A 288,358-nucleotide genomic window follows, 5' to 3' on the forward strand; every position below is an offset into this window, starting at 1 on the left:
TAAAATAACTTTTATTATGGACTTAGCAATGACACTGAATCCATTTCTATTTAAAACTTTGTTTAAAATGTAGTTCTTATGAGTTGGTCTACTATGGAAGTAAAGAAGAATCAAAAAAAAAGTCATCGCTTAAAAATCTTAACTATTTTATCTCTTGACACAGCACCACAATTTAAATTATAAAATGAGCTTGGAAATGTTATTTAAGGAGCAAAAATTTTTTAGAAAGAGAAGTATTTTTCCTTCATTCCACCTATTTCCCTTTGGAGTAATCCATATTTCCTGAACACTGCTGTGAGCCATATATAAAGATATACTAAATAGAACAACCATGAGGGACTTAGTTTTAAGAGGTGCAACAGTTATTGCACTGGTGCATGAAATACAAGTGTGCTATGAAACAAAATGAAATCTTCATTGCAGGTTTATAGCCATCTTACCATTGTGCTAGTGAAACAGATTTCCACTGAAAGGAACATATTTCAGTATCATGGGGGAGGCAGACTCCAGCAGTAGTGAAGACTGGATTGCCAGTTCCTTCACTGCTACCAAAAAGGTTGTTTAGGACTTACACTTTGACTCCAGCTCACTTTTGTTTACACCACCAGCCACAAAGAAGAAACAACTTTGTTGGCTTTTAGATTTGGTTTGTGCGTTAGCTTTGATTCTCCAAAACTGAGGAATTTGAATGCAAAAGATAAGTCTACTGTGTAATAGCAACAATCCTTTGCAAAGCTGAAAGTTAAAATTGATTCCAGATGTTCCCTTGATACCATAGCAGAGGCATTGTTAATGAGAAGGAATATGAGAATGTTCTGTTCAGGAGACTGCATCTGAGTGGCAAGGATTGCAACCAAAGAGTAAGTGACTCATGGAGGTATCTAGGTTCTGTTTACATGAAAAGCCAGAAGTGTGCTCGAGCCAAGAGGCCTGTCAGACTGTCAGGAGTAAGGCACACTGGAAAAGGGGTGGCTGTAGTGAATTCTGGCCACCTTCACCTAAATGGCCAGGTATCTATTTAAAGCTGGACCATATTTAAAGCAAGGGGCAGCTTTCAGCATGAGACTGGAACAAAGTCATGCCTCTAAATCAGAAGCTAGGTGCCTTAACTATTTGCTGCCATGCTCCACTTATTCATATTACCCTATTTTTAATAGTCACCAAATACTTTGCCTTTTTAAAAGTGAAACCAAACTTCATAGGCGAGTCACAATCAGGAATATAACATTAGAAAGTTAATTGTCACACTCCTCTTCCCTTTCACTTTTCAGTAACAGATTCAAAAAGAAGATGAGGAGAGTAGGTATTTTTTTATAATAATATATTGTACTTGAACATTTGCATTTTGCAACAGATACTTCATGAATGTGATTGTGTGTCCAACTATGACTCCTTTGTTGTAAAGCAGTTAAAATTATGTGAACAATAATGTGTTACAAATTCTAATTCAAATAGCACTTTTTAAAAAAATGTAATCTTTTCAGTGAAAAATAATTTCAGAATATGAGATTGAAGTGTACCAATGTATTTTACCAATAGCAAACCAAATATGTTGCACACAACTTACTAATGTGAACAATAGATACTGTTAAGAGGACTTATACTATGAAATTCCCCCCAACATATTGACAATCTGTCAAGGGGTTTTGTGTAGCCCTATGTCTGTACTCATGACCATCAAATTCCTGTCATCTGCTACCTCTTGCCAGTATTTCCACTTCTGTATGCTTGTGACCAGTGGAATTAATTTTCAGTTGGCTTGCATGTAATTCACATATGCTTGTTATCTGTTGCTCTCATCACCTTGTAAACAACTCCTGTTAAAACTGACACCAGTAGATAAAAACATCCCAATTTTGGGGAGTTGCACATAGAGATTAAGGGCAGTATGTAGTCCTTGTCTGTTAAGTGAATTGACTTCCTGTGTCCTTTTGACAGAACACCTTGGTGCTAACATGCCCTGGTTAGATCAGAAGTAGGATGAAAGGGTAAGGGGTTGTTATAACATTCCCTAAGTAAGAGGCCTCTTTGTATCAAAGTCCGGTTTTCTCCAGGGCATGATTTTGTTTATCAGCTAATGTGTCATTTCAGCTAATGAGAAAAGGGTTTTCTCTGTATTGAAAAGAAACCCTTTTTTTTTTTTTTACCTCACTTAGGACATGCAAATTGTAAGGAATGTTTCCAAAGACACATTTTGCTCTTTTACTGGTGCTATAACACCGGGGATTCTCATGTTTACTCTGCAATATAACAGCACTGAGGCTGGAATTTAAAGAACTGCCTTGAGCAATGTTGAATTGTATTGTTAAAGGGAACAAAACACAGAATGTATATGGATTTACAAACTAAGCAACACTACAGACTAAGACTGAAATATGAAACCTAATTCAAAGAAAAATAATTGGTTTCAACAGCACAGTTCATTGCTGCTGCTACACTGTAGCCATCTATATAATCTAAGCTAAATAGTGTTATATTCCTAAATAGTGACAAAAGGAGTCTTTGTGCAGGCTATAAATATGACAGACCTAGAATCAAATAGTACAATATAAGATGCAGAAACCTGGTGCCAGTACTTCCGCTGAGCAATACTATCAGCTGATAAAGATCAAAACAGAAATAAAAATCTAAGATTAATCCTTCAAGGTGTATACATCCAAAATAGTCCATTTCGTTAGGAACTTTATAAAGGAGTGAATGTCACATAGATATCCTTAATAATACAGACTGAAATTACCTTTGTATTATTGTGATTAGTTGCTTATTATTTTATACTCAGTATTAATGTGGTACACTGTTACTTTATTATTATTATTTTTGCTTTTGTAAATTATATTCTAATTTATTGTCATGTTTCTTAACACTTGTTCTACATGCATTCTCCTGCTTGTAATGAAAACAAAGATATTGTAACACTTGATGCAGTGAAATTCCACACCAGGCACAGATTTGTTTTTAACATAGATAATTTAGTAAAATAAAAGTGCAGCTTTTAAGATTGATACTCATGGTACAGTTGTCTCTTCCCTGACTTACAGTTACTAGAATTCTGTATGCTTTATGTTTGCTTCATCCAATGCATCAAAATATATATAAGGTTTCATCTTTGAAGTGACATCTGTGTTATGCTGGAATCCTGTCCTGGGCAGCAGCAATATTTGTCATATATGAGCAAATAAGGAAATAATGAAAAGGAAAAATCAAGAATATGGTCATGTACATTATTAAGTAATATTTTAGCCTAAGCAGTAATGTAGATCAAGAATGAAATTGATGGCAGCAAAAATATTCTGTACTTCTTGAAATTATTTCATTAACAGCCAGTTGATAATAAAATGTCCTTCTTGCATTGAGCTTTTAAGGTTTTATCTGAAGTTTATCTGAAGCCATGATGTTTTTAAATATAAAGAAGAAAGTAATTTCAGTAGACTGGGTGCTTAGATAACTTGCTGAGAGGTGCTTCCTTTCTTACCTGGCACAGTATAAATAACTTGCTCTGGAAATATATGATCAAGTCTTACGAAATATTTCTTATTTCTGAATTGAAATCTAGTTTCTGGTTTAATTAACATAAACACTCTGCTCTTGTGAATAAGATGTTAAAGAAAGTACAGAGAACCTTAAACATATTGATGAGATATTTATTAATGTTGATTATTCTTTGTTAATTCTATTTACAAATTAGGATTCAAAAACCAATTGCTTTTTTTAAAAATATAGGTATTTCTATCTGTGCTTAATCACAAAATTTTATTGCCCTTCGGATCAGAGGTTAAAGATAGAGTAGTCTTAGTAAATGACAGTTTAGTCACAGTTTTCTCTGTCATTGTAAAGCTGTTGACTTTCCTCCCATACATTCACACTGTAAGTTATAATCTGATAGATTTCTCATTATTGTTCAGTTTGTAGTGTTGTTTTTTTCCTCTCTAGAGTGGTTGTGTTTCGTATTATAATGACAGAGAACATTGAAACAGATGTGTTTCTCCCTCCTTTTCTCCTGCTACCTTGAACCTGACATAACCCATAATGACTGTAGAACTCCTGACACAAAAAATTCTCTCCTTTTAAAAATGCATTTTTTCACCAGAATTTCATTCTGGAGTCAATCCTACCATTATAATTCTCTGTTACACTTTTCCAGTTTATTTCTTGAGGAAATGAACACAATTTTTACCTGAGATACTGGCATTTCCTTTCCTTGACTTCCCTTTCTATACCCCAAAACTGTTCCTTGTTGAGTATACTCAGTTTTTTTATCTGAAGCTCTCTGATGTACAAGAAGCATTTTCACTTGTACATGTACATCCTCTGTAGAATTCTGAACAGAATTCTTTGGTTATGCTCCTGACTTATTTATTTATTTATTTTTTAAATTGTTACTCAGAACTAAGACCCAGGACTCTTCTGGATCTCCTCAGTGCAGGTTTACTGCAATGGACTTTGGATGAGTCCTGTGAGCTTCATCTGGAGGCAGTCAGTCATCCATCCAAGAGCCTTGTAGAAGGCCATTACTAAGCTGAGGCTGTCATTCTTCAAGAAGTGACACCCTGTCTGGCTGTTTTCCCTTCACCACGAAAAACAGTTAGGTGGGAGGGATGGATGACTGCTTCTGTGTGGTCCCTCCAGTCTTGGTTCTAGACAGAATGGTGTAAGAGCATTTCCATGTAATAACCAGGATGAAATCCCAAAGAGATTTGTAAGAGCTTGGCCAGCCACAGAACAAGGTTCATTACAGAACTAGTGAATTGGTCATTTCCCAAGTGTATTTGGCCCAGCTAAAGTAGAAGTTAATGTCTAGTTTAGGAAAATGAGCCACTCAAAATGTGGGGTGGTGTACATTTAAGGATACTGCATCCCTTAAACTGGCATACCACTTAAGCACCACATGCAATTTATTGTCATCTGTTTCTGCATGGGACTGACATTTTCATTGAGCTGGACAGGCTACAGGACAAAGTTTATGTTCAGAGGTCATATAGCTGCCAGTCAGAAAATTATTGAAGTCTTCCCTGGAAAGGATATATGCATTTCTGCACTAAGGATTGGAAGATTAAATTTCTACAAACAGGAAGACGTTTTCAGAGAAGATCTATAAAGATCAGTAAATAAATAATCTCACTTCTTTAGTAATCCTGCTTGAAATAAATTTATCAGATCACAGCTTGAGATAGAAAAGGAAGTGTTTTAGAAGGTAGAAGTGAAGACTCAGCCAGTGAGTGCTCCAGGCTTCAGTTGCTATGACCACACAGAGAGATAAGATTTGGCCTGGCTGATAAGGAATGAGTGGATTTTGGAAACTGTATTTCTTCATCTGCATCGAGACAAGTACTTGTTTATTCTTCTCCCCAACCCCACCTTGAAATCAAAGTCTACAAATGTGCACACTCCAGCAGTGTTTATAACACAACAAAGTTATCGCTCACGTAGTTTGAAAACCCCGTCTTGCAACATGATTTATCTTTTGCAATGAAGATCAGTCTTCTGTGTAGAATCTACCTTCCCTTAGAAGCAATGCTGAGTAATGTTTCTGGTAACACTTCATATTAACTGTGAGGTAACAGTTCTGGACAAGTGGGAATATCTTCCCAGTTATATCTCTGTGAAAAAACCCAGACCCACTCTAGGGATTTCGGAAGACAAACTTCAGTTGAGAATACATTTTAAGTTATTATTGTCACATTTGTTCTGAGGTCAGCTATGTTTTATTAAGCAAATAAATTTGCAGAAGTGCAATGTGCTTAGTAGGGTCACTGTCTTCTAATATATTTGAGCACTGACCAGAAATAGAGGCAGGACCTTGTGCATGAGTGACAATGTGTGGTTGAAAAGTTTACAGTCCATTTCCAGAACACTCTCTTTCATGTCTCAGACTCCACTCCTCAGAATCCACACACTGGTACAGGATGTCTCTTCCCTCCATCACCTCCTCCCCTCTGGTGGCTATTTCTCCTCTTTCTCACTGCTTTAACACATATGTGCATCTCATATTTGGTGCACAGTACTGCTGTCTTTGATCAGATACTTTATTGTGAATGTTATTGAGAGTTTTCACATCTGTAATTTAACACAGTTATTTGTTTAAAATGCTCATTTTAGGCTGGTTTTGTGAATTATTTATTGAAGCGTAAAGACAAATATAAAATCTAAATAGGATTTTCAAGAAAAAAATCTAGAAATACATTAATTCTTTCTCAAATAGTATTCCAGATAAAAATAATATTTAATTTCTTTTTCTACTGTAGTAATTAGAGGCTCCCTCAAGGTATTTTTTTTCCTATTATGAAAAATACTGAGGAGTGAATACAAACAGGAGGAACTGAGCCTCTCTTTTGGTCTCAGATTCTCTTTCACATGTAGCCTTTGTATTGAAATGCACTATCAAAACAAGACCTTCTGCAGCAAAAAGGAATCTCAAACATCTCATTTGGTCTTTCTGGCTCAGAGTTTCCTTAGAAGTTTATTTACCTAAGATAAGGTTACATTGTTGAAACTATCCTGTCAATTAGCAATAACATTTGACTTCAGATGTATTATTCTTCAAAAGCATTTTGTCAAGGATAGAGTTTGTAACTGATTTTCTAGGAAGGAGGGAAGGTACGGTGGCTATAATTACACTTATCAATTAGCTATATCTTGCTCAGAATTCTTGTGAAATAAAGTGCAGAACAGCCTATTTAATTAAGACAGGAAAAGAAATTAAACTGCATTTTATACTAGCTTCAAGAAGAAAACATTAGGGAAGAATATTCCAGTTTGATTTTCAGTGAGGTTTAAGAAGCTGGCTTTTAAGTGAGCTGGTTGCACTATAAAATGTTTGTAAAGCTGAAGACAAATGGCCTGAATTCTATTTCCGTGGAGGGTTCGGGGGTTTTTAACTCTATTATCGTAATCCATCTAGGAAAGGTCTCAAGAACTAAACCAAACACCTTTCTGTGAAGCATCCCCCCCAGATTTGCTATGCTGATCTTTTCCCACTTCTTGGAGTTATGATGATCACAAATTTTAATGAGAGAAAGACTAAGAATGATGGGTTTGAGGTCTTGGTCTCGTGGCTGTGGATGTGTTCCCTCATACCCTTTCTCCTCTAGCTGGAAAACTGCCATGTGGCCTTTTTTTCCCCCCAATATGACCAAAACAAATTTCTGGCACCACGGGCTTGCTTCCTGCTCATTTGCAGTGTGGGCAGATACTTGTGAAAGGCTTAGTGGATGAATGTGCCATCAGGTATCACAAATGCCTCGGACCAGCACTGCGTAAAATTGTTTTCTGTAGAATGTGGCCTTTCTGTCCCATGGCTTTCATGCTGGGGACAGGGTTCCAGAGCATCTTTGAGATTTGGCCAGCAGCCACCTCCTGGCCTAGAGCAGCAGGTGTCCCTCAGCCCTTTGCTGGGGCTCAGCTGTGGCTTGTGGCTGCTCGGAGCTGCAGCTGGGATGGGCGCTGGAATGCTGGAATGCGCAATTCCTCCAGGGCAGCTGGCAAGCCCTGGTCAGTCATGCTGGTGTGGAGAGCTCTGAGCTGTGGAGGGTCTCCTCTGTGAGCAGCTGGCACCCTGAGGGGAGATCAAGAGCTGGGCATGGTTTGGGTTCCCTTTGGGGAGGCCTGAATACAGGGAGCTGCTTGGGGCAGGCTGAGCAGTGACCTCTGCCCAGCCTGCAGGTGACCACAGCTGCCCCTCAGCTTGGGGACTGAAGGGGCTGCCACAGTGGGCAGTCACCACAGCTCCCATGGGAGAACACTCTGTGTGGGAGCAGCATGGCTTGAGCTGAGCTGGAAGGCTGGTGACAGTGTTTTTGGGGGAGCTGTGCTGGGGCTGCTGGTTTGGGAAACATGTGGAGGGGTCAGGGAGCAGGAAGGAGGAGTGGGGCCATGAGATGGAGGGTGAGGAGCTGAGGAAAACTCAGTGAGGGGATCCTGGGGCAAGAGCTGGGTGAGTAGGTCAAGAACACGGGTCCCAGCCAGAGGGAGAGGTACCCCTACAGAGGGAGGACATGGCTCCTGTGGGTAGATGGAGTGCAAGAAACTTGCAGAAACACCTTGAGCTGAGAGGCGTCCCTTGCAGGAACTCAGTCTTCAGGGTGAAGAGTGGGAGCCCTTACAGAGCCTGCAGAGATAGGGAGATCCTTGGTCAGCTTAGTCTCTTTGGTGAGCACCTGAAATGCTATATATACTATTAAAAAAAGAAGTTATGAGTCTTTCAGTGAGTTGCAGCAGTGAGCAGAACTCTATACCATTTTGGATAACCTGTTTTAATTTGCCATGTTGTACTTAGCAGACGAGTGAACTGCAAATGATCATAAAATGTAGTAGTTGCAAAAATCATGTCTGTAAACTTGCCTGCCACAAAGACAGCTACATTCTTGAATGCCAGATACTCACTGGGTCCTGAGTAATTCTGCTGAACTGATGAACAAATGCTTACAGGGTGTGTTGACTCTCAGCTGGTAATCAAGATAGAGAAGGGCTGCCAAGAGGTATGTTGCTCGTTAAGAGTATGACACTTATAGCCTTCAAAACAATGAACCTTGAACCTCCTTTAAAAAGAAAAGAGAGAAGTAACATGTTTTGGTAACTTTGGACTGAAATTTTGATCATTCCTCTGTGGCTTGAGAAACTTGATTACAAAAGCAGTGACCTTGCATAGGGTGTCCAGAGTTGTGCAATGAAGTCTTGTGGTTACATGTGAAGTCTCAGCTTGATTTTGCTTGTGTTTTTCTTATTATACCATGTATGTCATTCAACAATATATATTTATCTTTGCTTTGACTCAGTTTATGCTGGTTTTGGAGGTATGGACCATTCTTACCTGGATATAATGTAGAGAAGCTTGGAAAGGGATGGACAGATGAATGATCACCCTACTGCACAAAAATCTTAACCCAAGATTTACAAAAAAAATCATGCAACTGTCTGTGAGAAATAAACCACCAAACCAAAATCAAACTTCTGAGTTATCATTCTCTTACTAGCCTTTTTTAAGTCTTGTGGTTTGCTTGTTTCATATTTACTGCTCTGTATACTGAAGAAAGCCAGAAAATCACTTTCTAAGGGGAAGAAGAAAGATAGGAAACACAACAGTTAGATTTATGCAACTGAACAGTCTTTCAGTAGAAAACACAACTATTTTAACAAATTGTAATCTTACATGGGCTAACAGGATAACACTCTATTCTGATTAAGAACTAAATACTTCTGATTAAAAACTAATTACAATTCTAAGAAAGTGATAGGTATCTTCCTCAGTGAAGGCAACTTTTGTAAATCTTTAAGCTTTCACTCCCATTTTATAAAAATAATGACTTGACTTAGCAAAACGTTGCTTCCTTCTGGGTCATTACAAGGAATTGTCTTCCAGCTGGAAACTCTGAGAGTCCAGGGTAAACTGCCCATGTTCTCTTTGTGACCTGCTAGGAAAGAAAAGCTGCAATGCCAGCTCTGCACTAATTAGGAAACCATCAACATCAATCTAGCACCATCCTATCTTACTTACATTACTCCTTTCCAGAAGATGCCCAGTGAACTTGAGCTTGTGGTATGCTGAAGAATTCCTCAGAAGAGTTGTCTTCGTCCTACAAGAGTCTTGCTATGCCAGAGAAGGTGAATTTGACCCAAAGTCAGAAAACTGATAATTTATAACCAGGTTTGAGTGGACATAAACAAAAGCAATACCTTTGGCTTCCATTTGGGCTGACTTTTTTTCCCCCACGTTCTGGAATAAAGGATAGAAAAAGTTAGCTGACTTTGTCTTGGTAATAGAGTGCCAAAAGATAATAGATCATAATAAAATAATCTTCCTCAAGGTTTCATTCTTAATCAAGGCCTCTGTTAATTACATCATCAAAATTTGCCCAGTTGAGACTGTAGATATGTCTGCTATAAATACTTGCAGAGTAGCTTAAGGCCAACATAGCATTGTTCCAAATCAGTTTTTAAGCTGAAAAAATGCACTTTTTATTAAAGGGTCTAGAAACAATGGATTCCTGTGTATCAGTAAATATAATGAATAAAGTATGTAAAACTAATTATGGTAGAGCATTTATTACAAAGCAGCTGTTAAAAAATCTCCAGGAAAAAAAGAAATAAATCACACAGACACAATTTAAAATTATTTCTAGTAAATAAGCATGGAAAAAAAAACCCCTCAAACTAAAACATCTTTTGCTGTTTAGAGGCAGATAATCCATTCTTAGTCCAGTGCACAAATTTGATTTACAGTGCATTTCAAAATATTTATCTTCTTTTTAGGGTTTCCATCACTGCCTAAGCCAATAGCCTGCTGTGTTTGAAAATGTCCGGGCAGTAATTGTAATTGTTTTTAAAGCTATTTTGGAAAATAGTGAGCTTTGTTGCATTTTGTAGATTTAAGGAATGCAATTATCAACATTGTATATATAATCCAAGTGACCTGCTGGCTTCAGAAGCTCAGACTCATAGAAAAAAAAATTAACAACAGCAAAATGTTTGTTTAATTTTTGTTCTGTAGTTGGTCAGTGCTAGGTGAATTATGTTATAGCCACTTTGGCAATAATATGATTAAATAACAATTCCATATAAGTACATAAGAGTGTTGAAGTAAACATACAAGGAAAAGAATGATTTTTCTGGGTGGATAATCTGACCCATTTTCATATGTCAGTGTGTGATGAAGTACTGAGCTGATATGATGGTATCTGGGTACTCCTGTGATTCATCCAAAATTGTTAACAGTTAGGTCTGAAAACTCAACACAAAATAATACATCTTAGAAACTTATATGTAAATATATTAGATAAAAACCTGAGTTTTCTTCAGTGTTGTTCCTTATAAACTGATAGAGATCTTTCCCAAACTATTTTGTCTCCTTTTCCTTCTGTTTAAGAAGAAACCTACATGAGGTTCCAGACTGAATATACTTTTCTGATAGGCATCTGTTAAAGAAGTGCTAGGGTGAGGAGATTTGAAGAATATGTTGGAGTTTCAGTTCCATTTTTTTTAAAATAAGAAGTACAAACAGCATTTCTGACTTAGTACTAAAATTGCAAGTCAGTCTCTAAAAGCTGTTAGCAATCTGCTTTAAAAATATATACCTGGGCTAGAAAAAAATACTCACAAAACATTCTTTGGAGAAACATTCTTTGAAATAAAGTCTTTCACCATGACCCATACAGTGCATAGCTAAGATGTAGTTGCCGTTTATTGACAGCACAAAAATATTAAAAACAGTTAGGATCTCATTTCAGTTAAGCCTCACTGTTCTTTATTGTAAATCAGTTAATGCTTCAGAAAGTTCCCAAGCATTCCCAAGATCATGTGTAAATGAGCATATCCAAGCATGAGGTTATTTATTCACTGATAGTTGCATAAGCTCTGCATCCACATTATACATAACCTCTGTGAGCTTCCACCTGTATTGTATGCTGCCTTGTCACAGGTATATTTTTCTGTTAAAATTTTGTTAATTTTTTGGAAAGCAGCTTGGGAATGATTTTATAACAAAGTTTCCTGTAACTTCTTTTTTTGCAAACCAACCATTAGCAGTCATATTTAAGCCTTAAAAGCTGTAAGCACTTCATTCCATTGTTACCTGGAACCAAAGTGCCAAATTATATACATTGCATATTTCTACATTTATTTTAAAAACCTCCTCTTTTCAGATTAGTTACAAGTTTCCTGTTGATTAGCAAAAATCATTGCAGAGTCACAAGATGCATTTACACTGCTTTCTGGTTAGTGTGAAATAAATATATATTTTAAAAAATACTTGTTAATAGAACTACTCATCTCAGAATGATCTTATTTTAAATGCTCATTTGCATATCCTGGGCTTTGTGCCACCTGATATTTCTCAAGGTCAAATCAACGAGTTTAGGCTGGGTCACAAACTTGACTGCCTGTTCCTATATGTGGACAGGTTTTTTTTTCCTCTCTGTTGTCATGTTCACCTCTGGATCTTACCTTCTCCCTAAAAAACCCTGAAATCTCAACCCTGGTGAAGCTTTAGGATGTCTCTGTCAATACTGAGCTCATCTTTCTGTTATCTGTAACCCACAGCAGACCCTCTTTTACATTTATGAAGAACTTGCACTAGGCAAGCTGTAATTCTTACTCCTGTTTCATGTTCCTTATGTGTAGAAGCCAGCAGAGACAGACATAGGGCAGTCATATGACAGAGAAGAGGGAATGCACTTGCTAAAGTGATGCATAGATGAAATTGACTGTAAGAGTTTTGGAACAAAACTGCTGTTCCTGTTTAATGAAGCTCTGAGATACTAATTCTGCATGGCTAAGCCAAAAAGCATATGGGAAATGAACTGATAATACTTGTGAGGTGCAGTCCCATGTTTACTTAATTTACAAACTCTTCAGATGTTGTACTCCATCTCTCTGATGTGTTACTGCCTGGTTTGGTTCTGTCACTGCAGCTGTCTAAAAGGCCATATACAGATAGGACTGTGTACAAACAGAGTCAAGTACTTGCACATTTGCAAATCAGAGACTCCTAAAGTCTTGTGAAACAAAAGTAGAACATCTGTCCTAATCCAGCTGAGCATTGGACATATAAATAGGTTTGGAAACCATCTGTGAACCTTTTGCTGGGAGTTTCGAGGAACCATTTGTTGTAGGTAACCTGAGGCACGTTCTAAAACCAATAGAAGTAGCTGTCAGGCTGTAAACTGGGTTTGTTCACACCCTTGCATTTCCTCTCAAAACTGCCTTTGGGTGCCTGTCCCTGTTGGGAGGCTTCCAAGGGGGAGGTTACAAGAAAGATTGCTGATGTGTCCTTTGGTGCTTCCTTTGAGGTTTGGAAGGGTGTTTCTGGCATTGCTATTAGAGCAATTCTTCCTGAAGGAAAACTAAATCTCTTGATGATGTTCCTGTGACTTGAGGTTTGAGCATACAGTTTTAGTGAATAAGAAATTGCTCCCAAAACTTTTTCAAGATGTCTTTGTGGTGCTATCCTGACCTGATTTCTTGAAGTGATAAATAAAGTGGTCCATAAAGATGCCTGGATTTCACATGGGATGCCTGATCTGGAGCTGGGAAAAGCAGCAAGCCCATTTAGGTTATGGGGATTTCTGTGGAGCAAGTTATCACTTTTAGTCAATTCTATAAATTCTGTTTTACTCAATAAAGTCATATGAGAACAATTAGGAAGATATAAAGACAGATCCCAGGTTGACCATAGTGTTACAGAGTCCTATAATCGATGCTCTCTCTATTTATATCTATGCATTAATTTTAATATTATGTATATAATTTTAACAGTTAATCTCTTACCCTGTGGGACGTTCAATACAGGGCAAGCTATACAGGATGGTTGCTGTTTGTAATCCCTTTAGAAGCTTAGAAAAAGAAGTTTTTTGTCATTGATGGAGATTAACACTTTCCCCCTAGCAAGTTAATTGTTTTTTAGATCTCTGCTTAAAGCAAACAGGCAGTAAAATAGGCTTGGACTCATCCTATAGTACTGGGAACCCATAACTGACCCTGCTTCAGTTAGAAGACCTTCAGTACTGCCAAACTCAGAGCACATAACTCCTTTGGGATGACAACGACTTATGGCTGATACAGTATTAGTTTTCAGGTAGTTAATGCAGTTTTACTGATGTTCCTTACAGGAGCACGAGGGAGGTCACATCCCTAATGTGAGAGGCAGCAAGCTTTGGCATCTGGTAATCAGGTGAAAATCTACATTTCAGAGGTTGTAGATCATGCAGACATTAGCAGAGCAGGAATAAGTAGAGATTGGGCCGAACCAGGTCTGATGATCCTTTCAGAAGATGAAGTCGTTGAGACTGAGCCTTTGCTTTGAAATCAAGCAGTGCTCTGGCATGTGTGCACATTAAGAGGCAATTCTGATGGTCATGGTTGAACTCTGTTAGTCTAGGAGAGTTAGATCCTACATTTGTGTGATTAGCTATTTTGAGCCCTGTTAGGACAGACAGAGAAGCAGAAACTCTATTAATACTCTGCTTTCACATAGATATTATTTTGTATTCTTGGTATTCAAAGAATTATAGATGCTGCAAGCCCAGGTGGTATAAAACCTGTGAAATGTCTAAACTTGCTGTCTTGCTGAGTTGCTGGTCACTTGAGGAACAGGGTGTTATAAAAGAGAAATCTAGTAATCTTAGTAAAAAAACATTGCTAATGGTCAAACTTATGGTAGTTAGAAAAGAACAATTACAGTTTATCTTTTCCTTATCCCAAGCAACTTTACACCAAAGGCAGTGATTCCCCTACTTGCACATTTATAATATGTTCATTGGCTTCTCTATTAAGATGAAGCCAAAATCTTTTGGTGTAATATTTACTAAATTTATAGTGTGTTACTGAACTCTGTATTATTCTTATTCTAAAAGCAGTAGAAGAAATTGAGGTCCCTACTGTTTGTGCCAGAACTTGTGAGATCTAGAAAAAAAAATTAAACACTTGGCTCTAACCAGACTCTCTGTGTCCAAGTGAGGTTTCACTTGAAACTCACAGTCAGAATGTATAGTTATCCCATCTAATGCTACTTATCATTGAATATCTGTCACTTCTTATGTGATATTGAAACAGGCAGAAGCTTTCTGAAAAGATAAAGCTAAACCTAAGACAAGCCCAGGAAAACACAGCTCTGAGTGTGTTCAAAATATAAGTATTTTAAGATCAGCTGAGCAAAACAGAAATAATGGGAGAGAAAAAAAAAAAGGTGCAAAACCAGATGTAACATTCTTTTTAAAATATTACTTTATCTTCACTTTACTTTCTGTTTTCCAGCTGTGCTCTTGTAACTGTCAGCATTATTACACCTTGAGACTGTAAGGATAAATGGAAAGCTTAAGTTATACGTAGTGATTTTCTTGATATCCTACAACTGAAGAGCATCCTTAATTTTTTTTTTTCAAATTCTTTGCCTGTTTCTTTATTTCTAGATCTAAGTGGTAGGCTATGTGACAAAACACCCACAAAAGAACTCAGAAGAGACAGTGGCAGGAGGAGGAGGCTGCCAAGCCCATCAGAGGAGCCGAGAGATCACTCAAAGCCCATTTGCCCACAAGAAACTAAATCAAGGGCTCCTGAGGAATGACTACCTTGTCTGGTCCCTCCTGAAAAATGGAAAAAATTAAGTGGAATGGGAGGATCTTTTATGTAAGGAGTCGTCTCACAGGGTGTTTGATACAACTTTTCACTATCAGATATGGCAGACAGAAAAACAAGACATTCCTGGAGAATTCTTAATGAAGGGAGTATCTGCATTCTTAATAATGCAGATAATTCTTCTGCAAGTTTTTTTAGTTTAAATTGGAAATAGGATTTTTATTTCAGATCTGTGAAAACTAGACAAAGGTGTGTCTTCAGCTTCAGTCTCATGAAAAGGTGGCTCCCTTGCAAGATGAAATCTGTTTGAATGTGACTCTTGAGAACAGATTCATCAGGCCTCCACCTAAATGATTACAGCCCTGTCAAGTGTTTTACTTCAGTGTTCATCTATGAGCCTGTAACTGGGTTTTGTACAGCCTTTGATCAATGCTCTGGCCTTTGTAGTTAGTTAGTAAGAAATACATTACAAAAATTTAGGTGGGATTTAATTTCTGTAAATCTGGGCTAGCCTTGTGTCTTTTTATCTTTGGCTTCTAGTTTAGGGAGAAACAAGCTGTGCAGTATGCTAAGGAAAAGTACCAGGAAGTAGCAATATTATTACCCAGCTTGTAAACAAGAGACTAAATAATTGATCAAATTATTTTGATTTTATTTCTCTTTACCTTGCAACTCATATATTCAGATACTATTTTGCACTTTTTGTTTACCTTGAACCAATATGAATACTTCTATAGCATACTACATTGTATTATAAAACAAGGCATATTTTGGAACTGGACATATGTAAATGATCTGTCTACCATATATTTTAGAATTGTTCTCCATCAGTTAAATCGGAAGAGTTGCTGACATTGCCAACATGGAGAAAGCTACCATTTAAGGAGCACTTATTGAAACACAGCTTTCTACATTCAGAATTAGGAATTTCATCTACTTGTTTACAACGTTTCTTCTTAAACCTTGAGGAAGGGAGGACTTCTTGAGGAAGGACACTGTAGGACTTAGACATGCAGTTTTTTTAGGAAGGGGAGGAGAAAAAAAAGGAGTTCATTACAACCCTATTAGCCAGATATTTACCTCCTTGAACTGACATCTAAAGACAAAACACGGACCTGTGATTAAAAGCAATTATCAAAACATGCAAAATTGGATGATGAAGAACTATACCTTAGTCAGGGATCCTTTGACTCATTTCTTATACCAACAAAATTGAAGAACTAACCTGTAGTTCAACCTAAGTAAACAACCAATCTCATCATCCCCCAGCCTGTATTGATACTGGGGGTTGCCCCAGCCCAGGTGAAAAGCCTTGCCCTTTGTCTTGTTGAACTTCTGAGGTTCATGGGGACCCACTTCTCAAGTTTGTCCAGGCCCCTCTGGGTGACATCCCATCACTCAGGTGTGTCAGTCACACCACTCAGCCTGGTGTCATCTGCAAACTTACTGAGACTGCACTTGGTCTCTTCATTTATGTCATTAATGAAGATCCCAAACAGTAATGGTCCCATTACAAACCCCGGGGGGACACCAGTCATCACTGATCTTCATTTGACTGCTGACCAATACCCTCTGCAGGTCATTATCCAACACCAACCTTCCACCCGTCAAATCCATTTCTCTCCAGTTTAGGGAGGGAAATAGTGGCAAGGTGAGGCTGATAGGCTGGTAGTTCCCAGGATCCCATTCATCTTTTTAAAAAATGTGTGTGCAATGTTTCCCTTTTTTCACTGGAGACTCCATCTGACTTCAGGCATCACAGAGGGGGCTTGTCAGGCTTGGAAAATGTGTAATTCCCTCAGGACTCTGGGATGGGTCTCATCAGGCCTCATAATCTTATATATGATCTGGTTCCTCAGGGAGACATGAACCTAAAGCTCACTTAAAAAAAACAAAGACACACTTCACATGCACTCAATTTTTAGGAAGAGATATATATCACGGATAACCTGGAGTTCAGTGTTAAAGAGGAAAATTTCTTTGTCCCAGATATAGTGCAATAAAAAAATCAAAGAAGATAGGGAGTGTAAAGTAAGCAAGAGAGGAAACAAAACAGCTCATTTTAAGATTAATCCATGTAGGAAACCCACAATTTGTCTGTGAAGAGGAGAAAAATCACAGTCTAATTGTTCAGTGTTTTGCAATGATTTTGGATTATATGGAGACTGAAGCTTTGTGGTCAAACCCATATCAGCTGAAGGCAGTTTATGACAAAGAAGAAGGAAAAAAGAATAAAATCTTTATTTGACCTCATAATTAATTGCCAACTTTTGTAATAAAGTTCTCTGTATTTTACCAACCACAAAGAAGGAATGTACTTTCTGTCCTGAGAAATAAAGTTTAATGCAAACTGCTGATGTCCTTCTATTTGACATTAATTTTCTGAACAGTTTCACATTTTAAAAAGTTTTGAAGACTTGTCCTGTGAAACCTTAGAAAATAAACAGCCCTATAACTATTATTTCCTTATTGTGAGCTATTTCATTAATGAAGTTCTAAAGATGGAAAAATGTAAATGCCGTTTTTTGTGTTTAAGACAAAGACCATATTAGATATTGTAGATTCAGAAAATAAGAGAAAAATGCACAAATGAAGACAATTTTGCATAAAATAAGAGAAAATGGCCAATATCTCCTCTTCCTTTAGTGCTTTATTTGCTAATGACAGTATAAAAATAGTAATGTATAAAAGTAATAATAATAATTCCACAGAATTGCTGTTGTTCTTCTGCTTTTGAAATTTAATAATTACAAACCAGGATGACAGTGCTAACAGGAAAATTGCTTGGAATTCTGGATTCTGTTGTTAAAAAAACCTCAGCATTTTTAAACAGGTCCTTAATGCAATGTATAGCAGTTTTGCATGTGGGGCCAAATATATTCTGCAGCTTTATTTTCTCCACTACTTCTGATACTATAACTGTTGATGAGATAACAAGCAAATCAACATCTAAACCAGACTGTATTTCCATAATTTAAAAATTATGCTAAGTAAATAGATTTATTAACTTTCTGATTGTTTCTTATGGAAATTGACACAATGGTATCTAAGCATTCTCAAATCATAGTCAAGTATCTCTAATATTTTCAAAACACTTTAAACAGGTTAATAGGTCCCATATTTCACAATTTAATAGGTCAGAGCTTAGTCTTGGAATTAACTGCTCTAACTCACTTTGGGTGTCCAGTTTTCAAAGTATTGGAATTTTTTTTTTTAATTTTTATTTTTATTTTGTGGTTTGGTTGGGTTTTTTTAAAAGTTATTTTCTTTCTTTGTTTCTTTCTTTCTTTTCTCCCGTGTAGCATTGTATGACATTGTATAGCATTTACTAAAATGAAAAGGGTTATGCAGAGACAGGTCCAGAGAAAAATACTCCAGATTATCACTTATCAGCCTTGACTATGAAACCAGACTCTTCTTTCTACAGTTCTGGCTTCGTTCAAATATTTCTCCAAATGTTTTTGGCCAAGCAGAGTGCTTTCAGAAGACAGCCTTTTGTACTTCATGTGCAGCCTTGATTCACCCTCCAAGTCTCAAACATACAGAATGGGGCAGAGGTCATTTAATGAAAAATTGTTTTGTGATCATTAAAGTATGCAACATAACATCATGGACAGATGAAGGGAGGGAGGACTGCAGACTCATAGGGAGTGTCCTGAGGTTCAGGCTCTCCCTGCTGAAATGCTGTTACTTCCCTCAGTTTTAGGAATTGCCACGTTCACAGGAAAGGAATGTGGTGGTGTTTAGTCTCTTAGTCTGGAATCAACATTTACACAAGAAAATGTTAGACAAGTAAGTAAATAGCTATTTACCCAACCTCAGGATTAACTCCATAGCTACAACGTTAACTTAGATGAACTCCTGAAGGATTTTTTCCTTTCATTTGGTGAAGACTTTCATACTTCACATCGAGACTAAGACTCAGTCCTCCAAATTCTGTCTTGGATACAAAATGATACATGGAATATTGGACTTACCCTGATGTTTTGCTCAGATTCAGCCCCCTCCCTTACTAATACAAACACAATCAGACTTGAATGTCACTTGTGCCTGGGGCTTGTTCACAACCCCCACCTGCCTTGAACTAGAAGGACTCTTGGGCAAGGTTTCTCAACAGAAAGCAGGGATTTAATGACTGTCCTGCTGCTAAAATACATACAAAATGTTACACAGTTGTGAGAGGAATATTGGACTGATGATTTGGGATTTGGTTCTAAGTGTGTGTATAATTGCTTTCTGAACTGAAATCTATTTTTCAAGTAGACAAACTGAGAATTTCAAAAGCATGCAAAACCTATTGCTAGTTCTTCTCTGAAACCAGACAGGATGTTTTTAAGTAACTTTCTGAATGTCAGTAATTTTGCAGAGAATATTACTAGCCTTGGCTTCGAGAAGTACCTTTGTAAAAGACTGATGGTCTTTTCAGCTCCCTTCCCTATTAGATCTGACCTGAGCAAACATAAACAGGTAGCTGAATTGCATAAGCAGGTCTTAGTTTCATATCTTTGTTAGTCTTGAGTGATTGATTTTGAAAATCACACTGCTTTCTCCAAGGTGCTTTTTTTCATTCAAAATAGACTGAAATTTTCAGCCTTCAAAGCAAGTACTTTGAAGTAAGCAAGTAATTGGCAGCAATAATAGGTTGCTGTCCTCTATGTGGATCTTGGATGTTTTGACAGTGGTTTTCATAAATCTAGTTGGTGAAGGAACAGAGAAGTCTAAGATGAGTATTTTCTCAAAGATCATGGGTTTTTTAAGCTCTCCATCTTTTCTCCTGATGTTTTTTTTCTCAGAAAGAGCTAAATCATTTTCACTGGCACATTAAGTATGGCCTACTTGCCTGCAGAGGCTGCTCCTCCCAAGATCTCAGATTGCATTACTGTCTTACAAAAACCTGACAAATTTTCAAGGCTGTGTCTTTACCTCTTACAGATAGGGACACAAAATAAAAGCTAGTCGTTTATTACTAGCATTAGCATAAGTTTTGGGGAAGTGATATAGAGGAAAATTCTTAATCTTGTTTTTTAATATATTGCAAGCAGGCATCCTTATGTTTTTTGTGTTTTTTTTGTAGTTAAACAGTAAAAAGTTAAGAAATGCCAGGACTTAAAGTTGCTCACTGCTGAGTGGAGTTTATCATCTGAGGCTCAATAATGTACTAAATGCACAGTATGGCTTTTCATTCAGAGCTGGCACATGTCCTGCTGGCTCTATTTGTGGAATTTTCATGTGCCTGCCTGCAAAATGCCATGTAAACAAATACTATGGGGGGAATTTCCAAGAATATGTAATGGCTAGATGCACAAGAGCATGTTGTGTCAGAGTAATGGGATATCTCCCTTAGTGGCACATGCCTTCACCCCTTGTTTAAGGTGTCTCATAGCTTGGTGTTTGGGGAAAAAAATTCTGGAAAAAAAAAAGCATAGATGAGGTATGGATTCTAAGCCTCAGGACAGACACAAGCATGTGCACCCTGGTCTCCATGTCCTGGACACTGGTCATGGTTGCAGAGCAGAATAAGTTACACCACATGAGCAGCAGGGCTGATTTGTCAAAACTTGAGCAGCAACAAATTCGGATCTGATCAGGCAGCATGAACCGTGTCCGAGAAGATGAAACACTGTGCCCTGTTCATGCTGCCAGTGAACATTCAGCACTCTCCAGGCAAGCACAGTAACCTGTAACCAGCAAGCATGAAGTGGAGCATCTTATCACAGCTCTGAAAAGTATAAATATAAGCACTTGAAGCCAATAAAGGTCTTTGCACTAACACTGTAGAGTCTGTGCCTTATTCTGTTGTCAGGTCGTAATTGCAGGGTAGGAGAGAATGATGATATTTCCTTTGTGTCTTGTCTGGAAATAGATGTGTTCTGAGTGCATATGCCCACAAGTGAGAAAAAGTCAACATCTCTATTCCACAGTTAAGGATTAACCTAGTCCACCCCTGCTTAATGCAGCCAGAGAGGTACATACCTAAATCTAAATTAGTTTCTAAGTAACTTTGGTTATTTACAGACCCAGGTAGGGAGGCTTAAGGAACAGGCTGGTCATGGGTCTCTAAATGGATGCAAGTCTTTAGCCTCCTTATGAGCTTAAGATATTGACTTCCCCTGTCCTCGTAGTAACCAAAAAACACTCCTCTTTGTTTGCCTGAAGGTCAACCTTAAACCATTTTCCTGTGCTTATGCTAATTAAATAAGATTATGAATGAAAAAATAAATCCTTTTTAATTTATTTGTGAGCTGAATATTCCTGCAAAACTTAAGCCGCATTTAAATAATATCAGAAACTCTTTTAAGAGGGATGAGTCCTGAGGATAAGCATTGATTTTTGTGGGTTTTGACTAGTGAGAATATAGTAACTGGGTCTTTCAGGTTTTTTTAACTACCTTCCAATTTTCTCTTAGCTTCTCTTGCCTCTGGGGCAAGCTGTGCCCTTTGGAGCTTGGAAAGGAACAATGAGATTTGATGCATGCTTATGCAAAACAATTCAGTTAATAGCTGAAGGGGATAGTTCTGTAAAAGTGACATGATTTATAAAGCACAAGGTCAGCTTGGAGTTCTTGAAATCTTAAGAAATGGATGATTACAGCGCACCATATGTGGTCAGAGATAACAGAGTTTGCACCTGCAGTTGCTCTTTCAACCTTTGTACTCTGTGCAATTGATTGCTCAGAGGCCCCTTAGGCTATCCAAGATGATATGGTCTGACCTGCTAAAATGAAGAATAAAAATAGAAGGTAAAAACATAAAACAAAAACCCCCACAACAAAACCAAAAATAAACCCCCAAAACCCGAAACCAAACACGAAAACTAGTCTAGGCAGAGAAAGTGTGTCAAAAGTTGAAAAAATAGAAGCTACTCTATGTTGAGTCAAAAAACATCACACTTCTTATTTGGTCTTGATCTTATTGTATATAACTAGTAAATAGTCTATACAGCTGAGTAGCACTTGTAACATCAGCTGTGTTAATTTCTTTGTTCATCCAATGTGTCTTGTCTGGAAATAGATGTGTTCTGAATGCATATGTTCTGAGTACTGAATTATGTTGCATAAGCAGGTCTTAGTTTCATATCTTTGTTACTCTTGAGTGATTGATTTTGAAAGGCTGTAAGAAAGATTTTCAAAGGCTGTAAGAAAATGGCAGGAAGAAAGAGTAGAAAGATAGTCCATAGGTTCTTAACTTCCAGCAAGGTTAATTGTGTAGTTTAGAATACATAGATTAAATGACAGATGATGACAATTTAGAATGGTGTTACACAGAGCTGGCCTTATAAAATATTGGAGATGCTAATGTGGCTATTTTTATTGTTTTTCTTCTCACAATTTTTACATTTAAAAATTAGTTGTATTGAACTTCCAGTACTGCTCTTGTCTGTCTGCACCAATTGGTTGGTGTTTGTACAGGCATTTTTTGTTGCATGGTAAATCTTTCTTTGCTTTTGATTTTCTCAGTGAATCTTTCTCATCACTGCTGTTATCAAAGGCTCATGGGGCTTTGATTAACCTGGTCTAGTGGGTGGCCTCTCTGTCATAGAACCCTCCTTGACTTTTAAGGTCCCTTCAAACCCAAAGCACTCTATGATTCTATGATGGATATATTTTAAGCTCATGTTATTTTCTGATGATCAGAAATGCTGTCCATAACAAGAAGCTGGCATGGTGATTAGGGTAGTTAGATGTGCCACTTAATGAAATAAGTATCTCACTGGAACTAAACACAGTGATATTTCTTTAATTGTTGCATCCTGATGAAGTGTGCCAGTCTTTTAATACCACTTCCCACAGAAACTCTTTCCCTCTCTAGAAAAGATAAATTGTGTGACAAACTCTGGACTCAGGAGTGTGCACAGGCTTGCTGATAAGAAAGCCTTTATTTAAGTATAAAGGCTGTTTTGTGGCTCTGCCTCTTCCTATGATTATGGCTATGCTTTTTTAAAGCTTCATCTTGTTAAAAATGTTCATACTTCTGTGTTGAAAAATATCTTCCATGGTTGTATAGTACTTTCCTCCACCAGTAATGTGAGATGGTATGAGAGAAGATTTTTAAAGAAGTTAGTGGACTAATTTACTACCTGAATCTCAGCTTCATGTGCAAAATCACATTCTGGCAAGAAAATTGGTGTTTGGAGTATTTTTAAATTTGGCAGCTGAAATTTTGTACTCAAGAGTCTAAGTGCACAAATAGAGAACGAATAAGTATTTCTGAATAAGTACATATTTCTGAACTTCTGATCATAGATATTCTTCAATTTCTGAGGCTAGTAAATTCTTGTAAATTCAAAGTACAAATTAAAAATACAAGCTAGTGTCTTCCAGAATATACTAACAGTGTAATTTAGAGGAATTAATTTGGTGGAGTGCTTTGGGAGAGAAAGGGAAGGGATTGCACACATGCACTTACTGCTTTTAGTCTTTTTAGAAAGAAAATATTCTCTTTAAGAAAATATTCTCTTTAATTTCTTCCCTTTTTATCTCAGTTTGACCCTGCAAATTGTGGTGTCTGCATTTATAAAAGTGCTTACTTATTAGAGACACTTCTGAAAGTGTCCCTTCAACATTGAGTTGTGTCTCATACGTCTTTCAATGGTGTTCTGCTGCTGTTCTGTAATCTCTGAGCACTATTTACATGTCTTCATGACTTGTAGCACTTTGGAAATTTCTCTCAAGTGGTCAGATGTGTCTGGTGGGTTATTCAATTAACTTCTGCTTCTGTGAGGTTGGAGCCTGCCACTGGAGTGAACACATTCATGCTGTACTGACTGGTGCAGCTGCCTGTGATAGGTGCTTTATCAGGATGAACTGCTCTCCTCAACTAAAAACACCCTGTGACAATCAACATGAATACAGATATGGGATATCTTCTTGCCTTAAACACAGATAAATGGCCGTTACTGCATGTGTCCTTTTCTCCTGTTAGGTGATCAATATTAAAGGTGAACAAATATACAAAGAAACAAAAAACAAGTTATGCAAATGTGAGTTCCCTATCTTCCCTTTCTCTTTATTATTTCAATATCTTGTATCAGGCACACAAATTTCTTACCTTTTCCAGTGAGCCTTTCCTGTACCTGTGTCTACAGCTCAATGCATTTGTCCTCTGGGTCCTTCCTTCCTTCTTCTATTGAACGTGGTAATTGCATCAATTCTTCCTCCAGCCCTTTTGTAATACCCTGTTCTCAGTAACCTGTCATAAATCTTTTCTATAAGGTTTACAGTTCTCCTCTCTTCCGCTGGGTGTTTAAGTCATCTGGGTCTAGTGCTTTGTTGGCTTTCAGGAGTTCTAATTGCCTTCTTATCTGTTTTATGGCGAGGGTAAAGCTTTTCAACAATTCACTCCCCAAGCCTAAGAAAACATACCTCAGTCCCTAGCATGCTTTCTTCTTCCTTTTTGTGTGGACTGTCAAGGAAAAAAAAAGTACACCTGCAACATATTGACCATCTATCACTAGTTTCCTTCTTTGATCAGCTGGTGTTCATCCTGCATAATTTATTTTTGCTTTGATGGCTTTTTTTTTCAGTTGGTTGGTTTTTTGTTTGTTCTTTTGCTTGGTTTGGGGTTTTCTTGTGTTTGTTTTTGTTTGTTTTGGGGTTTTTTTGGCTATCCTTTCTTAGTTGTTTTTCCATTTAGGAACTCAATTAATTGTATTTTATAGTTACTTTGTTTTCATCCCATATGTCTTATTCATTTCTTCTCTGGGAAACATGAATTTCTGACAACTCGCTCCTTTCTCTCTTGTTGATTCTCGGTTTTTCCCCAGAATTTTATGTTATTTTATGTTTATGATGCATGATTTTGGCAAAATGACAGACAAAAAGCACTGCCTATGTAACTAAATGTAGCTCTATGCAACTTTATCTATTTCAATAACTCTAAGTGTGTATTTCCTTGGCAAGTGATTCAAATCTATTTTTACTGATAGCCCTGAATTAAAAACCAAAAAGACTATCGGTCCTATCACTATCCAAATGGACAGACAGTCAGATTACTTGCAGTTTTCAAAGCTCTCACTACCTGTTCTAAAAAAAGTTTGTGGTGTGTTTGGCTTTGGATTTTTGCAGTTGTTTTCGTGTGTGTGCTAACACCTTACCCAGTGTGGGAGGGGGAATGGAATGGATGTTGGCTGAGTGTAAATGTCTGAATCCAAGGAATTGCACAGGAGATTGGGAAATGTGAAATCCATCTAAACAATCAGGCCCTATTTCAGCATATGAAAATGAAAAAAGTAAAAGTTATGTAACATAATGAAAAAGTATGTAATGTAAAAATATGAATTGTAAAGGTTTAGTTACACTTGTCCTTTTCCTCTGAGACCTATCAAATGTTAATCTGCCATTTGCAGATGAAAAAAAGCTATTTGATTTCCAGATACTTTCAGTAACATGTTCCCTTTTATAAATGCTTAACATCTACATTTATTTATTGCATTTTAATTTTATTAAATTTATTTTATTATCAAATTTATTTATTGCTATTCCAGCCTCTATTGCTATTATTTTGGTAAAAGTTATATAGTCCAGGAGATTATGTCTTAGTCCAGGACAGACTGGGGGAAGTCACTGCACATGGTCCTGCACAGGGAGAGAAGGAATTCCTGCTTGTTGAAAGAACTTGCAGATGCACAAAGAGACAGGAAGAAATGTCTGCTTTGTTGTTGTTGTTGTTGTTTTGTATTGTTCAAAAGTACTTCTCCCTTTCTCAGAGAGGTAATGTCTTATTTATATCGCTCTGAAGACTGTGGTAATGAATGGGTTTCACTGATCTGGAGAGAAAGCCTATTATGTTGATTTGAGGTTCCTAGTTTAAAACCAAAAGAACTTTGGGTTCTGAGAGATTTGTTGTACTTCCATAATCAGTTTTGTGTTAAAGAGGTATCTTTTACTTCTTATATATTGCTAATGGTCCTCGTTTATTTTAGGCCCTTTTTGAGTCACCTCCCACTGCCAAAATCCACTAGGGAGACTGTAGATGTCCTTTATTTTGGATGGATGGTGAAGGATTTTAGATGATCCCATAAAAGGGGACCTTTCTCTCAGTGTTTGTGACTAAACTGTACCTAATCTGAGTTCATAAGACAAGATGGTCCTTGTCTTATCACTTGCTAGTTGGGAGGAGGGACAGATCTCACGTGGCTACACCTCCTTTCAGGCAGCTGCAGACAGCAATAAGGTCTCCCTGGAGCCTCCTTTTCTCCAGGATAAACACCCCCAGCTCCTTCAGCTGCTCCTCATTGGACTGGTGCTCCAGACCCTTCCCCAGCTCCATTGCCCTTCACTGGACTCTCTCCAGCCCCTCAGTGTCTTTCTTGCAGTGAGGGCCCAGAACTGGACACAGCACTCCAGGTGTGGCCTCAGCAGTGCCCAGCACAGGGGGACAATCCCTGCCCTGCTCCTGCTGCCCACACCATTGCTGATCCAGGCCAGGATGCCCTTGGCCTTCTTGGCCCCCTGGGCACACCCTGCCTCATCTTCAGTCACTGTCACCAGCAGCCCCAGGGCCTTTCCAGCCACTCTGTCCCAGCCTGTGGAGCTGCCTGGGGCTGTTGTGACCCAAGGGCAGGACCTGGCACTTGGCCTTGTTGAAGCTCACACCATTGGCCCCAGTCCATGATCCAGCCTGTCCAGATCCCTCTGCAGAGCCTTCCTGCCCTCCAGCAGATCAGCACTGCCACCCAGCTCAGTGTCACCTTCAAACTGACATACAGTTCCCTTGTCCAGGCCATCAATAAAGTTATTAAGCAAGACTGGCTCCACTGCTGAGCTCTGGGTAACAGCACCTGTGTCTGGCCACCAGCTGGAGGTAACTCCCCTCACCACCACCCTTGGGAACAGCCATCCAGACAGTTTTTAACCCATGAACTGTGCACCTGTCCAAGCCACGAGCAGCCAGATTCTCCAGGGGAATGCTCTGGGACACAGTGTCAAAGGCTTCAGTAAAGTTCAAGCAAACAACATCCACAGGCTTTTCTCCTCCACTGTGTGTGTCACACTGCCATAGAAGGAGATCAGGTTTGTCAAGCAGGACCTGCATTTCACAAAACCACAGTGGCCAGACAACCTGATCCCATGGTTGTCTGGCATGAGCTGCATGATCACTCTCAAGATAATCTGCCCCTTAACCTTCCCTGGCACTGAAGTCAGGCTGATGTAGCTCCCCACATCTGCCTTCCAGCCACTCTTGTAGATTGGCATTTTACTTGCTAACTTCCAGTCAACTGGAAACCCCATGGTTCACCAGGGCTAATGGAAATGATTGAAGGTGGCCAAAAGAAGAAGCAGAAGAAACGTATTTGAAAATAAGGAAGAACAAGGAGGAAGGAATATTTAGAGAAATCCTAAAAAGACAAAAGGAGAGAGAGAAAAGGAGAGAGAAATTGATCTGGGTAATATATTTGGGGTTTATCCCCTCATAACTTTTTCTCTTCTTGTGCTAGACATAATTTTAAATAGACCTTTTATGCTATAAAGAAATCCAGCATTGACTCCAGAATAGAGAGTATGATGACAATTATTTTGAAAGAATGACTACAACTTATTTCTCACAGAATTTCTTTTTTTTTTTTTTTTTTTTTAATTTCACGGAGTAATTAAGTTTACAGGCTAAGAATGAAATAATTTCCTCGATGACTCCTTGGAGGGGAGCTGACTTTCCATTCAATAGTTTCAAAGATGGAGAGAGAATAACTTTTCTAAAGCAACAATGTATTTTTTAGCTGAGAACAGATTGAATGAGATCTTAATAGGATTTTTCTGTCCCATTAGCTTTTAAATCCATTTTTATTTTATGAAATATACTTTTCTTTCACTTCAGAGAGAAAACACTCATATGCCTTACCTTGCAGTTCATAATAATTTTCGTGCAATACTGAGTACTAACTCTGTAGTTCCCATAATACGTTGACTGTGGTGAAGGAGAAAAAGTTGTAATCAGCCCAGGGACCTTTCTTTCAGCAACCTCCAAAGATATATGATGATACTCTTCAGATTTTTCACGAATGAAGAAAATACATCTGAATTTATTTTAATAGTATTTGCATTCAATCTATTTTGTGGATCAAATGGATTTACAATCATAGAATCACAGAAGGGTTTGGATTGAAAGGGACCTTAAAATCATCTTCTTCCAACTCACTTGCCATAGGCAGGGACACCTTCTTCCAGATCTGATTGCTGGATCCCTATTCAGCCTGGCCTTGAACACCTCCAGGGATGAACACCTCCACCACCTCTCTGGACTACCTGTTCCAGTGCCTCACCACCCTCACAGTAAAGAATTTCTTCCCAACCTACACTGCTTAGTTTGTCCTGCCCTTGTAAGAAGTCCCTCTCCTTCTTCCTTGTAGGTTCCCTTCAGGTCCTAGAAGGTGATCCAAGCTCTCCACACATCCTTCTCTTCTCCAGGCTGAACAACCCCAGCCCTTTTGGTGTGTCTTCACAGTCCAGCGATCAACTTAGTGGCTCTCCTCCAGACTCTTTTCTACAGGTCCATGTCCTTCCTACACTGGATTCCCCAGAGATAGAGAAAAATTGGAATGGAGTTCAGTAGGGCCAAGTGCTGGGTCCTGCACTTGGATCACAACTCCATTTGCTCCAGAAAAATATTCCCAGAGTCCTGGTGAAAGAGAATTCAGAAAACTACCTCTAAACATCACAAAATGCATGATGATTTTTTTTTCTCATTAGAAATGTAGTCTAATGTTTAGAGCCTTCAAGACTATTACAGTTTTAAATCTCTCAAGTACTTCAGAATGTCTTTTAGATCTCTTACCTAGCCTAAAACAAAAATCATGAGTTTGAGAGCTGGTATTGAAATTCCAGGTCAGTACTCAATACCTGGAACTTCCCCTAGTTCTATTTGCGTGTAAAATGCAATTAGGGCCCAAGTACTAAGCAGGGATATGCTCTTTAGGGGAAAAAAGTTCTGTCTTCATGCACCTAATTTAAGATTTGTTCGTAAGCATGGGCCAGAGTAGAATGAGACTGCAGCTGTATTATTTTTGAGGTGAGTTAAAATGCTTTCAAATAGCATTGTCCCTGTCTGTCTTCTGCCTCCCTACAGCCTAAGAGAAATTTGGCATGGGTGCTATGGAAAAATACTTGTAAAGAGAAAAATGTCGTGTTAGTAAAACCCATACAATAAGACAGAAGGTTTAATACATGCTTTTCTGCTTGGTCTTCTTCCAAGACAGATTTTGGCCAAAAATGGAACCCCAAAACAAACACAGCTTGTTGTTAACAGTAGCTTCTAATATCAAGTAAGTAAGAATATGTCAGGTAAAAGAGAAGCAACTGTTTTGGTGCAGCCAGTGTATAAACAAGTAGTGCTCTTTACCTCTGACACCTTGTGTTTTGCTCTAACAGGAAAACAGTTGTTTTTCAATGGACAGCATCACAGCATAAATGAGGTGCAAGCAGACAGAGGAGATAAGTTAGCCCTGTGTCTGGAGCAGCATGCAGGTGTTTCCAGCTAAGACAGACTGAGCTTCTGCAATGTGCTTCTTAGAAGTACAGCCCAGACTGCAGCACTTAGACATGGCTGTGTTTTGCCTGACAGGTTCTGCTTGAGAAGAGAGAGGCTTGCAATACAGTATGAATCCAATTCAACCTTTATGTAGGATTGCTTTCATTCAGTTATGAAAAGATGAATATTTGAATATTTCTCTTTAGACCTGAGAAGATTTTTTTTCTGTGAATCCTACAGTAAAAGGTTTCAGTCTTGTTTGTCATGCTAAAAATCCTCTCATTTCAAAAAAATGAGACTGGTGTATCTTTTGTAGGAGATGTATCTCTGACTGTTGTTTGGCCAGCTGTTTCTTATTGTCCGGGGAACAAAAATTTGGAGTCCTAAGGCACAAACTACTCTTACAATAGCCACATCTGTTCTGATTAGGTAATGCCCACTGAAAAAGTCTTGTTGAAGAAATGCAGAAGTGTTCATTTATTCAGATGATATCATATTTGGGTCTGAGTGGCTCTGTTCAAGAAGTGTCTCATTTAAGAAGGGTCAAAATTTTGAGGATGGGAAGGGATAGTTCTACAGAATGCATCAACAGCAGAGCATGCAGACTGTGCTGATACCAAGGAATAATTGTATGTCCAATACTTCTCAGGAAACAACAGTTACTATTTTTCACTTGTAACAGATTGCTGTACTGATTAAAGCAGTATATGGAAATCCTATTCCCCTAAACTGTACTGGCATATCAGCAGGAACATGGAAAAGCAGTTGCTTTCCAGTTCAACAGACTTTTCAAGAAAATAGGTATTGTTTTCCTTAGATTTTTTAAAAAATGAACTAGCAGGTCTCATTTGATATATGCCATTTGATTCTGAGAAGATGGCCAAATCAAGCTGTCTAAAGTCTCACTGATGTGCAGAGAAAGGTGCCAGAATCAAGGGCTGGTTAAAGCAAAAAAATATGCTACCAAGGACAAACATATTTGGACCTGAATAGTTGCAACAATTCAGATAGAAGATGTGTTCTGATTACGTGTCCAATATTTCAAAAAATGAAAGAGGAGAGATTCACCATCAGTAGCACCACTGACTGAATAGATTCTGTTTTCACATGCAAGTCTGGGGGTCTTTTTAGAAAGCATCCCATTATCTCACCCTGTGCGCAGTTGGCTTTCATAAATGTGAAATGCTGTTTTACATTCACAGTCACCACTAAGTATTTCACACACTTAGCATCTCCCTTATCTTCCTTCTCTGTAGACTGTGGGCTTCCTTTCAGTGGCATACACTTGACTAAAGTGCAAAAAGCCATGTGAAATCTAAGAACAATGGCTGGAGGCATTTCACTTCCCTTTGTGCAGACATGTCAGATCAGTTATCAAATGACAGATGAGAACAGTTGTTCTGACATTTTAATTCTTTTCCTTTTCACTTTCTACATTGGTAAGAGAAATTATAACCATTCATATGAGGACTTATAGGAAATGAAATTGTTTTAGTTACTGTGTATACATGACACAATTTGCCATGTCAACACAAGTAACATTTCCTTTTTTCAGAAGGAGCTCCATACCCTTGCTAACATGAAAATATTAAGAAAGCTCAGGAGTGTTTACCACCTCTACATCATTCTGTTCAGACCCAGAACTGCCTTTTTATTCACTTTCACACTTTCATCCAGATAATTTAAAGGATATGAGCTTTGAGGTATTAGTATATTCCTGCTGTTTGCAGCCAGGCATTATGTAGTTATTGTTCATGACACACCTGGGGAAGAGAAATGCCTGTAAACTGACTGGGTAAACAGTCTTTAAGCCTCAACTCTGTCTTAGCTTGGTTCATTGCTGTTGGATTTAGTCAAGTATGAAAAGCATTTCTTATCTTACATAGTCTATATAATATTAAGGATAAATTGCATCTCAGAGTATATTTTCCTTCCAAGGAGCAGATTTTTTTTCCTCCCTCAAATAATTCCTCAGAACATGGTGAAATTTGCCTTAGTTTTGAGAGCATAAATTTACTTTTATTGCCAAATTGAAGTCTGGTATAGGGTAATAGGACTTTCATGTAGCAGAGGAGTAATGAAGTATGATCATGTGATGATTTGACCAGTCTCATATGACATTCTGATAAGCAATCTGTGAAGTATTGAGTTGATGAAACTCAGCTAGAAGGCTTTCCAAGCATTTTTGAAAATAAGATAAATTCATAATGATTGCAACTATTTGATAAAACACACCAAAACAACAGAGAGCAGTTCAATATGGATGAATACCAAACACCACTCCTGGGAATAATCAATTGCTAAAATAAAAACATCCTCAACCTGCTAATCAGTAGGTTAATAGCAAAGAATTTGAGACTTATAAAGGTTGAAAGCTGAACATCATTAAAAAAACCTGCGCAAATGGAGGAGAAAGGAAAGCCCATGCTGGGATGTACAGACAGGGATGTGTGTTAAGATTCATTCCTCAGCCCTTAGCACAAATCAGACCGTGGTGAGATTGCTGTTCCCAGCTTTCTTTAGGTAACACAGGTAAAGAAAAATGTAGGTCAGTTGGGAAAAAAGCCAGAGAAGATTAGTGGGAATGATTTAGCGATATACAAAACATGACTGTTATGGAGGGAACTAAAATTTTGGGATTGTTTATTCTAGAGGAGAAAAAGGACATGATAAATCTTTCCATACATAAAATACTGCTGCAGAGAGGAAAAGGTTATTCATTCAGACTGGTACAAGAAGTTATGGGTTGTGGTACAGCAAGAGATATTTAGGTAAGATTTTAGGAAAATATTTCTGAAGACAAGAATAGTCATGCACTGGGAAAAAAAAAGTGTGGGATATTGAGGGAGGGAGTTTAGACAAACCTCTCTCTATTAAATTATGGAACTATATCTGATATTGTGCTGTCTGTTCTGACTCGAAATGATGTTTAGTGACTATGTTGTTATTATTTGGAAAGTCAGTAGAAATAGAATGCTATATATAAGCAGAGAGCCAAAAAAGCATGAAAAGAGAAGTTTCAGGAATATTTGTTTCATATGTAGCTCTATTAGGTGTTGTAACTTTGATAGTAAACATTCTTGATTAATTCACTGCTGTTAAAGGACTCTAGACTTTCCTTTGGTCCTGCTTGGCCTTTGTACAATAGCATCCTTTTTTCTCCTATTAGCATTGCAGCCTGTATTAACCTCCCTTCCTAATGTTGCCTATGTTTCCAAAGTGCAATAATTGGTGCACAATAGTGCACAATAATCACTTTACTAGTTTGTGAATAAATAGCACCTCAGCCTCCAAACTCTCTTTTTAGAAATCATATGATTTATAAATATGTACTTTAGGTATTCAAGGTAGAAATTAATAGATAACTTGAGGCACTGAGTCTTACTTTTTGTGAGATATCTTTGGACTTTTCCTCTAACCAAGTTTAACATATTTTTCTTCTAAAACTACATTCCACACAGGGTGACCAGAAGCCAAATACTGTCTGTCCATAGCTGTGTGATACTGTACTGGCTTACTCAAATGGCTCTGAATGCTTGTGGCTTTCTGTAGTCACAAGGGACTGCTACTCCAAAAGCCACATTGTGGAAATAGCAAACATTTTGTCGTTTTGGAAGTTCTTTACTTGCTTCTCCCCCTCCTGTCTGGAACCTGAATTAAACCTGTGGTCTGACAACTGAAAGACCAACTTATATTTGTGAAATACAGATCAGACCAAAACATCAGAAAGGCCAGAACAGAAAGAGCAACAGTCCACTGTCTGCTGCCAGTCTCAGTAATGTTGCTGCTTTGACCAACAGTCTAACAAGAAGTATTCTCAAAACTAAAAGGTTGCTTGCCCTGCTGTAGCTTTTATCATATGGTAAAAAGTCTCAGATTTCTGCATGTTTTGTTGCTGTCAGAAAGTATGGAGTCAATTGGCACGTTAACAGAGGAAGAATGGTAGCTACTCCACAGTTCTGTAAGGTAAATCAACACTAATTTTCCATATTGAAAGCAGAACTATCACAGAATTTTATGTAGTCGCGTGTATACCGTGGTTGCCCAGCTAAGATCTTTACACAGATACAGTACCTCTCCTTCCTCAGCCCTTGGGGTCTTCTATTGTGCCTCTGGTCCTCCAAATCTTAATTACACTTCCCTAATGAATCTGATGCACTGAGATTGTTCGAGTGCCAGCTGATTTTTACATGCTAATAATGTTTTGGTGTATATGGTAGTGCTCGTCTGGCGTGGATTTTTTAATCTTGGCAATTTTCACAATGAATTTAGTCAGCAACAAGGACAAGTTGCAGCCCCTAAAGAATTAGAGTTTGCCAGAAAAACTGTTACAAATCCACTAGAAGTAAAGCCAATGGAAGAAAATAATTTTCTAAGGATAGACCTTGAGAAGAAAGAAACACGCTTATTTACTCTAATTGCCTTCAGAAACACTTGGTCCTGGTACTAATTACTTTGGCTTTGAAGACTGTATTGTCTTCACCTCAGTATTTTTAAAAAAGCTTTTTATTGGAGTTCCTGTCATTACTCTCCTCTCCATTCCCTTTTCTGAGACTGCAGCTGAGAATGTTCTGTCCTGTCTGCTTGTGAAGTCATATGTCTGCATTACAAAGTCCCTTTTGAAAAATATATTTTTTGCATTTTTAATATCCAGGTAGCTACTGAATTCACATCTATTTCTCACTTGTGCATTCATATTTCTGGTTAAGCTCAGGAATTCCAAAAATAATATCAGGGAGGAAAACTCAGAAGCTCATTGCTTTTGTGGCTTTTTTCACTGAGGCCAGTTTTAGCCCATGTTGCCAATGATCAGTCTGTACACTTTAGTTCTATATTGTATACTTAAGCTGTGTGTGCAACAAATGATGTTTTCTTAGCCTCTCCATACAGCCTATTAAACAGTGGTTGGAATACTTCCATCTGTAAAGCAAAACCTTTGGCATAAATAATATTGTCATTTGGATAGGCTAGACATACTTTTGCAAAGTGACCTTGTAAAAATATTGTCTGAGGTATGACTGAGCCTAAATTATATGACAGTGAGGTAGTATATTTTGGTCTCTCTGGTATATGAGGTCTCATCTTGTAGCAGTGAAACCACCTGAAATTAAACAAAAAACAGTAATGTGTATCAGATTTAGAAGCTGAAGAAAGCTGGGCTGAGTTTTTGGTTTTTTAAAAATCTATTTGCATACTTTAATGTAAATTGTTTGGCAGAGGCAAACATTGCTTACTGTGGTCTTCCTGTCTGATGATTTTTGTCTTTGTAAAATAAATTGACATGAAATAGTGTAAGGAAAATCTTTTGACTACATTATAAATATAAGTAAATCCAGAATAGCTGGGCCAGAATTATTTTTTCCTCCCCCATTTACAGTTCTTTCAAATACTTTTTTGTTATCATTTGGGATAACTTGCTTGTTTGGGTACCCTAGATAAAAGCATCTTGTACAAGATGCACAAGATACATTATTTTTGTGTCTCCGCAAGGGTCAATCATCTTAAAAACTGTCTTCCTAATCTGTAGGGCAGGGTTGGGTATTATAGTTAACAACCCTATTTACCAGCTCATGCCCCTGAATCGTTATCCAGATGTTCATACTTACTGTACCATCTTGCCAAGTCTACTCGAACACTTAGGACCAGCTCATGCTCTGACATTTGAAATAATTCATGTGTTTAATGTGTAAACTCTTTGGTTTGTATATTCTGTAAATGTAAGGGAGAGCACACTGTAGCTGTAATGGAAACCGTTTTTTCAAATAACTGACCACATACTGGCAGTTATTTTCTGCCGTTCCAGTGAAAAAACATTTTAGATGGAAGGATGCAATACTCATTACACAGGTCAGACCATACTTCCCAAGACTGTAGAGAGTCTCTGTTCAAGCAGGTGAAGGAAGTATCCTTTGAATGCAATGCTGTATTAAAATCTGTTTGACTCAGAAGTTACTTCTGAAGAAGAACACGTGATTTTGGAACCAAGTTTCAATAGTGGCTGCAAAAATGTGATCTTCAGACTGTGTTGGATATAAAGAGGTTCAGCTTTCAATGCTTTATTGCTGCCAAATAAAGCTGCCAAAACTTAAGGCTATCCTAGGGCTATTCTGTAATTGTGCCCTTTTACGACTACAAACAAATCACAAAGGGCAAGTGTGCAGCCTAAATAACCTTATGAATATTGGACTGGACTTTAAGTGTGTAATACCCATTGACGTAGAAATACGACCACCATATTGTGCTTTGTTCCAAAGCCAGTGCATTTCATAAATTAGAAATAGGAACCATAGTAAAAGCTGTTCATATCAGGACTTGTTTTCTCTTCCATGTGATTGTCTAGGTCAAGAAGTGTAGATTTCCCACTTGCCTTCCCTATAATTGGTTTTTTTTTTCATTTATATTTAGTGAATTAGTCTTAAAAATGCAATTTTTTTTCTGATGTGTTGAGATTTAGGATATTTTTTTTTCCACAAGGTGCTGTCTTGTTGTCTGTAATATTCTGTCTGTAATTGTAGAGTAGTTAAGGCTTGTGCATCTTTAAAACAGTGCTTTAAGAGTAGAAGATTATTAGTACCAACCAATTTGTGTTCTAAAAAAGGTCTTAATTTTTATTCCCCCCAAAAAGTAGCTTTCAGGCTTTTGTTCTGCTTTGGCATACAATACCAGACAACAATTCTAGGTTAAAATCAGCAGATCCTCATTCTGTGGCCAGATTGGGTACAATGCTATTTTGGTATGTGTTACAGGAACAATAATTAAAAAAAAAAAAAAAAAAAAAAAAAAAAAAAAAAAAAAAAAAAAGACATACAGAGATAAGTGTTTAAAACATAGAAAAGTTCAAATCTCTGAAGCTTTGGCTGCATGTTTTTTGCATTTGTAGTATGTACAGAATCTACACAGACACACAATACAATAAAATGCAGCTTCAGCTTTTGTGTGTGACTTGTCTGGTGGTTCAGAGATTCTCTAGCTCAGCAGTGGGAAGCCAGGAGATATACAGAGAGCTGGAGAGGACAGTGGGGCAGAGGCTAGATATAAATGCAAAAGGTATCAAAAGGCTGAGGAAGGGCAGGACATAAATTCCTTTTCTGGCCCTTGGCAATAGAGGCTGACATGGAAGAATGAGGATGAGAGACCCGGTAATGAAGTCTGGAGGCAGAGACCAATTCTTAGGTGTCAGTGGGGGATGCACAAGAAAGATCTGTACAAGTGTGCAACAGGTTTTTAAGCACTCTCCTCTAATCTGTGACTTATAAATAAAACTTGTGCTGTGTGAGCAGGTTCATAAAATCCGAGAAGAAGTGAAAAATCAAATGGAAAACTCCATCTATGATGGATACTGAAGTAGAAGTGAAATCCTGCCAAGAAAAAGTACTGTGAAAATGAATTCAGAGGAATATTTTGTTGTCACAGCAGCTGAGGTGCACAGGCCTCTGGCAGGCTATGTTCCACCTGCCCTGGATGCCTTGCAGACCAGAACTTATCCATCTGAGAGCCCCTCCTGTGAGTACAAGGTATCTGTCAGTTTGCATGAGGAATTTGTGACTATCAACCTGGAATGTGGCACATCTGCCCAGGATAACTAAAGGGAATCACTTTATGGCACTCAGCTGGGAAATAGAGAACTTCTGGTACTTGCTGTGCCAGGAAGGCAGGAATGTGCTATCAGATGCATTAAAAAACTTTTCAGTTTACATTCTCTATGCGGCATGTATGTCATCAGGAACTTTATAAATATAGCCATTATATGATCATTCTTTGTTACAGTGAGAGATGTAAGCAAATACCTGCATCTTTTACTGAGAATACACAGGTAAGAAGTCCCCTCATCTTCTAGCAGCCTGAGTCTGTCATCATTTAAGTAATGACAGATGCACACGTCTCTGCCAGAATGAGGCAGAGTCTGGAGCTATCCTTTCTGTCTGAAGCTGGTTTTTATGTTGCCAAGACATAATTGTGTCTTTTGCAAACTTGATGTCCTCTAGACGAAAGCAGAAAACATTGCTGTGTAGTTATTTTAACCATTATAGTTCAGACACTCTTCTGCTGGGGAAACAGTATGGGAAAAACCTCTTCCCAAACCTGCTCATGCTGGAAGCCAGCAGCTCAGGGAAAGCTACGTAATGTGGCATTGCAGACTACACCCCTAGCAGCCCAGGCATAGTGGCTATTTGACAGAAATAAACCAGGCTCTGTTATACTTCAGGGTTTTTTTAGCTCCAAAGCAAAAAGGGCACATTGTACTAGCTGTTGGCATCACTGACAGCATTTGAGGCAAGCCTTTAAGCTCTTCTCGAGGATCTTGCAATTACCAGATGTTGCCTAGAAGGCCCTTATCTACTCAAAATCCAGCTGGTTTAGAAATGAAAATGTAGACTTTACCAACATAATGGTATCTGCAAGGATGAAAAGCTTTCCCCCACCCCTTTTTTTCAGTTAGGAAAGTCACATTCCCTCTTACAAAATGAAAGGCTCCATTAATACTCATATTAAAAGAAAGGCAGGGATGACTGGAGGGACTGTCCCACAGAACATTTATCAACAGTGGCCCACTGTGTTGGTAGCAAGGGTTATGTATTGAAATTGCAGGTTAGCTGCCACTAAATATTGATAGACCTTTTGTAGATCAAACTCAAAACTCAGGCATAGTATTGGCTTTTACAATTTTTAGCTTGATGTAATGAGTAATCAAAAAAGCAGGTGGTGATGGTGGGGAAATAAAGGAAACGCAGCAATTTTAAACACTGACTTGTCTACAGAAATTATTACATATCAGCATTGTGGTTTGCATCTTCAAGCTGGGCAGTCTGTGCTCATAATTGGCATTCTTAGGAAGTAAAGCTTCACAACAATGTTAAGACACTGCTTTTGTATTGGTAGTGCATAGCCAAATGTTCCTAGCTGTATATTACAGCTATGTAGAGATTATGCTCATGTTTATACAGACAGGCGTGGTGGTGACCATAAGGGTGGAACATGGGAGATGCTTAATAAAGATTTAAGGAATAATCAGTCAAAAATCTCATTACCATAGAACAAATTCTTTCTTCAGCCACAAAACCAACTGCTCCTTCAGTTTTCAGCCACTAACCTAGCTCAATATGACTGTTTCACAGAGAGGGAGACACCTGCCCACTTGATTTCCAGTACTGACAAATGAAAGGTGTAACCCTGAGCACACGCATTTCAATTTATAAAGAACACTGCAGTGCTGTACTACTCAACATTTCATGTAATTACAACAGTGACAGATGATGAATGAAATAGGTTTGAGTTAAAATGACTCTGCCAGCCTGGCAGTATGGGAAACAGGCAGGATTGTTACTGGCAGAATGGGAGTTACCTGTAACACTGCAAACTACTTGTTTCAGACACGTGTCATCATTTAAACTTCCTTCTGCGAGGTTCTTACTCTTTGGAGTTGAGTTTACCCGTATTACCCAGTATTTCTGAAATATGCTTTTCTTAACTTTGCTCCAAATGTCTCCTAAATGAAATACAGAACTACTTTTGCTTTAGTGAAATGAATAAAATTTAGACAACTTAGCCCATTTCTAAGTGACTCTCAGCTGACTAGTTGTGATAATCTGACTTTGAATGCACACTTACCAAGAAAATGTCAACATAGTCATTATTGTTCTTGTCAGGTACCAGTCCTGTGTATGCAATGTCCAGACTTTTCAAACTTCTTCCAACTGAGCAGAGTCCTAACCCCAAGTTAAGTTTTCTCTTTGAGCTTCTCTAGTGCTTAAAACTGGGAATCATCTAATAGACCTTACTCAGAGCTGCTTGCAGGTAGTCAGCAAAAATATTCAGCTAAGAAGGGTTAGTCAACTTGTCCACTTATTGACTCATGCATCCTACTTCAGCTTGCAGGAAACATACATAATTAGAACATTTTTTTTTATTCCAGGGGCAGTAACTGTCCTGGAATTGATGCTCAAGGATCTTTTCAGATCTAGCCCTCACTCTTCCCCATATTCACCACCTTTTCCTCCCTCCCATCTCCACCAGAATGGGGGTTTGATATGCTCATTTCCTGTAATCACTGATTTAAAATTTTCTCCACAAAGCAATGAATAGAGGTAACAGCATCTGACATCAGATGTTCCTCACTTTGCCAGCAGCAGCCCAACAGAAATGATTCAATGATTAAAAAACTTTGACTCACTAGTTTGTGAATGGCCAGGTTGAGGAATGTAACCCCTCTTAACTTCTTTACACCATGGCACAGTATAATTCACTCAGCCTAAGAGGAGGATAATGACAGCTTTATACAGGATCTCACTTCACACCTCCAAGTTTTCTCCTTATCTCAAAGGTTGCACTGTGCATTAAAGCAATAGTCTGTATTAATCTAACCTCTGACATTTGGGCCATATTAACCCACCAATGCAGGTTTATGTATCTCACACTTCAAACCCTATCAAGAAATTTGGCAGTGGCAGCTTGATAAGGACACCATACCTTACTGAACTTGTTCTAAAAAAAACATCAGCAAAAACACTGCTCTGGTGGCACTTTTTAATGACCTTCTTCACTCTTCTTTAGCTGTTGGCCATTTGGGTAATTCATGTTCCTGTGGCACCAGAACTGCTGTAAAGAAGGAGCAATGAAAATTACTGTTTATCTGTAAAAATATTAACACCCAGGGTTGTAAAATATGAGAAAAAAAACTATAAACTGGAAGCTTGAACTGTTCAGATCTAGATAGAATAATTGTTAAAAGCAGGGTTATGTTTTTAATGAGACTGATCACATTTTCTTTTGTTTCTGTACTGGAGTAATTTATAAGCCAATCTTCATTACCTGCTATGTTACAATGAAAATTCTACCAAAGAGATCTTTCTGGTATTGCAATAAGTGGTTTAAGGAACCATTAACTCATAATTATGATTCTCTTTTTTTTAAATTCTCTTAACTCAGATTCTCTCTTTTTATTCATGTGGTATGGACAGTCAAAAAACACATCTAAAATGTATTATCCCAGCTTCCCAAGATGGGATCTGTATTGGAATGTGTATTTCAAAAGAAGGAGGCAGTAGCTAGGTTCTCAAATTAAACTTAGCTTGTTTCAAGAAAGCTGTGACCATTCTAAAATGTACTGCATCATCTTAATTCCGTGTCAGAGTGGTTCAGGCAGCCAAAGTTTACATGTCTTTTAAAGAACAATGAAAATAATTAAAATTGTACTTTCATAAAATCTTAAAAGCCTGCAAATGGGGTTTCCACCTTCTAACCTGACCCTCACTTAGACAAATTCTAATTCATTATGCTGAAAACTTTTTGATTATCATATTTGGATTAAACAAAGATTTTGACTACTGTAATTAAAACACGGACAAAAGTCAAGTCAGCTGTTTTATTAAATACATAATTCTAAAAACCTTTAGAGAGGCTGGATAATGAGTGCAGTGAGACCACTTGACCACACAACTTAAGAAACAAATGATAGCTCTGCTTCAAAACTGCATGACAGGTTCTTGAGAAATTCCTTTTCACACTTGTCCAGTGTTATTTTTAGGATCAGCTTACAAAAGAGCCAGTGCTTTATTGCAGTCACTTTCCAAGGCATCTCTGGCTAACTTTACACTCCTTTTATCTCCTCTCCTTTTTTTCTCTCATTATCTTCTTGCTTTCTTCTCTTCTCCTCTTAGTTACAGGATTCCGTGGATCATAGATCTCAAAAGTGTCTTCATCCTGCATGCTTGCATCTTTCACCTTTCTGCTTCTGTCTTCAAACTGAAGCACATGTGACATCCTACAAAAAAAAACCAAAAAAACAACAAACTCCAACTCAGTGAAAGAATGGAAGCTACAATTTCTAATTATGATATGCATGACAAGATTTCTGATTTAGTTTTGAGCATAGCAAAAAAGAACTGATCTGGATTTCTTTTGTTGGTGGTTTGTATTTTTTAAATTTCTTAGAAGACCCTTATCTTATAAGGTGATAATTTTGTAAAGACTCCTTTTGAAAAATACAGCTAAATACAGATAGAGTTGCTCTGGATTTTATTTCACATACTAAACTCTGGGGTTTTTTTGTCTTTTTCTATTTAGCATATCTTCCAAAATGTATGGCAAATTTTTCCCAGGAACAGGCAGTATTTCTCAATTTTCCTGTTAGTCACTTTAGACACCTTTCACCAGGGTGGAGGATTTTACAAAAGTGGGAAGGAGTTTACACAGAAAACACTTGAAGTAGGTACACAGAAGATCAAAAGGGGAATGCTTTATGTCCTGCTGCCCTACATTAAATTGGTTCAGATCATGCTTTTTAATTCTCTGAACACCAGACTAAACAAATGCCTTGTTCAATTCTATGTTTTTTCCTACTGTTCATTAGAAGTTTTCCATTTATTAGATACTTCCTAATTTCAGCGAATTTCCAGCAATCTGAAAACGTAACTGTTACTTAACGGAGAAGTGGCTCATGTGAACCTCAGGAGGTTCAACAAGGCCAAGTACAAGATCTTACACCTGGGCAACTGCTGATATCAACACACATGGGAAGAAGAAGGGATTGAAGCAGCCCTGCCCAGAAGGACCTGGGGGTGCTGCTGGGGGAGAGGCTGGACATGACCCAGCCATGGGCACTGACAGCCCAGAGAGCCAAACGTGTCCTGGGCTGCATCCAGAGCAGTGTGGGCAGCAGGGCCAGGGAGGAGATTCTGCCCCTCTGCTCTGCTCTGCTCAGACCCCACCTGCAGGGCTGCATCAGCCCTGGGGGCCCAGCACAGGAAGGAGGACATGGACCTGCTGGAGTGAGTCCAGAGGAGGCCACAAAGATGATTAGAGGGATGCAGCAACTCTCCTGTGAATACAAGCTGAGAATTGGGACTGTTGAGCCTGGAGAAGAGAAGGTTCTCAGAAGATCTTATTGCAGACTTTCAATACACAACAGGACTTACTAGATGCTGACAGACCCTTTAGCAGGGCCTGTTGTTACAGGATAAAGAGTAAATAAAGGTTTTAAACCAAAAGAATGCAGATTTAGATGAGATAAGAATGACACTTTTTAAGACAAGGGTAATGAAACACTGGAATAGGTTGCTGAGAGATGTGGTAAATCATTTTTTCAGGGCAAACTCATTCGTCTAGGCAAAACTCACACTTAACCTTTGGATTTTGTCAATTTCAAAACCACCTTTGACTTCGATGGGGCAACTTAAGAACTATACTGATCTGAATCTAAGCACATCAATCTTTATAACATGTCTTTGTCAACAGTCTTTGTGACAGAAGATACAGGAAATATGAGTAAATTTCAGAAGGGAAGTACTGCTTTATAGGTCTCTTGCAACATGTAAGACATTCTGAACTAAACAGTTTTCAAAGAGCTTTAGTGCATATCTCCATACATAAAGAAAGGGAGGGAGAACAAGCTGTTATTGCAGATTACAATATAGTACTATTAAAGAAACCAGCAAAAAAAATCAAAGCTATAGACCATATGTGGTCTGCTTGAATGCTTTAGAAAATTCCTCAAAACAAAAATTAAAAATTCTCATCACAACTGACTCTTGACATATGTGTTTCATAAATACTTAAGATTTGTCTCTAGTGTAAAAAACTTAGGTAGTTTATAACCCTGTCCACACTACTAACACCCAAACTTATTTTTTTAGTCATCTCTACAATTCAGAATAACATAATGTACCATTGGAGTGACTCATAGTTGCATATTTGTAGTTTAATTATAAAAACATTGTCTCACAGTGGAGGGACTGAAGTAATTTATTTTAGCTAACATGCTTTCTGCATTTGTCATATTCTTCTCAACTTATTAAAGATGAGTACACATATCAAATCCCTCTGTCCTAGTCTGAATAAAGTACAGGCCTAAGAGATGGAGTCATTCCTTGGTGCATGGTTTTAAAGTGTGTTATAAGAGTGTAAGCAGAAGTGTAGTCACACTTAGTCCTTTCATCAACTCAAGTTTTTCCAAGAATACAGCACAGGACATAACCCGCAGGATACAACTAATAGGAATTAAAATTAAATACATCTCTAGTTCTTGGGTCAGCCATACAGTGTCCCAAGTAGTTTGCAAATTAGATGCAGTAGGTTCAGACTAAGCAATATTTACTTCTCCCCAAGAGCTGAAAGAAGTCATAGTCTCTGACTCTTATTCATAACTTTCCACTAAGACATTCCCAGCTGTGATTAAAAATAAGCCAATATTAAGAAACTTTTTGATATTCCCAGAATCAATTTTAGATGCAGCATCTCAGAGGTAAAGCAAAATAAACACAGACTGCTGTGGAGATTTTAAGAAATATTTTCCTTCTGTAAACTTAAGCTTATTTTAGCAAGTCACACATCTTCCCAGGTAGACCTGTTCTGCATCCATATGAATGGTGAATCACAGTGAATACTGCTTTTCAAAAGCAATTAATTTTTTTTAAAGGAATATAGGAAGCATTTAATAATTATTTCTATATTAAGCACTTGAATTTAAACTAATCTTACTCAAGTTCCTCCAACTGAAGTTTGCATTTGCATAATTTTCCAAGTGCAGAGTTAGGGCTTAGTTCCACAAATACAAAGTTTCATAAGTCTCTTCCTTGTTCAATTTATAGCTCTCTTCCCTTCTGCATGCTCCTGGGTTTGGTGAGGAGCTGGCTGCTCAGTCATGTTTCTGCAATCCCTGTGCTGAAAGCAGCAAATTCATCTCTGTATCTCTGGCCTTCAGGAACCCACTAAATTGTGCTTATCTCTGATTGTTGACAGCTCATTTTATATAAGATATTCAATTTTGAAGTCCACTTTTCTTCAAAATTTAAAAGATGAGGGGCAGTCAGTTCTATCAAGCAAAACTCAAAAGAAAACAAAAACTCAGTTTTTCAGCTTAATTCTTTTGCTAAAAATTTGTAAAATAAAATAGCTTGCCAAAACTGATGACTCTGGGTTTGAAGTACCTAGTTGTGCAAGTTGCTGTTCTTCTTTAATAGAAGACATAATTACAAAATTATTTTGTAGAAAGAAATGAATGGAGCAATCTTTGTATGGATTTATTGCTGAAGAGGGTGATTTTTACCCTGACCAGATGACAGCATCCTATAGGTTGACCATAGTCCTATCCCATGTAATGGGGGAGCAACTGCCCTGCATTTCTTTCCTTTCGTGTTACTAAAGAACACCCAGTAGCTGTCTCTCTTCTGTATTCCAAAAATGGAATGTCTTGAAATATTAGACTGAAATACATGAATTAATTTAAGACAGTTTCAGAGACAAGGCAGGAATTCAGAGCTACATGGATACTCTTATGGCCTAGTGATATTCTCAGATCAGCAAACGGACCAGGCTCTTTTGAACTACTCTAGTGAGATGGTACTTGTAAGAAAAGATATGATATACTGTAATCCCTCTGCTTTTGAGATGTGTGAGCCATGCACTGGATCTGAGCCATGTGCCAGCTGCTGACAGGTGCAGTCATGTTAAGTGTAGCGTAAAGAGAAGCCCCATAGTCCAACAGCTTTGGCCTTTCCAGAACCCCCTTTGGGAGAGCAATCAGTGAACTGAATAATTTTGAATCTTGGCAAGAATAAGGAAGCACTATGCTTTTGCTCTACTGATGAAGCTGAAACCTCCAGGTACACTCATGCATCAGTGATTTTATACTAACTGAAATGAAAGGGCAAAGCTGTATTGCCTAAGACCACACCGGTTTTTCAAACTGATACAGCTGTTGTCTGCTACCACCTGCCTATTGCCCCCTTCAACTTTCCTTGCACAGCTGGCCCTACAGAGCAAACCTCCTGGTGCCTGCAGGGAAACCTGGGACATTGTCTTGCACACAGCTACTTAAAATCAGCATTTTAAACGGGAAATCATCAATAAGTGTGAGCAGAAGTTACATCCTGCCAACTCTGTTGTAAGAGTAGTAGCTTCTGGTAGAGCAGCAGTAAATTCTTAAGCAGTTTTAGGCAAGTGCCTGCATAAAACACTGTAGTTGGGGCCATACTCCTTCTCTTTTTACTAGATGCATGCAAAATAAATAAAGCAACTAATCACATTGCTGTAAAATGTAGAGTATCATAATTTTGAACATTATGCCTATGTTTTATCATAGTTACTGATTCTTTCCATCAGGTTGCTTAAAATGAATGCAGAGGGACTAAGTATCTGTGTCAAGAAATTCAGTGTTGCCTCTTGCATGGTGTAGGCTGTCTAAAAAAATGGGACCACTATGGTCCATAACTACTATCTGAGTTGAACACTGACTGCAAGTAACAGGCTTCCTGTTTTTCTCAATTTCACAATGCATCCCATATTCAAAACAAAAACGATGATAGGTACTCAAACACTACTGCTTTCTGTAAATTATATTCTACTTGATGCTGATTTTCCTTCAAATATTGAAGTGCAAGCATCAATCATTAATGTAGGAAACATTCTAGCACCTTCCTTCCATCATCCTCAAGATACCTAGACCATGGACAGAAAAGTAACTCAAGTGAACAGATGAGAAAACAGATGAGAATCCAAAGATAAAAGCAAACAAGATCTCTCTCCCAAAGGAAAAAAAATAGGCTGTTGTGGAAGAATGAACGCACTGGCAATCTCTCCACTCCCAGCAGAGTAGTGAGTGGCACAGGAAGAGAAGAGACATTTCAGAAACACTGAGAGACAGTTAAGAGACTACAAAAAAATTAAGGAAGGTAAAGACTAAAAAAATACAAGAATGAGAAACAAAAAGGAAGAGACTTATCAAAATGTAAATCAAGTAGAGAAAATTGTCAAATTGAAAATTGTCAAATTAACAAGAAGCACAGATTTTGAATCAAGGCAAGAGAACACGAGTATGAACAAGGAAAAAGGAATGTCAAGGCCATAAAACAAAGCGAATTTTGAAGGAGAAAATACATTACTAACATCTAATATTTTTCCAGTTTTTTGTTTGTTTGTTTGTTTTTAATTGAGATGCTACAAGCAAAACAAGCCTCTTGGATCAGGCTGCTGTCATCATTCCTTGCATAAGTGTGTCCAAGAGCTTTACAAATAATTTTGTAAACACAATGCAGCAGGAGAGAGGAAGTATGTTTGTGTCTCTAATGAAATCTGCAACTATCACTAAGTGCTCTGTGTAATACAACTCTTTAAGCAAATTTTGTAGCTTCTGTCTGCCCTGTCTCACCATCCAGATTAAATTTCCTTCTTGTGTAACATAACCCATCATGCCTCTTTTAATCCAAAGGAGTCTTGTAATCAAAATTTCTCATCCTTACAGATCATTATAAGAAAAAACCAATTTTTTACCAAGTACTTCAAGGAAGTTTTAATTCTTACAGCAATAAGGTTTGATATTATAAGTACCATGACAGACCCAGTCTCAAAGATGGACTGATCTCTCTATCACAGTTTCACACAGCCACTTCTGTCTCAAAAAAGATGTTTCACAGAACAACCTCCTTGAGCACTGTTTGTTTCATTAACTCATAGTACAGGAGTTGTGCTAAGTTATCTACAAAAGCCTTTACTCCTCTGTAGCATTTGGTATTTAAACCTTACACTGTATCATACATTTCCACCATGCCTAGTGTGCCAAACCAGGTATTTAATTTTAACTAAGTTTATAATCAGAGAACCATAGAAACACTGAGGTTGGGAAGGACCTTTTGGATCAGCAAATTTGACTGTTGATCCAGCACTGCCAAGGCCACTAAATCATGTCCTGAAATGCCACATCTCCATGCTTCTAAATGCCTCCAGGAATGGGGGACTCAGCCACTTCCCTGGCAGCCTGTTCCTATGCCTGACAACCTTCGTGGTGAAGAAAATTCTCCCAAAATCCAATCTAAATCTCCCCTGGCACAACTTAAGACCACATGCTCTTGTCCTATCACTTGCTAACTGGGAGAAGAGACTGACTTACACAATACTTTCTAGTAATAATTTCTGATCATAGGTTTCTGCTGTGATGGTTCCCACTAAGAGACTTCACTCTTTCTTTTTTTCAGTACTTCTTTTCACCATTCTACATTCCTTGTTTCTCTTTCCTCATCTCCCTTCCTAAAGATGGGATATCTTTCCCCTTTTTTAAAGGCTTTTATAACACCCTGTATTCATCATGTCTATTGCCTTGATATTTAAAAAGAGAAATAAAGTTTGCTATTCAGATCTAGCAAAATCCAAATAATTAGTTATTCCATAGAAGTTTTATGCTGAAAGGATGTTTTAAAAAAGCTTAGAAGAGTAGTTAGAAAATAGCTATAAATACAGCTATGTGTCATATTGCAGTCCACTTCAAACATTAAGTATTCATATCAAATACTTATTACTTCAAAATATTGCTTCAATCCATGTTAGTGATTGTGATACAGATTTTACACAGACATTTTACATTTTACTATTGCTATAAATACTGTCCCCCCTGCACTCTCCCGAAGTTAACTGCAATATCCAGAGGAGTCTATTAGCTTACAATAATTCAGCTTTCAGCTGTTTGTGGCTGGAGCAGAGTTAACCTTCTTCACAGTGGCTGGTGTGGGGCTGTGCTTTGGATTTGTGCTGAACACAGGGTTGATACTATCATGATGTTTTTGTTATTGCTGAGCAGGGCTCACACAGAGCCAAGGCCTGTTCTGCTTCTCTTGCTGTCACACTGATGAGGGGGCTGGGGGTGTTTGGGAGGCTGGGAGCAGACACAGCCAGGACAGGTGACCCCAACCTACCAAAACATATTCCAGACCATGTGACATCATACTCAGTATACAAAGTGGGGGGAAGAAGGAGGAAAGGGAGATGTTTGGAGTGATGGAGTGTGTCTTCCCAAGTTACTATGATGCAGGATGGGGCCCTGCAGTCCTGTAGATGGCTGAACTGCCCATGGGAAGAAGTGAATTCATTCCTCGTTTCACTCTGCTTGTGTGTGGGGCTTCTGCTTTCCCTGTTGAACTGTGTGTATCTCAACCCAAGAGTTTTTCAGGTTTTACCCCTCTGATTCTCTCTTGGACCCTGCTGGTGGGGCAGTGAGTGAGCAGCTGCCTGGGGCTTGGCTGATGGCTGGGTTAAACCACAACGACAACAAAGGTCTTACCGCTGCTCTTGCACAAAGAAAGAAATGTCCCCACTCTTAGTAAGTAAAATTTATGAAAACTTGCTTTAAAAATAATATAAAGAGTCAGGCTGTACTCTTCTGTTAACTTTAATTAGCCCTCTGAATTTGCATATTACAATTAGTAGAGGATTGAAAATTGGTTTAACCTCTTCAGAATAACCAGTGAGTTTTGGGTCCCTCACAGACTAAAGAATGAATTGTTTATATTTTCTCTTTGTGGTGGCCTACAGCATAAAATGATGAGAACAGAACTTCTACAGCTATTTCTAAAACAATACTTTTTGAGACAGTTTATTTGAATGTAATATGCTTAGTTTTATCACAAAATAATCACTGCCAAAATTATAGAAAGAAACTAATAGTTTCACTAACCATGGGACTTCCAGGTTAAAAGAACTCCAAAGATACCAGTTTTTGCAAAGCTAACAACGAAGTAACCTAATCTTGGTGAAGACTAATGTAGTATTGTATCCATGGATTGTCCAAGACAGTATTAAAAACCTTTTTCTCTTGAAAGAACATCTAATTGTAAGTAACCTTCCAAGAGAAGGGGAAATAACCTTAACTATGAAAAAGCTCACCTTCTTCAGTGATAATCTGTGGGAAAATGTGATGAGTTCCCATAGTATCAGGAGAATTAAGTAAAACTATGATGACTTACTTTTTCAAGCAATAAATATTTTTCTACATAAAATTCAGTTATCCCATCTTGATACTGCTTCTGTTCTATAACAATTAATATATATAGTATATTTACACTACATCCTTGACCCCTTCACAAAAATGTTAAGTAGTTTGATGCAAGAAGACAGATGCTTTAAATAGACAACTGCTCCTGGTCAAGTAGATTGGTATGGAAGACGAAAATGCAAATTCCAGATGTTCTTCCAGACAGCACACCAGTACAGAAAAACTCTACACAGCATTTACTACAAGGACATGGGAGCCACCATACCGGAATAGACCAGTGATCCATCCAGTCTAGCATCCTGTCTCTGGCAATGGTTTGTACAACATCTGATACTCTGAAGTCCGTCAGCAAATCACCTCCCCGAGTTTACACAAGCAGCCAGGCATTATTGTATCACCACAGCATAGAGCTGGAGTGAAAAGAAAGCAGACGAGACTATTTCTAGCACAAAAATACTCAGATTTTCAAAACATTCCGATTTCTCTGGACTCCCTCCCCTTTTTTTTTGCCCCTCCCTCTCTCATTCTGAATATATCCACATCCTTACTTCTTAAATATGTAATTCAATGAGATGAAATTGGGGTGCTTGAAAAGGGGTACAAATATGCAAGAAGTTTAAGCCAGGCTAATAAAGATTTTAGAAGATTATTTCTACTCTTCACTAGATTTTCTGGCAGTAAAAAAAAGTCAGATTTCCAGACAGTAAATCTAACACTAGATATCCCCTGACTGAAGCATGGATCATCTCTGAATTTAAGTCAAACAGTAGTCAAAACTCAGATGCCTAGTCCAAATAAGCTCAGCTATGGAGGAATTAACAAAAAATAAACAAGCAAAAAACCCTGCTTAATATGCTTTGAGTTTCTCAGACATGCTGAACAGCTAGAGGCAATCAATATACAATGTCAGCAGAAGAAAGATTTGTTAACAAGAATTACTGAGTGAAGCAGTGGGGTAGGGGTTGGCATTTACAGATCCAGCAAGGTCTGACCATATTCTAGCAGTACAGGGGTGAAGGTGGAGACAAAACTGGAGGAAAAAAAGGGAAGATTTACAGCAGAAGGGTTTTTTTCTTTCTTCCTTTAAAGGTTAGTGGCAGTACTAAAACCCAAACAAACGCTTATTTTTTTGCCAAATAGAAACTTCTCTTTCCAATGTGTTTCTAATACAGACCTCTGGCATTCATTTATCCTTTGTAACAATCAAGTAAGTATTTTGTCAACTTTTAAAAAATGTAGTTGAGTAAATCAATGGCCTTAGCAGGAGAGACCTAATATAGAGCCAGTTTTTCCAGACTAGTGAAGGAACGCTGGCTCAAGTCTGGATGGGAGGAGGGGAGCAAACATGGCTTTAATCCATCTTTGTGCCTCACTGGCATAAATTACAGCAGCACTTTTTCTGTCATTCCCCAAGCTAGCATCAGCATGTAAAACAGACTGCAGCTTAGTTTTCAGGGGTTTACTGTGTTTGTCATAGTTAAGCTTCTGCAACTGAAGCTGCAAAGACTGGTGCTAATCTTGAGGAAGCCATATTTCATAACCCTAAATTTGAGGTTGTGTAGGGAAGAAAAACCTGAGTTTTATAAAATGTATATATGAAAGAAATATAACCAATACTTTTAGGTGTCTATCCTGAAGAACTTCACCCTGCAAACCTCAATAGTATATGCTGCAGTAAGTAGGAAATCCTGGAAATAAAATGGAACACATTATCAAATGTATATGGATTAAATATTAATAGTGTGCATTGTGATTTAGTTATTAGTAGAAATTAAATATTGTAATATAAAGACAGTCTGGCTAACTTCAACATTTACCTGATTCTGCAGTTGCAATTTCAATTAAGAAGACCCAAGTTGAAACCAACTCCAGCCTATACAACAGTAGACATTGAAAAGTGACGCCTTGATACTGTTTTAAGACCCAAATCTCTCTCTGACACAAAACCTTTTACTGTGAGAATGCAAGGTAAGTAAAATATTGTGTGTTTCCACTCCTAATAGTTCATGAAACCAATCATAAATATTCTGAAAAGAGACTTCCTTGTATTATGAACAAAAACATTGCTTCAAGAAGACAGAGGGCGTAACTATTAATGCTGGATAGAGAATACCTTCATTCAATATATAGATCCATTTTTTGTTTGTTCTAGAGTAAAAATAAAACTATCTCTGCAAACTGCATAAAAAATTGTACACTCAAATTGCAATTATTGTCCTGGTAAAAGGAGCTCAGGATTAGCACCCAATGTTCCCACAATATTTAACTGGCCTCAGTGACAGTTTTCTGAAATTCAGAATTGGGAACAGATTACAGTATCTGACTTGTATAAACTAGGCTGCACTTTAAATGGTTACCACTGAACTGCTGTGAGTTTTTTGCCCACAGAACCAACAAATTAATAAAACCAGACCTATTCCCTTCAATTTCTGCTAAAATCAGGTGATCTGATCTATGTAAAGCATCACTGCACACATCAAAATATTTCATGACCAAGAAGATATGTTTAAAAGCTTTCTAAGACACCTGAGATATTAAACAGTGCATTAAAGTAAGTAGGTCATGAAATTCATTTGAATTGGTTTTAATCCTCATTATCTTACATGAGATTTTTTACAAATAACTTAGAACACAATAGTTCCAACAACACCAGTTACACAACACGGATATGAAACCATCCATTAATCAAGACATGAAATACCTTCTTGTTTCAAATGGAAGACCTTTACTGTCACAGAGTTTTCACAACAACCTTTTGTGCAAATTGCATTATATTTTCAGGTATTGACTTTTTCACTTTGATTTTAAAAAGTCTATTTTTCCTATATCTCAAATCAACCAACATTCAGAATAGTTTAGACTCAACAAAGGTAAGTAACCAGAAGAATTTTAGACTGAAAAACCATGTGAAAAACTACCACCTCATTCCAAATTCCCACTTTACTCATTCTTTCTTGTCCCACAGTGTATCTGAAAGCTGAATGGATTTATGTTATTTCAAATAAAAAGAAAGACTAAGTTTCAGAGTCTAGACATACTTCCAAAAATACTTAAGTGACTTATTTACATTTGTCGCTTGGTTACAGCTGTGACAGCACTCTACAGGGAAGGAAAAAGCTGATCTCTTCTAAAGATTAAGAAGCTTTATGTTTCACATGTAACACCTTACATTCCACCCAGGAAACACTGCAAGTGGTTCAGTCATGAAGCACTGGCATCACATGCTGTTAATTAAATGAACTATGTAGCATGCTGGCAGTCTCAGTCAAATTCTGAAAGGCTGCAGAGTGCATTACTGAGAGCATATAAAGGCCAGTGATGAGATCTGAATCCTGAAGAAGAAATTCTAAACTTTTAGCCAGGTGTAGAAGGAAAGAAAAATTACTGGGCTTCAATGTAACACAAACTCTAAAATCAACCAGGGGTCTTCTTGCAGCCCTGACTTGTGAACTGATGGGATTAGTAACAGACCAAATCTTTCTACTAAGGATGATACAGATTTTGGTTGATTCTCTGGGGGCAGCAATTTTAATGCACTCCACATAATCATGTTCATCTGATAAGGAACAACTTTCACATGTTAATATTTCAGTTTGTGCTGAATATTGAAGGTCCAACAGGATGAATCTGGCATCTTCCATGAAGTCAAAACTGAAGAAGTAACAATGTAAAACCATACTTATCAGAACTCAGACTACCAGTATGGAAATAGTTTTCAAGCAGGAATAGAATACTACCTCAATGCAATGTTCATACTATAGATTCATAGAATGGTGGGGGTTGAAAGGAACCTTCAAAGGTCACCCAGTCTAACCTCATTGCCATGTGTCAGTCATCTGCCACTCCTCTGGGCAACCAGGTCTAGAGCCTCTATCCTCTGAGTAAAATATTTCTTCCAAGCATCTAATTTAAATTTCTCCTCTTAATTTAAAATCATCACCCTTCATTGTGTCCATATCTGCACAAATAAAAAGTCATTCTCCCTCTTTCATTTAATCACCCTTTAATTACTGAAATACCTACCACCTACCACAAAGTCTCTCCAGATCCTTCTCTTACCTAGCCTGAACAACCCCAGCTCCCTCAGCCTTTTCTCACAGGAGAGATATTCCAGCCTCCAATCATCTTTGTGATCCTTCTCAGCTCAAAAAAGCCCATGTCCTTCCTGTGCTGGGCCCCCAGGGCTGACACAGCCCTGCAGGTGGGGTCTGAGCAGAGCAGAGCAGAGGGGCAGAATCCCCTCCCTGGCCCTGCTGCCCACACTGCTCTGGATGCAGCCCAGGACACGTTTGGCTCTCTGGGCTGTCAGTGCCCATGGCTGGGTCATGTCCAGCCTCTGCCTCAGCAGCACCCCCAGGTCCTTCTGGGCAGGGCTACTCCCAGTCTGTGCCCTTGTCTGGGATTGCCCTGGCCCGGATACAGCACCTTGGCCTTGCTGAATTTTACAACATTTACATGAACATACTTCTCAAGTTTGTCCAGGAGCCCCTGGATGGCATCCCATTTTTCTTTAGTGTCACCTGCACTGCTCAGCTTCCTAAAGACACTAAAGAACATCAGTCCCAAGAACTGAATAAATAGGTATATCTTTTCAATCAATCCAAAAAATAAACCCATCATGATTTCCTAACAGATGTGCCTTCCATGTCTTATAAGGTTCTGTAAACTTGATTGGTTTTGTGTGGTATTGTAGTAGTATGGAGTGATGATCGTCCTGAGTTTTCTGTTACTCGTTAAGGACAATTAAGTTTTAAATTCAAGAATGGTACTGGAGTTGATACCTGAACCTTTTTGTGCATTTTGTCCTTGAGATTGTATAAATAACGGAGATCCTACATAGGTATATGCTAAATTGACTTGGCAACTAGGTGAGTTTTCAAAAAGCAATGTAGTGCCTCCCTTAGTACAGAAAAGTAGTAAGGGAGCCAACTCAAAAGTACAACTCAGTACAACTCAAAAGCTGTCTAGCACTAGATATACTTCAGTGTGCCAGTAAGTCTTGCAGTTTCAGGAAGCATCCAATTGTTTTAAAAGATCAGAAAGAGAAGAGTGTAAGTCCAGAATTTTGGTTAAGGACATGATATGTATTTTTATAGCAGAGAATCAGTTCCTTCCACAAAAGCCAATATTCCATATAGGAAAGTGTAGGTTTATTTCTTGCATTTCACAAGCATGTAAAATTCAGCTGGAGAGCCCTGTCTTTAGGAGTAGACAGCCACAGTTCAATGTCAAAGTGAAAAGCGCAATGTGGTAATGGTTGGTTAGTTCATTTCCACCTATGACTCTACTGGAGAAGAATATAATTATAGAACTATATGCATAATATAAAGTTTCAAATGTTTATTGGAGTATTTAGAATTCATGTGATTTTGGCAAAGAGGAGTAGCAGTATGAAAAAGGAATACAATTTAGAAAGTGCAATGGCTAAATTCCAATAAGAGTGATCAACAGTATGGGTAACAGGACAGAACTAAGTTTGGCAAACATTCAATAGGAAAGGATTTGTGGCTTAGAAAGGATTGAAAACCAGGAATGAAAAAAACAGCAACAAAAAAAGTAATCCTTCCACTCAACATGGACAAAGACTTAGCTGAGTGCTGTATCTAGTCTCGAATTTCACATTTTGAAAGAAGCACTTGGAACTCCCAGAATTACTAGATCGAAGGGTGTTTTACAGGACTAAGTATCACGCTTATCCTCTTAAAAAAAGGAATATTTTGCACAGATTAACTGAAACAATTTTTGAATGTACTTGATTGCATCCGAATTTTTTTATCCCATTGCTGGATTCTCTCTCTGAAAAATATTTTGTCATGTTCACAGGATCTGCATCATTAGTTTCATTATCTGTAGTTGCTGTAAAACCTTCTGGAATGAAATCTGTGTTTGACTTTAGTTGCAACTATTTTATATTCTTACCGGAACCCTGAAGTGTCACTACTACCTGAACGGGTATCACATGCATGCAACTGTGTTACATAATGTTACAAATATATGCTACAGTAAGTCCTAAACAAGATGAGTAGCAGCAGTGTTCTGAGTAAGTGTAGCCTGTGCAGAATTTTCTCTTTCCACTTCAGGCCTATCAAGTAATCCAAGTGGCAAGTATCAAGTAGATAACCTATTCCAGCTGGGTCCTCTGTTGTGACATATTTGGTTTTCACAATTTTAGTCTCTAAGCAAGTGACACCTCACTGATTGACCTCACCTACATTTTGAGGAGAAGCCTTGGTTAAGATTTTAAGCCAGGAATGTAACAGAGTTCTGTCAGATAATCTCTATTTACCTCTGCAACACTCTATATACAACCTTTAAGAAAGAGAAGAATCTAGTAATGCATCTGAGTCCTTCTTATTTGGATTGTAAGCAAATAAAGAACAACTACTAATCAAAAAGTACTAAGGACATCTAAAAAATCATTAAGAGGAAAGCACAAGCACTAGTTCTCAATATGAAGCCACATGGAAAATAATGCCTGGAAGAACTCAGATCAAGAACGTCTTTCTAAGGTACCCAGATGCTGTAAAATTGTGTCCACTTCCTTACTGTCAGACACTTTTATTCTTTAACCCCTTCTTTGAGCAGATATGTTTATTATGATATTTTTGAATTCTCTAAGGGAAATTGGATTTTGATTGCTGCAGATAAATATAGATAATCATTCTCACAGAGCTGTAGAGGTTGCAATAAAATGTCTCAACAAAGATTCTGTGATATCCCACATTAAAACTTAGTCCTACGCATTTCTCTTCAGCACTCCTCACAACAGTTCCTCAGATGCGTTCTTAGACAGTAAAATCTGGTAATAATTATCAAACACCATACACACTGTTTACAATAGAGTCATATTTCTTCATTTTTTATTGCATAAAAAGTAGAATGCTGCTGAAAAGTGCCCAAACGTCTGCTATGCACCATGCCAATACAGCAGCTCAGCCAAATATGCAGAGAGAAGTTTGCCAAACAAAAGAAAACATAACAAATTGGTAATGGTTTCTATCTTGACAGAGAACGAAAATTATACCTCAATGTGTGGCCACTCATGGACACATAAAAATGTCTTAGAGGCAATCATTTTACCTCAGATAACACACCCTGACAGTAGAGCAAAGCATACTGGCAGGCTTTCCCTTCCCATAAAAACATCAGCCATGACCTACAAAATGGCCTGGAGGAATCATGTCGTTTGTGTGTATCATATATGCATATGCCACACATAACTGTATTACATAAAAATCAAATAAAGTAAAATTAGTATCTTTTGAGAAGTAGATTCAAATTAAGAAAGAATTTTAAAGCATAAAGTCGCTATAGTTACCTCAAATATTCCTGTACAATGAAGGTACTGAAAATGTAAACAATCCAATATATGCAATTTAACTTTCTGAGTGCTTCACACAATAATTAATAGCTTTCATAAGACTTCATTGCTTTATTAATGCTGTTTATAGCCAATTTGTGTAACATACATTTTACAATTTACCTGCCCTCTAAGTAAATTATTTGAAAACAGACTGTCCCATCTGTCTGTAAAGTTAACATGGAAATTTACTGAGCTGCAAAATTAATATGATATTATTAGTCTATTATTTTGTTTCATATTATCCTAAGTATTTGTTTTAGCGCAATTCTGAATGTAATATTGTTGTCTGAACAAAAATACAACTTTATAATCTGAAATTACAGCACTTCTTCATTCAGTAGGAATTACAGTGGAAAGCGTAAGTGACAATTAGGTATCAGTAGTTACTTAGAAAGAAACAGGAAAGATATGTTTGAACTCTATAAAAGTATTTAAAAGACTGGTCATATTACTGTGACAAGAAAGTATTTGACATGAAGATCAAGTTCATAAAAAATCATAAAAAGGCCAGATAAGGGAATCTTATACTGGACATGGGAGGTTTAGACCAAATATTTGGAAGTATTTCTTTACCAAGAGCGTGGCCAAACACTGGACTAGGCTTCCTAGAGAGGAGATCAATGCCCCCAGCCTGTCAGTGTTCAAGAGGCATTTGGACAGTGCCCTTAACAACATTCTATAGCTTTTGGCTAGCCCTAAAGCTGTCAGGCAGTTGGACTGTATGATTTTTGTAGGTCCCTTCCAAGTGAAATAGTTGCACTGTAATTCTTGGAGGACATAGAAGCACTTTGGTAGCTCAGAAGGATCTCAAAATATCAGCGAAATCCAAGGATCTTGAAATTTATAATGCATGTTATCTCTCCTCCTCAAAGAGGCTGAGGTAGGAAAAGACATAATGAAGGAAGAAAACACTGAAGAAGCAACAAAATAATTTTAAGTCATCTGAGATACAGAAATACTGGCTATCATAAAACATTTGCCAAGAACTTCATTAAAGTTTCTATTTTACTGGTAATTTTTCTGTAGCTCCAATGGCTTATACACACAACTATGAAAAAAAAACCTGTGGGCAAAGACAGTCTATTTTGTTGGACCAGCTGTAGTGCTTGCCTTATAAATGGAGATGACATATCCTTACAAAACTTTTTTGTTCAGATTTTTTTTCTTTATTTCCAGGCATTTTATGCATTTTTGCATTATGCATACTTTTATGAGCATTTAACAGCATGCAGCCTAGAGTTTCAAGATCTCACTTCAAACCATTTTAATTTTCATCCCTATTGATTACCTAAGGTGGGTAGTTTGCATGAAAGTGACAACAGGGTACACATTGATTCCCTGACTGGGAGCACTGAGGCAGCAACTTCTGCAGTGCTTTATCAGCTTCAGTAATAGACTCCCACTGTCTTGGGGTCACCCTACACTTCAGATGAGTCAGTCTATCTTCATCTCATCCATCATTTAAAAAAACTTACCACCCCCAACACATAGTTTTAGAAGGATTTAAAACTATAGAATGCTAAATGTCATGTACTTTCATGCCTTATTTTTCAGAGTGCTAAACCAGTACCTTTTAGCTGACTCCTAATGAAGTGGCTGCCTTCACATTTGGTGATTTCTGCTGGTCAAATTTATACTTACCAGTGAGACTGTGTCAGCACAGCAGGATTTCTCTTGGTAAACACAGAAATCCAAACAAAAAATACTCACCATCCTTCGTCATTATCTACGTCAGGTTCGGAAAGCTCATTTTCAGGAGTTTCTTCAATTGCCTGGGTTAACTTTGATTTAAATCGGTCCAACAATGCCAGTGTCTGAAATCATACACATTGGTTTAGAGAAGTTGTGTATTCCTACTCACTAACAAGCACATACAACATTTTTATTATTTTGAGAAAAAGTACAAGGAGAGTGATCTTTCATATGAATTTGGAAGAAACATTTTTGAGAGGCAAGTAGAAAGTGAGAGGTGATGGTGGGTGTGAGAGAGGGACTGCATGGAGGGCACTCATGGAGTGACTGGGCAGCCAGCGTTGAGGCAACCACAGCAAGCAAGGAGGGGCCTCTCAGGTGTGAAAAAGCACTTCTCTCACCTTCTAGTGAAATAAAAATGCATATTTAAGGAAAAAATACTTGTGGCTATGAACAGAATAAAATAGCTGATTAAATAACACTGATCAATGAATTTTACTTTTTGGACCTGCTATTGTCCTCTTTTAAAGCAATCCACTGTATACATTACACACCATTCAAGCCTTGAAGACCCAGTTTAACTGATATTTATATACTTTATGTTGATGATCTTTTATATTATGTGTGGACACTGAAAAAATTCAAATTTTTGTCCCAAATAAAATGAACCAGCTTAACTAATTCTGCAGATACAGGTTCTTATGGTGCATACATAAAGCTCATACTCATTTAATTCTGCTATTCTATTCTCAAATGGACACTGCCGGATCTTTCAGGGACAACAAAGTCACCAAATCTCAGATAACACCTGAAGATCATACCATAGTTCTTGTTTCTGATCACCTCAAATGGGAATTTGATTATACAAAAGGCTTGAGCCTTATGATGGTACAGGGGGGCTCTTCAAAAAAAAGTGAAGAGCACATGAATAATTTGCACCGCCCACAGCTCTTTTTTTTTTGCTGATATTTGAGACATTCCTGAAAACGAAAGCACCAGGAGTAAGTGCCTAACTGAATTTATGTGGCAGGCTACATTTGATTTGTAGGTGATAGGTTGGCAACCTATGTTGTAAAACACCTCTCTACGGCTGTGTAGTTTTGTTTGGTCAAGTTTTTCAAATTTAAAAGAATAAAAACTAAACAAGAATAGAAAACAGAAATAGGAAATACCAGAAGTGTTCACTGGAATCAAATTTCCTTCTGGGAGCAATCTTAACTTGAGGAGTTTCCTGGCTTTTGAATTCTTTCAAAAACATATTTTAGCACTGCCAAGGGCAGATTTTGGAGGATTTTTTTTGCATTTACTTTCTTTATTTTCTGTCTAATCTTCTGTTTAAGATGAGAGAGAGGAAAGTTTTGAGGATATTTTTGCCTGCAAATCATTCTAGTTCTAGAGCTTTCCATACTACTGCAAATGAACACTGTACTTGCAACACCTGAGACAGCAAATCTTTGCCTAGGTCATCAGAAGGAAACAAACTGACACTTTTAATATTAAGCTGTGACCAAAAAAAAGCCACATTCCTCATGTCTTGTCAAATTCTCTCTAGTGACAGCATTCCTGTGAATAGACCTGATGACAGAAATAATTTTGAAATATTTTAGTAGGCATTTTTGCAGTGAGTCACTAGATGCTACACTGTGCTTTGAATAATTTTAAAATTTGACCCTTGTAGGATAGAAGGGCTAGGACTTCCATCATCTAGTATTTTAGGGAACCATTCCTTTTCTCCCTCTTTCTTACCTATAGCACTGAGGATGTAAAATGGTATTGTGATGTAGGATCACAAGAGGCTCTCCACAAGTGAAATGGATTACAAAGAACTTGATTAATTATTGCTGAATAGTTGCCAGCAAGGTTATGTAAATAAAAATTAAGATCTACTAGAATATATATCCCTATCACCTCATCTTGTTTTCTGGTGATGTCCAGTACAGGGCTGATATAAATTCATTAGACATGGTTTTAAGTCCCTTGAGCCACACTGCCAACAGAGCTTTAGTACTCTTTGATTCAAAGATAATGGGATTTTGAATGTACAAAGTTTCCATAAACTTCTTAGTTTAGAGCTAAATCAGCTTGCTGCATACATAGGTTTGCCAAATGCTGCTTTGAAGTTACTAAGCATCAAGTTTCCAATCTCTTCTAGATTCAACATGTGAACAGGAACATCTTCGTAGCTGAACTGACAAACCAATGTGTTTGATGTACAGCACAGATTTTTAGTTGATGGTATTTCCACTTCACAAACAGTTTCATATTTTTAACCATTTAAGACTTTCTCATTTTAGAAAAAACAAATACTTTTGTAAAGCAAACCTTATTTTGTTCATGTTTGCCTACTAAAGTCTACAGACATCCTAACTAGTTCTGAATAATAATTTTCATTGTATTTAAAACAGCTTCTCTTTTTACAGTACTTATAAACTATTTCTTTCATTTCACAAAAACAACAAGTATTGATGAATTTCAAATTTTTAAACTGCAATTAAAAACGTTAGAAACCTCAGCTAGAACAAATGCCAAACATGTAAACTTCTGTCCCAGTGTTATCTTATGGAAAGGAAAGCATAAGGTGATGAAATGCAAACTCTCACAAATGTAATCAAGGACACCTCTTCATGACTAGCATTTCCTTTCAGAAGGTTTTAATAACTAATAACCCTTTCAAACACACATTGAAAATGCACTTACCTGTCTATATGGGTAATTAAAATATTTATTTTCATGAATAATAACTTTCTTCTAATGGAAAATGGAACAACAGTTCTTAAAACTTTTCTTTTATACAAATGAAGAGATAAACATATTAAAAAATGAACATAATTTATTTTCTGGTTTTTTGTTGCCCAGGCCATCCAAATATTACCTGATCTTCACGGGATACTCCTTTCTTTGGCTGCTGCTTTCGCTTGTCTTCATATTTTCTCTTCTCCTGAAGGTATTCTTCAACAACACTGTTTGGAGCAGGGTCCTCCTCTGAATAAGGAAACACATTTGGTTAAACACATTTAATTTGGTTTCATGATTTAGTGTCTTTTTGGAGATAAAATACCAAGCAAAACACTCCCATAAAACATTTCAGTTGTACTGCTTTCTCAGCAGTAGAATGATTTGCTACTTGCTGAAATGAAAAACACAACACTGTACTGGGCAGAGAATGAGTCAAAAGATTTTTGTTCCAATTATATTTTACTATGGAGCCAGGGAAAGCAGGATAACAGAAATAAAACCTCTGATGAAAACTGTTGAAATTCCTTTAACCAGATGACCTTCATTTCTGAAGATCTTTCTTGTAGCAGTTGAAATGTTATGTGTATTAATATTCTGTGACTATTCGTTCAAAAGCAGACAAATACAATTTATAGAAAAATTCACAGTTTTCTTCTTTTGTACACTGAAGCAGCCACAAATCAAGTCCTTGATTTTGCAATAGGGAAAAAACTCAGTAACATTTAAATTTTAAACAGAGTCCATCTTGTCAATCAGGAAAAAACCTCATTTTTATATAACAAAGTGATATATGGATGAGTCAAAAGCTACCTGTCTTTTTTTAATAGTGTCTTCACTGTATTCACTGTCCCATTAAAATCTTAATGAATTAATTATTCATTAATTATTTAATGGGACAAAAACTGAACTGGAAAATTGACCAAAATCATACTTTCACATTATTTTCTTCTTCTTGAATAGTATTAAGATATTGTACATATTGATTTAGTATACCTAAAATTTATATACACGTATTTACACAATTGTTATTTCTGGTAACAAACAGAAGACAAACCCCCTGGATATCCATTGCAAATGATGAACAGAAAACATTTTTGGAGAAAACTGTTTCAAGAAATTTCAGGATACATTGCCTCGTGAACTGTAAATCTAAATGAATTTGTTGTTACCAGATTTTTAGATGACTACTGACAGCTATACAGAAAATGTTTCTCATTCCAAACTAAATTTCTCTCACAACTCAAGTCTTCTGTGAAATTTATAAATACAGGACTTTGTAATAACAGGAAATAAACTTGTAATGATATAGCTACATATAAAATATTTGTTTACATATTTCTAAAAATAAAAATATCTTATTTCTTTTTAATCTTAATTTCTTCACTGCATTTAAATAACATTTAAACCTTTTCTATATTGTATTTAACGGGTACCAGGGAAAATAATCAAACATACTTAATACCATTCAGAGCTGGGTTTTCTTGCTGTTTTCCAGTTGATATGTTGGACATAATCATGAACAGAGTATGACAGGTACCAGCAAGATAATGAAAGAAAAATCCACCTTCCAGAATGACCAAAATAGATAAATGCATAAACACACACATTTAGGGATGAATAAGGAGCTCATGAATGAAATTAAATCTGCCATAATGCAGCATATCATGCAGCATAATATCATATGAACTGAGGAGAACGGAAGATCATGGAAAACTACCACACATAATGACAAAGCTCAGTTTTCCCCCTATTACGTCAATCTCTTCTACTAATTAAAAATCCCATTCTTACTTCAAGACCAGCCCCTTGCCAAAATAATGCATTAGTTTTTGCATAAATGCACATATCCAAAGTGTTGATTATCTGGAAACAACATATTGTCTTCTTTTACTAACATTTAGCCCCTAGATAAATAATTTGAAGCACAAAACCATTGGCTTCCTCATAAAAAACAGGACATCTACCTAAATGAGTGCTTTGAAGGGAATCACATTTACCCCATGATCAAAATAATTGATCTATGACAAGCAAAAGAACTAGAAGACTGTTCTTGAACATGCACGAAAATACCAGTCACAAACTGGCCACGAACATTTAAACCTGGAATCTACCCTTTGATATACATATGCTGTATTTAAAGATGTGATCCTTAGTCATATAGGTCTTTTGACTAAAATTTAGTCTAATGTAGTGCAGCTCAAATACAATTCTCACACAAAAAGGGTAAAATTCCCCTGAAGTTGTGTATATTTTTATCACACTCTTATGTGTGCCACTTACTGTTAATACAAATAATTTAAATTTCAGTTAAAGCCTTCTTTGGAGATTATTGTTTCTTGGGTCTCTGCCTGTCAGAGGTTTTCTAATCCTCAACTTCATGCTCTCTGCCTCCTAGGAAAGCCTTTTCATAACTCAGACAAAAGATAATCAGATCCACTTGAACTAACTTCAGAGTGAGCAACCAAAAGAGCTGTGCCCTTGTACGCATAGTATTTTTACATCCATCTTTCATTAAAATGACTTAAAAACATGCTTGTACTTCTTCATGAAGTCTTAGAACCTATCACACAACATTTAAAGCAAGCAACAAAACAGGAAGGATTTTCAAGAGCCCCTAAGTCAATGGGTTATTAATATTTTAAAACTTAAAAATTCCAAAGATTACAAAACCACAGAGTACTTTTTAATAGAAATTATATATTAAATTTTTGATAAGCAGAAATTATTTGATAAAGTTACTTTGTGTCTGACTAGTAATTAGCAAGCAAGGAAAAAAAGGCCAGAAGAGAGACACTTGGTGGGATGAAACCTTTTAAAATGTAGAAGTAGATTGCTGCCTACTACTTCATATCTCCCAGTCTGCAACCCAGATTCCCCGCAAGTCTTTTGCAGCTGAATTGAAAATAAGAACAACAACAGCACTGTATGACTTGACCTTATATCAAGCTTGATAAATATAGGTCCAGCTTGCTTGGTTCAGCAAAAGTAGAAGGATCGTGACTTTGGCATTAATCTAAGAGGATTTCTTCAGACAAAAATTAATGAAAAATTACATGGAAACACAGAAGTGAAATAACAAATTCAATTTAGGTATCACAAGATGCAGAAGATAATTTAAGTTAAAGGAATCTTGCAAAATTGTTCCCTAGGAGGATCTAACCGCAAAGTGTATAAATAACACGAAGCAAAGAATTTCTTCTTTAGTTTGAACAAGCTGTTGTGTATATTCTGTCAGTAAGGAAGGTAAGGGGGGGGGGAAATCCCAACAGATAACCTTCCTTATTGAAAAGACATTTCATCCTACTTTCAAAAGAATTTATAAGTATATTGCTATTTACATAAGCTAGCTTGAGTTACTACCAAGAAAATCCTCATCTTACTGTGGCAAAATCATTTAAGTAATTTATTTTCTTTCAGACAGATTCTTCTCTCCTGAAATTATGGCCAATACATGCCAAGATGATGGTGCAATCTAACTGACAACTCTGGGTTTGGGACATGGTTTACAATGATAGTCTGAAACTAAGGAGGAAATTCTGAAGTCTTCAAACAAGAAATGAAGAGATTGATTTTTTTAAAAAATGAAAGACCATATTTTGCTCACACTTAAATAAGGAACAGCTCAAATGATGCCAGTTTTTAACTACAAAACAGAGGAAGTACAACAAAGACAAAATTTGATCCAAGGGCATTGAACTGAAATGAGTGGATGGTTTAGGGATGGATCAATCCTAATAAGAAGTGAAGCAGAAAAGAAAGCCTGGTAATTTTAAGCTTAATTTCTAAAGCATGTGGTACATTTAACAACATAACAAACACACGACAACAAAAAAAAGTATCACAAGTGCTCTGGTTTCAAAACTGCAATTTTATCTTCCACTTAATGAAATCAAGAAATATGAATTCTAATTCAGCTGCCTGTGGTAGATCAGAACAGCATGATCACTGCTTAGGCTCACATTATTATTGCTCTTTAAGACTGGGCTCCTTTCTAGCACTGCAAGTTGGGTAACTTTGCCATAACAAGTCCACAAGTCAAACTGTGGCACAGATAAGGTACAATTTCACACAAATGCAGGTCTGAGAGTATGCATACAGTTTTCCACAGTGCAAACCTTTTTCAACAAACCTTGTAGTAATTACTGTTCTTGTAATTAGAATCTGTATAAAATTCTACAGATTTTATTTCCTTTTTAAGAAAGAGATTACGAAGCTGTGGATAAAACACTTGTTGGAAAAAGAAGGGAATTTGGTTTGGTGAAAGTATTATCAGAAACACACATGAAGGGTAGAAACAATACATATTGTGACAGAGAAGAACACAAGCTGATTCTGAAGATTTAATGTCACCAGAAAAAAGCAAGAGCCTATAGCACTGACAAGGATTGATGAAAGACTGATGAGATAGTCAGCACCAAGATTTTTACACACACTTAAGTATCTTACATTACAAAACATTATTGATATGCTAAAGTAATCCCATTAACTACTGTAATGCAATTTCCATATGTAATCACGAGTTTATGCAGAACTGAGGTGAGATAAGAAGAATGTACAAAGATATATATTTAAAAAGGCAGCCCAGTCTATTTAGCAGGGTTTGTGTTTGTTTCAAATGTGGTGGGCCCTTAAACTTTCTTCAGTATCTGAAATGTATTCTTTAGCAACTCAGATGACACATTTCATATGATAAAAGACCTACTGGACAGAAATTCCAAGAAATGCATGGCGTAGCTAGACTAAATATCAAAGAGGAAAAAACCTCAAAAACTTCTTGTTTGAAGAGAAAGAAATTATGATTGAATGTTTTGCTGAATTACAATAAGGGGCCTAAAACACATTTTTGTATTAGTTCAGTATATTCCACTTCCAGCTCATCAATATTCAGTTTATATTGCATTCTTTTGGAATTGTAAAGGTATGCAGTACTCATTTTAAAAATCTTTGAAAAAAGAGTAGTTGCTTTTGCTCCAAACTAAATAAAAAATCCTCACAAATTATAAAAGAAATACTAATATGCCGTAATATTTCAGGAATTAAAATTGAATTCCTCTCAGAAGTTACAAATACAGAACTTAGAGACACTTTGGATAATTAATAACCAAGACAAATAACTCGTTTCTTCCAGAATTTGGAAAAAAAATTTACAGCTTTAAATATTATGTATTTGAAACTTAAAATATAGTTTAGTGTAAAGTAGGACAAAAATACACCAGAAAAAACATGATGAAATAATTTTATGCTTGAGAGAATTAGTAACATCTTCTCCTGTATATTTTTGCTTAGGACTAGTTCTGCTTATGGTTTTCTTTGCACCTTCAAGAAGTGTTCAGTTAATGTTGCTCTGGCCTGCCTAAGATCCTAAAAAGCCACTGTTTGCCAAGAAGTTAGGTAAGAGTCAGGAAACATTTAGCAACTGTGAACAATTCAATATATTTGCTTACAGAACAAGCTTCCAGGGTTGGACTGATTACTTTATTTTCAGTTTGCTACAGTGAAAAAAGCAACAGTTCTAGAACAAACTTACTAGTTCATTTAGCCAACTCAAATAATAAATCTTACAAGTAATTCCTAGAGCTTCAAAACACTTATTTGTAAGACAGAGCAGATTCGCTAAACAGTGTGAACGGCAAGTTTCTAGTAAATGCTTTCTGAACTTTGGTACCTTTTAGGCACATGGTCCTAGTCTAAAACATGGTTAATTTTCAAATGTTGGTGGATTTTGAGCACATGCTTAAGATTACTACTAAAATCAAAGCTGGTTTACAGTGAGGTTTTGTCCTCTCTTCTTCTGCAAGACAGAGAGACAAAAGGAAAAAAGTATTCACTTTAGCAGGAAGGGGACTTGCATAGGGATGCTGAGTATTATGAGATTAAATGTAAAAAAAAAATGTAAACAGTGGGAGAAAACAAAGTTTTGCAAAGATGACACATTCCAGGTGGATAATTTAATACAATGCAGCTCTACTGTAGGTACTAAAAAAATCTTCACACTTAATGCATTTATGCCTCAAAGTTCTCAAACCATTAAAATCTGGATTTTGTTATTCTCAGGGTGTTCTGAAGGGTGCAAAAGCCTAATAAAGTCCCAGACTCCAAGAAAGTATCTTTACATGTAAGACAAGGCTTAATTCTTTGAGTGCCCCGACATTACCCAAACTTTATAATAAAACAGAAATAAAATGTAATGTAACACTGGAATCCACACTTGATTTTGAGAACTTTCGAAACATTTCAATCATTTGATTAACATATTAAAAAAAAAAAAAAAAAAAAAAAAAAAAAGCAGAAAATGCCTCAGTACTACATGCCTTGGTAGAATTCTTACCCTTGAATGTTGGTTTTTACATTAGCTGTTAGTTTCCCTGCTCATACAGTATTTTACAGCTTTTCTGTTTTCTCACGTATGACAATTAAATTTCATCATCCACAGATTATTTGTCAGTTTACAAAAATGTTCTAACAAGAAAAACTAAAATATTACTTCCTAAATACTACTACTATTTAAAACCAACATATAATTAACTGGGCAGATGCTGTATGTCTGGAGCAGATTTCACAGAAGTACATTCCCACATTTACTCTACAGAATTTTGAAAAGTGTATCTTTTTTGAATATTTGACCAAGTACTTAGAAATGCTGAACTAATTCAGCGCTCAAATGATAGTGTTTTATGTAATTTCTGGCATCACTACAACAAATGTCACATAAAAGAAAAACGTCTTACTTAAAGTAAGGTCTTGACAGCAGTCTGGCATAGTCAACAATACTATTCACAGATTGGAAGACTGGTTATAATCAAACATGTACAGAGGGAATTATTTTTTTCTCTGACCTCTTGAAACAATGTAAACACTTAAATTTTCACTCTCCAGTCTTTCTTAAATAATCTAATCTCCAAATACAGAAAAATATTCATAATATGAATAATTTGAAGAAGTGATACTAAATGTGATGCCAATACTAATAAAGATCTGTGCAATAAACTTAAAATAGATGTGTCATGCTGCCAACCCTTCCTTAGCATCCTCTCAGAATAAGACCCAATCCTATCCAGTATGACTTAAGCCTTGTCCTCACTGTTCTGTGATCTTCAGTGAATTTCTCCCACTATGGTTGCAAAATTTGGCTGAGATGTAGTGTTTATTAATCAGTCACAGAATCACATTAATGTCTGTGAACCAACATTTTTTCATAATGCAGCCAGCTCAAAGCATAGGCAGACACAATGCAAGTGTCTGCACCATCTGCACAGGCATACCTGATACAGAATGACACAATTCACTCCCCTTCCCTCACTCCCCAAGGGGATAGGCAAAGAACAATGGAAAAATCTACTGCTACTTACACATCAACTTCCTGATAAAAGTATTTTTTAAATATGCACAATTTCTTATATGTAAACTACTGTGGAATAGGTAAATTGTTATCATTTAGCAGACTGTCTTCCATGTTGATAGCTCTACTGTACTGATGGAAATTCAGGCCAATAAATATAAAATTACTAAGTTCTTTGAACTTGGGAGCACAATGACTTATTTGGTACAACACTTCTACTTATGTTAGAGTTCATTATATTAAAGATAAAGTCTTTCTAAAGTCTATTCTATTATTCCTCAGTTGTAAATTCTGTTTCACAATAAAGGTATGCCTCATTCCTTTGATTTGAGATTTCACTCTTCCATCCCCCACCCCACATAAATTACACATTATCTTCAAGTATCTCCTAATAAACTTAACCAAATTGTGTTTTGCTAGTTTTGGGTAGTTTTGTCCATTTTTATCAAATTCTTCATTATTCCTTTTTGGTGGTACAGTACTTGGAACTGATTGCAGTAATACAATCACATTTTACAAGTACTGCATTGGTAGCAACACCACACAACTGACAGCCACATCAGAGCGTAAATTCATGTTCAGTTAATTTTCTAGTACAAACTTGAAATCTTTCACTACATTTTCATTAATAATTCTATCCTTTGCCACTTGCATCTCACTTAACATCCTTTTAATTTTGCCTTAAATTTTAGAACATGTTTATTTTGAAGGTTTTTAGTTAGGTACTCCACCGACTAGCTCAATAGGTTCTTTCCTGCCATCCATCTTTCCCAGTAGGTACTGGAACAGTCCCCCTCCTATCACAAAAAGTAAAGCCAAGATTATACAAGATTATTTTTAATATTAGCTGTAACCTGCAGATCTTCAACTGATTTATGGCCTGCTATTTATTAAAAAAAAAAAAATACAAGTTCCCCACCAACTCTGGTATATATCCTTTTGCTTGAAGTAAAGGGATCCTTCCAAACTGTACCATAGTAGTAACTACTGCCTAAGTATTACTTTAGTCTGCCACTGTAAAGGTGAATTTCCTCGAATTATGAAGTCCATTGACTGGCACCAGAACAGGGATAAGTTTAAGCAATAGTGTAAGAACTGCCACACATGGCACTATTCAAGATAATTTATCATATATGAACATAAGGACTACACTTTACCTTTGCCATACCTCTACTCACAGTTCTTTTTTTACATGGCTAATGACAGCATTCATTACTTTGCCAGTGAGAACTTATATTCATTCAGTGATTATTAGAACATTTTCAGAGTTGGTGATTTTTAACATTTGATGCCAGATTTCATATACAAATTCATGATACTGTATTTTTTATATTGTCAGGACGCTGCTGATCAAGCTCACCTGTTATTCAAGAGAGCCCAAGAATTTTTCTACAAATTATGTTATACTTTCTACTCTTTTGTAAATTGTGTGTTATCTGAATTTTTAAAAAAATAGTTTTATATTTCCTTTCATATTTCTATGGTATTGAGAACTGAACTAAGAATCCACTCTAAAAGTGTGTCTCCTAACCCCAGAGTGTTTAGAGGCACGTTTTTGTTTCTTCAGTTTGGCTAATAAAGGGTGTTTCATCCTTCTGGACTAAAATATGCACCTTACATGCTATTATAAACTTAGCAATTTATACACATTTAAAAAGCAACAGAATATAAAAACTGTGTGACAAAGAAATGGGCAGTTGAAGATCCCATTTTGCTAAGGTTTAAGGAAAATAAGTATGGTAGTGACTTCCTGAAACTGAGTTCCACTGGTGTCTTACAATATGTAAAAGTTTGAAGTCAGTAACTTTGAGTTCAAAGTTAACCCTCTGCATTTAAGAACATTTCCAAGTCAGAAAGTCAAAAAGACCTTGCAAGTCAAGAGGTCACAGTATGGATGCAACTAAAAAACAGTTAGAAGGAGAAATACTACCTGATTTGAGAAAAAACATTACCTATACATTTTCCTTACATACTGGCATCATTACATTACTACCATCCTTAGGGAAGAAAAAAATAAAATCTACATTTCAACAATAATCCACATTTATATACATAAAACACAAAACCAAAAAAAAATTTAAAACTATAATGTTAACTGGAGATCTACACAAAACCTCTTACCTTCTTTCTCTTTGGGTTTTAAAGCTTTTTCTTCTTTTTTCTGCTTTGCTTCCAGCAGTTCTCGTTTCAGTTGTCGGGCTTCCTTCCGTAGCTCCTCACTGCAAAGAGAAATATTTACAAGAATATAATCTTCTGAGATGTACAACCACTCAGAAGAAACAGAATCAAAGTTAATGGACAGTAGATTTTTGATACCAACAAAGGGAAGGTATGGACTCACTGATGCTAAGAACATGGCTCAAAAATCACTTAGGACCTCAGAAAGTCTATATTTTCATTCGTACGGATAACAAAAGAATATTAGCAGATGTCTTACTTTAGGACCCCATCAGAAATATGTTAAGGACATGAAAAATAAAACAAGGAATCCCCATGTGAATTTTAACATTCTAATTAGACATGAGACCCACACAAAGAGAAACTGAAACAGAGGTATTGCCAAATAAATAGTGCATGTATTATAAAATTCCGTTTACTCGAGTAATAAATCTTAGTATCCTGAATTTTTTGGTTGGACAAGCAATGCAGTTGTTCAGGGACAAGAAAATGAAATGTATAAGTGTATATTACTAGATATGAAAATTAATTTCATTCTACAAATACCTCATGTGGGAACACAAGAAAGAAATTAAAATTCGCAAAACATTGTGCCAATATCAAATGAAGCAATTTTTTTTTGCAGAATCACAGTTTGTAAGGGACCTCTGAAGATCAGACAGTTCAGGTTCCTTGTTCAAATGACAGCCAAATACAGGAAGATGCTGAGAGCCGTGTCCAGTCAAGTTTTGAATATTCAAAAATGGAGACTTCAAAATGCCTCTGGGCAACTACTTCTTAACTTCTCTCAATGAAAAAAAAAGGTCTTCTGTAAATTGAATTTAAATTTTATTTTCACTCACACCTATTTGTGTCCATCTAATGGTTACCCGTGGAAAAGAAATTATAATAAATTCAATTTTTTCTGATGTTAGAATTTGTATTTTGCACTTTTATGTTTTTAAAATTAGGTTCTGATTGATTTAAATTTCATCACAATCAATGAACTGCAGAAATTATTACCATGTAGTAACATGACATGCAAGCATTTCCCTGCAGCTGTTTTATCCACCTTAATGTTTATCTGTAATACCACTACTGACTACATCCTTTTCTAAACAAAAGACTTGGAACTGTTGGGTGATGACTACTTTTGATTTTCATTGTCATTTCTAGGTATGCACAAATACAGAGCTTGTGAAAAGCACTAGCAAAGAAGACTATCACTGTAAAGTTATTCAGCCAACCACACCAGGAGGTCTTTATTTTCAACACCATGGCAAAAGCTACATTAAGTAGGATTAACAGCTTTTACAAAAAACTATACTTCTACCTGAAAAGAAAACCATAAGGGGAAAAGAGTTAAAGAGATATTTGAATCTAAGTATCAAAACATGCTTTTCTATAAATTGGGGACAGCACTGTAAAAAGTTGCATCACAATACTGTTATAGTATACTGCAACATTTTCTTATTGAAGTTGCACAGCAGGAACAACACATGTCAATAAAAGGTTGTATATTTAAAATATTTAGAGTGTCAGACAGTGACAGCAACACAGAGAGAGTGGACTACAAATGGCACTTGGGAATAACAGTCTAGCACATCAGAAGTTTCCTGTAAAGAGGACCCATTTACTCTTTCTCTTAGTTAGCTAAACACTATTGCATGAACAATTAACTAGCTAGTGACAATTATTAAGCTCCCCCAACCTTTTTTTTTTCACAGTCAAAAGAGGTTTTTGTGCAGAACACAGAAAATCTTAATTCTTAGAAAGTCTAACTCCAAAATATTTTTTCAAGCCCTTTCTATGATCAGTACTAGGTTAATAAACAACTTTGATACTTGGCTCTTTCCAGAGTCCACACTTTGTGTATTTTTTTTTTTTTTTTTTTTTTTTTTTTTTTTTTTTTTTTTTTTTTTTTTTTTTCCTAGGCTCACTTTGCCAAATTAGGCTGGTGAGAAAGGCAATCCAAAAAGGCTTCATGGGAAGCTGGCTGATAGGAAAGCCAGACTACATTCACAAAGCACATTCACTGGAACAGAAGTTAAAAACTAGTACTTAGGTACTGCTGAAATCTAGTTACACCCTAAAGACAACATGTATGGTGAAGGCATCAGCTTTCCTAGTGAACTGTTTGAACGCACTATCAAGAAACAACAACTCTACATTGCTAATTATGGTTACCACTCTGGCTTTTTTAGCAGATTAATTCATACTCTATTTAAAGAGCTCTTTTTAAAAGAATGTACTCTAAATATTCACTTTAATCACTTCTATCTAATCTGTACCTCCTTGCAGTATTTCCTCAGCCCTTCTAAAGATGGAATTTGGAATCAGATACACTGATGGGTTTCAGCGTTCCTGCAGGTCTCTGCTGGTGGTGTGCTTGGTTCCTAACTCAAGAAGGAACACAAGATCATCATCACTGCACCAAGCACCCATTTCCCACAGTGACTCTTGGTCACTCCTTTCCAAAATGTCATTCAGCAGTTGTACTGTCATGCAGCTACAATCTGCATTTTTGATTTCCAGCTGTAAAACACAGCATTTAGTTATATCATAAGGATATTTTTATTGTATTGTGTCAACTTAGGTATTAAATTCAAATTATTTGTAATACTTTGTTCACATGTACTCTACTAATTTCTTATCAGGACTTCTAAAAAATAAAAATAAGAATGTCACTAGCTTTCAAAAAAATGCTTGATACAAATCTACGTGTACTATAAACACTGAAGAAGCTCAGTTGAGAAGCTCTCTAAATGAAAAAGTCAACACTTCGAGAACCTGCATTATAGCACTCCTGTCTCCAGTTTTCCCAAAAGGTAATACAGTTATCTACCATCTACAAAATCACACTAACTAGCATTAATTTAAACTTTGGTAATTTCTTTTTTTCCTGAAGAGTGTACCAAGCCATTCTAATTGTAACTGATTAGGAATGAAAGATGGCTAACTTGCCTTGTTTTCTCTGTATCATACCTATCACCAAGACTGGACTATGAAACAGTAATTCTGTTCTTTGAACTCATGTAGTTTTTTAACTTTAATTAACATGAACACTAGTAAAGCAGAAAGCATTACATTTCACCGAAGTTCTTATACTTAAGTTAGCTAACCCTGTTACCTGAAAATGTTTAATCTTAAAAGAATGGGGATAAAGAGTTTGAGAACAGCCCTACTGAGAAGGACTGGGAGGTGCTCTGGATGGGAACGTGGACATTACCCATCAGTGTGCACTCCAAGCCCAGAAACCCAACTGCATGCTGGGCTGCATCAAAAGAAATGTGTCCAACAGAGAGATGGAGGTTATTTGCTGTAGTTATCTTCTTAACAACATATATTCCATTCTTCAGCTTTCTAATATGTGTATATATTATTTTTCTTTCATATTTTAGATCAGAATAATACTCAGTTAATAAGAAATAAAACCAGTTGGAAATTTAGCCAAATATTTTAGGTTAAATGGATAAAATTGTTTCTAAGTGCCATGTACTAAAGGTGTTTTTCTGAAACTAATTAAGAGCCTTCTGAATTTACAAAGTAACTTTATTCAAAAAAGTGAAGTTCTGTATTTGACTTCACTTTGGCAAAAGAAAAGAGAACTGATTACAGAAATAAACGGTATAATTGTGACTTTGGTGTGACCATATGATCATACTTGCAATGCACAAGTCCAAAACCACTCCTCCTTGTCTACATACATATATAAGCCTCTTTTACCTGTAGTCTTCTGCATGCATGTGTATAAACCATAACTGCCTGTAATTATTTAAGTGTACTAAGTCTCTAACAAATAAAATATATATTATATACAGACACAAATAAAACCTAGAGAGGCACAGTATGCTATTCAACTGTGATTTAGGGAAAAAAAATAGCTGCATATATTCAAAACCAATCCAGCTATTCCCACCGACTCTTGAAAAATGCATAATATTCTCTTTGAGAGTTCCAATTCTAAGTTAAAATACAAACAGCATTTTCAAATAGAGAACCCCAATGATAAAACAAAACGATATAAAATGTCGTGTTTGCTCAACTAAATGATTTGCAGAATGTGTGGAAGAATCAAGGTGAATGTCTGCTCTACACTTTCAGTTTTGAAGCTTTTTCGTATATTCCCCCTTCTGCTCCTTGGGGTATCTGTGAACATGCAATTCTTGGAATGGATAGCAAATTCCCCATTTGGCATGTACATCTAAGACTTTTCTAGGGTTCAAGAATCTTATTTTTGTCTGGATTTCATTACTGTTCATCTCTGGTACTGCAAGAATTTTACAACTGTAAATATGAGAGTAAAAAATATGGATTTGGAATATGCACTTTGTCTTTTTGCCAGCCTGGTTTTGCTGTAGAACTCAGACATATATCTGTCTGTTTTCTGCAAATGGTGTATTGTAGCTGTATCTCAAACAAGATGATGATAGAAAAATGGTGGCAGACATATTCAGTCTTGACATGGCAAAACTGTAGATGAAGCATTTTAATATAGCTGCTGGGTCCTGTATGGCCACCTGTGTTAACAGTAAGGCTGACAGTTAATACTGTGTTTGACTTCAGCAGTAGCTGGTAAACTACAGCAGGCAATTAAAACTGTAACTCTAGTTTTAAAAATTAAATGTTAAAAACTTCTGCACTGAATGAATTAATGGATCCATCACCAGTATTTACACATTCTACACAGGAAAGATTTCAATGATGAAATCTAAAAGGACTGGCATCTTTATTAAAGACTACATGGGCAACTGTTACCGTCTCTTCATGATCATAAACCTGAGTGTAAATAGGTGCATCACATGACTAACACTTCAGTGAACTCTAATTATAGATACTGCACTGTAAGCTACATGGTAACACAATACAGCAGTTGCACTATTGTGCAGTGAATTCTCACAGGTTGAAACTGATGAAGAATGTTACCATTTTACTCTACTGGGAGAAACTCAGCAAACAGCAGGGCCCATAAGCTGAACATGAAGTACAAACTTGTGTAAGAAAGGTACTAAAGGAGATGCAATATATTTTATTATGGTTACTAACACAGATGTAGAAGGAAAAACTCTCACAGGTTTCAGGCACACAAGCTCTTCTTCAGCTAGTTTATTTTTCTTCCACAGTTTGCTTAATAAAAGGTATTAGCTTTCACTATAAACTTTCTTTGCTTACATTGTTCAGCCACCAGTTACACTGCCAGAAAATGCAGATGTACGCAGTAGGGCATGTATAGAAGCATAAATCATATATCACATATCATATATTAAGGCTGATTTTATGCACTATATGGACCTTCTATGTTCACAGCAGATCCTAGAACAGATAGGAGACCCTAAATTTTCTCAGTTTAAGATAAAAACCTAACTTTGCTTATTGCAAGATAGTTAACAACTGTTAAACAAAACAAAGTGGAGACCAGCAGCATCCTTTATCCAGACCAATGCTATATCTATCTAGATTGCAAATGCAGTAATGCTTAATGCCTGATAGAAGTAGTTTTGCCCTTTTTTTTTTTTTTTTTAAGGAACACCACATTGCAGACCAACAGAGCTGCTCCAATTAAGAGGTTTTCCTCTTACTCTCTCACTTCTGAATGATGGCCTGCAGGAGGAATTTTTGGTTTTGCTCCTTATTGTATGATTCTACGAGTCTTAAATTTCACCCTATTTCTATCATTCAAGCTTTTGAAATCATACAATTTTGTGTTAGGATTTCCTATCTCATTAACATTACTTTCTAATTTTATAGTATTTCTCTCTCTTTAATTTTAACCATCTTCTCCAGATTAATCCCAAATAAATTTTATCATGAATATTTAGCCTAGAAAAAAATTTACCATGGCTCAGGAAATACCTACAGGCAGGTTAATTTATCAGTATCTTTTTTAGTAAAGCAATTCAACATGTTTTTTCTTTTAGTCACTAATAAGCATCTTTAATAGTCTTATTTTCATATCTAGATCATTGTCTTATATTGTTCTACTATCTTAGGGGAAGCAAACCAAATCTGTAACTTGATATGAAGGCTCAAAAATGTGGTTTCACCAGAGAAGTCAAAGAGGTTCTAGTATCTTTGAAAAAAGTAATAAATGCTTTAGAAGTAGCAAGAGTGTAAATCAAAAAATCCTCAATGTATTACTTCCAATGCAAAGCTCACAAAAAATGGACCAAAAAGACAAACAATTAAATAGTGTGATTAGCAAGTAGTAAAGTAATTTTTGTAAGAATTTTGCATCTGTAAACCTGAAGTTAGAGCTGTCAGAATAGATTGCAAAAGGCCGTATGTTAGAAGGTGTATTAAAGGGGCTATGATGAGTTTTAAAGAGGAAACAGCTGAAAGTTTAATGCAAAAATGATTGAATTAATTAAAACAAGAAACATAAAAGAAAGAAAGGTCACTAGGTCACATGGGATTAAGGGAATAATAAAGTAAAATAAAATCACTGCTGATTGAATAAGTGATTGATTTATGTCAGCTTTCTCAAAAGAAGATTCTAGGGAGATAACCCTCCATGAACCTGATCTGATTTGGACATAAAGATGACACAAGACCAGAGAGAGAGGTGTCAGATGGGTAAATTTCAACCAACTTTAAGTGTGATAAAGCTCCAGAGTACCTGGAGTACCTCAGGAAGGAACTCAGGAATGACTTTTTCACAAACTCACATTAAAATCAATGTTGTACCAGATCACCAGGTAGTAACAAACACTGTATCTCTAGAACAAAAGGGTTGACCAAGGACAGTGAACGTCACGACAGCTTCTCTTTTAAGTAATAAGATAAAAATAATCTTGAACAGCGAGTCTTTAAGTTTTGTCACAAATGCAGTAGTTTCATTCAAACGTACTGGTGAAGGTGTGGATGAACAAAGTCATGGACAACAAGGTGAACAGCTTTAGATATTCAAAAAGCCCATATAATGAGCTTTTCAAAAAGAGAGAGGCAAGGGTGAAAAGTGGATTGTAAATAAAGCACAGTGTGAAAAAAAGGAGCCAGAATAAGACAAGAACAAGCAATTACCTTTCAGTATAACTAAATTAATACTTCAAGTTAAATACTCTGAATAAATGGAGTGAGGTACATTTCCACGAGCCAACCCCAGAAAAATATGGTGACTTCTCATGGTTTTAGCTCAGGAATGGAAAATGGAACAAACAGGTTCTCAGAAACTCTAATTAAATTATCTTACAAAATTGAAGAATATCCTGCAGAGTGAATTCCTTCTTGTCTTTACAAAGACAGTTACTCTAAAGTAACAGAACAAGTTCATGAAAAAAAGCCCGTGAACTTTACTAGTAACACCATAATGAAGACCTCTACCAACTTATAGTTGTGGAAGTCTCTAACAGAAAATGCACATTCATTAAGGAGAATAAACCAAGAATTATTAAAGTGGCTCTACAAGAGACAGCCAATATTACTCCATTAAAATACTATAAATGTAACTGAATATCCCATGCCAAAACGGCCAACACAGTAATACAGGAAACTCCAGAAAAGATGACAAAGGTTATTCCCATCATGAAAAATCACCCCTGACATGAAGATGAAGAAAAAAGGAATTATTCATTTCAGAAGAAGATGAGACAGAGGAAACATGAAAAAGTGCAGTAAAACCACGACTACCACAAACTTATAATATCTAGGCAAGGAGGCACTCAGTACTATCTCAGCAATTTAGAAAAGATAAAATATTTTTCACTTTTCAGATGAGACCACAAAGTTTCGTTGGGGTAAAAAAATTCACATTATTAAAAGTGTATCCAACATTTACATGAAAACCAGGAACATCTATTTAGAATAGTTACTGCTAAAAATAAATTTCAGAACAAATAGAATACTCTATGCCTTACCCAATTACAAATGAGCTTATGGGTATTGCTGATGGACTCCTTTCCCACTTCTCTGAGGCCAGGGGTACTGGCCACAGGCCAGACAATCCAACTCTCAGATTCCTACACCATCAATGGAGGCAAAGACACTTCAGACCACAGCATATGCCAAATGGAAATTTTTCTCTACAAGTCTCATTCTGACTCTCCATTTAATGAAAAGTGTCATCAGTTCTCATGATTACTAATTACTAAGATATTTGTATTATTTGAACACCAGAGTGTTCAAACATTATAATATGAGGAATGATGGAAATAGCTTTCTCTGTATCTACTAATACTGGTATACCATAGGTTATTTAAAACATCTAACTGGACAGATTAAACTAAGAACATAATACATGCCAATTAAATATCACCATTTCTTGGAAATTGGATAAAACACTTGCTCTGAGTTTTGCCTGCTATTTCCCAACATCTGATAAAAATTTTTAACAGATGGAAATGATTGCAAAGTGAACAGCACTCCCTTCATGTTCTCCATTCCGCTGATTTAATCACAAACCCACTGAATCTGATAGTAATGAAACAATAGACTTGTTGCTGATGAGATCACCAAATGGCTTCCATAAAAACCTATCAGACACTGTAAAATATAGCTGCCATAGACTATACAGAGTTATTTTCTGATCTGCCATATTACTTGTCAATACAAAATAGTAAATTCTATAATAAAAGCAACATTAAATAAACAATTTTTATTTGTAATTACTTTGAAGAACCATATTAAAAAGATTTTTGCCAAAAATCTTTCATAGAGTTAGCTGCCTAGACATTTATAGATTTTAGCATTCTTCCCTATTACAAAATGGCAACATTATTCCTCAGTGAGTCTCCTCTGAAGTCTCTATATAACAGGTATTTTAAAAAACCAAATCATGCTAAAATGATTTGCTACTGCAGACTACAACTGGGAACTCTGAGTACACAGTAGCTAGTAGTACTAATATGTAAAAAAGACTTGAGATTAAATATGTTTTGAGGTGTTCTCAGGATCAATGATGAAATGTCTGAAAGGTCAGCTAAACATTCTACAGAATCTACCTAATGTATTCCTCCACAAGCAACTACAGATTTTCTTTTTTTACTAAGACTTGAAATTAGTAGATCTCTGAAGAGAAAATAATTTAATTTTTCTCAAATGTCAACTTTACATAAAATTGCTTTCTCGTACATAAAAATGTCATCAATTTAATGCCAGCTTAAAGACTGTCTGCAGACTATTTCAAGTCTAAAAATAATCACTGAGCCTCACTCAAAACAAAAACTCCCTCCTTCTTCCAATAGTACTATTTGAGCCTCAAAGGATCCAACAGGGTGATTCATCCAGCCTGGGGATCCTCCCTGGCTGTCCCCTCTTCTAGGGGCTCCTCTGATCCAGACAAGAGAGAGCAGACTGGAAAGAATTTTTCTGGCAGCAAGAAAAGAACCTAGCTGCAGCAACTGCTTTCCCAAGGCCTCTTTTGTCACATAAAGGAACCACATGTACATGATGTGACAGGGTAGAGATGTAGGACACTATGGGAAAGTCAAAAGCCAGGATTTCCACTGTCAGAACAATTTACATCATACTTCTTCTGAGGAACTCTTGAAGACAGAGATTGCTAGGTACAGGCTGGATGAGATGCTCTGGTAGCAGCATCCGACTCCTTGTTTCCCTTTTTTGTTAAAGGCAAAAAGCAGAGACATACACAGTAAACACAGCACTTCAGGGAATTACCCTCCAGAGCTGCACAACAGAAGGCAATCATAATAAACCAAGTCATATATTGTGAATTCTCTGTCTCTGGAAAAATTATGTAGCTCATTCATCAGCCAAGCACTGTTAGCTCAGTCTACAGTCTACACCTGCTTCTGTATCAGGACACAAGCTGGTGAACAGGACCTTTTAAAAACCTCTTGCCTTAATTTTATGATCTTCTCTATCTACATAAGCTGACAGAAGGAGCAGATAGGTTTCAACTGGGATTTTGGTGGGAATGGGCCATCAAGTCCTTCTGGTTGTCCAGTAAAAAAAGAGATACTCATGTCAAAGTCTGTTCATAAATGAGATTCCAGACATCAGAGACAGGATGTGATTAGAGATACTGGCTACAGATGTATGGAAGGTAAATTACAATATAAATGGAGATCTGAATGAGCCTAAAAAATATATCCAAACAAATACAGGACAGAAATATCTTCAACAGAATGTAAGCTATAGGTTATTTGCTATTTTCTGTATGACAAGGACTTGAGAGTGTAAAATGAAACTGCATAACAGCAGATTGAAAAGAAATAAAAGGAAATATTGTCCATGCTGCTTACAATTAAATTGAGGAATGTACTACCACAAGACACCAAACAGATCAAAAGCATAAACAGGTTCAAAGCAGCTAGGTCTACTCACAGGAAAAAAATACACAGAATATTGAACAGAAAAGGCCAAATGAACTTCCTGACTAAATAAGCCTTGAACTTCACATAGCTGGAAAAAAGAAAAGTTGCCCAGTAGTATTTTAGCACTCCACTGCTTCTCTCCACCATCAGAGACAGGACATTTGGCTAAACAGACCTTTGATCTAATTTGGCATAATTTATTCTTAAATCAGTCATGATTTCTAAAACCTGAAATTTATTATCTTGACTTAGTAACACACAAGTGTGGAGTGATATCTGCCATGAGAACCCCATGTCTGAAGGTGCATAAATGTATTTATTTTTTAAATTGAGTTCAGGAATTAAATATTGTGCATGTAAAAATATTCCTCACAGAAAATGATTTGTCATTTTCTGTTTCTGAATGGAGAGAAACTAATTTTTTTTGCAGCTCCAAGAAACATCATCATCTTATTTTATGTGACTGGAAAACTTGATATAGCTTTGAAAGCAACAACTCTGAGATACACAATGGTAAAACAAAAAGGAAAAGCATTCTAATTTTATGTAATGCATCAATGGTAAAATAAGGAAGTAGATGAATAACCAATAGATTGATTTTGAAATACAATCAAAGCCTGACTTAGTATTTATGACCTATGTGAACTTCCTCCATATTGAACACTTAATGCACAACCATCATGCCACATCTGACATAAGAGTAATGTGAAGAATGCCTAAAGACTATAGAATTAATTACATTAATGTATACACAATCAGAAAAGCTCTCCCAGCTTCCCAGTGTTATCAAAACATGTATTTCAGTGCTTAGTATACTCTGTACATCAGTTTTTTAATTTCAATTATATGACTCACAAAAACCAGCAAGAAATTAGCATCAAAGTAAGACTACTACAATAAAATTAAAGTGATAGTTTCTGTTTCTGTAACAATTATTATAATCTGGAAAGTCTGTGAATAACCAAAAGTAAGGTCCATTATCTCAGAGTCCTATAAGCACCATCTCAGCTCTAGGTTATTTTACAGAGGAATATTTGAGCTGATCTACTTCATACTCCAGATGGATTTCACATTCTTATGAAGTAGTTTCATCTCTAATCTCTTCCCATTACCCATTGCCTGCTCAAGTGAAAAAAGAATGGCTCCAAAGTGCCTCTTACATTATTATCCCACATCTGTACATCAATTAAGCATGGACTCTTTGTGAGCCAGAAAAAACTTTCTCATGTCTCTTTAGACCGAATGAAAATAATTTCTAAATTGAGCTAAAGCACATCTCAAAAACGAAATCAAGTAGCAAAGTTGTTTTATTTTTTCCAGTAGATCTGAAACTGGACCTTATGTTGCAATAAAAATCTATTTCAGATCATCATCTCACCCTCAGGTGTGACTGAAAAGATTTGAAAAGATTTGACTAATAATGAACATTATTTTTATCAAACCTATTTATGGATGTTTGATGTGATGCTTTATTCTAGTAGCCATAGCAACTTAGAGATAACAGATTGACATATACAACCATATTAATTATTTGTATTGTCAGTGCAGTCTCCAATCCTCTGGTTTTACACACTGTTTTATATATAAATAATTCCACTGGGTTATTATAAGTCTAGTTTAAAGTATTATAGCTGTCTCAAAATGAAATAAAATGAAAACAAAACCCCAAAAAACAACTGAACAAAAAACCAAAAAAACCAAACGGACATATCTCTTCATGATATAGCTTAAAATGTTGAAGATGAAACATTTCCAAACAACTGGCTGTAACTATGCAAGGAAAACTAAGCTTATGTTTGAGCATTTTTAAGACAGGTGCTACTTAGCATGCATTTTATCCCACGTACAACTGCTTCAACCACAAAATGTCCTGCAAGTTTCATCTTTTTAGGCTTTGGTCAATTAAGTTTTTGTCCTTACTAGTTGAATTTATTATAGAATAGTTGACTAACTTCTCTCTTTAAGCTGACATAGGTAACATTTTCACAGCTCATATCACAATAACAATTTGATTCTTGTAATAATGCCACCACTGACATTAATTTGATCAGTAGAAGGCTACAAAGGGCATTTGTATGTCACATATAAACATGGTGTCATGTAAGTAATATTTTTAACATGTAAATATAGTACTTGATTTAATAAACATGCAACTGCTTTACTATTGCTTAAATAATATACTACATAGTGTAACTCATATCTTATAACCATACAGTGTTTTACATATTATGAAGTAATGCAAAGTATTCTTGGTATAGACAAGTTCCATCAAACAGACAAGAAAACCAGCTGTAACAACACAGAAATATTTCTATGACCTGCTGAAGACAGTGTTCCTTTGGGCTGAGGAACAAAAAGTTAGTAACTGGTTCATCTCTACTTTGGAAACAAAAAAGGCATGTGGCATCATAACAAAGCTTATAACATGGGTTTTAATTAAGTACAGAAACATTAAGAGTCAAGTCTGCTTTGTGAAAAAGTCTTAGAATTTACAGGAGTCTATTTGTCCCAATCTCTCAGCACTAGTGTGTTATCTCTAAGATCCTTTGAATTTAGAATCATAGAGTGCAGATAAAAATACTAAAGTCTACCAATATACCAATGAAACTCAGTGCTTAAAAACTCAGGTAGATAGTAAAAATAACAATTATATCTGCACTTAGAAATCAAAGTATGTCCCTTTCTTTTAAATTTTCTTGTTAAAATTACTGGCAAAGAACATTTATTGACAGCCAATAAAGAAAATGAGTATTATAAAGATAAAATGATCATACCAGGAAATAGTCTTTCTACAACAACATAAAGCAAAAAAGTTATCAATATTCTTTTCAGTTTCAATCTTATATTTAATTTCTTCACTGCACCTGTTAATCACTGCTAAAACAAAAAAGATCACTGGACACAAATAATGGGTCTCATGATCCTCACTGTTACTTTCTCCTTATATTAAAAAGATCCCTTCTATCATGAAGTTTATGCATAATAACACAAAAAATAATACATATATAGAAATTTGGGGGTTTTTACTTCAAAATTTATAGTATTATAATACATAGAGTATATAGTACAGCATACTACATAGTGTTATAGAGAGTATTAGTTACTTCTCTTTTATCATTACCAGCATTTTGGGATCTGGTTTTCATTTGTTGATTAGTCAGTAAAATCCTGTCCCTGTTTTTACTGAACTACTAAAGATTATTACTTAATATTTTCAAATAAGAGATGTCAATTGAAATGTTTCATATAAAACACTCCCATGTCACTTAAGTTACCATAAATCAAATTTTTTGTGAGAGTCCATCTGATTTTTTACAATTTAAATCTAAAAATACTTCAAAAAATGTTTGCAAACTAAACTCAGTAGTGGATCCTCATTCAAGCCAGTTGTACCACATTTCATTCTACAAGTCTTTTATATCTGTAATATCCTTATAAATAGAAAGTTACAGCTGTATCCTCAAAGTTTCATATTCTAAAGGGTTAAATGCAAAAGAAAGAAAGACTAAATTAAGGGATGGCAGATGTCACTTGAAGAAAACAAAATAATGGATTTAATAAATTCTTCAGTGTTAATAGATTATTGAAATGAGGTTTATTCCTGAGGTCAACAAGTAAGTATTAAATGATATTTAAACACAGAGTTTGTTGATTTTTTTTTTATAGAAAGAAAAACTTGAAACACATGTGGCACACAGCCTCAGTTAGGAGGCTGCAAAAGGAGAGCAGGGGATTCAGCACATATTTTATTAACTCGATTTTCTTTTCAGCTTTGCAGTTCACCTTTAAAATAAAAGCTTAGATTCTGCTGAAAACAGCAAAATTTGTGGAAAATCCACAGGGAGGCTCCAAATCCTTGGGATTTGTGGATTTTCTGTTTGAACAGATTTTTATTGTTCCTGTTGATTGCCCCAACACTCACTTTCAGGCACCAGGCAGCTTGAGTTATGTTATCTGTGGGCATTTAAACAGTACCAGCAGGTAGCTTAACTTTCCAAACTCTTTTTTCCTAGAAGGTAGAATGCCAAATAACTGTTTGGAGAGACATGAAAATGTAAAAAGAATGATCTGATCAGTTTTGTTAATTTAACTTGGTTTAATAATTGCCACTGACTTGTTAGATATATTAAGTTATAAAAATATTTTTATATGGACTGACACCTCTATTTTCATTCTTTTTGTTATTGCCTGATCACATACTATAGGAAAAATGGCTCTGTCTGGGCTAAATGCCCAGAACATTTGAAGCATCTCATACTGAAACAATAGTAGTCTTTGTTGAACACCATCTGCTAGCAGATTTTTTTTTTAATCATTGTGTGTCTGCTAATACAGATGCACTGCACTTCCACAAAAGTGGAATTACATTTAAGCTCAGACTAAATACTACTCATGTAAAAAGTGTTTCATTTCACATAATGACTGAGCTGCAGTTGTATTGACGCAACACACACAAGATAAGCATGTTAATAATCTGTAACCAGATTATTCAGAAATATTTACTCTTGCTCTTTTGAATTTTTCACAGTCATCATTCATTCAGTGTCATAAATCTTATCTTTCAGTGATCATTTGTGTTGTGAACTTGTTAGTATTTCTCATAACTCTGTGTTTCTTCACTAGCTATTATGGGTGAACAGAGTTGGCTAACTTACAAATCAGACAATAAACAGTACATTAATAAATATCTGCAGACACTAAATAATTGTTATCTGCAATAAGAAAACAGAAATGCATTAATAGACTTATAAAAACTGAAATATGGCTAGAAATGAACTCTGTCTTGAAAAGTGCAAGAAAAAAATCTAGAGAAGATAGATAAAAGTGCAGTTAGTCAATAGGAAGAACCAAGCAGTAGTATGAAACCCACAGACAATGCAAACAAAATTAAATAAAGACTGCATTGTGGCCATATTCACAGTTCTCTTTAAAAAATTTTGTGGAATTAAAATTCTGGTCATACCAGTCCTGGCTGAAGTTCCACTGCAAAAATGACATGACAAATGTTAAACTGATTTTTGGAACAGCTAAAAAGGGATAGCTCAAAATTTGTAGCAAATGATTTTTAAAGCTGGATGAAGAAAATGTAGAAGATCTACTAGGTTAGTTAGTTTATCTGCTTCCTCATTTCTGTGAGACACGTACCACTTTTTGGTATTCTTAGCACAAATATCTGAAACAATCATTTCCTTATGTTTCATAATTTGGAAAATATTTCTGATATCCAGTTCAAATATTCTGATTCTCCCTTCCTTTCAGCATCTTGGAACTTCTCTGGTTTTGTTCGTTGAAAACTCCCATACGAAATATGCTATTGTACCTCCTCAGACATGAGTAGACACTAAAGCTTTAGAAGGGACCTTGTGTCCACTGACCAGTTATACAGTCAGGGAATCACAAATACAAAAAGCATATTAGCTTAACATTAAATTAAAATGCCAGTTACAGCTTCTCAAGGCAATTGACCTCGTAGCAGCATGTCAATTCGACTTTAAGATTTTTGGTAAGCCAAGCCAGAAGGCACTTGGTTAAGACTGTATTCAATTGTATTCCTAAACTGAATGGAATTCAAGAAATAATGGTTACTTTAGAAACAGATTTTCTGATTAGTACTCAAAATGCATAAAAAAATTAAAATGGATAACTGACTTCTTTTAAAGTTTCTTATTCTTTAGTACAGTAAAACAAGTGATTTATAAAGAAAAAGCTAGACAACTATTTTCATGATCCTACAAATCAATTAATATTTCTAGTGAACAAAATCAGAAATTTAATAATCACCAATTCTACAATTTTTGGGAGTTGTGGCCATTGGAAGACAAATCCAGTACCAAAGCAGAATTACATATCTTTGAAGTCTGGTACTCTGTGAGTAGCTGATTAATATTTTATATAAATGCCTTCCAAAACATACTGCTGAATGAGTTTACTATTTACACCATCACATCCTTAAAATTCTGACTTCCAAGACAAGGCTGCTGTTCATATTTTACATAATTTAGGTGAGGAAAACAGAGTTCATTGTATTATGAAGCAATAATGTATTAATAAATAGACTACAGGCCTATAAATGTTTCTCCAGCAAAATATTATAAATAATTTTAAGTGTCCTGTATAAACTAATCTCTCTTGCCTATCTATTCTCAGAAATGATCAAGCAGTCATGTACCATTGCACATTTTGTTTAAAATAAGTCTTACAAGAACAAAATAAAGAAAAGATAAATAATGATTTCTACTACTGACATATATTGCAGAACATTTCACAATTAGTAAAACCGAACTCAGTTAAACAAAGCTTTAATAGCAAAGCAAGTAACACATGAAGAAACTTTCTTGTAACTCATTACTTTCCAAAGAATTTCCAAATAATTTCCAAAGAATTACTTCAGGATCTTTCTCAACATGGGATTTCAATAACAGCCAATAGCTTTTTTAAGTGATCCACTGAAGTGATTACTATAGAAGGAAGCACTAATAGGGAACCATCAAGTTCAAACCTGGCAAACAGGGTTTTTTAAAAACTGTGTATATAACACAAGCTCTTAAAAACCAGCAACAGTTTACTGGATTTTGGTAGGCATAACATGATCAAAGTGTTCCCTAAACCATGAAAACATGGAGCTATTAATTACAAGTTTAGAATGTTTTAAAAGTACATTCCCTTTAAAAACTGCACACTGCAAATAAAGAAAAATTGAACTCCAGATTTATATAGAAACTCCTGTGCTCATGTGTTTATGTCTCACAGCTACATAAATATATCATTTATGCAGGTTGCCTCCACCTGCTCTCAGGTTTTTAAAGCTTGTTCACAGCTTCTTTTGCAAGCTTTTTCTCCTCAAAAATAATTTTTTCCTGATAATGAAACCTGCACTAGGCTGGCAGCTAGTCAGCTCTTTCATACAGTCTTTCTGTAGGTACTTAACATAACTCTGTGTAGCTTGGATGCAAGAAAATAACTACCCTTTTTCCCTGACAAAAATAACATTGATTTGTCTTGTCCTTAACAGCTTCTCTTCTGTGTCAGTGCCACTGCAAGGATCCACCAAACTCTTCCGTTTCACTGTGTTAACAGATAAGAAAAACACTAACCAGATGATTCCTGACATTAAAAGTTAAAACTAAAAAAATACATGAAAAATTAAATATCCAGTAAATTCAGCGCTAGCATCTATTTTAGGTAAAACAGTCCTTGATATTTACTTGGTTATTCATCATAATGAGACATTAATGTGTTTGACATCAGTTTTGGCTCATGGCTCATGAGTTTTCCAGTAGATACTCTTGCAACAGTTTTTCCTGCCTTTCTACCAGTTATTTTTCTTTTCAGAGTGCTCTACCATCTTCTTTTTCCTTTTAACAATTCACCCTTATGTAAACTATTGCCAAATACTGTCTTTCGTATATTTGTGTTATCATTCTTGCAAAAGATTAAGCACTTGTTACAAAGAATGCAGCAACCTTCAAATTACACATTATTGCACAATTTTTGATCCAGTATAAAACACATGAAAAAAAGGAGAATGGATTAATTCAACATTTCTGACAGGTATATGAGATACTGAAAAGCCATACTATCTACACTTTTATCAATACCTGTACTGAAAGGACTTTAAAAGTTAAAAAGAAGAGTTAATTCATCAAGAGGAAGTTTTTCCACAACTAGTTTAAAAACTGCAAAAGATTGAAACCAGCAGTATCAGAAATGAGTCCTACTAAAGTACAGCCATGTCTTTCACTTTCCAGGCTTCATGTCTACCCTTCCTACCCACCCCTGACACTAAGCAGGTATGTCAGAACCATATGACAAATGAAAGTAATTTCTTTAACATTCATAAGAAAGCAGTAAAATTGCTCAAGTAGGTAGGGCAAAATTAATAAATACTTCTTATAAAGGAATATTTAACTTCTTAGCTACATTTCACAAAGCACAGCACTAGAAAAAGAAGTAGTCTTGTAATTACTTCACTTTCCTGTACCTCATGATATTCAGTATTTTCTACACAAAAGACTTCATACTAACAGAGAATGAACATTGCCTTAAAAACATAGTTTTAAGTTTCTCTAGAAAGCAAAGCAAGGTCGTGAGGGTTTAGCCAGTAACAGATGTCATATAAATACCACTAAAATACAGCATCAGATCTATCAAAAATACCAACAAACTAGAAAATGAATCCATTTGGAGAGAGGAATAAGTAGTAACTGCATCTGCACTCCTGGCAGTGTATGGTAATGTGCTACCTTCAGGCTAAGTAGTCTGCAGAAATATAGCAGTTCACAACTCTCCAGAAATACATTCTAGAGCAATTAGGAAAGAAGAGACAAGTGAATATGTAGTTTTTTAAACCTGAATTTCAAAGATGCCTCCTAAAACCATAAAATTACAATTGTATTTTTTAGGTAACAGAATTTGCTGCTTCTGGAGAGGACCGATGCCTTGAAATTACAGAAGTATAACAGAAATGTATTAGATTAGAGAGAAGAAAAAAATACAAAATGAAATTGACCCTAAGTGATGATTAAAGTCTTATCTTCCTTTGCATTAGAGAGGGCAACATAGAAAAGAAGAAAATAATGTCAGTTCTTGCTTTTTTTTCTTCACAAGTGTGCTAATTGGTATTACAGCAACATATGGTGTGTCTTGGGTATAGGTAATAGAAACAACTAGCTCAAAATGCTACCCTGACATTCAGTAAATTGAGTATGGCAACACCACACGTTCACTGTTGATTACATTTCTCCAACAGGAGATCAATCTCACAAAAATGTGTAAGACTGTGTGTTCTGACTCCAATCAGACTCCATGAGCACAAAGAGTAAGAAAATTTGGGTTTACTACAGACAAGTAAAAAAAGTTCAGGCACCTAACTGCCTTTCATGCATCTGCTGTGGTGTAAAAGGGTAACTCACTGCATTCCCATAATAGTCTAGCTTTGTATATAAATACTTCTCAGCTCCTCCCTCATACACCTTTTTTGCTTTCTGTTTTCCTGCCCTTTTTGTCTGGATTGAAATTCTGTGATAAAATCCAGATTCAAACTAAAACTCCATCCTCAAAAGCCTCCCATGTTACTCATCCTCTGCCATAATATCCACAAACCCCAAGTGATATAATGTATAAGCAGATGTCAACCTATAGGCCCTTCTGTCCTCTTATTTTTCCCACTGTCTTTCTCTACTCACATCTACCAAAAGAGTTAAAAATAAGAGCAGAACTACATTAATTTCTAAAGACAACCTTGTGATTTTGTGCTCTGTATTTGCATGTTGCATCTACACCACAACCCCACTTTTCTGAATGCCTATAGCTTGGAAATACATTGGCAAAGACTGTATCCTTTCCATGCTAACACAGGATCCAGCTGGAAATGGCATAAATACAGTTACACATGGTGGTATTGATACCTTCACTGTCAATTATCCTCAAGACTATAAAGAGTGATGGAGAATAAATTACCTTTCTTTTTTAAAAACAACCTTGTTGAGTGCTTCAAGATGAGCAGGAGTATTAAGCATATTTTAAAAAATCATCATCAAGAAACCATCTTTCAAATGAGCAACACTGTCAACTGGTAACAAAAAAACCCCCCACTATTCACAATTTTTACATGTTTGGTCTTTTTTAATTAAGCATAACCTACCACCAAGTTGGATTTATTTATACACACATACAAAAAGTAACCTTCTTTCTCTCCAGTGCTAATTGCCAAATGCCTTTAAATATGAAGACAATAAGTAAATGAATAAAAACACTTATTTATACAGAGCAGAATATGTAAATGGAAAAAAATCCCAACCCTGCAGTTCAAATGCACATCATGAAAGAATATTTCAGGGACTAAATTCAGTGCAGTCTACATCATATTAGAAGAAGTTAATGTTGGAACAATAACTGAATACAGCTCATGGTGCTAGTCTGGATGAAGTTACTTCTGGGACAACTGGCAATTTTTCCTTCCATGTCAGTGCAAATCAAACTGGCTTATGCAGGCAAGGAATGGCTTTAGGAGTTCTTTAGGAGAAAAAAATTAATCTGGTTGATTGGGGGGGTGGGGAAAGTGATTTTGAAAAAATCTGCACAGTGGACCACTAAACATTATTTTTAATAATGAAGACACTGCATTTTAGAGATTGGTAAATACATACAGAATATGTGTAAGTTGCAGTGGGAGTGTAGACTCACTTGCTATGTTGGGAAATACAGTAATAATTTTGTTCATGAAACTATCAGTTGCAATAGTTAGCTAACAGTTTGGTATCTCATCAGACAGGCTAGTAGCCAGGAGAATAAAAAGAGCATATATGTTCTCTCGTATACACCCAAAACCTGCAAAGGTGTGAAAAGGCCCATTAATTGATGGGCTGAGGAAAATAAAGGAGAAAAGTAATAATTCATTAAACAGTACTTCTTAACTGAATAATTTTTAGTATTGAAGATGCACAAATTCCATAAAGTATTTTGAGATTATTGCTACACATGTATTTTTAGCTATATTTCAGGCCTTTATTTGGGTGGGTTTTGAATTGTTCTAATTTTGTGTGGGTATAGGTATCACATACTTGTTTTTGAAAAATTCCCAACTCATGATACCACTTGAAGATGACTTTTACTTCTTGGTGCCTTATCTGTTTTGAACTCAAAACCTAAAACTTAGACTGAGTTAAACTGGTATTCCATTTTTAATATTTTCTAATATAGAAACAATGAAAGAATAACTTGCTCTTCTGCTGTTCCTGTAATTGGAAACTTCTGGCTTGTCCATGTTCCTTTTCATGACTGTTAGATTAACTTAATATCACACAGCTTTTTCATACTATTTTTCAATATAGATGAGCAGGAATTATATGCAAAGAACTTCACGTCAATAACCTAAAACATAGCAAGCTAAGCTTTATAAAAATGCTTGTCTGGAAATGAGTGCAAAAACATGTGATAAAACAGTGAATGTTAACTGCCTCAAGACATTGCTCACCCAGACTCCCTCTCTTCAGACAGTGTTAGCAGTCTTTTTCTGACCACACCTGTCCCACAGGAGTCTCCAGCAGGGTAGTGATGTTATGTTTTAGTCTCAATTCATGAAAAGAAAAAAGCACCCTTTCATCTGCTTGGGGGGCATATAAAAGACATTTCCAGCACACATAGTGAGTTTTCATTAAAATGCATCCTTTTCCTCTAACTTAATTTCTTTAAGATACCTCGAAACTCCTTCTCTCACCTCCGTTCTGTGCTACATGTTTATGTATTTCGTAAGAAGTTCTAAGACCTGGACAGTGTTTTGTCTGTCTCCAGTTTCAGTCTTAACAAGCGTCTCCTCTTACCACACAACCCAGAGCCCAAGCCTTTGAATTTAATGAGTCAGCAGCTTTTACCTTCCACTGAAATGTTTGCAGAGCATGCTATGTCTCCACCAAAAGGTGAATTGTATGCACTGCATGCTGGAACAACTAACAAAATTTACAGAAACAGGTAAATATGAGCCTTACCTCCTTTCATTTAAGTTCGCTAAATACTTAAAGCAATTTTGTTAATCTTTTTCTAAGTTCTAGAACTCACACTACTACAGCTGTGTTGTCTCAAAATTTTTTACCTGCTGCCAGTGTATAAGCTAGATAAACCATGCACAGAAACTGCCAACTTCAAGCAGAGTCAAACACCTAGCACCAAAGGAGAGAAACAGATACTGGCCAACTATTTAACTTCTCACTGCATGATGTCAAGGATTTGCATTGAACCATTCATGATTAATCAACAATAATTTTTAGTAACAACAAAAGAAGTACTGTTAAAGTATTTAATGCATATGAAAACATTTGGATCAACAACTAAATGAAGGAATTGTAACTTGACTTCAGGGAGAAGGATGAGGAAAAAACAAAGATGGCTATATCAAACAACTTTTATCCACGCACATGCATAGATTAAAAAAAAAAATTAAACAGAGCCATACCACATTAAGATTCCAACTTTTTAATGAAATGGTATTTCAGACTACCCTCTTCTGCTTTTCCAAGGTCATGATTACATATTAATGTAAAAAGTCAGTACATTATGAAGAATAGTGCATCAACAGTGAATGAGACAATTAAATTAGTACAGTTCAGCATTCTAGTGGGAAATATAGAGGGCTAAGACACATGAACTCACTTACTGATCAGTCCTCATAAAAATAGAAAAAGATATTGGAGTTGCACAGAAGATCCCTGTTTAGAAACATCCATATAAGCTGAATTTTAGGAAAGGCCCTGTCATCTGCAAGAATAGGGCACAAAACTAGCAAAACCAGAAATATATTGCTGAAACACTTCCGTTCGACCAAGACAATTGCTAGTACCTTGAAGTTCAGTTACTTAGTAATTCAGTAGGAAAAACACACACACACAGACAGACACAAAGGTATTTTGCTGCTGGAAAACATATCTGTATGTGGAGTAATTAAGAGACATGATGGACGTAACATTACTTGGAACATTTGTTCTCAACACAATTTGACAGAATATGAAAGAATATGATCCTCCTCTGATGAGATGACAGACTAGATGACCTAATACATCCCTTCTGCACTTAGATTACATAAATTTTCTACAACATCCTTATTTCTAATAGGAATGATGCCATATTCCAAGTATTAAGTGACATGACACTAATTGGTATAACTGGCTGATACAATTGACATTACTGAAACCTATAGGATCATGGAGTGTTGAAAAATCTAGGAGGAAATCTGTGACCAGAATTCTAGTTAAAAGAGAGTGTAGAGTAAAAGAAAGTCAGAAAAGTAAAATTATTTAAAAATACTTTTGAAGCTGAAGATTTCTCCAGGCCTGCAAACCAGCCTGATAACTAAAAAAACTGAACATCCTGAAAATAGAATTTTAGAGATGTTGTCTACAAAACAAAACTCCAAACAAAAAGTACAATAGTCTAAAATTATCTGTTAATAAGGCACTGAGAGAAAAATCAGCAATTATAGTGGAAGTTCTGATGAAAATAGCTTAAGGAGTATTTTTTACCTTTTAAGCATTGATACTGCATACAACACAAAGTATTTTGGACCTCAGTATGAGATAAAGGTTAGTCGGTTTTTGAATTGAGAACAACTGTCTAGAGCACACTGATCACAAACTAAAATAGAAGAGAAAATGAGAGCAAACTGGCTCAGAAGCAAATGAAAACAGTGTGACATTTGAGCTGGTCCTCCAACACTGATAAAAATTATAGAAGGATTGTAGAATTATTACAAAACTGAGAATACTAGAATGCAAAGAAATTGTGATTGCATTTGAAAAATCCTTAAAGACGTAAGTTAGTTGGCCTCAAATCACAATTCTGCAACACATAAAAAGGACAACACTGGTAGGAACCCCACACTGGTTCACTGGGAAACTGAATGCAGCAACTTGAACTGAAAAACACAACATGCAATAAGGGATATGAACACATTAATAAGAAAATATCTCTAGGTGTTTGGCAAAAACCAGAATCATGCTACACAAAAATGGTGCACAATTTTTCAGTCCATCAGTTGTAAAGGAAGTTGTTAGAATTCATCTAATGGAATAATAAATACATTTTAATCTGCCAACTTCTATTTAAATATAAAAAAGGATTAGTTGAGTGACTCTGTCTCTTCATATTTTGATTTATCAAATGAAAATTAAACGACTGAGAATATGCCAGTTTCTGCAAAGTGATTTAGGATTACACACCAGTTCTACGGACCAATTGCCTTGGTATCTACAAACTACTGAATATGAGAAAAAAATAAAAGGGAAAAAAAGGGTATTTTGTAAAAAGTAGGTGATAAAATTTCATTTATTAAAGACGTATATGGAAAATAGTTTATTAACAAGTGCAACTTCATAGGCAGCACAGAAGAGAAGCAAAAAATTGCTCAGATACTGAAGAAAATATTTTGTATAAAGAATCATAGGATCATGGAATGCTAAGGGGTTGAAATGAATCTTAATCATCTAGTCCCAACCAATCCAGCATGGAAAGGGACAACTCCCACTAGACCAGGCTGCTCAAGGCCAGTGTTGGGGTATCCACAACAACCTCTCTGGGCAACCTGTTCCACTGTCTCACCAACCTCACACCCTCCTAATACCTAACTAAAACTTCCCCTCTAGCAGTTTGTACCCATTACTCCTTGCCCTACCATTACAGTTCCTGATGAACAGTCCCTCTCTGGCTTCCCTGCTGGCCCTTTCAGGCACTGGAAGGTCACTATGAGGTGTTCACACAACCTTCTCTTCTCCAAGCTCAACAACCACAACTTTCTCAGCCTGTCCTCACAGGGAAGGTGTTTTAGTCCTCTTATCAGCTTCATGACCTCCTCTCGACTTGCTCCAGCAGTTCCTTGTCCTTCTTATACAGGGGACACCACAGCTGGATGCAGCACTTCAGCTGGGGTCTCATCAGAGCAGAGAGGCAGAATCACCTCCCTTGCCTGCTGGCCAAGCTCCCTTTGATGCAGCCCAGGATTTCCTTGGCTTTCTCAACTGGTTAATGTTGAATTTTTTATCTACCATTGCCCCTAATCTTTCACTACAGGGCTGCCCTCAATCACTTCTCTGCCCAGGCTGTTGGTGTGTCTGGGATTGCCATGACCCAGCTGCAGGGCCTTGCACTTGGCTTTGTTGACCCCATGAGGTTTGCACTGGCCCAGCTCTCCAGCTTGTCCAGGTTCCTCTGGATGCCTTCCCTTCCCTCCAGTGAGCTGACTGCCCTCCACAGCCTGGTGCTGTCAGTGAACCTGCTGAGGGTGCCCTTGATCCCACTGCCCACGTCCCTGACAAAGGTGTTGGGCAGTATCAGTCCCAGCACTGACCCCTGAGGGGCACCACTCATCACTGGTCTCCACCATCAGCCCTTGACCACAACTCTCTGTGGCTGGCCATCCAGTCAGTTCTTTATCTACCCAGTGATCCATCTCTCAAATCCATGTCTCTCCAATTTAGAGACAAGGATGTTGTGTGGGACAGTGTCAAACACTTTGCTTGAGTCCAGCAGGGGATGTCAGCAGCTCTGCCCCATCCACCAGTGCTGTCATCCCAGACAGAAGGTCACCATATCTGTCAGGCACAATTTGCCATTAGTTGGCTGTTACAACCATTTTGGCTGTTACCAATCACCCCTTTGTTTCCATATGCCTTAGCAGAGTTTCCAAGAGAAGGTGCTCCAGGATCTTGCCGGCACATGGGTGAAACTGACTATACTTCCAAACTGACAATAGACCAAGGTCTATACTTCCTTGGGTCTTCCACTTCCTCTTTTTAAATAAACCTTTTCCCAGTTATCTGGAACTTCAAAGAATACAACACTGTCTATTCAGTCTTTCCAAAAGAAAACAATTAAGAAGACAGACAGTATAAGTGCACAAATGAAATAAGAGGAAATAATACTAAGACATGAGGACTAATACTAGCAGAGAAAAGCAAAAAGACATAGTTGCTGGTAGCAAATGAGGCACAAATGTTCACAGAAGTATACCCACTCATGAAAAGAAACTGCCAAAAGAAAAAGTGTATTCTCCACATTTTCTTGTCTTCATATCATGATACACACTTCTTCAAAACATATTCTGGAATGGAGCACAACTTCTGCATTCAAAAGACATGGATTACTGGGCTTATGAAAAGGCTAAGTGGGACAAACCATGGTATAAGGAAGGTCAGACTAGATGATCTAATAGGTCCAAAAATCCATGCTTTTTTCCATTACTAGTTTACATGATGGGAAAAAGGAAATATTCACGTTTCCGTATCTTTAGCCAAAATAAACATACCTCCTTGCCAAGCACTCAAAAATCTATAGTGCCCAAAGTTAACTAAGATTTATAAAACAGAACACAGACTTTTATATAAAAAGAAATGAGCAAATCATATATCTGATTAAAGTTTCCATCACATATTATCTCTTTGGACAATCATTAGAGTATGAAGGTGACAGAATCAAGCAGGATTTACTAACTCACATAGAGAGAGCATGGTTTGCTTGAGCATTGTAATTTTTGTTATTTATCTACAAAAAATTCAAAAGGAAAATGCGGTAAAAATTCTTTGAATATGCTGTACTTTCCAAAGTTTGAATACTATTAGACTATTTAAGCTCAAGTATTCAGACAAATTTAATAAACACCATGGTTACTTGTGTTAATGTCAGAAACATGCGGACCTACAAGGAAATACTCTCTTCCCAGTCTCTTCCAGGCTCTGCACAATCTGTGAAGGATCAAATGGTTACCTCTTATTCCTGACCTACACATTTTATAAATGCATAGAAAACTTTATTTTAGAAAACCCATACAATATTTTTAATAAACAGATAAAACTCCTATACTCTTCTGCACAAAACTGACATACTTGATGGAAGAAATATTTCTATGTGTAATCATACCTCTGAGACAAAGAGGACTGTTGGACATCTCTGAAAATACATGATGCCTCAGTACATTGGGTCTATTAAGTAGGTGCTCACCTGAACTAAAGTCCCTGTACTCTGCTATACAACACAAGCTGCAAAACTCAGTTCGCCTAGACTAACAGACAAAAAACCCCAAAAGAGACCCCTTCATTAGGAGAACGTATGCATGGGCTGAAATATTTCTTGATTAAGCATAACTAGTTTTGCAACTCTTTTCAATCATAAGTTTAGATCAATTGAGAGAGATCACAAACTATCACAGGTTATCATAAGCAAACAGCATTTAACATGAGCACTTCATACATGAATGTCAAATACTTCTCTTGATAAAGGGCCAATCTGTAGTACAAAGCTTAGTTGCCTGTTATTTTTTGCTTCCTTTTGAAAGCTAATCTGTCATCCAAAAATCTGCTAGGTGGCAAATTATGAAGCACTGTAGCATGTACACAGAGAAGTGAAAAACACAGAGTCATTTAAGCTAAAAATAGACTGAATTTCTAAACCATTATTTAATCCAATGCAGTTTTAATTTATGTCCCTGAAGTTATTTGCAAACCCTAGTGTCAGTCAAATTCAGGAACCACTAAATCCACAAACTGAATGATTTTTCTATTCTAATTTATCATATTTTCAAAGCAAAAAATAAAACAGCATTTATTGAAATTGATTCAATTGTCTATAATCAACAATCATGTGTGGAGTTCGTCCTGGGGTATTTTTTAAAAGCTAAGAGCATGAAATGAAGACTACAGCAATGCAGTGCACATTGTCAAAAGCCATGCTTTTTTGCCAAGAGGTCAAGTATTCTACTCCACCAAAAAAGGCAAAAAACCCTCAAAAAGGAGAGTGGAATCTGCTCTGAGAACCACAGCATGATCTCAAACGGCAAAATCACTGTATAACTATAGTTATTGACCTTTCTAAGCAACAGCACTAAAAACTCCCACCCTCCTGAGGAAGTGGATGCCTAACTACCTCTGGAAGAAGCAGAAGTTCTCACTGAGAGTTCTCATCCTGTGTGTCACTGCAGAACTGCTGCTGGGCTCCTGTTCTCCATTTGCTTCCCATGGAGCTCAAAGCTTAACTTGGCAGCTCTGAAAGTTCTCACTGTAAATGGTTCAAGCTATTTACCATCACATCCTCCCACACACATGCAAAAAACCACAATGTCAAAAGTCATAGATATTTTTTAAAAAACATGAAAATCATGGAATCCATCACTCTTATGACAGCCATGACAAAAATGCAGTTTTAGTGATGGGTTGGCAAAAAGTTTATGTAACCCTAGACTCTTCCATGGAGAGTGAGTTAGAGGGCATTGTATGGTTCATTTCACAATATAGAATTTTTTCCTGTTTTATACAGTTAGAAGCACTTAAAGCCTGAAAAGAGCATCGGGTGCATGAATTCCATTTTGGAATATTTTTGCAAGAAATCAGTTTGAAACAAATCCGGTTTTAAAACTCCTGCCATAAAAAAACCTCCTTCTGGAAATCAAAACACTTGAAATATTTAGAATTTGTGGTAGCATACATTTAAAATCTCAAATCAGTCCAAGCAATAGATAATAACTTATCCCCAATTGGAGAGGACAAAAGAAAGAAAAAAATCCCAACCTAAATTGAGACAATGCTCAACATGGTATCAAAGTAGATCAAACAGAAAAATTAAATAAAGAGAATAAACTTGGAGAGAAATAAACCATGCAGATATGAAATACAGAATAACAAGATCTCACAGTGGCAAATTACTACAGCAGTGCATATGCCACAAAAAATAAAGTATAACTTTAAAGTAACTAGTAATTACTTTAGCTTTAGTTGGCTGACACTGAAAATAAAATGTTTTGCACTACTGTTCCCTTCTAAAATGCTCTTTCTTCTTCTATCATGACATCTAGTTTAGGCAGTCATACTTCTAATGGCTTTTGCTCAGTTAACTTTCTTACAGGAAAGTGAAATAAATTAGTGCCACTATGATGAGGGCTGGAACAGGTGTGCATGGTAAATAGTAAAAATGCAAAAGCTGATCTGGGGTTGTATGGGGAAGAGAGTAATACAAAAGAGATTGGTAAATTAACCTTGCAGACCTGCTGATGACTATTTAGAACTACCAAATAAATTTTAATTTTTGCTAAGTAATCTGGTCACCTCTTTATTTTTCAGGTTTGTAGGTCATGCTTTAAATAGTCACAATTACTAAGCTAGTGTATGGCATTTGCAGGGTTGTTATCTGTTCTGCTTCTGTCTATCCACATTGAGAGAACATACTGTTTAGCATACAGCCACAAGACTCAAAGAAAAAAAAATACATGGGATCATTACCTAATGAAATTACTTTGTGCTACTAGGAAGTCCCGGTCATTTTACATCTTCATTTTAATGGTGAAAAAGGTTTATTTAAAAAAAAATTCCTCTGTTTTCTTTTTCATTAAATATAGATTACCATTCCTTTCAATAGTACCCCAGAAATATAGAATAACCTGAGTTGGAAGGAATCCACAAGGATTATCAAAATCCCAACTTGTGCCTTGCATGGGACAACCCCAAAAATTACAGCATGTGCCCAAGAGTGTTGTCCAAGCACTTCTTGAACAAGAGAACATCTATTTCTTTTAACTGCAGCTTCCCGAGAATGCAAGAATAAGATTTTTTCACTCTTTACATCAATGCTACCACAAAATATGTCTTTCTTGGATAATCTATGGGACAGACCATAGAAAAAGTCCTTAAGATATGAAATATATTGTTGTACCGTGAAATATGAACTCCAGAATCTAAAAATTTTACTAAGTAGAGTTTCTTAACATCCACTTGTAACAGTCCTTCATAACTCTATTTAAGTACCCATTTTAAATACAGTTTTTTCTTTCCCTGGCAAATGTAAGGCTTCCAACAGTAAACTAATATCACCATGACTGAAATTAAGCATGAAAAGAAAGCACAAAGCAGCCTATTTAGAAAAGGGAGAAAAGGACTTGGAAACAATAGGACCAAATCTCCTGTCCAGCATAGAATGGTATGACCTCTTTTGTCATAGAGAGGAATGTAGTCTGTCTTTGATAAAAATTTTGATTGGTGTGGACAGCATGCATTAATTAGCAAAGCTTAAAGTGATAGACCCTGCCCTTGCAGATGATATGAAGAATCTCAGCTGATATGCAAAGGTTTTCATAACTCTATGTCTTGTGGTCTGTCAATGTAAGAGCCTACAGATTTGTGGAAAACAGGTTAGAGCACCCATAATTGCAGTTTTTGAGAGATTCTCTGAGTAGATAATAAAATTCTAGGATTGTTTAGGTTGCAGTAGACCTTCAAAATCATTGAGTTCAACAGTTAAACCAGCAAAAGCCAACTTCAGCCCTAAACTATGTCCCCAAGCACCACATCTACATATATCTTGAAAATATCTTCAGGGACAATGACTCCACCATTTCTTTGGGCAGCCTGCTCTACTGCTTGACAACTGTATGGGAGAAGGAATTTTTTCTAATAACCAGTCTAAACCACACTTGGTGCAACTTGAGGCCATTTGCTTTTGTACTTTTCTGGTTATGTGGGAGAAAAGACTGTTACCCACCTCACCTCACTACAACCTCCTTTCAGGTGTAGTTCAGGTGTAGCTCTCATAAAGAGCTCTCCCCTGAGCCTCCTATTCTCCAGGCTAAAAATCCCCAGTTCCCTAGCTGCTCCTCATAGGGCTTGTGCTCCTTTACACCAGGGGCAGATGCATGTCCCACACTTAGGGATATGGCTTAATGGTGGTTGTGGTAGTGTTAACTTTATAGTTTGATCCAAGGACCTTAAAGGTCTTTCCAAAATAAGTCTATGATTGTATCAAGTGCACCCTCAATAAGCCTGCAGACAAGACCAAGCTGGGTGGGAATGCTGATCTGCTGGAGGGCAGGAAGGCTCTGCAGAGGGATCTGGGCAGGCTGGATCATGGGCTGAGGCCAGTGGTGTGAGGTTCAACAAGGCCCAGGGCTGGGTCCTGCCCTGGGGTCACAACAGCCCCAGGCAGGGCCACAGGCTGGGACAGAGTGGCTGGAAAGGACCTGGGGGTGCTGGTGACAGTGACTGAACATGAGGCAGGGTGTGGCCAAGGGGCTAAGAAGGCCAAGGGCATCCTGGGCTGGATCAGCAATGGTGTGGGCAGCAGGAGCAGGGCAGGGATTGTCCCCCTGTGCTGGGCACTGCTGAGGCCACACCTCAAATCCTCTATTCGGCTTTGGCTCATAGGACAGACCTTCTTCCCTCTTTGGGCAAAGAAGGAGTGGGTGATGTCATTTCGGTAACATAAATGAGAAAACAATATTTTATTCAGTACTGCATTCAGATTACTCTTAAAAGTCAAAGAAAGACTTTATCAAGTCTTCTTTCTGCACAGCTAAAGGGAATTAAAAGATGATGCACAGAACAGAGACTTAGCCTACAACCAACGACTATTGCAACGAAGTATATTCCCCACGAGGATGCATTAATTTTACTAGAGTAAGAGTAACACAAAAAATGACTTGAGCCTTCAGGTACAAGTCTGAACAATTCTTCTTGTTTAATAAAATAAATGTATGCAACTCCACTTTAAGACTGGGTCCTGATATTCTGGTAATACTGTAAGTTATCCAGAATATTTGGAACCATGGAAGCTCTAAAACACATTCATCTGCAAGTGCTCTAAAACAGATAATTTCATTCCACTTACACAGATAACAATTTGCATTGTTTGGATCTGAGAGTAAGGGATAGTCTCACAAACTTGATAAATATAAAAATCATAACTGGAGACAGAAAAAAGAAAAGAAGTAAAATAACATTTCCCATAATATCTTCTACGAATACATATGAATCATAGACACATCTCTTTAAAAACTACATTAAAATGTTACTTCCTAAGAATATCACATTTCACACCATCCTGTTGTGCATCACTGTATTTATGGACAAGACATGCAGACCTGATTTAGGGACATGGTTTGGACTTGTGAATGTCAGGCTTATGTTTGGACTTACTGATCTTAATCATCCTTCCAACCTCAATAATTCTGTAATTCTAAATTAACAGTTTCAACATTTATTATAAAGTTTCTAAAAGCACAGATTGCTGTAAAGATGAAATACTGTAAAGATGTAAAGAATTCTCTTTGTGAATTCCAAACTTGTGTACACATTACAATGTTTCAAGAATGCCAGAACATTTTAAATCCAAGGTATTTTGGAGCATGCATTTGTACACCATTATTTGAATCACTAATATTTCTCACAAATGCATTTAAATAAAGCTGAGTATCTTTTGGAGTAGGCTAGCAGAGCCTGATCAAACAATTACAGCACTAATGCTTATCTACTGTTAGCGCCAACGTAAGAGAAGATAGGAAGGTATGAAATATGAACATACTATTTAACCTTTTAGATACAAATTTCAGTAAGAGCACTGGAAATACATTTATTTAACAGACATTATATAATTCCTTGTAAGGATTAGATAATGCCTTAGATGCTCTAGTATTAAAAAAATAACATGAAAGTAGGGAGAAACAGAAATAGAACCCAATGATTTATAATTGTTTCAAGAACTACCAGAACAGTACAAACAAGTAAGGTTTATTCCTACTTCCCAATTCCTACTAGTGGACAAATTAGCAAGTGAGAATTCTGCTGAGCAATACACGAAGTTTAATACAGCTTTTCCCACCCTGAGTCCTTAGGGCTTTTTGTACTGTCATAGTTTATCAGCAAGTTATTTCCATGAACAGGAGACAACATTGTCACTTAATCTTAGCAGGCATTCTTGCTGATCCTCTAGCCAGAGGGTCTAATGTTAATAGAACAATAGCCACCATTCAAAACCATCCTTTTCTGCCAACAGCCTGCAACTATCATTTCATCAGTCAATGAAAAAAAAAAACAACAATGAGCCTAAAGGTTACTGGGCAGTAAATTTGTGGAGGAAATGCTTGAATGAAAACAGACATCCATGAATGCATTTTCCCCTCACCAATATTCTACCACCTTACTGATGACACAGTTTTGAAAATATCTGCTTAATCCTTTAAACTTACCATCAGAAAATGGCTACAACTACAACTCTAAAGCCTTATTATAAAACCTTTTAATAATATATCTGCAATGGACAGCCTGCAGATAAAATTTTGCAAATGCAAAATAGAAGTGTTTTTATGCCTTTGAACAAGTTAAGCTATTTATTTTTGTCTGTCCACTTGAAGTTTCACAGGAGAAACTTCAACCATACAAAAAGGACAGGATTTGAGAGGCAGCCCCTAAAACTGACCTGGAGAGGAACATAGATAACGTGATTAAAAAACTGTCTCTGATTAAGGATGGTCATATTATTTGGATAACTTTTGTTAAAGATTTGGTGAAGTAAAATCAGTTTATAACAGATAACTCTTTAAAAAGTATTACTGATTTTTGATTAACACAAAAAGCAATATACATACTGTTTCCTTGGTAGGTGCAAGTTGGTTTTTTTTTCAAAAAGGCATATATGGGAAAGATAAATGACAATGTGTTAATAATGCCCTAAAATCTTTTAAGATTCCACCAGCTCTTTTTTCTGGGCAGAGGGTAATTTTAAAATGCAACAGCTTCAATTAAAAGGACTGACTTCACCAGATCATGCACTTGTTTGGTTTTTTTTTAATAGTTTTTAATTCAATTTTTATTCTTTTAAACAAATTGAAGATTATTGTCAAATTTAATTCAACTACTTTTTCCACTAAAAACAATTATTGTGAAACAATATTTGTGAAACAATTATTGTATATTTCTATGAAACAGAAGGGATACCATAACATTAAAAAATACAGCTGTTTTAAGTAGACAAAGATTTCTTTTTCATCTAAGTACTTATTTTTTTAGATAAGAAAAAATACTTTGTTGATGAAAGGTGACTTTAACTTCAAACATGTAATGCTGATAAACAATTTTAAATTTTAGAGGCTGAAGTGATCTGTTTTTCTTTGGACACTTTACAAAATGGCTAGTTTCAGATACCTTACTTTGGAATTAAAAGAGCTAGCAACATGAACACACCAAAGAAACAGTCTGGTACCTTTTTTAGGCTATGAATGAACACTAAATTGCTCAGTGTTAAATTGTAAGAAAAAAATGAGCACATAAAATATCTAGGAAATAATCTGAAACGTCCATCATATTTCCATTATAAAAATAACATATTTCATCAGAATACTCCAAAGCACATTGTAATTAATATCCAAATAAATCTTAAGGAAGCTGTGAGTTTGAGTGTTTCACAAATAATACATATTAAAAATGAAAATTTAAAAAATAAAAATATGAAATTGCAGTTCAGAATAAGCTGAACACGTTAAATCCATCCTCTATTTCTGGAGGTGATTATGCAACTGATGACTTCAATTCACACTAACAGCTGTTTTTTTCATTTTGCGTTCTAGTCACAGAAACAACCACACAACCTACTTGATGAGAATGCTATCTTATAGGGGGAAATATATTAATAAAATTAGAATGGAATCTATCTTCTACCACAGCAAGAGTGGCATAAATACTTATTCTACAGTGAATTACAATATCCATGTACTTAAAATGAGAACACTACCATAATGAAAATACTACCATTTTTTAAAAGATAAGAGCATGAAATGAAGACTATGACAGTGACATGCTATACATGAAGTCACTACTATTTCTTGAGCAATTATTTGGGAAATAATGAAAACTGAACACTGTACTAGGATAATATTTAATTCACATGCATTCAGAAATACTCTTCAACTCATATACAACCAACAGCTTCCAAAGCAGATGTTGCACTCTCATAATCAATATTCAAATTAACTCAATCATGAAAATCCTACCAACTTAAACCTTCTCTGAAAAAATGGGATTCCTGTGCCACAAGATGTCACGAGAACAGCCCCAGTAAGAACAGCTTGGACATCTCCTGGATAAAATGCTGGGCATGACCCAGCAACGTGTAATTGCAGCCCAAACAATCAACCATGACCTGGGCTGCATCCAGAGCTGTGTGGGCAGCAGGGCAGGGAGGGGATTCTGCACCTCTGCTCTGCTCTGCTGAGACCCCACCTGCAGGGCTGCATCAGCTCTGGGGGCCCAGCACCTTTTGGAGCAGGTCCAGAAGAGACCCATGAAAATGATCAGAGGATTGGAACATCTATCCAATGAATAAAGGGTTAGAGAGTTGAGGTTATTCAGCCTAGAGAAGAGAAGGCTCTGAGGTAACCTTATTGTGGCCTTTCAGTACCTAAAGTTTTCTGTAAGAAAGATGGACATAGTCTTTTTACAGTAGGACCTGTTGGGATGGGGGTAATGGATTTCAACTAAAAGTGTAGCTTCAGACTAGATGTAAGGAAGCCATTTTTTACAGTAGGTGTGGTGAAACACTGAAATAGATTGCCCAGAAAAGTGGTGGATATCCATCCCATCTCTGAGCTTCATTCAGGGTCAAGCTAGTCAAGGCTCTGAGCAAAATAATATGGTGGAAGATATCCCTGTTCACTGTAGGAGTATTAGATTGGGTGACATTTTTAAGTCCTTTCCAGCCCACTCTGTAATTTTATGGTTCTCTGATATCATAACTTTTAGCAAGATTATTCCTATTTAATCAAGAATGTTACAAGAGATGTTTCAGTTAAGTAAACTTATTCAAACTATTTAAACAAATTTAGCAGCTTGCTTATTATACAATGTACAAAAAAGACAAAGGCAAATTCTACTACCCAAGACACTTAGATGTACTTTGAAAATTCAGGTACAGTTATCAATATATGTAGAAAGTATGTTCCTGATTTATTGTACTGGAGTTAAATGATAGTTTATGTATATAAATAGCACCAGTTATTATTCATATATAATAACTATACTGAAAATTCAGTCTCACTAGACATGATTACATTGTAAAATGCAGCACAATGACAAGCACCTGAGACTGCTGGGGACCCAAACCCTGTGACACAAAGAGACAGTGAAATACCAACAAATATATTTGCATGCACGTGTTAATATAGCTATCTAGATGTATTTCACTGGATTCATATAAATTTTACACTTTTATTTTAAAAAACCACAACAAATTCTAACTTTCAGAAGCATAAAGTTGTAAAGAATTTTTCATTACAAAAGAGAAACCTACAAATTAATACATTCTTAAAAAAATCCCTCTGTTCTTAACTAAGCAATGCCTTACAGGAAAAGAACCACAGACTTCATTTTCCAGTTATCTGCACCATTCTCATTTTGAGAAGCTCACGTCATGAGCTGAAAAGTGACAATCTGGATTTAACAGGCATGACAGGTTGCCAAACTAAGATTACCTCTAACAATGCTTCACAGTGCACCAGACTCTCTCCTGCTGACCTTTCCACACGTGGTTCAGAGACCACTGGATTAGAGCTGTTAACAAATCACAGGTGCAGCCAATTAACCAAGAAATGACGTAACAATGACTTCCAGTCTTAAGCATAAGGCTTGTTCAGCAAATAATGCTTTTCCATCAATGAGCTCAGTATGGCTGCTTATCAGCCAAACTTAAGAAGAACTTCAAAAGGTCTGTACTGCTGATACACTTCTCATTAAAAAGCGATTTTATTATGAAATTATCCAACTGTGACTATGGTATGCTTTGCTGTTCTCTAACTTGGGAAGTTGTCAAACAATGTGCATTAATCTTTTTACTGAGAGGATCACAGATTTTAAGGTGCACAGTGAGCCAAAATGAGAACTAATGGAAATGGTGGTAAGAATTACACTGTTGTGTTTATTGTGGAGTTTTCCTTGCTTGTTTGTCTTTTAAGAATGAGTTCATTTGGTTGGTTGGTTTTGTTAACTACATACCCACCCCACTTCTCCCAGGTGTGTCTCAGTACATCCCATATTCTGGAAGTTTACAGACACTATGGAGGTATAGTTGGGTGAAGTCTAGATTTTGCAGGGTCAATAAGCCATGCTACTCCACACACCACCATGTGGTTGGAAAAAGTAAACTCCACTGCTCTAAGAACATGTGCAAGAACACACAGGGTTTCTCCACATGTTATTTGATAGGCTGGGCATGATTTTAAGACTTTAATTCTACATTGAAGTAGCACGTTTTATACAACTTTTAAAACTGAGCTCTCTTTGCAGATAGTTAAGCCCCATTTCTTTAGCAATGCATAAAATCCACTAAAAGTCAGACTGACTTCTCACTAACTTTTGCAGTAATGTGTCTTTCTTTTGTAATACCCCTTACCTAGAAATGAGTGGACAAGAATAATACAGCATCACAGCATTCTACGTTATTCTATTCTGCTCACATATATGGTCCCTATCTGTCTGATGCCCCAAAGCACTCCCTAATTTACTGGGAAGTGAAGGGCAGTGCCACTAATCTTCGAGCTCTGAGACCCAGGTGAACTAGAGAACATGTCATAGTGAAAGCAGAACACTGTAAAACGAAAATTCACATCTTATGGCTAGCTCGATGAAATTGTGTATTTTGAACTACTGGTCCCACTGCCATTAGTAGTGCTATTTGGATTTCCAGTTATTTCCTCATTCTAGATGCTGTATTATCCTAATAACCCCTCAGAGCAACAACCATTCTGTAGTATTAGTCCAAATCTTTTATACCTTCTTAGTAAAAAAGGCAGTCTGTACAAAATGCTACGCTCTACAGAAACCAGGAAACCTGGTCCAACTATTAGTAAAGGTATTTTGGGTTTAAGACAACAGTAATCTCCAGCAGAATAAGAAGAAACTACATGAATTCACCAAATCAGTTTTCTATTGGGTATTCATTCATAGACACAGATATGTACAACTTTCAACATACTAATATACAAAAAACTCCCACATTACTTTCTAATAAAAATTTTACTTAAAATATCATGAACACATGATATTTGGCTTGATACCTTGATTTTACTAGTATTTTGAATTTTATAATGAAGGTCCAGGAAAATACAAAGAACAAACAACTGTATGGAATAAAGGGTAACGCTGGGTATTTGTAACTTGCTGCCAAAGGCCTGAATCAAAAATGGTACCATACAGGGAGAAAAAATTTTAACTTGGCCTCAGATGTTCTTTCACAAGGTAAAAAATATTTTTACATAGAAAACTGACTGTTAAACAACTATTGTCCATTTATTTACAACAACAGGCACAGCTGAAGATACACAGACATTCATCCTTGAGCACATACAGAAACCACCCTACATTATTGTTGTTTTATGTTAGGGATTAAACCCCCCCCAAAATGGAAAACTACTTACAATGTAGAGAAGGAAAAAAAAAAAGATTCAATGGCTCTTTCAGTCAGAGAAAGCCAGATATGATATCTGAGGATGGCATATTTTTCTGTGTCTTCAATTATCCCAAAACAGAAAGAAAAGCAACTAAAATTAAGCATCAGAGAAAAAAAAAGCAACATGGGCATGCAGTTTGCTTCCAAGTGTTTTTTAGAAGTTGCTTAAAGAGATTTTTTTTGAGCCATGAGGAATACTGGTTGTGAATAAAACAGGAGGAAAAATCTAGAGAACAGGGGGTGAAAGAAGAAGGGGAAACAGTAGTTTTATATCTTTCTCTACAATGAGAAAATACAGCACAGATAATTATTATATGCCTGAGATTAATAAAGTGCTCTTGAGCAAAAATAACAGAACTGTAACTTAGAGTAATGAAAAAATTGCTTCTACTACTTGTGAACATAAGGAAAAGATAGGCTATCAAACTATCTTGTGTGAAGGAAGAAAACACAGAATAATATTTTACAAAGCTGACACATAACAAAAGCTGGGGAAAACTGTAAAATGCCACCAAAAAAAAAAATTAATGCTCAATTTACTTGACGCACCAAAGTCTAAGAGAGATTTAGGAGAATTTGCAAATGAAGATCTCCTAACAGATGAGTGAAAAAAGGTCCAAGAGGAGCCAAAAGGCAGACTGAAAAGCGGTAGCATTTTTATTTACTTAATAAGAAAAGCAATTACTGAAGAAAATTTTTGTGTGGTATATTCCCTACGTTAAAATGGGATTTTTTTCCCACCAAAAGATAAGAATGAGATAAAGAATTTAGGAGTCTTGTGCACTCTCTTAGGTAAATTACCGGATGACACGATCCTAGCAGCCTTTTCTGCTTTATCCTCTCTAGGTTCAGGCTTTTTGGATGTTTTCCACTTTCATTAGATAAACAGCTTCTTATTAGAAGCAGATATCCCCTTATAAGGATTCAAGTTGAGTTTCCTTTATTCATGTTGACATAGATTTTAGTCAATCCCTCCAACTTTACCCATTCTGTGATTCAGCTCGGAAAGTTTTGTAATTTATTTTGTTTCACTCATATCAAATTATCCACTATTAACTACTAATTATCAGAAATGTAACACAACAACTTTTTAGGCAACAATTGAATTCTCTTTTTTTAATTTACAAACCATAATTCATTATAAACACTCCACAAACAGAATCTGGTATCTAACATAATTTGTTCTATGCTGTATTAAAAATACTTATTAACTGCTTGGCTCTTGTAGAAAGGCATGTAAAAAAATAAAAATACTGAATTGTAATATGGATTGACTGTTTAGAGTTAAACAGCAGATGTGATGTTTAAAGAAACTGTTTGAACATACTCCAGTCATCCTCCACTGCAGTACCACTTTAAGATAAACTGCCAATATTTACAGAAAATGTATTCTATAATAGAAAGAAAACCCTCAAAAAGTCTCTTCCCATGCTACTCAGCCCTGTTGAAACAAAGAAAGGAAATGGAGCATGAACATTTAGCAATTAAAAAGTACATGGCTATACCACTGCTAAATCCATCTTGTTATGTTACAAGAAAAAAAAAATCACATGTGCAGCTAAACAACTGAGAACACGCCAACTCTTTGAAATGGTATCTTACCCAGCATATAGTGCTAACAATTCACTGTATAATAAGGATTACACGTTCTCACCTTCCATTGCGCTAACTGCTTTTTCACGGGTCATATACGCATCCTTTTTTTCCAGGTGACTAGACAAATGCACACACAAACTTCACCTAAAAATACACTGAGTCTTGCCAAGTAGCAGCAGGATGAAATATACCACAGTAACAATCCCGTCTTTGTCCCAGCCTAACACTCTACCTATTAACACGCTTTGATGCTTAGCCAAGAAAAATCTCAGTGCTGGGACTCTGGGTTTTGTGCCCAAACAATCTGGGCTTGTGTTTAATATAGTATAGTCTGCTTTTAAGTTACTGCCAATCATTAACTCTACAAAGAGTATGTCTGGGATTATTTTGTCTTTACAATGAATGTTATTAAGGTAAAGAAGGCAGAAAAATTTACATTATTTTGAAAAGAGTAAGTGCAATCCTTACCACTGAGAAAACAGTCTTATTCAGAACATAAATGTATTTCTAAAAACAATTCTGGAGTAATCTTTGTTTTCTGTGTATCAACAATATGTGTCCAAAATACTAGATTTCTTGAACAAAATATAAAAATGCAAATTGAAAGAAACACACTAGGTTCTTAAACTTGCAGATAACTAAAGAATTCATTTTTTACCAAAGGAAAAGTAGGTAATTGTTCTCAGTTTCTTAAAGAATTAGACAGACACTATAATCTGTCGAAAAATAACTTAGGAATATACTAAAGAAAAATGGTTAAATATGAAACATTACACTTAGATAACCCAAATATTATTGCTATCCTTACAAAAAAATAGAGTGAAGTGAGTGATCCCTCATGCACTGAGGAAAAGAATATGTAAAGCAAAAGAAAATATCAATTAAATGTACTTTTAAAGCATTGATGCTATTACATTAGTGGAGAATATGAGAAAAAAACTCGTAACGAAATTACTTGATGAAACATATAAAGATTAAAACAAGAGAGTAAATGTCATTCAAGGTTTTAGTCCCAGTAAGGGGCTGTTCCCATTTCACTGCAACACTGATATCTTTTATACAATATGCTGTGGACAGAAGGTCATGCCCACCTTCTACAGCACTAAAACTTGCTTAGAAGTCTCTTGTCTATGACAGCTTACTTCTGGCTTTGATTTCATAGCTGACTTTTTAAAATTTGATTTACTGAGGTTGTGTAAGCTATCTACTTTATAGAGAACTCCACAAGCAACTACATCACTCTGGTTTTATAAAAAATTGGCAAGAAAACCAGGCCAAGTGGACAGGAATGGAAGAAGACAATCTCCTGAGACAGTCTTTAAAAAGCCACTCAATCCCAAGGGTAAGGATTTTTTCTGTCATTTTCACCAAAATATTTTTCCTTCATCCTCATATCATAAAATGATTACCAAATTCCAGTCCAAAGGAACTTAATTGGTTGTCATGTTTATTTAGGAATTTTTATTTAGAGTAATAGTTTCACTGCAATCATTGAGTCAGGTAAACATTTGCAGAAGTGAGCAATTTCCATCCGACTGTGGATAAACGGCAATTTACAAATTAGCAATTTCATTTCAAATCCTTATTGAATTTATATGCTATGACAAGTCACTCAAAGCACACAAAATACACATGAATTAATGTAGAATCCGATCAAAATAAACATCTGACATGTAGGTAAGTATGACTGTAAGAATATATGATCTGTGGGTGTATGATATAAGTACAAAATCAGAATATCAATAACATTTCCCTTCTTTCAGACACTTGAAATATATAAAACTAAGTATCTTCCTTTTTCTCTTTACATCTATAGTGAATTTGTGTGTGTGTGTGTGTGTGTTTTTCTAGTTTAACATATGCCACAGTCAAGCTCAAGCAAGGCACCATAGAAGTATCTAACATGCTTTTTCTGGGGATCTAGTGTGTGAAGACATCTTCACAGAAGCCAAAGAACCCCCAAACAGAAACAAACAGGAAGTTCAGTTTATAAATTACAAATATGTGGAAGTTTAAATGTTTATTCTTTCTGAAAGACAGAAGCTTAGGATGGCTACTACATTAACACACTCAACCCAATGGGGTTTTAAAAGAATACATAAAAATAAGTTCCTTTTTCAGGTTGCTTCCATTCCCACTGTTTTTGATACCTAGCCAACAAATTCCCACCAGTTACTGTCTGTGCTTCTTCTTAACACCACAGGAGACAATATAAAGTTTTCAGGTAGCTTCAGCTTATGCATATCTGCATATCATTGGTGTGGCAATAAAACACAAGACATATTCTCTCGGGTAAAAAAAAAAAATTAAATCTATTTAGAATTCAGGAGAGTCCCATCTGCAAAGCACTGGAGGCATGTGTCATTCTGTCTATTTTATTTCTGACATAAACTCCAAAATTCTTCAAAGGTAGTGCCCCACTTGCACTTTGAGTAGACGCTGAGTTTGGCATGTGAGGCAAGGACTGTATGTCAGAGCACCTGTAACTGCAGCGTAAGAACTGGAAAATGTGTTGATCTTGAAAACTGGCAGGTGCTTTCCATATTCTTATGCTGTAAAGTCAATTTATAAATAATGAAATAACCTCATTACTTCCTCACAGGTAATAATCCAAACTATATCTCTTTACTGGGGCCGAGTCATGTCCAGATTTCCATTAAGTCCTTCTCTAATGAAAGCACTGTCCTGACATACAGTAAAAATCCTTAGGTAGGTACTATCTGCACTATCTCCTACAACCTTGTCAGGTCTTCACAACCAAGTTCACATGCTTGAATTAGTACCTTCTCAAGAATTTACACAATAAACAAGAAAAACTGCCTAATTCAGCTAGTGTTCTTGATGTACTGCATCTAAGGCAAATGACTAACCTAATGAAATTCTGCTTGGAAACAGTTCGATCAAGATACAGAAAAACAAAAATATTAAAATACTTCCATACTGTTCTGTATATGTATTGGCACATTTCATATACCTAGTACTTCTCCAAGGAGCTTTTCAAATGACAATTCAAACCAAGAGTGAAAGAACAGAAATAGAAAATCTATTTGCCACTGAAGAACAAGTAGAACAATTAAAACAGTGCTAAATATGTTTAGTGTAAAAAAGGCCACTGAAAGTTAGGATTTAAGTGAAACATTTCAATCATCTAAATTGAAATAAGACAAGTAGCAAAGATGTGGTTACTTGCTTTCTTGAAATTCAGCATTATAGGAGCTCTTGCACTTTTACAGAAATATTGGTTAAGATTTTATTCACTATTATTTAAAACTATTTCAGTATGCGATTACATAGCTACTTTTGCATAAAGTTGAAACTTATCCATTTTATATATAAATGGTTTAAAATTGTTTAAAGCTTTGAACACTTACTTTAGTGTCAAAATGGCCTGCTTCAAGTTAAGTTAAAATTAAACAACACAAGCTGTTTTGCCTGTTTATTACTAATAATGGCTCCTAGTTTTAAAAGAACACCCAAAGAAATGGAGCATAATTAACACAGAGTGAACATATTTCTTTTTTGAAATATAGAATTAATGATTTTAATAAAATGACAGTATTTACAATTTCCCCATGAAACACAAGCATTAGCCAGAGATATAGACACATGGAATGGTTTAAGTTGGAAGGAGATTCAGGAGGGAGAATCTTAGAATGGTTTAGTTTGGAAGGGATGGTTAAAAGTTATTGCCTCCAATCCAACAATGCCACAACAATGTGCAGGGACTTCTTCAACTAGATCAGCTTGCTCAGAGCTCTGTCCTGGCTAAACCTTGAACAAACTGAATGGGTGGAGCATCTACGCCTCTCAGGGCAACCACTCAGTGCTTCACCATCCTCATTGTAAAAAACATCTTTGTTATATCTAATCTAAACCAACCCTTTCTTTTTTGGTTAAAACCAGTGCCTCTTATTCTTATTGCAAAAGACCCTGCTAAAAAGTTTATCCTCATCTTTAATATAGGTTTTACTTCCCTTGTCCAGCTGGCCATACTTCTTTTGAAGCAGCCCAGCTGGCTTCCCTGGCTACAAATGTGTATTTCCAGCTCATGTAAAGCTTCTTGTCAACCAACACCCCTAAGTTATCCTCAGGGCTGCTCTCAACCCATTTTATGGTCACCCTGTATTTGTGCTTAGGATTGCTCAGACCCAGGTGCCATACCTTGCACTTGGCATTGTTAAACCTCAGAGGGGGGAAATATAGGTTTCAGAGTAGCATATAGACTTTGATACAATGCTATTGGGGAGTTTCTTAGTCAAACTAAGCATAAGTTCCTGACTAGTTGCTAACCTGGCTAATTTTAGAGCCAGTCAAAAAACCTGAAAATGTGCTTCCTAGTACATACATGTAAGGAAGTCTTAAAAAAAATAGCAACACAAAACAGGCCAAAAGACCATGTTTAAGAATTAGATTATGAAATTATTGCTTAGAATAGTTGTCAGAGATACAGAGGCACATAATCACTGAGTAGAAATATACCTAATACTCTAATGAACTCCATTAAATCCATTAGTAGTGAATTGCACAAACTGTCACAGTAGCAAACTCTCATATCAGAACTGGGCTCGCTAAATAAGACAAAAGCTGAAAATCTAATTGCCAAAATCTAGGAACTAAAAACCAAAGAAAATGTCAAACTAATTCTCAGAGAGTAATGATTGAAAAGAAACTGGAAAGTCCAAGCAATGCAAGTGATATCAGCTGAATACCTGTAAGAAGGGCTGATGTGGTCAACCTGTGAACGAACAGCAAGGTGGAAGTAACAAAAAAAAGTTGCTGCTCTCTGTATACATTTTAAAGACTAATAAGAGACTAATGATGAAAGAGCTTTAAGGAATGTTGAAAAATTGGAGAGGGAAAAGAAATAAAATAATTTGAAGACTAGAAAAAATTTCTTACTGTGAAGGCTGGAAAGAACAATGTGTACAGCTTACTGAAAGGACTCAATTAGATTTTAAGTAGTTGAAGTAAGAGAAAATACAGCCTGCTGAAGTGAACTTCAGAAAAAGGCACCACAAAAAATAATTCAGTGGCTACAAGCTGAACCCAAACAAGTTAAATGTAAAACTGGAGGAGGTACACTGTTAGGAATCACGTATCTAAGTACTGGAATACAATACGATCACTGACTAAATATGGACCAAACTATACTCTCTTAATATCTACAAAAATTATGTTTGAATGCCTTTCCTGTTCAGCTGTAGCCAGTGAGTCCAATACAAGGGTAACTGGCAGTAAATTATGGCATGAGATACACAGTTTATCTAATTGTCTCCTTTGGGTTAAAACACTACTAAGAGAATACCTGAATTTGCTGTATGAAAACAGCAGTAGTTCTCTAGGTACAGTGAAGTTCAAAGTCAGCTGCAAAAAGAATTTCTATTCAGAACCTCAAAAGTCAGTCTTATTAACATACGAAATATATATTTCCTAGTGCTAAACTGAAAAACCAGGAGACAAACTCTATTGTTGGACAAAGCCTGATAGTAAGTTACACTTAGTTTAAGAAAATGCTAGTACGATTAGAAGTACAATTATTAAATTTAAAGTAGTAGTTTTGTGAAGAAATGTATCTGTTTATAAAGAAACAGATAAAACTTAACATTCCAAAGTAAATAAGTAGCTCTGAATATATGGTATTGGCATCACATTGCTATACTTATTAACAGCCAATATTAACAGAAAAGTAGCTTGCTGAACACAAGACAAGATAATAGCTTAAGTTAAAATAAGTAGAATCATATAAATACACATTTTTACTACTTTTCACTGTAGTGCTTGCATTAGAAGCACAAGGTAACAAGTGCATGATACATGCATTTAAAACAACATATTTTAACATAAATTATTAATTTACAAATACAAAATATCGAACTCATAGTTCATAAGAACTACAGATTTATAAAGACAGAAAAGTTTTGATTTAATGGTCTTTTAAAAAAGATTTCCATGTAATCACATAAAATTACCTTTGGCTTTTCCACACCACAGTGCTATACAAGCACTTCAGAAAAGCAAACTTGCATGCTCAGTTTATTTACATTGATGCCAAGAAAATGTTGAGGTGTCTTGACGATATTCAGTTTTTATTGTCTAGTCTGAATTGGACATAGCATGAACTTGAAAGCCTGCCTAGCATTATTAACTATTTTTATTACAACTGCCTAGATGACAGAAGTGGGGATTTAAGTTATTTGTCCAAGTTATTTCGTGTTGTCTTTCAACAAAAAAACTAAGTCTGAGGAATTGTATCTTAAAAACTGTTACAGGTTTCTTTAAGGATGAAGGAAGTAATTACTTATATATGCACAGAAAGTATGCAAAGCTTCACATATGATTAATGGATATAAGAAAAAAACAGGAATGCAAAAGAGTGGCAATAGAGCTACTATTAATTACAAGTGGTTAATAGTAGTAGTAATCTACTACTACTATTCATCTCCTTAGTATAGTAATAGTTGGTAGACCAAAGTAAATGTAATTACTTGGTTCAATTACAAATTATAGGATTATTAAGAGGAAATATACAAGAGGAAACACCAAATTAAATTGATGTTAATTACTCAAAAACTCAGCTTCTCTTCCTCAATAGTTTAGCTATTTTAAGCATTTATTTCATATTGCTATTTAATACCATATCCATTACAAGGAAGAAACTGAACTTGATTATACAGTGAAAATCTGTACAGTCTACTGTATTTCATTCCACACTACATGTCTTACAAACAAGAAGCACTGAAAAATTTTAAAGCTAGTAAGCAGAAATGTGTAGCATCTGAGCTCCATCTACAGGATGAAAAGAAATGTATAACAAATATTTTTAACTACCAGAGTAGAAAAGGACTATTTACTCTGAAGTCTTCGACGGCTGGTCTCAAGCCACAGCCATTTTACAAACTCATTGTGATGCTGAGAAATTTTATTACTTATGCAGTGATGGCAAACACTTCTATCTCTAAACATTCCTACATATAAACAGCCGCGAAGTTTAGGTTTAAGCTTCTAATAAAAAAAAATCCTAGATCCACAGAATTTCTCTAACAACTTGCCAGAATGACTGGGAAACTCTTTCTCAAGCTTTCTTAGAGCATACAGAGCTGTCAAATGTATAAAGCTATTTTTAAAATATGCACAAGAGGTTAAAATGCATACTGAAATAACTCAAATTAACTTCACCATCTGAGCACTTCAAGTATGGTTGCATTTAGAAGTGGTAGTGGATCTCAGTACCATGACTTTGAGAAGGTGTCTATTGTTTCCATAGCATTTCTCTAAAATAGGTGTGCAACCTTCAGACCTCACAAATGCATTTGGATTTAAAGAAAAACTGGATCGATATAAATGAATATAGTTTTGCAGAAGAAGTCATATATGTTAAAGACAGTACTGAAACAAATATTGTTAGAAGTTCAATTATTCTACTAGCACATTTAAGTAACTGATGAGAAGAAATTTTAATAGGTATCAGAAGTTTCTTTACCTTCTGATATGTTAGTAGACATCAAGCTATGGATGGTCCATGCAACTTTTTGTTTGATATTTATGCCTCCCACATCTCTGCCTCTGATCAACACAGACCTCAACTACAGTGGGTGGTGAACACCCATGAGTTTATTATTAAACATCTCCAGTACACCGAGAAAATAGTCACTATTTCAGACAATGAAACTTGATATTGTTTATCTTACTTTATCTAAACAGAACTCAAATGTAAAAACACACTATTTATAACAAACAATATCATGCCTTTGATTTTCATGCCAGAGGGACGGCATGCAATTATTTGGAAAACTGTAAGTCCAGAAATTTATGTTACTTGTGATACTATGAAGTATCTCCCAAGGCTATGGCTCCCAACTGCTAAAAATGCATCCAATAAAACCCTCTTCTGAGTTAAGATAACCCAGTTGGCTTTAGTACTATTACTACTGCCACCCTGAAAGAACAGAATAACCAAAGTTTCAATGTTTTATCTCAAGGCCTATTATTATAACAAATTTATCTTCACATGTTTTGATCCAAACCCTTTACTTCCCAGGGATATCCCAGAGACATAATAAGGATGGTAACTGGCATGGAACTGGTGAACCAGGTATTCTTTTGTCACAAAGACAAAATCTAGACTGTTCCAGATCCTTATATGTCAGTATTATGCCTTGGCCATCACCTACATTATCTTACCTGCAATGACAGTAAAGTGAAAAAACCCCCACCAATTAAAAGAAACAAGGAAAATGAACAGGGAAAGAAACTGGAATAGGAAAAGAAACTGGAATGGTTCCCTTCAAAGGAAAGTGTCATGGGAAACAATCCAAAACAGCCATTACACATGCAGAATTTCATATGGGCAAAGCCTGACTAATTTAATCAGGTAGTTATCCATGAAAGCTGTGTAGAGTTAAGAACAAAAAATCTGAATTAGCTTTCTGATGTTTCCTCCACCAAGTCCCCAGCAAGTTTCACTGAACAAGTAAACTTATATATTTAACCTTCCAGCTGCAAAGTCTTAATTCTTCAGTAACTTCTGGAGTCTGTATTTACTGAAATACTGGATAAAAATTCCTAGTAAGTTTGACAAGAGACCCATTAGCCATCACTTCCACACATGATGAGTGATTTTATGCAGTATCAATATTATCCTCAAACTCATGCTGCATGCAAGAAGAACTGTTGAAACACAAGGTTCTAAGAAAAAAAAATTAGCTCACTGAAAATTGAGTGCTAATCAGTAAACATCACATAATCGCAGAGTATTCTGTGCTGGAAGGGATGTTCCAAACACTGTCACAGTTAAATTACATGACAGGAATCCATGGTTTTATGTCTATAAAGAAAAACTGGTGTTTCTGCTGCAGTTCTGGAAAGCTGGTACTGCAAGGATGAGCACTGTGTTAAACCAGACTTCACCCATGACTTTCCTTTCTGTGAGTCTCAGTGGTGGACAACAAACACTATGTGTTAACACAGATAAAGAAGCTGCAAAACTCAATCTTACAACTGAGAAGAAAAACAAAGTAAAGACTGAGAAATACAGATAATTACACTTTATTTCTGACTCACAGTGAAAAATAAAACTACTGTACAAGGTATCAATAAATACTGAAAATCTTAAAATTGTAAACCATCTAAAGAAAAATACCTACCAAATGACATAATCCTTACCTGCGACTAGTTGTTTTCCTTTCTGTCTTGGTTTCCTCCTCTTGAAGTTGCTGTTTAGTATTTTCACTTGTATCAATTTTCAATTTCTTGGCAATGCGTTCCTTCATTTGAGATCTCTCATTACTAGCAGCTTCATCTTCTACACTATCAGCATCACCATCATGTTCCTCTTCATCCTTTATTGATTTAAAATCATAAAATTTGGATTCTTTTTCAGTACAGAATGACAAATATGGAAATTTTTTCTTATAATCTCTTCCAAGAAAAAAGCAAACTTTTCAAACAAATACATCTTCATTTTCTTCAGAGGTAACAAAAAACCCCAAATATGATAGTTTCTTTTTCATACACAAATTACTTTTTATCTGTAGGGTTAAAAAACCTAAAACAGCCTATTCTAGACTATTAACTCTTACATGTCCATAGACGACATCACAGCAGTGTGATATTACCTACACCATTACTCATGAATCCAAAATTTGATTGTGATAATACACTAAACTTTTCCTTCATTTTCCACTGAAAGAAAAACTTAACCCACTACCACATGGCTTTACTAGAGTCATGATGGGATGGAAGAGCTCATCAGCTCCTATTACGGAATTTACAAACAGTAAATTGATCATAACTGGCTGTGAAAACCTGTGCAATCAATCATTGCAGCTTGCTGCACAGGTCCAAGGTGAGGCCTCAGGCCTCCATGCCTAGCACAGGTAGGCAAAAGGGGATAAACCACCTTGGATCAAAGACATTTGCAGGGAGAAATAAATAACTGGAGAATGAACAAGTGGCCTGACTAGACCAAGGAATGCCCACTTCCTTTGCTAAAGAAGAAGTCTGTATGAATCTTAATTGAAGAACAATAGCTTGAAGATGACATGGTACATCTTTTTACATTTACTTTCATATGATGCTCATCAGCAAAAGGAAAGTGTAAGATGCCACGATTCTAATTTTAGCCAAAGAAATGAAGAAAGGACACTTAGAATTAGTAATCCAGGAGATAATCCAGGAGACTGCCAGAATGCAAGCACTTCAGAATGAAGAACATGTACATGTCCTGAGTGTGATGCACAGGTAGGAGGAAGACTAGCATGAAGACTATGTCCATAAACATAGAGGAGGAGGGGCTAAAAAAGTTAAAGAAGCAATAGGAAAAATTCGGGAATAGAAAAGGAAAATCAAAAGCTGGATTTCAGAAGTTGTAGTAGAGTCACTGTTTGGGAATCTTTAGACTAGTATGCTCAGATCTGAGATTTAGACAAGACCAGCCAGAAATAAGAAAAAAATCTCTGAATATTCACCATAATACAACAGCTGAATATTTTGCCATTTAAATGACAGAAAGGTTGTTGGGTGAGTTTTGTCTGTTCTTTTTTTAACAGGGAAAGAGAAAACTGGAACATGATCAGTATTTTCCTTAATTTACCAAAAAAGTATTGTTTGACAGAGGAGATAATGAAACTTTCTAGAAGATTAGCTTACATGATAAATTGTCAGAGAGACAAGTGACTACAGACCTGAACTGCAGAGGGAAGTCCAAAAATAAGTGACAGGACTGTGTGAGGAGTCTTTAACAGTGAAGGATAAAGACAGACTCCTGGTGGAGATTTGACTAGGGTTTAGGTAAGAGCATTTCACTGAAACACAACTAAACTGGACAGGAGAACTTCTGGAATAAAAATTAACAGCTCTAGACAAATAGCATTTGCTAAGTAGTAAGCTAGTTAAAAATTACGGATATCTGAGTAACAGGAGGGACTTAAAATTGAAGGGACAAAATGGTTCGACTTGTCCCACTTGGCTAAATCCCCTAGTTCCCAAACCATCCATTAGCCTCAGTTTGCACAGTATTTCATCATTTTTCTTCTAGAAAAACACTGATAAAATAGGATATACCCTTCCTCCTCAACTGCTTCCTCCTGCAGCTCTACGCTTTTCTCCTGCCCAGTCTCCTCCTCCAGTCCCTTGCTCTCTCATTAAGTCCATCTGATCCCAACAAGTAGTTTTAACAACAGACTCAGCAACCCAGACTGAACTGCGTGGCACCTCAAAAGGGAAGTGGCTGTTCCGTTGGGTGATGGTTGTTCCCCATGTGAGACAGAAATGCAAAACTGCCTACCTGAAAGCTACTCTACTTCTTGCTGCTATTATTAGCTGGGTAGAGTGGCCCTATTCTTCTCTTTAATATGGAAATAAAAATGTAATGAGACACTTTGTGACAGCATGACTAATGGCTACTGTATGTAACATGATCTTCTCATTTAAGAAGATTATTGAACTGAGGGGTGGATAAATAATTTTATCTACACATAGTACTGTGTGAAACTTGTTGTTAGGCAACTGACTGACAAACTGGGAGAGGGAAATAGGCAGAAAAGAAATGCCACTGTTGGGAAAAAAATTTTGTTCATATACTTCATACAATGTTTTCATTAATGACTTGGGCACAAAAAAAATCTTAACAATTAGCTAAGAGGTATAGCTAATATAAAGGCTCTCTCAAATAATTTAATGTACAAATTTGAGGACTACAGTAAGAGACACAGGATGGTATTTAATAGCATGAACAGCAAGGCCAGGTACTTAGGGAATACCGACAAGAGTTTCTCTTACATGCCATGGGCTTGCAGTCTGGGGGAAAGAAAGGGAGATCTGGAAGAATTATTTGCTCCCAGGTTTGGCTATAAAACGACCTACATGTTGCAGCTGTGTAAATGCAAAAGTGATCTTGTGATGTATTAACTAAAATAACTTCAAGAGAGATGATCAAATACTACTTTGCAAGACCCAGGTAACTGCCTGAAGTGCTAGATCTTAGCTAAAATCTTAAACGTAATGAAATCTAAAGAGAACACCTCTCCAGGAAAAAAAAGAGGAAAAGCCTTCATATTTCCAATGCTGGCTTAATTAGATATATTTATTTTTTTTTTATTCTTCAACCTAATACATCCATGTTCTATACTCCTCAAATCCAGTTTGCTTAAGAAAGGGATATTTGAATACCTGAAGAGTGATTAATTAAATAGCATTCTCCAAACCCTTCTAAACACTAAAATGCTCCTGCACAGCAGGAATTACAAAGGAGAAGCGTGAAAAAGCCTGAATTCATACTATGCCTTGTGAAAAAAGGAACAGGGTGTAAGCAGATGCTTTTTTTAAGGCACACAAACGGGCTCTTCCTTTACTCCCTCTGTGCCAACACACAGTGTAGTAATATCTGTGCATGGCAGACAGATATAGAAAACAATACTTTCCAGGATTCAATTAGGTGAATTACAGTGAATTAGGGAGATTATAGTCCTAATCATATATTACATCCTTATCTCAACACCAATTCAAAGGTGAACTCCCATGACCTATGGCTGGAGACAGAGACATACTTCAGCTAATGAGCCTATGTTTACCTGCACCATGTATGACAATTTTCTTGTACAGAAATTGCCTCCAGGTTTAGTTGAATGTTACTGCTTGACTATTCAAATTTCACATCTTTCAGAGGTTGACTGTTTTCATTGATACAATTTCACTGCTACAATTTAATAATTCACTGAGTTTTTCCTATCTTGAAGAAATTTTTCAAACAGGACTCTAACTCACATGCAGACTTACCCTTAAACATTGCAATTATTTAATTACTCATGACAAACTTGATTTTAATTATTTTTCGAAGCAGTTTCAGGGTTTTTATCACTCTGGTGGTTTGTCACCCTGTGATACACAACCCATATACCAAACTCCTATATAACTAATCCACTAACTGAAATACAATACAGTTTCTATAAAAGGTAGCAGGTAATTCTACCCTGCTCTAGGGTAGAGCTTAGAGAGTTTTCACACTTTTGGCAGAAATCTGACTTGAGCTAATTCTTAAAGATCTCTAAAGTAAAATTTGCTCCCCAAAGAAAATCTAATCTGCACACAGTAAAAACCAAAGAATTATTTGTAAAAAAATACTTGCCTCACTCAAATCCTTTTCTTCATCTGCCACATCACTAAAAGAAGAAGAAGAAAAAAAAGTAACTACTTTGAAATGCTAGAGGAGAGTCAAAATAATATTTTAAACCCAAGATTTCTTGAATAAAAAAAACTGTTAGCCACCTGACATATTAATAGACTCACTACTTTATATCATCCTTGCATTTATCTTAAAGGTATCAATATTGTTTTCTATCATTCGACTATCATAATCTTTTCTAATTAGAAATGCTTTAAAAAACAAGCATTAATACAATGGAGAAATCCTAACCATATCTTGATATATTCAAGCAAAACACTAAAGTTTGAAACAGTTAAAAACTGTTTTAAAATAGCTAAAAACATCTCAGTTGAGATGTTTTTGAAGTCATTTATCAAATAATTAGTAGGATTTCACTGCAACTAGTTTATATTTTGGAAGATGCATTTTACAGATACTTAAGCTTAACATCAAGATTTTAATTTGTTATACAGCTATAGTTTGGTGAATTAAGAAAGAAATCTATTTGAATAGACTATGGCTAACATACCCACTGTTAATTATCACAAACTAATAACAAAGACACTTGAACCTTTTTAGCCCACATTTAAAAAAAAGAAGTTATGTCAGAGAAAAATCAAGGAATATTAAAGAAGTCTCAAAACTCGAAGCTTTTAAGTTTGCTCTATGCAATCAGTATCATTAAAGAAACTGTAGATGTGTTGCAATCAATGACAATAATTTAATGAAGTAATGCACCTGGGTCAGAGCAATTGCTGGTATCAATACAGATGGAGGGATGAATGGATTGAGAGCAGCCCAGGAAGGAGGACCTGGGGGTGCTGGTGGATGAAAAGCTGACAATGTTCACTTGAAGCCCAGAGAGCCAAATATGTCCTGGGCTGCATCCAGAGCAGTGTGGGCAGCAGGGCCAGGGAGGGGATTTTGCCCCTCTGCTCTGCTCTGCTGAGACCCCACCTGCAGGGCTGCATCCAGGAAAGATAGAAACCTGATGGAGGGACTCCAGAGAAGAGCCATGAAGATGATCACCTCTCCAATGGGGAAAGGCACAATTGTTCAGGCTTACTGTGTGCAGCCTTTTCATACTTAATATGGGTCTGTAAGATGGGAACAGACTTTTCAGCAGGGCTCATTGTGAAAGAATAAAGGGTAATAGTTTTAAACCAGAAGAGGGTGAATTCAGACTAGACATAAGGAAGATATGATGCAGGTGGTCAGACATTGGAGCAGGTTGCCTAGAGGTGGTAAACGTTCCACCCCTGGAAACATTCAAAGCCAGAATGAAGGGAGCTCTGTGCAACCTCAGCTAGTTGAAGATGTCCCTGCTCATTGCAGGGGAATTGGATGTGATAAATTTTAATGGTTTCTTCCAAACCAACTAGTCTACGATTCTAAGATAAGCAAATTCTTGGAGTTAACACATTTTCATGGAACTTTCTCACCTTAAAACTCAACTGTGGTTAAAATCAGAATTTATAAAGTACTAAAAAGAAACAGAGAAGAAAACCAACTTTATTCAACCATACAGGCTTATGATTAACCTATTTTTTTGTGTGTTCTTTAGATTTGGAAAAAAAAGATATTTTCAAACATAAGCCAGGTTAGAGGGTTGGGAAAAGCAGCCCTCCAGAATAATCGCAGCTGACAACATCTTCATCATGAAGAAAACTTAAGTAACTTTAAAAGTTTAGGCTATGAAAGATAGTCTAAGAAAGGACTGTGGTAAAGAGATGTATAAAAGGGACTGTCTGGTCACTGTCTCTTCCAGAATGAGAGCTAGAATTTATGGAATGCCACTAGTAGCATCCAGGTTTAGAACAAAAAGGGGAGATACTTCTTCCTGTAGTGGACAGGATGGTGTGAATGGAAACAATATTACAAGAGACTCAATATACACTTTGAGGAGTGCTCTATTAAAGATTACTAAATAGATGAACCACAACAAACTCTGACAGTCCTCTGAGGTCAAAGTTGATGGAGGCTTGGAGAGTACTCAGATAAACTTTACATTTGCACTGCTTTTATTCTTTACTGGGTATCCACTGATGGCCAGTGGTGGTGACAGCTTAGTGGGTTAGAGAAATATTTGGTCTGATCTAGCACTGGCACTCTTAAATTCTTAAAGAGTAACATGAATTAAAATTTCTTAAATGAGTATACATGCTGATAATTGGGTATAACATATTGCAAATAGATCTTTTCTAGAAATTGGAAATCACATATTAACCTTTTGACAGCAGGAACTGAGCTGAGATGTGGATCATCCTTCAAGAGATCATGACTACTTTTACTTTTCCCCTTCATGGTCTGTTAAAAGAAAAAGAAAAGAGTTATTAGTCATTTCAGTGTTTAAGAGGCCAGATAGTGAAAAAGGATAATGGTAAGAAAAGCATATCTTGCTTTTTTTTAGCTTTAGCCTATCCAGTAAACATAGACACTTTTAATAACAGAAGGACAGAGAAAGTGTTCCAGAAAGAGAAACAGCAAGCTGACTCCACAGATTTATTTTTGCAACAGCAATGCACTTAGTTTTAAAGGACAGGGAGAGAGGGAAAGAAAAGATACTGTTTAGTCATGTACAATCATTACACATCATAAAGATGGTAGGTCTAGCACATATACACTTCAGTGAATGAAGAGGTAAGAACCCAACTTTCCAATAATGGCACATGACATCTGAAAGATCCACCATGTACAAAACAGTATTTACTAATTGGAAGAACACTAATTAGATCCCTAGGGAAAAAAAGAAAAAAAGAATTTAACAAACTGCAATACATCATCAATCTGGAATACATCATCCAGGAATCATCGACTGACACAAGGAGTCAAATAAATCTAACAACACATAAGGTCTTCAGGCAGAAAGACTGCAGTTAGAAAGCATTCTACATGCTTATCTGAAAAAAAAAAAAAATACTTAATTTTCAGAGAAAAATCAGACTGAAAAATCTCTGTTACAGGAACAGTCTGGATTGTGACTGTACTGTGAATGTCTCCATTGCATACACATTGTCCAAGGCTTTTGGAAAGACAGTAGACATGTGCAAGATAAGTAAGATAAAATCTTACTCATTTAAATGCAACTACAATTTTTTATTATGTAGAAAACAAAGACTAACACATTCAGCAACATGAAAAGATAATTCATTCCTTCTTTAAGGAAGGGGTGGTGTGTTTGGAGTGGTGGTGGGGCTGTGTATCCAAACAAGAGCTCCAAATAAGTACAGACAACAAGCAGTTTGGACAATGAAAACTACAGTTTAAACACTGATCAACAACAGTGGGGGCCCTTGGGGCAGATCTTGACTGCACTAAGAGCCTTCATGGCCCTGAGGTGTTTTACCCAGAGCTTCTCTGCCCTTCTTAAACAAGCAAGACTTACTGCACCTGGCAACCAAAAAAGGCTCATAGGATTCTAAGTCTGTAGGTGCCAAAGGATCTCAGTAGTAACTCTGACCTTCCATTTTTTCTTATCAAAAACAGAGAATGCAAGTTAGTGCTGATATTCATGTACTTCAATTTAATCAGATTAAGATAATGTCCAGAACTACAGAGACACTGCTCTAGACCTCTTATGAACAATGAGGTTTCAAAAAGAAGGTTTTACTTTGTTACAAACAATGAAGATAAATTCTTCATAAAGAGTTGGTGTGGTTAGCTACAGCCAGTCCAGAATTTCATCAGGACAAACAGGCAGATGAGATTTTTAGGCTGAGTTGGAAGAGAGCATGACAACACTGAAACAAGGCTTATCATGAAAGAGGCATTCTATTTAGATAATTTCAAACTGAAAACAAGTATTTGGCATGAAAAGAAAGAAAGTCCAAGCAACTGAGTTAAATGCATTATTATAAGTCAGATATACAGCAAGAGCAAAACAGCAGATGAGCATATTAAGGTAAGCAGGTAAAGTTTGTCTGACTGGTAAGCTGAAAAAAAGCAAAGAAAATAGTTAAAGCTGATGTAATAAATCTCTACTTTCATTCTGACTGCTGTTATCTCACTATAATATTGTCCATCGTTAATCACTGCTTTCCTTTTTATTTTAGCTGACTTCTGAGGACTAATAACTATTTTTTCACTTATGTGGTACAGGATGCAGGACCATGTAGTCTGATCACCAACTGAAGAACTGAGGTATTGTAGAAAGACTAGGAGTCTAGTGAAACAACTTTCAGCAGCAGAAATTAAATCAGCAATTTATTTAAGAAATTTTTAGATTGACCTTATTTAAGTGCCAAGTCAGGGAAGGAAATGTTAGATCCAATACCACTTGTGCAATCCTGGTTCTGTGAATGCGAGCACTTCACTGTAGTGCACTGTTAAATTACAATAATGGATTACTTTCTCCACAATAACCACACTTTATTTTGCTCACAGATTGATGGATATACGTAAGAAAAAGGAGCTACACACGCACTGGAAATGCATAAGATGATCTTCAAAATTCAAGTATTTTACCATAAAATCTCACCCATAAATAAAGGGCTTGAAAAAGAATAAAGTATCTATTGCTTCCATGACTTTAAAACAGTAAACATAGGTTTATATTATGAAACTTTTTGTTCATGGAAATGTAAAATTCCATGCAGTAACTGAAGACATCTTAAAAATCAAGAAAGCTAAGAACTTCAGAATGCTGTAGCACCAGAATCCTATAAGCTGAAGCAACTGCATTGTTCAAAACGCAAATGTAAGAAGATGACTAAAAAACTTTAAAGCTTTCCACAAATATGCAGAAAATGCAATTAGGCTGAAAAGGAAAATAAGGATAATTTGGTAAAATACCTGACTAACTCTACTGACTTCTTCCTCTTCTTCTTCAGCTTCTTCCCCAAAGGAAAGCAGGCTAAAGTTTCTTTAAGAGAAAAAAGAAAATTTCTAGCAAAATTTTACATACCATCTTAGTAACATTCCATTAACTTTAAATATATTACATTCATGTTGTACATGATTTTTTAAAAATCTTTTGTACTAATAAAGGTATTAATTCCAAACAACTACTGCATTTTGCTTTGCAATAAATCATAAATATTTATAAAACATGTTGTATTATGCTCCTGACATAAAACAAGGATAGCCAATCACCAGTTTAAGAATCACAATGTAAGAAATTTTGTCTTGAGTAACTTTCTCAGATTCTTGAATGCTGACAATTCTGTTGCATTTTTTTTCTCAATGAAGAGGCACTCAAGACACAAGATTTTCAAGATACAACGGCTCAGAAATCAAATGTGTACACATTCATAGAATGCAATTAAAAGAAATTATGATCTACAATTTGTTTTTCAAGACTTAATTGTTTACACTGTTGGAACCAGTCAGTTACAACGTGTTCTATTTTTATGCAGCAGAACTCACAGTATGTCCACTTTAGTGTTTCTATTACTTTTCACTGCATGTTTGTGACTAGGAATTTTCATTCACAGAAACTAAAATTTCCCATGTCACAATGCCTGCCTCCTGCTAAGTAAGTACTGCAGTAGGGGAGAAATGGTATCTGACAAATTAAGTTCAAAAAATCTCAAACAACAGAGCATACCACTAGGTTTTAACTGCAGTGCCATCTCAGTCAATGATTGCACATTGTGGCATATGGGAAAGATAAACTAACTTTTATTATTTTCAACAAACTATCACCATTCATGAAACAGTTACAGCTCAGCAGATGCATTGTAACATTCAGAGGAACTAGATTTGCATGATCCTCCCTGGAAACAAGGAAATGCTTCAAAGGCAGAAATGGAAATAAAAAACTACCAAGCTACAAATTAAAGGTGCAAGAAAATTAACCACCATTTATATTGCATATATTTACTTTGTGCCTTTTACTTTGGACTTTTTATTAGTTTCTTCTTCTGGTTTGTCCTTCTTCTGTTTTCTGTTTGGTCTTGGGACAATGTCATCAAAAGGATTAAACAAAACCTGTTGAGAAAACCAGTATTTTAGACACATCTTTAGTAAATATTTTGTAATTAAGTGATTCAATACTTTAAAACAATATGCAAAAGGACAAGCCAAATTTCCTGAACACTATACAAAAAAGAATTTTAAATGTCACATTTCAGAACAGAACATACTCACCTCACTACTTCTGATTTTGTGTGGACTGAGAGGTCTCTCTTCCTTGTCAACTTCTACTTCAGCCAAGCGCAACATGTTATATATTGTATCCCCTGTAACCTGGTAAATTTACAAAGAAAGGTTTGAAGGCGCTTCACTCTAATTTGTGTTATCTATTCTGCAAAATACAAGGCAATTATTACATAAAAAGTTTTGAAAGTACAAGTGATACAGAAAATATTGTAAGCATGTGAGACTTCTAAAAGACAGCAAGTACAATGTACGAAAGTTTGGGCTTTTAAATTTAATGGCAAAAGTTGAAGGAACACAGGTAGTTTTGAGAATGAATCAGAGGAAGATGTTAAAGTCTTACTGTGACAAAAAGAAACCCCAGAAATAAGAAAAATATTTGCTTTATTTTATTTTAAATAAATCATGAGGGTGGTAAATTCATCTCATGGTCTTCATCTTCCTGATCCTTCTTGGGTAATTAGAATCTAATTAATTCTAAACAGAATTTTCTAACATGTCATTAGTATTAAATGTACTGACTAATAACAGAACCACAATAATACTAATGAGATTATTTAAAGACAGCACAACATGAAAACACAATTTAGAAGAATAACAACAGCAAAATAGATAATAACAGGAACCACCCACAGAAACCTTTCTACCAGATATAAGAAACAAAGAGAATGGAGAGAGCCTAGAAAGCACTGAAATAAGTTTCAAATGCACATAGCAGCAAACAATACTAAACTGGCCTCCAGAGAAACTTCTAGCAGCTTCTCTCAAACTTAAGCTGGGACTCCAATTCATGTAACAGACCTTTCCAAAGATTGTGTGCTTGTTGTTAAGTTCATCTGCACGACCCAACGTAAAGAAAAACTGACTCCCATTATCATGGGGCCCAGCATTTGCCATGGCAACGAGTCCTCTTCGATTAAACCGCAGTCGTGAGTGGAACTCATCCTGGGAAAAGCGGGACAGAAAAGAGAACAACTTCAGTAAAAAACTATTTTTTCACTCATTTGGCTGCAGTGTGACAGGAGATAGGAGTGGTATTATTTACATCAACATGCACATGCAGAAAAAAAGGCTGATGATTTTCTTTTGAATTCAGACAGTAATAATCCAAGATAATAATATAATCTTGGATAATAATCCAAGAAACTCCATGCCAGAATTATACTTACAAGCTCCTACTCTGAGCAGCAAAAATTACTTTTAAGCAGTATTTGTAATCCTTAGTGCCTATAATGATGCAAACAATCTTCAAAAGAAACCATAAACAATGAACAAACACCAAACAAAAAATTAGAAACTGAAATGTCAATAACAGAAAGACATTACTAATTTAAAAAATCTAAGTTCTGTCTTGTTAATATTATCTTTTTCCAGTCATTGCCTAAAAATCAAATATTTTTATTTGCATCTGTTATACCTCCAATATTAAAAAAATAAAAAACATTTTTAAAAGTAACTGCATTTCACAAACATCTTGCAAAAATACTATTTTTGACAATCATTGTATTTATGTGAAAAATTCACTTAAATCCTAATTCATGTAAAGTTACTGAAAGCACATTAACAGGTTGTAATAGTAGAATAATGCAAAAATCCATAGGAAGAATATTTCCTGGATTTAGGAAGACAAAATAGGATACCATTCAAAGCAAGGGGAAAGTGATGAATACCACTTTAATATAATGATGCTAAACACTGCAATACTGAGATACCACTACTTTGAAGCAGCAATGCTACTACAATATTGGTAATTTTTGTTTTGTTCTCTGCTCAGGTATCATTCCCTCCCACAAACTTTAGGTTTGTGCTAGATGTAAAAGTCCAATAGCAAGAAGATGGAAGGCCCAAAAACAGGCTTTGCAGCTTCAGTCACCAATTCAAGGTGCCTGTCCCACCTGAAATAAAACAGTCAGGCAGAAGAGAACAGCTGCTGAGCCTGTGTGTAGCTTCCCTCAGGATCTGAGCCCCCAGGTTTACCATTATACCAGAGCAGATCTAAGAGCTCTCAGTTTAGAAGGCCATATTAAAACACACTGAAGCAGCACATGAAGAGGCAACTACTGCACATTGTATTTGGATTTCACATAAGATCTGGTTTTTCAGAACTCAGGTAGGAAGAACAATGGATAGAGAATAACAAATTAATGTATAAGATATAGATACACACCTTGAAAGGAGCTCCATACACTGATTCTCCTCCTGATCCAGTACCAGTGGGGTCTCCCCCTTGCACAATAAAGCCAGGCACTACTCTGTGAAATATTGTGTTATTGTAATACTCTAAAAAAAAGAAAGATAAAGAGGAAAAAAATAAGATATTAAATACATGTAAGTGGCTTCAAACCCAAACTTTCATATAGACCATGCAGTGATGTCCAGAGGCTGAACTTCCAGAAAGCAAGTACTATAACTAGATTCTGCTGCTGGCTTCTATTTGGCTCCCTTCTGTTCTCCACAGTCTTATGCAATCACATCCTGTGGTGTCACTTTTTTTTTTTTTGGCAAAAAATCCTGCCCATCACTGACAGGATGACCTTGATAAACCACAGTCTTTTCAGCTATTAAGTTTTATTACTGGAATGACACGATCAAAATACACCAATTTAAAAGGAGAACTAGAAACACTGTGCTTTATCTTTGATGAGGTCTCACCTACAACATTAGCAATATCCATATACAGATGATTTGCACTTTCACTCACCAGCACAGAACACCTTTCATCACCTACACTGCACCTAAAACTGGGAATTTTTGCAGAATGAAATATGTGGTACATTTTGCTCCCTAAGCTATCTTCTTTTATCTGTCTGACAGAGGTTACAAGATAGTAAGAAAACAAAAGGAATGGAAACATAACTTTATCTGAACCAAACCCCTGGCTGATATAATAATAATAATAATAATAATAATAATAAATCTGCAGCATGCTGGAAGACAAAGGGTATGCAAATGTTGCAGCATAACTATACACAGTCATGTATGGTTATATGCTGGGATACTAATGATAAATACTTAAATGTATTATACAAAGCATAAGATTAAAAAAAATTCAGAAAGGAAATAAACTCCACTGAGTATACTTGAACCTTTATCATGGGCTAAGAAATTTCTTTACCATTGTAAAATGTCTCAACATTAGGTAAAAGAACACAAAATAGGCTGGATCTGTGCTGGAAGCACAAAGCCTAGACTGCTATTTTTGTTACTAGATTAAGGCTAAAGGAAATCTCAACAACTGGATAAATGTTTAAATGGGAGAATAGCACCAGTTAGAAAACATATGAAGGCATCTTGTCTTTCACGGATTTTGTTAGTTTTGTCAGTAGTTAGCTTCTCATTCTGGTACCCACTACTTCAGTGGAAAATTTTACAGAGCTTCCATCAACAAAAAAATACAGCAACTAAAACATTAGGAGCAAAAGGAAAAAAAAAAAAAAAATTCGTGTAAATTGGGATGCAGAGATCTGAATTTTGGAGAATGTCCAGTATAGCATCACTGTCATTTCATACACACACTGAAGTTGTTACACTTTGTGGATACTTGCTGAAAATAAGCCTTCTCAAGACTCTGAAACACAATGTTTCAGTACTAGGTCATCTGCTTAATTTGAGAAAACCATCCAAAATTTTTACTTTTTTTTTGCTCCACCAGCTTCATTGGTAACCTTGAAAAACATTATATGACTGTCAATTAATAATTTCTAAGCAGAAATAAACTTATGACATATTAAGTAAAAACATAATTATGACTTCTATTTTACAGAAAGGGCACAAAAATCCCACATGAATTAATTTCAACAACTCCCATCCCATTTCAATCATTACCTTCCATACACAGCTGGATGAAATTTCTGCATGCTTTTGGTGCTTCTTTTGACCATAATTCTATATCTATTTCTCCTGCTGTAGTTCTCAGCAAAACCTATAAACATACAGATAAATGCAGCCTCAGTTTCATTGTAACTTAGTCACTGATCAAAGGATTAACTGCCTAAAAAAAAAAATAATTCTGAATTTGTTATATTTGTAGGAGTGTTATACATTTAAGTGTGTTGGGTAGATACTATTAGCTCTAAGTAGCATTTCCAGAATTTCAGAGGCAGCTCTGAATCAATATGTATAATAAAGATGTATAATATAGCTGACAGAACATAACATAACGTGGCTGATACTTTATAGAAACTTAGACACCCTTTATAATTTCCATAACGAAACAACGTGGGGAAAAAAAAAAAAAAGCCATAAATATCCAAAGGTATCGCTCTTAGAAAAAACATCATTACATCCAGTGAGAGATCATAACAAAATTAAGGACACAAAATATAATCGGGAATAAAGGGATTAAATTAAACGCTCCGAGGACTGCTCTGTGTTGTGTCTCCAGACATCACGCCTCGTGCTTTTACTCTGGTGCAGCGCCAAAGAACTAACTTTAACCAAACCAGTCCACCAAAGTAACAACGCCCTCCCCATCCCCAATCATCACCACCAACACCACCACCAACACCACCACCACCATCATCATCACCACCACCATCACCACCACACAAGTTCGTGCTCCTCTCGCCTGTCCCCCCACAACCCTCCAACATATAACTTCAGGATTTCCCCCTGGCAGCCTCACCTTCCCGTTGGTGGGCGGCTCCTGGATGTAGATGTTGCTCATGGTGGGAACAGGACCGGCCGGCCCGGCGAGCCCCCCGCAACAGCCGCCCCTGGACCCGCTTCGCCCCCAGCACTCCCTACCGCGCCGAACCCCGCGCCATCTTGGGCGCCTGTATGCAGCCCAGCGAAGGGGGGATCAAGTTGCCCAAGCCGGGAGAAAGGATGAAGGAATGACTCCTCGTCCGTAGTCTCTCCGAGATTCACTGAGAAGCGACGCGTCTTGGGAAAGAGTCGCAGGCTTCTCCACACATCTGTGGTCCTCCACCATGTGTCCCGCACTAGGGATGCTGATGCCCCCTGCCTTCCCTGGGAGTGGTACGGTCCGGTAGTGCGCCGATCAAAGCCTTCCGGCGGGGAGAGGCGTCTCTGCGTGTGCGGGCGGGTTCCGGTGCGGAGAGAGCGGCGGGATGGCGCTGCCGGGTGAGGGGCTCCCGCCGGGAACGGGCACGGGAACGGGAAAGGGAACGGGAACTGGAATGGGAACGGGAACTGGAATGGGAACGGGGACCAGCGGCGGGGCGGTGGGCAATCGGGACAGTTGCGCGGCGCCGGGAAGCGGCGGGGGGCTGCGGGCGCTGTGCCGGTCCGCGCTGCCGGGGCAGCGGCGGGGGGACGGAGACAGTGGAGATAATGGAGATAGTGGAGATAATGGAGATAGTGGAGATAATGGAGACGGGGCCGGGGCGAGGGCCGTGCCCGCTCAGGGGCGCTGCGGGGCCTCTGGGTGACCCAGCGCCGCGTTCCCGCTGCGCTTTCCCCGAGGTTTCGGCTCTAGAGCGGCGCTGGGCGGGCTCGGCGTGTCTCCTCCGCGGCCGCCCTGGGTTAAGGCCTCTGCCCCAGCCCCGTGGGCTGGTGTTGTGAGACAGGGCGGGCAGAAACACCCGGGCGCTGTGCAGGGTGCTCAGGTCTGAACGAGCGAGCACCATCGCCTTTGCTCCGCAGTGTTTTCTGGGGAGTGCTCGGTTCGGGAGCAGCGGGACAGGCCTGAGCTTTGGTGAGCCGCTTCCCTTGATAAGGCCTTGATAAGCTTGCTCCCGTTCTGGAAGGGGCTTTTGAGGAAGACACGTTTGGATCCAAAGCTTCTCTCTTCAATCTTATGCTCCGCTGCATGAATTAAGTCCTTAGTCCTGTGCCACTTGTTAATTGTCTTGAGAATTAAGATGTGGGAAGAAGGAGTGAGAAGGGAAACTTCTTGCAATTCGGTTGCTTTTAGGCATCTAAAATTTCATCTTGTCTGACCGCCTGCCTCTAACATTATTATTTAAAGCCAAAAACAATAATAAAATTTCAGTCCTAGAAATTCGGTGGGAATATCTGATGGCAGTGTTTACATTCTTGTCACCTGCTGGGTGACTCTTTTGTTGGTCTTGACTCACACAGGAGATTTCCGTGGTGTGTACATGACTGTGCTGACCTCCCTTGGCTGGAACACCAAATCTTTATTTACCTATGGCTCAGCTGTGGGGCTGAGGCTGATTCTGTATTTCAGAATGTTGAGACAAAGTAGGTGGCATGGGTGAGCTTGTTTTCTAATCCCAAAGGGTAGTGTACAGCAAATGCTGGTTTGAGCAAATGCTTCTCTGATGTGACACTGCAAGATGCTTTTGATTTTCACTTTGTGACTCTTTCCCTACCTCCTTCCCTCTCATGGGTGTCCTTCCAAAAAGATAGTCACAAAACAGGTGCCTGAACACTGCTGACATTGAGGGGGATCTGTAATACTGAGGCTTTGAGATCTGCAGAAAATCTCCTGTTATAGTGGAATGTATGGACCTTTGTTGCTTGGCTTTCCAGTACTCTTTGAGTACTGGGTGTGTGCCTGAGTATTGTACACTTGAGTTGTCCAAGTTTCCAAGGTAGTTTTTTTCACCTTGTGGTTTGAAGGTTTCTGTTATTTTGGGTAGAATTCTCTAAAGACAGTGCTTTTTTCAATAAATCATAGTTTAAATTAATGGGGCCAATATACTCCTATTTCTGATACCGTATGACTACTTAATTTGCTGGGTTTTTTTCTGCTCTATTCAGTTGGGAGGTAGAATGGCATCCTTTGATTTTAGGAATTCAGTTGTCACTTTCATTACCAAAGGCTTAAATGATTAAAATTATGATTGATCTGTTGGGGGGTGAGGCAAATCCCTGGTGCTTCTCTGAATTATGTCCTACTGTGTCTGTTTAACTTAACTGTTGTCTCATATGGGAGAATCACACACTTCCAATACCTAAAATTTGCATTATTCAGATCCTTCTTCCTGCTTAGAATCCAGACTTTGCTGTTAGGCTCTTCACTTTCTTACACATTTGCTTTCTTGCATTCTTCATATTTGGTGTTATGTTGTCTGGATTCAGAACAATTCAACAGTTTGATTTTTTAAATTTCCTTCTTTCTTTTCAGGAGTGATTTTTTGTTTGGTCCTTTTAATTGCCTTCTAAAGTCAGTTCTTGTGATTAAGATATAAATCACTTCAGAGTTTCCAGTGAATGCCTGTCAGCATCTTTGGACTGCTGGAATTTCTATAGTGTGCTGCACATCACTGGAATGTTAGATGTCTATTACTGTGTTCCTACTTAACTAAGCAAGTGGAAAGGTCACAATAAATTAAATTAGGATTTGGCAGTAAATTATGTAAGACTAAATGATCTCTAGCACGTTAAACTAGTCCAATGTGTCCTGATGGATTACTGCTCAGAAAAGTTACCTTAGAAATGAAGTTTTTTAAAGAGATCTTAGTGTACTTATTACTCATGAGGGGTGATCACTTCTGCCTGTGTATTGACATTATCAAGCCACATTTGAAAGAAACTTAAAAGTTCTCTTCAACAACAGCTGATGGGTGAAATTTTCTCTTTCAGGTGGAAATAAGGACAATATCAGAGCTGGATGCAAGAAGTGTGGCTACCGTAAGTCTGTAATAAGCAATATGAAGTTACAAAGTTTCCTTCAGCTTGTGACGTTGGTTGGAACTGCCTTTTGAGGAGAGGGGAAAAAAAAGAAACAAATATTCTCCCTTCTGGTCCAGACAATTGTCAGTTTAAATCATGATATTATTTTTTCTTTTATTTAGGTCATGTTCAATCTCTGGTTTCTCATGCTTATCAATGCTCTTTGAGTTTCTCAGAAAAAAAAGAAGAAAAAAAAGCTATTATATTCATACATACTACGTTTAAATGCAATTGCTTGAGAAATTTTGAATTGGAAGCACCTTCTTTGATATGTACTGAGATGAGCACTTGTGCTTCTCCTGAATCTTACTGCAAGGAGGCAGGCATTTCAGTCCAATCTAATTCACCAGAAAGAATAGTTTAAAATCTGTATTTTTTTATGCTAAGAAAATATTATTTTGTGCATTGTATGTTTCAAGAAACACCTGGCTTTATTGCTTATAAGTTCTGCAGTTGGCATTTAGTTCATGCTTTGGATTATATACTGACTGTAAATGTCTGTGGCCAATTTCCTGATTAATACAGACAGATCTTAGTGAAGACTTTAAATGTTTAATCACTGACTCTTACTTTTAGAACACTGGAGGAGTGGACAGTGTTTTGTACTGAGTTGTATTGAACTTTTAGCACAGTGAGTTAAGCTGTTTGAACTTTAAGTTGGGTGACAGGAAAAAAGCTTTCTTCATTCTTCCACTTCAGGCTTTGAAACAAATTTTGTCAATTAATTGTTTTGTGTATCTGCTCTTTCAAAGAGCAGTGATATAAATATAGATTGAGTGCTTTGTTTCCACATGCAGGAAGTGGCAGAACCTTTCTGGAAGAGAAGGAAACTTGTAGTCAAATCACATGGTCTATGGTTAAATGTTCCTACAATCTCTGTCTTCAAGGTAGTTTAACATCATCCTTACTAAGAACATCAGCTTATTTCAATTACTGCTTGAATTTCTATGTCTCCCAAACCATATCTTAATTTTTTAAAAATTTCACTTTATTATTTCAATGAGTGTATTCAGGACAAGGTTTCTAGCTGGTCATGATTATCAAGGTGTAACTTAGAAAACTAAAAACACTGGTCAGGCCGTAGTTTAGTCAGTATTAAGTGCTGGTTGTTAAAGATTGTGTCTCATGAATAGGATTCTACAATTTCTCTAAAGGGAGTTAAGCAATGCCACAATAACTGTAGTTTTTAAAATATTTCATGGTATGTTTTTAGGTAATTTCTTAAGGAAGTACCTAAGACCATTAAAAAATATAAACTAAACGTGAAACGAATCTTCAAATTAGCAGAATAAGAGAGAGGCCATAAAGCACTATTTAATGGAAGAGCATTCCATTACCTATCAGAATTCTTGGAGACTTTTTCAAAGTAAGCTTTCTCCTGCCCCTTTCACAGATCACCTTTTTTCCTTTCACTTCTCAGAACTGAATAATACAAAAAAATTAATGTTCTTTAGTTTTTGATGTTTTTTGGTAAATCACAATTTTTCTTTCTGTGTATTTATTTCGTTCAGCTGGTCATCTGACGTTTGAGTGTCGAAACTTCCTCCGAGTAGATCCACAGAGGGATATTGTTTTAGATGTCAGCAGCACGAGCAGTGAGGACAGTGAGGAGGAGGAACTACAGAGGTTACAAGCCATGCGTGAAAAAAAGAGTAAGTTGTTTTTTGGGGGTTTTGGATAATAGTCTTCTGACCTGCAGGAACTCTCATTTTATCCTTTTTTGATAGCTACTTTTAGTTCTTTTAGCCTGTGATTTAAAAATAGGTATTTTATTTTATATGTTCAGACTTCAGAGATTTGATATATCTACACTCTTTCAGTTTTATGATTAATTCCTTCTGTAGGAAGTTATTAATGTTCCTGTTTGAAACATCTCAGAAGGGGCTCCTAAATACAAGAGATTAATTGACCTTTTACTAAGAAGCTGCTTAGAAGATGACATGGATGTTCTGAGATAATCTTTTGACTAGGCATGTAGTTTAAACATCTTCTAACTAATGAGAAATATGAAACCTGAATTTCTCTCCGATTTCTAAGTAGGATTTTGACTGGAACAGGTAGTAAATTGGAATTCAGTCACTCACATTTGGAGAAGTACTGTTCTGTATTTGGAAGGTCAGCTTGTTGTCAGAGTGAGAATAGATGAGTTGTTTATCAGATACTTGAGTTCATTTGAATTTGGACTCCGAAGAGGTTGTTCACCTAAGTAGGAAGGGGAGTTTGTTCCACCACAGTGTGTTTTAACTGAATGAACATTCTTCTCCTCTGCCCTTCTGTTTTTAACTATGTTTTGTTCTGTTGCTCTCACATGCTCTGACATTTAGTTCCTAAGGAAGATGCTATTTAGAAAGAAAAAGATAGAAGCCTTTATTTGGCTGTACACTTCAAAAGAAATGGATAGGCAGTTTATCAAGAGTGCTGAATTGGTATTGCAATGGTACATTCTTGGAAAAGTCTTTTTGGAAAAAAATACCACTTATTATGTATGTTTAAATGTAGAGGTTGGGTTTTTTCAGTCCTAAGCTGATTGAAGATGGATATCTGCAGGAAAAACTTGATCTTCTAATATTCCTGTTAAATATATGGGGTTTTTTTTCACAAATTGTGGCTGCTACGTGTATTGTAAGGAGATGTGTATCTGTCAATTATCCAGGCAGAATTTCACCATTTTCTCATCTTCTCAAGATTTTGCACAATTTTCTTAAAAAAATACTGTTTGTTCACCCATTCTCATTGATGTTTTTTCATTGCTCCAAAGGTAGTTTGGTCTTTTATGTTGTACTAAATTCTTTGAAGTTCCACTCTATAACATACAGACCAATAATTTGTATTTGTGGGAGTAAAGGAATAACTACACCAGCATTCAGACTTTATGGAAGGGTCGTAGGAAAAAGATTAAATACTCAAAATTGGCTCTCTTCTTTAAGGATAAATTGTAAAGCCAATATTTTCTTGGTAGCTGAATGTGTATTTATGTGGTGGATTTGCATTTTGGAGAGTTCAAAAATACTTTTTGAACGGGTATAGAAAAATTTAATGTCATAAATTTCATCGATGTCATAAAAAACATTGTTTTTAAGTGAAAAACAGTGTTTTTAAGTGAAGTTACTATATCACACTGTAGAGCATTAAGGCAGGAGGCAGACACAACCAGATGAGGGGTGACTCTTCTGCCAATCTCTGTAGGCAGTACATTGTCAATTAACTCAAATGTGTCTCACTTACGACATTGCTGTTTGTGAAGCATGAAATAGGGATGTGTTAAAGTAACTCAGAGAAGCCTAACAGAATATTATTTTTTTTATTTGTTCTAGTTTTCAGACTTGGATAATAATATGTTAAATTTTAAAACTCTTAAGATACAGAAGAACAGATATGAAAACCTGAATCTGATGTAAATGTATTGGAAAAAGTCTTCTTGCTACATTTTACAGGCCTTCCTTTAGTGTTTAGATCAATGTCAATACAATGTAAGTTGTGTATAAAAGTCCTGCTGCTACTGCAATATATTTCTGAAATTGCTGTATTAACCAGAATTTGGGGGAAGGAAAAGAAAGCCTTTTTACAAGAATTTTGTAGTAACCTGACATTGCTATTAAAGATACTTTTTAAATGTTGATCTTAATTCAGACAAGTGTTTTGTAAACTTTAACTTTCTACCCGTAGATGTAAATGAAGAGGAAGAAAAAAAGAAACAAAAAAGAAAAAGCAAAGAGAAAACAAAATTAAAAAGACCAAGGAAAAGGTAACTTTCACACACCTCTTTCCATTTCAAAACACAGCTTCGGAAATATTTTTGATATGCTTGTGTTTTCTCAGGAAATATTGCTTCTATTGATGCAACTTTATTTGTAAGTACGTCTTTGGTTTGAATTTTTTTCTGTTTTCAAGTGAGAACTGAATAATGGTAAGGTAATGGTAAAATAATGGTAGGATAAAGATTCTTAGATTAGTGGTGGAGTCACAGGGTTTCTGCTGTGGAGTTAGGATCATAGGAGTCTGGAAAGCTCCAGCAAGCTGCAGGTCTGCAGGTCAGAGAAAGCAGAATCCCCTCTGACTGTCCAATGATGTCCAATTCCAGGCAAGCTGTGCTGGGTAAAAAACAAGTCCAGGAGGATTGTGGGGCTGGTCCCCAGCCTAGCTAGGATGGAGAAGGCTCTCTGAATTCCAGAGACACTGGGGTTCATTGTGTGCCCACATGGATGTGTGCACACACCTGCAGGCTCTGAGTAACTCACAGGTATCAAAAGGGAAACCTCTGTAATACTGAACAGGTGTTGAGTTTTAGTGTACCTGTTAATGTGGAAGCCTAAAAACAGTGTTACTCCAGTTTCAGAAAAAATGTCATAATACCCCAGTGTATTGTGGATCTGAATTCTGGCCTGTGGATAGACTTGGTTTTTTGGAGTTTTTTTGGTTTTATTTTAAGTGAGACTATAGGTGAGACTGTTTTGTCATTAGGGGAGTTGATAAGACGGTATGCCAGGAACTGCACTGGAAGTTATAAACTGTAAAATGTTTTTGGAGACTACGAGATGTCCTTCAGAAGTAAAGAAACAGGATTTAATACCTGTTGTATTTGCATTTTTCCTTATTTACATTGTGTAGCTTCCAGTTTTGAAGACAGCCCTTACACTTGTGAAGAAGTAGAAGAGTCAATCTGGTTGTTTGTTTTCTTTACATTCAAGTAATAGTTAATCAAGTAAACACTGAGCACAAAACTGCCCTCTTTAGTATTCATGAATATTTAATGACCTTTATTGTCCTCATAGTTCTTTTATGTATGTAATCACGCATCACTGCTGGCTAGATGCCAATAGTATTAGCAGCAAGAGCATAAAATTTTTTCATAGCTGTTTCTCATAGATTTTTGCATCAGGGACATATATCTGAAGGCATTAATTAGCATTGTTATTGATCATGTGGTATGTTAAAAGCAGAAGCTTTATCTTGTTGTCATACATGATTTTTTGATGGCCTGTAATCTTGGTCTTTCTTTTCTCAAGGACTGAAAACCCACATAACTTGCCTATTCCATTATTTTTTAATCTGTATTATAAACGTACTGCTTTTCTAGCCTGAAAGCCTTATTAGAAAAGTCATTATTTATGTTAAACATGCAGACTCAGATATCATAAGCTTTCCAGTGGATGCTGCTGTAAAAATTCTACACCAAATTGAACTTGTGACACTATAAAAATAGTGACATCTTAAATTATTAAATTATTATGGTATCATTTTCCTTTTTTAATTACATATTGATCTACATTTTTTTTTACTAGATCTTCCTCATCAAGTTCAGCAGAAGAGGATGAGCCAAAGTCAAAAAAACAAAAATCACACAAAAAAGAAAAGGAAAAGGGGAAAAAGCATAAATCTAAGAAAGGAAAGCATCATAAAAAGGAGAAAAAGAAGAGACGAAAGGAAAAAAGTTCATCTTCTAACAGTTCAGACAGTTCGAGTAGTGACTGACATGCTGATCTATTTTTGTATTTGCTTCTGCAGAGAAGATGATTTTCCTTTCAGAGCAAGTTTATTTATCCTTTGCAATGCTGTTTTAAAAGGGGATATATTTTAATTTTTTTTCAGAAATCTATTTGCATACATCAGTGCTTCAAATTACCATAGATGGACCATCTGCTAAAACAAATCTGCTTTTCTGTTTCAGGTTTATTAGTACTAAACCATGCAACTAGTTCTTCACTCTTAGTTCAGTTGTATTTGTGTTTGTAATCCTTTACAATAGGATGTGGTAAATCTCAGTTTGCAAGCCTTTGTGTAGAAAGATATGGACTTAAATATGCTTAATGTCAGAATGGTTACATCAAATTTGGAAATTCAAGTGAGATTTTCTATTACTCTTTAAATAAATGTATGTTTTACACATTTTCTGCTTACATATGTTAATCAATAAGTGTAAATATGAACCAGTGTTCAGGTCCTGAGAGGGGAAGAATGTTAAATGAGAAGCTAAAAAAGATTGATCCTTCAAAATTATCTTCTAAAATTGATCTAGTCATAGTCTGTGAAACATAATTACACATTCTTTTGGCAGGATCATTTATAAGCAAGCTGAAAATAAACAGAAGCAAACAAAAGCTATCAGTTTTTAAAGTCCTTTTTCCTTGGGTTTTGTTCTTTTATAGGTATGGCCGTGTCATCTTTGATATAGATGTAAAGGTTTGGATATCAAAACAAGACTTCTAGTATTAAACTTGAGCTATTTCTTCACTCCTTGTCAATTGTTATTAGTTTCAGTTTGCATGAATCACAGTTTCAAACCTGGGCAATAATTGCTGCTGTCCTCCAGGCCCCAAATAGTGATTGTATCCCTGCCACCCTATAGGCTGCAATGCTCTTGTAATACAAAGGTGATGCCAGTACAAACCAGTGCCATTCCCTGTCAGCTTATCTCAGTTACAGAATGAAATGCCTGTTTCCAGAGAGAAAGACAGGAATAAAGCATGTGAGTAGTATGTGGGGTGGGCATGCCAAATGCAGGGAGTAATAAATAGTCAACAACCTCTGTGTGCCTTACACTAAACTCTGAAATGCAAATCAGGCTCTGCCAACAGGCACCAGGAAACAAAAGCAGGTACTTGGGTGTTTCCTTCAGTCATCTTTCCCAGGTAGTGGAAGAAAAATGTGCACATTGGCAATCTGAGGTGCTAAGCTGGGAAACAAACAGTGCTGTAAAATGCACCAAAGCCTGGAATCACTGAAATGCAGCTAAATGAAGCTCTTGTTTCATAAATAGCCAGAGGAAATGTACATTCACAGGACAAAAATTACAGCTTCAGCAATCTCTGCAACTTGTGAGACACCAAGGAAAACCCTTCAGCCTCTTTCACGGTTCAGAGCATATACATTTTTTCAATGTACCTAGAGTAATTGAAAGCTATTTTCAATACAATTTTGTATAACATGTATTACCCTCATTTGAATACATATCAGATAAGGATGGTTGAACAACAATTCAGTCTTTTTCGATTCTGCCAAAATTATACTTCAATGCTTAGTAGTCTCCATGGTCTTTAGAGGGATTTTAACAATATACTTGCCATCATCATAATCTTAAACTTCTGAAGTCTTCTACCTGCTACTAGCATAATTTTGCAGCCTGAGCGAAGTATGCATCACTGACTGCAATTTAATAGTAGTTTCCTGTGTTGATGCCATTTGGGTTTTGCCTTTTTTTTTCTGTGTTCACTGTATTCTTCACACATATTTGTTTTCCCAGTACTTTCCATGGCCTTTACCTAAGCAGAAAGACAAAAATTCCAGAGCTCCAAGCCCTGGTGGGGGTTACAGGGCTCTGTTCTGTCTTGGTTCTTCCTGGGAACCAATGCCAAGAACAACTCTTCCAGATGTTCTCATGGACAAAGTACAGCTAGTGCTGAAGTGAGGGGCTTCAGAGAAGGTGCTTGACCTGGGGGGAATTGCATCACCACTTGTCCTCCTAATTGGTGCTTTTAATCAATTTATGCTAATTCCCTAAAAATTATAAAAATGTAGTTACCCCTGAAGGGGTGGGCTTTTGTTCACATCTTTCCAAAACTGCTCCTGAAGGCCTTCAAATAAAGATCTCCTTTTATATTAGCTCCTGACTAAAATTGTCTATAGTTTCATTTCCAGGTTGGCCAAAAAGGAAAGTATTACCACTACCAGCTCTGCTACCAATGAAACTTGTATGAATATGACTTTAAAGATTTTGTCATTTGGTTAACTTGTGCTGTTTACAACTCTTTCCTGAATATTTCCTGCAGTTTAGTCAGATACTTCCTCTTTTGTAGTCTGAGCTTTCTTCAGTGGTACGTGTTCATTCTTGTGCACTCTGCCTGGGATCATAAATGATGGACAAACAAAACTCTTAGCCAAAGGTACATAAGAGGTAGAACAAGAAGAAAAATTCTTTGTGACGCAGTATGATTATGCAGCTCTATTAACTGGAAGATTTTGCGTTCTTTTTCCTTTCAAAAGTAAGTCATAGTGAAGAATCATAACTCGGAATTTCAACAAGGCAATTATAGATAGAAAAAATTGCAGTGTTCTAGCTGTGGACTTGGAATGAACTGAGTAACATTTACAGGCTTGTTCTTCAAGGACATGAAAGCTGCTGAGATAATGCATATTGAACTCTGTATTTACTCAGTGCTTTTGTAGTTGACAACAGGAAAGAATGTCATAGCTGCTGGTCCCTCTGAAAAGTATCATGAGTAATGAATCTGACATGGTGCTTGTTATCTGTTTCATGTAACAATCAGTTCTAGGAACTCCTGGGATGTATTTTTAGATCATCTTTTGTATTTCCTCACATCATCTCTCTCCAGTCAAAAAAGGACACAGTCTCTGCGTATGCAAAACAGAATGTCAAACATTCCAAACGTTTACACTCAACTGATGAGTCAGTTGTGCTCTGAAGTCTACACAGCAGAGCCAGTGGTGAAGCTGTTAAAAGGTATTTCTGACATTGCCATGTCTTGGGCAGCCAACCTATCCTTGCCTTGTGAAAATTACCACACATGACACACTCTCTTTGGCAAATGCACACTTGGTGCCTCTTACAATGCCTCTGACCCAAGGCATTAATAGAAATTCTAAGATATAAATCACTATAAATAGTAAGGGTGAATAGAGAAAAATGTCAAAAATGCTTCTGTAGTAAAAATGCCAGAACATTCACACTGCTCACAAGAAATTCTACTATAACAATCCATGAAGATGAATTTAGATGATAAAAAAGAACATGAGATGACGTGGTGGTAGCAAAAAACAAGAGGTACAAGAATAAAGAAACCAAGGAGATTAGTGAGGGGGAGGGAAGAAGGAAAAATTATTTGAGAAAGACCAGAAGAACAGGTTTTTCTAGAAAAGCAATGTTATAAAGCAATGTTGTATATAAAGCAATGTTGTATATAAAGCAATGTTATATGTAAAATAATAGCAATAAAGGAGAAAAGTCTGAAAAAGGCTATTTAGTAGACCCCATATAAACTTCAGCAAGATGCACCAAGATGTGGTTTATTTACACTTTTCTGTGTAAGCCGAGTATTTATCCCACTGAGAAAGAGTAGTGTGAAGGAGTTATTACTCCTTATTTATCTGTACTGTATATTTTCCTGAGGGTTTAACCTAGTATAATAGTCTATTAAATATCCTGGCAGAATTTTGACCATCAGAGAATTTTAACAAAGAATAAAGTTATAAAGTTGACCTGTAAGAAACACACTGTATATATCCTTATTAATTGTCCAGGAGTAGATTTAGGCTGAAAATTGGCAGAAACTTTGTTTTCATCAAAGATATACAGTCCCAGAAGAGTTAGAAATAACTTCTGGAAGAGGGAGCTGAGTACCTATAATAGCTCAAATGAAGATATGCTTGCATTAGACAACAACAGACTGGACAAATAGAAACAGGTGCTCTCTTGGACACCTGAGTTCCCATTACTACTGGTACTTAATACAGTTTTTAAAAATGGAAGTGAGAGAAATACCACTCCAAGAAATTTTACAGATGACACAAAATAAGGTAAAGGCTCAAAGTACTGGTGAGATGGAGACTGGTAGTTCAAAGAAAAGTTAGTTCAGGCAGGAAAATGTCTAAGATTGGCAACATAACACTAGATCTGGACAACAGATTATGCATGCACTGGGAACAGCTTAAGTTGAAAAAAACTAAACATCTCATTAGAGAGTACAACCACCAGTTAAGGTAAAGGTATACCTCTTGAAACATGGCTAGGGCTATTTTTGTAAAACTGCCACAAGAAAATAGAACCTCAAGGAAAATAGTTTTGGATTTGAGCTGAATTATTCAGCTGTAGAACAGTTAAATGCCATTGCTACAACTTAAGCCACACCATGATTCCTATAAAATATGTATAAATATATCCTGCCCACCTGTATTAGCCCATCTCAGTTCTTTCTGAAGCAGAAAAGGCTGGTTTTGCTGGTAAAAGGGTAAGTTTTCCTGAATGTCAGTCAGTGCCTTCAGGGTCCTAGAGTTTAAACAGGACCACAAACTTCTCAAAATAAGGCTACAAACTCTCTTCATTGACTGGAGTAACTTATGACTAAGTATGGGCAGAACTAGATTTTTCTTTAGCTTCTCTTGCCTCTTGTCCACAAAGCTGGACAATAGGTAGGATACCTCTTACAGAGGTAATAAGGAATTTCACCATTACACAGATTAATGACCAAAAGGCATTTAGTGCTCCACTCTATATTTATTCCTCAGATGGGATAGGAGTTGGTTATTGTATTTCTCCCATTCTCTGACACAGATTTTCTAAGTTGTACTGGATATACATGGACCTATTATGTAAGTTAACATGCAGATTTTGCATGGTAACTTCTCATTTGGGGTAAGTCAACATGCAACCTGCAGCATGTTAGCGTGCTGTCTACTGCCATATGCTTGTATTTTGGTTCTGCTCTGAAAAATTTACTTTACAGTGTACATAGATATTTGTTTTCTTAGACTGGTATGTTTTATGACATGAAATACCTGTTAAAAATAGGCGCTACCAGTGGAAGGTGGCTATAAAGAATCTGGTTTTGAAAAGCTGGAGCTGCAGAGCTTTAGTAAAAAAAGAATTAGTAAAACTTGACATATTTGGCAGGAGGAATTTTTACTTGCTTCCTACCCTGCAAAGAATTATGGTGCCTTTAACTCACAATACTCAACTAAATTATTCAAACTCCAAGAAGGATTTAGAAAGCAAGTGCTGCTTTCCTCATTATTCTCCCTAATTACTTGATTCCATGCATTTGAGAGTCTACTGTGAAGTAAGGGGTATTTCTAAGTACTTGGAAAATAAATAATGGTTCTAAATAATCTCTAAATAATTTGTATTTCATTTTGTTGAAGGAACTTTCAAACTTTGACCCTACATTGCTGTATTCCATTAAACTAAAATGTAGTAATATCACTAACTTTTATCTTTCTTTCACTGATATTATGTTCTGGGGCTTAAAAATAAATTTTCTTGTTTCCTTTTGAATCAGTAAAAGATAATCTACTGCATTCCTAAGTAAACCAGTTTATCCCTTGACACATCTTCAATTCAGACACTTACCAGGACTTGGTTCATGTTACTATCTGTTAAGATAACTTCCATTCACCCTTGAGCACCAATATTCCTTAAGTGGCCATAAACCTTGGGAATTACAGCATGTGTCCAATTAGGATTAGTAGAAAGTATAATAAAAAAGGCTTTAGGTAAGATGCTAGATTGCTTAGAATTACAGAAAGGCTTCAAAATGAGCAAAGACTGTGATTTTAGTAATCTTTAGCTGAGAAGGAAGAAACACTGTTCAAGTTTCCAGAATAATACAAGGTACAAGGATGCATATTACTGTACACTTCAATATACTGCAATTTCCAAGGGCTTTGAAGACAACACATCCAAGTCTATCACAGAATGTGCTGAAGTTAGGAAACTCATTATGGTATGCCTGATGTCAAGAGCTTAATAATATTAATTAAAATGTTTACATATTTGTTTAACTAATGTATATTCCATTGCAATAACTGTGGTTAAAACACAGAGATTTGAGCTGTCATGTAACCTGGCATATGAAATTCCTTGTGATGGTATGTGGGCAGGTAATGAATTAGACAAGGTTACTGCTTTATTTGCCCATCTGATTCTCTGTATGTACCAATAAAACAGGACTTCTAAAGAAATCCTGTGTGAAATTTACTTTCCCCCTTTCTTTCTCATGGCATCACTGTACATTCAGTCCTGAATTCATACACCTTTTTTGGCATTAATGTCTGTCTTTTTCACTTACGCTGAAAAAAACCTAACTGGTTAATTCTAGCTACTGATCAGCTTTGCAGACAGCATTTTTAATAGCCATTAGACATCAGGAGTTGTTCTTCCAAAGTTTTAACAGTTGCAAAATGTAGTGTATCTGTGGGGATGGAGTCATAGGGTGAGTCTACTGCTTTGAGACTTCTATGGAAAATACGTCTGTGCTGCCTTTTAGGGACAACAGCTCTGATTAGTGAGCACAAGGTTCACGAGAAATGTGCAGAAAACTTGAAAGAATTAACTCTGAAAAAACATCTTGCTGTGAACTTTGATTCCATTCTTAAAAATGTTGTTTGCTCCCACAAGCACACAGTTCTGTGTGGGCTCTCCCCATTGCAGATGCTCAGGAGTATGTATACCTGAGAACAGTTCATGACCTGAAATCTTCAAACACATTGAAGTTACCTTTCTTTGCACTATTTAAAGAATTTAGTCATGCATATTTTATTTAATCTGTCTTTGTAAACATACTTGTTGAAACAGAAATATTGTCACAAATTTGTGTAGTAATCTGACAACAAAATCAGAAAAAAATACATAGTCTGGCAATACAACTAGAAACAAGACCACATTTAATTTAAATAAAAAACTTTATTAACAATGTAAAACGTTTAATATGTTACAGCTGGAGACAATTCTGGCATGCCTTATAAGATCAATACTTACTGATATGCAGACACCATGCTTTGAATTCTACTGGCAACAAAATGGGTTGGCGTTGTGTTTTACATTATTTTAATATACCTTCTTTTAATAAATTACTTTTTTTCCAAAAGCTTGTAGATATACTATTGGCTTAAAAGGAAATCTGTTGCTTCTAAGTATTCTACAGTTTGTAGATATTATGATTTCTCTGTATTTACAAGTCCTAACTATTTTCATATATGGTTTTTGTATCATAAATTAAGATATTTTTCTATAAAGCTTTGAAGTTGAGATACAGTGGAAGACTAAATATAAATGACAGCACAAAAAGCAACTGGAGATTTTGTACAAATCCTGTTACAATATTGTCTGTATGTCTTAGAATTTTAATAATTTTGCTCTTAAATAGTTTCCTATGCTTACAGACTGTGAGAGAATGATCAAATGTTCTTCTCTTATGCTTAAAGACTGTTAGAGTATGATTTTAATATGATATTTGTAAGAGTACTGTACTATGCACAAACTTTAACCTGCAGCTCAAACAATTAAAAAATCCCCTCTAAAATTATCTATGAACCATAATTCAAGTGTCTTCTTTGAGTGATTGAAAGTAAGCATGCAAAAGATACTTTAAAAAGTTTCAAATATGCTAGATCTACTCCACAGCCATTTTTTGATCACCATAATTTGAAAGTATTAAAACCCTTATTTGAAAAGGGGGATGGAGCAGAACACAAAAACGAATAGCTAGTGTAGAAAATATACTTTATAATCAAGATTAGCCACTTTCATATTTTCACTAGTCAAATAATAATGGTTTAATCAAAGTCATGATTTCCTTGGTGCTTCTGTGCTTAATCTTCTAACTTGAGACAAGACAACACAATCCAAAGAATCTTCGCTTCCGTCTTCTTACCAGTGGATACGGAGTCAAGTTTAGGAGGCTGCTATCATCTGTGATGAAAAACCCCACATTTTAATACCAGCATGTACACACGTGCATAGAAAAGAGATTGCATCATTTATGTGTCCTAACAGCACCTACATGATCACAGAATCACGGAATCATTTATGTTGCAAAAGATGTCTAAGACTGAGTTCAGCCTGATCAGCACCACATCAACCAACCAGGCACTAAGTGCCAGGTCCAGTCTTTTCTTGAACAGTTCCACCACCTCCCTGGGCATTCATTCCAATGCTTGACAGCCCTTTCTGTAACGTGGTAGATCTCACAGAGCACAGAGAAAATAATAACCTGAATTTTGCATTTGAGAGTCTTGTAATGCTAATTAACAGGGTCTCCATTATAATTATGATTACCTGATCCTGGGGCATATCTCAGAGTTTTAAAACTCAGGGACGCTTCCTATCCTGCTGCACAGGGGGTCAGTGATTTTCTGATCTGTGTTGAAGGGCAGTGTAGACACCAACAAAGAAGAATTCTGTATGTCTGTATCTCTGTTCTGAATTCATTCTCTATGCATTATATCCTCCCCAATTTGTCTTTCCCTTCCTTATTTCCAGCGCACTCTTTTCTTCTAGACTAAGGCTAGACTTTTTATCACTCTTCCAGTTTTTACAATGGTATGTCTGTATGACAAGTGATTCATTCCCTTTTTCCTTTCAACATAGTTTTCAATCAAGCTATCCTGCCATGGAATCTTACTTGTATAATGAATACAATCATTCTATATTCATCTCTTAGCATATTATGATGAATGCTAGGCTGCTTAGTTACCTGGGATGAGATCTAGGACACATTCAATACATTTCATCAGCTGCTACTGTGCATAGACTGCACCACATTTAAAGAACACCCATTATCAAGAAGAAATCAGAAAGAAAAATTATTATTTTTTAAATGCTGTTCTCAGGAACAAGGAGAGTGCCTGTAGATGTACAGTATTTAACATGCCAACAAAATGAAGGCACATTGCTAAATACATGCATAGGATGGAGATCCTGCCCACCTGAGCAGAGTTTCTATGGGGTGCCTGATGGGAAAAGCACCCTGGTGGCAGCCTCAAGGCAAGCAGCTCTTCTGCAGGGTCAGTGTCAGATCACAGAAGCTACAAGCCTTGTACAGGTGAAGCAAACCACATCCCTCAGAAAGATCCCTGTCACAGTCTGTGCAATTTGCACCTCTATTGCCTTTAAGAAGGACTCCAGACACTGGGAAGTAGTTCTGCTTCTGCCTTTGTACCACCAGGAAAAGTCTATTATTTTATCTATAGATATTGTATCTATAAATTCCAGAATTCTCATGTGAAACTCAAGAGACCAGAGAGCACTAGGTTCTGGCTCCACTGAAAGAGATCTTGCCTAGATTCTTCTTTTTGTAGTTTCCATTAAAAAACTCTAGATTTTTTTTTGTATATGAAGGAAGAAAAACCCTTCAATTATCCTAATTTTTATTAAATTAAAAAAAAAATTCAAAACCTACCTTGATTTTTCAATGGTAAAGGCATAGTCTCCCTGAGTTTACTTAAAAGGTTTTTCATTTCTCTCATATCTCTGTGGATACAACAGTTAAAAAAGATACAATGGAACAACAGTTGAAGGTTGCATGTGAATGGCTCATAATATAGCTTTATATGCTAAAACAATGGAGCAATAAATACTAAAATCTATTGAGCAAGCATTTGGTTTACACGCATGTATCAGAAGATAGGAGAGCACTTTCATAAAAGTCTAACTAACTAACATAAAAAACCTAACCTTTCCTGGTTCAAATTTATGACCTATTCTGGCACTTGATTATTTTATATTGAAAGCCTTTGGGGGCACAATGTGATCCTAGTGGCAAAATACACAGTATGTCTTAAAATTAATGTTAGATTGTACTAATATCATCTTCATACCCCTTGTAAGCATTTTGTAGATTTTGCCATGATTGTTTCACTGTTCAGAAGAAAATTACAACATGTGCAACTAACCCATGATACTTAACATGGCACATTAAATGAAAATTTTAGAAACAGGGCTATCACTCTCACCTGCCTTGGGAGGACCCTGGCATTAGATTTTCTGAAAGGCAGATGGAAAATATGATAACAACACATCATCTCCAAAAGCAAAATACATTTTGATATGTTTTGAAAGAGGCTAGAAATTTCCAAATGGTTTCCATTTTACATATAGATGGCAGACCTACAGGCTTGTAATGCATTTATGCTTTCATATTTAAAACCAATACAGTTTTGATTCATTCATCTACACATAAAATGGTTCTCAGAAATGCAGCAGCATGATTAGTAAAAATTTGCTCTGTCTATTCTCCACATTATGGCCCAGTGTAACAGAACTTGGCTTTATGTAAATAAGCATGATAAAAATTCAAATCTCAGCAGCAACTTAATATACAAAGCCTCGAAATAGGCCTTTTTGCAATGAAATGCTGGTCAGGATTACTCTCTAGTAAAGGGTCTCATTCTTGTCCTTCAACTGCATAGTTAAGAGGTAAGATAACACCACTATGACATTCCCCTCCCCTCCTAAAACTTCCATATTTATAACTATAGGCAAAACTAACTGAAATTAATTAGATTCTGTGTTTTTGATTTTGAAATGCAGAATTGGAGTCTGGCATATTTCAGAAGATCAGAAACTCTGTTAAATTGTACCAGAGAAGTTTACAGGTTATTTAATTCACTTATAATTTTCATAGTAGCAACACTGGCTGTGGAATTAAAGAAGTCTAAATAAATCCCAGAAGGAAATTTTCTTGTTTAGGAATGAAGTGCTACACATACCTTTCAGTGTTATCAATATCTGTGGAAACCTGCCATAGATGCTGTTGAATATCTGTTGGTGATAATGATGTGTCCTCTAAAATAGGTACTTCAGAATTCTCCTCCACTTTAGTATCTAAGGTCTTGGGTGGGCCAGAAGGTTCTTTTCCTTTAAAATTTAAACAAAACATGTATCCCTATTATGTACTGATTAAAATGGATACTCAAATGGTCTAATTGATGCTTTGAACTTGACCTTGCACAATACAAATGGAGAAAAAAACTGCTTAAATGCAAACTCTGAGTAAGAACTGTTCAGAAGCAGGGCAGACCACACCAAGCTACAAATCAAAGCACTGCCACATGTTACCAGTTTGAATGGGTTCAGTTAAACTCCAGTGGATCTCATGGAACACAACATAAAAGCCAGAAGACAAAACAGAACACAGTAAGTGAGGAAAGTACAACACACATTCTGGAAACAACTCCAAAACTCTGACACTGAAGAACACTGCAATCCATGTCTCTGAGAACTACAGCAATACTGAGGGAAAAAAACACAAGACAAAAATATGAAATTCTGTAGTTTATGATTTAACAGCAATATAAAGCTGCCACCACCCACAGCCCAAATTCGTTACATTCCAAATTTTTGTGTTGACACCTACCTAATTCATGCTCCCTGTATAAAAATTAAATAGTGTTGTAATTGAAGGGGGGACTTCATGACTGATCTTCCAGGGCTTTTGTGAGGAAGAGAACGGGATAAATGATTGGATTGTTATAATGAAGTATGCAAGAGAGTTAACCATTAGTAGAACATTTTGGTAAATCTTCAAATCTCCTTTAGACTACTTGATAGTCTTCCTTTTCTGTAGTGATAAGTACAATTCTGGCACCAAATACAGGAGAAAAATTTACACTGGAGTGCATCACAGACAAGTGTCAACATTTAAACCAGTAGTACAAACAGCTGAGTAGGAAATATTTTTTCATTTCACAATTTTTGCAATTGGAAAAATTTTGACACCAGGACAAATTTGAGTAGCACTTCTAAGCCATGAAGAACAAGAAAAAATACATGAAGAACAAGACCAGCTAATAAAGCAGTGGTCAGTCAGCCCATTTTTTTGGCACACTAGAGACCAAGACTGCAGACCATGGTATACTGCTCTTCCACATCTCAAATATCTATCCCTGCTATCAGGCAGGTAACCTTGTTTTTTAAAATCTAGAAATTCCTGGATCATAAAATAGTATTTTTGAGTAAGTTATCTAAAAGTTGCATTCTGGTAAATTATTCCTTTGAATAAAAGAAAATAAATAAATAAATAAATAAATAAATAAAAAATAAAAAAATAAAAAAGCCTGTCTCAAACTAGATGTTGCTTATGCTACAGAAGATACTTGCTTCATGTTTCAATGGTCTTTGAAGCCAGTAGGAAGCCTACAGTTAACTAAATGAATCCTAGAGAGTGTATGACCTGCCCATAAGTTTAGCCTATATAAAAGAATCTCCTGTGTCCTCTCTTTGCTGCTTATTGGCATCCACTAACTTGTGCTTTGCCAAATTCTTCTGTGATCCACTTTAGCCATTGAAATGATAGATTACCCCATCAAAAGGAAAAACAAAATGTGATGTTTTCTGATGAAGTGGTTTTAGTAAGGTTACTCAAAAACCTACATGTCCAGGAGCAAGTTCCAGAAAAGCAGGATCATATCACTCCTTTTTCCAAAAGCAGTGGAAAGGAAGAATTTAAGTCACTATAAGGAAGGGGAGACAGACAGAAAGAGACCAAGACCTTTCTGTTGGTTGCAAGCTGCTACGCTGAAAGATGATTCAACTGCTGGTGGAATAGCAGACTAAGCCTGCCTCACAGATTGCATGTTTTACTCTGTATCACCCTGTAGGTTTAACTTTCAAATTTTTCTTGTCCTTAACTGCGGCTTATGCTGTTATTTTAAGGTGATTCGTATGATACAGTTTTCATTGTACAGTCATATAAGCTTCATTATTTTTTTCCCCATCACAAGAAGGGAAATAGCATACAACATGATGTTACCAATATCTCACATGCTACTTTTTCACTAAAAAGGTTTCAGGTAAACCATCTAATTTGCCACAGATATCACAAGGCATTACTCATGAAACAGGATATTAGTGGATTGTTCCACTATTTTTAAGTGTTATGGTGGAACCCTGACCTAACCTTTGGCAACATGCTGAAGAGATGCATCCTTCAGGGGATGAAAGGTGTTTCAATGGAGACAGTAACAGCACTAGATGAAAAAATGGCAAAGGTTCTTTTTCTCAGCTTGAGAACAGAAGCAGAGACGTAATGTTCTTTCTGTCAGCACAAAGACAAGCTCTTGCAGATTTGGCAGAATGAACGACACAGATCTCTTTTCAACTGGAAAAAGCTCTTTAGCAGTAATTCTGTTGTATTGTGAGCAATTCATGAAGTCTTTCTTGAATTTCAGATCATTTGCTCAGTCTCTTGGAAGCAGTTAAAGAGTCAGCTAATAATAAAGGCTTTGCCTGAATAATGTATGACTCAAGCTTAACATTTCTACCATGGTCACAGCCTATAGGGAAACAAAAGCTTCTAAATCTTTTCATCCTTACAGTGGCTGGTAAGGATATCTTCTCTCATAGACACTTCAAAAAATGGGTATGACCCCTAAATTTTACTTTCAGTCTAGTCAGTGGAAAGATTTTTAATAATTTTAGTTGCAATTATGTACATTCCTCACCAGTAATACAGCTTTTTTCCCTTTTTTTTTTTTTTTTGTTTTACTTTAAGAAGCAGAAAATGCTTTTGATATGAAATTGAATCAATTTACTTAAACAATGCTGAGACTCAAACTTGAGTGAGGATAAATAGCAGGGCAGAAAATTGTCAGTTCAGTAAGGTTACATACATAATCTGTTTTTATGTGTCTCACCTATTGTGTCCCTTTTATTGCTGCTGAGGTGATCTCTGTGATTGCTTCTGTCATGCAACCCTAGCACCTACTCTTAGTCATCACCCAATTTGCACAGAAACTGTGATGAATGAAAAAAATGAAAAGACAAAAAAATATATGTCCCTCAGTGCTAGTCAGATTTCACTGCAGAGGAACTAGAGATTTTGAGGGGAACACCAGACTAACAAAGCTGAGAGAATCCCTCTCTTGAAAAGAGAGCAGTGTTTACATCAGGTTTAACCTGGCAATCAAGGATAAATGCACAAGCTATATATCACAGCTAAAGTACACCAGCAGGAAAACCTAAAAAAGGGAATGGGAAAGAAAAGTAAAAAAGCTAACAGCTGCATTGATGAATTTAATTCTTCATTTACACTTGAGACCTGCAGAATTTGGAGACTGTCTCACTGAAAATACTATTATTAAAGAAAGGGCAATAGGAACAACAATTTTGTGGTAGAAGTTGTGTTACCCTCCTTCCATGGCTGTTTTTCTTCCATTCCTTGATTTCTTCATAATGTCCAAATAAGAATGGATGAGTCTCTTGATTTTGTTTCTTCATACCTGTGTGTTCTTCTACACTCTTGCATCTTTATGCTTCTTGCATATGTGATATGTGTAAGTAATAACACATATCTACCAGTCTTTAAATAGAACACTGAGATTGTAGCACAACCATTAAACAATCCTTCCTTTCTCCTTCAAAACTCTAAAAAGCATGTCATTTAAGCGAAGCCAAAAAGCAAAAAATCTCTCCACTGAACTGAGTTTATTTTTACCATTTGTAAAATGAGCTGTCACTTTTATTTACTATTTTAAGGACATATATATTGTTGGCACAAAACACATACTGGAAATACAATCATTAACTATATTAACTTCTTACATGAAACACAAGTAGTATGCATTATGCATGCTTGATTATCCTGTAAGACTCAATTCTTGCCTTTTTGCATGACTATACAGGTATCTATCACTTTGGTTAGTGCTGGTATCATTCTGCCCTCACCTGTTTATACATGTCAGGTGGGACATAGACACCTCAATTACATAATGAGATGTAGATGACATAACTAATTCTTTCTTCATGGTGTGCAATTAAAAAATACATGACACTAAACAATTTGGATAAAAGAAAAATGTAGGCCCAAGTAAGTATTTATACGTGTTTTTGTTAGCCAGAACTCCTGGGATTATGGAAAGGAGGAGTAATAGAATAAATGATCAGGTAACCAAAGACTTAGTAACTACAAAACACTTGAATTAAAGATACTTAGGCATGATTCTTTGTGCCCTTTGCAAACTTTCTTAATGCTGAACTGTTGGATCATTATATCTTCTCAACACTGGGCTTTTGTAGTGTACGTATCTTACAAAAAAATATTTTCGAGCACTTACCTCAGTTTACTTACTGCATAATACAGCTGCAAATATTTATGGCTTTTGGACCCACTGTGGCAGTTAAATCTCAAGGAAATAACAGACCATCTGACTTTTCTAGTAGAGGTTCTATGACAGCAGTAAGTTATTCTAAAGCACTGTAAACATGCAAGAAATTTCTGTACAGGAAAATTGATATATATATATATATAGCAAATAAAGGAATACTTGCTTAGTTCAAAGAAAGAAAAGGAGATATGAGAAGATTATATGTCCTGTAAAAGGCACTCAAAAGACCCAGAGCTCAAACGTTCAAATTTTTGTGTGGTGTTTCCTTAAGAAAATCTAGTATGGCATCTCTTTCCTACTGGCTGAGTTTCCCTTGGGAAAAGAACACCACCATCAGCATGCTGCCTTAGTTTTATCAGCTCTATAGCTTGTTTGATAAATTCTGATCAAGGTACCAAGACCCACATTATTATTTATAAGCCACAGGTTGCCAAGAACAGTCTGCATGTCATTCTACTCGAATCTCTGCTGCCTCTGCTGAGTAAGAACATCAATTGGTGAATCTCATGGGAGGCTTAAAAACATAACAAATAAGTGTCTGGCAGGTTAGAGGGCTAGAGAAAGGAAATATTACATCGAAATGGAAAAAAATACTCTCAGAAATTAGCTTCAAGACACAACAAGAACACCAGACATGCACACTTATGGGTTAAGCAAAGATTGTAAGGGCGGCACTCTTTGTACACAAGAAGCTTTTTTTTTTTTTTAGTATGATTACTCAGGTGATGAGATGATGAAAGACTTGTGCAAAACTAAGCAGGTGGAGAAACAAAAAAATCTATATACAGCAGCATCACAATATCTTTTATGATCGTGAAGTTATTGTCTATTTCCTTCCTAGAGATAAATTTATGTGCTTTGACTACACTAAAGAATGACAATTCTCTGTAAGGTAAGAAATCAACGAAAAGTATGGGTTCAGAATGCTCCTTTGAAAATAGAATAAACAGGTTGCAAAGTCATCTAGTGTAACATCCCACTGAAAGAAGGGCCAGCTTGCATTAGACTGTTCAGGGCTATTTCAGTTATCAGTATCTCCAAGAATGGGTATTTCACAGCCCCTTTGTGTGCCTGTCTAGTGTGCAGCTTCCTTCAGGTGAAAAAACAATTAACACAGGACTGGAATTTCCATCACTGCATGACGCCCTTGCAATACTTCTAGGTGTTGCCAATACTAAATATTTACTTTAAAAAAGCAATTGTCTATTGGATATTCAAATAGTTTTTGCCTACTATGCTTTTTTTTTAAAAAACGTCACAGAAGCTTGGAGCCAAGTTGCTGTGTTTATCTCTAAAACACTCTATTTGGCAAGGACAGAATAGCTATCATGACTCTCTGTGTGGTGAGTTGAGTAACTGATGTCTATCAAAGTACTGCCAAACAGGAACTAAACTGTAACTCCTCTTATCCAACTTTAGATATATAATTGTTTGATGTTTAGTTTAAGTTATTAATGTAGATTCCATTCAGAGGTGATGAGAGGAGAGGCAAGGGAGAGACAAGACATTGAGCTATTTACTTTCAGCAGTTCAGAGATGGTTTGACAACTGTTGCCAATGCTAGGAAATGCAGCATAATCTGTCTTAAAAATGATGAATCATTTTGACAGCTACTATTATCTTGTTCTACAATGGCTCTGCTAATTCTCTCTCTTCCTATTTTACAGACTTATTTTTGACTTGAGAAGATAATTGAGAAACTCAGTTAAGCATTTACAAATCTCCCATTCTTATTTTCATAATAAAACCATCCCTGGCTTTAGCAGTTTTCTACAGCTAGATATGGAAAGTACACTACCGGATCTTTTAGCATGACAGGAAATGCAACAAGTTCATTACAAGACCTTTATTACGGTACATTACAGAACTCTGTCTTGTCTTTACCTTTTTTTTTATTGATGAGATATTATCTGGGGAAAGAGTAGTTGCAATCAGCACAGATACAGCCCTAATCAGCCTGTGCCATCACTGAGCAATGAGGTTACTAAGTAAACTATTCAGTAAATTATCAGCATTTCTACATCTTCCTTTCAGTAGGCAGCTAATAGAGTATGAAATGATTAGTGAGATGCATTTTTGCTGAAGTGAGGACATCTTCCTTCACTTCCAAGTCTACTATTTGCTTTTGTAAAGGTGGGCATCTTTTGAACTATATTTATCTACCTTTTGCTATGGTGGTGTTTTAGTGATATTCCCCAATTTAGTGCTGTCATTGACATTCTCCCAGGCCACTCTCTCTCCCCACCTCCTCTTTCTGCTGGGGCAGGCTGGAGTTGAGAATTGGAGGCACAAAAGGTGAAGATCACGGGTTAAGATATGAACAATTTACTGGAAACAGCAATGAGACAAGAAAACTAATAGTAACAGCAGCACTATTATTTACATGTCTTGCCCAACAAATACATCTAATAACATTACTGTTTGCCCACTCGTCTGACTAATTACAACTAAAAGTTAAGGAACTATTCTTTTTTTTTTAAATAATCAGTTTTAAATGGTGAGGACATTAGTGATACATACCTGGTAAGACACACTTCTGTAAGAATGATGATAAACAGAAATAGAGCTCCTTTTTAGTAACTGAAAACCTATCCATGGATATATATAATTCATTTTAGAGTTTGGTGGTTGCTGTGGTTTAACTTTGGACATCAATGAAGCCCCACAGTACTGCTGACTTGCTCACCCTTGGTGGGATGAGGGAGACTACTGAACGGGCAAAAGTGAGAAAGCTCCTGGGTTGAGGTACAGACAGTTTAAAAAGTAAAGCAAAAGCCATGCATGCAAACAAAGCAACACAAGGAATTTATTCACCCCTCCCAATGGGTAGGAGGTGTTCAGCCATCCCCAGGAAAACAAGGCTACCTCATGTGTAATGATGACTTGGGAAGAAAAATGCTGTCACTTCTCATGTCCTCACCTTCCATCATCTTCTCCCCTCTTTATATGCTGAGCATGCCATGTAGTCTGTGACATCCCCTGGATCAGCTGCAGTCAGCTATCCTGGTTGTGTCCTCTCCCAGCTCTCTGGGCCCCCTCAGCACCCTCACTGAGGATGGGATGAGGAGCAGAAAAGGCCTTGACCTCATGTGGGTTTAGCAATGACTAAAATATCCCTGAATTATCAATGCTGTTTCCAGTGCAGCAAACCACAGCTCCATGATGGCCACTATGAAGAAAATTAACTCTACCCCAGCCAAAACCAGGACAGTATTTTGTCTTTCATGAATACCCAGGCACACTCCAAAAGATTTTTCCTTTTCTGAAACAAGATTGGTGTACTGGTGCAGTACAGTACCTTTCCGATGAAACTGCAGTGATCCCAGCAGACATATGGACTTCAGCATTTCTGTTGTGTACATTTCTAAGCAACATTGCAACTGGATATACAGCCTGCAGATTTCAGGATGGATTTCACCATCTTCTGGGCTGCAACAGAAGAGAAAAAAGAGGAATGAGACTAGAAGAATGTGAGGGTCATAAAACCCACTTCCTTACAGTTGCATGCAGCCACATCATAACCTGCTTCACAAACTATCAAGCTTTTTCTACCAAACTGTATTTACAAACAATTCTTTAGATCTATAAAACTCCAGGCTTAACAAAGCTGAACTTGGGCTGTCTTTGGTAAGATTGTATATCGTTATTATCTCCCCCTGCATGTTTTTGGAAAAGGAATAAATAAGTGACTGAGATATCTTCTCATTACAAGCTTTGGGTAAGTATTTTCTGTGAGACTGAAGCCTTCTTTTGCCATCCAGCTTCAGTTACCCTTGGTCTTGACAGAGATGCAGAAGATTACTGGGCTACATTTAACAGTCCCTGCTCAGGTTACAAATCCTGTATCAAGCAAAATCAACTCTACTTTGAAGACACTCTCATCAGAAACAAGTCAGTTTTAGTCTATTCACTCTACACATTCTGCCTAAACTTGTTTTCCTTCATATTTAAATTAGTAGTGATGTGATACTGCACTGTGAGGAGAATGGGATGCACGAGAGGTTTTTTCAGGAAAATAGTAACAATCTTGGAAACAAAAATCGAAATCCTACATTTAATTGCCTAGGACACCAAGAAAACAATTTACACAAACTCAAGAACCAATTCTCATGCCTGGTTGTAAAATCAGACATTCAGTATCACTTTTTTAGGTTGGAATCACAGAAGTGGAAAGCAGTACAACCACAAATGCTTAAACAAGGAAAAAAAATCTAAAAAAGAAAAAATACAAAACAAAAAACATTGAAGAGACATTATGCTGGAATTGTCAGAGACAAAAGACAATTGGTTCCACCTGCCAATCCATTACAAAATAGAGATGCAGGAAATAGAGAGGCATCAAAAAGACAGGAAATTACTGGAGCATAAATTACAATTGCTGTGATCTGTTACTACAGGAGCTACACCAAACACATGGTAATAAACCTGCTCATCCTAGGAGCTTTATTTCTTTTGGCTAGACTATAATATATTTATCTCTCTTAAGCCACATCTACTTTTTTACTTCTGAAGTCTTGATTTGTTGAAAAATTATCATGCATGATACTTTCTGCATCTTATCATAAATACAGAATAAAGCTATGGTGCATAATAAAAAGGATTCAACCACAATTCTGCTTCCCCTCCCCATAATGTGTGCATCACTTACTGTTGCAGCCCTCTTCTCAACGAGCACAGTTACTTCCTTTAAAGAAAAAAAAACTTTAGGAGTGTAGAGTTCCATTTCCTTTCCATATTTAGGATGTGGGCCCAAAATTTAGGTCTTCCAACTTATTGCTTATTTCATGCAATACCTAAGTCCTGGAGCCCCACACAGACCCATTCAGTTTCTGCTTAGGTTTCCTAAATGTCTGAACACTTCTCTGTGACCCAGGTTTCTTCTGTCCTGAAGCCATTGACTTGTCTATTCCACCTGAAGGGGATCTGCCCATACATGTTCTTGTGCAAAGTGGAACCTGCAAACTTTAAGCCACCAGAGATGGCAATGATAACCTTTTTCTATTCAGTGATGAGAGCTCTTTTGACAGGAGATACAGTTCTACTCCTCTTTCTCATGCAAGTCAAGCTGAACCTGCCTAGCTCTTCTGAAAACTTGGATTATTTAACTACAAGTCTATCCCTAAGAGAAATACAAGGTAATTCCTTGTAGCAGATTTAGATAAACCTTAAATATGGCTGTTCTATTTTTCTCTGCACTATTTCAGATGTTAGAAATCCTCAGACGCTCTCAGAAGTCATGGCTACTACAGGAACTTTCTTTGCAATGTTCATTTATAATTTACAATGTTCCTTTCTAGTTGTCACTGACAAGAAGATTTCGGGGTCTCCACACAGGAAACAGTGTTTTCCTCACCCAGCTACTAAATTCCTATGAAGCAAAAATGGTGGAAACTTTTCTTTGAAATATTTTTGCTCTTAGTGACAGAATTTTCAATCATGCAGACTTGGAAGATGGCAATTATAAATAAGATCCTTGACTCATGAGCCAATTCAGATTTATTAGTAGCTTCCTATTTATAAATAAGTTGGAAGAATATTCAAAAGCATAGTAATAGGCATTTAAATTGACTTTTTTCTGTCATAAATCTAAGGTGGGTTTTTTTGCAAGTTATATTTATGAACAGGGGAGTAAGAACTAGAAACATCCATAATACATGCATGTTCTGACCCATTCTCATTTTCTCAAAAATATGGAATGTTTCTAACTAGACTATGGGCAAAATTCTTCTCTCATTTGCAAATCCAGAGTAATAGCAGTGATATCCAAGAAAAATATACAGAGTTTTTACAATGAGAAGTATTTCCAGCCCAGTACCCTCACTGATTGTCTCAAACTTTTCAATTAGTGTTTAATTGTAGTAATGACCACAATGATTCCATTAGTTTGCAACCAAACAATTTGCTTCCATGCATGTACATAGCATTTCCATCTCTGAAAGCCAAATGCTCTGATATGAATGCCCACAAAGATTTCTTTTATAACCCCTGAATTCTGTGCACAGGGCTTAATGTTTCCTTTTAAAGTACTATCAATTTTTCTATTTCTGTGTGTAGAATGTTATGCCATGAGAAATGCTGAATGGGGGACTAGCACAGACATAAATTTCAGAATGCTGGATATGATATGTTTATTATTAAATATTATTAAATATTATTTAATAGCTATATACAAAATTAATATATACGAAGAAGAAGAAAAGTTCATGCAAACTGCTATTATCCTCCAAATTAGCTGTTCAGTCAGTCCAGCTGATTTTTTTATGCAGACTACTTAAGGTGTTCAAAAGAAATCTCATATAACACGATCCTACACAATGCTGTGCTAAATTGTGTTTGCAACTATTTAGTAGCTTATGTGTAGCTGGATACATGAGAGCTAGCACAGCACTGAGCACCTGCCACAGACCAGCACCTCATTGTTGGTTGTATAAAACATAGCTACAAAAGTGAAAATGCTGTGTCACTCCTACACAAAACAGAAGCTTAAGTTATGCAGTTTATCAGGCTGCTATTAAAAGTGTAATTTTTTGTAAAAACAAATTTAAGTAAGTCTATAAAATCCATAGTAAATCTGTAACATTCTCATGCTTTAACCATTGGTAAAATTGATGGCTTTCTTTCCATAAAATCCTGCTGTTTAAAAATCATGTAATGTTGTTCAACTGAATATGTTTATAAAGCACTGACAAGAAGTGGAATTTTCTTTCCTTTTTTATTTTCCTAAGCTGAGATTTAAAACAAAACCTTAAGAGGGAGCTCTCACACCAACCATGTAGTACCCAGTATCATTAAGAGAGGTAAATGTAGCTATTTTGGTAATTATTTTATAATATAAAAAAGCAAATTAAACTGCTCCTTGAATGCAAAGGAAGAGAGTAAAAATTCATTTTAAAAAAAAGGATCCCTCCAAAATAGTTAACGGATTATTTTACTGTACTGCCAAAATGTTGGTTACAATGGAGAAACACCTCGAGATTTTCCTGAATTCCCACTGGTGCCCAGCATTCACAGTTACACTGAAATTAATGACATTTAAGTGAAATTAAGTGAAATGTAAGACTATTAAAACTGAAGAATTATGGTCTCTCAATTTACCTTAAAAATTTTAGTCACACAATTACAATAGAACAGCATTTTACTTTTAGTATCAACAACACTAAAAAATATAGACAGATGTACTATCTCTGGTTAAAAGAGTAGCTAAGGTATATATGAAGGTTTTGATAAACCTTTTTGTAGAAGCATTGTTTTGACAAATTCTATGCTTAAGTCCAAAAAAAAAGTATTAATAGTTCCAAAGCATTATAAGCTGAAAGAACTACCTAGACATATAATGAAGACTGTTTGTCTTCAAAAGCCAAAGGAAAATAAGCATTTGTCAAGCCAGAAGTGAAAATTAGATAATCAAATTCTGCCTTATGCTCCATATATGTACTTCCCTTAAAAAATAAAATAAGTATGCTTGATAAGCTGTGAAAAATCACTGCCCACAAATATTACCCTGTAGACTGTATTTTATGTTAATATCGGAAACATTGTGGTTTAGAAATATAAAGCAGTAGAAGGATGAAAAAGATGAAAAATAAAACTTACCTCAGACATATGGTGCTTCAGTTGGGATAAAAAATGTGACAAATACTGCAGAGGAGATACATTTAATCCCCTTATATACCAAGTACCAGAAGCCCCTCTGATTACAGCTCAGATTCAACAGCCTACTAACCTGCCTCTGCTTTTGTATCTTAAATAGATTGTTCATTTCTTTATCATGTAACCATGCATCTTTGAAGGCAACAAAAAACCGGTGAATTCATTTTGAATATAGGTAGAAAAAGTTGTCCAACAACGATGTTTTCTTCTAAACATCTTCTTTTCCTGGGAAAATGTTCTTATTTGTTCTCCCTTTTGCTCTGGTTATTTTTAAAAGAAAATACACAAACTGCTGTCAGCTTCAGCACCATGTGTTGGTTTGTGGTTCCCCACTTATGCAATACTGTGATACAATTGCTATTCCACACCCCAGTCCAGACAGGAAAAAAACCACAGCTTTCTCTTTCTAGCAGACCCACGAATGACAGCAGTGTTGTTCTTATTAAATCAGATTGTTGTTTTGAAGCAGTTACAACAGCGTTCACAGAAACAGAAGACATGTGATCAGGTTTAGTTTTGTTAGAACAGTATAAATCTCCAATAACTCTTATAAGGCTGATGGAGTCAATCTGAGTATATGATACAACCAGCAGAACAAAACCACAATGCAGTGACTCATTGTAGGCATTGCTAACTCCCAGGTTAATAACATATTAGATACTTCCATGCTAGAACAATTTAGATACGTGTAGATACAACAATAACTTTTTTTTTGAAAAAACATGATTTTGGAACTATCAGAACCACAGACCAGAATTTTCTAGATTTCTTCCCTAAGTCAGTTTTAATGGCTGAACTAAATCAAGCACGGGCAATAGGTAAATTACCAGAGCACTACCCAACCTATTCCACTAGAAGACAAACCCAATCAGTGTATCTTCCTGTACACAAGTAAAACAGCACTGAAACAAGAGATTTCATTAAAATTCACTCCACTCTAGGTAATACTAGGTGTGTTGGATACAGTTGCAAGGTTTTAGTAGTGATGGTGGACACAGGCTGCCCTTTGTGGGATGAGGTGAGGGTCTTCCCTGTGCTGGACAACCAGTTCCTGCAGCTCTGCAAGGGGTCCTTGGAAGGATACAGCTGAACCTATCTGCTGACCAAAAAAATTATTTTTTAAAAGGGCAAAAACAGCCACAGGGAGAAGGAAAGAGGGAAAAAAAAAGGAGTAAGAAACAGGAGAGGGAATATCAGGGTAAGAGAAAGGAGGAGGTTATCCATGGCAGAGCAGATCTTCCCTGCAGCCTACAGAGCACACCAGAGCAGATGGATGTTCCTGAAGGAACTGCCACCTGCAGAGAACCTATGCTAGAGCAGATTTTCCTGACAAGACTGCTGCCTGTGGAGAAGCCCACACTAAAGCTGAGTAGAAGTGTGAGGAGGAAGGAGTAACAAAGCAGATTGGTTAGGAACTGTAACTCCCCATTCCCATCCCACCTGCACTGCTCAGGAGGGTGGGGGCAGGCAGAGGAGCCTGGAGTGAAGCTGAGCATGGAAGCCAGGCAGAAAAGGTGCTAGCTTGATGTTTCTTTTCTCTTCCCATTACTTAAATTAGTAATTATTTTTATTTTAATTAGCAATAAATTAAAATCTTCCGCAAGTCAAGCCTGCTCTACAGACAGTTGATGTCCCTATCTTTATTTCCACCTTATCTTTCTCATTCCTGTTCTTCCTGTCTTCTCCCCATATTCTGCTGAGGAGGGAGCAAGCAATTGGGTGGGACTTTGGCTGCTGTCTCAGAATAAGATACCACCTTAGCTAAGTTCAAAAACCCCAGGGTATTTTTAAGTACTCAGAATTCCAAACAAAATTGCACGTGTGTCTTCAATTATGCTTTTGAGTTCTCATAAGATTAAAAAAAAATAGAAAATGGGGGGCTTGACCACCACACCTTAAACCCATTGTTCTTTCCTTCAGGTCTCTGTCCCTTGCTTCTACTTTAGAGAAATCCAGGAGACTTCTGCACTAGACAAACATGAACTGAACAGGGCCTTTCTCTCTGCAGGTTATCAAATGACCAGTTGAAAAGGTGGTGTCCAGTTAGCTGAAAGAAAACTTTGGGTGAGCTTTCAAGTCATCCTTGTTAGCTTTAGCCTCAGCTGAACAAAAAATAGCCTCAAATTATATGATACCAAAGAATAGATAAAACCAAACCATGACACAGACCTTCCAGAAAGGATCTGTGCAAACCAAGAAGGAGACACTGACATTAGCTGTATATGCAATAACTCTTAAGCTTATCAAAGAAATTCCTATTCAGAATGCTGCCCTGTCAGCATCAACAAGTTGTTCTCAAATGAATTTGATAAAAATGTAGAGAAAGCACAGATAAGTTTGTGCCATCCAACAGGCTCAAGCCCAGCCTCTTTTAAATTCCCTGCAGGCAGCTGAAAGTCATGCTGCCTGTGGATTTGCCCTTTGATTTTAGTTAAGCTTCTGTGTCCTTTAAAAGGTCCCTTAATCACTCACTATTTGTTAATGAATGATTTATAAATTCTACCTTTCAAAAGCCTGTAAAACATAAATGGATTCATACCTACACTCCCTTCCAGCTCCTTCGATTAACAGTTGTACAGAAATTTAATGAAAACTAGTACCTGACGTGAGGTCATTTATGAAAGTGGTTCTACCTGTGTGGACAAATAGGGTCAAACTTCCTGAGAGCCTGAAGGAGAGTTAGATGCTTCAGGTATTTGATGCCATAGAATCTAGGTCACAGTGAACTAGAAACATACTGGATTTAGAAGGAACTCTGCTGCAGGCAAGTGATGCCATCTGCTGTTGATCATTCAGAGGATATTAAACCAGATGAATCCTCAGATTTGCGGCACTTTCTTTTTCCATTTTATTTCTGTAATTAGTACCTTCTTTGAACATAAATTTCAATTTATTTTTTCCAAAAGGCATTCCAGAAAGCATTAGAGTGATCTGGATACCTGTTACCTACCTGTTTGTAACTCAGATTTCTGGTTTTCTGTATTTCAAAATAAGAAAACCAGTTGTGAAGATATGTTAGAATGAGAAGAAGCAAGGAACAATGCATTTGCTTTTCCTCAAAAATATTACAAATCACCTATTTAACTATTTAAACTGAAGTGAAGATGTTCTTTAAGTTTCACTGTGATTTGGAGAATTAATAATTACTGAAAAAAAAATCTATATATTTTCATAATCTTTTTTTTTTTTTTTTTTTTTTTTTTTTTTTTTTTTTTTTTTTTTTTCTTTTTTTCTTTTTCTTTTCTTCTCTGTTTGGTCAAATAGACCAATACTGTGACTGCTACAATTCCAAACTGGAAGGAAAACATCACATCCGCTAGATATTACTAGGTTGCTCAGAATAAGGTAGTGTTCGGAATTTTTTATGTATCAAATGCTTCTAGGGGTGCCTTGAATATGTCATGCTGATACCCCAGAGTATTTTTTATCTTTTTATAAACAAAGAATGTTCAAATACTGCCATATAAAAGTATTCCAAGTGAAAACTAAATTGTGTTATAGAATCCATAGAAGAATCTCACACAGCTCCACAGATCAAATCTGTAAGAGTAGTTAAAAATCACAGCTGAGAGACTGAGAAAACTTGAATGTGTCAAAAAAAAAAAAAAAAAAAAAAAAAAAAAAGGAAAAAAAGAATAGAAGGAAATAGAAGGAAAAAAGAAATAAATTAGCTTCCTGAATTTAAATTCATATATGGAGAAAGAAATTTTTAAAACCATCTGTTGATAAAATGTGTTCAGGAAGCAGTATTCTAGCTAAAAGAACTTTGCAATTTTTTCACTTCAGAACTTCGGTCTCCACTTGACTTCATGAACTGGTGTTACTTTTGTGTTTTCCCCTCTTTGAAAAACCCTTTTTTCTGCTTGGGGAAGCAAGGATTTCTCCACAAAATCTTCCTTAGACATTCAGTATTATGTATTAGCAGCTGCACAGATATACTGCTTGTTTCTGAGTCTTGAATAATGCAAGATGAATTGCAAAGGCTCTACACACTACTTAGGGTAGGTCTGCAGCTAAATTATATCCCTAGACTTTGGAATATCCACAACTTTGGTGCACTGGGGCTCTTCATCCTGCATGAAGGGACTGCTTTCTCAGCACACAGCCTCACCCTGTGCTCAGTATTAAGCACTGTGGTTGCAGTTCTCACACTATTCCCAAGTGCCAAACGCTGCTTTGTTGGTGTTGGGGTTTTATTTTGGGAGGGCTTGTAAACGCATATGGGTGGATAGTGCTGCTTCACCACAGTAACAACTCCAGAACTGTTGGAAATAATTGGAAGCTGCTGTATAAACATGGCACTTTAAAATATTTTGCCACTCAACCATTTGCTGTGCTGCCAAGGTTACCAACAGTACATTTGCAATTATCTGTCTTGCCATGATAGACAGAGATATGAAGTGTCAGCTTCTCTTTGCTCGCACAATAAATGCAAACGTGTTTTCTTCTGAAATGGGAAAGCAGTTTCTTCAACAACTTCGAGCACAGAATTTAATATGCCAGTATTTGAATTCTGATGCCAGATCTGCTGCCAGGAAATGTTCATGATGAAAGTACTCTTATGAAAGATAAGAACAAGATAAAAAATGGAATATAAGAGAAAAGAAGACCTTCTATGTTAATACACAAATAATCCAGTGTGTCATTTCTCTGATAGTTAAAAATTATATGGAAAATGTAAATGTAGATTTATAAATATTCCCATCAAGGAGAAAATTCTATTCAATAGCAGCCAACACTTCTGTATATGTTACATTTTAAAGCATGAATTTAAACGGCATTTAACTGGTAAAACTGGAAGGATTCTGGATTAAGGAATGCTTCATTTAATACTGTGCCAAGACGAGATCCTAATGCCCAGATAATGGCTTTAAATATTTAATTAATTGTTCAGAAACAGAATGATAAAGCAATTAGAAAAATTACAACAGATTTTGTACTTTGTTGAAATTGGATGGAATCTTTCCAGTGGAAGCCTGACAGAGCTGGTATCTCCCACAGTTGGAGACTGACCTTGCAAGGCACTGATGACGCTGTCAAGAGTAGCTACTGTCTGGTACTTGACCTCCAACTAGAGCAAACCTCCATGTACCACGCAGCTCACAGTAAGTGTGAAGTCTCTTCTTACTTGACTATGCAGGAAGTGCAGCACTTCAAAGAGCATGATCAAACATGGGTCGTGAGGACACACTCTTATTTGCTTGGCCCTGCATGATTAACTTGGCAACGCCATCGGCTGATTTCAGTGAGGGGCACAGAATCAAAATGGTTCCTTTCTAACTAGAGAGCAGTGTTTCAGAATGTTGAGAAATACTGAGCACTAGTAAAAACGTTTCCATTAGCTGGCAATTTTCAGTCCTAAACTTACAAAAAATAGGCAAGAAATCAAAAGTAAAATCCCAGTATACGTGGAATTCAATGAGCTCATGCTGAAGCCTTTCTAATGCATAACTTCATTATCTCATGTATCTTCTCCTAAGATATATGAACATATTGTCAACATAGTCTGGCTTTATAAGATTCAGTGAGAATCAGAAGTAATTTTCTGAGACCAATATAAGCTAAGCTAACCAGAATGAAGATAGGCGAAGTGTCTACCAGAAAAAATGGCAGCCACGTGGGATTTCTCAATCAAACAGTATTGAGGAATATGATCAGGAAAGAAGCACTTAAAACTCACCATTAAATTCTAAGCTTTAGCTGTGCTTGATTAGAAACCTACAGAAGAGAAGTATTGAAATATGATATTGAAACAGGTCTCAAAGCAGTGGGCCCAATGGAGACACAAAGGAACTCCTCCTGGACATCCTGGCTACAGATCAACAGAAGTGCAACTTTTATTTACATCTGTGAAGATAGGTATGAAGTGTCTAATTATTTTTTTTTTCAGAAATACTGCAAAAATGAAAATTTTTTTTGGATTAGTCTAACATTAATTTTGAACCATGCAGGCTTCTCTGGTACTGCTAATTTTTGTGGGCATAGAAATTAGCATGATATGAAAGGCTCATAATCAGCTGCGCTTCTATCTTTAAATACTTTCTAAAATTTATCTCTGGATCCCTTTATGAAGCAATATTTACTGACATAAGTTAGTAACACTCATGTTTTTTGCTCAAGAAGAGCTTATTAACTGATTCCACTTCTGATATGACATGACAAGACATAGCAACAGGAGTTGCTATGTGCTGTTACATGTCAGGGCTTAGAATTCCAGCAAATTGACATTAAAAATCAATTTCAAAAAGAAATAAATTATGAAAACCATGATAAAAATGTAATATTCACATGCATTATTTAGAAAGCACTATAACAATAATAAACCAGAATATTTCAAAACAATGTTTTTCCTTGAAAGACTCGAGTACATTGTAAAATTACTAGGTATTTTTAGAGATAGTAAGTACTGGTACACCTATTTAATAAGTGATTAATCTGAAACATCAGTCAGAGGCTGAATGAGATTTTCCAGACTTTTCTCAAAACATAGGAGTTTGAAAAAAAACCCAAAACTTTTGTTAGCCATATTTACTACAATAATGCCACAGATCTAAAGGTCAGTGGATTCCAGTGGGCTTGTTAAATGTACACTCAAGACTCTGCCACGAGGGGTTCCCAAATAGTGGCAGTAGCAAATCAGAGGCTAATTTCATTACTATTTGGAGATAGCCTATGATGGAAAAAAAAAGCAAGAAACAGAAACACTGAAAAAAGGGATGACAAAGGAGAAAAGGGCATGAGAAAACCTGGAGTGAAGCAAAGATAACAACAGTCAAAAAGGAGTCCACACTCAAGTTCTGTGGGCTTTTCAAAATCCCCACAGCTCCTGTTTCTAGAGATGTACCTCGCTGCTGGATCGTCTGGCTGATTAGTCCCCGAGAAAATCACTTGCAAAGTAAAGGTGCGAAAAGCTTTTTATGTCCAACAATGAGAGCAGATCTTCTGAAAGAAGGACAAAATGGGGCAAGAGAAGGGCATGATGTCAGAGACTGCTGGCAGAGACACCGAATTTTCTGCAAAAGGTCAGCTCTGATTCTGCAGCATTTCTAAAGAGGCCCTGCCTGTAATTCAGACCCCAAACCTCTTTGGTAACATATGTTGTTTTCCTTCACTTAAATTTCTCATGTAAAGGTTTGTATACCTCAGAACAGGAATGTAAAACAGGTTGGTTATTTATCATTGCTACAGACATATTCTTACCTATAATTGGAACATTCCATTATTAAAGAGTCAGACTTAGAGAAACAACCCTTCTAAAACCTAACTGTAGTGGAATGCTGCTCGTGCACAGCAGAGAACATTCCACGGAAGGACCTGAATTACAGTAATATCTTAGGTTTTGCTATCATTTTCCAGGTTCTAGGAAACCACAATGGGAGTGATGAATGCAGAGAGCATGTTAAAATTGGAGGTAAAACCGCCTTAAGCCTGGAAGATACTCTAACCCTAGACCAAGGTACTGTGCAATTTACAGCTTGAATACATAAAATGCTGAAGAAGAGTCAGCCTTTACCTGAGTTCTGAATCTCTGCTTCCCTGTGTCTCTAAGTGTTTTATCTGCTTAAAACATAGAAAAAAATATGGGAGCAAGGATTAGAATACCATAAAATAAGTTCCCTAACAGTTTTCAAGGTTCACCTGCAATGGCACTGATGGAAGCCCAAGTACAGAGCAGACCTCGACACTGTTTTACTTCCTCATGTAAAATACTCTTTCCACTGGGTTTGATGATGGCAACGTGCCCCTAATTCTCCACAACCACCTCACAGCTCCAGGTCATGCCACAGAAGAAAAGCTATGCTGCTTTACATTTCCCAGGGAGAATATTGCTATTTGTGGTGATTCTCAAGCATGGGCAGCATCCCTGGCTGCTGGGCTGGGACATGGCTTCCCTGCCACTGGAAGGACCCTTCATGGAAGTGGCAGGCTTACCTGTCTGGCTGAGCCAGCAGCTCTTCAGTATCTCAGCAGTGGCAGCACTGCACTGGAAGGAGCTAACTCAGTGTCAGTTGGAAGAAAGGGGCAAATAACTGACAAAGATGATGTTTGTTCTACCTTTTAGCACTTCACTTCCCCCTTTTCTCACTTTCCTCTCTTTTCTGGGACACAGGTGCAAGTGGTCTAGAAATTTACTCACCTTCAGCTTTGTCTAAAAGAAAGTGGCAGGGGCCACTGCATTTTGTGAGGAGCCCCAAGTTGTCAGTGTCTGTCAAGCTTTGAGGATGCTCTGCCAGCACCTCTGGGAACAATCTTGTCAGAGCTTGGACAAGCAAGAATGTTGTCCTTCTGACTGCTGGTGAGGTTTATCATTAAGCATTTTGCAATAAGCTCTTCTGCTTTGTCAAAACTAATTTATGCTGCATTACTGCAGATGTAGAACTCCCAGAATTTTCAGAACTGCTCTTCTGAACACAGAAAAATAACAGAGTAATAAATTCACTTTTAGGTCTGTTTGCCCTTTACTAAATCTGGCCTCCAGTTATGAAAGAGATATCTATAAAGGGAGATAATAATATCTAGTATCTTCAGGTCCCAAACACCTATTAAAGCACTTCCAAAGACAGAGGTACAAAGAAAAAGTCAGTCTATAGAGGTCAGCTATTTTAAGAATTCCAGCCTTAGTAAATAACCTTGTTTTTCTTCCATTATTTGCTTTCTGAACTTGAGGTACCTGACTTAAACGATTTCATTTTCAACTTGCAACTTAAATTGAGTAAGCAGGTTTTATTCTTAATAAGCAAACCTACCTTAACTCAGTTCCACAGAAAAGAGTTTCACTTTTTTGCTTTCCCTTTGCATCATTTCAGATTAATGTTGATTGTATAATCTGAGAATTTTTTTTTACAAGGAATCTATTCAGAACAACACATGTGCATTTTACCCTCTTGTGAAAGGAGCAAGCTGTGGTATACTCCGTGCAGTATCACACACTACCTGGTCCTGAAGGGGTATGTTAAACTACCCACAGCTGAGCCTCTTTATCAAAACATTCCCATTCCCATGCAGACCAACTCCCATTAGTCAAAACAGGATTTGAGTCACTGGAACAGGTCTTTGATACACGGTACTAAGTTTGCAATCACTTCAGGATGTAGAAATCAGTGAATATATGCCAGCCAAAGAAAGTGGAATACACATTGTCATGATTTGCTTTTAGAATTTGATATACTCAAAATTACAAGAGAATTTTAAGCATGGAAGAAAATTCCAGAAAAACATTTACAGAAAATTCTGTAAATGTTTACAGAAGCTGAATGTCTAAGTTGAGGGAAAACGAGACTTTATATGATAAGAATGCCTGGTAATCCTGAAAAGCTCTTCTTTCAAGGGAGACAAAGCTCTCCTCGATTTTACTCATTTCAGACAGTCACCGTTAAATCATCAGGACAACTTCCTAAGCAAAGCAGTACTAAATGATTGTATAAACGGTGAGTTCTAGCATGCCACACTGAAACAACTTACTGAGATGCTTTTAGTATAGCCTGTGAGAGCAAAATGATGTTTTACATTTCCAAGACTTTTCTGAAGTGGAAGGTCTCAGTATTTTTTTATTCGACAGGATTTTTAAGGTCAGAACTTTAAGCTCTACTATTTAAAACATCTGCAAAATTTTAGCAAGAAATCACAAAACCTTGCATGGATTTAGAGGGCATTACTCTACTGGTGTTATCACGTGTAACAGTATTGATTCATGCAGTGAATATTGACTGCTTTCTCTGTTTCCTTAAATATCATAACATTATTTTTGATATTTAACTGCACTTTTATCAGGCCACATTCTGGTTATCATGCTGCAGTCTCAGTGAAGCACTTACCTTATTTCTTAACTTTCATCTGGCAGTTGAAATAACACTAACAGCTCCAACAGAGGTTGGATACAGCCAGCAGTGCCTGTGATTCAGAGCCCAATGATCGACATCATCACCCTCCCCACCTCTGATACATTCACCAAGAGGAGTACTATGGCAGTGACTGAAAAGATGTCTGAGAATGACAGAGACCTTCATAAATGCTGCTCAGTCAGTATCTAGATGGGGCAGACCTCTGGTTTGTTGCTCTATCTGCTGGCATAAAGCTGGTTTTGAATCACAATTATAAAAATTCTTCCCTGTTGAGCCAAGCGTTGCTGTGCCTCGTTTCTGCTAGGCTAATACTGGCTGCCAGCAAAGCTTTATTTAACATCTGCAGTTAAAGAGTTAAAATTATTTCTGTATGCCTATCTTAATACAGCTTTCATTAACTTACAGGTCTGGAGTCTTCTTTTCGCTTAATTTGTAAAATATTTCAAGGCAGTCTTTTTTGTTTGTGTGCTTTAGAAAGCAGATAATAATTTTGTATGGTTGTAATTGAGGGAAAATTCAGACAGTTCAATAAAATATTGGGCACAATTGGGTGTCAGTAGAATGTTTTAAAACAGCCTTAGGAAATGATCTAATATTAATTAGCTCTGAGAAATTACCATTTGGTGTTTATTGAAAACTGTAGACTGCAAAGGAAAACACAGTAGAAATTACATAAAATCAAGAACTTAAAGCAACACTATGATAGTCTTTTTGTGCACAGGATTGCACCATCAGGATGTGATTTTTCGCTGATTTTCTCAACCTTTCATGAACTTAGGGGAATTTAAAATTAACAACTGTTTTACAAAAGTAACAGATGCACATGGGTGTCAAATAAACTTTTTCTTTGAATTTTCCCAAGGAGATTTATGATGACTTTGTCACAGGCTGGAAGAGACACCTAGAACCAATTTGGTCCAAGCCTCCTGCTCAAAGCAGTATCAGCTACAGTGGGTTACTGAGGGCCATGACCAGGTGTATTCTCAGTATCTCCAAGGATGGAGACTCCAGAACCTCTCAGTGTATACCTGTTCTAATATTCTACCTGCCTCACAGTAAAGGAGTTTAAATTTTTTTAAAATAAATTTTTCTTTGTATTTTGATTTTTGCCACCGTATATCACTGAGAATAGTCTGACTGTCTTCTTTACACTATTCCATCAGATATTTTTTACACATATTGGCAACATCCTTCTCCCAAGCCTTCAAGCAATCGCAGGTCTAGCAGACTTGCCTTGTGTGTGGCATGCTGCCTAACCATCTTTAAGGTTAATGAGTAGACCTGCTTTGGATGTCCCTTCCTCCTTTCTACCAGGGAGCCCACTGCTGGACCCAATATTCCACATATGGCCCCAACAGCCTTGAGCAGAAAGGAAGGATGAGCTCTGTCGATCTGCTGGCAACATTTCCTAAAGCAGCACAGGAGGCTGCTGGCCCTCTTTGCACAAGGGCACTGGCTCATGTTCAACCTGGTGCTCACTAGAAGCCCCACGATCCTGTTCTGCAGAGCTGCTGCCCCACTGTGTACCTGTGTAGAGGTTTATTCCTCCTTAGATTTTGGACTTTGCAACACCAGTCAGAAAAACAGAGAAAAAAATCACTTTCAGAGCTATGCTCACACAGATGTACATTGCCATGCACCCCTGAGCTCCTCACACTGTTTTGTTTCATGCAAAAAAAGCCACTGCCAACATATATATCAGACTGTCACAGAGCTACTGCCAGTTCTGGTCTGTGTGTGTGTGTGTGTGTGCCAAGTGGACACATTATGTAAGCATATCAAGTGCTTGAGAACATGTAAGGACATTTACAAAAGTGTGTGCACAGTTGTGCAGACCTGTGTCTTAAAATACAGTTCTGAGTTATCTTTCTGTTGACATCACGGACTCGGTGGGCTCCACGTATAAAACCAGCTCCCTGTTCAATGAATTCTAACAGATCACCACTCTATCATTCCATAAAGCAGACTCCCTTCCATAACAGAGATCTGTATCTTCTTCCCCCCCATCTTCTTACTGTTAAAAATATTTTTTCTTTCTTTTTTCTTTGGAAAAAATCATGCTGACTCATTTTCTTGTTGCTGTACTTTCTCCAGTTTTGACCATGAAAACTAATACTACAAGGATGCCCAATGTCAATACTTTGAGATTTTTAATTCCTGCTACATTATACAGCAGAAAATGTGATGAAAAGATCAAACCTTACTCCCCTTCTGCAGAACACAGCTCATTAAAAATCACTAACAACTTCCAGTATTCGAGCAGGAATTGACCTGAAGTCCTGAGAAAACCAACACTGAAAGGAGGGTTTACTTTGATTTGCATTCCTAACAGAACATTAACTAGAATTAGGATATTTCAATTTAGATTCTTTTCATTTCTAATCTTTATTCCTCTTTGCCAAAATCTCACTATTTCTGTAAGAAAAAGATATCAGAACAAGTGAAGAAGAGGATGCAGTATCTATGAGGCCCTATTAAGTCGGAGACTTAATTTGAAGTTTCCTTTTTCAGTAACATTTTTTTTAGTAAATAGGTTTTTAAATACATCACAGTGTAAAGATGTCCTTATTCAATCTCAGCATTTTTTGAGATCTTAATATTTAGAGAAATCATATCTGTCAGATACAGATTGTTCAGATGCAGCCTTTGCACACTGAGTGCTGGGTAATATCAAGTATGTGAGAGAAGGCATCGTTCTATGCACAACCTGGTTTTTCGTATCTTTATTTTTTTAATGAAATCTCTGCTACCAGCAACCATCAGGTCTGAGCTAGATGGGGTAATGAGATCTAATCCAGTGTGGATTTTATAAGGTTTTTATGCTTCCTTGCTACCTCATCTTTTTTCACCATCTCCTTTGTCTTTCTCTCTCAGTTTCTAAAACATAAGTGTGACTTTCACTGCCTCTGCTTCCACAGCTGAATCTGCCTTTGTTGGAATATCAGTGTATCCTTTTTCTACAGGTACACTTACAGCTTTCTCTTCTCGTTCACATTACAACATCATCCTACTCTAATGTCTGCCTAAAATTCCAGAACTGATATGCCCAAGGTAGTTTTTTGTACTTATGACTTCTGTCCTGCTCAGTTTCTCATGCATTATCTCCACCTCAACATTTCTTTCCCTTCCCACAATTTCCAGATTCTTCCCAGAGCTCTCTTCCCCAGCACTAGAGGATTTGTTTTTGTTTCTTTCCTCCCAAGTCTTTGCATCTCTCCTCCTTGTTACCTTGCTTAGTCTTGTAGGACAAGTGAATTAGGAAAGAAAATAGGTGCCTCTTTTAATTGTCCAAGTCAGGCATGTATTTAAGAGTCTCAAATGCACTAGTGCCAACAGGAGTTGGACTAGGTCATCTCTAGATGATTGCCAGAGGTCCTTCTAAACCTAACAATTCCTTGATTCTGTGAAATCCCAATATAATCAAAGAGGAGCAGCATAACATTAAGGTGTCTGCTAATGTTCCAAGGAAAACACAGCACAAACAAGATAAACAAACTTAGCATTCCCTTAGACACTGACACCAATTTCTCAGAAGGAAGAGTGGCCTCCAACACTGAGGTAGATCACTCAGAGACTAACTGAACATTACTACATTACTGATGGCCGTAATTAACAGAATGCTGTGAAATGTTACAGTCTGGTAACATAAAGAGCTACTGGCCATTATTCTTTCTAGGTGGGAAAGCAACACATTTTCTTTAATAAGTTTTGGAAGACAGAACTCATTGCGTTACCCAGCACAGCGCTGTGTATTTTGAACTAAAGCAGCGAACTAAATAAGCCTTCATCCCATATGCTGACTAACAGTGGTTTCTGAGCAACACACAACCCCTCCTGACTATTTAATACTGAGGATGATTTAATGCATTCCTGTCCCTAAGCATTTTTCTTCCTGATACTTTTTCTTCCTATCCAATTATATTCCTATTCCAGATCCTATTTCATATGCACTACATCAGTCTTTTTGCTGAAGTAAAGACTAAATCTGAGACTATTTATTACTCCTCTCCTTCTATTTCTTTTCTTGCTGTATCTTCATTTCCCACCTTTCCTCACAAACACACCAATGTCTCTTTCATATGGCTTTCCTCAGCTACAGGAGGGTGGAGATGAGAAGCACATCTTGCAAAATGTTTGTCAAACCAAACAAGTAATTTCCAGAGAGTTTCTGACACCTACCAGTTGTTATGGATATCACAGTATTATCAGAGTTATTTAAAACAGTTTTAGATTAGCCAAATGTCAATCTCGCAGCAACTGCACAACCTTCAGGACATCTTTGTGTATATGACAGACTTCCAGCTGTGAAATGATTACTTAAAAACCTGTGTACTTTCTAAATAAACATGTATCAATTGTTTTCTTTGCAGTGAAAATATATTTAAAAGTTACAAAATAGGTTCAGCTTTTCAAATACATTATTTTGGTTTATATTAGTTTTTCTTTTGAGTCTGAAAGCACACAAGAAAAATCTCACTAGCTTGTTTTCCTATTTTCCAATGTACTGGTTAAAAATAACTACGTCTAGTCATTGCTGGTTTTCTTAAAAGTTCCCACCAACTTTAATATTTTAAAAGGATGTATTTTGTTTGAAGAACAAATCAGAGGTCACAAAACCAACTTAAGTGAGTTTGCACAAAGTCTTACTTGAAAATGGTGACCATTCTACTAAAACATCCAACCATTATCTTCTTCTGTTTGGTTTGTTAGTTTGGGCTCCCCTTGTACATCAACCCTGTAAAAGATCTCTTTTATATATTAAAGTGACGAAAGAAATTCAATGGGGATTAGGCAAAGCTACAAAAAAGAGGGTTTTTCTTTAGTGGTGCACAATGGCTTATGGTGGATAAGACAGATGCAGAAAGTTCTAATGAAGTGTAATCAGAAAGACATGACTCAGGGGGTACATGTATAAATATAAATGCCCCAGTCACCATACTGTGAAGAACCCACATGGAATTAGCAGCACGAATTCCCATTTTTTAGGAAACAGCTATTTATGCTGGTTGATCTTGCACTGAGGCATAGTCTCAAGTATGTGCTAATACATTCTGTCACCATGGAAAAAAAATGTACATAATGTAATACCAAAGAATAAATTAAAACATTATATGCTGGCAAACCGTTCATTCTTATTGCAACACAAACAAGGGTTTAAAAACATACAGAAGGTAAACACAAGTTTTCAGACTAGTATTTGTATTCCCCACACTCAATTTTCACCTTATTTTGGTTCAATTTTGTTGAGTCTCTAGTTGATCTGAGCTAGCTGTCTCTGAACTATTCAATTAGGTATACTCAATGAAAGGCTGGGCAGAAAGCTCTTGTTATTTCACCCTTGAAGGGCACAGCTTTCCCCTTCCCCTGTAGTGATACATAGTAAATTCCTGTTTGCCTTACATAAAAGCATCCAGTGCAATCAGGATATGTTCCTGGTAAGGGGACCAGGATTTGATCCGAAACTGTCCTATCATAAGGATATAGACATTCTACAAAATTTGTGGTCATACGCCTCTACGCCTGAAACAGAAACCCAAATTAATGCTTTTCCTGAAAGTTTCCATTATGTAGTATTTAACAAAGATTTGCACATGAATACGGCTTTAATTAAACATAAGTTGCCTCCTACCCAGAAATTGCAGCTAGTTTTTGATGAGCCTGACAGGCCATCTCACATCCCCGGGTTCGAGTTTTGTGCAATTCCGCATGCAGAGAAGGACAAGTGACAGAGACATCCCCAATAGAAATTACCAGCTCCCTGTAGAGAGCCACCTGGGTATTGAACTCCTGGACAAGCTGAAAAACAAAAAAAAAAAAGAGATTTACATACATGAGAATTTTTAACTAGACTGGGAAAACCAATCCAGTTTTTTTTTTAAAAATATGCCCAATCTAGGGCTTGTTCCTGCTGCTCACAATTTTGTAGCACACAGGATCAAGAGCACCCGATTCAGTAAATGACTAGAGCCTCCATGGCAGCTGCTTCTTCTGTGAGCTATAAATGTTCATCTGTAGGAAAGCAGTGTTTCTGCTTTTAATATCTGAAAGTGTTTGAGTTATTAGTATTAAATATTAAGCAGACAAAAAAACATCTGTTTTACTAGTAGCATGAGGTTATTTTTTGCTATCATGAAAGGCGAAAATATCTCCAGAAATTATTGCCTTTGCTCCTCCTGCTTCCTGATTAACAGCATATTCAGGGACTGGAATGTAGCATTTGCTTTTAAATCGGCAATTTTGCTAATTTATTTTGTAATGATTTCTGTTCTGCCACTTTCCTTCAACCCAGATTTCTGAGTTAAAACTCATCTGCTGTTACTGGCTGAGAAGATGTACCAGAAAGGCACTTTCCTGTTAAAATTCCAGAAAGCACCTTTTCTAAACTGCATGTGGGAAAAAGAAACAAACGAGTAAGTGAACACTACAACCTGTACAGAAATCCAATATCCAGCAGATGCATATGGATATGACTGGATAAATGGGTAACTTCAGAGTGATGGAAAGATCATTATTGTTTAGTTTCACTGATCACGTACTTGGAATTATATTTTAAGGAAACTAAGCATTTGCTGTCTTCTGAAAGAATGCACATAAGACCATTTGCTCCACATGGTGGCGGGGGTGGAAGGATTGGAGTAATAGAACAGAATATTTATTTATCTGTGTTTTGACCTCAATTTCCAAACTACATAAAAACAGACAAAAGTAATTGCTCATAATTCTGCAGTCATCATTAGCACCAGAAGTTCAACACACCCCAACAGAAAAACATGCTAAGAACCTGGAGTCTATCAGAGCTACTAATTTTTAAAGTCAAGCCCTCAAATTCTTATGCTCAGGAAATAAACGAGTCACTTCTGCAGTATTACATCCATACCCTTCATGCATCCCACTGCAATTAACTGTATAGCTGAGAACTGGCATCAAAAATAGTTTTGGCCATGCTCTCTTAAATTTCGTTTTAAGAATAGCAAATAGGTTCCTCTGCTTCAGGAGCAGCAAGTCAATCCAAGTGCATTTCAGTACATCTGCACCCTCCCACACCCAGATCCCAAACAAACCCAAAATCACACATCAAACAAAGCCCTAGGCACAATATTTGCTAAACAAGTCTTCAACTCTTATCATTCTGTAGCTTAAGAGGATGCATGAAGGCAATGGAGAGGAAAATAATTGTACTATGTTGTGTCATAGTGTGATTATTCTGCATTAGGAAGAAAAGCGTCGCATCCTGCAACTGGAAACTGGTTGCACCAGACTCGTTTTGCCAATTCTCACCTGACATCCCTCGTTTAAACAGGCTCATCCAGCCACCTCAGCATTGCCCAGGAAAACAAAACCACACATATGTTGCTGAATTGGAACAGAGAACAAGAAATAAACCAAACAGATTTTACCTCCTACCTGAATCCTACCGCAAATTGATAACTCACCTAAAAAACATGTTTTATTTCTAATCAATTAATTCTAACAACTCCTCTGTAACTAACCACATTATGCTGTTGGGAATGAGAAAAAAGGCAGAACCCAATAGGATCCACTTGTTGGGTATATTTATAGAGCTGCTGTGGCAGCTTTTGTTCCTCTATGCACTGGGAATTGCTCCCAATCTTGAAGCATCAGAGTGGATAATCTGCCAGCACATTTTTCAGCACTAGAGGAAAAAAAAAATTGCCAGAATCCAGCAGAATAGAAGTAGAGCTCCATTTTCAATGCTACTGGACAGAGATTTAGCCAGGTATGGATTTGTCAAGAAAAGTAACAGCAGCTTCATTTTTTCCCAACATCTGTCACAAGCTAGAGGGGCAATTTTGGGGCCCAGTGCCAGGCTGACTGTAACTCAAGGAGCCTGAAAGGGGGCAGATGGTGCTGATTTGGAGGGAAGTGTAAGGATGCAAGGGTTTTGAACATGAGTGGGGAAAAATACCAGAATCTGACAGTCCATAAATAACACAGGCACTGCTGGTGCTTCACCTGAGGTACCACAGCTGCAACCAGCTACTTCGGGAAAACTGGTAACAGGTGCCATATACATCAGGCACAGAATTTCAGGGCCACAAATTCTGTGTCCTGATTTAGAAGGACATTAGGGCGAGCATGTGGTTGCTCCACAAGACAGCGAGTAGACAGTGCAGCGATCCATCGGAGGCAACTATTTGCCCATTTAGGCTCCAGCGAGCCCAAATCTGGGTACACACAAAGCAGCTCGGTCTGTTTGGCGGTGTGTGTACCGGGGAGAAGACTCCCGCAGGACTGTCCGGGCGCTCCCCATCCCGCAGGTCTCGTCTTTCCTGCCGCTCCCGCTCTCGAACGGCGGCCAGTCGGGGCGCAGGGCATCACCCCGGCGGGGACTGCGGGTCTAAAAACAGTGCAACTGCACGTGATGGGAATAGCCAAGGTGTCGGGAGCCGCGGCACCGCTGCCCGCGCAGGGAGACCTCGGAAAAGGTAAAAAAAAACAGAACAAAAAACCAAAAAACCCCCACAAAACTACGGCAAGCCCGCCCGGGGTACCCACCATCTTACAGTCGTCCAGGGTTCTTTGGATCTGGTAGGCGCTGTCGGAGGCGCTGCCCCGGCGGTCGCTGTCGCGGCCGTGCGGAGAGGTCCTGCTGCCCTGGAAGATGGAGGCGGCGGAGCGGGGGCGCTTCCTGCGCCCGCTCGGTGCCGCGCTCATGCACACGCATCCGCCGCGCGGAGCCGCCCGCGGGCGCGGGCAGCGCCTTCCCCGCCGCCGCCCCGGGCACGGGAACGGGCACGGGAACGGGCCCGGGAACGGGCCCGCCCCGCTCGTCGCCTCGGCCGGGCCGGAGCCGCGCCGCTCACGGCTGCTGTGGGCGATAGCCTGGCGGGAGAGCCCGCGGAGAGCCCTGCAGCATCGCCTCCGCTACCGCGGGGAGAGGCGGAGGGACTGGCGCCTGCCCTCCTTCAGCAGCGGCAGCAGCAGCATGTCAGTCCCTGCGGAACTGCCCTGCCGCTGGCAGGCTCCTCCGGCGGGGAGGGCAAGACCGTGCCTTTCCTCCGGGGAAAGGCTCCCATGCAGCTCCCGGCGGGGGAGCCCAGCCCGACCCGCCGCCTGTGGCCGGGCGCCCGCCGGGAGCGGCGCGGGAGGCGCGGAGGGGCTGGAGCCGCCTGCAGCACCGCCCCGGGGGCGGGAGCGCCGTGCCCGCGCCCCGAGCCCGCCCGGGGGGCCGGGTCAGCACCGAGACCCGCCAGGATGAGCCCCGGGATGAGCCCCGGGAGCCGCCCGACCCGCCGGGATGAGCGCCCAAGGGCACCGCCCGCCCCGCTGCTGCCGAGTTTGGTGCCGGTTTTCAAGAGGCGTGCTCAGCCGTCGCTTTTCTTTTTGAAAAAGATTTGGTTCGATGTTCAAAATTTTATCAAATTTAGTCAAATGTTAGAGGGCGTCCCAGCGAGGGATAGGAGGATGTTGCAGGATGTTCTCTGGAGGAGAAGCCGTGTGAGGAGCAGCTGAGGTCACTGGTTTGTTGGACCTGGAGAAGAAGAGACTAAGGGGAGACCTCATTGTGGAAAGGTGCAGGTGCCAATCCCATCACTCTCACAACCAGTGCCAGGACTTGAGGAAATGGCTTAAAGCTGAGTCAGGAGAGGTTTAGGTTGGATATCAGAAAATTTGTCACTCAGAGGGTGGTGAGTACTGGAACAGGCTTGCCAGGGAAGCATCACTGCACCAAGCCTGACAGTTCAAGAAGTGTTTAGACAACATTCCCATTCATGTGGTGGGGTTCTTGTGTTGTCCTGCACAGGGCCAGGAGCAGATTCAGTGGTCCTGATAGGTCCCTTCCAACTCACCATATTCTATGATACTGTGACTTACTTTCTGTCTCTAAAAACTCCATATTTTGGGGCTCTAACAAAATGTTTGGTATGTGTGATGCGACAAGATTGTATTTGTTAATTGTAGGAAAGAGAGGAAATATTAAATAATAATCGAGTGTATTAAATAATAACGGAGTGGAGAAACTCTTCTCTGCACCAGTGGAAAAACTCTTCTATGCACCAGCACCATGGTGCAGTTCCAGTTCACCAGGCTGATGCTCACAGTCCTCTGAGGCCGTGGGCACCATCCCCTCTGATGCAGAGGGCTGTGGGGCTGTGTCTGTCCTGTGTCTGTCCTGTGTCTGTAGCTCCCTTCCCCGGGGGCTCTTGGGGACTGCACTGCCCCAACATGACTTGTGGTCTGAGCTGGCTTCAGCTTCTGCTGGTGCTGTTCCTCTCTGTACCCAGGGAGCTGTGGCTGCTTAGCTCACTTCTGGTCTAATTTTCTTTATTCAGGCAGCTGAATAAGAGCTTTTTTGTGTTTCGGTAATGTTCTTGAATCCAAAGCAACATCAAACACATCACACAGAGTAACCTAGTCTTGCCAGGGAGCTTGAATATGCCATCAGTGGCACTCTGGCAGCTGGAGGAACTCTTTTCAGGCTGAGCTGAAAGTTACTGTAACACAGACAACCTGATATCCACTTTAATCTGGGTACGGCCTATGAATCTACTTTGAAAGTCTTTTTTAGACTTTTCCTGCTATTTTCACATAAAATGTAAGCTACTGGATATGTGGTTGTATGGATGGATTTGTAGCACTTGAAAGCACTGTCATCACATTAGTTAGAACTAAAAGGACCTTGTAATTGTAACTTCACCTTTGTAAATATACTACTAGATTTCCAGCATTCAGCACAGAAAAACTTGCAGTTTTCTAGTCCTATTTTAATGACACAAGTTATTTTTTTCATAGTTAATTAAATTCTTTTCTAGGAAATAAATGCATGAGATTACACTTTGAGTCAGGATATCATACTGCTACAATATAGAGAAAAGACATTTCCTAAAGGCAAGAAAAATATTTTTAATACTGGTAAAAAGCAAAATGAACACATCCTCCCCTCACATCTATGTAGGTGAGAAAAAATATATTTATAAATGGAAATTAAATATAACACTATGCCATACCACAGCTAGTGCTTTATTCATTGCTTAAGGATCATTTTAGTCAAATGTTGTAGTCTTTTTTCAGTCTATTTCTAGTCGTATTAAGAGCTACTGCAATAGCAATAAGGAAATAATGCTAATACTAAACCAACAACAATAAATCTATCAAAGAGTGCAGCATGTTTGCTTTTAAGTTAGCTGTCTTGGCCGAAGCTCTTATCCCTTGAAATCAGCATCAAAGTCCCACTGGCTTTTAACAAAGATTATAATTTAGTTCCTGGTGATATATCTGCCCTATATAAAGCTGAGTCACAGCTCAGTTTTGTCTGTCAGCCAGCATCTGGAACACTTTTGAAGTTCTAGTGACTTACTTCACTTCACATGGTATATTCAATATGTCCACATTTGGAAGTGGATATTGTGGTTCTGTAATTCGTAAGACTCCATGTTTTCATAAGTTTTCTGGCTGACCTCTGAAATCGTCATGGAATGTGGTGAATTTGATGACACTTCATCAGCATAACCCAGGGCCAGATTGGAGAAACATGTGAGTGACAGGTGTCTGGAGTGACAGGTATCAGCTCAGTCTGGGATGCATAAGAAACAATGATTTTTGTAGGTGTCCCAGGAATGGGGATGGGGAAAAGAGCTCCAAGCTAAGCCACCAAAGGCTGTTGCAGAGTGGGCAGTGGAAGCAACAAGATTCTGTTTGAAAATATGTATCACAGGGAAACAAAATGCTCTCTCTTGAAACCAGAGTTATGTATGTTGAAAACTTTCCTCAAGAGAGACACGATTTTTTCTTCTCGTCTGAACTAGTGTTTCTCTAAACTTTTCCTTATGCTAGGTTCATCTCCTGATGTTTGATGGATTGCAGGAAGCAGGGGCTTGTTGCTCCCTCCCATGGCATCCTCTCAAAACCACATGCAGGTGACCTTGAGATAAGTTCAGAAAGTACATGGCCTGTTACAGTCAAATTCTTTGCAGCTCTATAAGTCATAATGAACCAAAAGTATATATATGGGCTTTCTTCTGCCAGCCTGTAAAATGAAAAAATGAACTGGGATGAACTTTTTAAAATGATTTGTGAGTTTCTCTTGTTCCATTTTGTTGTAATCTTTGTCTGGTCCATTTATTGCTCTGCCTGTTAGCTTCTGATGATATTTCTCAAGGGTGTGTAGAATGTAATGGACTAGGTAAGGAAAGAGATATGTAAAATTTAGGAGGAAAAAGGACTATTTCTCTAGATACAGATAAATGTAGAGAAGAGGAAACCAAGAAGCAGGTACTGAAGAAAAAGTGAAAGTATTTCTGTGTGATCTTCTTAAGACAGAAAAATAAGCAATAACTTTAAAAGTTAAATTGAAAATGAAAACTAAAATATATATACTTGTACATTTCTATAAAATAAGTGTTTTTTTTAAGAAATTGAAGTGACTATCTTTCTAAGTAAGTATGGTACATTTTAAACAGAGCACAGATTTATACCCTGAAAATGTGGAGTGAGATCAGTGTCTGGAGATAAAGTACTTGATTTTTGTACCAGGCTTCCTGTGGAGTAAAACTGTTTAACTTTCACAAAGAACAATGTAATAATGTATTTGAAAATCACAACTTTAATGGCCATTTCTTTATAATGAATCACGATTTCATGACACTGGGAAGTTAGGGTAAGGAGTGCCACAAGAGGGACTATTCCATAGTGATTCCATAAATTCTTTTATGTATCCAAAGTGTCAGTCTTCCTGACTTCAGAGGTTCTCCAGCAGAGACAGGTCCCAGCGCCCTTTCTCTTCAGCCTGTGCTCAGTGCAACTCTTACCAAGTCAAATTATTTTGTAGCAAAGATTACATACCTTAGTGTATTTTCATTGTGGAGCAGTCTAATACCAAAGTATAGAAAAATATAATACCCAGTTGTGGTAGCTAACAGCTGGCCTAGGTGACTCAGTCATAAATAATCCAAATTTTAATTTTATGACTGAAATGTGACTAAGTATATAACTACCTTGGTTATATAACTCGACCAGTCTGGGCTTTTGGGGAGCAGGTCTAGGCCATAAGGGACATGGGCAGCTGTTGGCAAGTTAGCCATGTGGCAACTAAATCAGGCAATCAGGACTAATCACATGGACTTTCAAAACTATATAAGGAGAAGAATTTCAATAAAAGTTGGCTGTTGTCACAAGAACCTTGGTGTGTTCTGTCACTTACCTGTCTCCAAAACTGTGACAGGTGGTGACATCTCAACGTGATGCAACAGCGGCTGTGGGTAGAATGGGGGGACAGAGGGCAGCAGGGATAGATGCTTGTGGTCTGTAGAGCTGCAGAGAGTGGTGAGGAGAGCTGTGGTAGTCCTGGTGGACCAGTGGGTATAGCTGTGAGCAGCCTATAGAGCTGCAGAGAGCAGTGTGGAAAGCTGGACCCTTTGTAAATAGAAGACATCACCAGGAAACACAGGAGCATGGGCTTTGGTGGAAGAAGACCCCATGGTAAAGGTATGGACTCTCTTTTTAAGGAAATGGGGGATAAAATATGAGGAGTGGGCTTTGCTAGCCTTGTTAATGTGGTCCGAGAATCAGGGTTGGACATGACTGAAGGAGCTGCCTTGGGACTGGGCTGGCAGATTTATGATTGAGGCAGCTTCCATAAGCGATGAGACCACCATTAATGTCATAAAGCCCTGGAGGCTCATCGTGGACTTACTGAGCATGACACAAAGATGGCAGTGAGGATGACACGGTGCTGCCTACCAAGGTGTTTGGCAAGGACAGGGCACTGGGAGGGGCAGCAGGAGGCATGGACACCACACTGGGTGTGTGGGAGAGGAAGATGGATGAGAGAGCCACACAAAGCTGTGCTGCTGCCCTGTGCTGGGATGCCTCACCAGTGGAGCGTCCTGCAGCCACAGGAAGCCACACTGCTGCCCTGTGCCAGAACACCTTGCCAGTGGGGCATCCTGTAGCTGTGTGAAGCCATGCTGCTGCCCTGTGCCAGAATGCCTTGCCAGCAGAGCATCCTGCAGCTGAGACAAGCTGCTGTGATGTTGTGCCTAGCCGCTGCGAAGTTGCATCAAGCTGTGGAGCTGTGTCTGCCACTGAGCCATGCCATGATGCTGTGTGAGGCGAGCGCTCAGCAATCACACTGGACCATGCAGGATGACAAACACGGCACCATGTGTTGAACAATCATGATGACACAAATAAAAAGCCTAAGTTGAATGAGGCTTTCCACCCAATTTGACAAGCCTACCCTCTCCTAGCCAGTGATATATATCCTACATACCATTGGAGCATGGGTGCTTTGCAACCCAATGTACCATCTCCTACTATGATACCTGCCACCTGAGACATTCTGATTGTGGATTTAAAAGATTGCTTTTTTACTATCCCATTATACCCTGAAGATACCCAAAAACTTGCTTTCACTGTGCCATCCATTAGTAACTTTGCACGAATCGACCATTATCAATGTTTTACCACAAGGAATGGAAAACAGCCCCACAATCTGTCAATGGTATGTTGCACAGGCCCTTTCATCAGTAAGGTAAAAATTTCCAGGGGCATACTCCTATCACTACGTGGATGATATCATGATAGCACCCCCAACCAAAAAGACCATTCACAGATTCAGCCAAGCTTGATGCAAGCATAAAAAACATTTGAGCTACAAGTAGCACCAGAAAAAGTGCAGCAGCAACCACCCTGGCAGTACCTTGGACTCAAAAGAATGGATCAGACCATACAGCCACGAACAATTTGAATCTCAACAAAAATTCAAACTCTAAATGATGCACAAAAACTTTTGGGTATCATAAACTGGATTAGACCCTATCAAGGATTGACCACCCTACAACTGGCACACTTATTTGACATCCTAAAATGTGATCCTGACCTAAATTCTCCCAGAAAATTAACCCCAGAGGCAAAAGCCACTCTTGAAATAATAGAGCAGGCTATCACAAACAGACAAGTCCACCAGACATGCCCAGAGGCGTGCATTACTGTATTTATTTTCATTGTTGATTTTTATGCTACAGGGATTATTGGACAGTGAGATACTCTGTGGCCTGACCCATTGCATATTTTAGAGTGGATGTTTCTATCTCACCGACCTATAAGGATGGCTCCTACCTTCTTTGAGTTAATTGCACAATTAATCATCAAACACCATCAGAGATGCTTACAATTAAGTGCAAGAGATCCTTATAAAATTATTTATTATTATTATTATTGTCCTGTGTCAGAAGAACAATTTGAATAGTGCTTTGCCAACAGCACAGCCTTGCAGAGTGCCTTGCAAAATTTTTCAGCACAAATTACCCAAGCTATACCACTATTATACTATTCTATACTATTACTACCAAGCCATAACTTACTGCAGTTGAGTGGGACCACTGCACTGTCCCTAGAACCTCTGAATAGTTGCATGCCCCTAAAAGGTGTTACAGTGTTTACTGATGGTTCCAGGAAAACAGGAAAAGCCATTGTAACGTGGAGAGAGGAAAGTGAATGGCAAACATTGGAAGGTTGTGAGAGTGGATCACCTCAGTTGTTGGAGCTATGTGCTGCAGCAATGGCTTTCCAATGTTTTCCCCATATTCCTTTAAATGTGGTAACTGACTGCATATGTTGCAGCTATTACACGGAGATTAGACTGAGCCCTGATGAGAGAAATTGACAATGCACCATTATTTGACCTACTGAAAACTTCATGGCATACCATCCAGGCCAGAACTTGCCTTTATTATATCTTACATATTAAAAGTCACACCAGCTGACCAGGTTTCATTGCAGAGGGCAATGCTTGAGCAGATTGGCTAGCTAGCCCTGCTTGGACAGCACCACAGCCAGATATGCTTGCACAAGCAAAAGCATCACACGCCTTCTTCCATCAATGTATTGGAGCCCTACAGCAGCAATTCCTGCTGTCAAATACAAAGGCTGGTAATATAGTTAACACCTGTGCTGACTGCCAAGGCCACACTGCAGCACTGCAGGTGGGAGTTAATCCTCCTGATTTGAGAGCTTTACAAATCTGGCAAACAGCTGTCACACACCTCCTTGAATTTGGATGTCTAAAATATGTGCATGTCTCAATTGATACCTTCTCATCAGCTATATGGGCTTCAGTACATGCAAGGGGAAAGGAGTTGGGATACCATCACACATGAGTGATCAGCCTTTGCTGCTTTAGGTATCCCCCATACCATCAAAACAGACAATGGTCCTGCATACATTTCACAAAACACTAGACAATTCCTACAGCTCTGGGGTGTTTTACATCACACTGGTATTCCCCACTCAGGGACAGACAGACCATCGTGTAATGGGCAGATAGATGACACTTTAAAATATATACATGATAAACAGAAAGGGGGAATGTATGGTGAGACCCCACAGAGTAGAGTGGCTAAAGCTATCTATACCCTGAACCATTTAACAGTATTAGTAAATTGAGAGAATCCAGTAATTTTAAATCACTTTATATCATTGCAATCATCTAGTGATGCCCAGTCACCTAAACTCAAGGTAATGGTATGAGATATTATCACTAATAAGTGGGAAGGTCTGTGGGTGGTCTTACCTGGGGGTGTGGGTATGTTTGTAATTCCATGGACAAGGGAACATGATGGGTACCTGCCAGGTGTGTACACCCTGCTCTGTGTCCTGCTTGGGACCTGAAGCAACACCTTCCTGATGAAGCAACACCCCAGCAGATGTTGTGAAGCAACAATTTACATAACTTTTACACCTGCTACATGGAGAGCTGAGACTTTTGAGGTGACAATTTATTTAAGGATTTTTATCTATTTAAGGATATGAAGATTTTATATATTGAAAGAGATGAGGACTTAAGGATTTTATCTATTTAATGACATGAATCACAGACCCAAACTAAGACAATTTTTTTTCTCATTTTAGTTGCTTTTCTCAGGATTCTAAAGTTGAATTGTTTCCTGTTTGTAGAGTTAAGCTGTAAAATTGTAACTTCTAAGTAATGAGCCTGCTGTATGCCATTTTGAGATTACCATATTGCTGGTAATCCCGTTTGACACCTCATGGATATGAATGTTACATCTCCAATGGTATGTAGGATATATATCACTGGCTAGGAGAGGGTAGGCTTGTCGAGTTGGGTGGAAAGCCTCATTCAACTTCGGCTTTTTATTTTTGTCATCATGATTGTTCAACACATGGTGCCGTGTTTGTCATCCTGCCTGCAAGGGCCCTGCTGAGGATGACAGACACTCACCTTTGTATTTAAAAACAACAAGCGGAACTGTGGTAGCTAACAGCTGGCCTGGAGACCTCACAGTCATAAATAATCCTAATTATAATTCTATAACTGAAATTTGACTAATTATATAACTACCTTGGTTATATAACTCAGCCAGTCTGGGCCATTGGGGAGCAGGTCTGGGATGTAGGGGACATGGGCAGCTATTGGCCAGTTTGCCACGTGGCAACTATATCAGGCAATCAGGACTAACCATGTGGACTTTCAAAACTATAAAAGGAGAACAGTACTCAATAAAAGTTGGCTGTTGTGACATGAACCTTGGTGTGCTCTGTCACTTGCCTGCCTCCAAATCTGGAACATTCAGTTTCTTTAGAAGTCAGTGTTTTTGGCCGCAGGTACATTTTGAATCTAAAACCAATTGACACAGATACCCTTCAAATCAAAGAAACATATCTATGTTGAGAAATTTGTAGTCTGTCAATTTCACAAACAGGCAGTCTATCAGTTAAACTTGTAAAGAAGACAGGAACACTTTCCTAAGTTCTGTTGTCTTAGAAGTCTCAATAATTTCCAAGTTCACTTAGGAAGCTAATGTTCTTGCAGTGTATTAGCAGCAGAGATGCTGAGGAAGAGGCTTACTTTGCTTGCTGTCAAGTTTTTAAGAAATGTAATCACTAGGGAGACTGTAGCTGTCAGCCCAGCACAGGCATGTTGCTCTTGGTTAGGAATGCATGAAACAGCATGCTTAAGCTAGCAAAAATGTAAAAGTGGCTATGTCTGCTTTGCTTGTCTTCTCTGTAAGTGTTGCAAAAGATTGTTCATGCCTTGAGGATTCTAGAAATTATTTTGTAAGATATTTGGCAGTTAATAACTACTGCATTCTTTAAAGCAGAGAATGACAGAAATTCTAAATCAGATAATCCAGGATATGTTCCCACTTTCTGCAGTTCTTTACCACATATATTTACATATGCAATTCCAACATGAAGTTACACAGAAATATCTGTGGGAACAGTCAGGAAGCTAGCCAACTGCATTTTTCAAATTTATCTGGATTTGCCCAACACAATATAGGATTTAATGACAAGGAAATCTAAGGTGGCCCATAGAACCAGATATCTTTTGCTTTCACTTCTGTATTTTTTTTAAAACACAGTGTCATTACTAACATAATGTTAAAACCATCAGCACTTCTGTTATTAAGAGAGGGGAAAAAAAGCCTTCTGTAAAGCATTAGCACAGAAAATCTTCAAACTGCAGAAATGAAAAATTATTTCTGAAATGAACATGGTTGAATTTCTCTTTATGAAAGTATGAAAGTGAATGATTTACTTTTAGCTCTAATGTAGTCAGTACAATAGAGAATGGCTATAAATAGTGTAGACAATGCAAAAAATTAATACAGTTTTGCCTTAATATTACCTATTTTTTTTATTATCACAGAAAATCTGACATAAAACAAAGCCACCCAAGAAATGGAAGATAAAAGAGACCACTTATAAATCTTCCTGTAAGAGTCTGTAAAAAAGCCAAGACAAAAAATCTTTAATGTCATAAAACACAAAGCCCAAAATTATTAAAAAATATGTGTAAGAACTAAATATTAAAATTCCTTATGAGTCACAACTCTCATGACAAATTTAATAAAAGACTGCAGAATAAAATATTTGAATAAAGTCTCACAATGAATCTGTACATTATTAATTGACTGGTGAAGATTAAACTCAAAGTAAAAGATTGCTATTATTAAAGAAGAATAGGAAGACCTGTGAAAATGAAAACACTATGGATCTGTGAGGAACTGTTAGAGAGACGACTGAGAACAGAGCTTCAGCCAAATGGATATTTAAGTAATTAAAGTCTTTAGATGTATCAGAGCTCTACTACTTAGAAAATGCAATGTTTGGCATATAGTGGTTTAGAGAGTTCTTAATGGATGCGTAAGAGAAGTATGTGGGGTTTGTGTTTTTATATTAAATGTGTAAATTGCACTAATTTATGCATTCAGGGAACATATACTTAATTCAAAAAACCAAGTATGGTCTTTTGAGAATCTGAGAGTAATGCATAAATACCAAACCCAAGTACTCTTCATCTTGCTTATGTCTACAGGAAAAAAGCCTGGATCACTACAGAGGCCCTCTACTATATGGTCAGAAACATTATAAACACTCCTGTACTTTATAAAAGTGGAAGAGATGGCAAAATTTGCACTCATTGTCATGTCCATGGCTGTTTTGTAGTGGTTATTAGAAATAAAAGGCCTATACAAAATCTCTGGTTTATTCAGTATTAGAAATAGTTTTGCTACTGTCTGTATTTCCTCCTGGTCATGCAGTCCCAGTGCTCAGGAATGGAACAGAGCACAGCATAAACTATGCCAACAAGAGGAATCTTGCTGGTACATGTTTACATGGCTAAATGTTTACATTTTTAAAATAAAGAGTCTTTTTATAAAATTTTTATGGTTCTCTTTCAAGGTTTTTAAAAGCAGAAGTCAAATAACATTTTAAAAAGGACAAATATTTTCAGATAAAGAGGGCAAGTCAAGGATAGTAAAACTTTACTACTGTATCTAATGTAACTATAGCACAAGAATTGTGCTGTTACAAGGAATAATCCAAGTGTATGTCTCAGAGCAAGTGACCTAATGAAACTCTGGACACTAAATCAGACTGGACACTTAGGCTTAGTAATTTTGACAAATTTCTCTTTAAGTTATAAGAAGATGAGAATACAACTCAGAATAAGCAAACTCATTGGAAGAAGCAGCAGTGCTCTGAAATATCTTCTACTTGTCATTACAATTTGGCCTTGTGAAACAGCGTTTACAGTCCAATCTTTACTATTCTGCCTTCCCTGATAACTATTCACCAGCAACATAATAAAAATCTTGTAGCCCTACAAATTAATTTTTTACATCAATTTCAGTTACTCTGTTGTGTCTGTTACCTGGTTGGAGGAGGTTTTTGAAATGATCATTACTTGACTTTGGAATTAATGTGTTATTGAAATGAACAGAAATGGATCACATCCTGTTAAGAACTATCATCTGGACTGTTACATTGCAAGTTAAATACCCATTTGAAAGATTGATTTGAAGAACCACATTTTCATAATTTCTTTAAATGAAAGCTTAGGTCTCATGGGAGATGATTCCCATTGTTGTTGTTTCCATGTAACTGTCATTACAGCACACCACCATGACTTAATCTACTTTTTGTATGTGGTAAGTACAGCATAGTTCATTTTTCCTGGAAAAAGCAGTTTGGATTGAATCAAATGATCAGTGTGGATTCCGGGGGGGAAAGCTGAGCTCTTATTCTGCCTTACAAGATTTTCAGCCTTGTTGCTCTAAGTAACTGCCTTGAAATCAAGAAATTCTTGATAGGGATACATATTGCCAAATGCCTTTGTTGTATTTGTCCTTAATCAGTTAGCAACCTTCTTTCATTAAACTCATTGACCTAGAGAACTGACTTTTTAAAATTCATGGGTAAAATTTTCAACAGACAGAACAAAAGCTGTAATTGTTCTTGATGAACACTGAGTACTTCTGAGAATCTGGCTGCGCATTGTGACAGACAAGGACAATAATGAGGACCTTTCTTTTTTGTTTGCCTAACTTTTAAATATTATGTTATTCTTTCAAAAATCTAGAAAAAGTTTGAGAGACGATGGTGTTGCCTGGTGTTTTTTCAATGACATTCACTTGAAGCAGGGAGAATTTTGAGGAAAACTAGAACAGAATAAACTAGGCAATTTCTGAAAATAGAATATGAAAATAAAATTTAAAAAAACCCAAGCCCAGCAAACCAACCAAAAACCCCCAAACGAACAACAACAAAGAATCCACCCAATCCAAAACAAGCAACACAAAGCATTCTCCTTAGATTGAGAAAAGGACATGTGGGAGGACCTGAAGTGATTAAAAAAGATACAACACATGCTTTTCTTGGAATATGTTTTTAAAATCCCTAAAGTTAAGATCTGAGAGTGTATGACTAGTCTCCTAAAAATACAGGACTGGATTACTGTATAGAGGCAAGGAATTAAGTGCTTGGTTCCAATGTTATTTTAGAGACTTGCATTTTCTATTTTTGTCTTTTTTTTTCTGTTCTTTCAAACTTTGTCCTATTGTTTCTTCGCTTTACGTTCTTCACAGTTTATGTCATATCTTTTAATTGGCCCATTTTCACCTCCTTTTTTTCTTGTAGTCTCACATTATCCTTCTAGTCAATGTTTTGTACTTATTTTTCTGGTTTTGTTTCTCACTCATTTCTTTGTTGTCCATAGTCACATTTGTTTTTTCTGTGTGATTGAAGAACAGTTTTGTATTTTGTTTTTCTAAACAACATGTAAAACTATAGTTTTGAGATTAGCACGTCAGACCTCCAAATATGAGCAAAATTCAAAGCTTATCCTACACAGGCTAAAACTTATAATGAGAGAGGAAGATCTGTTGTACAAATCTGAAAATCACATTAAAAATTCACATATAGACCCAGCCTACACTACCTGACAGACTTATAGGGCCAGAACCTTAGTCCTGTCTTTGTTCACCACAGGTAGCCACAGAGGACTGGAGAAATCCTGTGAAATATATGCTACATATATGTAGGATATATCTAATATAGATTAATATTTGCATTTATATTATTTCTTCCCCTTATCTCTGGGGAGAGCTACAGTTAAGGGAGGAAAAACAACTTGAACAAGAGCTCCATATGTAATTAGTGAGTTACTCTTAATATGGGGCTAATGTGAGTGGAGTTCAGTTCCAGTGTTTTCTATGTTCCCCAGATGATGGAATTGGGAATATACTTATTAATTTAGATGGCACGAATGGGAATGGACAGTTGCTGGAACTCAGCTGAGAATTCATTGTGATCCTGACAAATTGAAGATACCATCTTTAAAAAAGTAGTGAAATCTTTTAAGGAAATGTGCAAGTTATTGCACTTTAGTAGAAGCTATCTGCCATAGGCTAGGTAAAGCCCTGCAGAAAAAGAGCAAATTCATATTTTGCCTGTAGCCTTTTTCTATTTTCCCTTCCCTTTCTATTCACAGAACACCTGCTATTGACATTTGAAAGAGAATATAGTGTTCTAAACATTGTTCATCTGTTTTGTTTGTAAACATATTCTGTTATTTTAAGGAAATGCCAAATGAAATCTTTACCAACACATCAATAAAAAAGAGGCTAAAAGTATGGATAAGCAGCATGAAGAGTATGACAAATGGCCCTGGTGGTTTTTTTTGTTGTTGTTGTTTTTCTTGTAGACTTGCAATAGATATAAAAAGTTCGATGCCCTGAATCCACTTACTGGTTTTAGATTCCCTGAAGGCACTTACTGGTTTTAGAGGAGATTGCTTAAATTCATCAGCTTTATAGGTAGCAATAGCACATGATTCCTGCAGATGTTCTCATTTGCTGTCTTTAGTAAGGAAATGAATTTCATAATACCTATGGTTATTCCAGGCGTGTGGCTTCATAGGTGGGTTTCTGATTATAAGTTGTCTCGGACAAAATCTTTCATTCTTATCTTTAACGGAGCCTGTGGTATTTTCTTTATCAATACAACCTAATTACTTGATGTGATGGATAGAAAGTTTTTAACTAGTGGCCTCTCAAAATAGCCCTTGTCACAGCATGACAAGCATATAATTTGTACAGTAGCAGCACCTTGGTAGCTCTTCCAGTCCTCAGGAGCAATTACTTCAGGGAAGGTGTAAATTCAAGACCATATGAATCCATGTAAGATTTTTGGTTTGGCCTACAATCTTCCTTGAAATTAACAAGCAAGCCATATAAACTGTGCTTTTGTAAAGAAATACTTTTTAATAAACGGAGTAATTAAGTCTCAGTCAAAACAGAATTTGCTTTTATTGTAGGCAGAAATTGTTCAGGTTCCCAAATGAGATTGTGACAAATAGTAACCAACAGAACTGGCTGTTGAGAACAGCAGTGCAGTAACCCAGGAAATGATAAAGCACAAGTTAGTTTGTTTGGCAACAATATATATAAGTAAACAAAAGGCCCTTTAGAGTTGTTAAACACAAAAGACTTCTTATGAAACAAAAAGGGAAAGCAAAAATATGTCAAGGATTTATCTTACTAGATTTTTTGTTTGCTTTGCTTTGTGTTTCCAGACATATGTGGACTTAGTTGGGTGGTGTTGGAGTCCAGGGCATCCCTCTGGGTGCCCTGGAAAGTCACAGACCTCGGTAGAGAGGCCTGGGACCCAAAGAAGAGGGTCTGGGGTCTGTGCAGGGGGGTTTGCCTGGCACAGAGCCCAGGAAGACACAATCTTTGATTTTGGTCCATGTGAAAAACATCCATCAGAGAGAAGAATTGCAAGTCACAAAGGTGTTACAGAGAGTAGTGTAGTTATCACTGTGCAGAAGATTTTGTAGTTTTGGATTTTTAGAATGTAGATACCAAGGGACAAGATGGAGATTTTTAGGGCAGTGCCCTGGGTTCTTCTACTTCTCCCTTGGCATCCATCTTCTGCAGTGATCTGGGCACAGAGTAGTTTCAGTGGATTGGTTCAAAGTAGACATGACCCTGTTAATATAGGTGATAGACATTGGCACAGAATTGTAAACAATGGGTACGTAGTTATCTGTATGAGAGGTACTGACCTCCCATCACAGGGGGGAGTCCCCTCGTGTCCAGGCTGCTGTGAACATCTTGGCTGGACACAGAGAATTGTAAGATAAGAACTAATAAACAATGCGAGAAACCAGAAAACCAAGACCTTGAGACTCCTCATCATTCTCGCTCTGCACCGAGCACCGAGCTCAGCACAGAACACAGAGACACAGAGTCAGACAGCAGACCCTAAATCCTTCAGAGGTCAAGAGGGAAAATCACTCCCTTGGAGCCCACACGAACCACCAGCCAGCTTTGGAATCTCGGGTGAGAAACAACCAATTAAACCCGAGAGGTGGAAGGATGGCATTTAGTAATTTTTCAATTTCTACTATTTTTGCTTACTCTTTTGAAGCTCAGGGGCTAGTTAATTTTTAGGAAATAGATTTAATTCCTTACAATAAATTTTGTTTTCTGCTCTTATTTTACATGTATTCAAAAGCATCACACATAAAAACATTTTATTTTTCAAAGAAAGGTACTTGGGAGGGTTGTATCCATAAAAATCTGCCTGTGTTCTCACAGTTCACTTTCACAGTAAATAGTGCTCCTGCTAATAATAGAGTTGTTTAAAGTTGAGTTAGTGTGTTTGGTTTCGATCCTTAGCAATTATATCCTCTCCTGAAGCAGCTGAGCATCCAGAGCCTTCTAGGATAATTCACTGTAAATGGACCTTTTCAGATACTACATCAGGACTCCAGTAAATGGTTCAAAAGGCCACTTAATGTTGCTGTATGTAGGTTTCTGTTACATACACAGATTTGAGAATACTGTGGCCAGTATTTCTTATGTCTCCTGTTGTACTGTTTTAATGGGTTTTTTGTAGGCTACTGAGCATTATTTTTCTCCTCCATATTATTAAATGTTTGGTGCAGAAAGTAGTATCTTACAAAGCTGAGATTTTTTTACCTTGGTCTTCTGTCTGGACATTAAATACAAGCCTTTTTTTTCCTTCTTAATAAAAAATTGCTCCTGTAAGGATGATTTATAATTGTTTTAACTTAGATACTTTGTGAAATTAAATAGATGCACAAGTGCCCTTACAGTTGTGTATCTAGAATAGCTTCAGAAATAAATTGATGCAGCTTTTCTTATTATAACAGGCTGGCTAAACCTCCCTATTGAGTTTACATTAAGGACAAGGTGAAATTTTTTCTCAATCTCATGGCAAATGATACATTGTTGGGATTTAGGATTTTTCCTTCTGTTTCTTTCACTCACGGAATATTGTCCCACCTGTCACTAAGAAACCATAATGACTGATACTTAGGAGAGAGAAAAGTTTCCATGGGAAGGGTTGTCAGAGTCTGTCCAAGGATGTGATTTGCCTCACAACTGTCTCAGATGGTTGGGAACCGGGACCCTGAAGGGAGCCCCTGGCCTGGCTGAGGTGGAACGTTTGTCGAGTCTTGGAGGACTGAGAACAATAGAGCTTGTTACAGTGGACTGAGCTGACTAGCACTGACTGTGCTAAAAGGGTACAGCTCGTAGCTTGTCCCTGAGCACCCAACCTTAACACAGGTTCCTGCCTCAGCCCTGTGCCACTTGCTTGGTTCTCCTTGGCTCCGTGCCACTCGCCTTGGTCCTCGCCTCAACCAACCTATAAAGACTCTGGAGACCCGAACACCTTTGTGATCACCCCACTGGAGAAGATCGTGTCTATGGGCATCTCTACGCCTTGAGGACTCTGACTCTCCACGTTGGTAGCTATAATCCCCTTCCCCTCTTTCTCTGTCTTTCTCACTAGTCTCTATTTTCTTTCCCTACTATCGCATTGTGGGCACTAAATAAAAGTGCATTTTTGTTTAAGCAAACTGAGTTGTCCCCTGCTGTGTCTTTTGCGCTTTGAGATCTCCAAAACGAACCATCAGGTTCCCCGCATATGTTTGCGGACCCTGACAAGGGTGCAGCTGGCTACTCTCTCTTAGCTGGGGAGTTTCTCTGGGAGGGGCAGAGCCAGGTGAGAACTGGGCTGGGGAAAGGGGCACAGCTCCCGGGTCTCTCGGTTTCGGAGGGGAAGGGCCGAGCTGCTGCTGCTGCCGGAGCCCTGCCCGGCCTCTTGTGCCGCGGGGGAGCCTCTGCCTGTGGGAGCAGCCACTGAACCGGGACCTCATTGGCACCCTGCCACACTAAAAAAAAAAAAAAAAGGATCCTTCACCATCTGCTGGGGTGCCTGAGGGAAATCCCGGGATCCCTGAGCCCCTTTCCTCTGCCAGAGAAGCTCCCGGGCTGCCTCTCCCCATTGCCCTGCCCTGCTCTGGGTTCACTGCACTGCAGACACACACGGGGCCCTGCGGTTCCAGCTACAGCTGCCGAGTTTCTGCAGCCTCTCGCCTGGTGTCCCGGGCGAGCCTGCCCTGCCCTGCTCCGAGATTCCCGCTACAGTCCTTTGGCTGTCCAGAGGGGCTCTGGGACCAGCTGCCGCCGGGGGTTTGTAAAGGAAGCCCCTTCCCATCCCCCCCACCGGCCGCGTCCGCCATCGCCGCCTGAGGGGAGGCCGGGCCCGCCACAGCGCCCCCTGCCGGCGGGGGCAGCACCGCACCCTGCCCGGCCGGGAGCAGCAGCGCCCCCGCTGGCCGAGAGCGGAACTGCAGCCGCGGGGAGGGTCACAGGGCGGGGAGAGACTTCAGGGGTTTTCTGCTCTGGTTTGTTGTTGATTGTTTGCCTTGTTATACACATACATACCAGTAAAGAACTGTTATTCCTTTGCTCATCTCTTTGCCTGAAAGCCACTAAATTTCAAAGTCAGAATAATGCAGAGGGAAGGGAGTCATATTCTCCATTCCAAGGCATATTCCCACCTTCATTGGCAGACACCTGTCTTTCAAACCAAGAAGTACCAATATGTAAAAGAAGCATTGCCTGAAATGGACAGTTATTCATATTAACTCAAAAAAGTTACTTTTTGAATTTAAGTTTAGGAAACTATTAATTTGATTTTAACATTGGAGATTCTGAAGAATACATACAAAATGTGCAGCTTTCCAGGCTTCCTCCACCATGTATGAGCCAGATTTACTTAGAAATCATTACGCCATAGAACAGTAACAAAAAAGCCACAAACCCCAAATTTATATGGAACAGTATAAAAACCAGGTTAACAAACTAGATATGGTGGCTACTATAAGCAAATTAACCTAAACTATACGGAAGATAACAAAGACATTTTCAAAACAAACAAAGACATTTTCAAAACAAATGGGGCAGAGGTTATCGCAATTTGTGACACAAATAAGTGTCAAAAAGATTAATGGAAGAGGCATTACGGAAAAAAAATCTGTGTTTAGAAATTTCTACAAAAAATCCTCCAACTTTTGTTCATTCTTTAAGTTTGATTTTAAAAGAACTAGCATTCTGGGAAATGCAGAAAAATATTTTTACATAAATTCAGTAATCACTGAATGTGCTCTAAACCTTCAGGTGAGTATGGTTTTCTTAATGATTTGTTTTAAAAAGAATGAACAGCAAATAATAATTAGGTGAGAGGTGGTTTTTTTTTTTGGTTTTTTTTTTTTTTTTTTTTTTTAATCAGCTGTTTTCAATGTCCATAACAATAATACTAGGACAGGCTCACCAGGGAAGTGGTCACAGCATTGAGCCTGACAGTTCAAGAAGTGTTTCAACAATGCTGCCAGGCACAGGTGTGACTCTTGGGGTGTCCTGTGCAGGGCCAGGAGATGGACTCAATTATTGTGAGGTGTGGGGGTGCCGAAATGGCATCATAGGTTTCTTAGTTGTAGGTTTGATGTGATTTGGACTTTAACCCTAGCCAGGTAAAGTTCCTGTCTTGGATTGTTCTTATCAGAGGTTGATAAGAGTTGCCAAGACAACTCTAATCCTCTGCCCTGGGTTTCGATCATCCTATTGTATTTTCCCCCATCCCATTGTATTCTCTCCCACATGTCCATCATCCCCCAGACCCCAGAACCTTCAGGAGAGGTGTCTGACAGTGATTGGTGGGTCTCACAGGACCACATCCCAAATTCACCTGATTTGTTAATGTTGTGTATTGCATTTTGACCTTAGCCACCTGGCCTTGTTTCATTGGTCTTGTAACTTGTGTCCACCCCCGAGATTTTGGGGGAACAAAAACCCCCTGTAACCGAGGCCGGGGGTCACTCCCCAGAGGCACAGGCCTGGAACCAGGGGCTGCCCCTGAGTTACCCGAATAAAATCTTTCTCCCTGAGCCTGGAGTGTCCCCTCTTTCGAACCACGGCCGAGACAGCTAAGGCAAAAGCACTGCGGAGCCAAGGACCCACGCAAAGGTACTGTTGGGCGTATCAGAGCTAGCAGAGTGGCCCAGCCGATGCTGAGCTGACCTGAGAGACAGATACGCGAAGCAACAGTGATGGATCCCTTCCAACTCAGCACGTTTTATGATTCTGTGAATACTGGGCCAGGAAGCATCTCCATATTCTTGGATGTAGAGTTTTACAAGACTTGCATCTAGACTTCATATCTGAGCATGAATTCAGGTGGTGGGAAGCCGTATATTCTGTATTATTATAGTTCCAATTAACTATACTGTGTTAACATTGTAGTCCTGGGATTCTCCTGCTTTTTAAAATGCATTTTACATTTATTTTTAGCAGGAATTTTTGAATTATCTCTCTATATTGGAATGAAATTTATACTTTCTCCTAACGTAATACGACTTCAGTAAACTTAAGCCACAGAGGAATGTAGTCTATTTTTTATGTGTTTCAGTTTAATTCTTAATAGAATGCTACTCTAGTGGATCTATGAATTGATTACCCTTACAAGCCATAGAATCATAGGATATCCTGAGGTGGTAGGGGCCCACAAGATCTCACAATAATCACTGTGTCCAGTTCCTGACCCTGCATAAGACAACCTGAAAAATCCCACTACATCTGATCATGCCTGAGAGCCTTGTTCAAAGGCTTCTTAAGGTCTGGCAGGTTTGGTGATGTGACTCTGTCCTTGAGGAGCCTGTTCCAGTGCCTGAACATCCCCTGGATGAAGAATCTTTTCCTGATATCCAACCTAAACCTCTCCTGCTCTGTGACATTCCTTTGGGTCCTGTCACTGCTCACCAGAAAGAAGAGATCAGTGTCTGCCCCTTTGCTTCCCCTCACAGACCACAATGAGCTCTCCCCCTCAGTCCCCTCCAGGCTCAACAAACCAAGTGACCTTGGCCACTCCTCATGAGGTTTCCCCTCAAGGCCCTTCATGATCTACATGCCCTTCTTTGGTTGTTTTCCAACAGTTTCAGGTTTCTCTTGTATTGCATTGCTGAAAACTGCCCCCAGCACTGGAGGTGAGGCCAGCCCAGAGCAGAGCACGGCAGGACAATCCCCTCCCCTGCCTGGCTGAAGATTCTGTCCCTGATGTCCCCAGGACACGGGTGGCCCTCCTGGCTGCCAGGGCACTGCTGACCCACGTTCATCTTGCCACCAACCAGGACCCCCAGGTCCTTTCCATGGCCCTGCTCTCCAGCCTGTCATTCCCAGTCTGTCTGTACATCCAGGGCTGCTCCATCCCAGTGCAGAACCTGGTCCATGTCCTTGGTAAAATTCATATGGTTTGTGATTCCCCAGCCAACCTCACATCATCAAACTTAGTCTTAAGCTCCACTATGAAAATGGGATTTAGCAATCTTGCCATTTATGCAGTTTGATTCTAAAATATTACTTTCTCTGCATAATAAATGAAAGCAGATAGTAAAAAAACTGGTACCCTGTTATTTGCTTACTTCATGAGAGAATTTGTTTATAAGAGAATATGAATTATGTGACATAGGAGTTATATGAATAGTATATGAATGAATAATAAGAAATTTATTCTTGACAGCTACTCACTAAACCACTAGAGACTGTTATGTGGCAGAATGAAATAATGCAGCATCCAATAACATTCTGTTTTCTGGATGTTGGGAATTCCTAATTGAAAGATTAACATTTGTAAGGATTTTAACATTTCTTTTATTATAATTATGCAGTAGTAGTACATGCTCCAATCCCTAGACCTTTGTACATGAATTACCTATGTGGTTATTGCTCTTGAGTTTTGCTGATATTCTTACTGTGAATAAAATATTTCTTACACAATAATACTTTAAAATAATCTAATTTCTCTGATATGCAGCACTCATACCATTCACAGTCAACCATAGGTACATTCCTATAAAGCCTATGTATAAAACATACTGAGGTAGCATGTCAAATGCTCTGTACAGAGAATATATCTCTCATAGACCATCTAGATGGTCTCAGAGGGGACTCTGGAGAACACAAGACAATTTAAATTAGATCATTGGTTATCGGTGATTGAGAGATGAGACATTCCAAGTTCTGATCAGAAGCCAAATTTATTGAGCATACAGGGCATTTATATAGTATTTTTCTTGTATGGCACTTATATAGGGGTCTATTTTTGGTAACAATTTCTCATTGGTTACACATTCTTTATGACATCATGTCACCTAATATCATTATCACAAGGTTTCACAACATGTTTCTTGGTCACTTGTTCCCCAGGGAGCCTCTGTCCCATAGTTTCTGCTTGATCAGGCCTAAGATATCAGGCTGCTTTATAACGTCCATTATACTTTCTGTTTTATTCCCATAATTGGTATTCACAAGGGATGCTAAAAACCAGCAAGCATTACAGAAAAACTTTGAGACTGTTAAATTGGTTGTGAAGTCGTCAGCAGTCCCTGATCTTAAACCTGCAGAAATGTTTCTGTTATTTACCACAGGTGAATTTGTTTTGAACTTTTAACTGGGAGAATAGTTAAGAAAATTGCTCAGGAAATGCTTGTGGGTGAGGATGGTTCCAAGAATGGATTTAAGCACCAAGCTACAATCTGTTAATTTGATGTACGTGACTATGAGCTGTTGTCATATACTCTCAAGTTTTGTCTAAATTCTTCAGTCTTCTCTATAGGAGTTATTAGCATAATTAGAATCCTTTAACCTTCCTTTTGACGAGGAAGTGTGAAACAAACAAAACAAAAGGGTGATTTTGACTTTTCAAAGCTCACGAGTAAAATCCCAGATACCCTTTGCAGGTCAGAACTGATTCTCTGCAGGAAAACAAACTCCCCTACTTTGTTCATCTTCAAAGTTGTCTCTTGCCATCCAGTCTTTCTTCATAAGTACAATAATGGATAAAACCTTATTTCTTAGTCTTGGGGAAATGCCTTGAGTTTATCATCTTACAGCAAGTCTTCATCACTTCTACTGTCTACTATTATTATCTGCAGATCATGTATATGGGATACAATAAAAGAAATTCTAGACTGAAATTCCCCTTGCTTAGATAAACTTGAGTGATGTATTTTGTGGATTTGCTGGTGTTGCTAAATTTCTCAAAAGCATAAGCATAAGCTAGGTGGCTTCAGAATTGTTGGCACTAATTAAGGGCAAAACTAATGATGCTTTATATATCTATTCAGATATATATTTGTGGGACTAAAGAGATAATACATATTTTTCGTGTTTTTTTTCTGCTGAAACAAAATGTATCTGTGTTTTAAAACAGATTTCTAGAATTAAGTAATGTTTTTCGTAAATAAGTATATTGAAAATCTTATTATTCATCATCTTTTAGAAGTAGTTCTTTGCTCAGCTGATAGAGAACTAGATGGTTGTATAAATACTGTGAGAGTAGAAAGCAATCCAGGAAATTCTATAGCCCACATCATACTTGAAGGTGCTTATGCTGATGTAGCAGTAACTACAAGTCATCATTTAAAACATTTTTGGAAATCTAAAATCTTCTCAATATATTCCGAATATTTAACTTTAGAAATGTATCCTAATTATTTAGTTTGGAGTAGTTCTTCCAAAATATCTGAGCAAGAGCAAATCCGGAAGTCATGGATTTGTAACACAAAAGGAAGGATTAAAATATAATTCTATTAAAAGAAATCTCTGAAGAAATTTGAAATTTAAAATTAGTAAAAAGAAAAAAAAAGTAAATCTTAATATTTTATCTATCAATATACATACCAAAAATATCAGCATGTTAACACATGAACTAATCACATAGGCTAACTGCTGCAGGTTATTATTGAAGCACAATGATATATTGGTGCATAAATGAACACATAGTCTTACTTACAATAAATAATTTTTAAATTGGTATATATAGGTTAGTGTATTGGTGAGTCCCATATATTAAATATCTACTTTTCTGTACATTCTCTGTCTCTATGTTGTTTTTTTTTTGTTTTTCTTATTTTCTTTTCCTTTTTTTTTTTTTTTTAATTTTGAATTATACCACATGCAAGGCAGAAATCAAACACTGTACAACAAATCTGGTTGTAGTCTCTGTACAACAAATATGGTAAGAATGAAGAATTATGCTAGGCTAAAGTACAGCAGTAATATAATGGGACAAAAAGGGCTTGGTAAAATCCTAGGTCTGATCTTGAATGACAAATTTTCTCAATTAGTTCCATTACTCAATAAAATAAGAAGAGTTTGCAAACAAATTTCTCACATTTTTAAATGGTTGAACTGAATCTGCAGAACAATTGCAATTGCCAAACATGTTTGATACCAAAATGCTACCAAACTATTTAAAAAGTGAAACTATCAACAAATCTTCATATACAATAGTTTTTGATGGTATTGCTATCTCTAATGACCTCTTCTTAGCTACTCTCTTTATACCATTTTTATTGTGGAATTATGATTGATATTTGGCTTCTCTGTCTTCCCAGGTGTGCAACATTTTACAAAATCAAACAACAAGCTTTTAAATATAAAGTCATTAATTCCAGATGCTTGCCTAATTTTCTAAGACTTTTTGCTGCACATAAATAAGTGTATCCATCTTTGTGGTATTGACTCCTACATCACTGTTAATTTAACAGCTTTTTAATGCACATTGCCTCTCATTTTGGATAACCTCAAACCACAGCTAACTTCATATCTTTCAACAAGATAATGTATTATTTAGCCAAATATTTATGGAAGAAAAATCTTACTAGAAATGTCATAATTTTCTGTTTTGATTTTGTATATACCCTTTGTTTAAACTGAGTATAACCTGCCAAAGATTTTCACATTTCGTATCTTTGCTGTTTTAGATTCCTGCTAGGAGTTGGAAATTCAGTAAAGAAAACGATTGGAAGTTTTTTTAAAGGAGTTTTACAGATATTGAGCTCCTAATGGAAAGTCTGTAGACCAATAATCCAGTGTGTTCTGCCTGTGTATAAAATAATTCGTCTTTTAGAACCTTAAAATATTTCATACAGTTTAATTTAATGCTGATAATGGTATCACAAAACTTGTGTTACACTTTTGCAAAGTATGGTTATTATTTCTCTATAATAAATAATTCTAACATTATTAATAAATAATAGAAATATTAAAATGTAGTCACCTTCCATTTGGTAGTGTCTTAACACAGATAGTCAGTTACAGATGGCTGGCAGAAAAGGTAATGGCTGCTGCTTCAAAGAACCTTATAATATTGAATATTTGGTGCAAGTACGATCATTAATCTTATTTCAAGAGCAATATCTTTTTGCTCTGAGTCTGGTTCTTACACTATTGTTCTGAATGGTTCATTAATTTGATTCCTCTCCAGTATTTGCTTTCTTAACTTCCAGATTTCCTCAGGCAGCAGGAATAGCATTTGAGTTCCATCCAGATGCACAACCAGGACACCAGGAACTGTAGGAGACAGTAAAAGATCAGGGACTGTATCTGAAGAAGAGCAGTGTCTACCAACTTGTTACTAAGAAATATATGGCTAATGTAATTTTTGATATGTTTATTATAATTTGCTTGTGAAACAAGTAAAATGTGATTGAGCACTAAATTACGACAATATATGGGATTATAATTTGATTTTTTCCTTTTTATCTTCATCAGTTTTAAAATTTGTTGATTTCCTGACACTCCTATGTATGTCTTTAGTTTGATAAATATTCCTGTCATCTTGCAGAAGATTAAAAAACATAACATTGTCTTTAAAACTCTCCTACTTGCCTTCTAGTAAAGTTCACACATGCAAATATTATTTTTGCATATTCAAATCAAGTATAGCTATTTGTAGTCACAGTGTCTCTATCTTATTTGCAGGCAAAGTGTATGTGTTCAATCTGGAAGTTATTTAAGAAGGTTGCTCCAAGTAATTTCAACTTGCTTCTCAAATGAATTTAAAAAAAATACACTAAACCAAAAATCAAATACTTTTATTACTAATGCTTTTAAAGCCTTACAATTTAAAGTGTGTTTGAAATAGGCATTGAAATGTGTAGTTTTACACAATGGTCCTACATGGGAGTGTGACTATTTATTTCTCTCAGAAACTTGGGTTTCATGGTCATCTTTTAATCAACCAGTGTACTGGTTGATTAAAATTTACAGTGTACTGTAAATTTTAATAAAGCAAATAAAGCTATGTAATACAGAAAATGGAAAATATTTGGGCACCAGTCTATGGGAACTTCACACACTTTTTCTGAGTGTAGCTGAGAAAAGGCAGAAAAGATCTGTGACAGCTGTTGAGTACTTGACTGTCTAAGTCCACAGAGCTGCTACTTTATGAATATGGTAATAATTCCTCAGATAAAATCTGCTTCAGAGGCTTTTCACAGTTGATCATTTTGGGGCAGCCACTCCTGCAAGCATGCAGACTTTTGTTCTGAAGAGCTATGGAAATAGAGGAGGTAGAAGAGACTCTTGAGGAGGTTAAACCCTATATTGAAATCCCAGTCTCCTTGTAGGGAGGTGAATCAGACATACAGAGACTTTGAATTCAGCACGTAAGGCTTTCAAGGAACAAAACCTTTTTGAAAAATTTGCCTCTTTACTCTCACAAAGAATCTGTGGCAGAAATTTTTTGCAGGGTATAGGTCTGCTGAAAAATTTTAGCATTGTCACCATCTATCTCCATTTCTTTCTCAGCCTCTCAGAAACATTTAATAAAAATCCATAAATATCTGCAGAGAGCAAAGATTTACTGCTCTATCTCCTCCAGACACCAATGGCAGAAGTTTTATTGTATTGTGTTTTCCATGGTTACAAAAGCTGGAATTAATTTAAAATAACTTCAATGCCAGAAAGGGTTCTAAAGGGAGCTATGACCTTACTGTTTCTTGAAGAACACCTCCACCTCTGATATATGTGAGATTAAGGTGGGGTAGTATGTAGATTTTAAGACCCAACTCACTTGGGGAGGTCTAAAAAACCTATAATTTTATTCCTTACAATCATAAATACAGCTCTAAAGGGCTTTTTTAGGTCCTTATTAATGGTTGAATGAAGTTGTTTCTTTCCAAGCACTGTTTACTTACAAGAAGGGATTAATGTTGATTTAAGACATTCTTTAGATGACTGCAATACTTGGAGGTCTTCTCAGTAAGATACTTTTGCCACCTATTCATAAATCTTACAGACTTAAATACCTTATTCTTATTTTCATACCAATAAACTATGCCTTTGTCCCAGGTTTGACAAGCAAAAGAAAAAGCTAAAAATTGGAATTGACATACAGGCACTAATGCAATGAATGAAATCCTTTCAATTGTCCATAAGTCACAAAAGTCATAAGTTTAGTCAAAGGCAGTGATAAGGACAGTAGAACAGAAGAGCATTTTATTCTGATAAGGACAGTAGAACAGAACAGCACAGACGTGCAGAAATAGATAAAGGATGTAACTCAGGCAAACAGAACCCATGCAAAATGCCAGCAGCTCAGCTCTGCAAGGCTGACAAAGCACAAGTTTTACAAAACAATTATATTGTGCTTACTCAGAAGTGGGAGTTGAGGAACAGCCACCTGAAAAGGGCACCAGAGGTTGAGGACAGACCCCAAAGAACCATAGACAGACTTCTGATAAGGGGTGCGAGTATGTAAAATAAAGTGACACAGACACATCAAGTAAACAGGGTAATACAGGTTAGCATGCAGCCAGAATGTTATTAGCCATGTGTAAATGTATCAATCTCTGAGGGCCCAGCCTTTGCAGATTGGCTTAAAATAACTTTAGCGAGACTGCTCTTCAGAGGTGTTTTGTAAAGTAAAAGGTTTAATAAGTGAAAAGTAACAAAATAATGAACATTACAGAAAACAAAAGAAAAGCTGTGCACAGGTGTCCCAGAAAACCTCTGACACCCTGCTAGAAACACTCCAAAAAGCCCCTTAGTTCCTTTGTGTTCCTTCCTAAATACTGAATGTTTGAGGAGGGACAATTTGGCTTGCTGCCTATAGGGAGAGGCACAGAATTTGAAGAACAGTGAAAAGGTTCAATAGATGCTTCTTTCTTGGCATTGAGCCAATCACTGTCAGAATGGTGTCAAAGTTTCTGGGTTCCCTACCTTATAAGAAATGCAAGGGTTAACTCTTAAACTTTTCCCTATATGGAAAACACTTGCTGGGTGTGGGAAATTGACTCCTACAGCAGAGATAGCTGATGTATTTGTAATCAGTGTGTATGGTAAATACTCTTCACCCGATGCTTGGCACACTCAATTAGAGGAAGAATCTTCTGAGTGACCAGGCTGTAGTAAAGAATGACTGCTTTCTAATATTCAGAACAATGTTCAAAAGTTTATACCTGGCTGATTTCAGTATCAACAGATAAACTTTTCAAGAAATGAGGCATTATTCCTTGTCAACTACATTTTTTAACTTAAATGAACAGTTTATATGTCATGTTCTAATATTGGCCGTCTTGTGTCTTGATCAATTTTGCCTGTACCCAAAACAGTGTGAATAAAGTGCTGTGTCTCACCTTGCAAACCTGCAATGATGCCTCTTATTTAGGATATTGTTATGCCTTCCTAGAGAGAGAATGTGGATCGTGGTGCATGGTTTTAACTGTACAGAGAGACAGAGAAATCACTTAGTAGTAGAAGCAGTACCAAGTATGTTTTTATCTCTTCCAGAACAGGATGGGGAAGTCTATAGTCTACCTGACATTCTGTGATAAGTGTGTGTTATGTTTGATCCAAAGAAGGATGTGAAAAATCGAAGACAGCTGAAACCATTTTCACAAGTTTAAATTATGTAACCCAAGTGAATGGCCACATGCTTCTATGAATGGTGCTTGAAAATACCAAAGGGTCTGTCTCACAGCATTCATCATATAGGCTAAAATTTTCTATTTGTAACTTTGGTCAAGTAATTTAAAACCCATATCTGTAAATGTTTCAAAACTTCTTTTGGCAGTAAATGGTTTTATTTTGAGAAAGGGTGAAGGAAATCAGGTCAAAGCTACAAAACAAACCTGGAAACACTCTTAGGATTTTGCAATTAAGAGCTCTAGATAATGTAACAATGAATTAATTGCTGATTAAGGTAGATGTCTCAAGGTTCAGTGGGAAACAGAAGCTCCTCACTTTCCCTCAAAACCTTTTCTTTTGCTGTCTTCCCTTAGGTTCATTGGCTGTTCCTCTTTATCACTGTACTGCTGTGTGAATGCCTTAATTCTCGTCTTTTTTTCTTTGACAAGCTAATAAAAATGTGGTGTGGTTTTTCTTTTCTTCCCCCCTCCCTACCCTGCCCCCTGCTGTACCTACTTCTAGAACATGGATCTTTTGATGGATAATGAAAGTGGCCTTCTTTTCCCTATTGAACCTCTTGCAGTAAGTCATTCTATTCACATCCTGGCCAAAGTTAACTTAGTCCACACCTTACTTTAAATGGCTCATGAGAACAGTGTGCTGGGGCTCTCTAATGGGCTTCCTGATACATTAATACAGGACAAGCTAACTTATTCTGCCTCTCTGAATTCCATACTGTCTCTCTCCTTATCACCCCATTATATTTAAACTCTTTTTCCTGACAGTGAAAATTAAATGACTGTTTTTCACAATTTTGTCTCTCTCCTTTCTTGTTGTCATACTTTCTCAACTCACTTTCTTCTATTAATTAATTGATCATCATATTCACTTTGCACAACACATGTACTGTTTTGACTTTGTATATCAGCAGTTTTTAAACTTTGAAAAGTTCCTGGGCACTAAATGCTCATGTCCACCCTGTGCATCAGACTTAGCATGTACATAGGTCTCTACTGCACTCACTGCATAGTAAGTTAATGGTACTGCTGAAGTGTCTTCTTTCAAGCTATGCATTTGAGGTCCAAAATCTTAAAACAGGGCTGTGTATATCTGGCAGGTAAGAAATACCTAGAAAAAAGCAGTAGTAGTAAAAGTGAAGATTAACTTTTAGCTAAAACTCATAGAATGACAGAATCATAGAATGATTTGGGTTGGAAGGGACCTTAAAGATCCTCTTGTTCCAACCCCATGCCATGGGCAGGGACACCTTCCATTAGACCAAGTTGCTCAGAGCTCCATCCAGCCTAGTCTTGAACACTTCCAGGGATGGGACATCCCCAATTTCTCTGAGCAATGTGTTCCTGTGCCTCACCACTTGTAGAATACTTTTCCTCCTCGTTTAAAACCATTACTCCTTGTCCTGTCACAACAGGCCCTGCTTAACAGTTTCTAACATCTTTTTTAGATGGTCGAACTGAACAGCCACAGTAAGACGTTCCTGGAGCTTTCTCTTCTCCAGGCTGAACTGCCCAGCTCTCTCAGCCTTTCCTGATAGGAGAGGAGATGATCCTGGTGACTTCCTCTGGACTCACTCCAGCAGGTCCATGTCCTCCTTCCTGTGCTGGGCCCCCAGAGCTGGTGCAGCCCTGCAGGTGGGTCTGAGCAGAGCAGAGGGGCAGAATCCCCTCCCTGGCCCTGCTGCCCACACTGCTCTGGATGAGCCCAGGACACGTTTGTCTCTCTGGGCTGTCAGTGCCCATGGCTGGGTCATGTCCAGTTCTCCCCCAGCAGCAACGCCAGGTCCTTTTGGGCAGGGCTGCTCTCAATCCACTCATATCACTAATATTTTTGCTTATGACAATTTAAAAAAGAAGTATCTTCAGGGTTTTAATTTGATGTACTTTGGTTTTGGTATTCTTAGTACTGTAATGATACCTTCTGCCAACATACAGCAACTATAAAAAGACCTAGTAATCACATTCATATATACTATTGCATTAATTAAATATTGAGAGATATCAAACAGACAGTGGTTTTAGTTGCATTATTTAATTTTTAAAGGATCTGACAGAATGTACTGAAAGTTGCCTCAGAGAAAGAAAAAGCTGTTGATGCTTTTGGAACAATGGAAAGTTTTTTCTAAGAAGTACAAACAAAAGTTGTTGTCTAGGAGCTGAGTTAATAAAGTATCATGATTTTAAAAAAGCTTAAGGCATCAACATACTCAGATCTTCTAGTTTCTCAAGGGAACTGAAATTCAAAATGGGATTTACCTAAAAGTCAGTTCATCTAGAAGAAAAATGAGAGTCCATAAAATGGAATTCATGCCAGCCATCTGATGACTTGGGGAAACAGCCCCTAGAATGTGAAAGGCATATCCAAGAGCACTGTTTGCCTCTCTTCCTCTTTTCTCATATACTGCTGACTAAAGCATTTAACTTACAGAATAAATTTCAGTGAAACTGAAACTTAGAAGCTCCCTCTTCTATACTTAATAAGGCATTTAAAATCAGATAGTGTTATTGGGGCTGAAAACAACCCTTAAGATCATTCAGTCCAACCAATACAGAACCTTTCTTTCATTTGACACTGAAAGAAAATCGTGTTTCTCACTGACATACTTATATGTTTAGTGCTTAGAGCATTTGCTGTGGACAAGGAAAGTTTTAATTGTAGGAGGGTATGTTTAGGCCCTTTTCCTGAAGCACTCTGGCAACTAAACTGGAGAAAAATATTATTGTCGTCTGTAATTAACACACCCATTATTATTCATCATAGATACTGCTATTAAAAGGGCAGTTAGGTGTCAAGGATCTTTGGAAAGTACAGACCTAATTAATTTTATATTACTGTTCATTCTTGAGAAAAAACCAAAAAATATTTGGATAAGTGCAAACACTCAATATCCGCTTTTAAAACACTCACTCAGAGCCTATTCTGGAAGACCATGGGCAGTTTGCATTGTCACCTAACCATGCTGCCTGCCATCTGTATGATTTCCTAATGCCAAGTGGTACAGCACACAGCCAGCTATGTTGGCTCTAGTCCACATGAGGATTCCTGCACCAAAAGGTGGGAAAAGCAGAGCAATTTCAAGTGCAGTATGGCTGTTGCAGCAGTACATAAAATGGCCCAGTGAGGGACTAGATCTGTCTGTCATGGTAGGTTATAAAAAGAAGGGGCTGATGTACAATGTTCATTGCTGAATCAGGACTTCATCCTTATCTGTTTGGAAGACTCTCTTTTCTATGACTAGATATTTTGTCTTTCAAGTCCTTGATTTTGTACTTTTACTGTGACTTGGTTACTGTGCAGTTGTTCAAACCACTGCTTTGCCTTTCAGGAAGAAAATTACCCACAGTTGTTGTTGCATTTTGAAGATTTACAAAAATTTAACACTATTAATTACATTTTAACTAATGTTACCTGATAATGTTACCTGATAATGTTACCTGATAATGAAACCTATTCATTACTAATGTTTAAAACCCAAATAATCTCAATAAAATTGAAAATAGAATTTTTGTATTCATCCTATGTATCAGTTGTAATCTTTTTCTGACATAATGCTGCTTGATATTGTTTTTCAAAAACAGTTCACAGTCTTTACTAACATCCTCTTGAATAAAAAAGTATGATTGCTATGATCTCATTGCTGACCACTGATGATGCTAACAATCGAAATATTTCCTGACATAGGTTTGTGCAATAACTCTTGTATTGCTTTACTTGTATTCATTAAAAAGCTGATATGTGAAATAAACTCCACTTTTTTCAATCAGCGCAAAAGCCAGAAACACTATTTATTAAATAACATTGTGATTTATATTTTGCTGCCTGAAGCAATTTTCTCTCTGCTCTATTTAAGGGTTTAGACATTTTCTCATTTTTCTGATAAGGGTACTTAGTTAAGCAGTAAGTGGAGGCTAGTAGGAATATTCCAGAAATGTCCTTCCAGCCAGTGGGCCACAGACATGCCTGAAAGCCTTTTAATGTTAAAATTCTGTAAAGCAGTAAATGCTAAACCAGGGGTAGGGGCATGTTGTTGGGATTTTTAAAGTAAATAAAGAATTTAGTTGGTATCTATACAAGTCATGCATATATAATTTGGTTGTCCTGTGATCTAAACTATGGTAATATGATAATTTAGTTACTGTTGCCAAAAAGTGTGTTAATCTGATATATTAACATTGTAATACTTGCATTTGTAGATTCCCCAGTGTTTGTAAGAGTGCCTTTAACTTCAGAAGTCCCAAGGGATTTTCACATTTGACATTCTACTAGACTCTGCACAAGAAGCAGAAGTTCTGAACAACTTGTTTTTAGAGATTAAAAATTATGGGAATCTGACCTGCAAATTACTCTGAAAATAAAACACTTCAGGAATAATAGTCACGGAAAGAGAAGGGTCTTTTGATTTACACTGTTGTTATCATTATATTATATTCCTGTCTTAAGAAGAATTAGAGATAAAATAGTAGTAGTTCTTGGCAGTTCAACACCATGTCGTCATTTTTGTAGTTTTGAATATAAACCATAATCTAAACGGGAAATAAAAATTATTTTGTGAATCTTGATTCCTAGGTGAGTATAATACAAAACTATCAGATGATTTTTTTAGGTCTTGCAATTTCTGTTCATATAAAATTGCAGTATATGCATTGGAAAAATCTGTGAGCATAGAGCTATTTATTGTTTATATGTTCGTTTAATACCCAAGTTTTAAAAATTATAAAAAGTGGAGTCAATTCTATAAGATGGAATCAGAAAGGGCTAAAATTTGACTGTAACATTAACTTCTTGCACACATTCTCTGTTTGATAAGATGTAAAAAAAAAAAAAAAAATTGGCATATTCTTCTTCCCCTGAAGTTTAATTCAAATTATTTTAGAGCTAGTTTAACTTCTGACAGCTGAAATGCATACATTAGCCATCTAGAGCCATCTGCAAGGCAAATACATTCTTACCTCATATGTTTCTAAGTGGAATGTGTTGTCTTTCAGGCACCATTAGATGCCATGGTCTAACTGGTAATGAATTCTGGAATCATGCATCTCCCCAAGGATTTATACTGCATGGATCAAAGACAGGTTTTTGTGAATTTCAGTTGTTTTCACATTTTGATTGTAATTCTAAACAATATTTCTTGGGTAACAGCCTGATTACATGAAGAGTTACTACCCCCAAACCAGGGATTACTTTAGGTAGATTGGTATTACATAGAATTTTTTAAAGTATTACTTTTCCATTTTAATTTACCAGGATGGTCAGCTAAATTTTTCTGTCAATATCTATTATCCTTCTCTTTTTACAGGTAATACAGTAAAGTTACATGAGATTTCCCATCTCCACAGTCTGAATTTCATTCTCCAGCTCAGAAACAGTGGAATATATTACATGATTAGCACTTTAATACTCTTTTTTTGATGACAGAGTAAAAAGGATTTGTGATAATTAATTTTTAATGTTTTTATCAGTATCAAATGACTTAGCATGATCCTTCTACTGGTGGCATTTACATTCTCTGCTTCATTGTCTTGTTTGAAGATAAAAGATTACATATGGAGTATTTTTAAGTGATTGCCTGATTACATTTTAATGATTTAATGGAAATGTAAAAATACTTCAACTAAAGGTTGAAAATGTTTGATGGAAAATGAAATAGATTATTAATAAGTTAAAATTATATCTACTGAAAAGTCAGAATATAATTACTGCAGTTTTCTCGTTGTAAAACAAAAGTGCAAATTTAAATAAGTCATCACTATTACAGTTGCATAAGGATTTGTATCACTTGTATAACATCAATCTAGAAATCCTAGGAACAGATTCATTTAATTTGTAAATTATTTTTGAGATATCAAGGGCACAAAGCTGAAGGAATCTTTCCATGTTTTGTAAAGTAGAGTGGACAATAAAAAATGTGGCTGAGGGAAGGCAGCATTGCTGTTGAGTACCAGAGAGGTATCTGTAGTATTGAGTTCCAGAACATTTTTTAAACTCAAAAACTAGCTGGAGAAGTGCACACAGGACAGTGACTGCTGCTACAATATTAAAGGAAGTGCAAACAGATAGATTTTAAATTTCAAACAATACCGTGGGGCCTTTTCAGTAACATTTCCATGTATCATGAACAATTCTGAACAAAGCAGCATATTCTCCTGACCCAGGACCAATATGTAAAGGGGCCTTAAGGAGATCAGGTCTAGGCAGGATAAACCAAGACCTTGAAGGATTTCATCTTCATGGAAACAATGAGCAAACTGGTTTATAAGCCATTCTTCTGTTCCTACCAGTCTCAAACAGAACTGAGGGAACAGTCAGTTGTTTTCTAGGCAGTGGTCAGTAAAATAATCTGGTGCTGTTAACACCGATCTTGCTTTTACTATGCCAGGCTGAAGGGAATTCATCCCGGCACTGCTACCCAATGCTGCAATCCAGTACCCTCTTGGAAGCAGTTTATTTGCTGTCCTTTGCTTGTCTGCTATTTTACACCTTCCTGGTTGCTTTCTTACAAGAACCAACCCTACTCTGGCTCCTGGCATCTTTTTTACAGGAACACAGAAGTTCCTTTGAAAAGATCTTGAGGTTTTATTTATTTCTAGTACAACAAGGTGTTTTGTTCCTCTTTGTTGTGCATATATATTTTCCTTCCATTTATATATGCCATAACTTTCATTAAAGGCTGTAGAATAAGTCAGGTTACAGATTCCCATCTGGGTATGAGTTTAGAATTTTGGGAGAGGGGAATGTCATGCCTTAGCAAAACCGACAGACTGAAATAGAAGAGCAGACCCAGAGGGCAAAAAGCAATGGAAAATAACAGCACATAATCTTGGCTTCTTTGGATAGATTCCAGCAGTCATAGGTGAACCAAAATACCTTGAGAAACATGGGAATATTGGGGAATCTTTTAATGAAACAGAAAAGGAAAATCACTGTGTGCCATCAGATGCCTTGTATAACTCCTGAGGACTTGTTATGGGAACCTGCTCAATTGAGGACCCCAAAGTGCCAGGGGAGACTACAGAGTGCCCTGCATGGCACTCAAAGGACAAGGAAAACCATTTGGTCTCCTACATAACTCTGCCCTGATGAGAGCCTTTCCTTGAGAAGCAAGCTCTGAGCTTTTTTTTTTTTTTTCAGGTGTCAGTCTGATGACTTGTCCAGAAGCATTTCTCTGATCAAATTTGTCAGCTTATTCAGTACATTTTCTGCAGTGTTCATCAGAGATGAAGTTTGTCATGGAGGATTTGTCTGTAATAAAATAATTTTAGTGAAACCAAAATACAGGATTATACATACCCTCAGTCTTCTTTTACAAACTTTTTTTTTAACAAAAAAACCCAAACTGTAAAAATATGATCAAGTGAAAAGTTAAATGTCCTCAATTATACATTATTACATTTTAGGGTTAAACTTCCAGAGTGTAATGGTGGAAAGTATTTTCAAAGAGTTTCAATACATTTTAGTACCTCATCAGAAATGTAGAAATATTTCAACCTAAGAAGATTGGTAGAAAATTAAATAGATTATTATTAAGTTATTTTTAACTAAGTAATTTTATTACGCTAATATTGACAGGATTTATTTTCCAGGATTATATCACAGCAACAAAATAATCCTAATACATTTAAGACTCTGGAGGTTTAGTTTAGTTTCAGCCATAGAGCAATCAAATGTAAGTAAATATAAAATCTGAACTTGCTTTCATAAGTAATTCTGAAAACTCCAAAAATGCCATCAGAAATAGAGTAAGTTTGTAAGACACAAATCCAGTTGCAGGTGTATATGAGAAACTAGATTTTTACAGTGATGACTCTCACTGGTTCTGCTGGGATCAAGATCATTGCTGAAGTCCATCATAATTACATTAGATCCCAACATAAGAAATCCTAAAGAACCCATATTGGAGAAATGTGATCTTCAGTTCTGCATCAGGTCACTTCAGAAGGAAGGTCGCTTGTTGGGTGTGCTGGTTTTGCATTGGTTGATGTTCAGTGAAGAGGGGAAGCTGCTAACTGCTTCCTCTAGGCCTGACAAAACCAATCAATGACTAGTTTTGAATATTGACACCGTGTTAAACCACTAGAAAGCTGAACATGTCTCTGTGAACACAAATCAAACAAACCTTGGGAAAAGCTCTCTTGGCTTCTGGCCTTGGAAGAGTCGCCCTGGGCCAGGCTTGGGCTGGGCTATGCTGGGCTCTGCTGCAGTGCTGGCTGTCGAGCTGTTCATGAGGCATTCATTCCAACAGCTGGCCTCTTCCCAGGAAGGCCTCCCAGCTCATCCCAGTGGGGCTGGGCCCCTTCCTGGCAGAGCCTGCTGGTCCATGCCAGGGAGATACACCGGTGCCAGGAGCAATCACACGGCCAGGACCAGCGCTGATGGCGTGGCCGTGATCAGCATGACAGCGACTGCCTCGGTGTGACTTGCAATGGACTTTGTTTGCTTAGCCATTTTTAGCCAGCTACACTGCGGATGGAAGGACAAAAGCAGCAGCAGCAGCTTTTATTGTTTTTGGTGCTCCTCATGAAGGAAAGCACTAAGGAAAGCCAGCAGCCAGCACGGCTTGTAGGGGGTTGGTAGAGACCGTGTGACCAGCAGCCAAGACATGATGATCAAGTGATCTCTCTGTTCAGAGCCTGGCTGAGATCAACCTTTCAGCATTGGAGAACTCTATAATGACTGTTTCAATTGACAAAGCTTGAGAAGAGATGGACTTGCAAACACCAGTTATCTCCTGAATCAGAAAAGGGAAGGGGTGAGGACAGTGGGGAGAACAACATGAGACACTGTGGGTGGTTAAAGAAGGATTCAAATTCTAGATAGGCGGGGATTGAGGAGATGCCTTATTCTTGGGCTGAAATTCTTTTATAAAGCTATGGTAAAGATGTATTTTTGCTACATCAGACTTCAGGATTTTTTTTCCCCTGTAAATTCATGGCACACATTGGGAGAATGTTGCATTCTACCGACAGCCCTGAGCAGAGGCACAGTGAGCAAATGTTAAAGTAGCTGTAATTCAACGAGAAACTTGAACAGAAAAGAGGGAGATGAGACAAATGAGAAACCTTGCCCCAGGAATTAAAGGGGAAGACTTCTGTTCCCAGAGATGGATGAAAAGAACTTTTGCTTTTATGCTAAAACAGCTCATCCTTAAATTATCACCCCGATAATTTGGCATAGCCCATGAAAGCAGCTTTGGAAAAGCTGCAAAGCATGGGAGGGACTTTTCACACCATGAACAGAGTTTCCTTTCCAGGGTGGCTAGTTTGCTGCGACAGTGAAGCCACAAGAGAACTACTTTTTGTGGAGAAGTCTCCATAGCATGGCAAAAGAGACTCCACTCCCTAAAAGAACTGATGAAAGACTGTTTTAAAGGTGGTAAACTGACCTAAGTTCGAAGTTTTGTCTCTATATGTTGTCAGTAGGAAGGGAAAGAAGGTGGTGGGGAGAGGAGAAGTGTTTGAAGGTTTTATTTCAATTCTTATTAATTTTTTTTCCTTTTTGTTCAGTTCTGTTTAAATAAAGCTTTCTTTATACCCTTTAAGTTTTGAGCTTGCTTTGCTCTTCTCCTAATCCCACCTCACAGCAGAAAAAGAGTAAGTAATCCTAGTGGGTGCTCTGGCATTTGGCCAGCGCACAACCCATCTTGGAATTTGGTGTGTTGGCCAGTAAATCTAAAACTGGCAAACCAAAACCACCACATTGTGAACGACAAACTGAGGCAGCCAAAATTAGGAGGTACTGTTTGAAATTTGAATTCAAACCCTTACCTGTGAAAAATTAGATTTTAGAATTTAACATTTAAATAATAAGTTTAGATAGAAAGTTGTCATACTGATTTCTCACAGTAAGATGACTAATACTGAAATAATATAACTAAACCTTCTGTGATTCTTTCCTTAGTCCTCTTCTGAGTACTGAGTACTAAGTACTGCAGAGAACTGCAACAACTACAAATTTCAGTAAGTAGAAAGAAAAATAACCCCTTAAAAATTGAACAGGTTACCAAAGAGAGACTGGTTGTATTGACTCAAGATAATAGTGAAAAAAAAATGAAAATAAATATTCTAGGCAAATATGTACTGAAAAGAACAGCAATGGACAAAAATATGGGCTAAGTTTTTCCAGCATTGTACTGCCTTTTGTTATTAAGGGAAAACATGATGTTCTCCTCAGACGATTCTGTTTTATTTACCCATTATTGAGGAATTCACTTATTCTAGTCCTCAACCAGTCAATTCTTGTGTGATGACTTCAAAGAATTACTCATATGAGAGAGACTTCATTCCATAATAATTTTAGTGATCCTTTGCTGATACCTCACTAATAACTCCATATCTCTTTTGTACAAGGCAGCCCAGAACTGGACACAGCACCCCAGAGATGGTCTCATCAGTGCTGGCCACACTCTGCCTAATGCAGCTGAGGACACCTTTAGCCTTCTTGATACAAGGAAGCACTGCTGGTCATATTCAATTTGAAGTCTACCAGGACTCTCGAGTTCTCTTCTGTAGAGCTGCTTTCCAGCTGGGTGACCTCCTGCATGAATTGAGGCATGGGGGGGGCTGTTTCCAGGTGCAAGAATGCTCTTGTTGAACAGCATGATGTTCCTTTCAGTCTATTTCTCCAGCCAGCCAAGATTCCACTGGACAGCAGCACAACCCTCTGGTGTATTATCCATTTCTTCCTATTTTGTCCTCTGCAGCTTGCTGAGGGTATGCTCTGCCCCAAAATCCAGGTCATTAAGAAGATGAATGAACAGGATAGGAACCAGGTTTGTTCTCTGGGATACATCACTAATTACTTGCCTCCAGGTAGACTTTGTGCCACTAATCACAGCACCATGAGCTTGGCTGTTCAGCCAGTTTTAAATCCACCTCACCATTTGTTAAGGATCCTTTTACTGAGGGAAGCCTTGGCCTGAACTAAGGTGCAAATGAGACCATATGCCAAAGTCAATGGTATGGATTTTATTACAATAAAATGAGAGTGAAAGACAGAGGGAGAGAAAAAGCAAATGAGAAGAAAGAGAGAGAGAACAGAAGATTGTCACCACTCATGGATCCAGCAGTGTCCTTTTGGCCCTTCTTTACCCAGGGGTTTTTGGTGGTAGGCGTTCTGAGGTAATTCAAAACTTTTCACAATTTATACATTTTTGTAAACAAAGGAATCAATGGTCATTGGCTACACAGCTCTCTTATTCTATTGGTGAGTTGGTGGCTTAAATTGCCACCTGCCAGAATTACCTTTTACCCAGCCTGAGCTGACTTCAGCACAGTTGGTGAGTTGGCTTTCCTTGTGGCCCATAAATTCAGCCATTATCACTGATATATTCATCTTCCCCACCTTTGTTTACCTCCCCCTAGGCCTGAGATAACACCCAGACAACAGTACCATCTTTGTCTTGTCTCAAGTATTCCTCATGGTGTCTGAATTCACAGTCCAAGTTTCATGTATCCACAGAGGCATTATTTGGGGGAGGGGGGGGGCTCTAGTGGTTGCAGATGCCAGTTGTCCCATAACCTGCAGATCAGGATCTCTGTTTTACCAGTGATAAGCATATGAGCAGCAGCTTCTTTACACACTTTGTCACAGTGTGAATTTTTGTCTGGATTACCAAGGATGTGCTAGCTAGACCTCGCAGGCCTGGAGCTAGGCCATCCTGTCATTCCATTCAATGCTTATTTCATGGCAAAGTCTTCCTGTGGTAACTGTGTTTGAGACAGAAAACTGTGATCTTTAAGTCCTTACACAAGTACTGTCTGTCTTTGAACTTTCTGCTAAATAAAAGGCATCTCTGAGGATAGCTTGGTGTCTTGCTCCAGATCCAAAGCAATCCAAAGCATCTTTCCTCATGACCTCTGCCTGGGTATGGGGGTGAACACTAACAGATGCTCCTGATGTCCTACCTTTCTCTTCTGTTCATCTGTGACCTGGAATTCCCCAGAAGAGAGTGTGCATCTCACAGTTTAAATGTTGTCAGGATTGCGAAGAACAAAAGATGCTGAAAACACATCCACAAAAGCAACACTACACACCATGAAGACAGTTACTTGTCAGATGACAGCTACAATAGCTAATCTTACTCCCAGACTTTCATGTTATCAGCAATAATTTTCTCTAAAAATTACAAAACACACCTAAACTCTGGTTCTTCCTTCTTTTCCATCTCAGTATCACTATCTGAGGCTGTTGTTGACATGTGATAAAAACACAAGGTGTGTATGTAGAATACTGGAAAAAACTCCACTTGGATCTGAGCTTCTGTGGGCAGGCACAAGCCACGAAAGGCTCCGTTGTGCTTCACAGCAGCTGCTCCCTCAGCAGCTATTGTTTGAAATTTTTTTTTAGCATTGTCTCATGAGAGAAGCAAGATGACTGAACCTTTGGCAGGTAGGGGAGCTACAAACATACCCACTGCTGGACAAAAACCTCACATACTTCTGAGTAGGCATGAAGTTCCTTTGCCTGTAAAAGTGGAACCTAAGTCTTGTCCTGGATTTCTGCTGTCTCCAACAGCTAAATGGTCTTGACTAACAGTACCAGTACTGAGAATTCTTCATTATCAGAATGTGTTAAGATCCAGACCATGCCCCAAGATGATTTCTGACAAAAGTTACCTGGAAAGTACTGAAACAAATAAAAGGCTGCTAATGTAAATAGAGTTAATATCAGTAGTGAAAAATTCAGCAAAACTTTGCTGCAGCCCAAGCAGAAACAAAAGAGATATCAAGGAAGACAATGAATGAAAAGAAATTAATTCCACCAAGCAAAATCTAGTGAAATGACTGCAAAAATATTAAAAACAAACCAAATTTTATTGTAAACATTTTAATGCTATGGTAGTTAAGAAATACAGGCTTATTGATCAGGATCAATTTAACCAGAAAATAGCCTACAAAGGACCTGCTCTTGCTCCACGAAATATTAACAGCATTTTACAGCAGACTTCAAGGAAAAAAAAATTCAGCCTTTGAATGGTTACAGCATTTTTATAGAAGTATATGTCTCAAAAATCCCCAACATATGACAAAAAATGTGCATCTCCACTCTATACCTTTTAGGTGTTTCCCAATGGAGGATCTCTCAGAGTTGGAGTAGTCTTTATTATGTACATTTTTAATAATTTAAAAATAATCTTCCTCTGGAATTAGTGACAACCCATGTAAAGTAAAACAATATTGCTCAAGAAACAGTTTATTTTTTAGACCTTGAAGAAAGGTAGTGTCAAACAATTAGAAATGTCCTACTAACTTTAGAAAAATGTAGCCACTCTCAGTCATCAGTTCTTGTTGAAAATGTAAAAAAGATGCCAATATTAGATTGGATTTTTACTCTTCTTTGTGGCCCTTTTTCAAATAAAACCATGGTAACATGCTATTAAAAATGATGTAACTTTTTCTTATATAACTGGGTAGCATTTATATTACATTTCTTATGTCTCAATATATTTTTGAATATGTACTGAAGGATATTTCTCAATCAGACATCCTGGCTAAAAATTTAAATAACATTATATTGTAATTTTACACTATGTCACTTAAAGTAACTTTTCATTACATTTTTTTTTTTATTTTAGTTTTTTGAGATCAAAAGGTAGAAGTGATTTTGTCTTAACAGGTGAATTGGTCCCTCCCTTTTCTGACATGTGAGCAATAATTTCATAAGTTTAGAGAGGTAAAAATTGCAGTTAGAATGCCAGTCCTGGCATATATGAGAGAACTGTTTAAAGTTACAGATAATATTTTAGCATATACACCCACACATCTGCATGTAGCCAAACAGGAGCCTATGACTTACACCCCCTAGCTTTTAAAAGACTTCCACCAAATGTTTTATTACAGCCTTAAAGCTTTTAAAACATTATGCTTAATGTCACTAATAATAGCACCAGTCACTTTTAGGCAGAGACACAGTAACTAAGTGGATTATTATTATTATTATCATTCTTATTATTATTACAAAAAGGCAATTTTTGTCAAAATCATGATTATGTCGTGATGGTGAATTTCAGTTCTTACACCTCTTTAAATTTGCATATATTAACAACTATGACAAAGACTATTTAGTCTAATCAGTGTAGTTATATTTGTAGTTTTTAATTATACTCATACATTCTTGAAAAGATTGTTTTATGCAGTCTGTAAGAAAATTAAGTATTAGTAGTTGATTTATTGCTGGTTTTCAGATTAAGTGAAAGTTGCTGGTCCTGATCCCTTCGTAGTCTGTAAGAGGCTGACCATGCTGGAGCTGCTCCAGTAAAGGAATATAAGCTCATGCTTAATAAAACTCTGATTTCATTCCATCACATTTGGCAGATGGCACCTTCCACAACACATTTCTCCTTGTTCTCTGCTAGAACAGGGGAGTACACCACCTACTGAAAAACCACAGGTCTCCCACACAAATTCTGATACTAGAGGGACAATATACCTACACTCACATGCTTTTCTAGATGAAAGTACAGTGCACTTTGAAGAGTCATGCCACTAGAAATAAAAACTTCCTTGTACCTTCCTGAAAAGTAAAGCCCTAAACTACCTTGTGCCATTCTTCAGCACTTGATTTCCACATTTGTTTCTAGTATCTTTTACTATAATTTAATTGATGCTCTTTCACTTTCACTTGAAAATACTGTGTAACACAGCATTCCAGACTCGAAATGATTGTTGAACTGGCTGCAGTTTGGTACTGTAATTAATCATCTTATATATAGAATAAAGTGCTTTAGAATCATTTCACAAGAAAGGTGCAAATAAATACTGTGCCCTCTTACAAACTTTCTCATGAAACATTAAGTTCTGGAGAGCCCACACATTTAAAAGTATCCTCAATTATTACAGCAATTTAATTATGATACTCATTTCTTATGCTGGAGAATGCTTCTGTCTGTAGTATTTATTTGGGTCAGTGTCTCACAGCACCATAGCTGGCAGGCCTGCTGCTTGCCGTCCATTAGCTGTCTTTCTGCATCCAAACACACTCATCTGAATGGGTAAAAAAGGAATGGTGCTACACTGGGAATCTGCACAAAAATGGTCCTCTTATTGTGCAGAACTTGTGGTTGTTAGTTGATTCCTTTTGATTGCGATTTGCTGAAAAGATAAACTGGCAGCACACTGCAGTATAATTTTTCTTTTTGGTTAATAGGCTCAAAATATCCACAGCAGAATGCTGACAGGTCCATCAGTTTTCAAAATTTTCCAGGATTTCAATCACGCCACTGAAATAGCTCTGATGAATGTCTATGTAATGCATGGTACAGCACTGCTCCTGCTCCCAAAAGATCTGAGTAAAAATGGGAAGCATCTTTATTGCTTTTATGTATGAGGAATTGAAGCACCAATGAGCGAGAGAAGTGTGTCAACACAGAGCCAAACCCCTAAATGAATACATAGATGACATTCTTTTTCATCATGCAGACCTTCCCTAAAAACTGAGAGTAATTCTACAGAGTAATCATTTTATAAATTAGGGGTACATTCTTTTCCCATCAATCTCCCAAAGGCAAAACTCCTACTGAATGAATATGATGTGGATTTCACATTACATTTGTAACCAAACTCAAGTACTTTGTCACATATAGAAGAAGTATCAAACAGCTTTGCAGCATGCTTGGTGCAGTCCATTCCAATTCTGAATGATAAAAATGCAGTATCAAACATTTTACCTTTTTCAGTATTTTTCTATTCACAATTTTTTGGTTCACATGACTGTCATTTTCCTTAACTGTTATTTCTATGGCTTAAAGAGGGAAAAAGAAATAACATAGGAAACAGAAAATAATAAACCCTATTATCCAGTTGACTGAATAAATGTAAATGATCACCATGTCCATATCAAACCACCATCCACGGCTATCATCCTCAAAGTCCATGTAGTCCATCCTGTGAGCAGCATGTGGGAAATTCCTCCTTGCTACAGTATTGGAGCGCCTTCGAAAACCTGCTGAAGAACAGACTGAGATAAAAATCTTTTTAAAAGGAACCAGATTGACTAGCAAAAAAAAAAAAAAGAAAAAAAGTTAACACTCCTTCCTCCAGTTATCAAAAAGACAAATAGAAGCAGGAAATCTCACACTTCACTGCTAAGTTTCATCACTTTGTCGGACGAAAAATGTGGAATTGATTTTGTAAGATTTAAAAAGTAACACTGTGTTCCATGTCTAGAAAATAATATTTGTTTGGATTTGGAATCCTCTACCACAATAAAGTAATGCTCTCTGCTTATGTTATCCAGATCTTTGAACACCTCTTTTGGTGCCTTGTTTCACCGAGTTTAACTCAGTGATTTAGAACTGAAAGGCTCCATACTATAATCAATCTCTTCAGTAATTAGTTTAGCTGGGTTCCCTAAGTCTACTCATATGAATTCTTCAGTAATCAAAACATATACAGATTTGTACATACACAGTTCAACAGCTAAAACACATTTGAATTCCTATTTCTAGAATCTGAGATTCTTTTTCAAAACTGTCTTCTAAATAAATTGCGCTTGCTTTAAGACGATGTTCATTATGTTCAATATAATGCATACCAAGTTAAAATTCAAATTTTAAATCACTGTTTGTATGCTTATAACACCTTAAAAATATATAGGCAGATGCAAACAAGCCAAGTAACTCTTGTGACTCCAAGTTGGCCTGAGTGTGGGGTCCTGCCAAAAGGTCTGTCTTCTTCATTGTTCTTCAGACTCCACATAGCAATAGAAATACTGTGGAAGCACAGCTCTCCCCTATGTCAGGACATGAGGTTAGAGAAGAGTCTGTGCAGCTGTGTCAGATAGTAGGCTGTGGCACAAAAAAGAGCCTGGGAGCTGTGGTGGAAAGGCAGAAAATCTGTCCCATTCTGGTACAGGACAGTTGTACTGTGGATTTTTGCTGTTTTCATGTAATGACCGATTTTTATGATGCATTCTGTACACTTTAATAAATTCTGAGAAGAAAAATACCTTCACATGTCTGTATCTCCAGCTAGAGTGGAAATAAACCACATTTCTTAGCCATCTGCAGATAAAATCTGAGAGCTGTAGAGTTCCTCAAAAACTTAACAGCAACATGGAGTAGGGGTTTGAATTACGAAACAGAAGACCTGAATTAGCATCAAACGCCTTCTAATGTATTTTCTACTGCTTAAAAAAAAATCCTATCATACATGATTTCAGTCCACAAATAATACAGTCCCCAAATAATTTTGTATGGGCATGTATTTGTGAAAAAAAGTATTTTATTTAACTTTTTTGCACATGTCTGTGTAGCTGCAATCTGAACAAGAACTTCTATTGAAATCACATGAATATGCACGCACAGTGCCAGCAGAGTCTGGCAGACTGTTAGTGGGAACCTGTTACTAGATAACAAAAACAATGTTGTGTGCAAATCACACTTTTATATGCACCAAAGCGTGCAAACGAAAAAGGATTTTTGCTACAGCCTCAGTAGGCACATCTGTTGCACTTTGCAATCTTCTCTTGAAGTACTAGCAAACCACAAAATAAAACTACAAAAAAATTAAAATATTCTCCCAATTTTATAAATTTACCTACTTTAAAAAAAACCCTTTAAAATAGAAGGTATCAGATAGAAAATTTTACTCTAAAAATGTCCCCAAATTAATAATATGCAAACTACAATAACCATTTACATTATAAGTGCTCACGTAAAATAAAATTACGTATGAACGAGTGTCCTGAGGTTATCAGATATAGCAAGGTACATAATTTTGGCACAGTCTCTTCTTTCTGCAGCAGATAAGATAGAGCTATTGAAAGACTGTGAGAAAAAATGCAAGTACAGACTGAGACCTTCCCATATGTGCCCTTGCAGCACCTGGCAGCTGAGTGCACTAGATCTTTGGAAGCTGTTTTCAGAACAATGTGTTAAAACAGCACTATGTGTGCCTCTGCATGCTTTTGGAGCAGATCCCACATTGATCTCATTTACTGCACTTTGTGTCCCTTGGTGGAGTAGCTTTGGAGTAAATAAATTGTTTTCCTTTCAGGTAAAACTAGAAACAGAAGATGAGCTCTAAGATCTCAGAAGTGTTCCAGTAATGTGCTTCAACCACTAATGGGCATTTAGCCCTTGGGATTGCAAGTTGCCTCACATGCAAATGTGGACATCTGACCACACAGCATCAATTTTTGTGCTCTATTATGGCTGATATAATTGCTAATGCAGGAATGCCTCTGAGAGACAGTGAATAATCTTTCCTAAAACATGTTTATGCCATTCATAATTTTACAGACCTCTTGTATCTGTCTTCTTTGATATGCTTTCCAAACAAAATAACATTTGAATTTCCTTTGTATGGAAAAAGCTTCTATACTTCAGACTATCCTTTCCATGTTATGCTTCACTCTGCTTTATCTTTCTCTGAGATGATGTAATCTAAAATTATATGCAAAATTTGAGTTGTGGGATAACCACAAATCTAGACAATGACATAATATTTTTGATTTTGTTATGATTTTAATAATTCCTGCTTACCTTTTTACTGTGGCTGTGCATGAAATGTTCTCAGAAAATTAATCCCAGTATTATCTAAATGCCTTTTTTTAAAATGGCAATAGCTGAATTACAGCACATCACAGTGAATATTATGCATTATGGAGATGAATAATGCCTCTGTGGCACCTGTTCCACCACCTGACTGTCCTCATAGTGATGAAAGTGTTTTCCTTACTTGCAATCTGAAATTTTCATATTCCTTAATGTTCATCCTCTTGCCACACATCACTGTGAACTGCTGGTCTGTCCTCTTGGTGGTCTTCTCATAGGTATGATAAAGTTGACTGGAGATCCTTCCCAAAGCCTACCCTTCCCCAGACTGAAGAAGCCAGTTCCCTCTCCTTCCCGGCCTGGTTCTCCAGGCCTCTGAGCATCCCAGCCAAGCCCGGGTCACTCTGCTAAACCTGCTCCAGTCTACTTCTGTCTTCCCTCTACAGGGGAGGAAGGTAAAACTGCAGGATTTTAGATGTGGTATGCTGAACAGTACGAGATAAGAGCTTCATCTACAGGTTTTCATACATCCTACTCCTGGTTCAGAAAGCCCAGGATGCTGCTGGCCCTCTTCACTGCCAGGGCACAAGCTGACACACAGCTTGCCCTCCATCAGGATGCCCAGGCTCTTTCCAGAGATCTGTCCCCAGGCTTTCAGTGCCTAACCTGTCTCATTGCCAGGGCTCTTCCTTCCCAGGTGCAGGTCTCAGCATTTGTCCTTGTTGAATTTCAGAGTCCTTTCAGAAAATCTGTCCTCAACTTTGCTGTTCTCTGCAGGCCTGATGAAAATGTATTCTGTTGACTCCTCTAGGTCATTGATCAAAGGAACTCTTAGCTGTCAAGTTCATACTTACTGCCATCAGTGAAGTGAATAATTTAATATTGCTATAAATTTTACCAGCTGTATAAGTATCATTTTCCCAAATGGCATATGAAGGCTCTGACCTACACAGACCACTGTGGCATTCTGACAAGGTCTCAATTTGGCTTGCTATGTGCTCTTTTATGCTGTGTTTTCCATCTCCTACTTGGGCCTGTTTTCTCTTTTCAGATGCCTGGCAAAAGGGTCTTTGTCTGATGAAGTAGCTGCATATCTCCAACTTCTTGTTCTCTCTAAACAGCAGCCCCATCACTGAGTCTACCAATTTGTTGTCACGTGCAGACTTGATGACAGCATGGAGGAAAAGAACATTCTAAGTATTCTATAATTTTTCAATTATATAGGTGTTTTTATGTTGCTTTCACACTTTCATAAATGAGATATCATCCCAAAATTCTTGCATAAATGCCAGCTTTCTCCCATACGCACATCAAGAGGCATTATATTCTGGTTATGCTAACGTAATAGCTAAATTGCAAAATTTGCTAGTTAAGATGAGCTGAGAGATTTGTATTTCAAAGAAAGAAAAGTCATATATTGCTAGAGAAGTTTATGAGAGACTAGCACTTTTCCTGTGTGAATGACTGCAGGCATGTCCCATTGACTTCTCATCTCATGCCCTGAGCTCTGACTCAGCCTCAAGCTCTCCACTTGAAACTCAAGTTCCCAAAGTTTTTTTTTTGGAAAAAAAAAAGTGCCTGAGCCTCACCTCTTGCTTCAGTATTTCAGCTCCACACACCTGTTGTCTCAGGAGTTTTTTTTCTAAAGAGAGACATACCAAATGACAATCTCTTATTTCTCCAGGATGCACACTAGAATTTTCAGCTTTCCTACGTTAAAACTTCTACTGTCACCTTCCAAGGCCTTTTCCACAGCGAAATCGTCTTTCCAAACTTCCCTGACTATCCTGCTCTTACCTTCCTCTCACTTTCTTTCTTCTCTCTTTGCATATTTCTCTGCTCTTGCTCTTCTGATCTCACCTGTGGGCTCCCACAGGCTACCAGCATCTTATATCATGACTAAATTTACAAGATAGCCTAAACATCCCTCCTTTTCTTTTCCATCCCTAAAATCCAAGTTCTACTTTCTGATAGCTGTTGGGCCTTAGAAAATCTAGATGTAAAATGTTACACTTAGGGTGTAAATGTGTACTTTCCTTTCCTGAAACCATTTTTACATTTACTATGTTGTCAGTATGACCAGTTACAGAGTTCTGCTTTGGCTACAGACTTTAGACTTTGATTACAGACTTTAGGCTTTTGGCTTAAGTGTTGAATTCTATGACAGTTCCAGAGAGGTAAATAGTGTTTAAGCAGTAATTTGTGGATGCTTAAAATGTGATTTATTGAATTCACTGTGCATATGATATAGATGCTCTCTGCACATTAACAAATCAGTTACACGCAAGCAATTTAGTGAGGAACACACAGTAACTGCTTTTTAAAGGTGTCAAAGAACCATGGCTAAAAGAGTCTAGATAAGCAACCAGTTACTGTGAAAAATCAGAAAAAGCCATGTCTTGAAGCCTTTCATACGGGACACAATACTTGATTCCATAAAGGACAGTCCTTTCCACAAGGCAGAGTTGGGAACCAATGTTACAGCTAGACGTCTGTTTCGTGACTTTCATAAGGCATTTAACATGAAAAAAAGAACAACATGCTACAGACAAAACTATGCAAGAATCTCAAAATGTGGAAGTATCACTGATGTAAATTTAATTTTTCAAAACAAAAAGCTTGTAAAAACTTCAGTCCTACAGAACCATGCACCAGGCAAACAATGCTTTTTGTGTTTGGTATGAGCAAAACTATTGGCATTTATATTTAAGAATAGTCTTCCCTTTCTTAAAACTTTATAAATCCTACATTTATAATCCTACATTTATAGGGATCTGGGAAGAGAAAATGCCAAAAGGAACCAGAAATGTACAAAATGGAAAGTAAAAACCCCCAAACAAAACAATTAATAGAAGTTCCTGTAACAATGAAAATCCTTAAAAATATTTATTTCATACTGCTCTAACTTCCTATATTATTTTCAAAATCATAATTACAATTTTTTGGTAGCTAATCTCAGAGTTTTCCTACAGAGGTATGTAAACAAATAAACCCAGAATTTAAGGTTATTAACTACAAACCAATACACAAAAGCCACACTGGAATTTAGCATTTCTTTGGATCATATATGTTCAATCCCTTAAATTAACATTTCTCAGGCCTTTAGGACAGAGTGGGAGCAACTTGTCATTTGAAGTTTTTCCTCTGTGAAATACTGTAAATTGCATTCCATCACAATTACAATTATTTTCACTTGACAAAGAGATTTGACAGTTTTACACTGAATTGGAAATAAATATAAGATCTTTTCCCATTCAAATAAAACTTGTCAGATTTCAGTGAGAATTATTTGTAAGTGAAGCTTTTTTGCACATTCCTACTATTAGTTTGAATTCTAAGAAAAAATATAGCATCTCTTTGTGAGTTAACAATGACATTCAGAATACATTTAGAATACTAAACAAATAAAGAAATAAAAAGACTGAAGGCAGTTATCTCTTGCTATTTTACAGCTAGATAATTCAGCTTTTACCAATTAAAATATGAACCAATGAAGTTAGGTTGTATATCATGACAAATAAGGAAATTGTTGGAAAAGAAAATGAGGAAGTTTAAAAATTAATGCCAAAATCCGTAAAGCCACATTAAATGCACGCACACACATTTTACATCGACTATTCTGCATAACCAAAAATCTCACTTATTTATTAAATAAGAAGTATATTTACCAATTTTATGAGAATTATTCAATAACTACTATGTCCAAAGACAAAGAAAAAGTAGAACAACTCATAATTTCTGTCTTGGGCTGCTTATTTTCCTGAAAATAAGGGAATCAAGAAATGAGAGGAATATGCGAGGGCATAATGGCCTTAGAAAGCAAGTTCAGTCTATGATTATTATCACAGAAAACATAATCATCTGTAATTATTCTATAATTATCAATACTCACAAATAGAAGCCACTTGGCTAGCTTCCCTGCTAGGATACATACTAAAATGGGAATAATTAATCCACATGTCCCAGTGTAAAAGTCACTTCGACTTTGGAAGACTTGAAGGAATTTTTGAAGATAGTCAGAAAGCAGATTTTTTTTTTTTTTTTAAGTAACTAGGTGAATTACCTGTTTGCTTTTTTTTTCTTCCCCATAACCATAACAGAAAGAGTACCAAACAGTCAGGATATTATGTAACAGCTGAGGACTGATATCAAGGAATGAAGCTGCATGGTCTTATGCAGGTCACAGAGATCTAAATGCACAGGTTGCAAATATTCTAGAGCACAAAATGTTTTCCTTTGATTGTAAAGGTAAGACTTGTACATGTATATTGATGATATATGAATTACAGTTCTAGTAATTTTCATACATATGCCTTCAAGACAAAGTTGTAATCACTTTTGTTGATTTGTTTTGTAATCACATTTCTTTGTAAATTCACTATTAAGAGACAATTTATTTAACTTGTGGAAATCTTCTCTCTTTGTAATGACAATGCAGACAGTGAAAACCAGGGAAGTTCAAACAGAAACTTGAGGTATTTAACTTTCTGTGATATGTGCATCAACAATCTATATGAAAAAATAATTTTAAAATATATTCAGAATATTCTAAATCAATGAGTTTTCATCTTATTTTTAATCTATTTTCTGTGTCTCTTCCACTCTCTCTTCATCTCTTACTCATCATCAACATAATTCATCTCTCTCCTGCTGTTCCTACATTTTACCACTGAACATTTCTGTATGTCATGTTGTATTTGTCACCTTCCTAGATGACCAAATACTGGATTTCTTGCTAAGTTATCCTCACAAAAACCTTCACCTGTTTGTGTCATATTGCTGTAATGGCATTGGCTCCCTCTAGTTTCATTCTTCCCTCCCTAAGTATTTACATTCCTTTTAGGCTCTGTTTGTACAGACTGCTACCTCACAATATATAGAGAGGCAAACACTCTTTATATTTATAGGTAGAGTTATTATATAATAAGAGATAACTGAAGAAGTATAAAATAGCATGTAAAAAATATGTCATATTGTTTCTTGTCTTTACAGTGAATGCTACTTGGCATGCTGCTTAATTTTTTTCTAGATTTTTATTTTGTGATCTGCATGATTGCTGTATTTTGTCAAAACATAATATTTAATACTAATGATTATTTAAGAAAAACTTCGCGGAGTTTTGTAACTACTGTTACAACCCTTTCTGTGCTTAAGGCTTTAATGTTTTAAGCCAATGTTAGTGATTACAGTACATAATAGTAATGCAAATGTCTTAAAATAAACAAGCCTTAAAAATAAATTCATTAATTGGCTCCACTTCTCTTAAGACAGGGACAGTGTGACAGCAGAGATCAGAGGGAATACACATAACAGGCAGGCCTCACCACACCCCTCTTTAAGACAAGTCTCTGCGCATTTACACAAAACATTTAGTTCATTTGCAAATCTGACAACATGACTCCCTTAATTTCTCTGGAGAAACTGATGAATGACCAGTTGGAGCCATCCCACTGTCTTTTAAAAAAGGCATGTTCAGCTGTAGCTAATGGCAATGCCCAAAATTCCCATTTCCCATCTATTTCCCCACTTCCCAGCAAACAAAAGGAAATAAAAAGGAAATGCTTACAAACTGTTAAAAATTCCTTCCTTTAATCCCTGATTAGATGTGTAATGGTTGTAATCTCTGATTTTTTTCTGATGCCATTTCAAACATTCAACTTTATCTACTCAGTGAATATATTCACCAAAGCTGTACTCAGCAATTTACTCTGCTGTTTGCACATCTCTGGCTTCTTTGAGAAGGTATACCTAGTCTGGCTCTGAACTAATTAAAATATGGTCACCTTTTCTTGCTTATTATTCTCATGCATCATCTTGAGTGCTTTCATGGTTTCTTTTTTGTCCTTCATCAAATTAAAATGTCAGCTTTTGTTTTCACTTTGAAGGGTCTTCACAACTCTGTATTGCCTAAAAAATGTTGCCTAACTTTTTAAAATTAGGCTGTGCAAGCACCATATTCTTCCAGAAATCTCGTCGGGTTTCTGTCCAATAAATGCTCCAGGATCAAGGTGAATTTGTGTTTATGTCCAAATTTGGAATGAGCACAGAGCTATCTATCACTGGTATAGGTGTATGAAGTAGTAATCACAGGCATTTTAGACAGGAAAAACACTGTGTATGGTCATCTTGCTTTCTTCTCTATCAACTCATTGATCGTGATGAAGCCAACTGATATATCTACCATTTATTATTAATCAAAATTTATTTTTTTATAGCAAACAGGGTTTCTGTAAGGTACCAGATCAATGGACTGAACACTAGGCAAACTTAACTTTTGAGTTAAGGTATATTTACATCAGCAGAGCTGAAACTCTTTAGTGGCTACATGAATACAAACTCCTCCTAGGCAGCGCATTTCAGTGCTGGGGAAGAATGCATGACGTAGAATTTAGTAAACATAAGAGTTAACAGCTATAGCTAACAGCTAACAGCTAATTAAGAATAAAATATACCTATTTTTTCCCTATTCTTCTAGGTATAGTTGGCAAGGATTATTCCCCACTTCCACTAAAACACATAAAATCTACTTGCTAATTCATGTAATTGGTGAAGAAAAAAGGTATCTTTGCTTCCACTTGTTCACAGAGACCAATCCAAACCTGAACTAATCAAAACAGAATTTTACACAAAACATAAATCTTACTTTTTGCTCTGATACTTTATAGTCTGAACAAATTCTGCAATGAAAGACTACCACTTCGAAAAACTAGTAATTCAAAGTTTGCCTGACATTGTTAAACTAAGATTATGTATTGTTTTCAGTTGTCTCTAGAGAGCAAATAGTAAATATTGATGTGATCTTATTTAATAATTGAAAAAAATAAAACCCTTTTATGATGGCTTAAATAAAATCGTAATGGAAGACACTTTTATCAAACTTTAGAATATCTTATAAAACAGGTATACTGAGTAGTCTAAAGGTCTTCCTACCCTATCATTCTTCCTCTGACAACTCAAACTGTGAGGAATTGGTTGGGATTGAAAAAAAGTAAGAACAAGGCAAGTATATTGCAATATTTTTTCTCTCAGTCCCAGGGACTTGCATTTCCAGAATCTCTGCAGACAAATGTGGTATCTTTGAGTTTAACAGGAACAAGTTCAAATAACGTCATTATTTGAACCCACGGTTTGGGGTAATGATAATTTTATTTAATGTCTTTTAGCTCTTTTGCAGAATTCTAGCTCTTCTATTATGAGACAGTGAATAACAGCAGCACATGCACTTCTGTCATGCCTTTCGTGATCTTAATTACCGCAATCATCCCCCCTCTTTTAGCAATCCCTTTCTTTGTGTGGAGCATTCTAGTCTACTTACATATTCCTCACCAGGAAACAATTTAAAACTGACTGTATCTTATCTTGTCTGCACCTTTCCCACTAACTACCTTGTTTTTTGATGAAGGGAAAACAATGCTGAAAACATTGCTGAAAAACATTAGGTACCAAGACAGTCTCCTGCCACTGCTTACACTTGTTTTTAATTTTTATTATCCCAAATATTTCAGTACTGTAAGCAAAAGTTACATCTTCGTATCTTGTAAAAAAATACGCTGGATAATACAAACTGTAATATAGACCCATATGGGACCCATGTGACATCTCTTCAGTGAGAAAAATTAATCATTTATTTCTAGTCTTTGGTATCTTTTAACTGGCTATTAATGCTTCAAAGCACTTTCCCTCTTATCCTGAACACAGCTATATTTTATTAATATAAATTGATAAAATTTATAAAGACATAAATTTATTATATCCTTAGAAAAGGACCTTCTTAAAAGCTTTTAGGAATTGTAAGCTGCAGAGTCAAAACTGAGATACCTCTAACTCTCCTCCAAGTTCATTTGAGTATCTCTGGTACAGCTGTGGGATCATGGCTTCATAGGAGGTCCATGCTGTTCTCAGTTTGTCTCCCTCACTAGTATGAACACTTGGTTGCCTAAGCAGAACTAAAGATGCCAATCTAACATCCATTCAGGGACATGTCAAATAGGGAAAGGTTACAGGATGTTTTTTTGCCATGGCCATTCTATCACAATCCTTGGTGTTGCGTAATTACAGCTATCAATATTCCTGGTACACCAGTCTTACAATACCATGGTTAAGTGGAAACAAGCAATCCTGATGACACATACAAATTAGATAGAATTTGATTCCCTTCAGTGCATTGATGAACCAATAGAGACAAATCAGCAACCATAATTTCTGAGCAGTAAATTACTCCCCTACACAGGCTAATGCTGAAGGCAGTCTTTAAGAGTGGCAAAGGTCACAGAACATCCTTTTCAATGAGAATGTGTCTCTGAAGGGGTTCCTAAAGAACAGCCTCTGCAAAACAGCTTAAAAGATAAACAAGGCTATTGATACACAATGTTTTGTACTAACACTGTTGGCAAAATAACAGGGAAGGAAAGGCAGCCTTGAAGCTGAAGCTTAGGACACCTCTGTGGCAATGACCTTTTTATTTTAAACTTCTCCTTCCATTTTCTTTTCCTTTCAGATTGACTTCTACTTGGCAAGGTGCAGAAGGAGAGCCACAAAGGCTCATTAGAGCACAGCTGCTCCATGGGACCCAAGAGGGACTCTGGAACCAAGAAATCAGTCTTGCATTTTTTACCAGCAGTAGCTGAAAGAACTTGTGGGCAAGAAAAATAGGTGCAAGAGTTAGGGTCCAAGTGCTGATAAATCAGCAAAATATTTCCATCAGTAGAGCTGACCTAATACACTCAACCAGCAGGCTTGGATTCTGTCTTTCCTCTATTAGTTACTATAAACCTAACAAATACTCAGAGACAACTCTTTCCAGTGAAGTGTGTCAGAAAATTCCCTTAATGTGAAGACTGCAGATTGCAACTGCATTTTGTGAGAAATAGATGTGCGCAAATTAACTTTTTGTGATTTCACAAGCTCTACTGAAGAATCTTACGAGGAGAGGCTGAGGGAGCTGAGCCTGTTTAGTCTAGAGAGGAGAAGACTGAGATGGAAGCTCAAAACCACATATAAATATCTCAAAGATGGGTGCCAAGAGGATGATGCCAGTCTGTTCAGTGGTCCCCAGAGACTGGAAAAGGAGCAATAGCCATAAACTAAAACACAAAAAATTCCACCTCAGCATGAAGAAGCCCTTTATGCTGAGGGTGGCAGAGCACTGGAACAGGCTGCCCGGAGAAGCTGTAGAGTCTCCCTCTCCATAGATATTCAAAACTCACCTGGATGAGTTCCTGTGTCACCTGCTCCAGTTGACCCTGATAGGATGCAATAGTAGAACTTGAGAAAAATAATCCAAAATAAAGATTATTCTGGGAGCCTTGTACTCCTTACAGCTAAAATTAAATGCTGAACCTTCTATTTTCAGTAACACCTGTATTGTTTTCTTCTCAGTACATCACAGTATCTGAACTTGAAAACCAGTATCACTTTTTTTTGGTTCTTTTTAACAAGGAAGTATGAACTTGAAACCTGTAAATTTACTGGTTTTAACATCCTGTCTTTGTTGCCTATCAAAATAAAATTAAAATCACAATAACAAGAATTCTGAATCAAAAAAGTAAATTTTAGTATTGTACCCCTATTTTAAAGACAGAGATATAAAGAAATGTATCAATAGGTATTATTAAAAGCTTTTTCTAAAGGAAATTGTTCACCATTTTCTCTAGAGAATGATTACATAAAAGGACATGGCAGATGTGGCCTACGTGGTGATATTTCCACCAGGTTTTAGTAGGCTTGGAAAACACTCTATTGTGCAATCCTTGACTGATGCAGAAGTCAATCTTTTTATTAAGGACGTAAAGAAATGAGATCAGGAAAGAATCTGCATAGATTTCACAGTATCCAACACTGGGAGAATATTTTCTAGATTAAACACTTGAAAAGATAGAAATAAATATTCCATTTTTAACTGGCTTTCAATTTAATTGCCATATTTAAAATAAAAACATCAGTGACAGAAACAGTTGGAGAGGATTCCTATTAGCCTAGGAATAATTATGATTTCAAATAGTCACCAAGAGCTGTAACTCAGAGGTTTCATAATCCCCTTCTCCTGTTCTGAACACCTACCCCTACTTTACTTGAGCCATCTCTACAACCTTACTCTATATGCAGGCAGCCAGCATCCATCTACAACACTACCATCGTTATCCTAACCTCTTTATCCTCTATCTCTTCAATGTATTTCTATCTCAGATTTACGGAAAAGCTTTTGAAATAACAACTTTAGGCCCAGTGTACTAAATGTCTTGGTCATTTTTAATTTCTGCATTTGATTATACCAAAATCACTGTCAATTTAAGTATCATATTTGCAATTTAAATTATCCTAATCACTTACTTTAGCCCACATTTCTGTATCAAATTACTTTTGGAGACTTACAGAATGCAATTCCACTTCGATACAAAGGCCACACTTAAGTTATTCAACTATAAATATATGATAATACGATCCAATTTGCTATTTAACTCTCCTGTTCAAACTACATTATTTATCTGTTTTAAAATCTATTTAAGGAAACTATTAACTGAGATGTTATTTCTATTGTGCCATTACATTTTTTTAAAGTTGCCAGTACTCAAAATAATAACTAATATAATACCTTTGCTTATCTTACATGAAACAGAAAGTATTTTAGAGAAATATTTGAAATTAGCTTGTTAACTTTTCCATGTATTAAAAAGCTGAATGGGAAAAGAAGATTTGCTTTCCTTCTTGAATAGCACTTCAATTTAATCATTAATATATCCTTGACCAAACACAGGATACCGTATAGAATATACCTTAAGTAATGTTTATGAAACAATGAGAATTCTGTTTATTATTTAATTGGAAAAAAACACAGTGCAATACAAGGGCAAACTAATCTGGAGAAATTTTCATCAGCTTAAAGCCCAGAAGTGCTGCAGTGCTGAGGTTTCTTTCTTTTGGTATAAGAGCTGAACAGCTATGGTTGGTTGTACTATTAAAGATAATTCTACATTCCTTATGGAAAATCTCGTAAGAAAGAAGACTCACGTGTAGATTACCAAATATATTTGGCTTAGTGAATCAGTTCAGGAAAAAAAGTAAGGAAAAAGATGAAGTGCTTGATTTTATCTAGCAGCCCTGCAGTGTTCAGAAATTCGAAATTAGCTAACCTGACAAATTTTGTATATAATGTAGACTTCCTAACAGCCATCCTTCTCTCCTCATATCCCAGTCTAGTTCTGAGGTCTGATTTTATCTGGCATCTCTAATGAGTGATTTAGTGGTTTACTATTTTTATGTCTGTATTACTAAAATTATATTGAGGAAGAGGTTTTGTCACAATGAAAGCTGGAATTATACAAAAAGAGCTTCTAGATTCTCAGTGAACAGTGGATCTGCTGGATGTGAAGGTGAAAGCACATATGTATTTCTAACATGGCTACAGAATTTATTCTTTGACAGTGGAGTATTGTACTGCAGTATTTGACAGTGCACTCCTATATAAAAGTGGTTATTTTCGCATTCAAATTTGCAAAATTTCATTGCTTTCTAAGCACTGTAATCATATCCCTTTTCACTCCAGTCACTCTACTCATGTACCCACCCTATTCCTCTTCCCATTTTTTAAATTTGACTTCTGAAATTCTGACATCCTGTTAGGCTATTAGGTTCTTAATTAAAAGAAAATTAATTTAACTACCCCCTTTATCCCTTCAGGTCTCAGTGGCATCAGGGTTTGCATTTGCAATGGAATCCAGTATGGTATCAGAAGACTTTTGCTGCCACTATTTTCAGTATTTTGTGTCTGTAAAGTTCCTATCAGCCTCCTGAGCCAGAGAACACATGCAATTATGAAAACTAAATATGGAACTTCAGGTGTTGCTGAGTACAATTTAGATATAAACCCAAATAAATAGTCCAGGAAGAAAATACTATATATTTGCATTTTGAAAGCACACAAACCTGAGGCAGTTTTTATTGAAATAAAAAGTCAGAAGAGAGATATGGCAGCAACCCTTTTATTTAGGAATGCAAAGGCAAAGTCTCAGACAGGTTTGTGGTTTGTGTGTATTACTAAGTAGGGCTCACCATGTTCCCATTTAGTGTGGGGCTTTTAGGCTACTCTTTGGAGACATAATATGCTGAGATTTTGGCATGTCTTCATTGAAGACTAAAAGCTGGATTCATACGCCCACAATAATTCCAGCATTCAGAATTACCTTTGTTAAAAAATATGGTAAATTTTCAGGTGGCACAATACTTAAACTGTATGACGTCTCCAGATCTTTCCTTTATTTCTAATTATTTATGCTTTGTACAATGCTTAGCACTGTGAGATATATTTATGAAAGGCATAATCCATATAACACTACAAAACATGAAAGAACTATTCACATACATAATATATATTAAAATAAACCAATAAGCCCAAAATTTATACCCATACTACATTAACTCCTGTTAGAGAAAATAAATAGTAATCTTAATTTTTCCTGCCAACAGTTCATTCTCTGAGTAATACCAAAGATAATCTACCAGTCCTGAAACTTCTCAAGTCTATTTTTGATAGCCAGGAACATTTTTTGATATTTTCAGTATCAAATTGTGACCTTACATGACATGATTTTATAACTAGAATACCAGAATTTATCAAATTTCACCTTTACAAAGGTCTGGGGAGACTTATAAAAGGAATGTAAAATGGAAATTCTGTTTTATTTTTTCCACATATTTTTAGAAGCAATCTGTTTTTAAAAACAGGAAAAGTACATCTGCTGGCAAGACTCAGCACAATGAAAAGTATATACCAGTGACTACGTAAGTAAACATACATGAGACCTGGTGAAGAAAGGCCACTAGAGTGAAAACAGGGAAATATGGGTAAACAGTGAATCCTGCATTTGAGCGGTCTAACTTAAATGTTGTTCAGTTAATAATCAGTTAATCATGAAAATATTTAAGTGTTAAGTAGCAACAAGAGGAGTAAGCTTTCTTCATACAATAAAGACAAAATGAAACTACAACATGCATATCCATTACTCTGTTTCGTATGTATGGAATAAGAAATATTATTCAAAACTTTTTATTTGACTTCTTTCATAAAAGATTGATCTGATTTTTTTTTTAGACATGTTTATTTACCTCACTCAGAACCAGTAATTTTTTTCCTAGAGTAATTTTCTTTATTCCACTATGCAGACAGAATTTTTTCTAAGGAGAATGCTACATACAATTATCCTGATAATATGCACAGAATTAAAGATTCAAAAAGAAATGAAAAGGTACATACACAATTGTCTTTTTACAGTTAGCAGTTTGTCTTTAAGTTCAGAGCACTGTGTATGAATCATCCATGAGAATTAAACTCATCTCTACTTTAAGAATCATCAGTCTGTTTGCCAATGGCATGTATTAATCAGAGTCTTATTTTCAAATACTACACTTGAGACTGAAGGATATTTAGGCAAAAATTAAAAATCTTACCTTCAAAAACTCTGAATGCTTTCTTGCAGCTTGGTAGAGGCCATTTAGCAGAATTGGATTTTTGAAAATTTTCCTTTAGATTCAAATATTCCATAGGGAAAAAAGATCTGGTAGAGTTATTCAGATCTACAATAATTAAGGGGAAAGAATACATACATCAATGCTCTAAATGAAATTATATTTTGCATAAATTTATACAAAATAAAAATGCTGTATCTACTGTGTAATCCTCCTTCTAACTATGACATCTAATTTTTTTTTTTTAATCACATTTACCCAAGCATTTCCATACATAGTATGAGCAAGTCATAAACATTCTGTTCCTTCCGAGAAAAAAAAAAAAAAAAAAAAAAAAAAAAAAAAAAAAAAAAAAAAATAGAATAGATGATGTCAAGTTTTGGCAAAATGATGTATTTAAGAAATCAACTATTTGACTTACAAAACTATGATGAGCTCTATGAATAAAAATTATTTCCATAAAAAATTACTGTGGTATTAATCTCAGTTCGTATTGCTTTTTGTTTAATATCACCATTCAGTAATAGTCAGTAATGCAATGGAAGGAGAAGAGCCTGAATTTTTTTTCAGCTTTTTAAAAATACTTTGGATTAACAGGAACTAAGAAAACATTTGTAGGATGATTCATGACACATTGGAGGAGTTGGCATTATGTACTAATCTCAAGAAATCAACTTTTTCTCAGGCTGTAATTGGGGGAAATACCTACATGATTGCAACTCAAAACTGCCAGACTAATCTATCCATAGCAATGCAATGAAAAACAATTTAAAAACAACAATATTTTCCTACCATAGAATAGATCTGCTGATAACAAACAGGGTTGCTAAGCTAGTTGTTAACAGGAAGAACTTCAACCCCCTACCCATCAAACCCCTGCACAATTTGTGTCTCCAGATAAATATTAATAGTAGCTGGTACCGTAATTCTTTCTGTATCTTCAAAGTAAGAAAAGACATTCACAGTTTTTTTTTTTTTTCTTGAGAAGTCTTGTGTTTTATAACTTTATGTGGTTGAATGTAATGGAACCTACTTTTCTAATAATAAATATTTTATGAAAGGATAAAATCTTTTTCTCTGGCAAATTTAAGAAAGCTAAACTTTTTGTGAGCAGGCTCCAAAAAGAAGAAAAAAAATTCTTTTGCTTCCTGTAGGTTTTTCTGTGTAAGAGGAAGACATAAGGAGATTTGAAGTAAAAACCCCATGCTGGTCTTATTCTAAAAATTATCCTTTATTTCACCATGTCACAATGCAGGTGGAATGAGGCTACACAATACATGAAGAGCACAGAATCTTCAAATCATTTATCTTGTTATGTGAAAATAGAGCTACTGCACATATAAACTGCTGTCACTGAAGGAAAAAAGGTCCTTTTCTCTCTTACATGTAAAATGAACAAACCGTGTATTTTTATCTAGTGTTTTTTAAGTTTTTATGAAAGAACTTTATATGCTACCGAACATATTTGGATTAGGTACTATTCAGATTCAGGCTTCTGATGAGACTCTGCTTGCCTCTCACAGCATAGACAGAGAACGTTTTAATTTCCTGCTACAGACCATAGAAAAGATTCTTTCTTTCAGTTCAGACAGTTCTTTCAATTTTATTCAAATTTAAATACTGAAACCTCTGGTGAGGCATCTAATTCCTGTTTTTCAGAAAAGGTAGTGGTGACAAGTCTTACTGGCTTCTAGAAGGCTGCTTGGCCAGGCTTTCAATGGAAGATCCCCTCAGGCTGCCCAGGTCACCTGTCCTTCTGTATGTACATGGTCCTGCCACGTGTCTGGACCTCTCTTGCACAATCATTACCCTCAATCTGCATTTCTCCGAAGTGGTGGATTTATTGCACATGTGTGTCAGATCTGGCCCTTCTTGAAAACAACATAAATGAAGCTTTATATGAATGAAGTGTAGAAGATCACTCTTTCCCAGTAAGCGAAGCATTTAAAAGATAACTTAGATAACTTGGTAACTTAGAAAGTTACTTGGTGGAATCAGCTCAAGCACTGTTTTCTTAGGTGTATGCTGGGCACTCTATCATCTGACCAGATGTGAGTTTTTCCTGTATGGGAGAAGGGCTTCTAAGAAAGCCTTTAAGAAAGATGGGAATGCATAGTAAACATCATCAAAGCCACCTATATGGATTGGAACTCATACCTAATGGATCCTGTAAAAAAGGCTCTGTTGATCAAGGCAACTGCCCAGAGGAATTACTCTCATGAGTCAAATATGGCTCTGTAGCTCTCAGTTAAACAGTTTTTCTCCATAATTGATGGATAATTGACCTCTTAGCCTTTTTTTTTTTTAAACACCTGCATCCTTCTGTTGCGGTTATGTTCAGTCTGCAAAACTGTACAAGCTAAAAAGTGAACTTCTGAATAGCTCCTTAACTGTTTTTCTTTTTGACATATCTTTGCAAAATAAATGCACATATACAAATGGAAAGCCGCAGAAAGCATCCAAAATAAATTAGTGAGGGAAATAAGGCATCCCAGTTGCAGAATTAGAGAAGTATGTAAAGACTACAAGCAACTTTGTTTTGCTGTCTGCACAAGCCTACAGCAGTAGTGAGTTTAGCATAACTTTTAAAACACTTAATAACCCTTCTGAGCGAAATAAAAAAAATTACTATGCTTTACATTGCTCTGGCACCATCCATCTTGTTAATGTGCTGATTTTACTAATTTCTCTAAGGATACAATATCATCATCAATATCCCTTAGTTCATTTAAAAGTTGTTCAGTATGTTATGCACTGGAAAATTTCAAAATATTTTTCTTAATATATATAATTAAAGAAAGCTAAATTAGCATACCTATTTTTAAATATATTGCTAAGTCGAGCACATATTGGATTGCCATACTGAATGGCAATATACAAACAGCTGCAGATTTCTCTCATATGAAGCTGATAATACAAAACATATTACATACTGTTATGGCCCACTATTTACAGTAGGCTCTATTTACATATCTATGACACCATATTTCCTCCTTAGTCACATATATCCTTTTCCTCAAAAAAGCTACATCCCTATTTAATATTTTAAGAGATAAAGCGGTAAGGTTGAATAGGATGTCTTGAGAACAGCTAGTCCAATCTGCTCAAGCAGGGTCAGCTGCACAGGTGCCCAGAACCAGGTCCAGCTGCCTTCTGATGGGTATTTCACAGCCTCTCTGACCAGCCTGTTTGACACCTTCACATGAAAAAAGGTGCTTTCCTGTGTTCAGATGAGATCTCGTGTGTTTTTCAGTTTGTGCCAAATGTCTCTTGTGCTGGCAGTGTGCACCACTCAGAAGAATCTGGCTCCTTCATTCCCTTCCACCAGGCATTTTTACACACTGTATGTTAAGTACTTAAAGGCTACAAATAATCCAGGTAATATTTCAGTTAGACGACTGTAACGTGTTGAAAAGTTTTGCAAATGCATTTTAGGAAGCATCTTTATTCTCCTTTTGTGCTCTCCCAGTAGTAATTTTCTGGAGCAAATCTGCTAAATTGCTTTTTTAAAATTTAAATAGCCCTAGAAAAACCTAACTCTCTATCAGTGAAACACACTTCATCTGTACATCAAATTGAAGGGAGCATCAAAAATTAGGGAAATGAAATGAGAACAGCTTGAAATGTCTATACACCAGACAGGCAGGGGGTTGAGAGTGCTCAGGCTGCAGCTTTCCATCCATTTCCTCTGCTGCAGTGCAGCCAGTGCAGGGATAGCCAGTCTCTATCCCTGACCACCAGCAGCTGCTCAGTGAATCATCATCATTGGGGCAATAGGATCATCTGAAAAATGCCTCCTTCCCACCCAAATGAGTTCTTATTTGCCTCAGTCAGTTCCTCAAACTGACCTGTCAACAGATCATACAAAGTTATGCCTGTGTGAAGGCAGAGTCTGTGCATAACCAGAAGCAGAAGGTGGGCAGCTCTGCTGATCAATGTGAAATCATACTTCAGTCTGCATCCCTAACCTGTCATCATCATAGCACTCACAAGCTTAAAGAGGATCTCTGCAAAATCTCTGTAGCATCTAAAATGAAACAACTCCTGCATGGCTGAGTCATTTTCATTACTTTGTGATCAGTCTACACACAGTTTTAAGAGCTGTAAATAAATGACCTAGCTCCAGATACCATAGTGCAATTTTATCAATGGCACTTCAATCTGCCATATAAGCTTTGGACATAAAAGACTGACTCATGCTGTTCCAGATATTCTATATGCAGGATTACATACCCTCTTCTATTTCTCTATCCAATCTGACACCAAACACCCCCTACCACCTTTTTTCCCTCCTGTTAAGAGTAAGGAACACTAGCAATGAGAGTATAAGAAGCCAGGATGGGAGAATTTAAGATTATCAACGGTTCTGCCAGCCTTTATTTTCACTTGTGTCCAAATTTAATGTCATAAATGAAAAGAGCATTTTTTTTGTTTGCCATTAAATGACCAATTTAAAAAATATTTTCCCAGTAGAATAGTTTAAGGAATGTTTATTATGTTTAGAGCTTGTTATTATTCAGGAAGAAGAACCAAAAAAATCTATCAGAATTCTACCAGAAAACAAAACTACCAGAACCTCACTTCTAAAATAAAAAGTTTATAAGTACATGTCCCAAATAGCTTCTTGACATTGAACAGAACCTGCATGGAATGGTCTTAGGAGGAGTTAAACAGAAAGAAAATCTCACAGTGGATTAACATTACCAAAATTTGCTCTGAATCCATACGGGAAGGAAAAGTACTTTTCTATGTGTAAAAACTTTGATATTTATACCTGTTTGGAAAAAGACTCTGGCAATTGTAGTGCGACACAGTGGACATGGAGTGCTGGCTGGATTGTCTTTGGCAAGCATCCTTAAGCAAGGTTCACAAAAGATATGGTGGCATGGATAGCACATGTAAGGATTGAAATAAACATCCAGACATACAGCACAGAGGTAGCTTTCTTTATCTCTTCTGAGTTCATGCTCATCCTCTGTATGCAGGTTTTCATTTGCAGGCTGCAAGAAGAAAAAGAGAACATATTTTCACATTCAGCTCATAACTTTTTTTGATAAACTCCTTGTCTGGAAGGTCATTTTCAGTAATACTTAAGAAGATTGTACACACAGGTGGTATTCTTTAATTTATTACAGGTTACTTTTAACAAGATGATGAAGCATAAAACAGGAATGTCAGAAAAAATCCTCTGGGGGAAAATGAAAAATAACAAGACAGTAAAAGAAGGAGGTAACAAAACCAAAAGGGGAGAGTAAAATTGTATTTTGATCAGATTTCTTATTTTAAAATTAATTTTAACAATTTATAAGTATCTGCATTACAAAAATTGATGAATAGAATGATGTGGCTTTAATGGGACCTTAAAGATCATCTAGTTCCTACCCTCCTGTCATGTGCAGGACACCTTTCCCTAGACCAGGCTGATCAACCTGGCCTTGAACATTTCCAATAATGGCGCATCCACAACTTCTCTGGGCAACCTGTTCCAGTGCCTCAGCACCCTCACAGTAAAGAATTTTTACCTAATATCAAATCTAAACCTACCCTATTGCAGTCTGAAGTCATCCCCCCCTATTCTATCACTACATGTCCTTGTAAATAGTCTCTCTCCATCTTTCTTGTAGGATCCCTTTAGGTACTAAAAGCCCACAATTACATCACTCTTAAGCCTTCTCTTCTCTTTTTCAATACTTAACAAATGAAAACAAACCAGATACTCAGTCTTTCCTCATAAGGGAGGTGTTCCATCCCTCTGATTATTTTTCTGGCCCTTCTCTGAACCTGCTCCAACAGGTCCATGTCCTTCCTGTGCTGGGCCCCCAGAGCTGGTGCAGCCCTGCAGGTGGGGTCTCAGCAGAGCAGAGCAGAGGGGCAGAATCCCCTCCCTGCCCTGCTGCCCACACTGCTCTGAATGCAGCCCAGGACACCTTTGTCTCTCTGGGCTGTCAGTGCCCATGGCTGGGTCATGTCCAGCCCCTCACCCACCAGTACCTCCAGATCTTTCTCTCAGGGCTGCTCTTGATCTCTTCATGTCTCAGCCTGTACTGATACCAGGGCTTGTTCCAACCAGATGTAGCACATTTCTCTTGGTCTCATTAAGTGCTCATAAGATTCCTGTACACCCACTTTTTGAGCTTGTCCATGCTCCTCTGGATGGCATCCCATCCTTCAGGTGTGAAAATACCATTACTTTGCCAAGAAAGGCAAAACAAAATAAAAATCTCTAAAAATAAACTGTGGATTGTTCTGCCTTTGAAAAGTAATTTGTGAAGGACATGTTCCAGGAAGAACGAGTTCAAAACAAGCCATAACTTTATTACTACAGAGTGCAATGTAAACCTTAGAGTAGAAAGTGAAGAAACTCCTACCATCTTTGGTAACTCCTTGTTTTTGTCAGCACAGGCACTTCAAATTTCCTTGCATTGCTACATTTGCATGAAGACAGTTGGGCTTCCCAAATGGTGCTCATCCCAAAGGAATGTAACAACTTGTGTGTACTGCCCTGTTCCTGGTTTGCTCTTGTAAGATGACTAAACTTTTCCAAGTAACCTGAAGATCAAGTATTAATGGCACCCTGGGTTTTTGGCTGTCATGATTTAGGAATGGTACTCCTCAATTTAGTGCTCCCACTGAGACTCTCCAAACCATGGGCCACACACTTGTTCCCCTCCCCTATGCGGAGGGCTGGAGAAGAATTGGAGAATTGGAGGCACAAAAGGTAAAGAACACAGGTTGAGATAAGAACAATTTACTGGGAATGGCAATGAGATAGGAAAATGAATGGTAACAGCAACAATACTAAAGGCAGAGGGTATACAAAAAAACCACCATTATTGCTCAGTGTGGAAACCCCTGACAACAGATCAATACCCCACTGCTCCCTCTGGCTCAGAACCAATTCCACCTGACTGGTCCCTCCTGCTTGGAACTGACGTTATCCAACTGCTCCCTCCAGCTCACAACCTGCACCGTGCTTACTCAGCTGGAAGGAAGCCCTTCTCTTTGGAAGAGACTCCCTTCTCCCAACCCCAGCAATAACATGAGATAGAATAGAACAACCCTCCTAGATCTTAGCCATGCCCACTCCTGGCTACTGCAAAAGTTAACCCTATCCTGATTGGAATGAGGATATTTGCTTCAAGAAGAAACCAATTTTTTCATCTTTATGGGAGGCACTCAGGAGAAATTTACTATGCTCTACCTCTTCTATCCATCTTCTTAGTTTCTGTTTCTGGTTTTCTTTCACAGCTCACAGAACCCAATATAGTCCAATAACCAAGAGATCCACCAGGAAAAACCAAGACAGGAGTATATCAAGACACTGCTGAATGTCAATACTCTTCCCTCATGCCCCTTACTCTAAACTCCCAATCCTCATCTCCCCTGTGCAGCTGCAGTGGGAAGTGATAGAGAAGCTTTGGTGGGTGCCTGGAATCCAGCCAGGGTAAATCTACCACACTATGTATTACAGAGGCCACTTTTGACACTCATAGGCCATGACAGACCACTACTGCCTGACTGGTACCAAAAGTTAATGACCACTGTTGTTATTGTGATTACTGTAGATATGGGAATCTCTAGATGTTTCAGAGAACATTACATTTATGGCTTATACTGATTTGGATTACTGTGTTTCTCATTATTCCCAAAGAGTATCTCTCTCTCTATGGAAGATACTGAACTCTGCAAATACTAAAGAGGTCCTTAACAGTATATGGGTACTGTGGATTGCATTAAAAATACAAAGCAGGAGTATTTAGACAGGATTTATCAGTTCTGGACAAACACTTGTGCTGTCATTCTACCTCAGCCTTTGCATTGCACTTTCCAGGATATTACGTGCAAGAGGGCTTGTAAATTCTGAGCTGCTGTGCCAAAAATGCATGGAGATAGTTTTGGTTTACCACTGTGTCCAAACACGAGCCCTTGTACAAGTACGAATGTCAGTAACTGTGTGCTCTTACCTTAGAACTTACTACTCCAGTTTGATTTTCTCCACTTGGCAGGGCTGTAGAAAACTTAGGTGTGTACTGAAATTTACTACAGAGGTAACTAGGCTGTACTGACAAGCAAGAAGCACAGGTGTGGCTGGACTAACACCCATGGAAGCTAATCACAGACAGGAACAGCTGGGGACCATTACTTCCACCAGTTTGCTATAGGAAAGGCTCTTAAGCCAACATTAAATACTAGAGTATTACAACTATTAGTAAAACTGTTTAACCCAGACTGTCTCTACATTTACAGCACAGAAAACCCACACCAAAACAGAATGGCAAAGAGTAACAGAATTGATTACAGCTAAACAATTTTAGAATGAAGGAAGCTTCATAATATCATTTCTTTGGGAAAAAAGTGGAAAATAATATGGCAGAGCAAGTGAAGAAAGTAATGTCAGGTAATTACATGATCAATGACCAGCAGAAAGCACAAAACACTAACACATTGTGTAGTAATAGTTCCCTCCAACCCTGCCAGGTGGGCTTGGCAGTGTTGGGTTAGTGTTTGCACTTGATGATCTTAAAGGTCTTTTCCAAACTATATGACTCTATGATCCTATGTAATGTCAAAATCAAAATTAAAATCTAGCACAAAAACAAAATACAGTGAACAGAAAGCTTTTGTTAACTGGTTTTGATGAGCACTGTTTGGAAAGAAAATATACCATGTCTTCAGAGGAGCTGACTGCAAGATAAATGTCTTTCATATAACAATTAAGTAACTAAGAGAGCTAGAGGTGAAGCTGCTGAGGACTTATGGGTAATGGCTGGTTCAGAGAAAGGTTCTTAAACATGGTAAGATGCATGGACAGAGGTATCTCAGAACCAATTGCAATTAGAAAGATCAAAATTATTCTAATGTGCAAACAAGATCTAGTTAGGAGTAATTTTCTTAGTGAAAGAGACATATTTTCTCCAGCTTTGTGCCCCTTTTAAGAACACCTGTGTAGGCACATGGCATTCAGTACTGCAAAGCTAAAACCAGAGAAACTTCCTTATGTGAGAAGCTAATGTGTAATAATTTAAATAGTCATTATTTTCTTGGTTTGCAATTAAGTGGTGCCTATGTATATTACTAGAGCCAGGGCTTTAGTGTATGAAAACTTTACAAGCATAAACCAGAATGGTTTTCTTACAGGATTATAGCACAAACAAAATTGAGAAAGGACGTGTAAACATCAAGGAGAGTGAAAGATTGCCAAATAACAACAGAAAAGGCTTCAAAGCAAAACTATTACTCCTAAGAAATGAAAAAAAAAAGGTAAGAGCCTTTCATCTTCCCACGTAGATTGGGAACTGCTAATACAGCTTTGACAGTAATCCCTGATATTTTACTGGCTGGACACCTGAAGGATATTAGCAAAAGAAAAGAGAGGAACAGTGAATCAGCTTCTGCTTGAGAAGCCTATAAAGCATGTTAAGTAACAAGGAGTCTAATACAGCAGTGATTGAGAAGAGGCATGAAGGTATAAAATATGAATATTAGAGCTTGTGAGAAGTCACTGCTACTGGACTACAAGAAAGTATTTGATTGGGTTTCACATTCAGAAAGAACACATGGACCACTGAATGACATGATATCTAATGCATGATCTACCTGTAATCATGTGAAGACCTAGACCAAGTGGTCATACACACTTAAAAGGAAAGATTTTGTGTGAATGCTATCAGTAAGAGGCAGTTCAGAGTAAAACTCTGTGGAAGTATGATCAGAACAGTGACAAAACCAAATAAGGCACATATGACATTTGACAAAGATACCACATTATGAAAAAAAAAAAAGTTGCAAAACCCTTCATTTTAAACTGACCTATTCAGAAGTTCAGTTTTTTAAGCTCTGTAAGCTCAAAAATGTCCACAGTTGAAAGGACTGATGACTGAGGAAAAATCAGTTCTATATTTCACATTATTATCTTGCAAAGAAAACTGCCTCTAGAACGATTTGCAGCTCTAAACCAGACTTTAAGTCTTCAATTATAATGCGGAAGTGGAATCATACACCTCAGATCTGAAAAAGTGAGAAAGAATGAATATTGATACTCTTTTATACAAAAACAAAACAGAAAGAAATAAATGATTCTTGGTTGTTGCTGGACAAAAATATCAGTATATTTAGGTTGTCCTACAACAGCTTTTGAACCTCTTTGTCAATTGCAAACAAATCTGGCACAAGGGTTATTACATCAGCTACACTGCTTCCTGAAAATTTCTTAAAATTGACTGGTATACTGGGTACAGGGGCTGAAATGACTGTTATGAGAAAAATCTTTAAGTGTTCTATTACTTCAAACAGAATTTTTCTAGCCATATTTCTGTACAATAAATTAGTGACTTTTAATGGCATTTCAAAATTAAATTACAAAAAAAAAAAAAAAAAAAAAAAAAAAAAAAAAAAAAAAAAAAGAAAAAAAAGAATCCAATATTAAAATGCAGAAAAACCCTACCAAAAAATGTTGCAAGCTATACTAGCAGAAGTTCTTCCAAATTAGGCCATTAGGTATGCCAGGGTTTGCATGCCTTTGAACATCCTGATACAAATGATACAAAAGGACATTTTTCCAGGTTTGGCAAAATTAAGCTTGAAACATAAAAATCATAATAGGGTAGAGAGATCAATGCCCATGGCTTAAACATCTTTACAAATCCATAATTGAGTCTAAACTCCCTGCACTCAATTTCTCCCTGCACAACATTTTAAAAAAAACTCCAAAGCAAGCCAAAAACTTCAAAGCAGAGCTCTGTGGAGCTGCCTATTGCTGAGTCCTCTGTTCAGAACCACAGGATGAGTCAGGCTGGGAGGGACCACAGCGATTCATTTTGATCATCCAGCAGGGTCATCCCAGAGCACACGGCACAGGATTGTGTCCAGACAGTTCATGAATATCTCCAGTGAGGGAGACTCACAACCTCTCCAGTCAACCTGTTCCAGTGCTTGCTCCCCTGCACAATGAAGAAATTCTTCCCCATGTTCAGGTGGAACTTCCTGGGCATCAGTTCCTGCACTTTGCTTCTTGTCCCATTACTCAGCACCTCTGAGAAGAGCCTGGACACATCCTATTGACACCCTCCTGTCAGACACCTGTGCACATTGATACGGCTCAGTCATCTCCTTAGGGCTGAGCAGGACCAGCTCCTCAACCTTTCCTCGTAAGCGAGATGCTCTTTAATCATCTTTGTAAGCTTCTACTGGACTCACTCCAGGAGCTCCGTGTCTCTTGTCCTGAGGAGCCCAGAACTGGACACAGCACTCCAGGGAAGCCTCATGCACCTAGGATAGTCTTCTGGGGCAGGGCTGGTTCATTCAGACCCTCTCTCCTGCATTTGGGATTGATAAATTGCTCTAGGGGAAACAACTGAAAGACATTTTTTTCATTATTTTTCTAGAGGAATTTCTTTCTAGAGCTAAGAAGCTAACAGTCGTATTTGTTTATTTGGGTGTTGGATTATTTTGCTTGTATTTTTTCTGTTTTTTCTTTTGGGGGGGGGGGGGCGGGACATGTTGTTGGAGTTTTTTTTTTGTTTGTTTTGGTTTTTTATTCAGCCTCATTTAAAAGTTGCCTTAGGCACTGGAGTTGTTCATCAAGGGCAAATACAGGTTGGATGGAGTTGTGAGTGACCCAGTCCAGTGAGTGGCATCCCTGTCCATGGAAAAGGATTGGAAGTCGATGATCTTAAAGGTCCCTTCCAACCCAATGCATGAAATGATCTTGTGTGATAAACTGCATCGCAGACCAAGGCTTCTAAGGCAACTACTGGTAGGACAAATAAACTAGAGCACCTCAAGAAAGAAAAAATTATAAAATTCCTGGGACATAGCAATTTAACCAATTTGTCTCAATGAAATATTTTTACTCTGTCAAGATATAAAGGCTTATTTTGTTGAAGAAGTGGACCTCAAGAAAAAAAAAAACCCAAATAAAGGTGAAGAAAATTATCTAGTATCTTTTCCTTTTATTCCTGTTCATATCGCACATAAAAAAAGAATAATGACTATTTAAATTTATTTCTGATTAATAATGTTTTAATCAAGTTGAAATAGGCCACACAAAACTGAATGTTTCTTGTGCTAGACATTGTACATGGGTATTTTGCACTTATCCTCTTTCTTTCCAAGCATAATATACTTCAATTCCTTATGATAGATTTCAAATTATTTAAGCTTTTTTTGTTATGCAATTTGGTTAATCTCTGCAGTTCCTTCTATGGAGTACTAGCCTTCAGGCTTTTGAAATACACATCTAAACTGGCAGCTTTACATATTATTACCCTTTAGGAAATTTATCTTAGAAGAATCATATTTAAGGAACATCTGTAAACACAGCTTTTATGAAAATATGTGGAAGATCCCTGCAACTACTTTATAGACTTATAATAAGCTTTTATCTCTATTAAAATAATTCAGTTATAAGGAAGAATTGAGAGACAGGCTACTGGAATAAATATTACTCGAAGTTCTTGTACCGCAATCATTTAAACACTTTAATATTTATAATCACCCTTGACTAGTATATAAGAAATTAGTGCCACATTACAAGCTTATCTTTGCTTTTATTCTGCATTTCATTAAACACATACATAGTTTATACAGGAATGTAAGAAGATGATGTCAGCATTATAGTTAAGTGGCAGATGAAGCTTTTCGCCAAAAATAAACATCCAAGCACAGCTATTAGTGTCACTAGATTTAAGAATACAGCAAATATTAACTATTATTCACCTTTATTTTAATCACTATTTCAAAAAAAAAAAAAAAAAAAAGAGAAGGAAAATTCATTCCCAGAGACGTGTAAAGACTTCCATGAATCTCACAGAGCCTGGATACGATGCCTCAATGACAGATAAAAGGATGTGTTGGTCTCTCTGGTGTGAATTCCATGCAGAGAAAACTTCTTTTTAACAACTTGTTTTCTTTTTTTACAGAAGTTGTAGGGAAGAAAACAAAATTACTCTTCCTACTTCTGGTATTATATATCTCCTTTGCGTTTTGGAAACTGAAACAATACAGAATGGGCACTATCACAAGTACAAAATATTCTGCTCAATTTTACAAATGTATTAGAACTGGAAGGTCTAATTAGAGTCCTAAAGAAATAAACAAATTGTTCTTTTTTGTTAGTTAGAACAAAACAGTTGCTATCTACACTTGAAGTCCTCATCTCTAGTACAGTGAGAGTGCAACTCCTCTCTAGTACAAACTGGTAGTTGTTCTGGTTTCTGATAAAAAGATATAGTCCTCTCAATTTACATACACACTGAGACCAAAAATCAATAAAATATTTTGGCATTGATATTAATTTTATACCTGCAAAACCAGCTTTTGATTTAATTTTAGCAAAAAGATTTGCAGCATTGAAACAACAGATAAGTGCTTATTTTTTCTTTTTTTTTTTTTCCTAGGATTTGTGTGAAGGTATACACTATTACTTTTAGGGAAAATGCTCATAACAAAATGTCTCTAAAAGAATGTCTTGAACAGTACTGCTACATTTTGGCAGCTTTGCATAAGTACATGAAAGAATGTGTCTGAAATGCTTCTTGTCATTCAGTATAAATTTAAGGCAAATTACAGTGATGCATGACAAAATCTGAGGTAACAGAGTACAACAGACACTTAGTGAAGAATATTGACTCTTATAATTTAAAAAGGTCTCTTCCCCAGCACTATACAGCAGAAAGTGGAATAGGCAACATGGAAAAGTGTTGGTCAGTGTGGAGGTTGGTTCCTGTTCTGAACAGTATTTATAAACTGTTTATATTCCAATGACACTCCATTTGTAGAACACTGCTTTCCAAAATAGTAAGACAAATGTACCAATTTTTAGTTTCCTACAAGTCTCATTGCTACTGGCATTTGCCTGCTCCAAGGTAAAGTTCTTTCTACTCATAAAGTCTACAGTAACTACAAATATCTGTCTGATAGCAATTAGCAAAAGATTAACATAATAAGAGTTACACAGAGTTTTTGGCTGCTAGGTAGAGTTACAGAAGACTTCTTACCATTTGGGACAGAAGGATGAGTTTGCTGAACTGAACCCTCAGAATAGGCTTTTTCAAAAATGCCTTCAAATATTTTTAAAACAAAATCCTCACTATTATTATGTAGCCATGACCATCCTTACAATCATCAGCTGTAGTTAGTTACGTGACCACTCAAACTTTATTAATACAATAATAACATATTTCCAACACAGGCTGGGGTAGAAGTCACAAAATTCTTGCCTTTTATTCATCAGATAGAAGAGAACTTAGTAACAATATGACCAAAGGAGGTATTTAACCCAGATAAACTAAGTCTGCTTTTATCTTTATTCACCAGGATGTGCACTCTAGTATGACCAACTCTGACCCTTCTTTTGGTCACCTGTGGAATGTGACATCCATCTTTCTGGGGTGAGTGACCACTGTATGCCTTAGATTGCGCTCACCGTTCACCCCAAAATCAAAAGGTAAGAATCTGTAAGTATCCTCTCCTTCCACAACTGACGTATAGTCTGTGAGATCACATTAAAAGATTCACCTAGTGAGATGAACTGCTTTAAAATAATTTGCCCTAAAATTAGGAACCTAAAGCTATATTTAGACAATTAAAGGACTGTCCCAGTTTTCAAAAGTTTCCTTATCTGGCTGGAGCAACTGAGTGATATCTTCCTTAGAACAATCAGGCCACCTATTTAAAGTGTGTTGGCTAAGTCTTTTAAAATCAACTTAAATATTGATTACTCTAATAAGACTCCATCACTCAACAGTGTTTAGAGTACAGCATTCAATTGCTCTGAAGGAAAATTAAGACAAGCAAAGGGTTTCAAAAGGGTTTCAAAAAAGAAAATATCTGAGAAACTTAGGTAATCAGATTGCACCGTTTCTTAATTTTTTATACCTACTAAAATGACAATGGAATAATCCTAGCTTCATCAGAATCAAATATTTTAATTCACTTCTTATGCAGTTTGAGATGACTTGAAAAATTCACACACAGTTTTCCCTTAAAATGCAAACAAACAAATTGCCAAAATACACAACTATCTGTTTCTATTAAAAAAAAAAAAAATCAGGAAAATTACATTATATTTTCCATTACTAAAACTAACAAGAAGTACAAATCTGTTTGATTTCCCACAGAAGTATTGCCTTTCTGGAGATTTTCGCAAAGTTGTAAATGACATTTTTAAAAGTAAAAAATTATTTAAGATGAAGACTCTAAGGGCCATAAACAACAAGACTTTTATCTCCATTTTCATAACATAATTATCTAAGTAAAGCTTGTAATTTGTAATCCATCTGTAGTAGACATTGCAATCTAAATTAAAACAATAAACAACTAAAATACAAAAGTGTTTCAGATGTCCTCATGCAGCAATAGAAAAATACATCTCTTTTGTTTCTTGTTTTCGTGCAACCCTTGGAGACTGACACTGAAATTTGATCCTGAGCTGTTGAAAAAAGTAATCCATGTGGACCTGCAGTAATAAAATGCAGACCAAATTTTGTGTATATTGTTTTTTTCTGACAAATAATATCACATAATATCATATAATTGAACATATAATATGTTCAGTTTGATTAATACTTCTCAACTCTTAATCTTTATGATACTTTTAAAGAAAGTTTATCAGAAATATTATTATAAACTATGGTTTGGCATTGGCAGTAGTCAGCAACAAGCAGTATATTCTTTCCTTGTTATTTTATTTGGTCATATCCAAAGTTATCCAAATTGTGCAAAAGCTTATTTTCCTCAAATGTAACTGTTAGGTGCCACAATCTGAAAGTGCTAAACATGGATGGATTCAAAAGGGTCAGCTGTTAATATTCTGATACCTGAATAAATCCACTTTCCAGATACTTATATGAAGCTGCTGTTATTTTTTCTGTCTGATAAACAAAGCAGAAATGATTGCTTACTTTTTATTTCACAGTACAAGTGCAAAATTTTGTATGCATGCATCATTTTGTAATTATTAGTAATTCCCTACACATGTCTATAAACACTTCACTTCATGCAGAGCAAACTACATTCCCTGAACAGCTCTTGAAACACTTTATTTTACGCAAGGCATAAATTTTCTCTGTGGTATAAGCAAGATATTTGCACCTCACTTCATTTTCCCCAGATGTTATTTATGAATAACAGTGAGGCCATTTTAAATCTTAGGGTGCCATCCTTTCTCATGAGCCTTCCCACAAAAGCCTTGAGGGGTCTGAATAATGACCTTTGAAGATTTCAATCTTTTCTCTTTGCTACAGTTTAATATTATTAAAGATTGTTCTTCTGATGAAGTATCTCACAAAGTCTTTCAGAAACTGAGTATGAAAATCCAGCCTAGCAGAAAAGAAAATACACAGAGTGTGTAGAGCTTTTCTTTGGAATTGCATGATGCTAGAGACAGAAAAATCAAGCTGAATATCTACTATTTCATATTGCTCTGCCTAGATTAAAACAGTAGGATGCAACTACAAATGTTGGGGCAACACACCAACACAAAAATGAATCTTAGGAGTTACTACTTACCTTTCAAAAAGTATATTTCATGAAATATAATTTGATTTAGATGAAGGCAAAATTCTTGTTTGAGGGTTAAAATTTTCCAAAAAGTGCCTCAGAAAAAAACCTCACCAGAAGCATGATCATATTATCATATCTAGAATGAATCTGAACTTTTGGATTTCGCTTAGCACTGGTAAATCTTATCCAAAAAGCTTAACTCCTCATGCAACAAATTGCCATCTACATTTATTAAAATTCTCAGAATATATGGATATACTGAAGTGAATTCACTACCCGAATACTGCACATACTTGACCTGACTTAGATATATGACATAATGAATACTTGGATCTGGCTATGATAGCCAACATAAAAAATAATTAATCATCAGAATTCAAGGCATCTCAAAATTTGCACTGCTGACATCCTAAAAATACTTGCAAGACTGACATCAAGAAGATATAAAAGAGTTTGGGATTTTGTAGAGATATAAAGAAACTAGAACACACAGCTTACAATGTTTTCATGTGAAGAACAGTTCAAAATATACACAAGAAAAAAAAAAAGAACACCAGGAAAGGTTATTTGAAACTTACTGTTCTACATGATGTAAAATCAACTGCAATTAATTTTTGTGGCAAAGTACTGTACTATAGTTTGATATTAGAATATCTATCCCCCTTCTGAAAAATTCAGCAGATTTATAACACTGCCCACTACTACTAACATCTTAAAGATTGTTTAATTTTTAATTATCTACACTGACATTAAGCAAAGACACTACTTTGTACTTTGCATCTACTAAAACAGGGGAAAAATGGAATTACTATAAAAATAATGCTGGTAGACTGAGGTAGAAGACAGACCTCACCCAACAGCCTCCCTCACAATCCTAGGACTCTCAAGCGAAGCCTTAGAAACTTTCTGATGTTAGCTAATAATTTTCATCTCCTTAATGTGGGCAGCTATGTCCTAGTTTAGCAGAGCAGAGAGTCTCTTCTAATGAGGAAACATAACAAGGAAAGACAAAAGACCCAATACAGTGAAGCACACAAAGCAAACCAATGCCATTTAATTTGATTGTGCTGGGTTGGTTGCCTCCTTAATGCAAGTTTGTAGCTGACAAACTGTGAGCATTTTTAGATGTATTATTTATGTCAGTTCTTCATGCAAAAGCAGGGCATGTTTGGAGCAACAAAGCTCACTTTTACACCGTTCAAAAGCCTGCCAATCTTAAAAAGAATAAAACTTGTTCAGCTACAAACTTTTCATTTTATGACTTTCACAGAGCACTCAATGCAAGGCTAGCACTTCATTTTGGATCTTAAAGGACACAAGCTAAAGCCTTTAAGCAGAAGAACAAATTCTTAGACTGCATGACAAATTCAAATTTTCTAGCACCAAACATTCTGTTACTAAAATAATGTCTTAGTCCTTCTTTTACAGATAAACCTTCAAAAGTAATAAAATTTAACTGATGGAGACAGCCTGAAAGAAATACTCAGTGATGTGAGCTCTGTCCTGCTTAAGCCTGAGTGCAGTCTTAGCTCTGAAGTCCATCGCTGCCAACTTTACTCATTTAACCATGATCATTTGGTGGATACACAGTGTATAAAACAGACTCAGGAACTGGAGAGGCTGTTGGGAAAATGCAGAGAAAAGCTGGAAGTTGTGTCAAAAAACTACTACCAAATGCAGAAATAATTTTTTTTCATACATAGTATAAAGATACATGGCATAGGTATATGTCTGTTCTTTGCATTTGTGGTCAAAAGCGTGCTGATAGCACACCTGTGTATTGGCCATTGCTTTATTCCTTGGAATGCTTCCTTTCCTATTTCAAACAGGCTGGGACTGGAATTGAGGTTGGGAGTTGACAGTCAAGACAGGTGACACATACCATCGAGTGTTACGCTCAGCAATAAATGCTGAGGGAGATGGGGATGAAGGGCTGAATGTTTGTGGTTATATTTCTCTGTGCAAGCAGCATGTGCTGAAGCCCTGATTACTAGGAAGTAGTTGGACATCTAACTGCTGATAGAAAGGGGTGAATAAACTCCTCTTTTTGCCCTGCTTGCACACACAGAGCTTTTACCTTGTTAAATTAAGTCACTAATTAATTTAAATTAAGTCACTAATTAATTTAACAATTAAGTTAAATTTTTGATATCTTGATCCGTGAGTGTCCTCACCTTCCTTCTATTTGCCCCACAAGAATGGCCGCCCTATTTGCCTTTGCAAGAGAGACAAGTGAGCAAGGGCCTGGCTGGGTGGGTGTTTGACTTCTGGCTGGGGTCAGCCTATCACAGCCCCGAAGGTACTGAGTAGGTATCACCACACCTTTAATTACTCTTCCAAAGTCTCTATCTTGTCAGGAATAAAGAGGCATACATAAATAATTTCATTAAAAAACAAGCCAAAACCAAAACAAACTCCCAAAACAACAAACAAACGAAACAAAACAAGAAAACTAAGTCACTTGTTCAAGAAACCATTATAACCCTTCGTTTAAATGATGTACACGAATTCTTAATATTTCTTCAGCCTTCAACCACAGTTCATTCACACTACTCCTTACAGTACTACATCGAAACTTTGAGTTTCAAGTTATTTTTTCAATGCCAGAAGACACCAGTTCATATTAAGTGCTTTAAAACATTATGTAAAAAAAATCTTGTCAAAAGCCCAAACAAATTTATAACGTAATAAAATGCAGTGAAATCTTACTTTATGATTTTTATAAAACCCATCACTACAAGTCTCCCAAACTAAGAGGAAGGAAATCAACGGCAGATAACACTGGAAAGGAGACTATGAACTTGTCTCTAGGTCTGTACTACGCGCCTGCTTTCACTACTTGAATTTTTCCTGGCACCAAATCTCGTCACTAAGATACCCCTGAGATTGCAAAGATAACACATCAACACAGAATCTGATAAATTAATGCCAGATTATTATGCCTGCCTTATCTCTAGGTGTTGTACATTTCCAATGACTGGTGACTTTCTGAGCACCTAATGTGGTACAAAACTTATATCAAATAGTGTAAACAATACATCTCTGCCTTGGTAGCAATGACACTTTGAAAAGAAAGGACCTCAGACATCACCCTTAACAAAGAATATGACTTTGTTCTCATTTTTCACAAAAAGAACATTTAATTTTCTCTGTTTGCAACAAAAGCACATAATCTGATAATCTAAATGATACAGTTTTCTAGGTCTGTTTTTTAAAACGACAATCTTGCAGAAGTTTAAAAGGTATATACAATAACATCAAACAGATGCTGGTGTCTCATTTTTCTCTTTACACCTGTTCATAGAACAGATACCATCATTTGGCTCTCCACTTGTAGCAAATGAGATTACTTTATAATGGAAAAAAATATTTTATAATGGAAAAAGTTACTTTATAATGGAAAAATAGCCTCAAACATTATTTCATAAAATGTCTAGCTGTACACATCATGAGAATTGTCATATGGCTATCTGATATAGTTCCTTGTGCCAGAGCTGCAATTCTTTTAAGAGTGTAAAGGTTAAGAAGACTCTTAGAAGAACTATGATTCATTTCGGCTAAAAATTTCAACAATTTTTACAAGAGAATCCAGGAAAAATCCTCAGAGAACACAGGTTCTCCTAGGTTTGAGTATAGTGGTTTTAAATTCACTTTTCAGTATGGCAAAACAAATATATGTTACCATGAGAAACCATGCTTATAGACAGCTACCATCTATGCTTCTAGACAGTTAAGTGTAAATTTGTTTTACCCACTTTGCCAATTAAAGGTTATTTGTCAATTAAAGGTTATTTGCCAATTAATGCTTAAAAAAATTTATTAATTTCAAACTGATTTGCAACAGTAACCCAGCAAGCAATGAATCTCTTGAAACTTGAAATCTATTACCTGAATCAGAGCCTCTTAAGCACTTCTGATAATACATATTTTTAGTTTTAGATTATACTGGTTTTGAGCATACTGACTTATGAATACCAAAATTAGATATTCATTTAAAACTTTCAAATACAGATAACAGCCCTGTGAAAGCATATATCATAATTTATAGTATAATCAATCAAAATATATTTTACTTCTAAAATTAAACTAAATTAATAATTCAGACTTCTCCACATTACCACAATCAATGCAGCATCTTTACTGCATCTGAGAAAACTACTACATAAAATTACATAAAATCTTCCAAATTGGAGATGATTTGTGGTTTGCACAAATATACTTATTTGTGCAAACCACATATACTTATGTATATGCTTATGTATATACATATAATTATGTATATATTTATGTGGCATATACTTATATACATACATATATACAAAAGAAAATTCTTGCAATATGATATGGTAAGATGATAATTCTATCAATGTTTGGGTTTTTAATCATTTTTGCCATTTGAAATACCCCAGGATTCCTAGTGCTCCAATAAAGTACCTACATTGTACTCAATACTCTCAAAGAAAATACTGCCTGGAAAGTGTGGCATGCTTAGTTTTGCATCAGTTCAAACTCAAATTTGAATTAGCATCCCCTGGTCTTCCAACCTCACCATAGCATGCCATTTTTCTCACACCAGTGAGAAAATCTTTTTCTCTAAAACCTTTTTCTCCAGCTGTAATCTCACTGAACTGTCTAACCACTGGTCTTCAGAGCAGAGCCACTAAGATGATCAGAGGGCTGGAGCACCTCTCCTTTGAGAAGAGTATTTGATGGCTGGAGTTGTTCAGCCTGGAGAAGAGAAGGCTCCAGGGACACCTTATAGCACCTTCCAGCACCTGAAGTAACCTACAAGAAAGATGTGGAGGGACTTTTTACAAGAGCATAATGTGACAGGATGAAAGAATGGCTTTAAAACAAAAGAGGGTTGATTTAGATCAGATATTGTTTACTGTGGGGGAAGTAAGGCACTGGCAGAGGTTGCCCAGAAAATCCATAACTGTCCCATCCCTGGAAGTGTTTAAGGCCAGGCTGGATGGGGTTCTAAGTAAGCTGGTCTAATGGAAGGTTCCCTGCCAATGGCAGTGGGCTTGGAAATATATGGCTTTTAAGGTCTTTTCTAAACCAAACCATTATTTATCATTCTACGATTTCCAGAACACATTCGCTTTTTCAAAGAATATTTTTGATTTTCCAAAATTCTGACATGACAATAACATTTTTCTACAGAGATAAAATTAAAATGCCACTGACTCCTAACAAATGTTAAAAATATAGTCAGTTCTGTAATTTCAGTTCACTTTTAAAAATGTTTGTAGAGAGTAGGTAATTCTGTAGTTAACATGCTTATGATGTACAGTCATGTCCACTCAAACCAAATTTAGTACAAAGCAAGGAGACAAAAATGAGTAAAAAGCTGTCTTTCCTAGAATAAACTGAGGACTAAGTTCAGCCTTAGGGTTCAGACTTTGGTTATCTAACATTACCATCATGCAGGTCACCCAGGCACAACTTCTAGGTAGGATGCTCCTTTTATTGTCTTGCATTACTGAGTGCAAATTAAAATGTGTCCCCCCCAAATATTTTAGTATCTTAGGAAACACTGGTTTCACCAGATACATAGTTTGCATTGCACTTTTGCTGTGTTATCATACCCATTTTTTATTCCAAAAATATGCTTAGTGCCTTCTGAAAAGAGGGCAATCGCATGACTGGATGAGCATGCTGCTCCTAGTGCCTAGGAAGTGATCTCTAAAGTGATCACTGTTAAATACTTTTCATTACAGGACTAATGAAGTACAGAAATACAGAAAAGCACAGAAAGAACAGATAGCTGGAACTAGGGGTTCAGATGTGTCCTTTCAGAACTGAAAAAATAAATATTTGTATTATATCTTTCATAAATTCCCACCATACATGGTACTGTGCAGGTGCTTAAACTGATCTTAATTAAATAAGAATCAACACATTTTTCCACAATACTGGTTCTCCCCATCCCAGGCCCCCCTCAATCCCTCCTCCCCACCTCCCCGGTATTTAAAGACTTGTTATGTAACATGGGAGGAAATTTACTTTTACTTTTAAATTTTTAAATAACGTTTTAGACTCTGTTGCAGAAAAAGTAGTCCTTCTCAACACCACCTCCACTCAGTAATGTCTATCATTTCTATAGCAGTATAAAAATGCTATAGAGGCAAAACACAAATTTCCTGACCATACAGCAAAGCAATCTATCACTGTATATGCTATATGATTTAAACATGGATTGTTAAATACATAAAATATGTGAGGCTAGAAAAGCTCAAAAGCAGATAAAAAAGTCCATCTTCAAAATTTAGAGAGATAGAAGCTGGATCAGTTTCACATTCACATTATAAAGTCAGGGTTTCAATACATAATGATTATACTCTAGCCCTCAACTTCAATCAATTCTGGATAATGTCTCATACAATTCCACTGAGAATAATTACATTTTTATAGCCATCATAGGAAACATCCATCAAGTGAAGATGATTTGCTGATAGGAAATAGCATGAGTCCAAACAACCAAGACTTTAACACAGGATCATTCCCTATCAAGATTGTTACACTATGGAACAAATTAGCAGCAAAAAATCAAAAATATACAGCCGTATTTTCATGTTCTAACTCAGCTGATCTACCAGCTAACATTTGTTTACTTCCAATCACACAGTTCCAACTATGTTCTTATTCTGGCTACAGCAAACTAGTAAACCCACTATGATCTGATGTAGTGGAAAAAGCAATAGAGAACTATTTAGTTTTAGGGTTTTTTTCCTCTCTGAATCAGGGCAACATAGGTCAGATGAGACAAGAGAAGCAGACAGTTCTGGCCAGAATTGTATGGGGGTTTCTTTTCATCCACGTCAACATGAAACCACCACCTACACTGCCTACTCACACTATCATATAAACTAAAAGAGTAATCAGATACTGGCATATTTTGGCACTGCCATGTGGCTCTGATTGTGTTGGTATTTCGAACAAAGAACTGTGCAAGTTGCCCAGAATATAATTCATAAAACTAAACTGCAATAGTGTATCAGTAAGACGGTGAGTCATATACCTTTCATTGATGCTCATGCTTGACAAAAGCGTAATATAATTCCTGGAAATTTCTGGTTCAGTCACAAACACCCTGTGCCCATCCACCATTCTGACAGCCTGGTGTTGTTCAGGCAGTCTAAAAAAATCACTAATAGGAATCCCATAGAAGGGAACATGATGCAGCATAATACAATATCACACTTTTGTTCTTTCCTGTGCCAAAAATGTACATTGGTTAGTAAATTGTCAAAAGGACTGTTCTGTAAAGTAGCAGGGACCTTGAACTCCTAGTGAGCTTTTCCCAAGAATGTGTCATGGAAGATGCATCTTGAACCAACAGGATCTAAATCAGGAAAGGTGAGCTACTAGCATAGGTAAGAAGTTTGTACTTCAGCTCAAATGTTTGGTGAAACTAAATTTAAATGAAGCACTGTTTTGTTTCTGAATAAATCTGACACAAACCACAAAAATATTATAAACATTCTACATTAAACTGGGGGGGCAGTGTCCTTAGAAAAATTCCTTAGATCAGATGAAAAGAACAAGTGATATTCTTGTGTAAACGATGGAATGGCTGCACTTTGTTTTTTAGTAGTATGTCTTAACTTCTTAAAAATAAAAAGATAGAGCTCAACGAATAAAAGACATTCCATCCTGTGCGTTCCACATACACCCACAGGTTCCTGGTCTGTTACTTCCACATCGAAATATAAGTGCAAGTTGATGTTTTCTATCTAGATTTCACTTGTGTAAGTAGTCATGGCCTCCAGGGAGGTTGGTCTGTTTCACCCCATTCCCCTTTTTTTTAAATAGCCTAGCTTCACAACAAAGCACAGTAGAAGCAGGGAAGGTACATCTATTTGCACTCAAGCTCCACTACCTTTTGTTCTTCCACCTTCAGCTGCAGTCCTATGCATCACAGCAGCAGCATGAAAAGAGACAGCTAAAGAAAAAAACCTGAATTAATTTTTTTTTTTTAGGCTAAGTACTCTCACTCTTGGATTCCAGAGGCACAGTTTGTCAATGAACTTACAATCAGCTACGTCTGTGCCAGGTCTCTTCCCTCTCCACACATAAAGAATGGGGCACAAAACTAGAATAGGGCACTTCCTAAAAGAGGAAAGCAGACAGTGATCTGAGTTATGTTTGGGCCATGGTTCACCAGCTGGGGGATTTTGCTGCAGAGTTTCCATACCTATGGCACTAAAATGTAACTCACATTCCATACACTATGTACATGGCTGGAAAATACTGACACAGTTTTTTATGACATCCATTTCGAGGTATAAGAATTGCTTTCTTCCACTATGCACAAAATCCTATTTTCTGCCTGTTTTTCCTGAAGAATTACCTGAACAATTGAATGCTACATACAATAAATGATGATAAAAAGCACACTGCATACAAAAGTACAGCAAGTCTGTTCCCACAGCACATGCAGAGCCATATTTGAAAAATGACAAAAGATTGATGGAAGACAAGTGGAAAAACACCCAACTTACTTTAAAGTTCAAATAAGAAATTGAAGACAAGATTCTCAGAAAACACATGAGAATTCAAAAAAAGCAGCTGCTGTGGTCCAAAGTCTTTTGATATGGTGTCATGTACAGCACATGGAAGGGCAAAAAAGACAAACTGCTGCCAAGAACACAGGCAGAATATTAGGTAGAGAAACTTAGGACAGATAAACAGATACTGTGAATTTCATCTAATCAGATCACTGGATGTATTGAGATTCAAAATACCTAATGAAATCTGTCATAGAAGCAAGAGAACAAGCAAGAGGAATGTATTTTTGTAACAGTAACTGATGAAAAAGTGGTATAGATAAACAGAAAATCATATAATGTTCTGCTAGAGACAATAAAATGTTCACTGCTATTGCCCCTAACAGGTTTTACATAAGTTCCATCTAGAGAAAATGCAGAGAACAACTGGGAGCCCATCTTAGCACTCTGGCTGAGCAACTGCATTCTATTGCATCTTTCCATTATAAAGTAAGATTATATTATACTAATAGTGGCTCAAGTTAAGCCAAGGAGATCCTCAAAACATTTTGTCCCCACTGTGTTGGGTCACATACTGTACTTTTCCACAGTTATCCCAAGAATTCAGTACTGCTCACACATTTGTATTACAACAGTTTCCACGCACTAGTCAATCTTACATTTATACTTAAGGTAAAGGGAATTGGGTTACTTTTACAACTAAAGGAATTCAAAAGACAAACATCCCCGCAGTGGTTAACCATTCTAAATATAGATTCCATAGATTAACAGATTTCAATCCAGAAAGATTAATCTAGTAGTAATTCTAATACATTATTTATATCCTCCTGAAACAGCTTACTTTTAGAAACCAGATCAGTCTGTTGTGCTGTGCTGCAGATAGAAACAGGAACATATTGTCACAACAACTACAAAAATGGTGTTCTGCCTTTCAGTTTAGTGGTTCCCTGATGAAGAGAACTGATCATCTAGCAGAATTCTTTCTGTTCAGCAGTTTTTCTAACGCGTAAGTTCAAATTTCAGTTTTCTAATACACCAAAAGCAGTATTCCTTGTTACTGTAACATAAATAACATACTCAGTTCAGTCTGGATTTAGGACCTATCTCAAAAGAAGCACTACTTAACAGTACAGGCTGTGTCATTATGCAGCCAAGAGGAACTACCAGGTTCCATGTCTACTCTTTAAACAATCTCTTCACACTACTTTTTTTTACAACATTGTCTGTCCTGTAGAAAGTGAGATGGAGCACCAAACCAATTTCATGGGTTTTTCTGGAAGATTCAAATTATGAAAATCATATGCAATCGCCCCTATGGGATGCTGCCTTTTTCTCTTTGCTAGTCTACAATCCTATTTTCCAATATTGTAAATAAAAAAAAACAGGCAGGTCCTATGCAGGAGGACACACTGCTTCTGGATGTGCCAGTGCTGACTGCTCAGCTGCAGTGGGGCATGGTTTCTACAGATTTTTGCCTTGTGACTTCTATCTTTCCCTATTAAAAAAGTTCTGTACAGCATTTCACATAGAGCATTTAGGAGTCTCCTATATATATAAGAGTATACCTAATTTCCTAAATTTTCCTAAATATTAGCAATTATCTCAATAAAACTTACCAAATCATAAACTGTAGCTGGAATGAAAAAAAGAAGGCAGAAAACATTGAGGAAACACATAAAAAAAAAAGATCGTAATCTTTTTTCTGTACAAATAATCAGCCCACAGTTTTTAGCTTTTTCCAGCAGAATGACTGGCACGAGTTTTTATCTTCTTCCAAGAATCAAGAGTGTTACGTTTCATGTTATTCATACACGTTTGTTTGCTGTTTTTTTTTAACAAACATTTTGCTACATCTAATTGGAACACAGATAAGAATGCCCAGAGTCATCTGGAGTCCAATTTAGGGAGCCCACTCAATGTAACACATTCAATGGTTTCTTTCACTACTTAATGTATTTTAGTTACTTCACCATGTCTGACCTTTTTGATGTTTTAATGAATGTTATTTGCTCTGTTTTTTATTAATTAAATCGTTTCTATGACTTATTTTCTTAATCTGGAAATTGCTTGGCTTGAAAACTAGTATGACAAGAAAAACAGTGGGATAAGCAGACAGATGGAGTTTTGTTTTTCTAGAGCATTTCAGAGCTACGCTAAAATTCTAGCTCTCCTCTTCCTGAGACATACTAATTTTAATTTGAAAATGGAAACTGAGGTATTCTAGATTACATTTATTTTTGATTTTCTAATTTTACTTTTTAAAAATTCTTGCTTCTTACACATTTTTGGTATGTGTGAATTTGTTTTTGTTTGGTAGGGTTTTGTTTTTTTTTTCATTAGTAATTTTTCTATTTTCTATACATCTTTTACCAAAATATGAATTCAAATTTTTGCATTTATGAAAGAAAGTGAGAATCATCTTTCTTCACCAGTTGCTTCCTCTCAGCTTCCCTTAGGTAAAATCCCACTTTAGTTCCCAAGCTGCTCGCTAATTATTTTCAGTTTGCTTCAGAATCTGTATTAGCAGTGCACTTCAGCAAAAAAGTCTAAATCCAAAGCAAAACTCAAAACAGCTTTTAAAACCTATTGAACAAAACATAAATGAAAGAAATAATGCCATTACATCTGGAAGAAGCATCGAATTATTTATTTAGTTGAGCGTTCATAATGTCAAATATTTATTTGATTGTACATATTTCTACTAATCATACAAGATTGATTAGTCTAAGTAGTGCAATCTCTCCTCACACTGAAGACAGACGGACAGAAGAAAATGAGATATACGAAATATGAAAATAAGATCTCTCTTCAAATTTTTGACCTACAAATATTAAGATTTGATTGACCTTTTGTCAAAGTTTTAGATTTTTTAATAAAGATTACAGGGAGAAAGCCTTGTCTACTGACTAAGTTTCTTTAGACTGGTAGCATTTTCAAAAAGGTAAGATCATTAATGAATGAGGACATTTAACTTCTTCATTTTCAATATGTCCTAATGTTTTCTTGCTCATACTCTAATTCCTAGCCTTTAGAAACAATATATCCTTATTTCCTAATGCTCAAATGAAAGGTAAAATAACTTTAACATAGAAAGTTGATTACCAATTACTAATATGGGGAACTGACAAATTTCTAGCATTCTCATGTAAAACCAATATACTCTTGAAAGCAAATTAAAAGAGAAATAAAGCCCTCCCACATTCCATGCCCCATAATTCTAAACTGTATTAAATGTGAAGCATGTTTAGCTAAATCATCTATAAAGGAAATCATTCCCTTTTGATCTGTAATTATTATAACTTAGGTGTCAATATAAAACATTACAGAATCACAAATCATTATAATTTAGGTGTTGATACAAAGCATTAGAGGATCATGTGATACCAGAAAAAACAGTATTTCAAATAAAATCTTGGCAACAGCTAGCTTTAAAAAATTACGCTATCACAGCTTTACAGACATAAGGGTGTTTCATTATAGTAGAGCAAACTTTTGTTTTATCTAACTTTTAGTTATAAACTTGTTTCTTGATGTTACAAAGACATTCTTATTCCTGAAAGACTTTCCTTACTTCTGAATTATTTCCTTAATTCTGAAATGCTGCTACCATACAAGATCTCTCCAGTATTTTGCAGTACTAGATATAAAAATTCCTTTCACTAATTTGTTACTTTAACTTTACCATTTCCTACTAGAGTCACTGATTGCTTATCAACTGGAGAAACAATTTGTATGAAATCTGATCTGTTCTATTAGCATGATGTTTTCTGGATGTGTACAAAGGCTTTTGCTCAGTGACTGCTTGCATAATGAAAGAAATGTAAAGAAAAACATTATTTTCAGATTGCATTATTTTCTCCCAGAAGAAGACATGATGAAAGAAAAATGCTTTGGATTTGAATCCCATTAAAGTTAATGGGTGGTTTTGGATGAAAAACATTCATAGACACATTGACTGCTACAAAGCACGAAGAAATAGCTACGGTGTCTTGGCCTGGAAGTGTTCAAGGCCAGCTTGGATGCAATTTGAGCAACTTGGTCTACTGGGAGAAAGACAGAGAAGCAGAGGGGTGAAAATGAGATTATCTTTAAGATCCCTTCTGATCCAAGCCATTCTATATTTCTGATTCTGTGAAATAGTAGAGAACTTTAATTCTCCCAGACACTGGGAATTTTTTTTTCCTAAATAATAATAATAATAATAATAATATTGAAGGACAAAGTCCTGCACTCATATCTCCATACAAACCCCACATTTAATTTACCTCGGCTATATGTATTCAGAGAGTTTAATACCCTGAAAACTAATCAGAAATACAAAACCTACTCGAACTCTTAGTCACTGAGAATGAGTCAGTAACAACTCGTAGAAAGGAATAACTAGGAGCATAAAATTCAGGGATTTTTTTTGTAAAATTCTATCTTAAATTCTCTCCTTACTGTGTATTTGACGTCGTTCTCCTGGTTACACACAGTAAAACTCGTAATATGAAACACTCTTGTATTATTGTTCCTGCCATTGTTGAACTTTGATTTTCATCTGCCACAAAGCATCTTATGTAACTGCAATTTAGTGTGCTCTTCACTCTATCTATGTAATAAGAATCCCTGCTGATATTATGGGATCACCTAACTGCACAATACTGCAACCTACCTCTGTGAACAGGTCACTGTCTTTCTCAGCTGAAAGACTGCAAATTTCATAAATTCTTATGATCTAAGTTGTCTGTGAGCTTCTAGAGAAACTAAAATAATAAATAAAACCTTACAGTTTATAAAAGAAAAAAAAAGCACATGGTACTTCCAAGGTTCTAGGCTGATCATTAGTGTTTTCTTGGAATAGCAATCAAAATAGCCTTGGAACAGCAGCAAAGATTCTGTGGTTATCTATTGAAAAAATATACCTTTTTCTTCTTTTTTTCAGACAGTCAGCAATAAATTATGTAATTAATTTCAATGGGATATTTCCTTCTTTTGTTGTTTTCATTCATCAAGACACAGTGCCTGCGAGGATGGATGAGGATCTTATTTGTGGCATGGGACATTATCCCAGCTATTGATCCTTTGGGTTGCAGCAGTATGAACATCTTGCTACTAAAGGCAGAGGTGGCTGCATTTGGAGACTTTCTGTGTCCCTCCTTAGAAAAAACACACCTTACCAAGGATGCAAGAAAATCCTATTGCCTCTCCTTAGCATTCTAACCACCAATGCTGGCCTGGCACAGGAGGCAGCAGAGGATCCCCTCCCTCTTTTGCAAGACGGGCACATAATGCATAACAGTCTATGGAATTCCACTCCGCTGAGATCATTCTATAATATCTATATATCCTAAAAGCATTTTATACACAATCAGCTTAATAACATATATTTTGTTTAAATGAAGGAATGTTCAGCACAGCCAGCTATTTTGGCCTTCATTAGAGATACTATGACAGTGCAGCTACACTATATTCTAGTCTAAATAAACTAGTTTCAAGATGATCAAAAAATATGTTAAAGTACATATAGATATACTCAGACAATCCTGATACACTATCCAATATACTACTTTTTATCCAGTAGCACCCTGAGCAATTTTCTCTCCTTTCCAATACAAGTGCTAAATTGTTTACAACACAACTCATAACCAAATGCAAGCAAAGGTTCTTCCTGCAAATTTGCAAAACTATCTGTTCCACTTGTTACCATTAACAAACACCAAACTGTGTAGAAGGCATGCCAAACTGTAGAAGAAGTCAGGTCAGAAAACACCCTCAAAAGCTCTAATCACAAATAATGGCATAAAAAGACTGCAGCGAAAAGTAATTAAAACTCTATAATGCTGATATTTAAATGCTTGCAACAGGAGATTCAAGTGCACCTCAGAAAATATAGTAGCTTTTACATGCTATTTTACTTAGATACAATTTCCACAGAAATCACAACTGCAGCTTTACAAAGGTACATCATGCACTTGGGCATGAATCCATCATTCCTAGTACCTTCTTCTTAATCCACTTATGATCAGTGACAGAATGAATGTCCTAAGAGCAAAGGTCACCAAGTAGCAACAATAGTTACAACCAGAACAAAAGCAAAGACAAACCTTGGCTTAGCAACAACCCACACCCAGAATTTCTCCCCTCCTTTTATCAGGAAGTTCAAAAAGACAGTGCCTCATGTACCCACGAAGCCCTGTAATGCTGCATTGCTGCTGTAGGAGCAAGCACTAGCTCAGCACTGAACTTGAAAGGCATCAGGTGTGAAGCTAGCCATGTTTGCTGTGGCTAACTCCCCTTGCCCTGCCTGCTGCTTGGCTTTACTTCGTTTAGCTGTGACAGCAGTTCCTCTAATTGACCAGATGTCTGCAGCTAATTTGTGTTACTTTTCTTATCTTTCTATGGTACAACAACTAACAGCAATAATTCCATGTATAAAGAGATAGTTGCATTGCTAATATAATGATGTAAGGTGTAAAGAAATGCAGGGCTGCTAACAGTAGCAGAGGTGTTGAGAAATGGAGATCCAAGAGTTGATCCAGAGAAGTACATGCATGGGATCATACTGGGCTTGGCACTGCAGGCTAAAACAGCTGTGAGAAACTTCCCAGAGATCTGTTAAAGAAGTGCAGACCTGCCCCTGCACAGAACTGGTTTTAGGCATAACAAACAGAACACAGTAAGTGTATCTTACATGCCACATAAGATACTTTGGGTGTGGCATGAAGCTGCAGCTTCCTGAAGAGAGAGCAAAGGTACAGAAGTGTGTTACCAAACACACAAAAAAATGACCACAAATAGATTCTGCAGTAAATAAAAAGAAGCCATCAACGTGAACTTCATTTTACACTCAATGAAAGACTCTAAACCTAAGAGCTTCCCCTTTTGCCCTGTATTTCACCTTTCCTTATTTTAAGTGACTTCTATGTGTCCTCATATTTCCCTGAAAAAAGTCTTCTGAAACTTTGTAAGAGCTGCTTGCCTACTCTAGCTGTGACTTTATTTCACTTTCTTCTCATCCTGCTTTGCTTTGGTGCCAACACTAAATGATGTTTTTAGCCCCCCAGCAGCCAGCTGAGAGATCCACAAGCAATCTGAGCATAAACCTTGTTATGAGTATCATCATAGAAAGATTGAATGAAATCTGAGTACATAAATACATAGCTAGACACAAGAAGGATTTCCAATTTCAATAAAAACATGACTGTGCAAGAAAAAGAACTGTAAAGCAATGTATTCATGAAAAAGAGACTTGTATAGATGAAGCTAACTTTGGTCACAAGTTAAGCCTTGAAAGCCTGGCACTTTCACTACAAGACTGTCAGTTTCTAGAAGGTATCAGTAGGAATCTGAAAACTCAAGGCTGTGGGGCAAGATAACAGCACCTGGCAGTGTGGATAATCAATGCTGTATCTCACCTACCTGTTCATCCAGAGTTCAGATTATCACTGGGAGCACGAAAAGCAAACTGAATTTTTGGAAACTGACCACTAGCCATCTTTGTCAGATAAAACACTGATGTTTTTTTTAAAAAAATACAAAAGAACCAGTGAAGTGTGATTAAGAAATGAAGCAAAACTGCCATTATTTTCCCCTACAAATCAGGATCCTTTCCAAGAGGACACTGCAGTTTTGAAGCTGATTACAGAGGCTTCCTCTGTGTAAAATGATTGTGAGAAAAAATGCAGTAAAGCTGGAGAAGTCATGAATGATATTTTTCTGAGACCTTCCAAAAAACTAATATAAACTTCCACATTAGCAAACAATCTAAATATATAAGATACACACCAAATGGAATTTATAAAATAAATACTTCATTTGCTTAACAATAGCAACAATAACAAGAACCATTACTAATATTGGCAATTCCTAGACTTAAGCAGCTATTACCATACCCTAACAATTTACATAATTAACACATGCTAACAACATAATCATGCCCTAACAGAAGCCTAAAAATTGCCCATGAACACACACAAAACGCAAGCATCCCCTGCACAGGCATGAAGAGCTGTCTTTTGCAGAACAGACAGAGGAAGGTTGGGTCCCTCTGCTGTTAGCTAGCTAGTTCAGTCCTGCTCCTACACCTCAGAACCTGCATCAACACAAGCCTCTGGGGGAAGCACAGGTCAGAAGATCACAGAGTTGCTCCTCTTTACAATTTAAGTTTTATATACTTCGATTTAATTTATATACTTCTTTTAATTTTATGAATTTTATATACTTGGAGTGCATTCTGCCACCACACAATGTTTATGGCTGCACTTCGCTTTTCTGCAGAACAGAAGAAAACATTTGACAGATAGTTATCTTGTTACAAAATAAACTTGGTAAAGCAGCCCTTGCATTTACAAAGAAATTCCGAAGTCTGAATAAGTTTGTTATCTCAGACTGCTCTCCAGAAAAGCTTCAATTAAAAATAAAAGTGTAATGCTTAGTACTTCTGAGACATCTTTGAAAGTATTTACTTTACATCAGGGTTCTGCTGCACTGAAGTAATTCTTAAAAGAGTACTTAAATTATATACTTCTCACTGCCATTTATTAAAACCTTTTCATTCCATCCAGCCAGAGATTTATGATTTTTTCTTCATGAAGTTTTACTGATTGTTTAAGCATATATGGTATGTTAGAAATCATGGTTACAAAGTACCATAGATTGGCTTTGTATTGGAAGTACTGGAGTAGCAAAATCCACATTTTTATAAGGAAGATTGTTAGAATACTGAAGAAAAACTATGAAAATTAAAACTTGCAAAAAAAAAAAAAAAAAAAAAAGGATACCAGACTGACATAAGAGACAAGCAGCTGTGAAATGGAGTATGTGGCAGAGGGCCATTCCCATTTATGACATGTCAGGCTGTACAGAGGATGTGACTTTCTAGATGGACATTCTCCTGGGAAGATACCTCAGCACTGGGAATCACAGCTGCACTAGCCACACGTGCAGCTTGACATAGTCTAAGAAGCAGACCCATTTAAATATTCCATGCCATGATTGCAAACTCTCACCAAGGATAAAATAATCAATCCAAACCAAAGTATCTTCTTCTGGAAGCTACTACTTGAAATCAATCACTTAGTTTGCACACTAATTTTGAAATTTTTGTATTTTGTAAACTGCATGTTTACTGATGAGAACAGATTTATAAACTGCATATAATTTTTGAATAGATCAAAATTGCGTCAAAAACCGTTAAGATCACCAAGGGACTTTGCTCATTATGGCAAATCATACCAAGAGGCAACTGCTCATTGGTGACCACCCTGACCCTCTGCCTCCCATTCTGCCACTGTTGGATATGCCTTTGTGAATTCCTGAAAATCTGGACAGTAAGTTAAGTCACATGAGAGAAACTAGAGATAAACTAATGGTGATAATATTGTCCAATTATCTCAGACTAAGGAAGAGGTAAACAAGCTGAGGGAGCACTGATAATGAACACAAAGAATCAACAAGGAAAGCCAACTCAGCAACTGTGCTGACACTCAGCTCTGACTGGATCCAGAAGGAGGAGGCCATGGCTCACTGACTCAAAAGAAGAGGAAGACTGAGCATGGGACTAATCAGCACTGGAAGCAAGCAAATCATTTAAGCAAGAGAATACCCAACGAGCATTGATTCCTTTGTTTGCTAAAATGTACAAATGGGGAGAAGTTTTGAATGACCTTGGACTCCTACTACTGAGAGGACCAGAAAAGGACCAGTGGGATGATATCTGGAACCACAGGTGGTGACACCTTTTTACTTAATCTGTCTCTTTTTTTATTTGTCTTTTTCTAATTCTTTTTTCTATTTCTTTTTATCTCTCTCTACCTCCCATTTACTGTTAAATGAAATCCATAACATTGCCTTCAGCATATGGTCTCGTTTGCAACTTAATTTGGGCTGAGGCATCTTTCCAATAATCGGATCTTAACAAATGTAACTAAAATAATGTAGGAATTGGATAAGCATGTTTTAACGAGAAAAAGGTCTGTAAGTTTCTTTCTTTCTTAGCTATCAAAAATCCAGAAAATCTATATGTTTAATTCTTGAAAGTAATATATGAATATTAAAGTGTCTGGAGAGATTGTAGGTGACAGGATAGTGAAAATGCCCATATACATTGTGCTTGTGTGTCATCATTCTTTTTACCAAAACAATGAGATCTGGAATTTTTAAAGCCATTTTAGAGATCTAGACAGCTAAGAATCTATATAGACTTACTAAAAAACAAGTACTCAACATTAAGACACCCAGACACTCAGCTTTAGAGATGCATTTTACAAGAACAAGTTTTCAAAATACCAGTTTAAGTCTTAAAGGAAAACCAAAACCCTTCCCAAAAAAGAAAGAATATATGCATACCATACTGAAAAGACTCGTAATATTTCCTGGACCCATTACATTTTCAAGATGGCTCTCAGATATAATTTAGAGAGACACCCTCTAAGTACCTCTCTGAAATCTTGAATTCACAATGACAAACCTACCCGAAGCAGGAATAATTCCTTGAGTAGACACAACTTCTCTGATTAGTTAATATGTTTGCTCCTGCTTACCACACAGTTATTTCGTTACAGGAAATTTATGATGAGAAATTTTCTTTCAAAGGCGTATTTATCATTAGTCATTCCACTAATTTTGAGAGCAAACCAAAATTGTGTTAAGTCATTTTATGACTTGCTTTTCTTCCCAGCTTTCCCAAAAAGCTGCAACTGCCCATGGCCTATAATCCTGTTCTGCTTTAGATGGTTTAAAGAAGGAAACCATTACTATACAATTGATAAGGAAATATAACAGTTTGTGTTAGATTTGCAGACAAAATACTTACCTACTAAAGACTAATATTTTAAATAGCAGTAATCAACACTTTACTCATAGAAAAATACTTGTCTTACAACAAATAATAAACACATTTAAAATATTCTTAACTCAGAAAAGGTAACTCAAAATGCCATTAGTTTCAAGTTAGACAATTCTGACATGGTAGGGTTTCTCATTTAGAAGATTCAAATATTTAGTTTTTCTTTAATCTCACTGATTAAATTTCACTGTGCTTTTTCCCACTTCAGGTTTATTATTACATCACAAAATAATATGAAGGCCAATGAAAACTCATCATGTTTTGATTTTTCACAGAAAGAAAACCTGATACGATGGAAATAGAAAAAAACCCTGCATGTAGCAAGGGGTCATAAATCTTTGCTTGCCTAGACAGAACTAGACAGTTCCACATTAAACAGTATTTAAAGACAAATTAAAAAAAAAAAAAAAAGAAAAAAAAAAGAAAAAAAAAAGATTTCTAAAAGCAAGTCAAACTTTACCAAGAAAGTAGCACCATTAATTTTAAACACTTACTTGCTTCTGTAGACATTCCTCCTGCCTTCTTTGTTTTCTTCTCAGGCTTTTTGACTTGTTTCTTTCTTTTTTAATCAGCTTTTGGTTGAAGGAAATACTGGTAGGCTGCACAAGACCACCAGGTGTGATGTACTGTTTATCTTCTACAGCCCTTGTAGGCGAGGAAAGATTCATCACAAATAGTGATCCATCAGCAGTGACACTCCTGGAAGATTGTCCAGTAACTTCAAAATCACACTCATTTTCTGTTTCTCTGTGCAGTAATGTGGTAATGGAAGTAACCTGAAATTGGTTTTCTGGTATGTCAGCACTGGAGCTATACAGATCCTGAAAAGTACCACCTTTCCTACTGGACTCTAATTGCAGGCTCCCTTGTATGTAAGCAGGTGGATTTTCACTTTGGCCATGGTAAAATGTTCCCATGCTGCAAGTTTCATGTAACATCTGTGACAAAACAAGTCTTTCTCTGATATTTAAGTCCAAGCTATACGATCTTCTGTGAAAAGGTTTTACAGTGCTTGCATCTTTTATAGGATAGGAAAAAGGAAGAGCTCTTTTTTGATTTAATGCCTTTAAGAGAAGTTTTTTACTTTCTATCTCATATCTGGGAGCTCTTACTTCTAGACAAAGTGCTTCTGTTAATCTTCTAGCACCATTATTACTTCCAGCTGTGTAAGGAAGTCCTTGATTTTTGATTTCTAAAGTTGCAGTTACCACTTCATGGCAGGTATCCTTGTTAAAACCAAACTGAATTTTGAGAAGCAAACGTTTTTCTGATGATTTTGACAATTTAACAGAGAAAGGTGGCTGATGCTCAGTCCAACTTTTGCAGAAATGTCTATTTACTAACTGTCCACAGGAACATTCTTTGTTGCCAACAAAGTTAAAGGCCCCTAAGCAGGCCTCACAGAATGGACAGTGCAGTTCTCCAACTGTCCACTGTGCCTATTGACAAAAAGAGAAAAAAATAAAACACACAATATTTTCACTGAAAATAAATAAGCAAGAAATAATTACTGGAGTAATTTTCACCTTTGGTAAGATGATTTTCTTCTTGTTTTCCAAATACAATAAAAGACACTTCACAGCAGAAAGCAAATCCACCATAAATAACATTCTGGTCAAAGTTCTGTTTGCTACAGTGATAACTAATTCTAAGGAAACTAAAACACACACAGTAAAATGTAGGAGTTTTCAAATATGTTTAAAATTTGTCCACAGATAGAATAATTCTGTAATACTAATAAAAACATTAGACCTTTAAAGCAGTGAAATCAATTTCCCACGTTAATCTGGAATTGGCAAGTGCAGCTTCTCAGCTGAGTGTTCTGAATGCTGATACATTTCTTGCATACTAAGTACAGTGGAAGGAGATTTCTCAAGAAAAGCTTTTCACTTTGATTACCCCACAAAAGCTTAAAATGGTATTTATATTTTGGTATATGTAGCATCACAAGATAATCTCTGTGCAGATAGCATGACAAATTCTTAATACTCTATCTATAAGGAGACAGTTATTTTCCTTATTTATAACTCTGTGAATTTCTTTTCAACCCTGAAGGCACATTTTCAAAAGGAAGTACATATTAAAGGTCTATAAACACCTACATATTAATACAACTATTTGTCCTCCTACATATTTAAACTACTATTAATATTTTCAGCAATTATATTAATCTGTCAGGAGCACTGCTGAGGACTAAAGTTATGCAAGTGTTTGCAGGATCAAAGTCCAGACGAGTGAAAACATTATCAACTCCAGTCACACTTTACTCACTTGAGTGTCTAAAGAACCATGAATACAGAAGCTGCCCAACATTTCTAGTTTAGGCACTGCTTTCAGTTGCAAATGTCCTTCAAAGATATGTCCAAGACTGATGCTTGTCCTATTGAAAGCTACAGAAAATGTCATAAAAACCAATTTAGCAGTTTTAGAAAAAAAACACTCCAGCAACTTGTGTGAAAAAAAGGTTATTTTTCACACAAAATGCCAGAAGTTCTCGAAACACTTATTTGAGAAACTTACTTCTGCTTTGTGGGTTAAAACCTCTAAATTACACAAAATATCACAGATTTGTCTTTCATTGCACCAATGAGAATCTATGTAATTCTGGAAAGGTTTTTAACTTTGAGAAATACTCTACATATAATCAAAGGCTTTCAAATTCTTGAGAATTCTGTAAACATGCACATTCCCTCTCAGTTTATAAGGCTGACCAATGTGTACAAAGGCCACTTCCAAAGCAGAATTAATCTCATTCTGAGATTTACTCTTAAGTCTCCCACACTCCACATCCCAGCTGCCAGGGACTAGACACTAAAATTGAGGGAAAAGCACTTTTTAGTGACTTTATTGGGTCTCTCTGGCATGGAATAGCATCCTGAATCTTCAAATGGAGAGGTAGAGTGATTAATGAAAATTAAGAAGGCTGGAAGCCTGGAAAAAAAGGACATGCAAGACACAGTGTGAAGGAAAAAGGACATGTCCATGTCCCATGTGCACAGAGACTGGGAGATGAGGTGTGGTATCAAGGAGCCTGGGACTGATTTAGCATGAGTTTGGCAATGGAGTGTGGAAGCACTGACTCAGTAAAAGAAGTAACAGCCTACTAGTGGAGGAGGTGGTAAGAGGAAAATCAGAAAGATCTGAAAGGGAGCTGAGAGTACACAGATTTAGTGATCGACTGCATAAAGAGGAAAAAGTGGGAATGGTTAGAAAAAGAAACCAAAAGAAGTGATATGTGATGGGTAAAAGAAAATTCAGGTCAATGAAGGTCACTAGCAGCACTAGCTACATATTTGTAATTATTGAAGATTATCTATACACTAATATGTACATGAAATCCAAGGAGATTGGCTAAGAACAGGGACAGATGGCAAGAAAGAACCGTCTGGGAAGCAGTGGGTTTTACAGCCTGCAAATAGACTTTGCGCTTATGTAAAATGATTTAGCCTTTGATTCAGGAGTCATACAGGAGAAAACAACACATGATCACGAAATTATTCAGAGCCCAGGAAGATCTGGAGATAAGTCAGAATTGCTTAACACCCCCCACGCCCCCACATTTATCCATAAAATCACAGGATCTTGCCAGAGGAGACAAACTGAGGCAAGAGTTCCAAGGATATCAAGTGACACAATGAACAGCCAAAGGTGTCAAAGGTGTGCACAGAGAATTGCATTGTCTCCCTTTTTCAGCAGAGGAGAACTGCTCCTCTGCAGCCTTAACCAAATGTGTCAAGCAGTCTATGGATTTTGTATTTCCTTGGTCCCCAGTTTGACCCTCCCTGTTTTCAAATGCAGAAGCTAAAGGTGCAAAAGAATAATTTAGGAGCTAAAGGTGAAAACAATAATATTACTGTCAATATATTGAAATAATTTAAGAGGCAAGAAAACTGTAAAAAATGCCTCCTTATTAAAGATTCATGATTAGGCAATATTGTAAAGTAAGAAAATAAGTCATGAGCTGTAATTTTCAAACACACATCCAAGATCAGTGTTTCTGAACATAACTATTCTGTTGTAGTCATTGAAGTAGAAGAGATTACTAATTTAAAAAAAGTTCAATTAATGTTTAACAAAAAAACCCATAGAGCAACACAAAGAAGGAAGATGAAATTTTTAAAAATTTTGAATGCTAAGTTCTAGAATCATAAGTATTTTTTCTCTGTATGCATCTTTTTCAGTATGGGTTTGCTTAGGGCAGAGGCTACTTAAAATATTCTATATTTTAAAATACTTAAAAATTAAAATGTGAAATTTTACACGGAAGTCTAGGGAAAAAGGAATTCAAATATCATTTACATTTCAGAATCAAAGATTCATGAAAGAAAATCTGTGTGGCAAAAAGCACTGCTTATGCTTATTAGTATCTCTGCCACAACATTAACTTCTAGATCTAAAACAACTTAAAGAAAATAAGAACTGAAGCAGTCAGTACAACAGGAAATTTATGAGATGGTTTGTAATTTCAAATGGGCAGTTAAAACTCAAAAGCAGTGACATTGGCTTGTTATAAGCCCTTTGAATTTGCAGGAAGATATCTACTTTCTATTCATATGACCTAAGAGCACATTAAGTATAAATGATGTAAGTATAAAACACATCATATTCCAAAAACTGATCTCTAAACAAATCTCCAGTCCACTTTTATGGGGAAAAATGCTTCTTGTTGTCATTGTCAACCTATGTGTTAGCACTGCAAGATATGATGGTCAAAACAAAACAAACCCCAAAATCTAGGTAATGAATATAATATTAAGCACTGACAAAAATGGAGAGATGCCCATGACAGTTATCTGGGCAGCCATAAACACATTCATCAGTGTTCATAAACACATGTTAAAGAGCAGGAAACAGAATTTCTCACTTGTAGCACTTCTGCATAAATTAAAAACAAAACAAAATTAAACACTTAAGAGAGGAAAAAAAAAATCTTTAAATGGTAACAATAGAAGTACCTGAGAAGAATTCCCTCAGTTATAAGGTCTCTCTAACATACATGGACCTTGCCAGAAAACTGTCCTTCAAATTTTTTCCCCTTAATTATTTTACTTGTTGAATAATAAGGACACAAGAAAAAAAGAATCTACCTTTTCAATGACACATTTCACCCACTCTGGAATGGCTTCTAAGCTCACATGCCATACACTGCATGAATTCTGAGCAGCAGCTGAAGGTTGTGATACCTGTTAATAAAACAATCGTATTGACACTCAAAATTTATGTATGCATTTTTTTTCTTTGAATATAGCCAGAGGTCAGCCCCCCAAATCAGTAAACATTAACAAATGATAAACCTTATATATGATGTGCTTCTTTAAGCTAAAAATCAGGTAGATACTGTCAATAATTCTCTATTTCTGAATCTAAGAACATTGGGCAAATTCCACTGAGGAAATGTAGGCGTGTGGAGGTGGTTTTGTTGTGCTTAAAAGAACAGCAAGCATGTAGTTGCAGGCCTTCCAAGAATATCTGGAAATTGATTTTAGAATCACTGTCAGCTGGCACAATTTTTCAGTAAAGACAGAAAAATCTAAGTTATAGTTTACATGAAGACTGTGATCAGCAGTGCACAATTGCAATAAGCAGAATTAATTTTCTAATGCTTTTTAGAAACTAACAGAGTAACCTTAGCAACTTTAAAGTTTTTACTGCAAGAATGTGCATGGCTGAAGAGAAAAAAACTAAAAACTTTTAGGATTTCATTAATTGATACTAAAATAAAAGAAGTTACATAACTGAAGTAGAGTTACAGGGATGGGTAAAATTATAAGGAAACTCTGGCGAAAAAGTCCTAAAATCAGTTGTTAAAAATTATAAATATGGAAAGTTGTGGATGCTTATGTCATTAAAGTCATTGGAATAAAGATTTCATTCTGCTAAAAATGAAAAGTGGGACTTTAGACAGAAGATAAAAGCTTAAAATATTCTCCAAGTATTGACAGTATTCTCCAAGTATTCCCCCCTAAAAATCACTTCAAAAAAAATCACACAAAAAAGAACCATCAAATATAAAGTGTGAAAATTATTTCAGAAATTCAAACTCTGTAAGAGTGATTAAAACGGGGTTTATTGATAATTCTGTCATGATCTTAAAAAGTAACTTTGTTTCTACATTTATTGGGTGTACCTCTTCCTAGAGTGAAAAAGAATGTTGCTGCATTACTAACATGTTAATAAAAAACATCACCACCTTGTCTTCTATTTGCTTTCACTCTCTATTTAAACTTTTATTTAAATAGTCTTGCTTTGACTCTTCTATTTAACTTTGATTCAAGAGCCTTTTTGGCACATTTGGGAAATCCTTAGCTCTTTATGATTAGTAGCTGCCATTATAAAACAGTAGGAAATACTCTGACATGGTTTTATTCTGTGTAATTATTCTGTTTATTTTAATAAAGACAATATAAATTACTGAACAGGGTAAAAACCTGCTCAGAGCAGACTAATCATCTGAACTATTTTTGGGGATAGACTATGGTCCACATTTAAAAAATGAAGTGCAAAATTTTCTGATGTAGGGATATTTTACACAGAGTTAACTACCACAGTGGAAAATAGAATCAGTCTTTAAAATACACCTTAGGCACAAAGATTTGTCCATTAAGAGATATTAAAAAACAAACAAAAAATTACTGCTTTAAAGCCATGAAAACCAAACCCCATTTTTATATTAGAAATGGTAATGCTCTATGCAGGGTACTAGTCAAGTGTCCATGAACATCAGCCTGAATGTTGCAGAACATGAGGTTGATCACTGCCTACTTGGCTTCACTAAAATTACTTCCTACACTACTGTCTACAGAACTGTCTCTACTACTTACCTCCACAAGAGACTAATTACAAAGTGAGGCTAAGTCTAATGCTTCTACTTCATTTAAAATAAATGGCACCAGAAGAACTTACAGACTCCCTCAGAAGAAGCTATACTTACTTTGGATGTTTTTTTTCCATTACATTTCGCAAGAAAACCAGAATTTGCTATGCATTTCCTACATCTCCAGCAATGCAGAGCACCATCCTCTTGGTTGTTCATTATGTCAGCTTGGGATTTTGCAGCTCTGTATGTTGACCTGTAAAGACCACAAAATATACCATTTGGTCACCTGTTGAAACACCACATTTCCCTTGAGACCTTGAAGTCCATAAATATTCTCACCACTATAGAAGAGACTAATACTTTACCTACAAACATTCTCTGATCTTGTATAGCATGCCATCTAGATGTTTTAAATAGTAACATGAAACAGCTGGTTTTATTTCCATGTTGCACAAAAAACTAGAAAGCAACAGTAACAAAACAACTAAAACCAAAATAAAATAAAACAAAACTGACCAATCAACCAAACAAAAATCGTGTCCAATATTTGGACAAATGATAAGAGAACCTCAGTTTTTCTGGAATATGTCCATATGAAAAAGTCATTGCTATCCTGTAGAAAAATGCATTGAGGAAGGATGTTGGAACAACAGGCGACTCTTCAAAATGCTGTTTATTGTATCAAAGATGTTATAGCATTCCTGGGTTGTGGGTGGTAACTGCCTAAAAAGCTGCCAGCTACAGCTTTGGCATGCTTGGAGCCCACTTTAGCTCTGGTTACAATGCATTATATGGTTTTCTTTGCTGTGCATAAAAACCAATCAGCATTATGCACAATACTTTTACCTCTTATCATAACTACTGTCATTACTATATTATGTTGCAGTTTAACCTTGAAGTTGTTTTTCAGTTTTCTTGCAGTGGAAAATTCTTAGACCTTTTTTCTACTTGGTAAAACCATGACTTTGTTTGCCTATAGTATCTTTTGCTTTTCTTGAGACTTCTTTCTGCTTGCTAAAAACATTTTCTTTGTTTGTTGTCAACATATCCTTTGCTCTAGCCATAAAACCTTCTTCCAACTTGACTTAACCTTTGCTTTCTTATTTGTCCAGTAACAACAGGTTCAGCAATCCTTAATTTAGACATCTTTTATTCTTCTACATCAAAACTTGCTTCTACCTCTATTCCACTTTCAGGTTATACATTCAGAGAGCCTTCTGCTAAGCATTCATGCCTGTAAAACTTTCCTGTAAACTTCCATCATTTCCAACACTATCCTAAGCAATAAGTAAACGTACACACATATAATGCCACATAACAATATTGAATGCATGAAACTATGGATGACAGACTCTTTCCTCCATATGTCCATGGGGTGGAGGCTTGCTCCCTTAAATTATTTTGTGTGGAAAGATGAGCACTACTGGTGCAACCATTTTTCACAGATCTGTATTAACCTCCTTGTGGAATAGGACCTAAATTAAGACAACCAGAAGGACCAAAAAAATATTCTAGTTTTCTTTTTTTGTGCCTTGCTGTATTCTGATTGTCTCTCTGGTCTTCCCTAGCTTTTCCAAAGGTCTTCCCTTTTTGTCATGTTTCCTCCAAAGATCCTCCAACTCTTCTTTCAAGGTACTTATGTTTTTACTCCCTTGTGCTAGCTACATGAAAACAAAACAAAACAAAACAAAAAGACAATCTTTTTCACCTACATGACAACTCAAGTCCTATACTAGAGTTAGGCCTACTTAGAGTGCCAAAGTGCAAAGTGCTCA

At 36.8% G+C, this 288,358-nt stretch overlaps 4 protein-coding genes across 4 annotated transcripts; 1 reads left to right on the forward strand and 3 right to left on the reverse strand.

Moving 5' to 3' along the window:
- Positions 1-40,873: 40,873 nt before the first annotated feature.
- Positions 40,874-134,311, reverse strand: CWC27 (CWC27 spliceosome associated cyclophilin). Its single transcript, XM_083884446.1, has 14 exons — positions 134,032-134,311; positions 133,233-133,329; positions 131,575-131,687; positions 130,209-130,352; positions 129,399-129,497; positions 129,133-129,239; positions 128,103-128,172; positions 125,539-125,618; positions 123,294-123,327; positions 119,333-119,508; positions 70,533-70,630; positions 61,209-61,318; positions 58,355-58,458; positions 40,874-41,286 (listed from the first exon to the last, which is right to left on the reverse strand). Exons 1-14 carry the CDS (start codon positions 134,071-134,073, stop codon positions 41,124-41,126), a joined length of 1,437 nt encoding a protein of 478 aa, XP_083740572.1. The 5' UTR covers positions 134,074-134,311; the 3' UTR covers positions 40,874-41,123.
- Positions 134,312-134,416: 105 nt separating this feature from the next.
- Positions 134,417-143,287, forward strand: SREK1IP1 (SREK1 interacting protein 1). The gene is made up of 5 exons (XM_083882790.1): positions 134,417-134,492; positions 136,923-136,970; positions 138,524-138,664; positions 140,679-140,757; positions 142,295-143,287. The coding sequence occupies exons 1-5, from the start codon at positions 134,480-134,482 to the stop codon at positions 142,482-142,484; spliced, it is 471 nt and encodes a 156-aa protein (XP_083738916.1). The 5' UTR covers positions 134,417-134,479; the 3' UTR covers positions 142,485-143,287.
- Positions 143,288-149,586: 6,299 nt separating this feature from the next.
- RGS7BP (regulator of G protein signaling 7 binding protein) lies at positions 149,587-183,842 on the reverse strand. Its single transcript, XM_083883800.1, has 6 exons — positions 183,635-183,842; positions 180,747-180,913; positions 160,924-161,054; positions 153,231-153,378; positions 151,922-151,992; positions 149,587-150,432 (listed from the first exon to the last, which is right to left on the reverse strand). Exons 1-6 carry the CDS (start codon positions 183,791-183,793, stop codon positions 150,341-150,343), a joined length of 768 nt encoding a protein of 255 aa, XP_083739926.1. The 5' UTR covers positions 183,794-183,842; the 3' UTR covers positions 149,587-150,340.
- A 43,865-nt stretch (positions 183,843-227,707) lies between these two features.
- RNF180 (ring finger protein 180) lies at positions 227,708-286,814 on the reverse strand (the record flags this gene model as incomplete). The annotated part of the gene is made up of 6 exons (XM_083883804.1): positions 286,698-286,814; positions 284,854-284,949; positions 280,261-281,205; positions 248,697-248,922; positions 243,905-244,030; positions 227,708-227,910 (listed from the first exon to the last, which is right to left on the reverse strand). Exons 1-6 carry the CDS (start codon positions 286,797-286,799, stop codon positions 227,708-227,710), a joined length of 1,698 nt encoding a protein of 565 aa, XP_083739930.1. The 5' UTR covers positions 286,800-286,814.
- Positions 286,815-288,358: the final 1,544 nt, after the last annotated feature.

The sequence above is a fragment of the Zosterops lateralis genome, assembly GCF_965231275.1.
Source record: "Zosterops lateralis genome assembly, chromosome: Z".
NCBI classification, from domain to species: domain Eukaryota; kingdom Metazoa; phylum Chordata; class Aves; order Passeriformes; family Zosteropidae; genus Zosterops; species Zosterops lateralis.

Coding starts and splice junctions, on each gene's coding strand:
- CWC27 (XM_083884446.1), bottom strand. CDS start 134,073: ATGAGCAACATCTACATCCAGGAGCCGCCCACCAACGGGAAG. Junction 131,688..133,232: donor CATCCAGCTGTGTATGGAAG/GTAATGATTGAA, acceptor TCTTTTTTTTAG/AGTATTACAATAACACAATA. Junction 119,509..123,293: donor AAGAAAAGGATTTGAGTGAG/GCAAGTATTTTT, acceptor AAATCAATAAAG/GATGAAGAGGAACATGATGG.
- SREK1IP1 (XM_083882790.1), top strand. Junction 136,971..138,523: donor ATGCAAGAAGTGTGGCTACC/GTAAGTCTGTAA, acceptor TATTTCGTTCAG/CTGGTCATCTGACGTTTGAG. Junction 140,758..142,294: donor TTAAAAAGACCAAGGAAAAG/GTAACTTTCACA, acceptor TTTTTTTACTAG/ATCTTCCTCATCAAGTTCAG.
- RGS7BP (XM_083883800.1), bottom strand. CDS start 183,793: ATGAGCGCGGCACCGAGCGGGCGCAGGAAGCGCCCCCGCTCCGCCGCC. Junction 161,055..180,746: donor AAACTAGCTGCAATTTCTGG/GTAGGAGGCAAC, acceptor CTTCTGTTGCAG/CCCAGAAGATGGTGAAATCC. Junction 150,433..151,921: donor TTTACCATTGAAAAATCAAG/GTAGGTTTTGAA, acceptor TTTTCATCACAG/ATGATAGCAGCCTCCTAAAC.